This window comes from Meles meles, chromosome 10, assembly GCF_922984935.1.
Source record: "Meles meles chromosome 10, mMelMel3.1 paternal haplotype, whole genome shotgun sequence".
In the NCBI taxonomy this organism is placed as follows: domain Eukaryota; kingdom Metazoa; phylum Chordata; class Mammalia; order Carnivora; family Mustelidae; genus Meles; species Meles meles.
Window position 1 is genome coordinate 93,439,463 of NC_060075.1, and position 212,235 is coordinate 93,651,697.

General features: G+C 40.3%; 1 non-coding gene, 1 pseudogene and 2 gene segments (V, D, J or C); 1 reads left to right on the forward strand and 3 right to left on the reverse strand.

Moving 5' to 3' along the window:
• Window positions 1-12,289: 12,289 nt before the first annotated feature.
• LOC123952183 lies at window positions 12,290-58,217 on the reverse strand (annotated as a pseudogene).
• Window positions 58,218-70,683: 12,466 nt separating this feature from the next.
• On the reverse strand, window positions 70,684-199,982 carry LOC123952181. The segment is given in 8 exon segments: window positions 70,684-71,281; window positions 73,070-73,117; window positions 78,968-79,093; window positions 160,255-160,584; window positions 169,519-169,569; window position 199,324; window positions 199,412-199,728; window positions 199,825-199,982. Coding segments are annotated over 8 exon segments (1,059 nt in total).
• On the forward strand, window positions 123,017-123,081 carry LOC123952409. Its single transcript, XR_006820651.1, has one exon. It is a non-coding gene; the product is annotated as a small nucleolar RNA SNORD49 (small nucleolar RNA).
• LOC123952178 lies at window positions 123,357-124,963 on the reverse strand. The segment is given in 2 exon segments: window positions 123,357-124,704; window positions 124,800-124,963. Coding segments are annotated over 2 exon segments (369 nt in total).
• Window positions 199,983-212,235: the final 12,253 nt, after the last annotated feature.

The window sequence follows — 212,235 nt, forward strand, 5'->3', positions numbered from 1 at the left end:
TGTGTGTGTGTGTGTGTGTGTGTTTGTGTGTGGTCAAAGGAAGAAACCTGCATTGGGCCAGGGGGCAGAGGAGACCAGGGGGCAGGACCTGTCAGATCCAGTGTGAGATCCTCAGAAATGGTAAAGGCAGGGCCTCGGGAAGGGTCAGCTGAGAAAGGCATCGGCATCTGAAATGAAGTTTCCAGAGGTAAAGGTAGTAAAGTAAGTACAAGTTTCCTTGCCTGTTATCTAAAGTAGAGGAGGACTTCCTGGGTCTAGTTATGGTAATTAGCTGTGCTAATGATAGCCTGTTTGGCTGGAAGGAGAAGGCAGCAAGGGGACTTGGCTGGGGCAGGGAGGTGGGTCCTTCACACCCACTAGGAGAACCAGCTCCTGAGCTCCTCCTCTGGGTAAACACTGAGAGGCACACATGCTGAGCTCTAGCCAAGATTCAAGGCTCAAGTGTCCCAAAATGCAGGCTTTGAGGTTGTGCTGAGCTGGTGAGGTGGTGACTAGAATGTTCTGCTAAAAGAATAATCCAGGGCCATCATTCAGACCTTCAGCAGGTGTCTAGGGCAGCTCTGCTAAATGTTAAGCAAGGAAGAGAGTGAGAATGGTGGTGACCATGGGGATTGACATCTGCACAGCATAACAACAGGTGGAAAGAGTTTGCATATGGAAGATGAGCAGTGTGGGCGGTGAGAAAGCCCATGAATTCTTCTCTTCCTGCTTTCTCTCTTTCTAGATTTTCACCAAAAAGGACATCTTCCTTTGGGGGAGAAAATCCATAACCTTCTGTTCTTTTATGAAAATAAATTTTATATCACATTGTCCACATTCAGAACTCTGTTTCTCTCAATTACTGTTCCCATTTGTCTTCAAACACTGCTGACATTAAAGGGTCAACACCTGTTGCTATGAGCAGTCTTAGTTCCTGCCAAACCTCCAGCCAAATGCTCTCCTGGTTGAGACAAATGACAAAAGTAAAACAACTCAGCCTGTAGGGTGTGGTGCCCTTTCTTCAAAGGAGAACAGTCCATGGATTGGGGAGCTCAGAGACTCAAAAGCCGGGGAGCACTCTGCCCCAGGGGTTTTGGGCAAGAGGGAGTTTAATAGAGACTAAGACGCAGTAAAGGGAGGAATAGCAGGTCAGTCAGGGGATAAGGAGATGGTGTTTGGCTTAGGTTGATTGGCCGGGGTTGCATATCTGATCTTACTTAGAACAGGGGAATCATTGCAGATTCTTGGTGTTTGGTGCCTTCTTAATTGGGTATACTGTGTTTTTGGTGAAGGGCAGCATTTACAGGGACAGGGAAGTTACCTCAGTTTCAGTTTGTTGCCTTGGAACTCCAGGCAGGAATGGATCCATCCTAGGCCTGAAATGAATTTCAACAGGTGACAATTGTGTCCCTCTACTTCTCTTCCTGCTGTGGTACATCTGTGCTCTTGTGGAAGTGGTGCTGAAAGGTCATATTGTGAAAAAATGTGCACATTTTAAAAAAATAATAAGGGAAACTTTTGAGCAAGACACAAAGGGTAGCTAAGACTTCACCCCACACTCATGTAGAGAGTGGAGGTTCCTGAGCAAGACCCTGTGTTCTCCAGGAAGAGAGAAATCAGGTGGCTCTTGAGGCAGCAACACTCCCTATACCTCCAGGTCATCCTGCAGCTGCTATGAATGAAACTGCTCTGATGCCCTCAGACCTCAGTTGCAGGGGAGAGACAGTGGGTCAGAACAGGTGTGGACTCAGGCAGTCACTGTGGAAAGAGTCAGGTGCTGAAGCTTGGAATTTTCACTGAAACTCTGAGAGGCTGGCATGCTTTCCCTGAACAGGGACAGTTCCCTTCTGACCCTGGGAGAATGTGAGATCTAATCCAGTTTGACTTCTTTACTAAGTCAGAGGGAATAAATTGGATGTTCATGTGATGTCAACTCTTAGCGAGCACAAAAAGACTAAAAACCCAAAACAGGAAAGCCATTGATATGTTTGGTTGAGAGAACTTTAGATAAGATATTCTTTTCATCTTTAATTTAGATGTTTTAATAATTTGTGTGGAATACACAGTTTTTATTAAAAATAATTCTCATTTGTTAGATTAAGAACCCCATTTTTAAAAACAGGTCATTGGTAGTATCCTGGCCATTCACAAGCTATAGGATTACAGAGGCTTAGACATTTAAGATGAAAAGGAAAGCCCCCATTCCAGAAGCCTCATCAGTCCTCATCTTTAAAGATGAGAAAACAGCTCCCTAGTTCAGGTGACTCATTCAACATGACAGGACCTTGCGCAGCTGAGGCGGGATTAGAACCCCACCCCCTCCTCTCTACTCTGTGCAACTTACTCTACTGTGTGAACTTAAATGCCTGGCATTTAAATTCAGTCACTACATGCAGAGCACCCCCCCACGTGTCAGGCACAGGTCCAGGTGCCTTTCCAAATATAAACTTATTTTTGTAATCCTTGACAATAATAAAATTCTGTAGGCACAATGGTACTCTCAGTCCACAGATGATGACAGGCTCCTTGAAAATTCATCACATTGGACTTTCCAAATAGTTTAACAAATCTGATAATCCCTGAATAGAATTTATTTGAAGAAATGAAGATGAATTATGTTGGTATACATTTGATTCTCCTCAAAGGATATATGGAAATGTGTGTGAGGGAGTGTGTGAGTGTATGTGTGTATGTGCACAGAAAATTAATATGTTAGATAATTTCTTTTGTTCCTCAAGGAAAAAGGCAGACTCACCTAGGGTTAACAGATTTATTGGGGGGAAAAGTTGCAAAGTGCTATGCAATATGTGGACACAAAGTACAAAATTATTTGTTGTTTATCTGAAATTCAGGGAAATGTAGTTCAAATCCACAAAGAGATGTCACCTCACTCACACCTGTTATAATGGTTATTATCAAAAAGCATACAAACGACAGGTGTCATCACAGAAGCCGGGAAGGGGGGAAGGGAAGAGACTCTGGCTGACTATCCTTTCCTCAGGGACCCCATGTGTCAGGGACAGGAGGCTGCCCCAAGCTCAGTGTCTTATAGCCCTGGAAGACCTTCCAACTTGTGGTTTCAAAATTAGGAAAATATAAAATTGATCTCATACTAAAGCAGCAAGAGTCTTCTTAAAACAAAATGGTAATAAGAAGAATCTACTTCAGAACCTCAGCCAAAGCTTCGCATCTGCCTGCTTTTCCCACAGGCTCTGAGGTGCCAGGTGCTCACGGTGTGCAGGGAACAGCAGGTTCAGACTGACTCCACATGCCTGGCAGCCTTCCAGACCTGCTGACGTCAGGAATGTCCAGCCATGGGGCTCAGCCTGGGAGCCCAGCTCCCTCCACGCCAACGATGTCATCTGATCAATGATGTGCTGAGGGGGGATGTCCTTCTCAGTTCAGAGCTGCCAAATGGGACACTTGGGAGAGTCTGAATGATACCTCCTAATTCTGGGAGGGTTTATTGCACTGACAAGGATAGAATGACAGCTCCAGTCCAAGCCCTGCCACCTGGAGGTGTGTGTCCTTGGTCAAATCCCTGTAAATGGGAATAATAATGCTCACTCTCCAGACACCATACACCATGGGCCAAGGATTGGACTGAGTTAGTCACTTTGTAAATAAATATTATCAGCCAGTCCGAAGTACGATGTGATTCTTATAACCTCTTTTTTCTTATAATAGCACACCAACATAGATATAACAACCGGATCTGGCAGGACAGCTCATTGAAATCTTAAAATACTTCATCTGTGCAGTCACATAACTAATGGAGCCTTGATTTAAACACAAGATTAACAAATGCAAAACCTGTCACAGCATCCATTCTATACAGGTAGAATTCTCTCTCTCTCTCTCTATATATATATATATACACACACACACACACACACACACATACACAGAGACAGAGAGAGTTAGTTTTAAGCTCTAAGCATTAAGAGTAAGTAAGGTCATGAGAAAAATTTCAGAGAGGTTTACAGAACTTAGGAATATCTCTCACATGTCAAGGGAGCAAAGAGCAGAAGCTGTTCTTGAAGAGCAGTCATTCCGGTAACCGTGCGGGACCTCAGAACACAGCAGGAATTCTTCTAGCACTGGTGTAGTAATAGTTGCTTGTCTTTTAGAGAGAGTAATTTTTTTAAAGTTCGTAACAGTAAGCATTGATCCATTAAATAACGTCAAATACACTTTATTGAATGCGATACATGGTACATATGGGTTCCTTCCTTGCAAGTCTAAAGTAGGTGTAATTCATCCCATTCTGAAGATGGCAGAGTCTTTGGGAGGTTGAGTGGCCCCACTAAAAAGAGCTTACCGAGAACTGCAAGTCAGCCAGGTTAATAGGTTACTGAAGCATGTGCGCTATGTAACCTGCTTGGATGTTTTTTACTCAAATATTATTTTATGTTCTCTCAGTTGTTGCTTTGAATGCGAATTGTGATCTTATTAGGTTTTTCATTTGTTTTAAATAATGTGCTTCCAACTTAAGAACTGTGTTGTTTTACTTATTACTTACACTGACTTCTACCACCCCCTCCTGGCCATTGCAGGGATTTCCTGCACCTGATCATCTTCCTATTGCTCACCAGTTAAGTGAAGTCTATTACAGCAAAGAGTCACTTAGTGAGTGGAAGGGCCCAGAAATACAAAGCAGGAAAACTGCCTTTTCCAACTGTGTACTTAGTGTGAGTCGTAGTTTTTGGTGAGTGGCTCATCCTTGCAGTGCCCCCATTCCCCTAGCCTCAAATGAGAAAATAGACTGAGAGGCTTGGTGTCATACATACCTGTAAAAACTACAGAGATTTGCCTGTGGATATGCATATTTACATTCATATACATGGAACAGCTTTCCTGTCAATCCATGTCTGTCCATCTGTCTGTCCCCCCAGTTCATTGCTCCTCGGTGCTGCTCTTGTGCCCCTGGTTGCAGCCACTGCATTAATTCTTCCACTGACAGTGACAGACACTCGTGCTGCTGCCCAGACTGGCTGTCACCAGCAAGACTGTCCCTGACAGCTCAGGGGCTCTGTACACTGGGAGTCCTCTGATCCCCATGCTGTCATTCAGTCTAATCCTGACATGACTCTGGCCTGGTGTCATGTTATTGGGAATCTTAGCTGGGGGATGGAGGGTCAAAGTCCTGTGGCTGATCTCTGGGCTCCCCAACAAATAGGGAAGCCAGACCTCTGCATTTCAGGAGTTCCTTCTGTGGGGACACTACCTTTCCCAGCTGGACCTTGTGGGGGACAAAATATAGTTTGCCAGCACACTAGCCTGCTGGACCTTGGGAGGAGGGAGAATACCACCAGCCAGGGAGGGATGGGGCACCATGGAGAAACCCACATTGGCCTGCTCTGTGTTCAAGGGCTGGAGACAGAGTGATGTGGGCAGGAGCTGGGCCTGGAAAAGCTTCCAGGCATTAGGATCTTCTGGCTCAGACAGGTGTCTTTTGGCAACAGGTGCCTTCCCAATGTCAAATGTCTAATTCAAATGGTGCCGGATTTTGTGTTTGTCAGCTGTTGACAGCCGTGACCTTTTTATCCCAAAGTGATCCTATCACAGGTCCAGCCTCCCACATGTTCTGTACCATCACCGTCTATAATATTGAAACCTTTTTTTTCAGTGTGAGCTCCTGAAGACTGCAATTCTCTCTCCTGGTCATGTCTGTCCATCCAGATTTTTCCTCAGGGGCTTTCGGCTGGGAGTTCCCCATCATCCCATTCCGTTCTTGCCTGGATGGTGATGTGGTTACTTGATTTCAAAATGTCACCTCAAGAGGCAGAAGAAGAGCCAGTTAGTGTCCCCCAGTTTAGGCTCCTGAGAGCAGCTACGGACTGAGCTAGAAGGAAGACCCTGGAAGGGCTGATTTGAAGGGAATTGCATTCAACGGGGGTAGGGGCTTGGGGGGGTGTGTGAGGTGGGTCTCCGGTCTCCATTCTTCAGTGAGCCCAGAAGAAATCCAGAGCAGGTGGAGGACAAGGTGGGGAGAGAACGTGGCTCCTCTCTCCAGCTGTCAGGCCAGGCTTCCCTAGAAGACAGTGTGAGCCCTGGGGGAAAGGACATTCCAACACCTGAAACAGCCTGCACCTCTTTGTTCCTGGTGATCCCAGTCCTAGGACACTAAGTACCGTGAGCATCTGAACAGCCCTGTCCCTCAGGGAAAGAGAGATGGAAACCAGTCAGGCTGAGCTGAGACAGCAACTCTAAGAGTCAGCGACCCTCGGGTCTTCCGTGGCTTCATAGGTGCTGTAAGCCTGTGCTTGAAAGGCCTGCCTGCAGCCCCTCAGACTTGATGTGTCAGTGACAAAGCTCTCCACACCCTCTGTGTGTGCAGCATCATCAGTCTCATCATCCAAGTACAATATTCGGTGAGCCCCTTCTGCCCAGTGCTTCTTAAGGGTGAACATTATCAGTCCTCTAACTTTTTCCCTTTCAAGGTGTTTTGGGTGTTCATGGTAATTTTAGTGTATGCTTGTTAACTTGTGCCCCAAATGCCTGCTGCACTGAATCTTTAATGAATTTGCTAAGAACTACCATCATGACAATATTGATTCTTCTAATCCATAACATGGATCCTCTCTAGACTTATTTAGATAGTCTTTAATTTTTTCTCTGCAATACTTATATTTTTCCACATACAAGCTTTGCTCTTTTTTTTAAATTAATTCCTAAATGTTTTATTTCTTTTGGTTCTATTGTAAATGGAATTGTTTCCTAAATTTCACTTTCAAGTGGTCAAGACAGTATATAGAAATCCAACTGATATTTTGTACATTGATCATGTATCTTGTGATGATGCTGACCTTGTTCATGAATTCTACTTTTGGATTTGTGTGCGTGTAGATTCTATGGAATTACCGACAAACAAGACCATATCATCTGTGGATGAAGACATTTTGGCATTTCTTTTTTAATCTGCTAGAGATCTTTGTATTTTTTCTAGTTGCCCTCACTAGAATCTGTATTACCACGTTAAATAGAAATGTCAAAAGCAAACATCCCAGTCTTGTTCTGTTCTTTGGGGAAAAGCATTCAGTCCTTCAGCATTAACTATGATGTCAGCTGTGGGTTTTCACAGATGCCCTTTATCAGGTTGGAGGTGTTCTTCTGTGCTGAGATTGTTTCTTCTGCCAATGAAACTATTCTCTTAAGCTCTCTAGTGAATATTTCATTTCAGGTTACAACTTTTCTATTCTAGATTTTATTTCTTTTAAATACATGTTTGTGTTGTAACTTTGGTATTCTTCATACAATATGTATTTTTGCCTTTTAGTATTTATTTCATTTATTTGTTTATTTTTGGTTCCTGTCCACCACCAGCAGCTCCAGGAAGTCGCAGTCACCATGGTCCAGGCAGAGCAGCACCGTGCACATGGGGTTTGTGCACAGGCTGAAGCTGAGCTCGCTCCTGCTAGCCCTGTATGCAGAGCGTGCTTTGGGAGCCCAGGGCCCAGGGCCACAGCCCAACTGCAGGCCTCTAGCGCTCGCCTCCCACGCCAACAGCAGTCCCTGCAATGGCGGCAATGGCGATGATGGCCACTAAGGGCTCAGTGCCCAGGTGAGTTCAGGCTTCCTAGCTATGGGCGCATGGCGCAGGGAGGGGCCAGGAGTCCCCCGAGCCAAGGAGGGCTCCCTTGCAGGCTCACAATGCCATGGGCCTGGCTGCAGGGCGAGGCGCAGAAGCTCGGGTTCTGGCTTCCTGGGGCCACAGCCCAGTGGGGAAGGCGCCCCTCCCCCACTGTGGGCTCCAAGGAAGGATGCTGGAGGGATGCCTTAGCAGCCACCAAGAACAGAGCTGAGATCCTCTTGAGTATTTTAAACGTGTTTTTGAACATAAACTTGTTATAGCTACTTCTAAGTATTTGTCTCCTATAGAGAGGAACTGCACAGCTCAGAGTTTGTATTGAGTGGTAGGGGTTATTACTCCCTAACAATGGCCACACCTTTGTGATTCTTTGACGGTCTTATCATTTTTTATTCAAAAATATTTTCTTGAAAATATATTGTAGCAACTTGAGATTGTGACTTTTTCCCAAAAGGTTGCTTTCATTGCTGTTTGCATGCTGAGAAAGTTGCTTGGACTTAATCTGTGATATTCAATCTCCTGCGGTATATGGCAGCTCATGACTCTCCTGTTTTCTTTCTTAGTTATTTTATTTTTCAGCCTAGCGTCCTGGGAATCACCCTGCATCTACACAGCTTCATGGTTGCCAAGGTTTCTTAGGGATATGCCCCAGCAACTTGATTAAGACTTCACTTTTGCCAAATGGTTTTGTTGTAGGTCTTGGGGAGCACATTCCTATTTTACGCAATTAGCACATAGATTGTACATGCTCAAGTGTAAGTCTTCTCAGCTGTACTGTTTGAGTCTTTTCATGGCTCCTCTGCATAAGACGATCACGTCAGTGTCAGCAGTCGTGTGTGGCTGGTTTGGGCTCTTTTGAGTCGCTGCTAAGCACGCACACAGCTTCAGCCGAGCACATGCTCGCTGCAGTCATGACCCCAAGCGCAGACCAGCGGAGCCCCCGGCCTTCCTGCTTGCACACCACACAGTTGTCAGCTCACCTTCGCATCGCTCCCATCCCAGATTGACCCAGCTCCTTACACTGTGTGACTTTGGATCCCATTCACAAGGCCTCTCCTATTTTGGAGGAAACTTCTGGCTCATGATGCTCCATGTGGAAGCTGAGGGAAGAACAGGAGCAATGTAGACGAGTGCTGCTGTTGTTCCTGAATTCTGTAGGTTTTCAGATATAAACTATTGTCAGACAATTGTCAAATTGGACATTTCCCAACCACCTAAATAGTCACTTCTGTTGCTCTAGTCTAGTTTTATTTTTCTCATTCATGGGAAGATTTGTTGACCATAAAGAGGACCTTGCTAACTTTCACTTTTAAATTACGTAAGCTTTACATATTACTATGTTTTCATCCAATGTTAGGCTTTATTTAGAACTCCCAAATAATCCCAAGACATGTCAGCTCCATGAGGCTCAAACGCCATTATCTTGACAGGTGGGCAGTGAGCCTAGAAACAGGAAGACGTGGGATGACCATCTCCTCAGACTCGTTTACGGGTGAGAAGGCATGTGATCTGCCCCAGTGTCTCTACAGCAGTTTAATAGGCTGGAAAGTGAAGCCTCCCAACAGCGATGCCTTTGTCTATGTATTTTACCACAAACTTCTCCTGAACTCTGTGACATTGATGAGGTAAGATGTGGAACACATCTTTTCTTAAGGTTCTCTGGTATTTATTTGTCTGTACCAGATAGGGTTTTGGCTATAATGCATCAGACATTCTCAGGAAAAGAAAATATCCTACTTGAGGTATATTATCTGAGAGGATTAAACCAACTGTGACGCAGGCTGCTTCCTTCGTGTGTGAGTCGGCTCTGTCCCTCACCTGCTACCCTGATCTTCCTGTGGCTACTTTTTTTATGTCCCTTCCCTGATTGTGACAGTAACACAGACTTTTTAAAAAAATGTGCAGAGAACAAGAATCACAGAACCTGTGAACTCTGTGACACATCACTGGGGACAGTTTGTCTCTTTCTCATTTTGTGTTTGCACGTTCACATAATTGTGGTCATATCGCCGCTATTATTCATATCTTGTTTTAAATTCTAATGTAAAAGTAATAAAGTCATTTTGCTGTAGAGATTTTGGAAGATCCAGAAATGACGGAAATCAACTTGTTATTTTCCTCACTTTCTGATTTGCAAACACACACACACACACACTCACACAGGTTTTTATTTTTATAAATATGGTCTTATGGGATATACAGGTTTTTCATTACATATTTGCTTTTGCATCATAGCATGAGTATTTACAGAATTCTTGTCTAATACATAAATATAAATTTTAGTGCAAAATGTTTCATAGAAATATAATAATTATTTGACTTTTTTTCTATTCTTAGACCTTTAGACTTTTTCTGGTTTTAGAGAAAAATATGTGTGATGGGAAAACGAATATTATTTTGTCAGAGCTATTTCACGAATGAAAAATCGCTGGATGTAATGACACAAAGGTGTGCATTTGTGCAGGTCAGGTGAGCTCCATCTGTTCACTTCTGAGAATAGACCAAATGACAGAAGTGCCACCAGGAGGGGTGTGGGAGTCTGAGGATTAACCAGAAAGAATTTTGTGAGGTGGAGAAGGGGGCGAGGAGGGTATGTACATTCTGGCGTTGGGACCCAAATCTCCAGAATTCGGTGGTGTGGTCACATAATATCCTGTGTAGGTGGAGAGTCACATATACACCAGGTCCACTGATGATGTCTAGGCAAGAGGTGAATTTACAGTTGACCCTGAGAAAGAGCTCTCTCTCACACATGCTGGGCTGAAGGAATAACACGGGGCCCATGCTCACGGAAGCCAAAGCTCACACAGATGTTGGTGCTCTGTATAGAACAAGAGGAGAGAAGTCCATGGTGAGAATATGCTTTGTGAAATCAGACTGTAAAAGCCAAAGCAATGATCTCTGCAGTAAGAGTTTTGATTCCCCAAGGCCTGTACAGATTGGACCCGGGATTGGACACAATCTCTGTTCCATGCTTAGGTGAGGTGTGGGTGTGGACACTTCTTTTTTATGCTCACATCACTGAACAGCCCTCCTCTGCTCCACACCCTCCCCCAAACACATATATTTGAGAGAAGAAGGATGTGTGCAAATGGATATTTTCTTTCCATTAGCTGTGGCCTTTTGGAAATGAGCAAAGTTGGCTGTGGTTTAACTGTTCTTATTTCATCTTTCAACACCAGAGCCAGTGCTTGAGAGCCCCAACCAGCATGGGCCTGTATGACTTCAAGCACTTCCAGGAATCAACCACATTTGAGGGAGTACATAGCACCCTCCTTCCACCCACACTGTTTCCAGGACCACCACCCTCCCCCTCTTTGCACCTCCCAGTACAGGGCAGCTTAGGTCCAGTTGGGGAAGGAAAGTGCTAGAGAGTTGGGAGCCACAGGACACAACGCCTAGGACCCTAGCAGTGACATTAACCCACACGACTTAAGTAATTTGCTAGTTTCCTCTCTGTGCCTCCATGCTTTCCACGTGCAGAAATAGTCCCACATATCTGAGTAAAGGCCCAGACATTTGTCCTAAGAGGTCTGAAGAAATTTTTGACAAGGACTAGATCAAAATTTAATTTTCTCTTTCTTGTATCTTGTGGATTTTATGTTGTTTCCACATGGGAACCTCTACTTGGTTTACAAAAGCACCTGTTTCACAAGAACTGAATCTGATTGTAAATTAAGAAAAAATCCTTCCCGATTTTAAATGAGATATTGTTTAAATTCTAATATATTGAAGTTACTACATTAAATAGATTTGTTAACAAAAATAGAAAAATAAACCATCACTACCTTTTTCACCACTTACCACACACTGAATATTTTGTTTTACATCCATGTGTGTAGAAATATACACATACATATTAATGAGTGCCCTAATTGTTAGTGTGTGTGCATGTGTACATGAGTGTTTCTCTTATTTCTAAATTAGAGCTGCCAACAGTAGAGGCTAATGTTGTTGAGCACTCACAGGTATCCAGGAAAGTTAACTCATTTTATCCACACAACTCCAAGAGATGGGTCACTTTAACTCCATTTGGCAAATGAAAAAATTATGCCACAAAGAGTTTAATAGCTATAGAACCAAGATTTAAGCCCAAGCATATGGAATTCAGAAGTCAAGCACTTAACCCCTCAGCCATTCTACCTTTTCAGTGTTAGTGCAGATCTCTTGGGATTCTTGTGACATCAGGAAATTTAGTGCCTGTGACACACTGGGACAGGTCTGAGCACAGCCACCAGTCATGCAACATGTTATAATGTCACCACCAGAGTGTATTAAACCAAATGAGTCTGAATCTGCTAAACTTTGAAGGAGAAATAACCTGGAAACCTTCACTGTCTGTGGCTCACCTAGGATCAGTGCTCCAAGGAAAGCATGATAAGGACCATCTCAGAGAAAGAATTAGAAATGTGGAATTGACCATTATTACAAGTGATGCTGAATTGGAAGACTCAGTTGTCAGGCTGTCCTTTACTTTGGACTCTCAGTTAGCACCAAATAAATTACACGGAGGCCAAAGAAGACTTTTGATTGCTTTTATTGTGCCTATTATGAAAAACACACAAATGTCAGGTAACAAGCATGATGGCTTCCAGGTGCATAAAATAAAGACTTCAAGGCCGGTGTCTGGTTAAAGAGTTCAAGAATGCAGTTGTAAGGTGTATGCTGGCTGTACCCAGAGGCATGGGAACTGGGTGGCTGGGGAGCTGGTGGACCGATGAGGGGGTGGTGCAAAAGACTCTGTGGATGCCCGCTGGCCCCACCCCTGAGTCATGGCAAGATTAGTTCTAGCTGCAGAGTGAAAGCTTCTGTTTGCCCAGGGGTTTGTAAGCCTGCTCTCAGATAATGACACAAGAAAAAGACACACGTGACCTGAAAGAACCCAATCTCAGAAAGAAGTCTCACTAGATACTCAGCAGACACTTTTAGGGACACTAGCCAATGGCAAGAAGTGACACCTTGTGCCACCATGTGTTAGGAACTCTTCCCATTGCCACTGAGTGCTGGTCTCCCAAGCAGACAGATGACGATGATGACGGAGTAGATCAGGCTCTTCAGGAGGAGGAGGAGGTAGGTATAGTAGGCAGATGTGTTCCCAAGTTGCAGCTGCAGGGTGTCTAAAAGGAGCATTTTATTAATTTCAGTGTTGTTTTGAAAGGCTAGGACTTATTAATGGGCAAAGTGTGACTGTACACACTTCTGATGACTTAGCTTGAAGTGACACACTCACACCAGCACAACTGGAGAATAAACACCTACATCACCATCTCCACCACCACCGTCCCCAAGACAACTTGGAACACAGTTTGCTGGTCAAGTCACTCAAACATCTATGAAACTCACCTAGAACTTTCCAAAGGAATAAAAAGTAAGGTTGTGCTTATGAATGAATCCAATGGGAAAAAGTCATTGGTGATAAATAGCTTTTAACATTCCTTCTTCCCTACCATGTTTTGAAGTAAGAATACGAGGCAATATAAGTTCTGTAGAAATTTCATTGATAGTAATTAGTTTAAAACAGATACAATGTCTGGACTTTGTAACACATCAGAATTGTGTTTGGGTCTTATAAATCTGAATCATGAAAAAAAAAGAATAAGAGGCAATATCCATTAAGTACAAAGTAGCTGTTACTTATTTTAGCAACTTTGTATGCAAAGCTTAAACCTTATTTAATGTTTAAATAACCTATTATTATTTTCACTCTCATTTTTACAAATCAACCGAGGATAGAGAGAGAAGGGCTGATTTCATGCAAGTAGTAAGTACCAGAAACCAGATTTCAATCCCAGCAACACTACATTTAAGAACACTTCCTCAGCTGCTCTGTAGATCTGTATATTCACACACACAAAATAGCAAAGACATCAAAATGATTAAGCAAAACTACAAATTAAGATGATGATAATGAAGATGGTGATGATGATGGTTAGAGCCCACAAGTCCCTTGATCCTGGACACGGAGGTTGGATCAGTAGGGCTAGAGCCAATGCTCTTCATCATTACCTTTGTTCATATGTGGGGAGACAATGCCAGGAGCTAGTACTTACAATGTAGCAGCTAAGTGAGATCCCTATGCTAGACCTTTCACATATGTCACGTTATATCTTCTATGACTTAGATGTTATTTGCGTCATTTTAGGTGTGCTCAGAAAATGTAAATAGTTTAGCCGTAGACATGGAACTGATAATTAAAAGAGTGGAGTTTACGTCCACTCTGTGGCACCAGAAGCCCTGCACTCACACCCCTCCCCATGTGTACACCTGTCTCAGGGTCTCGACTTTGGGGATTAGAGCAAGAATAAAAACTAAGATAGTATATGAATTTTTGATTCAGATGATCTGGGATGAAGCCCTAGATCTTGCTGTGTGGTATGGAGACAAATAAATTTAGCTCATTGTCCTCCTGTGTAAAATGGGAATAAAATCCTTCACAGTGAGTATTAGGAGAATTAAACAATATGCACTCACAGTGCAGCACACCTGTACGAGAAGCTCTCAGGTCAGTTCATGTTATTAACTTCCAGCAAGAACTTTTTTTTTTTTTTTAAATCTAGAAGCAATCTGAAAAAAAAAATCTAGAAGCAATTCATATCCTGTTTTCCTCAGCCAGTAGTAACAAAGGTCACAGGTGAATGAATTCCATTGTTGAAATAATTCAGAGCACATCCCTGCACCCCTAATTTATAGTCCTCTCACACCCAAACCAGCATTTACTGTGTGATGATGATTCCTGAGAGATGATGGATTGTCTTAAAATATCACTCAATCTATTGTTCAAGATCCAGCCATTCTGAGGTTTTTCCCTGAAGCCAGGGAACTTCAATGATGTTGATGAGGAGAAAAAAATGCTACAGCAGAACATAAAGGCAAACATAGACAAAATCTTACCATTTTCATCATTCAGAGAAGATTTTGTGGAGTTAATAGCAGCAAGCACTGAAAGAAATGAGTGCAAGTATTATTCAATTGTTCAAATCTATTAATTGATGTGTGACTGTGTTGTGGATAGATACATGATAGATAATTAGATGATAGATAGGTAGATGATAGATAAGAATTTGTAAGCAGAGAGGAGAGCCTTTACTAATATGAGCCCCACAATTCCAGAATTTATTGTTCTGAATCTGTGTAATTCAGTAAATCAATTCAAAATTGTATTTCTGCACATGAAGATGTTGAACTTCATGAATTATGCACTTCTTTCTTTTTTTTCCCCCACAGCTCGAGGGTAAATGCTTAAGACTATCTTGTTTTCCTTCTCTGCTCATAGCTCCTAGCACACTGCCTACTGCAAAGTAGGTGTCCTATTCAAACTTATTGAATGGAAAAAAACCAGAAACTGGCTGCTGTACAGTCCTCAGTACCCACTGCTGACGTGAAGTGCTGTTACCAAGATGAATCCATCCAACCCTAGAATCACAGCAGAATCTTACATGTTTAGGTCAATATCCCATCTAAGCAAAAGAAAGCAGTCCTACCTTTCAAATCACACAAGCTTCAGAATCCCCAGATACCGCACATGATTTTCTGGAGTGGTGGTATTTGCAGACATGACAACAATATGAATGAAAGCTAATACTTATTAAATGATTATTACTGTGCCAAACACTGTGTTAAAGTTTCACATGTATTATGCCATCTGATCCCCCAGTTACACTGATATAAGGTGAATTTGGAGGACTCTGTCTTACCCAGAAGGAAATAAGATTTAAAGAGTCTATGTACCTTGTAAAATCATACCAGTGATTGTTAGAACCATCCCTCAAAGGATGGTTGTGGGCATTTAGATAAGTGAGAGCATGTGAAAAGCACCTTGTAAAACACCCCATAGAAATCGAACATAATTCCCCATTGTGCACTGTCAAACACGATCTATTCCAGAAATCTTAGTCTTTCATCTTAGCAAATGACCTTTTCATTAAGGATGCTCATTTTTCAAAAAAAAAATTATGTATTTATTTGAGCGGGAGAGAGCATGAGCAGGGGAAAGCGACAAAGGTAGAAGGAGAAGCAGACTCCCCACTAAACAGAGAGCCCAGGGGCACCTGGGTGGCTTAGTTGGTTAAGTGGCTTTCTTTGACTCAGTTCATGATCCTGGGTCCTGGGTTCCAGCCACCCTTCAGGTTCCTTGCTCATTGAGGATCCTGCTTCTCCGTCTCCCTCTGCTTACCTGTAGCTCCCCCTACTTATGCTCTCTCTCTCTCTCACATTCTCTTACTTTCTCTGTGTCAAATAAATAAATAATTAAGAAATATAAAAAAGTAAACAGGGGGCCCAATGCAAGGCTCAATACCATGACCCTGGGATCAAGACCTGAGCCAAAGGTCCATGCTTAACCAACTGAGCCACCCATTCACCCCTGAATGTGAACTTCTTTGCAGGGATAGAATGAAGACCAAGTCACATTTAGAGCCATCTGAACACACACAAAATCAGAGTTGTATTTACCTATAGTGTAGAAGCCAAAACAAAACACAAAGGCACCCAATATACATACAAAGACAAAAATCAGAAAAATGATCATTGACCAGAGGATACAGGAAAAGAGAGTTGCCATGAGAGTTCCTCATGTTTGCCATAGTCCTCATAACTTGAAGCAATTAAAATCAAATAAGTAAGAAAGACCCTGTTAATGGAGTAACTCTGTTAAGCCACATGGCTTGCACCATGATCTGATGTTATTGGATTTTAATTTTCCCCATAGTGTTCAACTTGGTATAGAACATGGTGTTGCCTACAGCAAAGATCCAGTCTTGCTCAGCCGAGTCATAATGAAGGGCTATTTTAATTTCAAGAACTGCTTTGGTCAGAGTAAAGGGTTTTGTTTATTTGTTAGTTAGTTAGTTTGTTTGTTTGTTTTGGGGGGGATTACCCGTTGCTCTAGGAGGGCTTCTGCAACAACTTCAAGAATGAAGGGAAAGGTCTTGATTGTACTTCTTTATAATTATCCCTCCCCGAGGAAGTAGGGCCAGCCAAAGGAGTGAATCCCAATGGCTTCTTGGTAATTCCTAACTAACTCCCAATATAACTTTATGGTAATCAACCAATGAGATATCTTATTGACCTTGAGAAAAATTAGGACCAGGGTTATATTTTCTGCTAGGTAGCTCTAATTCCAGAGATTAGGCCCCTTGGCATTGACCTGGGAGATACAGGCCATTGACAGAGTAAAGGAAAAGGAAAGAGGGAGAAAGGATTTCATATTTAAAGTATGAAGTTTTGAAACCCTGTCTAGATGAAAGCAGTCTATTTGGATGTCAGCTACTTCTCTTTCCCTCAATTTGATTCAGAAATACCAGTGTCTGTGCAGGACTAGGGGTCAGGTGGAGACTTCCATAGCTGAGGAATGTGTACAAGGTTCAACTACTAGTTTTACGACAGGAACACTTGGTAATGTCCCTCTTTTACTGGAAATGTCCAGGGCTATCTTCCTCTGATAATACCACTGATAATTCCTCTGATAATGACCCTACCCCCTTTCATGCTTTCTCTCACTATCTCTCTCTCTCTCCTAAATAAATAAATAAATAAATAAATAAATACTTTAAAAAATTATTTCCGAGCAATATCCTCACTTTATTTTTTAATAATCACCAGGCTGCATCCTGTGACTGAGTGGGCCCTTTAGTTGTGCTCTAAGAAGGTTTCTGTAATCTGATGATGACAGGCTTGAGCACTAGACACTGAGGACTCACATCGAAAGGATCAGCAGAATTTTGTACACTGAGACAATTCCAGGAAGCTTGCAAGGTATTCCTAAAGGCTCCTGTGATTTTCCCTGTGAATTATGTGCCCTAGTCACTGAGCTCACAGAAGATGTCTGCCAAAGGGGAAACCCATTTTTAACACTGTCTGCACCACAATGAGGACATCAGCCTCTTGGCAGGGAAAGGCATAAACCCACCCAGAACATATACAAATAATGACAAGGGCATATTGACAACATGTACCAACTGGCAGTGGAATGAAGTCCAGCGGCAGGTGTTCAAAGCACCCAGAGGTTCTCAGCATTCCATCTAGGAAGTAGAGCAGAACTCAAAAGGATTAAAGGAAAAGGAACCTTTTTAACAATAGAGAAGGAGCAGAAAGAAGATAATTCTTGGCAAAGTATCCATTGTTTTAGGCAAGGTCACCATCCCAAAGGGAAAGAAGGGATCCATCAGGAATCATTCTGGGGCTGATCAGGAAATGAGGGTTTTGGATGGGAGTGGGTATTAGGTGAGCTGGGTGATGGGTATTAAGAAGGACACGTATTGGGGCGCCTGGGTGGCTCAGTGGGTTAAAGCCTCTGCCTTTCGCTCAGGTCATGATCCCAGGGTTCTGGGATCGAGCCGCGCATTGGGCTCTCTGCTTGGCAGGGAGCCTACTTCCTCCTCCTTCTCTCTCTCTCTCTGCCTTACTCTCCCTACTTGTGATCTCTATCTGTCAAGTAAATAAATAAAATCTTTAAAAAAAAAAAGAAAGGAGGGCACGTATTGCATGGAGCAGTGAGTGTGGTACATAATGAATCTTGGAACATTAACAAAAATAATATAAAATTATATTAAAAAAAGTGAGGATATTGCTCTGAAATAATTTTTTAAAGTTTGTATTTATTTATTTATTTATCTATTTATTTATGAGAGAGAGAGAAAGCATGAAAGGGGGTAGGGTCAGAGGGAGACGCTGACTCCCTGCTGAGTAGGTACCTTCATGTTGGACTTGATCCTGAGACTTTAGGATCATTACCTGAGCCAAAAGCAGTCGTTTAAACAACAGAGTCACCCAGGCGCCCCTCTCTGAATATTTCTTATTTGCAAGGTTGCTAGGCGCTTTCACGTGTATTGGTTATTTAATCCATACAATAAGTAGAAACTATATCACTGTGACAATAATATTTTGGATGATGAAACCGATGTGAGAAAGGCTAAGTGAGTTTGTCTTTAAGTTTTTTCTCTGTGTGTTCCACAGCCATTCTATTTTTAAAAGATTCAGTATTTAATTTGGGAGAGAGAGAACAGAGGGAGAAGAGGCAGACAGAAAGAAACTCAAGAAGAAGCTGTGCTGAGCATGGAACCCGACGGCGGTCTTGATCTCAAGAGCCTGAGATCATGACCTGAGCTGAATGAGGAGTCAGATGCTCAACTAAGTGAGGTATCCAGGTGCCTTCAAAGCCCATACTATTTGAATTCTATTGGGAAATACCGGGACATTTATGCTATCATTAAAGAAAACAACATTAGCAAAAATATTCTATGTGCTTGTTTTCATTAATACTTGACAGAAAAGGTAGGGTTTTCCATTTGAAACAAAGTGTTCTGTGTGGTTGTATTCATTTTTATGTGCACATACCTTTGTTTATTGAAGGAAAAAGAATCTCTTGATCAACTTTTCTTCTATTACTTTGGTGGTTGACGATACATTTGTGTTCTTTATCCATTGATGCTCCAGTCACGGTCAGCCAGCTGAATTTCATGTATGTGTCCTTCGTCTTCATGGTGTCTCCTTGCTGAGATTTCAGAATTGTTTTGTCATCCTTTTCTTGCCAATCTATCTTGATAACATCAGGGAAAAAATCCTCAAGAAGACAAAGATATGTTCCAGCCTTATGGACTTCTACCTCAGCAACTGAAGGAAGAAAAACTGTGGGCTTGGGAGAAATATCTTCATCAGGACTTTTATCTGTTGAAGAAAATAGAACAACAATAAAACATAACTAGATAGGGGCGCCTCGGTGGCTCAGTGGGTTAAAGCCTGCCTTCAGCTCAGGTCATGATCTCAGGGTCCTGGGATGGAACTCCGCTGAGCAGAGAGCCTGATTCCTTCCTCTCTCTGCCTGCCACTCTGCCTACTTGTGATCTGTCTATCAAATAACTAAATAAATAAAATCATTAAAAAAAACATAACTAGAGAAACACAAACATTGTGTGGTTTGGAAATGACCAGCACATAGTAAAGGGGAGGAAAGTTGCTATAGAATTAATGCTTGCTGTAGCTTTTCATGCGCAGAGGGTTATGAGGTGCTTATTTTCTTAGTTTCCATGGGAAAAGAGGTTCTAGAGGTTATTTAACTTGACAAAGTCACAGACATTAAGGGAAAGAGCCAAATCAAAATACAGAATATTTTAAAACAGTACAGTCACTTGTTTGAATGGAAATCTATCAAGTTACCCTTTTAGTTACAAATAGGGGTTCCAAGCCCATTTCTGAATTCTAGAATTCTTCTCCTTGATTTCTGATTTTATAGAACATCTTGTTCTCATATCTGAACCATCATGGGATTTTGAATAGGACAATGTTTAATGCTGCACCTCCAAATAATTTACAACGCCTGAAATTTAGAAACAAAATGGCCATATACACAAAACTTCTATTTAAAAAAATGTATTGGTTATTTTCAGAAATGTTCTTAGAGTAACCTAATCAATTAATGTAATGGTCAGAATTTTGTTTTGCTTCAGGAAATGTTCCCTAGAAGCTAATTTTATATTGGAATTTCATTTGAGGTTGAAGCATTACTAACAAGACATCACATTTTGACTCTTAGCATTTCCCTCCAAATCTGAATCTGCCCTCTAAGACTGCTGAACTTGTAATTCAATTTTCTTTCATTTCACCTGCTGAATACAGTCACCTACAAAGATATAATGTTAACAGCTCTGGTCAGAGTTTCTTGTAAATAGAATGTGAAATTATATAATGAAACATCATGGTTCTCAAGAGCATATCACTTGAACACTGGAATAGTCTTTGGTTATACATTTATTAATAAGTAATGATTCAAGTTATAAATAGTAATACCCTTTCCAATTTGAGTTCAAACTGAAACACCAATGTTTTATTAATTTTCTCTTTCCAGTAGTTTGGAGCTAGAATAATAATTTCATGGGCCGTTTCCTAAGAAAAGACTAGGATTTCTCCTTTGAGAAGAAAGGAAAAAAATTCCTCAGAATTTTTGCCTGTGCATGACAGCTCCTGATTTTTATACTAAATGAGTAAACAAACAATGATGAGTTATTTTAATTCATGATGTAAATAGGTATTAGATAATAATGCACTTGTTTTAATTTTGTACATCTTCCTTATAGTACAAATAGTATTTTGCTGATTATAATACAAGACACTGTATTTTTCCTCAACTGTAAATTTTGGTTTTTAATTTTAAAAGCATGTTATATAAAGCAAGACTTATTTTTCAAAGTACACGGCATTCCCATAATTTTTGTCGCTACTCAATACATTAAAGAATCTAATTTACATCTTATGAAGTTTGGTTTCTGTTAGGAATACTTCTGATTCATCAAAGTAAAGAACTTGATAATCCAATCATGAGATTGGGAAAATCTGGATGGTAAGACATTATGCCTACCTCCTGTCACATTTCTTTATCTAGAGTCCTGGGGTTTCATTCTTTTCAGGATAGAAGGTACCTTGAACTTCCATAACTTTTTCAATGTGATAGTTCACTGAGCATTAAGTAACACTCTTCATTTTATATGGTTTGTTCCTATATTTTGTGGAATTATATTACATATTTTTTCAATTTTGTTTTATTTATTTTAGAGAGAGAGAGAGAGAGAGTGGTGGGGGAGAGGTAGAACAAGAAGGAGAGTGGGAATCCTGAGCAGGCTCCACACTCAGCCTGGAGTCCAACACAGTGGTCAGGGCTCAATTCAACTATCATGAGATCATGACCAGACACTTAATCTAAGAGCCGCCAAGATGCCCCTCACTATTCTTTTTTTTTTTTTTAAGATTTTATGTAGTTATTTGACAGAGAGAGAGAGAGAGAGAGATCACAAGTAGGCAGAGAGGCAGGTACAGAGACAGGAGGAAGTAGGCTCCCTGCTGAGCAGAGAGCCCCATGCAGGGGCTCGATCCCAGGACCCTGAGATCATGACCCGAGCTGAAGGCAGAGGCTTAACCCGCTGAGCCACCCAGGTGCCCCTTACCCCCTCACTATTCTTTATTAAACTTATTATGAGTGTTTTTTATGGCCACAATCATTTCATTGATTTACAAAATAGAAACTGGTTTATGAAATAAATAATTTTTTCTAATACATTTATATTATCAATAATCAGAACATTTTTCAGGTAAATTGCCTGAGTTTATAAATTTGATGAATATAAAGCTGTATGAATTATATATAAATTAACCAAATGCAATGACATTTTCAATGAAGTATGGTACTTTGAATCTGCATATTAATATAATTCAAAATTTCTCTATTTTATTCTTCTCATTTTTTATTAGAAATACTTAAAGCTGTTTCCCATGTAAATATGAATTTCAATTGATGACATTTCTAAGTATATCTAAAAGTAGTAAAAAAATAGTGGTAACTGTATTTATAAATATATTCCTAAGTATTTTCTAAATAAAATTTAAAATTTTGTTGTTTTTCTACTGAATACCAGTATGAATCCCAAAATTTTTGGTGATGGACATGCTATCATAAGATAAAGGATTAAGGTTAATGTAGCTACAACTTAAAATTTTTTTAAAAATCCCAAATTTGAATATCATTTTTATGCCAAGTGAGGGAAAATTCCGTTAAGCAAATACCTCTAAATTCAGGGGTTTTTTTGTATATCAGTGGACAGTAAGGTAATTTTCCACTAGAGTGGTTAGTAGAGCCAAATCCTCTGGAGAATTTCTACTCTCTCAGTATGATTGGTTACACACCACTCTCCATACTGGATACAATTCTCCGTACCGGATGCAGTTCTCCCTCTAGGTTCGAAAGGGGCAACATCTATGCAGCACCTGTTATGTGTTATGTGCCAAGTACCTTATTTACAGTCTCTCATTTAATTTGCATATGCCCCTGCTCATACATCCTGTTATCCCATCTTTTGGATTAGGAAGCTGAGACCAGAAAATAATCACCCAAGTTCACAAAAGCAACAAGTGCTGGAGCTGGAGCTCAGTTCCGTCAGAGTCCAAAGTCCAGATACTCTGACAACACCCTTTCACCATCAGAAGAGACAATGTGTCAACTCACACAAGTTATCTGATCAACTCTGTTCTTGAGTCAAATTATTTGAAGACAATTACACATGTTCTGCATGAGCACTTCATGCAAGTCCACTTGGACACAAGGTCGGATGCTGTTACAGTGTTTGCACAATGTAGTTATGCCGACCTTTACCAGAAGGATTGATATAAAAATCTCTCCTAAGATTTCCACATCTAAACATGCTACAAAAATGAGACATTATAATTATAATTAACATTACTATAATTATTAGCAATTTGTTTGTGATTATTGTTACTCCAATATGACATTTTATTCTCATGGGACCAAACTTTCCTTACTAAAGGGAATGCAGTATTTGGGGATAACAATTGGACCTATGTCATGTTAGATCGCTAGACTGTCACCTGCCTGACCAGGTCTACTGAAGGTCACCATCTGTGAATGACAATAAATGTCATGATGCCCACAGTAATGATGCAGTGGGAGCATGAAATGCATTTGTTAAAGATCATTTCTTCCATTTTGCAAAATGTATGTGGGAGGAAATGCCCACTCTTTGACTTCGCATTCCTGCTAAAGGACTCATGCACTGAAGTCTTTTTCTCGTTTCGTGGTGGGGAAAACAACATGTGTGAAAATTTGGTGTGCTTCATTTTTTTCAGTTAATAAAAAGTATGTATTCTAATACATGTTTCTCCTACCTTAGAGCATAAAATTGTACCCTACACTTTGTACTAGATAATCACAGGCCTTTTTTCTTCTACTTCCTTTTGCTTTTGATCTTCTATTTTTATTCCATTGCCCAACTGTATAAATAAGTGAGAATAAATATGAGTATAAATATATATATAAATGTGAGTACTGAGTATAAATAAATGAGACACAGTTTGTATATTAGAGCTTGTTTCTGTTTCTGCCTGGAGCTTGATAGTTTAGTGAGGTCTACCTTGAAGTTGACATGAAAAATGGGAGACACTACATCAAAAACTACTCATGTACTGTATGGTGACTAACATAAGAATAAAAAAAAGAAAAATGGGAGTAGATGTTTACAAATCCCACTCTGTGATATAAATATAAAACATTCCAAATTCTAACACACTGAAATGGCAGAGAATAAGAGGAAGCTTTCATCCCCCAAATTATGCCTCATAAAACAAAGATTGCCTAATGTTCAGTTTGGGCAACTTCTCATTCTAAACAATGGTCTTTGTATACTCTACTTTGATTAAGCAATGCACTTGGACAACATATCAACCTCAAATAAACTCAATTAAAACTAGTTTAGAGGTAGTACCAGTAAAAAAAAAATTAAGAAGTTTCATATGGATTTGGTAAATATTACCTAAAAAGACTGAAGTCTCTATACTATATGCTTACATTGTACATATACATAATGACAGAATAAATGAAATAATGCTTTTATTTTCTAAGTGGATAAATGTCTCTTCCAATTAAATATCCAGTGCTCTCATCATAAAGGTATCCCCAAATTTACATTCCAACCCTAAGATGATTCAGAAATTCGTTCTAATGTATACAATTTAGATGCATGTGAAGAATCTGAACACAAGTTTTACAGAAATTTGAGGCACAAAAAGCAGTATTTATCAGGTGATATTTGTAATAATACAATTTTAATTTATAGACATAATCCAATGCAGATGTACACTATTAAAAGTGAATATTTGAGGGATTACTGGGTGACTCCTCTGTTAAGAGTCTGCCTTTGACCAGGGTCATGATCCCAGAGTCCTGGGATAGAGAACCTTGCCTTGGGTTCCTTGATCAGTGGGAGTCTACTTCTCATTCTATGTCTGCTCTCTCCCCAGCTCCTGTGTGCTCTCGCTCTCTGTTTCTCTCTCATGTGTGCATGCTCTGTCTCTCAAATAAATAAAATATAAAACATTTTATTTAATAAGTGAACAGTTGATTTTTATGTACATTAGAATAATTTTATATATTCAATTACAAACCTCTTCCTGGTTTACATCCAGAAGTTTCCACTGGAAAGTGAGAGATCGGCTTAGGTTGAGGCTAACAATATATGAGGTATTGCTTACTACATTCTGCTTATTTTTAGAAACATGTAACAATGAGTCTTAGAAAGTGTTCTGCAAATACTGTCCAATTGTTCTAAAGGGACCTGTAGACTAGATCAAAATGAATACATTTCTCTACACTCCTGATTTAAGAAGAACTCCACTGGGTGATACTTGGAATTTGTAGGACTGACTTTTTAAATGATGGATCATGTCCCAACTTATGCAATAGATATTTTCATATTTATTTCATTTAGTTCCACAATATCTATTTGAGATGGTGGCTACATTGACAGACTGAATGGATGGAAATACAGAAAATGTTAACAGAATATGTGTCATTATAAATCTTTATTTTTTTCTCTTTTCCAATTTTTCTCTTATGGGCATATATTATTTTTATAATTTTAAGAAAGTGATAACCAATGAATATAAATTTATTTGCTGAAGAATGATTGTATAGAATGTAATAGATCCTGACTCACAGTTCACCTTTTTTTCTGCACCACAGTCTCCCCAAAAAAAAAGTTTTTAGGATTTCTGAATTACCTCTGTGTCACCATTATTTAATTAGATTGCTGAAGTTTATATTGCAGTTAATTGGTAAAAAAACAGGACTAGAAAGTTGCTTTTCAATTTGTGAATCCATGTGTGCCTATGGTGACAGCAAGAAAAACACCAAAATATGTCATTCCTTTCATTTTTCCATAGTTTCACCAGCCCTATGAAAATTCTTTGAAAACACTTATTCAACTAGATCCTGTAGGGTAAAAACATCTGTGTGAGATGTTCTCCCTCATCCAGGCAAAATTTTATCTCTAAATCTAATGAAGAATGAAAAAATTCACTAGGCCAAATTTCAAAAAACCAAACCTAGCTTTGAAATTCTTGGATATGTTTGTGTAGTTAAATATGTTGATACCTGATATGAATTGCCTTCACAGAAAAATGCAAGTTTATCAATTTTTTGTTCATTCCTTTCCTTTGGTTATTTTTAGAATCTAATAAATAAGATACACAAATTTCTTTACAAATCTCTCAACACAGAAACCCCTAAGGGATTAACGGCTCCACCCCTTAGAAACTCCAGATGCTCTAGCTAGTTGGCTCCTTGTGAATGTCCTCCAAGCTAGATCAGGCACAACTACCCCCAGGACTGGGACAGAGTCAACAACCTCTCCTAGTAACCCACTGCTATTTATGACCAAACTCGGACCAGTCCTAGAACTCTGAGCCAGCACCAGGACCTACACTGCCTCCCACCCCCTGACTCACATCACCTACATCCTCTCCCTACCTTATAGGGAAGAATTTTAAAATATCTTACCTGTAACCCTGAGAAATGTGCCAGGACCAAACACTTTTTTGTACCACCAGCTACTCCAGCTACACTGTCTGAAAAGCTTTTACAGAAAACTTCCTGTGTGCCTCCTTTAAAATGTCTCTGTAATCTTTCAATATTTCTATAAATATATATAAATAGACACTGCTAACATTAAATAAAGATGAACCTCAAGCAAAATCACGTTAGCTATGAACACAGTCAAGAATGGATGACCTGACCCCTCTTCTGCCTGGACAGCTTGGGTCTGTCTTTCCCATCTCAATCACACACATTAGAGTGTCTGATTTTATCTTTTGTCACCATGTTCCTAAAATTTCTAAATCTTTTTTCTTAAAAGGTTTTCATATATCATATCAGTTCTTTTCCTAGAGTGTAATTTATAGTTACTATTTCTGTGATTTTTACAAGAATAAAGATGGAAATGATATTAAGAAATATTAAAAAATTAAATAATTTTTAAGTTAATATTTAAAAATTTAATATATGAATGTTCAGTATTCTATAGGTATATATATATATATATATACTTTTTATCTCTACACACTGAAGAGTGGTTATCTGGCTTGATTATAAATTAAATTCTTTCCAGAATTCAGCCCTCACTGATACAAGAACACATGAGTTATTAAAGAGTGAGTAATATTAACCCATTTATTGCTGAAAGACTGTTCCTTAGAACTTCAAATTACCCCAACAAGTTCCAGGATATTGATTTAAAACCCTGAGCTGCTCATCAGAAGATCTTAATTCCGTTTGGTCTTTCTGCTGCTATCCCAGCAGGAGGGCAAAGGCAGCTCCAAGTTCTGCAGCTGAGTCCCGAATACAGCACACCTGCTCCTGTTCTTCTGCCAGCTTCCAGAGTCCCAGCAGATTTGATCCCATGCAGAAAGATTGAAAGGAATGGTGTTGAAAGGACTTGTCCCTTTATAAAAATACCCTAATCGTCACATTGTGAGAATTTAATAAACGCATATTCAACATGACTTACTTGATGTCTTGGGAAGAAGAGAAACAATTTTAGTGCCATGATTAGAAACAGAAGCATTGTTTTCTGCATGAAGAATCATACAAATTTTGAGCTATCACTATTACACATTCAACTGCATAGTCTATTTAAAAGGTCAGACTATAAAAGACTATATATTCAGAATACATTTATAGCTTAATGTTTCTCATAGCATATAATAGTTAGACCATACAGTAAGGAACAAACAAGTATCTATTGGGTCCCAAACGTTGCCATAGTAACTAGTCATGTGAATGTAGGCAAATAACTGAACTCTCATCAGTGAAATTGGAATAAGAAGATCCCCCGTACAATGCTCTTAAGGACTGAGACAAGACCCAGAAACAAGGCAGTATGGTATCTGACTCCCAACAACTCAGCCTACCCACTAAGAAATTAGAGTAATAACATTATGTTGATTTATTGAAGTTCTATAATTATCCACTGTAAGAGTTAAATTTTTTGCACTGCTCTTAAAGATGAGATCAAAACTAATAACATAGGCTTTGCAGATTATTAGAGAAAGGAACAGTATTCATTAAGAAAGGAGCAGTATTATAGGTACTTCATCAACCAGTGACTCACTTAAAAGGCCACCTACATGAAAAACATCTTGAATAAATAACTTGCACAAATATGTCACAGGCATGGTCTCAGATACATTTTAATTTCAGCTGCATCCATAGTTTTGTGTGTATATTTTCTACAAGTAGAATTTCAACTGCTTGCAAGCAAGGAAATAAAAAAAACATTCACAAAGTAGTTTTATTTCCATATATAGTGACAAATTTTGTCACTATATATGGAAACATTTTTTAGCTGTAAAATTCCTGTCTAAATGCTAAGTTGATTCTACATTTTTTTAAAAAGCACCTATCAGTTTTTCATTCACAGTATATAAAAATAACAAAGTTACTTACCAGGAGAAGTTATAATAAGCTTAGTTTCTTCTACAGATATCTTGATCCAGCCTGGTTAACGGTTACCACACTAGTTAGCGCTTCTACATAAATGTAAGCCTTCTCCTGAGGTTCATGTCAGGGCCAGCAGGTAGAAACCTTGTACTGGCAGATTGGCCTTTCAAGGCCATTATAAGTTCTTTTTTTAAAAAAAATGATTTTATTTATTTATTTGACAGAGAGAGATCACAAGTGGACAGAGAGGCAGGCAGAGAGAGAGAGAGAGAGGGAAGCAGGCTCCCTGCTGAGCAGAGAGCCCCATGAGGGACTCAATCCCAGGACCTTGAGATCATGACCTGAGCTGAAGGCAGCGACCCAACCCACTGAGCCACCCAGGTGCTCCCCATTATAAGTTCTTGAATATAGCTTCATGGCATGTGATATTTTATAAATTTTCCTCAGAATAATTGATCTAAATATCTGCTTTGATGGAGGCAGCGATCATGGAAAATGCTGATAGAAAATAGAGATGAAGAAACCAAAAAGAAAGAGAAAGGGAGGGAGGGAGGGAGAAGGATGAAAGGAAGGGAGGAAGGGAGGGAGGAAGGGAGAGAGAGAAAGAAAGAAAGAAAGAGAGAGAGAGAAAGGAAGGAAAAAAGGAAGGAAGAGAGAGAGGGAAGGAAGGAGAGAAGGGGAGGGAGGGAGGGAAAGAGAAAGAAAGTTAAATAAGAAAGAAAGAAAGAAGAAAAGAAAAGAAAAGAAAAGATCAGGACCAAGAGTCAACCAATGACTTTTCTAAATTACCAGAAACAGTTTTCAGAGAATTAAGAGGTTTTGATTTCCAGGTGTTCAAGTGTGTGAAACTGCTCAGAGATGCATCAAAGGAAACCTCTTCTGTTCTCACAAACACCGGCCTACTGTGTCAGCAGTTTAGGGTTATATTTCTGAAGGGGATAGGCTTCACTAACTGAAAAAACTAACATGTCAACAGAAATATACTTGATAAATGTGGACAATGGTCTCCATTTTGTAGTAAGTCACTTACCATTCAGCAACACAAATCTTCACAGGGAAAGCAAAAGGAGAAAATCCTGTCTGTGATGACAATATTTTCCTGGAATAAAAGGACAAAATTGTAGAATTCTATCTCCCACAGAAAAATTGATCTTTATTAAAACTCAAATTGGAAAACAAACCTTCTGTTACCTTGAAAGAAGAAGCCTCTTGGAAGCTATTCTGTGATCTTTGGAAATATACCTGCGACTTTGCCTCTGTGGATAACTAGCTTTGGACAAGTCAATTGCCCTCCCTGGTTTCCCACATCCCATCTGCTGTGTGAGCATTAAGCTACGTATGTGCAAAAGGCCCTTCCTGTTCCAACAGCTTATGAAGCTGTGATTAAGAGCCAGAAAGGGTCTGCTGTGGCTGCTCAAGTGAGAAAGGAGTGGAGGGTTAGTGATGGAGAAGGTTTCCTTACAGATCCCTTCTGACTCTGTGACATTGCAAGATCCCAGCATGCACAATAGTGGGGCTTCCAGAGACTTAAAGACATTAAGGGTTATCAAGGAAAAGACGCTTATCAATCCTAAGCAGGAATTGAGCTTGTGTCATTCATAATCCCAGGTGAGCAATTCAGGATTCATTCAAGCTGTTCTCCTTTTTGTTGGGACCACTGCTCAATGGGCTCTCCAAGGACCCTAGAGAGCCTACATCATATGTGCATGCTTCTGTCTGCTGTTCTGGCCAAGGAGACTTGATCCTGAGAAATTCTCGTTTTGCGATCTTTATTTGAAAAGCAAAGGAGAGAAGTCAGAAGCAATTGCATAAATTGACAGTGGACGTGAAAACAGTGAACCCACGAGACAGGAGTGTAGTCAACACAAATCAAGTTGGAGACACATGTCCATTCATGAGGTTGGCGTTTCCCTGGATTAGACAGAATTTTCTCCAAGATGGCCATGCATCAGGACTGGGGAGGTGGTAGCAAACTTGTTCTTCAGAGGCCAGGATTGGGGAGGAAGTTTTGTTTTAAAACCAATGAAAGACCTTCACAGTAAGATATGTCTCAGTGGCATTTTACTATGTTCCTGGCGTAGAGAACTCTCAGGTCCCAGATGACTGCACCAAAACACCCCTGTTACAATAATGCCACGTTATCTTCCTTTTGGGGGCAACACGTTCACTTTCTTCCTTTAGGCTTTGCTTCAAACCCACCTATCCTTGAACTCTTTTCCTCTCTGAGTTACGGATTTCTCATGCTTATTTGGTAAGTGTGTGGGGAATTATAAGGCTATCAGGAAAACTGGAAGAAAAGACTTATTACTGTATATAATAACAGTGAGATAATAATCCCACCACTTTATGCAGAACTTTATGCATTTTATATAATTTATAAAACGAACTTTATACACACCATCATACATTTTATAGATCAGTGATCAGTAGTCTGAAGAAAATTCACCAATTTGGAAGAATTTAAACAATTACTATAGTTATTACTTTAGGTGTTATGAGGTTACAACACTCTGGTGTGAGTAAGAAAAATCTTGGAGGAAAAAAAATCCTTTGTTTTACTACCCTGGACTCTCTTCCTATTCACAATTCTTAGATTTTTCAAAAGAAAGCGAACTTTACTGTTGTTTGGAGGACAATGTAAGTTGTGACATTTAAAGAGTCCCTGAGTTCCTGTGTTAGCTGAGCTGGGTCAGTGAAACAGTTCCGTTGTAACGGGAAAGGACCCTGTGATGTGTTGACCCTGTGCTAGACCTGTCCTGTATCCTTCTTCAGTCCCCAACAACCCCATGACAAAGACTGAGTAACTTCCCTGGATTGTGTCAGTTACGTGGCTGAGCAAGAATTCAAAGAAGTTCTCTATCACTCCAAAGGCTTTATAATTTCCATCATTCATTCATTCATTCATTCATTCATTGTATAACATTGTACACACTGGGATGGCTTCCTTCCCAGGAAACTTCTTATACATGGAGAAACAGAAAAAAATCACATGTCCAAAAGCCAACCTAGTCCCACAGAGGTAAGGATAAATATAAAATGAATTTGGGTCACTTGGGCTTGAGTTAACTGGTCAGGAGTAGGCTGGATTTGAAGTTTGTTCTTGCTATGTTATGAGGGTTGAAATTCGTACTTATCAGAGTTCAGACACGTAAAAGTCCTCTAGTTGTATTTTGTCTTTGTCTCTTCACCTGTCTTTGAATCCTCTCCTTGTTCTGCTCCCCAGAAAGAGTCTGTCTCTCGAAGCTCTCTGAGCTCTGTCCCTCTTTCTTGCACAGAAATTGTTGTCAAATATTCTCTGCAGGGTCAGATAACAAGTATTTTATTTAGTTTTGGCCTAAGGTCTTTGTTTTGAGTCCTCACATCTGCTATTGTAGCACAAAAGCAGTCATAGACAGTTAGGAAATGGACAGCCATGGAAGAATCCCATAAAAGTCAGCAGGTGATCTATTTGTGTTACTATAAATAAAAAAAATAAGACTAGGTTATAGGTTTTGTTTCATATTTTGTTATATTACTTTCAAATATGCTATAATAACCCACATTAGCAATGTAAAACCTGAATATAGTGAGCATTAGATATGTTCCAAGCTCTTGGAAGAAGTTTGTGTGTATAATTTAAGTTACCCCTCTAAACAGTTTCTTCGGTTAAATATGATTATATTTTCTATTTTCAAGTGAGGAAAATGAATCAATGATACTTCAAGCAATTTATCTAGAGTAAGAGTATGGGCAGGATGGCTATGTCACCAAAGGTCATTAAGGAAACACTGAGAAGAAGGGAAACAAAATACAAATAAATGTCACTCACAGTATATTATTTTTTTTAATTTTATTTTTTTTATTTGTTTATTTACAGCATAACAGTGTTCATTGTTGTGGCATCACACCCAGTGCTCCATGCAGTACGTGCCCTCCCTATTATCCACCACCTGGTTCCTCAACCTCCTACCCCCCCGCCCCTTCAAAACCCTCTGGTTGTTTTTCAGAGTCCATAGTCTCTCATGGTTCATCTCCCCTTCCAGTTTCCCTCAACTCACTCTCCTCTCCATCTCCCCATGTCCTCCATGTTATTTGTTATGCTCCACAAATAAGTGAGACCATATGATACTTGACTCTCTCTGCCTGACTTATTTTGCTCAGCATAATCTCTTCCAGTCCCGTCCATGTTGCTACAAAAGTTGGGTATTCGTCCCTTCTGATGGAGGCACAATACTCCATCGTGTATATGTACCACATCTTCCTTATCCATTCATCCACTGAAGGGCATCTTGGTTCTTTCCACAATTTGGCGACCGTAGCCATGGCTGCAATAAACATTGGGGTACAGATGGCCCTTCTTTTCACTACATCTGTATCTTTGTGGTAAATACCCAGCAGTGCAATTGCAGGGTCATAGGGAAGCTCTATTCTTAATTTCGTCAGGAATCTCCACACTGTTCTCCAAAGTGGCTGCACTAACTTGCATTCCCACCAACAGTGGAAGAGGGTTCCCCTTTCTCCACATCCTCTCCAACACACGTTGTTTTCTGTCTTGCTAATTTTGGCCATTCTAACTGGTGACAGGTGGTATCTCAATGTAGTTTTAATTTGAATCTCCCTGATGGCTAGTGATGATGAACATTTTTTCAGGTGTCTGATAGCCATTTGTATGTCTTCATTGGAGAAGTGTCTGTTCATATCTTCTGCCCATTTTTTGATATGATTATCTGTTTTGTGTGTGTTGAGTTTGAGAAGTTCTTTATAGATCCTGGATATCAACCTTTTGTCTGTACTGTCATTTGCAAATATCTTCTCCCATTCCGTGGGTTGCCTCTTTGTTTTGTTGAATGTTTACTTTGCTGTGCAGAATCTTTTGATCTTGATGAAGTCCCAAAAGTTCATTTTCACTTTTGTTTCCTTGGCCTTTGGAGACATATCTTGAAAGAAGTTGCTGTGGCTGATATCGAAGAGGTTACTGCCTATGTTCTCCTCTAGGATTCTGATAGATTCCTGTCTCACGTTGAGGTCTTTTATCCATTTTGAGTTTATCTTTGTGTATGGTGTAAGAGAATGGTCGAGTTTCATTCTTCTACATATCGCTGTCCAGTTTTCCCAGCACCATTTATTGAAGAGACTGTCTTTTTTCCATTGAATATTTTTTCCTGTTTTGTCAAAGATTATTTCACCATAGAGTTGAGGGTCCATATCTGGGCTCTCCACTCTGTTCCACTGGTCTATGTGTCTGTTTTTATGCCAGTACCACGCTGTCTTGGTGATCACAGCTTTGTAGTAAAGCTTGAAATCGGGTAACATGATGCCGCCAGTTTTGTTTTTGTTTTTCAACATTTCCTTAGCAATTCGGGGTCTCTTCTGATTCCATACAAATTTTAGGATTATTTGCTCCAGATCTTTGAAAAATACCAGTGGAATTTTGATCGGAATGGTACTAAAAGTATAGATTGCTCTAGGCAGTATAGACATTTTAACAATGTTTATTCTTCCAATCCAAGAGCATGGAACGGTCTTCTATCTTTTTGGGTCTTCTTCAATTTCTTTCATGAGTATTCTGTAGTTCCTCGAGTACAGGTCCTTTACCTCTTTGGTTAGGTTTATTCCCAGGTATCTTATGGTTCTTGGTGCTATAGTAAATGGAATCGATTCTCTAATTTCCTTTTCTGTATTTTCATTGTTAGCGTATAAGAAAGTCACTGATTTCTGTACATTGATTTTGTATCCTGCCACATTACTGAATTGCTGTATGAGTTCTAGTTGTTTGGGGGTGGAGTCTTTGGGGTTTTCCATACAAAGAATCATGTCATCTGCGAAGAGAGAGAGTTTGACTTCTTCCTTGCCAATTTGGATACCTTTTATTTCTCTTTGTTGTCTGATTGCCGTTGCTAGAACTTCTAATACTATGTTGAACAAGAGTGGTGAGAGTGGGCATCCTTGTCGTGTTCCTGATCTCAAAGGGAAGGCTGCAAGCTTTTTCCCATTGAGGATGATATTTGCTGTGGGTCTTTCATAGATAGATTTTATGATGTTCAGGAATGTTCCCTCCATCCCTATACTTTGAAGTGTTTTCATCAGGAACGGATGCTGGATTTTGTCAAATGCTTTTTCTGCATCAATTGAGAGGACCATGTGGATCTTCTCTCTTCTCTTATTGATTTGTTCTATCACATTGATTGCTTTGCGAATGTTGAACCAACCTTGCAACCCAGGGATGAATCCCACCTGGTCATGGTGGATAATCTTTTTAATGTGCTGCTGGATCCTGTTTGCTAGGATCTTGTTGAGAATCTTTGCATCCATATTCATCAGTGATATTGGTCTGAAATTCTCCTTTCGGTAGGGTCTTTGCCTGGTTTGGGGATCAGGGTAATGCTGGCTTCATAAAAAGAGCCTGGAAGTTTTCCTTCTGCTTCAATTTTTGGAACAGCTTCAGGAGAATTAGTGTTATTTCTTCTTTGAAAGTTTGGTAGAATTCCCCAGGGAATCCGTCAGGTCCTTGGATCTTGTTTTTTTGGGAGGTTTTTGATCTCTGCTTCAATCTCATTACTAGATATCAGTCTATTCAGGTTGTCAATTTCTTCCTTGTTCAATTTTGGGAGTTTGTAACTTTCCAGGAATGCATCCATTTCATCTAGGTTGCTTAGCTTATTGGCATAAAACTGTTAGTAATAATTTATGATGATTGTTTCTATTTCCTTGGTGTTAGTTGTGATCTCTCCCTTTTCATTCATAATTTTATTAATTTGGGATTTCTCTCTTTTCTTTTGGATTAGTGTGGCCCATAGTTTATCGATCTTATTGATTCTTTCAAAAAACCAGCTTCTAGTTTCATTGATATGTTCTACTGTATCTCTGGTTTCTACCTCATTGATCTCTGCTCTAATCTTGATTATTTCCCTTCTTGCATGTGGAGTTGGTTTGATTTGTTGTTGATTCTCCAGTTCTTTAAGGTGTAGAGACAGCTGGTGTATTCTGTATTTTTCAATGTTTTTGAGGGAGGCTTGGATGGCTATGTATTTCCCCCTTAGAACCGCCTTTGCTGTATCCCATACGTTTTGGACTGAAGTGTCTTCATTCTCATTGGTTTCCATGAATTGTTTAAGTTCATCTTTGATCTCCTGGTTGATCCAAGCATTCTTAAGGAAGGTGGTCTTTAGCTTCCAGGTGTTTGAGTTCCCTCTGAACTTTTCCTTGTGATTGACTTCCAGTTTCAAAGCATTGTGATCTGAGAATATGCAGGGAATAATGTCAGTCTTTTGGTATCTGTTGAGTCCTGCTTTGTGACCCAGTATGTGGTCTATTCTGGAGAAGGTTCCATGTGCACTTGAGAAGAATGAGTATTCTGTTGTTTTAGGGAGGAATGTTCTGTATATGTCTATGAGGTCCATCTGGTCCAATGTTTCATTCAAGGCTCTTATTTCTTTATTAATTTTCTGCTTTGATGATCTGTCTATTTCTGAGAGAGGCGTATTAAGATCTCCTACTATTATTGTATTCATATCAATAAAAGGAAAAAAGGGAAAAGTAAAAAGGAAAAAAAGAGAGAGAGAGAGAGAGATAGGAAAAAAAGGGAAGATAAAAGAGAAGGCTCAGCCCAAATGGGCCACAAGGTAAGATTTGTGAAGTATACAAACAAAGACAGACAAACAAAAAGACTGATAAAAGTATATGACAAGAGAAAAAAAATATATATATATAAGGAAAAAAAAAAAGGGGGAAGAACTTCATAGAAAGAACCCCAAGTATCAGATTTATATATTATCAGGACAAACACAAATTCACAGAAACACTGACAGAAGGAAAAATTGGGAGAGTGGTTATAAATTCTCAGTGTGGGTGAGGAAGGTTATTTTGATTCTTCCTGAATTTATCTTGATGTTTTTGTTAAGGGACTCAACTTTCCTAAGTTACAGGGGGATTAGAAACTGGTTTGCCTATAGGGGTAGCATTGATTGGGGAAAGGGGATTACCTTGAAGTTTAACTCTATATGTATAGTAGAAAATAAAAATTAAAAAAGAATAAACTAGACTAAACTAAGTTAAAATTAAAAAAGAATTAAAAAAATAGAAAAGCAAAAGAAAAACACAGGTGTATGTATCAAAAAGTTCAGGTTAGAAGGTTATTAAAGAATTTGATGTACTGGACATCTCAATGTGGTGGTAAATAGGTTAAAAAATTATCTGTATGTATAAAAAAAAAGAACCAGAATATTGGTAAAGAGTTGAAAATAAAAGTTGTATTTATGAAGTAGTGGTGGTTGTTTTCTTGTAGTCTTTTTTTTTTCTTCCTTCCTGGTTGGTTTTCTGGGAGACGGGCCTGCCACGTGGGTTTTCAGACAATGATGTTCTCTGAGTTAGGTCCTCCCGCTCCCCTCAAGGGGGTGGGCTCTGAGGAAACTGTTTTTTTCAGGCTTTTGTTCTCTGGGGGTTTTTATGTTCTTTCATCTGCTTTCTCTCGCCTTGACAGCCTTTGATGGTGTTTGGAGGTTTAGAGGAGAGCAAACTGCACCCTGACCTCCCTCTCAATGGGAAGCCTCAGAATGTTTTGCAAGAGCTGCTGGCAGAGTCAGTTCTGAGTCACTGTCCCTGGGGATGCAGGAGCTCCTCGTTGTACCCAAAACCAGGGCAGCGGTGGCTGTCTGGGCAGCTCCAGACCACCAGAGAGGTTCCGAGCAGAGATCGCACACTGAGATTTTCCCGCTGTCCCGGGCTGGGAATGTCTGGTTTTTCCGGATGCCAGAGCTCCAGGCTAGTGCCTATGAGCACCTATCCCAAGAGATATCCAAGGGAGGGTGTGGGATGCGTGCGTTTCAGGATTGCTCTCTGGCCAGGCTCCCAGCCCCTCACGGGAGCCAGACCCCACTCGTTCTCGGGTGTGCTGGCTTTCAGGTGCACTGGCTGCTCAGGGACGGAGACCTGATTTCTCTGCCGCACTCTCTCTGGCTCAGTGCCAGGGGAGGCTTTCCTGGGTCCGGGGACTTAGGTCCCTGACCCTAACCGCCCAGGTTCCCACTATTACCCCCCGCAATCCTTTGCTCTTTGTTTTTTGAGTGCTTTCAACCAGACTCCAAGTTAATGCTGGTCCCCAGACGCAGGGCACTCTCGTATTGGGGTATTACTTTCCAATTGGTTACCTCCCCCTTTTGTTTATCTTCCGATATCAGTCCGAAGCTCCCAGTCTGCTTTACCTGCCACTGGTGTCTTCTGCTCCTGTAGAGATCCAGATGTGTATAATTCTGATCTCAGGCTGATTTCATGGGTGGTCGGAGTTCTTTGGTAGGTAATCAGCTCACTTTAGGGTACAGGTTGAAATGGTGCCTCCTCCTACTTCCCCACCATCTTGACTCCTATTCTTTTTTTTTTTAAGATTTTATTTATTTATTTGACAGACAGAGATCACAAGTAGGCAGAGGCAGGCAGAGAGAGAGAGGAAAGGAAGCAGGCTCCCAGCTGAGCAGAGAGCCCGATGCGGGGCTCGATCCCAGGAACCTGGGATTATGACCTAAGCCGAAGGCAGTGGCTTTAACCCACTGAGCCACCCAGGCACCACTCAGTATATTATTCTAGGGCAATGATTGATAAACATGTTCAATAGAGGACCAAATGGTCAACATTTCAGGCTTTGTGGATCTCTGCTTCAACTCCTCAACTCTGCCTTTGTAGTGCAAAGCAGCTGCAGACAATTTGTAAGCACAAGGTCAAGGTTGTGTTTCAAAAAATGTTTACAAAACTGGGGCTTGTCTGGCAGGGGAGAGTTTGCAGACCCCCCTCTTCTATGTTAAAAATTATTGTCATTATGGCTAATTCTATCTTTTTAGTTTTTCTTTATTTTTCAAGGAGTTACAGAGTTCTAATGGTATTAGATGGGAAAATATCAATATATAACCATTATAAGTGTTATATATATACAATTTTATTTTACTTTTTTATATAAATAATGCCCTTATTAAATGCAAAACAAAACAAAACAAAACAAAAACATTGACAGCATTAGTGCTGAAAATACTGACTCTACATTTTCCCTCCATCTTGATCAAGTCCTCTACTGGGGTGACATGTTCTGGGACCCTTGGAGCTTAACATTCACATCTTAGAAATGCCCAAATCTGAGGAAATTTGCTCTGGCCCTCACTAAATTTGTAAATTTCATGCATAATTCTTCTAAAAACAGGTTTTCAATGGCTACATTGAATCTTGTGTCTTCAGAACCACATAAATAAGACTGTCCTTTCCCTCCTACTCATCACTGTAGTGTTTCATGGTTGTCCTGTGCTGAAAAGTCAGAATGGCTCCATCTCCCCTTGTTGGCAATTCAATATATTCATGTACTGCTCTTCTGAGAAGTGAATAAAATAATCGGTGTAAAATATTCAAAACAGATACTCAGATACTCAAAACAGTTAAGAGAAGCTTAATTCAGCTTTTCATTCACTTCTTTCTTGGAAAAGTTCATTGTTCTCTGACTACATATTTCATTCAGAGAGGTCTTCTTACCGTTTTCTGTAGATGTGTTAGGAGACAGGAGAGGCCTTGTTGAGAACTAGGCCCTCAGATTGGTTCCCCTGGAACCCACCCCATTCAAGAATCATGAAGGGCAGGGTTTGGAACACAAAGATCCTCAGTTTGCCCTTGAGAAGTTTCTGACACTACTGTGTCAGGAATTCATTCTGCTTCCATAACATCTCTGCACTTGATAGCACCCCCTGATTCTTACAAGGAGAAACAGCGAATGAAGCTGTTGTCATGATCTCAGGGAACCAGAGGTAAACTGTATGCATGGTGACTCTGTGGTCCGATATCCAATTACCACAAGTATCAAGGTTTTCCAAAGTAAAGATCTTCCCTCCGCATTTGAAAGTGGACTCTAAGGAGATGGTGTAATATCACACATTATTTATTTGTTTTCCATTTTATTTATTTTTTCAGCGTAACAGTATTCATTCTTTTTGCACAACACCCAGTGCTCCATGCAAAACGTGCCCTCCCCATTACCCACCACCTGTTCCCCCAACCTCCCACCCCTGACCCTTCAAAACCCTCAGGTTGTTTTTCAGAGTCCATAGTCTCTTATGGTTCGGTCCCCTTCCAAATTATTTTTTTTTAATAAACATATAATGTATTTTTATCCCCAGGGGTACAGGTCTGTGAATCGCCAGGTTTACACACTTCACAGCACTCACGATAGCACTTACCCTCCCCAATGTCCATAGCCCCCTCCCCCTCTCCCAATCCCACCTCCCCCCAGCAACCCCCAGTTTGTTTTGTGAGATTAAGAGTCATTTATGGTTTGTCTCCCTCCAATCCCATCTTGTCTCATTTATTCTTCTCCTATCCCCGTAACCCCCCATGTTGCTTCTCCATGTCCTCATATCAGGGAGATCATATGATAGTTGTCTTTCTCCGATTGACTTATTTCACTAAGCATGATACCCTCTAGTTCCATCCACGTCGTGGCAAATGGCAAGATTTCACTTCTTTTGATGGCTGCATAGTATTCCATTGTGTATATATACCACTCTTCTTTATCCATTCATATGTTGATGGACATCTAGGTTCTTTCCATAGTTTGGCTATTGTAGACATTGTTGCTATAAACATTCGGGTACACGTGCCCCTTCGGATCAGTACGTTTGTGTCTTTAGGGTAAATACCCAGTAGTGCAATTGCTGGGTCATAGGGTAGTTCTATTTTCAACATTTTGAGGAACCTCCATGTTGTTTTCCAGAGTGGTTGCACCAGCTTGCATTCCCACCAACAGTGGAGGAGGGTTCCCCTTTCTCCACATCCTCTCCAGCATCTGTCATTTCCTGACTTGTTAATTTTAGCCATTCTGACTGGTGTGAGGTGATATCTCATTGTGGTTTTGATTTGTATTTCCCTGATGCCGAGTGACGTGGAGCACTTTTTCATGTGTCTGTTGGCCATCTGGATGTCTTCTTTGCAGAAATGTCTGTTCATGTCCTCTGCCCATTTCTTGATTGGATTGTTTGTTCTTTGGGTGTTGAGTTTACTAAGTTCCTTATAGATTTTGGATACTAGCCCTTTATCTGATATGTCGTTTGCAAATATCTTCTCCCATTCTGTCAGTTGTCTTTTGGTTTTGTTAACTGTTTCCTTTGCTGTGCAAAAGCTTTTGATCTTGTTGAAATCCCAATAGTTCATTTTTACCCTTGCTTCCCTTGCCTTTGCCGTTGTTCCTAGGAAGATGTTGCTTCGGCTGAGGTCGAAGAGGTTGCTGCCTGCATTCTCCTCAAGGATTTTGATGGATTCCTTTCTCACATTGAGGTCCTTCATCCATTTGGAGTCTATTTTCATGTGTGGTGTAAGGAAGTGGTCCAATTTCATTTTTCTGCATGTGGCTGTCCAATTTACACAACACGATTTATTGAAGAGGCTGTCTTTTTTCCATTGGACATTCTTTCCTGCTTTGTCGAAGATTAGTTGACCATAGAGTTGAGGGTCGATTTCTGGGCTCTCTATTCTGTTCCACTGATCTATGTGTCTGTTTTTGTGCCAGTACCATGCTGTCTTGATGATGACACCTTTGTAATAGAGCTTGAAGTCCGGAATTGTGACGCCACCAACTTTGGCTTTCTTTTTCAATATTCCTTTGGCTATTCGAGGTCTTTTCTGGTTCCATATAAATTTTAGGATTATTTGTTCCATTTCTTTGAAAAAACTGGATGGTATTTTGATAGGGATTGCATTAAATGTGTAGATTGCTTTAGGTAGCATAGACATTTTCACAATATTTATTCTTCCAATCCAGGAGCATGGAACATTTTTCCATTTTTTGTGTCTTCCTCAATTTCTTTCATGAGTACTTTATAATTTTCTGTGTATAGATTCTTAGTCTCTTTGGTTAGGTTTATTCCTAGGTATCTTACAATTTTGGGTACAATTGTAAATGGGATTGACTCCTTAATTTCTCTTTCTTCAGTCTTGTTGTTGGTGTACAGAAATGCAACTGATTTCTGTGCATTGATTTTATATCCTGACACTTGACTGAATTCCTGTACAAGTTCTAGCAGTTTTGGAGTGGAGTCTTTTGGGTTTTCCACATATAGTATCATATCATCTGCGAAGAGTGATAGTTTGACTTCTTCTTTACCAATTTGGATGCCTTTAATTTCTTTTTGTTGTCTGATTGCTGAGGCTAGGACTTCTAGTACTATGTTGAATAGCAGTGGCGATAATGGACATCCCTGCCATGTTCCTGACCTTAACGGAAAAGCTTTCAGTTTTTCTGTATTGAGAATGATATTTGCGGTGGGTTTTTCATAGATGGATTTGATAATATTGAGGTATGTGCCCTCTATCCCTACACTTTGAAGAGTTTTGATCAGGAAGGGATGCTGTACTTTGTCAAATGCTTTTTCAGCATCTATTGAGAGTATCATATGGTTCTTGTTCTTTCTTTTATTCATGTGTTGTATCACATTGATTGATTTGCGGATGTTGAACCAACCCTGCAGCCCTGGAATAAATCCCACTTGATCGTGGTGAATAATCCTTTTAATGTACTGTTGAATCCTATTGGCTAGTATTTTGGCGAGAATTTTTGCGTCTGTGTTCATCAAGGATATTGGTCTGTAGTTCTCTTTTTTGGTGGGATCCTTGTCTGGTTTTGAGATCAAGGTGATGCTGGCCTCATAAAATGAGTTTGGAAGTTTTCCTTCCATTTCTATTTTTTGGAACAGTTTCAGGAGAATAGGAATTAGTTCTTCTTTAAATGTTTGGTAGAATTCCCCTGGGAAGCCGTCTGGCCCTGGGCTTTTGTTTGTTTGGAGATTTTTGATGACTGTTTCAATCTCCTTACTGGTTTTGGGCCTGTTCAGGTTTTCTATTTCTTCCTGGTTCAGTTGTGGTAGTTTATATGTCTCTAGGAATGCATCCATTTCTTCCAGATTGTCAAATTTGTTGGCGTAGAGTTGCTCATAGTATGTTCTTATAATTGTCTGTATTTCTTTGGTACAGTTGTGACCTCTCCTCTTTCATTCATGATTTTATTGATTTGGGTCCTTTCTCTTTTCTTTTTGATGAGTCTGGCCAGGGGTTTATCAATCTTATTGATTCTTTCAAAGAACCAGCTCCTAGTTTCATTGATTTTTTCTATTTTTTATTGGTTTCTATTTCATTGATTTATGCTCTGATCTTTATGATTTCTCTTCTCCTGCTGGGTTTAGGGTTTCTTTCTTGTTCTTTCTCCAGCTCCTTTACGTGTAGGGTTAGGTTTTGTACTTGAGACCTTTCTTGTTTCTTGAGAAAGGTTTGTACCGCTATATATTTTCCTCTCAGGACTGCCTTTGCTGTGTCCCAAACATTTTGAACTGTTGTGTTTTCATTATCATTTGTTTCCATGAATTTTTTCAATTCTTCTTTAATTTCCTGGTTGACCCATTCATTCTTTAGAAGGATGCTGTTTAGTCTCCATGTATTTGGGTTCTTTCCAGCTTTCCTCTTGTCATTGAGTTCTAGCTGCAGAGCATTGTGGTCTGAAAATAGGCAGAGAATGATCCTAATCTTTTGATACTGGTTGAGACCTGATTTGTGACCCAGGATGTGATCTATTCTGGAGAAGGTTCCATGTGCACTAGAGAAGAATGTGTATTCTGTTGCTTTGGGATGAAATGTTCTGAATAGATCTGTGATGTCCATCAGGTCCAGTGTGTCATTTAAGGCCTTTATTTCCTTGTTGATCTTTGGCTTGGATGATCTGTCCATTTCAGTGAGGGGAGTGTTAAAGTCCCCTACTATTATTGTATTATTATTGATGTGTTTCTTTGATTTTGTTATTAATTGGTTGATATAGTTGGCTGCTCCCACGTTAGGGGCATAGGTATTTAAAATTGTTAGATCTTCTTGTTGGAAGAGCAATTTCAATGAACTTCCTTTTAAAAGATTTTATTTATTTATTTATTTGAGAGAGAAACACAGACAGAGAGAGTATGAGAAGGGGGGAAAGGGAGAAACATATTCTCTGCTGAGTAGGGAACACAACACAGGGCTCAATTCTAGGGCCCTGGGATCATGACCTGAGATGAAGGATGACACTTAACCAACTAAGCCACCCAGGCTCCCCAAACTTCTAATAATTATAAGAAACATTACAGAATTTCTTTGCCCTCTCATCTAGATTGAAATGGTGCAGGAGTGTGACTCAGGAGCCCAGAAGGAGAAGAAAGCGAATGCTTAGAGCCATGACACCCCATCTGCCAGGCTGTGTCCTACAGAAGCAGGCAGGACAGTGGGGACCTCTGGCTGGATGCCTTTTGCCTTAGTGTCAGGACGGCAAGACCTGAAATGGGGAGGATGAAAAAAGTGGTTGATAAGGTCGATTGCTGGCCCTTTAGTGCTGGGTGCAGACATGTAGGGAATGAGGGCACTGTGTTTTGTAGGCTTCTTGCTGCTGCTCCCATCTCAAAATAAGACTGGTGGTATCTGGAGGACTGCTCGCATAAATGTGAAGGGACTATGAAAGAATCTTGATTTCTGTGGAAATGAGAATTGTTTCTACTTGCCAGGAGCTATTTTATGAACATACTTTCTCAATATAATATTTTGCAATATTGCATGTTTATTAAACACTAACTTTCAGAAGAGGAAATATGTAGCGCACCTGGATGGCTGAGTTGGTAAGTGTCTGACTGTTGATCTTAGCTAAGATTCAAAGTCTTAAGTTTGAGCCGCACATTGCACTCGTGCTGAGTGTGGAGATGCTTAAGATTCTCTGTCCCTCTGCCTCTCCCCACCCCTCTAAGAAATGAGCTGATACTTAACAAGTATTTTTTATGCTTGAAGTTTTATTCTAGATGCCCTTCACCTTTTTCCATTCCACATTTCCACAGCAATTACATGATTTGGATGCTTGTAGTTCTAATTCCATAGAACAGGACAGTAAGGAGCAGAGGAGTGACAACTGAATCACAGAAATTCACAAAGCTGCTAAGTAGGACATGTGGTTAAATATCATCCTTGATGAAACAGAGAAAAAGACAAAGATGAAGATAAAAATTCCCTTGAGCATTTCACCAGGAGCAAAACTCTCTCCATTATGGACTCTGGATTTCTCCATTTCTTCTTTACAGATACATGGACATAAATATTATTTTATGGACTACAAATTCCTTGATGAGTCACTGGTGCAATATACACAGGATTTTGCATTCTTCTTCTTTCAATTCACGTCACATTCTGAGCAACTCACCATGTCACTAAAGCATTTTTTCATGTCACTTAGGAGCTGCCTGAATCTCTGCAAATTTCTTTTTTTTCTTTTTCTTTTTTAAAGATTTTATTTATTTATTTGAAAGAGATAGAGATCACAAGTAGATAGAGAGGCAGGCAGAGAGAGAGAGAGGGAAGCAGGCTCCCTGCTGAGCAGAGAGCCAGATGCGGGACTCAATCCCAGCACCCTGGGATCATGACCTGAGCTGAAGGCAGCAGCTTAACCCACTGAACCACCCAGGCGCCCCAATCTCTGCAAATTTCTTAATCTCTATCTGCCTCAAAAATCCTCATTTGAAAATAGATGTGATAACAATTTTATCACAGAAGTTAGTGTACATTAAATAACTGAGAGCCTTTCAGTCTAGCAACTGCTAGTCCAGGTTCTGAAATACTGTAAACTTTTGAAGATAATTACATATATTTTCTACAACTATCATTTCACAAGTTCACTATCCTCATACTGTCAACCATTATTATTTATTTATAACAAATTTTCATGTGAAAAACCATTGGTGAACTCTTTGAAGTACTATCCTTGAAAATCAGTCTCATGGAGGAGGAGTCAAGATGCCGGAGAAGTAGCAGGCTGAGACTACATCAGGTAGCAGGAGATCAGCTCGATAGCTTATCTAAACATTGCAAACACCTACAAATCCAATGGGAGATCGAAGAGAAGAAGAACAGCAATTCTAGAAACAGAAAATCAACCACTTTCTGAAAGGTAGGACTGGCGGAGAAGTGAATCTAAAACGACGGGAAGATAGACCACAGGGGGAGGGGCTGGCTCCTGGCAAGCGGAGGAGCAACGGAGCACAAAATCAGAGCTTTTAAAAGTCTGTTCCACTGAGGGACATTGCTCCAGAGGCTAAACCGGGGGAAACCCACACCGGGTCAGCATGGCCCCAGGTCCCACAGGGTCACAGAAGGATCGGGGGTGTCGGAGTGTCGCAGAGCTCGCGGTATTAGAACAGAGAAGCTGGCTACAGAGACAGAGCCGAGGACTGAACACTCAGCTCGGGGTTTCCTTGAACTGGTTGCGGGCTGGGTGAGCTCAGAGCACAGCTAGTGGCTGGGGATATGGGAGTGATTGGGTGCTGTCCTCTGGGGGCGCACTGAGGAGTGGGGCCCCGGGCTCTCCGCTCCTCCGGGATGGAGACTAGCAGGCCGCCATTTTCATTCCCGTCCTCCGGAACTCTACAGAAAGCGTTCAGGGAACAGAAGCTCCCTAAAGCGAAACCGAGCAGATTACTTAGTCCGGCCCCCGGTAAGGGCGGTGCAATCCTGCCTTCAGGCAAAGACACTTGAGATTCACTACAATAGGCCCCTCCCCCAGAAGATCAACAAAATATCTAGCCAGGACAAAGTTCATCTATCAAGGAAAGCAGGTTCAATTCCTAGGACAGCAGCACAATTCCAGAGGAGGAGAAAGCAAAGCACGGAACTCATGGCTTTCTCCCCATGATTCTTAATCTTGTGGTTAATTCAATATTTTTTTCAATTTTTTTCTTTCTTTTTTCTTCTTCTGCTAAATTTTTTAAACCTCTTACCCTTATCTTTTTTAATGTTTCTTGACTAGTTTATCTAAAATATATATTTTTTCTTTCTTTTTTATATTTTTTCTTTATTTGTTTTATTTTTTAAAATTTTGTATTTTTTTTTTGAACCTCTTTTTATCCCCTTTCTCCCCCCCACAATTTGGGGTCTCTTCTGATTTGGTTACAGCGCATTTTTCTGGGGTCTTTGCCACCCTTTTAGTATTTTATTTGATCCTTCATATCCTCTTATCTGGACAAAATGACAAGGCGGAAAAAATCACCACAAACAAAAGAACAAGAGACAGTACCGAAGGCTAGGGACCTAATCAACACAGACATTGGTAATATGTCAGATCAAGAGTTCAGAATGATGATTCTGAACATTCTAGCCGGACTCAAAAAAGGCATGGAAGATATTAGAGAAACCCTCTCTCGAGATATAAAAGCCCTTTCTGGAGAAATTAAAGAACTAAAATCTAACCAAGTGGAAATCAAAAAAGCTATTAATGAGGTGCAATCAAAAATGGAGGCTCTCATTGCTAGGACAAATGAGACAGAGAAAGAATTAGTGATATAGAAGACCAAATGACAGAGAATAAAGAAACCGAGCAAAGGAGGGACAAACAGCTACTGGACCACGAGGGGAGAATTCGAGAGATAAGTGACAGCATAATACGAAACAACATTAGAATAATTGGGATTCCAGAAGAAGAAGAAAGAGAGAGGGGAGCAGAAGGTCTATTGGAGAGATTTATTGGAGAGAATTTCTTTAATATGGCAAAGGGAACAAGCATCAAAATCCAGGAGATGCAGAGAACCCCCCTCAAAGTCAACAAGAATAGGTCCACACCCCGTCACCTAATAGTAAAATTTACAAGTCTTAGTGACAAAGAGAAAATCCTGAAAGCAGCCTGGGAAAGAAGTCTGTAATATACAATGGTAAAAATATTAGATTGGCAGCAGACTTCTCCACAGAGACCTGGCAGGCCAGAAAGAGCTGGCATGATTTATTCAGAGCACTAAATGAGAAAAACATGCAGCCAAGAGTACTCTATCCAGCTAGGCTATCATTGAAAATAGAAGGAGAGATCAAAAGCTTCCAGGACAAACAAAAACTGAAAGAATTTGCAATCACCAAACCAGCTCTCCAGGAAATATTGAAAGGGGTCCTCTAAGCAAAGAGAGAGCCTAAAAGGAGTAGATCAGAAAGGTACAGAGACAATATACAGTAACAGTCACCTTACAGGCTAATAATGACACTAAATTCATATCTCTCAATAGTTACCCTGAATGTTAATGGGCTAAATGCCCCAATCAAAAGACACAGGGTATCAGAATGGATAAAAAAACAAAACCCATCATTATGTTGCCTACAAGAAACTCATTTTAGACGCGAGGACACCTCCAGATTTAAAGTGAGGGGGTGGAAAACAATTTACCCTGCTAATGGGCATCAGCAGAAAGCTGGGGTGGCAATCCTTATATCAGATCAATTAGATTTTAAGCCAAAGACTATAATAAGAGATGAGGAAGGACACTATATCCTACTCAAAGGGTCTGTCCAAAAGGAAGATCTAACAATTTTAAATATTTATGCCCCTAACGTGGGAGCAGCCAACTATATCAATCAATTAATAACAAAATCAAAGAAACACATCAATAATATTACAATAATAGTAGGGGACTTGAACACCCCCCTCACTGAAATGGACAGATCATCCAAGCAAAAGATCAACAAGGAAATAAAGGCCTTAAATGACACACTGGACCTGATGGACATCACAGATATATTCAGAACATTTCATCCCAAAGCAACAGAATACACATTCTTCTCTAGTGCATATGGAACCTTCTCCAGAATAGATCACATCCTGGGTCACAAATCAGGTCTCAACCGGTATCAAAAGATTAGGATCATTCTCTGCCTATTTTCAGACCACAATGCTCTGAAGCTAGAATTCAATCACAAGAGGAAAGCTGGAAAGAACCCAAATACATGGAGACTAAACAGCATCCTTCTAAAGAATGAATGGGTCAACCAGAAAATTAAAGAAGAATTGAAAAAATTCATGGAAACAAATGATAAGGAAAACACAACGGTTCAAAATCTGTGAGACACAGCAAAGTCCATCCTGAGAGGAAAATATATAGAGGTACAAGCCTTTCTCAAGAAACAAGATAGGTCTCAAGTACACAGCCTAACCCTACACCTACAGGAGCTGGAGAAAGAACAAGAAAGAAACCCTATACCCAGCAGGAGAAGAGAAATCATAAAGATCAGAGCAGAAATCAATGAAATAGAAACCAATAAAAAATAGAAAAAATCAATGAAACTAGGAGCTGGTTCTTTGAAAGAATCAATAAGATTGATAAACCCCTGGCCAGACTCATCAAAAAGAAAAGAGAAAGGACCCAATTCAATAAAATCATGAATGAAAGAGGAGAGATCACAACTAACACCAAAGAAATACAGACAATTAAAAGAACATACTATGAGCAACTCTACGCCAACAAATTTGACAATCTGGAAGAAATGGATGCATTCCTAGAGACATATAAACTACCACAACTGAACCATGAAGAAATAGAAAACCTGAACAGGCCCATAACCAATAACGAGATTGAAACAGGCATCAAAAATTTCCAAACAAACAAAAGGCCAGGGCCAGACGGCTTCCCAGGGGAATTCTACCAAACATTTAAAGAAGAACTAATTCCTATTCTCCTGAAACTGTTCCAAAAAATAGAAATGGAAGGAAAATTTCCAAACTCGTTTTATGAGGCAAGCATCACCTTGATCCCAAAACCAGACAAAGATCCCACCAAAAAAGCGAACTACAGACTAATATCCTTGATGATCACAGATGCAAAAATTCTCACCAAAATACTAGCCAATAGGATTCAACAGTACATTAAAAGGATTATTCACCATGAACAAGTGGGATTTATTCCAATGCTGCAGGGTTGGTTCAACATCTGCAAATCAATCACTGTGATACAACACATTAATAAAAAAAGAACAAGAATTATATGATACTCTCAATATATGCTGAAAAAGCATTTGACAAAGTACAGCATCCCTTCCTGATCAAAACTCTTCAAAGTGTAGGGATAGAGGGCACATACCTCAATATTATCAAATCCATCTATGAAAAACCCACCGCAAATATCATTCTCAATGCAGAAAAACTGAAAGCTTTTCCGTTAAGGTCAGGAACATGGCAGGGATGTCCATTATCACCATTGCTATTCAACATAGTACTAGAAGTCCTAGCCTCAGCAATCAGACAACAAAAGGAAATTAAAGGCATCCAAATTTGCAAAGAAAAAGTCAAACTATCACTCTGCGCAGATAATATGATACTATATGTGGAAAACCCAAAAGACTCCACTCCAAAACTGCTAGAACTTGTACAGGAATTCAGTCAAGTGTCAGGATATAAAATCAATGCACAGAAATCAGTTGCATTTCTGTACACCAACAACAAGACAGAAGAAAGAGAAATTAAGGAGTCAATCCCATTTACAACTGGACACAAACTCTAAGATACCTAGGAATAAACCTAACCACAGAGGCTAAGAATCTATACACAGAAAAGTATAAAGTACTCATGAAAGAAATTGAGGAAGACACAAAGAAATGGAAAAATGTTCCATGCTCCTGGATTGGAAGAATAAATATTGTGAAAATGTCTATGCTACCAAAAGCAATCTACACATTTAATGCAATTCCTATCAAAATACCATCCATTTTTTTCAATGAAATGGAACAAATAATCCTAAAATTTATATGGAACCAGAAAAGACCTCGAATAGCCAAAGGGATATGACAAAGAAAGCCAAAGTTGGTGGCATCACCATTCCGGACTTCAAGCTCTATTACAAAGGTGTCATCATCAAGACAGCATGGTACTGGCACAAAAACAGACACATAGATCAATGGAACAGAATAGAGAGCCCAGAAATAGACCCTCAGCTCTATCGTCAACTAATCTTTGACAAAGCAGGAAAGAATGTCCAATGGAAAAAGGACAGTTAACAAAACCAAAAGACAACTGACAGAATGGGAGAAGATATTTGCAAATGACATATCAGATAAAGGGCTATTATCCAAAATCTATAAGGAACTTAGTAAACTCAAAACCCAAAAGAACAAACAATCCAATCAAGAAATGGGCAGAGGACATGAACAGACATTTCTGCAAAGAAGACATCCAGATGGCCAACAGACACATGAAAAAGTGCTCCACATCACTCGGCATCAGGGAAATACAAATCAAAACCACAATGAGATATCACCTCACACCAGTCAGAATGGCTAAAATTAACAAGTCAGGAAATGACAGATGCTGGCGAGGATGCGGAGAAAGGGGAACCCTCCTCCACTGTTGGTGGGAATGCAAGCTGGTGCAACCACTCTGGAAAACAGCATGGAGGTTCCTCAAAATGTTGAAAATAGAACTACCCTATGACCCAGCAATTGCACTACTGGGTATTTACCCTAAAGACACAAACGTAGTGATCTGAAGGGGCATGTGCACCCGAATGTTTATAGAAGCAATGTCTACAATAGCCAAACTATGGAAAGAACCTAGATGTCCATCAACAGAGGAATGAATAAAGAAGAAGTGGTATATATACACAATGGAATACTATGCAGACTTCAAAGGAAATGAAATCTTGTCATTTGCGACAACGTGGATGGAACTAGAAGGTATCATGCTTTGTGAAATAAGTCAATTGGAGAAAGACAACTATCATATGATCTCCCTGATACGAGGATATGGAGATGCAACATGGGGAGTTAGGGGGATAGGAGAAGAATAAATGAAAGAAGATGTGATTGGGAGGGAGACAAACCATAAGTGACTCTTAATCGCACAAAACAAACTGGGGGTTGCAGGGGGGAGGTGGGGTTGGGAGAGGTCGAGGGGCTTATGGACATTGGGGAGGGTATGTGCTATGGTGAGTGCTGTGAAGTGTGTAAACCTGGCGATTCACAGACCTGTACCCCTGGGGATAAAAATACATTATATGTTTATGAAAAATAAGAAATAAAAAAAAGTGTTAAAAAAAAGAAATATTGCAAATGGTTGTCAAGGAAGACTTATCTAAATTAATTGTCCCAATTATTTCAGTAGGAGTAGAGACAGATGGGAAATTTAAAAAAACATTAAATTTAAAAAAAATAGTACTGAGGATAATACTTAGTCCTCCTTATGGCTGTATCCTTAGTTCTTGGATTTCTCATCTCTTAATCTCAAAGCAGTTACTGGGGAGGGAGCATCTCCTCCACAGAAGACAACTGGAGATGCTCCAGCAGATCTCCTCTGACTCCACAGCCCGGGACCCATGGGGTCTATGCAAACACTGACTTTTGTTGTTGTTGCTGTTTTACTGTATTGCTCATGATGGTCAGATTTCCTCAAGGCTTTAAATTGTAAATTTTTTTCCTAGATTCAAACAATAGTATTTTCATTCATTCCTTGACAATAATTTTTTGTAAATTAGTTTAATTTTTGGAGTCAGAAAGCTTCACTGATTAATTTTTTAAAACGCTGTATCTTGTCTACATAACTCTATATAGTTACTACCTTCTGAACAGACTCTGTAATACAGAAGTTTCCTTTTTTCAGTAAATAAAAAAGGACATAACCTTTGTAGAATAATTAGAAAAAGTCACTTTTTTCCAGGTTGACACAGCCCTGCTCAGGGTTTAGAGGAGGGTGAGCATATAATGGATTTTGTACCCCACGGTACCCCCTCCCTTAGGCATATATGAGCAAGGCGCACTGGTAACACCAAACAGAGGCTGCAGCTCTGGGTTCCTTACAGGGGAAGAAAGTGTCTTTATTGTTGATAACATGTACATGTCATTTCTTCCTCATTCTGATTTATACATGTCATTTCTTCCTCATTCTGATTATGGAGGGAGATGCTAACCTTACCATTTGAAAATAGTTCCCTCTGGTTTGGAACAGCTTCTTTCAAGTTAGGACAATCTGCTTGGCACATTCCTCATCATTTCTGTTTCTCTGTTTGTCTCCTGGTGATGACATCACTATGCATGGGGAGAGAGTTCGTTCTTCCATTCTTCCTCCCACCCTCTTCCAGCCCTTTGCCCGGCTGGTCTTTAGGATTGGTCTCTTCATCAGAACCTTCTTGTGCAATAACCAGCCCTGAACCCACTTCCACCGACTCACACCATGCCATGGGATGTAAAGTTTCCACCCTGCAGATTCTGTTCCTGTCGAAGCATCAATTCTTTCTGTCATGATATAAGTGCATTTGCAAGATTTTCATGGTGATCACATGATTTCCTCCACAGACTGAACATTAAGCATATTGTCTGGCAGCTAAATGGATGGAATTCCACTTTGTTCATTGCCAGCACCTTCAGCATGAGCTTTTACAACTACTGAAAATCTCTGAACACCTTACTTCTCTCTGAGATAATCACACCATTTCACAAAATAGTTTATAACTAGGAATGCAAGTCAACGGGAAATTATGTCAAACCAGTCATTTAGGACAGCGTTCGTGACATCTGTGGGGGGGGGTACATTGATATCCATCAGACTCCCTTTCCTCTTCCCTCAAATACTGGGGCATTACATAACAAGAAGTATATAAGCTGTTTAATATAATGCCTACGTAGTACATAAGTTTTCACTAATGAAAAAAAATAGCTATTATTCACATCTTATCTGGAACTTGTTTATTAAATTTCATAAAGAGCTTAACTCTTTTTCATTGAATGAAAAAAGGAAAGAATCAAAGAAATCTATTGACCTATGGATTACAAATACTGATTCTACCACTTCCACAATAAAACTAGATTTTTGGTAATTGTTTGGTAACTTCAACTTAAAAGGTAAAAAAAAATCAAAGGGACAGAACATGCAGTAGATAGGAATAATCAGTTTGTGATCAAACATTTAAAATTTGACTCTTACATGACAGAAAGGTAGATGGAGGAAGGACAGAAAAGATACATCAGTTATAACTAATGTGAGAAGCTGGATTTTTGTTGATATTATGAAAGTGGCAAGCATTTCCCTACTTTCTTTTTGTAAGAGTTTTTTTTTTTTTTTTTTTTTTTTTTGGTTCACTAGAGTACACTTGTTTTTTGTATTAAAGAACATCGAGAACAGTGAATTGAATGGATCATAATACTGGTTCATAAGCCCTGTAATCATTAATTGACACACACACAGAGATCTCTTTATTTTTTGCTACTTAGGTGATGATGACTTACCTAGTGAACTTGACAAATACCTCAGAATCTCTCATTTAACTGAGGAAAGAAAGCATTAAATATAATCTATACGTTCCTCTCTATTAAGCTAGTCAACTAGAAAAGCAAAACATTTAATGATAATTTCTCAATACTTGTCCAGTTTCCGGTTTTCTTACTGAGGCAACAGGGCCCATCATGTTCTGTTAAAGATGGGACATTGGTGGCTTTGTGGAAGGTGAAAGGATCTAGATAAAATCTCCCAACTCTGCAATTTGTTTTACTTATTTGGGGGCAAATATAATCCACATACTTGACTACTACTTGATTTTTATTCTTTTGCTCCTTCACGTGGACAGTGGACCTCTCCTTACCTTGCCCTGGACATTACAAGGTGGACCTACAGGGACAGCACAGATGGGTTTCCTTATCCTCTGGTTGCTGTTTGGGAGCAGCCAGTGGAAGCATCAGCAAGAGACTGGGAAGTGGAAGAGAGTGAGGTCTGGGCTCCCTCCCTGAAGGGGGCCTGCATTCTCACAGGGGCCAACATATAGTGCCAACTCCCGCCATACCCAGAGGTTCATGCTCAGGAACAAGAGGTGCATGTGGGAGAAGTCATTCCCTTTTATACCAACTAACCCACTGGAGGGATTTGTTTCTTTTCCGTAGGCCCACAGGCTTGTAAATATAGTGTCCAAGAAGAAATGCCCTTGTTAACATGAAGTTGACATGAAGTTGACATGGGGATGGTTTTTTGAGCTTCAGTTTCCATTGGCTAACTTTCCATTTGAAAACAGGACAAAGATTCCCATGACTGTTTCCACAAAAGTTAAGGATCCTGGGGCAGAGAGCAATGGCGGGGTGGGAGGTTGGGGGTGGGGGTGGGGAAGTGGAGCATTAATCCTGAAGAGGAAACCAGAAATTTTGCAGTATTCATCCTTTGTGCCCCAGCATCCATACTGTTAATTTGCCTGGGGGAGAAATCCATGCCCCCACAGCAGGAGAAACACAAGATCATACTTGAAAGCATATCTTCCTCTCCAGTTCCAGATGAACACACAAGGTTGATTTCCTAGCAACCTTCTATGAAATGCTTTCAGGAAATAAAAGTGGGAAACAACTTTTTTGAACAAAACTATGGTTGTGTACAATTCTGCTTTAGAGGGTCTCTTTCTCTCATCTGCAGGTAGAGAAAAGGGATTTTGAAAAAATGAGGAAATGAAAATGCAGTGTTAATAGGAAGACTCAGAATTGGTGTCACTGTCTATACCTGGTATCTGTTCTGCAGAGGGGGAAAGAAACACTCAGGCCATGAATGTACACTGAGCTCTCCAGGCATGAACCTTGTCTATAACTTGGCACATGGAGTCAGTAGAAATAAGAGAGAAAAAAGATTTTGTTTTTTAAATGAAGCAAAGTTTGATGGAGAAGAGGGGGAAAACACAGAGGCTATTCCAAATATTTCTAACCATCAGAAATCACATGGTACATCCAAGTGCTCAATAACATGCACGAATTTTAATATTAAGTAACGTGAATTCTGTTTAACAGTAAATTTCTTTTTTTAAATTTTTTAAAGATTTTTATTTATTTATTTGACAGACAGAGATCACAAGTAGGCAGAGAGGCAGGCAGAGAGAGAGGAGGAAGCAGGCTCCACACTGAGCAAAGAGCCCAATGTGGGGCTCGATCTCAGGACCCTGGGATCATGACCTGAGCTGAAGGCAGAGGCTTAACCCACTGAGCCACCAGGGCGCCCCTAACAGTACATTTCTAAAAAAAAAAAAAATCAAAAGCCATACAGGTTTTCTACGAGTCAATAAGGGTATGAGTGGCATAGTAAAAACTCTCCTGTTCCCAATATTTGGAAGTGACATCTCCAGGTTGTTCCCCTTTCTCTACCCAAAACTGTGTGCCTGAACCCATTCTGGGGAGTGGAACATGAAGAACATCCAACACAAAACAGTCAACATAGATCTCCACATGTGCCCAGAAATTTTCAGAATTGTGGTTTTTAGAAGATGATTTGGATGTAACAGACATGAATTTTTCCACAGTACTAATGTGTGTGATCATTTCGCAATGGATTATAGAACTATGGAAACTATGATTTTATGGGGTGCCTGAGTGGTTCAGTGGGTTAAAGCCTCTGCCTTCAATTCAGGTCAAGATCCCAGGGTCCATGGATCAGTCCCAAATCGGGCTTTCTGCTCAGCAGAGAGTCTGCTTCCCTTCCTCTCTGCCTACCTCTCTGCCTCCTTGTGATCTCTGTCAAATAAATAAAGAAATAAATAATCTAAACCAAAAAAAAAGAAATTATGATTTCATGAGCTGTTCTTAGATATTAGTCAGCATTAATTTCATAATATAATGTTGCTTCTATTAGTCAAAATCATTGTGTCTCACCCACCTCAAAAATGAAATAAATGAGTTGAGCCCAAATCATCAGGATATTTCAAGCATCCATCTCTGCAAAATCCCCCACCCATGAGGTAATGTGAGCCCCTCTCTAATAGTCAAAATGTCAGTCTCAGTTCAGCAGACATCAATGGCATCACCACCGTACTTGGTCCTGTACATTCTAATAAGATGCTTTCAGTGTTGTTAGAATCAGCCATTTTTTTTTAAGATTTTATTTATTTATTTATTTATTTGACAGAGAGACATCACAAGTAGCAGAGAAGCAAGCAGAGAGAGAGAGGGAAGCAGGCTCCCTGCTGAACAGAGAGCCCGATGTGGGACTAGATCCCAGGACTCCGAGATCATGACCTGAGCCGAAGGCAGCGGCTTAACCCACTGAGCACTCAGGCACCCAGAATCAGCCATTTAAACAACCATTTAATTAACAACCATTTACTTAGGATAGGAGGTTTTGTTGGTCTCTGGATGGTTTGGCTTTACTGTGTGTGGACAAAGTGTCCTTGGTGAAGCTTAAATTATCCACAAGGAGAAGGGTAGCTAGAGGAAATGACTCCAAATATGACTTTTTTTTTTCCCTGCACATAGGGGTTGTTTGCTCCATGCACAGGAGCACACTCTTTTTGGTTGTAACTCAAAGACACTATGGACCCATGTTGAAAACTGAGATTTACATTGACCTGGGATGACTTCTCTGATAGTGTCTTCATATTTAACTAATTTCTCTCTAACAAAACTCTAACTCAAGTGTTCATTGGTATTAGGATATGGGGAAGACAAATGAAGGTATATCCCCCAAATGGAGCAAAAGTAAGTTTCTGTCCCTCCCCCTCTTCCACCTCCTGTACACACTGGAGGTCTTCATCTTGACCCAGGCTTCATTAGAGCAAAGGGGCGTCGGCCTTTTTCACATCAGGCATGTGTTTAAATATTAAATATCCTAGTGCAAAAACTCAGGGAGACAGAGGAGGAGTTAATGAATCTGAGTGACTAATTACCTACAAATGTTTTGGGCTTTCCTTTCAGCAATCACGTTTACCAGTGCTATTAAGTTGTACACAAAATTTGAATCTTCAATTCAAAAGGCATTTAATTCAGCTTAGACTTCCTCAGAGAGCTTTTTCTTTTCCCGCACATACGGCAGCAGGTGTTTTCCTGTTTGGGACTGGAAGATCAGTAATAGAGGTTTTTCTTTTCTTTTTTTCCCTCAAGAAGTTGATAAATTTTATAAGAATTTAGTAAACATCATGATATCTTATTGGTATAATTTTGCTTTATTACAGAGGATCAAACCCATTACTGTGGTAGTTAAACTACCTCCCTGCACAGATGACAGAACAGAAGTCCAAGGAATACGGCCCCTAAATCCCATATGGAGTAACACTCAAGGAGAAATGGAAGTGAGGGCCCTGGGTCTCATCCAGGGCTGTTGCATCAACCTGCCTGAGGATAATGTCCGCCCACATGAGTTGAGCACCAGGTATGCCAGTGCATGAGGGTGCTGAGAAGTTAGTTCTACCAACTGTTTGCTGTGCTTTGCTCACTGAGTCTCTACTGCAAAGTAATAAGCAGTGGGCGGGACAGCAGTTTGAAAACTGGAATCAAGAATCGACTTCCTGTTTCAGTTTTCAATCATTTTATGGTAAGTGTCTCTCTGAAATGATTTGCACAGTATTTTATTCCCACATTCTTCTTTGGAGATGGACAGAATCTTCAACAGCCATTCTGTCACAGCTCCGTTCAGTAGAAATAAAGATAAGTCACAATATGAGACTCAATTTCTAATGTTGCATTTTTAAAAAGAAGTTAAAGAAACAAATAAAATTCTAGGATTATTTTATTTAAAATATTGGAACCAGGATTTCCCCATTTCTAAATTGAAGGTAGTAGCATTCGTCTCAAGGGCGACTTCTTTACTTCAACATGTAATTAATATAGAAATTATTAAGATGGTATTTCTTTTTTTTTAATTAAGATGGTATTTCATCTTTTTTTTATAGTCTCCAGAACATGGCTCGTATGTTCCACAAACACCCCATCTCAGGTTGAACTATCTAAGTTTCAAGTGCTCAGGACCCACATGTGGCTAGTGGCTAGTGTCCATTGCATTGGGCAGCACAGATTCTGCTCCAAATGCTTCAGAAACGCTGCACCGGAAGACCTTCAGAGCAGTTGCTTCAGACTGGACAGCTCCTTGGGTTTGTGCCCACCTGATGCCCGGGGCTCCTTAGCTTCCAGGGTTCTGTGCAGTGGACCAATGGCGGGGGAAGGGGCATTAGCGAGAGTCAGGGTGCTGAGAGCTGACACCAGGACAACCCCAGAGACCAAGAATCATTGGAATGTGCCAGGTCTTCAGTGCCCTGGAGACAGAGACCTTTCTACTCAGGGACTTGGTCAGAGCACAGGGCTGTGGTATTCCCAGGCAGCGCAGTAGTACACGCCCTCGTCGCTTTTCTCCAGTTTCAGCACCGACAGTGTACAGCTGTAGCTATCCTTGCCCTTCTTGGCATTGACTTTGTCTGCTTTCATAGGATAATCCCATTTCACATTAGAACTGAACATGTCTAGATAAAGGAGCCTCTTGGTTGCCGTACCCTCCTGGTGGCGGTACCAGTGGATGTAGCTGACCCAGGTGTCCACTTTGCAATCCAAAGAAGGTGAACTGCCCATGCGTCCAACCAACAAAGCAGTCTGACTCAGCTTGAGCCCTGCTCCACCGCCTGCCATGAGGAGAGGAGAACAGCTATGAGACAGTGATGGCCAGGAACCTCAGGGTGTCCCCTGTCCTCTGCAATGGAGAACAAGTCAGGACTTACCCAGAAAAAGGAGAGCACACAGGATGGCAAGGAGACCCAGCATGGTTCTGTCTCCCACCTGGTGGAAAGAAACCCTGGGTGACCTTCTGGCTGCACCTGCTGGAAAGAGACTGCCTGGGTGTGTTGCAGAAGACAAGTGTAGACTTGAGCCTCCGTTTCCCAGAAGCACCTGCAGTTACTAGTGAGAAAGAGGCTGGGAGGAGAGAGGGAGGGGCCAGAGGGCTGGGACAGGTCAGACTACAAGGCAGGAGGGAACATCAAGGATTAGGTGGCTGAGAAACACTGTGGATTGTTGGTGAAAGGAGGGCACCAGTGATAATAGCAATCCTTAACTGGACCTGAGCACCACACTAACAGGTTTCTGCTTCTTGTTTGACCAAATCCTGATGATAACAGCAATCCTTAACTGGACCTGAGCACCACACTAACAGGTTTCTGCTTCTTGTTTGACCAAATCCTGAAAGTCACCCTTGAGATGAATGCTACTACCCTCAGTTTAGAAATGCGGAAATGCTGGGTGGTATTTTAAGTAACTCTTCCAAGACTGCATGCCAACAGGGAAGTAGGTGGGTATGTGAGCCAGGTCTGGCTGGAGACACACCTCAAGCCTCAAATGGCCACTCAGTATTGACAGAGCAATGGTGTGCAGATTGCTCCGGAGGCAGGGATAAGAACAGGGTAGAGATCGCTGCTGAAAAAGCAACAGGTTCCCTGAGCTAGCCCTGGACCATTTCTCCCAGAGGTCTCCTCAGAAGATGGAAATGCCCTAACATGACATGAGAGCTCTGCAGTCTTCGGCTAGCTAGTCGTCTCCTTTTCCTCATTGGTCTAAAGGACATTATTAGGTTGCATGCAGAGTGAACAGGGAATGTGAGCAAAGCATGTGGCCTGTCCCAGATGCATAGAAAAAGCTCAAGAAATGTTGGGGATTGGTGTTTCATCTTAAAACTGGACTGGTTGCAGTAGATGATTTCTGGGGTCCTCATAGTGTAGAATTTCAGGAAATATGATAGTCCTGTAAAACCAGGTGTGTGTGTGTGTGTGTGTGTGTGTGTGTGTGTGTGTGTGTGTGGTGTCAAAGGAAGAAAACTGCATTGAGCCAGGGGGCAGAGGAGACTGGGGGCAGGACCTGTCAGATCCAGTGTGAAATCCTTAGAAATGGTAAAGGCAGGGCCTCAGGAAGGGTCAGCTGAGAAAGGCATCTGAAATGAAGTTTCCAGAGGTAAAGTTAGTAAAGCAAGTACAAGTTTCCTTGCCTGTTATCTAAAGTAGAGGAGGACTTCCTGGGTCTAGTTATGATAATTAGCTGTGCTAATGATAGCCTGTTGGCCTGGAAGGAGAAGGCAGCAAGGGGACTTGGCTGGGGCAGGGAGGTGGGTCCTTCACACCCACTAGGAGAACTAGCTCCTGAGCTCCTCCTCTGGGTAAACACTGAGAGGCACACATGCTGAGCTCTAGCCAAGATTCAAGGCTCAAGTGTCCCAAAATGCAGGCTTTGAGGTTGTGCTGAGCTGGTGAGGTGGTGACTAGAATGTTCTGCTAAAAGAATAATCCAGGGCCATCATTCAGACCCTCCGCAGGAGTCTAGGACAGCTCTGCTAAATGTTAAGTAGGGAAGAGAGTGAGAATGGTGGTGACCATGGGGATTGACATCTGTACAGCATAACGACAGGTGGAAAGAGTTTGCATATGGAAGATGAGCAATTTGGGGGTTGAGAAAGCCCATGAATTCTTCTCTTCCTCCTTTCTCTCTTTTCTAGATTTTACCAATAAGGACATCTTCCTTTGGGAGAAAAATCCATAACCTTCTGTTCTTTTATGAAAATAAGTTTTATGTCACATTGTCCACATTCAGAACTCTGTTTCTCTCAATAACTGTTCCCATTTGTCTTCAAACACTGCTGACATTAAAGGCTCAACACCTGTTGGCTATGAGCAGTCTTAGTCTGTGCCAAACCTCCAGCCAAATGGTCTCCTGGGTGAGACAAATGACAAAAGTGAAACAATTCAGCTTGTAGGGTGTGGTGCCCTTTCTTCAAAGGAGAACAATCCATGGGTTGGGGAGCTCAGAGTCTCACAAGCCGGGGAGCACTCTTCCCAGGGAATTAGGGCAAGAGGGAGTTTTATAGACACTAAGAAGCAGTAAAGGGAAGAATAGCAGGTCAGTCGGGATAAGGAGATAATGTTTGGCTTAGGTGAATTGGTCAGGGTTGCATATCTGATCTTACTTAGAACAGGGGAATCATTGCAGATTCTTGGTGTTTGGTGACTGCCTAGTTGGGATATACCATGTTTTTGGTCAAAGGCAGCATTTATAGGGACAGGGAAGTTACCTAAATTTCAGTTTGTTGACTTGAAACTCCAGGCAGGAATGGATCCATCCTGGACCTGGAAACGCATTTCAACAGGTGACAATTGTGTCCCTCTACTTCTTTTCTTGCTATGCTACATTGTGCTCTTGTGGAAGTGGTGCTGAAAGTCATATTGTTAAGAGATGTGCATATTTTTAAAAAAATAATAAGGGAAACTTTTGAGCAAGACACAAAGGGTAGCCAAGACTTCATCCCACACTCATGTAGAGAGTGGAGTTTCCTGAGCAAGACCCTGTGTTCTCCAGGAAGAGAGAAATCAGGTGGCTCTTGAGAGAAATCACTCCCTGTACCCCCAAGTCATCCTGCCACTGTCATGAATGAAGCTGCTCTGATGCCCCCAGACCTCAGCTCCATTGGGGAGACAGGGAGTCAGAGCAGGGGTGGACTCAGGCAGACCCTGTGCAAAGAACCACGTGCTGAAGCTTGGACATTTCATTGAAACTCTGAGAGGCTGGCGTGCTTTCCCTGAGCAAGGACAATTCCCTTCTGACCCTGGGAGAATGTGAGATCTAATCCAGTTTGACTTCTTTACTAGGTCACAGGGAATAAATTGGATGTACATGTGATGTCAGCTCTCAGTGAGCACATAAAGACTAAAAACCCAAATCAGAAAGCCATTGATAATTTTGGATGAGAGAATCTAGTGAAAATATTCTTTCATCAGTAGTATCCTGGCCATGCACAAGCTATAGGATTACAGAAACTTAGTTACTTAAGTTGAAAAGAAAAGCTCCCATTCCAGAAGCCTCATTAATCCTCATCTATAAAAATGAGAAAACATCTCCCAAGTTCAGGCGACTCATTCAACATGACAGGACCTTGAGCAGCTGAGGGGGATTAGAACCCCCACCCACTCCTCTCTGCTCTGTGTACCTCTCACTGAGTGGACCTGGCATTTCAAATTCAGTCACTACATGCAGAGCACCCCCCCATGTGTCACGCACAGGCTCAGGCACCTTTCAAACATAAATTTCATTTTTGTAATCCTTGAAAATAATAAGATTCTGTAGGCACAATGGTATTCTCAGTCAACAGATGATGACAGGCTCCTTGAAAACTCTTGACATTGGATTTTCCAAATAGTTTAACGAATCTGATAATCCCTGAATAGGATTTATTCGAAGAAATGAAGATCAATTATGTTGGCATATATTTGATTCTTCTCAAATGATATATGGAAATGTGTGTGAGGGAGTGCGTGTGAGTGTATGTGTGTATGTGCATAGAAAATTAATTTGCTAGATAATTTCTTTAGTTCCTCAAGGAAAAAGGCAGACTCACCTAGGGTTGTCAGATTTAATGGGGAAAAAAGTTGCAAAGTGCTATGCAATATTTGGACACAAACTACAAAATTATTTGCTGTTTATCCGAAATTCTGGGAAAAATAGATCAAATTTACAATGAGATGTCACCTCACTCACACCTGTTATAGTGGCTAATATCAAAAAGCATACAAATAACAGGTATGATCACAGAAGCTGGGAAGGGGGAAGGGAAGACTCTGGCTGACCATCCTTTCCTCAGGGACCCCATATGTCAGGTACAGGAGGCTGCCCCAGGAGCAACTCTGAGAGCAGACTCTTCCAGGCAAGCTCAGTGTCTTATAGCCCTGGAAGCCCTTCCAACTTATGATTTCAAAATAAGGAAAATGTAAAATTGCCATCACACTAAAGCAGAGAGAGTATTCTTAAAACCAAATGGGATTGGGAGGGAGACAAACCATAAATGACTCTTAATCTCACAAAACAAACTGGGGGTTGCTGGGGGGAGGTGGGATTGGGAGAGGGGGAGCGGGCTATGGACATTGGGGAGGGGAGGCGAACCATAAGAGACTATGGACTCTGAAAAACAACCTGAGGGTTTTGAAGGGTCAGGGGTGGGAGGTTGGGGGAACAGGTGGTGGGTGATGGGGAGGGCACGTTTTGCATGGAGCACTGGGTGTTGTGCAAAAAGAATGAATACTGTTACGCTGAAAAAATAAATAAAAAGGGAAAAAAAAAACCCAAATGGTAAGTTCATTTTTGCTTTTGTTTCCTTTGCCTGTGGAGACATATCTTGAAATAAGATGCTATGGCTGATATCGAAGAGGTTACTGCCTATGTTCTCCTCTAGGATTCTGATGGATTCCTGTCTCACGTTGAGGTCTTTTATCCATTTCGAGTTTATCTTTGTGTATGGTGTGAGAGAATGGTCGAGTTTCATTCTTCTACATATAGCTGCCAGTTTTCTCAGCACCATTTATTGAAGAGACTGTCTTTTTTCCACTGTATATTTTTTCCTGTTTTTTCCAAGATTATTTGACCATAGAGTTGAGGGTCCATATCTGGACTCTCTACTCTGTTCCACTGGTCTATGTGTCTGTTTTTATGCCAGTACCATGTTGCCTTGGTGATCACAGCTTTGTAATAAAGCTTGAAAATCAGATAACGTGATGCCGCCAGTTTTGTTTTTGGTTTTCAACATTTCCTTAGCAATTCGGGGTCTCCTCTGATTCCATACATATTTTAGGATTCTTTGCTTCAGCTCTTTGAAAAATACTGGTGGAGTTTTGATCGGAATGGCATTAAAAGCATAGATTGCTCTAGGCAGTATGAACATTTTAACAATGTTTATTCTTCTGATCCAAGAGCATGGAATGGTCTTCCAACTTTTTGTGTCTTCTTCAAATTCTTTCATGAGTGTTCTGTATCTTATGAAAGATAAGGTGTCTTATGGTTCTTGGTGCTATAGTAAATGGAATCGATTCTCTAATTTCCCATTCTGTATTTTCATTGTTAGTGTATAAGAAAGCCACTGATTTCTGTACATTGACTTTGTATCCTGCCACATTACTGAATTGCTGTATGAGTTCTAGTAGTTTGGGGGTAGAGTGTTTGGGCTTTTCCATATAAAGAATCATGTCATCTGCGAAGAGAGAGAGTTTGACTTCTTCTTTGCCTATTTGGATACCTTTTATTTCTCTTTGTTGTCTGATTGCCATTGCTAGGACTTCTAATACTATGTTGAACAAGAGTGGTGAGAGTGGGCATCCTTGTCGTGTTCCTGATCTCAATGGGAAGGCTGCAAGCTTTTTCCCCTTGAGGATGATATTTGCTGTGGGCCTTTCATAGATAGATTTTGTGAAGTTCAGGAATGTTCCCTCTATCCCTATACTTTGAAGCGTTTTCATCAGGAACGGATGCTGGATTTTGTCAAATGCTTTTTCTGTATCAATTGAGAGGACCATGTGGTTCTTCTCTCTTCTCTTTTTGATTTGTTCTATCACATTGATTGATTTGCAAATGTTGAACCATCCTTGTAACCCAAAGCAAAACAAACTTTTGGGACTTCATCAAGATCAAAAGATTCTGCACAGCAAAGGAAAGTGTCAACAAAACAAAAAGGCAACCCATGGAATGGGAGAAGATATTTGCAAATAACAGTATGGACAAAAGGCTGATATCCAGGATCTATAAAGAACTCCTCAAACTCAACACACACAAAACAGATAATCATATCAAAAAATGGGCAGAAGATATGAACAGACACTTCTCCAATGAAGACATACAAATGGCTATCAGATACATGAAAAAATGTTCATCATCACTAGCCATCAGGGAGATTCAAATTAAAACCACATTGAGATACCACCTTACACCAGTTAGAATGGCCAAAATTAGCAAGACAGGAAACAACGTGTGTTGGAGAGGATGTGGAGAAAGGGGAACCTTCTTACACTGTTGGTGGGAATGCATTTTGGTGCAGCCACTTTGGAGAACAGGGTGGTGATTCCTCAAGAAATTAAAAATAGAGCTTCCCTATGACCCTGCAATTACACTACTGGGTATTAACCCCAAAGATACAGATGTAGTGCAAAGAAGGGCCATCTGTACCCCAATGTTTATAGCAGCAATGGCGACAGTCGTCAAACTGTGGAAAGAACCAAGATGTCCGTCAACGGACGAATGGATAAGGAAGATGTGTTTCATATACAAGATGGAGTATTATACCTCCATCAGAAAGGATGAATACCCAATTTTGTAGCAACATGGATGGGAATGGAAGAGATTATGCTGAGTGAATAAGTCAAGCAGAGAGAGTCAAGTATCATATGGTTTCACTTATTTGTGGAGCATAACAAATAACATGGAGGACATAGGGAGATGGAGAGGAGAAGGGAGTTGAGGGAAATTGGAAGGGGATATGAACCATGAGAGACTATGGACTCTGAAAAACAACCTGAGGGTTTTGAAGGAGTGGTGGGTGGGAGGTTGGGGAATGAGGTGGTGGGTAACAGGGAGGCACATAATGCATGGAGCACTGGGTGTGGTGCAAAAACAATGAATAATGTTACACTGAAAAGAAATTTAACTAAAAAGTGAAAAAACAAGCAAACAAACAAACAAAAAGAACAAAATGGTAAGAAAAGGAATCTACTTCAGAACCTCAGCCAAAGCTTTCCATCTGCCTGCTTTTCCCACAGGCTCTGAGGCTGCCAGGTGCTCGTGGTCTGCAGGGAACAGCAGGTTCAGACTGACTCCACATGCCTGGGAGCCTTCCAGACCTGCTGACCTCAGGAATGTCCAGCCATGGGGCTCACCCTGGGAACCCAGCTCCCTCCACAGCCCACGATGTCATCTGATCAATGGTGTGCTGAGCGGGATGTCCTTCTCAGTTCAGAGCCACCAAATGGGACACTTGGGAGAGTCTGAATGATACCTCCTAACTCTGGGAGGAATATTGCACTGATAAGGATAGAATGACAGCTCCAGTCCAAGCCCTGCCACCTGGAGGAAGTGTGTCCTTGGTCAAATCCCTGTAAATGGGAATAATAATGCTCACTCTCCAGACAACATCCACCGTGGGCATAGGATTGGGCCGAGTTAGTTGCTTTGTAAATAAACATTATCAGCCAGTGTGAAGTACGATGTGATTCTTATAACCTCTTGTTTCTTATAATAACATGCCAACATAGTTATAACAACCAGATTTGGCAGATCAGCTCATTGGAATCTTAAAATATTTCATCTGTGCAGTCACATAACTAATGGAGCTTTGATTTAAACACAAGACTAACAAATGCAAAACCTGTCACCGCATCCATTCTATACATGTAGAATTTTATATATATATGCATATATATATATATATATATATATACACATATGCATATAAACACACATACACAGAGACAGAGAGAGTTACGTTTAAGCTCTAAAGATTAAGAGTAAGTAAGGTCATGAGAAAAATTTCAGAGAGGTTGCAGAACTTAGGAATATCTCTCACATGTCAAGGGAGCAAAGAGCAGAAGCTGTTCTTGAAGAGCAGTCATTCTGGTAACCGTACTGGACCTCAGAACACAGCAGGAATTCTTCTAGCACTGGTGATTTAATAGTTGCTTGCCTTTTAGTTAGACTAATTTATTTTTAAGTTCGTAACAGTTAGCATTGATCCATTAAATAATGTCAAATACCCTTTATTGAATGTGATACATGGTACATATGGGTTCCTTCCTTGCAAGTCTAAAGTAGGTGTAATTCATCCCATTCTGAAGATGACAGAGTCTTCGGGAGGTTGAGTAGCCCCACTAAGAAGAGTTTACTGAGAACTGCAAGTCAGCCAGGTTAATAGGTTACTGAAGCATGTGCACTATGTAACCTGCTTGGATGTTTTTCACTCAGATATTAATTTATGTTCTCTCCGTTGTTGCTTTGAATGCAAATTGTGATCTTATTAGGTTTTTCATTTGTTTTAAATAATGTGCTTCCCTCTGAAGAACTACATTCTTTTACTTATTACTTACACTGACTTTTACCACCCCCTCCTGGCCATTGCAGGGATGTCCTGCACCTGATCATCTTCCTATTGCTCACCAGTAAGTGAAGTCTATTACAGCAAAGAGTCACTTGGTGAGTGGAATGGCCCAAAAATACAAAGCAGGAAACATGTTTTTTCCAACTATGTACTTAGTGTGAGTGATAGTTTTCGGTGAGTGGCTCGTCCGTGCAATGCCCCCATTTCCCTATCCTCAAATGAGAAAATAGCCACTGAGAGGCTTGGTGTCATACGTACCTGTAAAAACTATAGAGTTTAGCTTGTGAATTTGCTAAGAACTGCCATCATGACAATATTGATTCTTCAAATCCATAACATGGATCCTCTCTGGATTTATTTAGATAGTCTTTAATTTTTTCTCTGCAATACTTATAATTTTCCACATACAAGCTTTGCTCTATTTTTCTTAAATTAATTCCTAAATCTTTTATTTCTTTTGTTTCTATTGTAAATGGAATTGTTTCCTAAATTTCACTTTCAAGTGGTCAAGCCAGTATATGGAAATCCAACTGATATTTTGTACATTGCATGTGTACCTTGTGACGATGCGTACCTTGTTCATGATCTACTGTTGATTTTGTGTGCCTGTAGATTCTATGGAATTACGGAAAAACAAGACCATGTCATCTATGGATGAAGATATTTTGGTATTTTCTTTTCAATCTGCTAGAGATCTTTGTATTATTTCTAGTTGCCTTCTCTAGAAGGGCGCCTGGGGCAGGGAGGGACCGGGTGTCCCCCGCGCCAAGGAGGGCTCTCTTGCTCAGGTTCTGGCTTCCTGGGGCCACAGCCCAGTGGAGAAGGCGCCCCTCCCCCACTGCGGGCTCCAAGGAAGGATGCGGGAGGGATGCCTTAGCAGCCACCAAGAACAAAGCTGTGATCCTCTTGAGTATTTTAAACGTGTTTTTGAACATAAACTTGTTATAGCTACTTCGAAGTACTTGTCTCCTAGAGAGAGTAACTGCACACCTCAAAGTGTTTGTATTGAGTGGTAGGGATTATTACCCCCTAACAATGGCCACACCTTTGTGATTCTTTGATGGTCTTATTATTTTTTATTCAAAAATATTTTCTTGAAAATATATTGTAGCAACTTGGGATTGTGACTTTTTCCCAAAAGGTTATTTTCATTGCTGTTTGCATGCTGAGAATGTTGCTTGGACTTCATCTGTGATATTCTATCTCCTGTGGTATATGGCTGCTCATGACTTTCCTATTTTCTTTCTTAGTTATTTTATTTTACAGCCTAGCTTCCTGGGAATCACCCTGCATCTACACAACTTCATGATTGCCAAGGTTTCTTAGGGATGTGTCCCAGGAAATGTGATTAAGACTTCACTTCTGCCAAATGGTTTTGTTGTAGGTCTTGGGGAGCACATTCTTATTTTACGCAATTAGCACATAGATTGTATGTGCTAAAGTGTAAGTCTTCTCAGCTATACTTTTTCTGAGTCTTTTCATATCTCCTTTGCATAAGACAATCACCTCAGTGTCAACCAGCTGTGTGTGGCTGGTTTGGACTCTTTTGAGTCACTGCTAAGCACGCACACTGCTTCAGCTGAGCACATGCTCGCTGCAGTCATGACCCCAACCGCAGACCAGCGGAGCCCCTGGCCTTCCTGCTTGCACACCACACAGTTGTCAGCTCACCTTTGCATCGCTCCCATCCCAGATTGACCCAGCTCCTTACACTGTGAGACTTTGGATGCCAATTAGCAAGGCCTCTCCTATTTTGGAGGAAACTTCCTGATCACATTGCTTGGTGTGGGAGCTGAAAGGAAGAACAGGAGCAACGTAGACGTAGACGGGTGCTGCTGTCATTCCTGTATTCTGTAGTTTTTCAATATAAACCATTCTCAGACAATTGTGCAAATTGGACATTTCCCAACCACTGAAATAGTCACTTTTGTTGCTCTAGTCTAGTTTTATTCTTAGCATTCATGGTAAGATTTGTTGACCATAAAGAGGACCTTGCTAATATTCACGTTTAAATTATGTAAACTTTACATATTACTATGTTTTAATCCAATTTTGGCTTTATTTAGAATTCCAAAATTCTAAAAATCCCAAGAAAGAATCTCCAGAAATCGGTGGTGTGGTCACATAATATCCTGTGTAGGTGGGGAATCACATACACACCAGGTCCACTGATGATGTCTAAGCAAGAGGTGAATTTACAATGTACCCTGAGAAAGAGCTCTCTCCCACACATGCTGGGCTGAAGGAATAACATGGGCCCATACTCAAGAAAGCCAAAGCTCACACTGAAGTTGGTTCCCAGTATAGAACAAGAGGAGTGAGGTTATGGTGGGAATATGGTTTGTGAAGTCAGACTGTAAAAGCCAAAGTAGTGATGTCTGCAGTAGAGTTTTGTTTCCCTAAGGCCTGGACAGATTGGATCCCGGCATTGGACACAATCTCTGTTCCATGCTTGGGTGGGGTGTGGGTGTGGACACTTACATTTTATGCTTACATCACTGAAAAGCCCTCCTCTGCTCACAGCCTTCCTCAAACAAACTTATCTATTGTGCAAGTCTTCTACTGAGCATTGCTCAGCCTGGCTCTGCAGTCACTTGTCCCTGCAGGGGACTGGCATGACTCAGTCTGTGAAATTCAGTGACACAGTTGAACTCAGAGCCTCCGTATGTCCATGTGCTCTTGTGAGGAAAGAAGCACCTGCTGTTGTGTCGTCTACAGTCACCCTGTGCTCGTAACCTCATGGGCATGGGACTCTGTCACCTTGCCTACATGGACAAATGAGACCAAAAGTCTGAGGCTCAGTTAATCACATGCCAAGGAGAAGGATGGTTCCTGTGGAATGTCGGGGATCACCTAGTGCTACAAGAAATCTCTGCTGTTTCCTTCAGAACAGTGTCATCGGAGTGGACTGAGTGTGCAGCAACTCCGCAGCCCTGGGCATACAATCCTAACTCACATAGCAGCTACAAGAATGGACTTGGTATAAATAGAGAGACCCTCACCCACAGCCAAAGAGTTTATGTGAGAGCAGGAGAATGTGTGCAGATGCATATTTTCTTTCCATTAGCTGTGGCCTTTTGGAAATGAGCAAAGTCGGCTGTGGTTTAACTGTTCTTATTTCATCTTTCAACACCAGAGCCAGTGGTTGCAGAGCCCCAACCAGCAGGGGCAGTTTGACGTCAAGCACTTGCAGGAATCAACCACAATTGAAGGAGTACATAGCACCCTCCTTCCACCCACACTGTTTCCATGACCACCACCCTCCCCCTCTTTGCACCTCCCAGTCCAGGGCAGGCCAGGTCCAGTTGGGGAAGGAAAGTGCTAGGGAGTTGGAAGCCACAGGACACAGTGCCTAGGACCCTAGCAGTGACATTAGCCCACACGGCTTAAGTAATTTGCTGGTTTCCTCTCTGTGCCTCCATGCTTTCCACGTGCAGAAATAGTTCCACATGTCTGAGTAAGGGTCCAGACATTTGTCCTAAGAGGTCTGAAGAAATTTTTAACAAGGAGTAGATCAATATTAAATCTCCTCTTTCTTGTATCTTGTGGGTTTTATGTTGTTTCCACATGGGAACCTCAAATTGGTATCCAAAAGCTCCTGTTTACAAGAACTGAACCTGATTGTAACTAAAGAAAAAATCCTTCCCAATTTTAAATGACATATGGTTTAAATTCTAATATGCTGAAGTTACTAAGTTAAATGAATTTGATAACAAAAATAGAAAAATAAACAATCACTGAATATTTTGTTTTACATTCATGTGTGTAGAAATACACACACACATATTAATGAGTGCCCTAATTGTTAGTGTGCGTGCATGTGTACATGTGTGTTCCTCTTATTTCTAACGTAGAGCTGCCAGCAGTAGAGGCTAATGTTGTTGAGCACTCACAGGTACCCAGGAAAGTTAACTCATTTTATCCACACAACTCCAAGAGATGGGTCTCTTCAACTCCATTTGACACATGAAAACATTATGTCACAGAGAATTCAAATAGCTATAGAACCAAGATTTATGCCAAAGCATATGGAATTCAGAAGTCAAGCATTTAACCCCTCCCCATTTTACCTTTTCAGTGTTAGTGCAGATCTCTTGGGGTTCTTGTGACATCAGGAAATTTAGTGCCTGTGACACACTGGGACAGGTCTGAGCGCAGCCAGCAGTCATGTGACATGTTATAGTGTCACCACCAGAGTATATTAAACCAAATGAGTCTGATTCTGCTAAACTTTGAAGGAGAAATAACGTGGAAACCTTCACTGTCTGTGGCTCACCTAGGATCAGTGCCCCCAAGGAAACCATGATAAGGACCATCTCAGAGAAAGAATTAGAAATGTGGAACTGACCATTATTACAAGTGATGCTGAATTGGAAGACTCAGTTGTCAGGCTGTCCTTTACTTTGGACTCTCAGTTAGCACCAAATAAATTACACAGAGGCCAAAGAAGACTTTTGATTGCTTTTATTGTGCCTATTATGAAAAACACACAAATGTCAGGTAACAAGCATGATGGCTTCCAGGTGCATAAAATAAAGACTTCAAGGCCGGTGTCTGGTTAAAGAGTTCAAGAATGCAGTTGTAAGGTGTATGCTGGCTGTACCCAGAGGCATGGGAACTGGGTGGCTGGGGAGCTGGTGGACAACAACGAGGGGGTGGTGGAGAAGACTCTGTGGATGCCCCCTGGCCCCGCCCCTGAGTCATGGCAAGATTAGTTCTAGCTGCAGAGTGAAAGCTTCTGTTTGCCCAGGGGTTTGTAAGCCTGCTCTCAGATAATGACACAAGAAAAAGACACATGTGAACTGAAAGAACCCAATCTCAGAAAGAAGTCTCCCTAGATCCTCAGCAGATACTTTTAGGGACACTAGCCAATGGCAAGAAGTGACACCTTGTGCCACCATGTGTTAGGAACTCTTCCCATTGCCACTGAGTGCTGGTCTCCCAAGCAGACAGATGACGATGATAACGGAGTAGATCAGGCTCTTCAGGAGGAGGAGGAGGTAGGTATAGTAGGCAGATGTGTTCATAAGCTGCAGCTGCAGGGTTTCTAAAAGAAGCATTTCATTAATTTCCCATGTTGTTTTGAAAGGCTAGGACTTATTAATGGGCGAAGGGTAACGTATACACTCTGATGACTTAGGTTGAAGTGACACACTCACACCAGCACAACTGGAGAATAAACACCTACATCATCACCATCTCCACCACCACCGTCCCCAAGACAACTCAGAACAGAGTTTGCTGGTCAAGTCACTCAAACACCTGTGAATTTCACCTAGAACTTTCCAAAGTAATAAAAAGTAAGTTTATGTTTATAATGAATGAATCCAATGGGAAAAGGGCATTGGTGATAAATAGCTTTTAACATTCATTCTTCCCTACCATGTTTCTAAGAAGAATAGGAGGCAATATAAGTTCTGTAGAAATTTCATTGATAGCAATTAGTTTAAAACAGATATAATATCTGGACTTCGTAACACATCAGAATTGTGTCTGGATCTTATAAATCTGACTCATTAAAAAAAAAAGAGTAAGAGGCAATATCCATTAAGTACAAACTAGCTGTTACTTATTTTGGCAACTTTGTATGCAAAGCTTAAATCATATTTAATTTTTCAATAACCTATGAGATTATTATTATTTTCACTCCCATTTTTACAAATAAACCGAGGACAGAGAGAGAAGGGCTGATTTCATGCAAGTAGTAAGTACCAGAAGCCAGATTTCAATCTCAGCCATACATCATTTAAGAACACTTTCTCAGCTGCTCTACAAAATTCTGCATATTCACATGCAAAAAATAACAAAGACATTAAAATGATTAAGCAAAACTATATATTAAGATGATGATAACGAAGAAGGTGATGATGATGTTTAGAGCCCACAAGTCCCTTGATATTGGACACAGAGGGTGGATCAGCAGAGCTAGAACCAATGCTCTTCATCATTACCTTTGTTCGTATGTGGGGAGAAAACGCCAGGAGCTAGTACTTACAATGTAGCAGCTAAGTGAGATCCCTATGCTAGACCTTTCACATATGTCACGTTATATCTTCCATGACTCAGTTAGATGTTATTTGTGTCATTTTAGGTGTGCTCAGAAAATGTAAATAGTTTAGCCATAGACATGGAACTGATAATTAAAAGACTGGAGTTTAAGTTCACTCTGTGGCACCAGAAACCCTGCACTCACACCCCTCCCCATGTGTACACCTGTCTCAGGGTCTGCTTTGGGGATTAGAGCAAGAATAAAAACTAAGATAGTATATGAACTCTTGATTCAGATGGTCTGGGATGAAGCCCTCAATCTTGGTGTGTGGTATGGAGACAAAAAAATTTAGCTCATTGTCCTCCTGTGTAAAATGGGAATAAAATCCTTCACAGTGAGTATTAGGAGAATTAAACAAAATGCACTCACAGTGCAGCACACCTTCTGTACGAGAAGCTCTCAGGTCAGTTCATGTTATTAACTACCAGCAAGAACATTTTTTTTAAATGAGAAGAAATCTGAAAAAAAATCTAGAAGCAATTGATATCCTGTTTTCCTCAGTCAGTAGTAACAAAGCTCACAGAAGTGAATGAATTCCATTGTTGAAAGAATTGAGAGCACATCCCTGTACCCCTAATTTATAGTCCTCTCACATGAAACCAGCATTTACTGTGTGATGATGATTCCTGAGAGATGATGGATTGTCTTAAAATATCACTCAGTTTATTGCTCAAGATCCAGCCATTCTGAGGTTTTCCCAGAAGCCAGGGAAGTTCAATGGTGATATTGATGAGGAGGAAAAAAAATGCTACCGCAGAATAAAGGCAAACATAGACAAAATCTTACCATTTTCATCATTCAGAGAAGATTTTGTGGCGTTAATAGCAGCAATCTCTGAAAGAAATGAATGCAAGTATTATTCAATTGTTCAAATCCATTATTTGATGTGTGTCTGTGTTATAGATAGATAGATGATAGATAATTAGATGATATATAGATAGATAGATGATAGATTGATAGAGATAACAATTAGTAAGCAGAGAGGAGAGCCTTTACTAATATGAGCTCCACAATTCCAGAATTGATTGTTCTGAGTCTGTGTAATTCAGTAAATCAATTCAAAATTGTATTTCTGCACATGTTGAACTTCATGAATTATGCATTTCTTTCTTTTTTTCCCCCACAGCTGGAGGGTAAATGCCTAAGACTATCTTGTTTTCCTTCTCTGCTCATAGCTCCTAGCACGGTGCTTTACTAGGCAAAGTAGGTGTCCTATACAAACTTGTTGAATGGAAAAATAACCGGAAACTGGCTGCTGTACAGTGTTCAGCACCCACTGCTGACGTGAAGTGCTGTTACCAAGATGAATCCATCCAACCCTAGAATCACAGCAGAACCTTACATGTTGGAAGGAGTCTGGTTTAGGTCAATTTCCCATCTAAGCAAAAGAAAGCAGTCCTACCTTTCAAATCACACAAGCTTCTGTATCCTCAGATACCGCACATGATTTTCTGGAGTGGTGGTATTTGCAGACATGACAACAATATGGATGAAAGCTAATACCTATTAAATGATGATTACTGTGCCAGACACTGTGTTAAAGGTTCACATGTATTATGTCATCTGATCCCCCAGTTACACTCATATAAGCTGAATTTGGAGGCCTCTGTCTTACCCAGAAGGAAATAAGATTTAAAGAGTCTATGTACCTTGCAAAATCATACCAGTAATTGTTAGATCCAGTCCACAAAGGATGTTGGTGGGCATTTAGATGAGTGAGAACATGTGAAAAGCACCTTGTAAAACACCCCAATAGAAATAGAACATAACTCCCATTGTGCACTGTCAAACACCATCTATTCCAGATGTCTTAGTCTTTCATCTTAGTAAATGAACTTTTCACTACAGATGCTCATTTAAAAAAATTATTTAGGGACGCCTGGGTGGCTCAGTGGGTTAAGCCTCTGCCTTCAGCTCAGGTCATGATCTCAGGGTCCTGGGATCGAGCCCCGTATCGGGCTCTCTGCTTGGCAGGGAGCCTGCTTCCTCCCCTCTCTGGCTGCTGCTCTGCCTACTTGTAATCTCTCTCTCTCTCTCTCTCTCTGTAAAAAAGAAAAAAAATTAAAAAAAAATTATTTCTTTATTTGAGAGGGAGAGAGCATGAGCAGGGGAAAGAGACAAAGGCAGAGGGAGAAGCAGACTCCCCACTAAACAGAGAGCCCAGGGGCACCTGGGTGGCTTAGTCAGTTAAGTGGCTTTCTTTGACTCAGTTCATGATCCTGGGTCCTGGGATCCATCCATCCTTCAGGTTCCTTGATCAGTGGGGATCCTGCTTCTCCCTCTCCCTCTGTTTGCCTATAACTCCCCCTACTTATGCCACCCCTCTCTTCCTCATTTTCTCTCTCTCTGTGTGTAAAATAAATAAATAATTAAAAATATGAAAAAATAAACAGGGGCCCCAATGCAGAGCTCAATCCCATGACCCTGGCTGGGATCAAGACCTGAGTCAAAGGCCCGTGCTTAACCAACCGAGCCACCCATTCACCCCTGAATGTGAATTTGTTTGCAGGGATAGAATGAAGGCAAAGACACATTTAGAGCCCTCTGAACACAGACAAAAAAGGAGTTGTAGACTATAGAGTAGAAGACAAAACAAAACACAAAAGCACCCAACATACATACAAAGACAAAAATCAGTAAAATGATTATTGACCACAGGATGCAGGAAGAGAGAGTTGCAAGGCTCTTTTGTTTTATCCTTTTTCTTTTTTATTTATCTTTGTCCACAGAGACATGGTTATGGTCTGCAATTTTATGTACTCCACACAATCTTATTTTCGTTGCTCTTGAAGAAATCGGTTTGAGATATAACCATTTGAGTAAATCCCAGGAAAGAAAAAGTTACTGTAATTATGTTAATTATAATTATAAATACTACAATTGTTACATGTTTATATTATAGATAATTACTATATATAATATACAGTATACAAAATACTATATACAATTATAGATAATTACTATAATTGTTAGATGTTAGATGTCAAAATATCATCGAGACCTAACTTAACAGTGCCTTAAAAATCTCCTTTTTTTCCATGCAGTGACTTTTTTGATCATATTTATTTCTGAAATTAATATAACACTGTATGTTTACTAACTGAACATAAAATAAAAACTTTAAGAAAGATACATACAAATCCCTTATCATCATGTATTGATTGACATAAAGACAGTAAAAATAACAAGTTTCATATAAAAATATGTATGTGTATTGTAGATGCTCTTTCTCAAGCCTGGTCAAAAATGAGGACAAGATAGTTTTATCTCTTTTGAGAATCACTTCATCATTCTGTGCTTTTATGTATCTATATACATATATACATGTTTTATCAAAAACAGAACATTGATGCCTGGGAGGCTCAGTCAGCTGGGCATCTGCCTTTGGCTCAGGTCATGATATCTGGGTCCTGGGATCTAGCACCACATCAGGCTCCCTGCTCAGCAGGGAATCTGCTTCTCTCTCTTTCTCTCTCTCTCTCTCTTGCTCTCTCTCTCAAATAAATAAAATCTTAAAAAAAAAAGAAAATTCTATGAACCAGTATTAGAAATCTGCTATAGAATTGCATTAACAGAAATGTCTTCATTAGCTTTGTTGCTATGAGAAGAACTTGGAGACATTCCTTTCAGAAATGCTAAGTAAAACACACCATATACACAGGAACTTCTCCCTTACCATAATTCTCAACATGAAGCTTACTATACTTTATACTTTTCTCTGCATACTAGAGAAATCAAAACCTAACAGGATACTTCAGCCAAGGGGTTACATTAAATTTATGCCTTGCTCATTTGCTTCTGCTCTGTCAGTGTAGAAATAAAAAAAAACTTAGGGGTGACTTATAATCTAACTTAAGATAGTATTAGGAAAATATATATAAATAAATACAATGAATATAGAAATAAACTCATCCATGTTGTGTTTTCAACAAGCATTTTCACTGGCATAATTTCATTTGAGCTTCATCATAGGTCAGGTTAAAGTAAATGTTTAACAGGAATTTGGTCATTGGACAAACTAGGCATCTGGGAAATAACAAAAATTCAAAACTGAGTAATTTTAAAGATTTAATTGGCTGTATTTATAAACCTATTCATGAGTCAGGCATCGTCCTATCTAGGATGTAGAGAGGAGCTTCAAAGGCCAATAGGAAAGAGGTTTTTCAAGATAGGGAGTGAAAAAGAAATTATCATCAAGGAAACGATTGGCTTAGGCAAGGTCATCTTCCTATGGGGAATGGAGGCAGACAATCTGTTAACTTCCTAGTGTGGACCAGGAAGTTCCCATGCCCACTCACTAAAGGTTGCATTTCTGGGTGTTGACTCTGCAGCTGGGTAGGTATGAAGACTTTAGTGACTTGTGGCCTTAAGCTAAGTGAGTGCATTTTGAGCCTGTGATTTTCCTTTTTAACAACTCTGCCTTTTGATCAGACTCTCAGCTGAACTGAGAGATGGGTTCTAAATTGAAGGCATCAACACCACTCTCAGCAACTGCTCTGACATTCTCACAGTAATTGTTAATCTGAATGATATTAACAGGTCTTAACCTTTTTACTTAACCCTTGTGATAGTCACAAGTTTCAACTTAACTTTACAATTTTGAGTTGTTCATTCTCTTCATTCTTTGTAATGTTCCAGGCTTAGATCATTTACTTGGAGATTACTGGCTTTGAATTTGCATGTAAAGCTTTTGAGAGGACATAAGACACTAGGCAGATTATTATGATGCCTCTAAACAGGATAATTCCTCATGTTTGTCATAGTCCCCAAACTCAACGCAATTAAAATCAAATAAGTAGGAAAGACCCTATTAAAGGAGTAACTCTATTATGCAACATGACTTGCACCATGATCTGATGTTATTGGGGTTTATTTTTCCCAATAGTGTTCAACTTGGTATAGAACATGGTGTTGCCTACAGCAAAGATCCAGTCTTGCTCAGCCGAGTCATAATGAAGGGTTATTTTACTTTCAAGAACTGCTTTGGTCAGAGTCAAAGAGTTTAGTTTATTTGTTGGTTTGTTTGTTTCTTTTTTGGGGGGTTACCCGTTGCTTTAGGGGGGATTCTGCAACATCTTCAAGAATGAAGGGAAAGGTCTTGATTGTACTTCTTTATAATTATCCCTCCCCGAGGAAGTAGGGCCAGCCAAAGGAGTGAATCCCAGTGGCGTCTTGGTAATTCCTAACTAACTCCCAATATAACTTTATGGTAATCAACCAATGAGATGTCTTATTGACCTTGAGAGAAATTGGGACCAGGGTTATATTTTCTGCTAGGTAGCTCTAATTCCAGAGATTAGGCCCCTTGGCATTGACCTGGGTGATACAGCCCATTGACAGAGTAAAGGAAAAGAAAAGAGGGAGAAAGGATTTCATATTTAAAGTATGAAGCTTTGAAACCCTATCTAGATGAAAGCATTCTATTTGGATATCAGCTACTTCTCTTTCCCTCAATTTGATTCAAAAACTCCAGTGTCTGGGCAGGACTAGAGGTCAGGTGGAGACTTCCATAGCTGTGGAATGTGTACAAGGTACAACCATTAGTTCTAGAGCAGGAACACTTGGTAATGTCCCACTTCTACTGGAAATGTCCAGGGCTATCTTCCTCTGATGTTGTGTCTTACATACCTAATCACCAGGCTGCACCCTGTGACTAAGAGGACCCTTTAATTGTGCTCTAAGAAGGTTTCTGTAACCTAATGATGATAGGCTTGTGCATCAGACACTGAGGACTCACATCCAAAGGATCAGAAGAATTTTGTACACTGAGACAATTCCAGGAAGTTTGCAAGGTTTTCCTAAAGGCTCCTGTGCTTTTCCCTGTGAATTATGTGCCCTAGTCACTGGAGCTCACAGAAGGTGTCCCCCAAAGTGGAAACCCATTTTTAACAATGTCTTTGCCACAATGAGGACATCAGCCTCTTGGCAGGGAAAGGCTTAACCCCACCCAGAAAAATACAAACAATGACAAGGGCATATTGACAACATGTACCAAATGGCAGTGGAATGAAGTCCAGCGGTAGGTGTTCAAAGAACACAGAGGGAGCTGGCATGAAGCCTCCAGAAAGTAAGCAGTTATTCCAGAATTATGGACCTGACAGGTTAGACAATGGTAAACTGATTTGTACATTTGAGGTCTCCAACCTGGTGGTTCCCAAGCATATTCCTCAAAACACAAAAGGAGTTTTAGATTTGCAATTTGTTTTCATCTGGGTGGCCCAGTCCGTTAAGCATCTGCATTCAGCTCATGTCCTGTTCCTGGGGTGCTGGGATCAAGCCCCATTTGAGGCTTCCTGTTCAGTGGGAAGTCTGATTTTCCCTCTCCCTCTGCCCCACAACTCATGGTCTACACTAAAGACTAAAAATTATGCACACATTAGTGTATGGCCAGTAAGAGATGTTACTGAGCTCTGGCCAAAGAAGATTCTCGTGCAACACCAATTCTCCGGGACGCTTGCTGAAGGTTCCACCTGGCGAACTCGGTCTGAACATTTAGGGTTGTGTGCCAGTTCAGTTGGCTTCTGGGCAAATATACTAGCTCAACAGAGCTGAAAAAAAAATGCTACCTCAACTTAACACTAGCATAACACTCTGCCAGCCCAAGCTGGCCTGCCCTGTAAAGCAAAATCAATTACAATAGGAGTTCGAACAAAAAGAGAATAGAGCATAGAGCCAAGAACTCACCCACAGCCATTGGATCAGGTGAGAAAGATCGTGAATTCAAAGGACTCACAGTCACCAGCTCTGTCTTTTGCTTTGTTTCTGAATGCCCCTGGGAGTCCATTTCAGATTCTGTCATAGCCATCAAACCTGTTAAAGAAGAAAAATTGGAACTAAGTAAATGTTAAAGATCTAATAGAATTATTAATCAGTCTATTAATGAATCACTCAGCATCACATCTAGGATGTAGAGGGGAACTCAAAAGGGTTAGAGGAAAGGAAACCTTTTTAACAATAGAGAGGGAGCAGAAAAAAGGAAATTCTTGGCAAAGTATCCATTGTTTCAGGCAAGGTCACCTTCCCAAAGGGAAAGAGGGGATCCATCAGGGATCTTTCTGGGACTGATCAAGAAATGCCCATGTTGACTGGGTAAATGCTAGTCTTCTGGAGGGCTGAAAATGTACTTGGGTTAGGTATTAAATCTTTGTTTAGTGACTTTGAGCCTTAAACTTAGTGTTACCATTTTAGACATGTGGGTTTTTTTCCCCCCAATGTTCAAGAAGATAAAGATTTACTTCAGAAATTTTAACTTGTATATAGAATGCTCTTTACAGTTCTTGTTATGTGTTTGTTTCCCACTGCTTAAAATTTGCATGTGAATCACAGAGAAAAGTGACTACTTCTTTATTTTTTTTAAAGATTTTATTTATTTATTTGACGGAGAGAGAGATCAAAAGTACGCAGAGGCAGATAAGGGGGAGGGGAAGTAGGCTACCTACTGGGCAGAGAGTCCTATGCAGGGCTCAATCTCAGGACCCTGAGATTATGACCTGGGCCAAAGGCATAGGCTTAACCGACTGAGCCACACAGGTGCCCCTAAGATGGCTACTTCTTATGAGCCTTCTGTAGTCTTGTTCTGTGATGTTTATTCCGGGATATGACTGAATCTACTGAGTTACTGGATCACCGTGGGCTAGGGCACTTTCAGTTGGCGGACCACAAGGTCTAAACTTGCGGTGCCATTGGGACACCATGCCTGAATCATACCTGAATCATAAGGGACCCTGAGTGGTTAGGAAAATTCTATTTGCATAATGGTAATGATCCTCATTGGGATAGTAGTTCATCCTGCGTCCCTCCCAGCCTGGCATTCACTAGGACAGCAATAATGTTTGCTGAACAGCTTTACTAATGGAAATAAATATATTCATTGTGTAGAATGAAAGAAACTTTATACATGTGAGCCTCATCCAATCTTTACTTATGACACTTCACCTTTTTCTGGGATATAAAATTCAAATCTGAAAACCTCAAGATCATACTAAAACCTCAGTAGCCAAAGTACTATTTCAGGTTGAGCTGTGATTCAGCTGCATCAAATGAACAGCATTTTGTGCCCTGTAACTCATTGTTAATGAGTCATAATTTGAGTAGAGCAAGATTAAAGTGAGAAGGACTGTGATGCTGAGAAGAATATTCTTGAAAGAGATATAATTGAACTTTCCTGATCAAGTAAAATCATGAAAAGTGTACCCTCTGAATATTTCATTTTAAAAAAGAGGGGAGCACTCTGGGAAAAATGGCAGAGAAGAGACCCTGTTTCACCCAGTTACCTAAAGTGAGCTAAATATCTACTAGAACACTCTGAACACCCATGAAATTGTCCGAGATGTAAGATTATACATGTCTGGTTCTCTACGGGGGCAGAAGATCATCCGTGGAAGGGTAAAGCAGAGTGGGAGTGTTCGGATTGATATCGGAGGGTAAACAGAAGGGGAGGGAGCCACCAGAAGTGATACATTGGGAAGTAATACAACAATATGAAAGTGTCCTGTGCTCACAGACCAGCATTAACGTGGAGTCTGGTTAAAAGTACACAAAAAGAACAAAGCCTCTTGAGGAGCAATTGGTAGAATCGGGCGGCCACAGGCACGAACCTAAGCCCACGTTTCAAGAGTGGTCACAGCTTGTGCCCACCCAAGCCTGAGAGAGCCTGACAGGGGCTCTGCCAGTGGTCCCTGAGCCCACAACTTTCCACTGCTTTCTCCACCACTGGGCTGGGTTCATCCCTACCCACAACTGAGAGAGCCTCGTGCAAGCAGCTGCCTGAGGTCCCTGGGCCCACAGCCTTCCATCACCTGCACTGCCACTGAGTCTGAGTGCACCCAGGATGGTGTGGACTCCAGACAGCCGACAACAACAGTCACCAGCATCAGGCTCAGCAGGACCAATATTGCTCACCACTTTAGGGCACGGGGTGCAGACAAGTGTGGGCCTCAGGACGACCACTAAGTTCGTGAGTGGGAGCATGCAATGCCTATGGCAGGTTGCAATGTACAATGGAGTTTGCAAAGGGGGAGACTGTGTATTCTGAACAATCCAGAGAGGAGTAGACTGAGGCTTCTCTCTGAGGTGGACGTCTGGGTGTGGACAGTTTACTTTGCACTAACCCTCCAAAAAGCCACAAAAAGCCATCAAAGAACAAAAGCCTCCAGACAAAAGCCTGAAAAGCTGGTTTCCACAGAGCCCAGCCCCTTGACAGGTGGCACGGCAACTCAACCCAGGCAAGACTGACTGAAAAACAATGCACAGGCCCTGCCCCCAGAAGACAAGCCAAAGAACAGGGCGACAATAACCACAGGATCTCCATAAAACTTTAAAACCCCAACAATAGGGGAAAACAATAAATTAAGCCCCCAGTATTTCCCCCAAACCTGTATATTTCATAAACACGTTTTAAAAAATTTGTTCTCATTCTTATTCTGTTATTTTTAAACTAACTTATCACTACAACTAGACGTTTAATACAACACAGTACTTAATAATTTTTTAACTTCAACTTTTTCCATACATATACCTGTGTTACTTTTTTTTAAAATATGTATATATAGATATAAGCTTCAAGGTAGTCTCTTTTTTTCCCTATTAAATAAACTAGTTTTAATTTCCCTGTATCTCTGGAAAGTTGAGTCCCTTAACAAACATAACAGGATACACTCAGGATGAACTGAAATACCCTTCCTCGTCCACATTTATGGTTTATAAACACCTTCCCAACTTATTCTGTCAGTGTTTATCTGTATTTGTTTCTGTTTATGTACTATATAAATCTTATTCTTAGAGCTCATTTTGGCTGTGTTTTTTTTTTTCTATTCTTTTTCTTTTCTTGGTCTTGTTTGTTTGTTTGTTTGTTTGTTTTGTATATGTATCTTATAAATCTTACTTTTGAAGTTCATTTTGGCTGTTTTTTTTCCCTTTTTTCCTCCTTTTCTCTCTCTTTCTTTTTTTCTTCTTTCTTTTTGGTGGGGATTTCTGATTGCTCCAAAATTGTCTAAGTTGCACCTTGACTAGATCATGCTTGATATATCCAGTATACATCCCCTCAACCATTGCTCACTAAGATAACTAGGAGGAAGAACACCCAAGAGAGGAGAAATTCAGAGACTGTGACCTCTGCCACAGAACTATTGGGTATGGACATAAATAATATGTTGGAAATAGAATTTAGGATAGCAATTATCCAGGCAATGGCTAGGTTGGAGAAGACCATTAGTGGCAAAACAGAATCTCTAAGGACAGAAGTAAGAGTTGATCCAGCAGAACTTAAAAATGCTATCAATGAGATCCAATCTAATCTCAATACGCTAACAGGTAGGGTAAATGAGGCAGAAGATTGAAGTAATGATCTAGAACACAAGCTGATAGAAAAGAAATTTAAACAAACAATTTAAAAGCCATAAAAACAGAATTAGGGAAATAAATGATGCCATGAAACATTCCAATGTCAGAATAATTGGGATCCCTGAGGGTGTGAAGAGAGAGAGAGGACTAGAAGATATTGTTGGAAAAATACTGGATGAAAATTTCTGTAATCTGGGGAATAGAACAAGCGTTCACTTCCGAGAGGCAGAGAGGACATACCCAAAAAGCAAGGAGTCTAGAAAGAGCTCCTGACAATGATTTGTGAATATCACGAGTCACAAAATCAGAGAGGATGTATTAACGACATTTAGGGGAAGAGATTCCTTATGTACAGAAGAAGGACCAGCAGAAGAACATTAGATCTGTCCACAGAAACCTGGCATGCCAGAAAAGGCTAGCAAGACATATTCAGGGCACTAAATGAGAAGAACATGCAGCCAAGAATACTTTATCCAGCAAGGCTGACATTCAGAATGGATAGAGAGATAAAGAGCTTCCAAGACTGGCAAGGTTTAAGAGAATGTGACCATAAAGCTGGAACTACAAGAAATATCAAGGAGGTTTCTATAAAAGAAGAAAGAACCCAAGAATGACACAGAACAGAAATTTACAGAGGCAATCTATAGAAACAAGGACTTCACAGGAAACATGATGACAATGAAAACTGATCTTTCAATAATCACTCTCAATGTGAACGGCCTAAATGCACCCATAAAATGGCACAGAGCTGCAGACTGGATAAAATGACAAGACCTACCCATATGCTGTCTATAAGAGACATATTTGGAACCTAAAGATAAACCCAGACTGAAACTGAAGGGATGGAGAGCCATCTTTCATGCCAATGGGCCTACAAAGAAAGGTGGGTAGTGATTCTTATATCAAATAAAATATATTTTAAGCTAAAGACTGTATTAAGAGATACAAAAGGACACCACATCGTTCTTAAAGGGTCTGTCCACCAAGAAGATCTAACAGTTGTAAATATTTATGCCCCTAGCAGCAGAGCAGTCAACTACATAGGCCAGCTATTAATCAAAAGAAAGAGTTATATTGATCTTTATGCATTAATTGTAGGGGTTCTTAACACACCACCCCCAGCAACAGAGGATCATCTAAGCAGAAAATCAACAAAGAAACAAGATCTTTGAATGACACATTGGATCAGATGGACCTCATAGATATATACAAAACATTCCACCCTAAAACAATAGAATAGTCATTCTTCTTGAGCGCACATGAAACTTTCTCCAGAATAGATCACATACTGGGTTGTAAATCAGTGCTGAACCAATACCAAAAGTCCAAGATTATTCTCTGCATCTTCTTAGACCACAATGCTTTGACATTGGAGCTCAACCACAAGAAAAAGTTTGGAAGGAATTTAAACACTTGGCAGCTGAAGACCATCCTGCTCAAAAATGTTTGGATCAACTAGGAAATCATAAAAGAACTTAAACAATTCAAGGAAACCAATGAGAATGAAGACTCATCAGTCCAAAACCTATAGGATATGGCAAAGGCGGTCCTAAGGGGAAAATATATAGTCATCCAAGCCTCAGTCAAAAAAAATTTAAAAATCCCAAATACACCATCTCTCCTTATACCTTAAAGGATGGGGAATCAAAAACCAATTAAGCCAACCCACACACAAGAAGGAAAATAATTAAGGTTAGAGTAGAGATCAATGAGTTAGAACCTAGAGATACAGAAGTAAACATCAACGAAATTGAAGCTGGTTCATTGAAAGAATTAATAAGATCGATAAACCACTGGCCAGACTAATCCAAAAGAAAACAGAGAGGACCCAAATGAACAAAGTTATAACTGAAATGGGGGAGATCATGACAAACACCAAGGAAGTAGAAATAATCATCAGAAATTATTACTAACAACAACAAAAAAAGAAATTATTACTAACAGCTATATGCCAACAGTTAAGCAACATAGAAATGCATGCATTCCTGGAGACCTTTAAACTTCGAAGACTGAAACAGGAAAAAACTGACTACATGAATAGACCTACATCTAGTAACGTGATTGAAGCAATGATCAGGAACCTCCCAAAAAACAAGAGTCCAGATCTGAGAGATTCCCTCGGGACTTCTATCAAACATTCAAGGAAGAAATAATACCTATTCTCCTGACATTCTTTCAAGAAATAGAAAGAGAAGGAAAACTTCCCGAATCTTTCTATGAAGGCAGCATTACCCGAATCCCCAAACCACATAAAGCCCCCATCAAAAAGGAGAATTTTAGATGAATATCCCTGATGAATATGGATGCCAAGATCTCAACAAGATCCTAGCAAATAGGATCCAACAATACATTAAAGAGATTATCCACCATGACAAGTTGGGATTTATCCCTGGGATGCAAGGTTGATTCAACATTAGCAAATCAATCAATGTGATGGAATAAATCAATAAGAAAAGACAGAGGAAACACACGGTCCTCTCAATTGATGAAGAAAAAGCATTTGACAAAATACGGCATCCTTCTGTGATTAAAACTCTTCAGAGTGTAGGAATAGAGGGAACATTCCTCAACTTCATAAAATCTGTCTATGAAAATCCCACAGTGAATATCATTCTCATATGGAAAACCTGACAGCCTTCTCACTGAGATCAGAAAGACGAAAAGGATGCCCACTCTTGCCACTGTTGTTCAACATCATAGTAGAAATCCTAGCAACAGCAATCAGACAACAAAAAGAAATAAAATGTATTCGAATTGGCAAAGAAGTCAAACTCTCTCTCTTTGCAGATGACATAATACTTTATATGGGAAACCCAAAAGACTCCACATCCAAATTATTAGAACTCATAGAGCAATTCAGTAATGCGGCAGGATACAAAATCAATGTACAGAAATCAGTTTCATTCTTATACACTAACAATGAAAACATAGAAAGTGAAATTAGAGAATTGATTCCATTTACTATAGCACTAAGAACCATAAAATAATCCGGTAACAAACCTAACCAAAAGACCAAAGAGGTAAATGATCTGTATTGGAGGAACTATGGAACACTCATGAAAGAAATTGAAGAAGACACAAAAAGATGGAAAAACATTCCATGCTCATGTATTGGAAGAAGAAAAATTGTTAAATTGTCCCTACTGCCCAGCGCAATCTCTACTTTCGATGCCATCCCAACCAAAATTCCACAGGCATTTATCAAAGGCTGGAACAAACAATCTTAAAATTTGTTTGGAATGAGAAAAGACACCATATTGCCAAGGAAAGGTTGAAAAAGAAAAACAGAGCTTGGACATCATGTTGCCTGATTTCAAGCTATATTACAAAGCTGTGACCATTAAGACAGCATGGTACTGGCACAAAAACAGAAACATAGATCAGTGGAACAGGATAGAGAGCCCTGATATGGATCCTCAACTCATGGTCAACTAATCTTTGATACAGCAGGAAAAAATATACAGTAGAAAAATGACAGTCTCTTCAATAAATTGTAGATTTATTGAAGATATGGGGATATAGGACAGCTACGTATAGAAGAATGAAACTCGACCATTCTTTTATACCATGCACAAAGATAAACTCGAAATGGATGAAAGACCTCAATGTGAGACAGGAATCCATCAAAGTCCTGGAGAACATAGGCAGTAACCTCTTCAACATTGACCACAGCAACTTCTTTCAAGACATGTCTCCAAAAGCAAAGGAAATAAAAGTGGAAATGAACTTTCGGGACTACATCATGGTAAAAACCTACTGCGCAGCAAAGGGAACAGTCAACAAAACAATGCGGCAACCCACGGAATGGGACGAGTTATTTGCACATGACGTTGTAGACAAAGGGCTGATATCCAAAATCTATAAAGAACTCCTCAAACTCAGCACCCACAAAACAGATAATCATGTCAAAAATGGACAGAAGAGATGAACAGACACTTCTCCAAAGAAGACATACAAATGGCAAACAGACATATGAAAAAATGCTCATGATCATTAGCCATCAGGGAAATTCAAATCAAAACCACATTTAGATACTGTCTTATGCCAGTTAGAATGGCCAAAATTACCAGGACAGGAAACAAGAAGTTTTAGAGAGGATGTAGAGAATGGGGAACACTCATACACTGTTGTTGAGGATGCAAGTTAGTGCAGTCACTTTGGAAAACTGTATGGAGATTCCTCAAGAAATTAAAAATAGAGCTACCATATGACCCTGCAATTGCACTACTGGGTATTTACCCTAAAGATACAGATGTAATGAAAAGCAGGGTCATTTGTACCCCAATGTTCATAGCAGCAATGGCCACAATTGCCAAACTGTAGAAAGAGCCAAGATGCCCTCAACAGATGACTGGATAAAGAAGATATGGTCCATATATTGAATTGTAATATTACCCAGTCATCAGAAAGGATGAATACCCAACTTTTGTATCAACATGGACAGGACTTGAGATGATGCTGAGTGAAGTAAACCAAGCAGAGAAAGTCAATTCTCATATGGTTTCACTTACTCGTGGAGCATAAGGAATAACAAGGAGAATATTAGGAGAAAGAAAGGAAATGTGAATTGGGGTAAATTGGAGGGGGAGATGAATCAGGAGAGACTGTGGACTCTTAGAAAGAAACTGAGGGTTTTGGAGGGGAGCAGGTGATGGATGAGCCGGGTTATGGGCATTACAGAGGGAACATATTGCATGGAGCAGTGAGTATGGTGCATAAACAATGAATCTTGGAACACTGAAAAAATAAAATTAAATTAAATGAAAAAATAAAGTGAGGATATTGCTCTGAAAAAAATTTATTTTATTTTATTTATTTATTTATTTAAGAGAGAGAGAGAGAGAGAGAGAGATAAAGCATGAAAGGGGTGGGGTCAGAGGAAGAAGCTGATTCCCTGCTGAGTAGGGACCCTAATGTGGGATTTGATCCTGGGACTTAAGGATCATTACTTGAGCCAAAAGCAGTCGTTTAAACAACAAAGTCACCCAGGTGCTCCTCTCTGAACGTTTCTTATGTGCAACGTTGCTAGGTGTTTTCACGTGTATTGTTTCATTTAATCCATACATTAAGTATAAAATACATCACTGTGACAATATTTTGGATGATGAAACTGATGTGAGAAAGGCTAAGTGAGTTTGTCCCTCTTTTTTTCTCTGTATGTTCCATAGGACATACTATTTTTTTAAAGATTCATTATTTAATTTGAGAGAGAGAGAACACAGGGAGAAGAGGCAGACAGAAAGAAACTCAAGCAGACTCTGGGCTGAGCATGGAGTCCAAGGCTGGTCTTGATCTCAAGAGCCTGAAATCATGACCTGAGCTGAATGAGGAGTCAGATGCTCAACTGAGTGAGGTATCCAGGTGACTTCAAAGCCCATACTATTTGAATTTTATTGGGGAAATAGTGGGACATTTATGCCATCATTAAAGAAAACAAAATTAGAGAAAATATTCTATGTTCTTGTTTTCATTAATACTTGACAGAAAAGGGGCACCTAGGTGGTTCAGTGGGTTAAAGCCTCTGCCATAGGCTCAGGTCATGATCCCAGAGTCCTGGGATTGATCCCCACATCAGGCTCTCTGCTCAGCAGGAAGCCTGCCTCCCTTCCTCTCTCTCTGCCTGCCTCTCTGCCTACTTGTGGTCTCTGTCTGTCAAATACATAAATAAATTCTTTAAAAAAATACTTGACAGAAAAGGTAGGGTTTTCCATTTAAAACAGAGTGTTCTGTGTGGTTGTATCCATTTTTATGTGCACATACCTTTGTTTATTGAAGGAAAAAGAATCTCTTGATCAACTTTTCTTCTATTACTTTGGTGGTTGATGATACATTTGTGTTCTTTATGCATTGATGTTCCAGTCACAGTCAGCCAGCTGAATTTCATGTATGTGTCCTTCGTCTTCATGGTGTCTCCCTGCTGAGATTTCAGAATTGCTTTGTCATCCTTTTCTTGCCAATCTATCTTGATAACATCAGGGAAAAAGTCCTCAAGGAGACAAAGGTATGTTCCAGCCTTATGGACTTTTATTTCAGCAACTGAAGGAAGAAAAACTGTGGGCTTGGGAGAAATATCTTCATCAGGACTTTTATCTGTTGAAGAAAATGGAAAAACATTTAGAACACAACTAGAGAAACACAAACATTGTGTGGTTTGGAAACAACCAGCACATGGGAAAGGAGAGGAAAGTTGCTATAGAATTAATGCTTGCTGTAGCTTTTCATGTGCAGAGGGTTATGAGGTGTTTATTTTCTTAGTTTCCATGGGAAATGAGCATCTAGAGGTTATGAAACGTGAAAAGTCACAGACATTAAGTGAAAGAGCCTAGATCAAAACATGGAATAATTCAAAATAATACACAGTCACTTGTTTGAATGTAAATCTATCAAGTTAACCTTTTAGTTACAAATATGGATCCCATGCCCATTTCTGAATACTAGAATTCTTCTTGATTTCTGATTTTATAGACCATCTTGTTCTCATATCTAAATCACTGCGGGACAATGTTTAATGCTGCACCTCCAAATAATTTACAATGCCTGAAATTTAGAAACAAAATGGCCATATATCCAAAACTTCTATTTTGAAAAATGTATTGATTATTTTCAGAAATATTCTTAGAGTAACCTAATCAGTTAATGTAATGGTCAGTATTTTACTTTGCTTCAGGAAATGTTCACTAAAAGCTAATTTTATATTGGAATTTCATTTGAGGTTGAAGCATTACTGAGTACACACCACATTTTGACTCTTAGCATTTCCCTCCAAATCTGAATCTTCCCTCTAAGACTGTTGAACTTGTTGTAGTACCCCACAATTTTCTTTCATTTCACCTGCTGAATAAAATCACATATAATGATGTAATGTTAACAGTTCTGGTCAGAGTTTCCTGTAAATATAATGTCAAATTATATAATGAAACATCATGGTTCTCCAGGGCATATCACTTGAACACTGGGATATTCTTTGGTTATACATTTATTATTAATTAATGATTCAAATGATAAATAGTAATACTCTTTCCAATTTGAGTTCAAACTGAAACACAAATGCTGTATTAATTTTCTCTTTCCAGTAGTTTGAAGTTAGAATAATAATTTCTTTTTTTTTTTTTTCTTTTTTTTTTTCTCATTTTATTTATTTTTTCAGCGTAACAGTATTCATTCTTAGAATAATAATTTCATGGGCCTTTTCCTAAGAAAAGACTAGGATTTCTCCTTTGAGAAGAAGGGGGAAAAAATTCCTCAGAATTTTTGCCTCTGCACCACAGCTCTCGATTTTTGTACTAAATGAGTAAGCAAACAATGACAGAGTTTTTAAATTCATGCTATAAATAGATATTAGATCATAATGCACTTGTTTAATTTTGTATGTCTTCCTTATAGTACAAATAGTATTTTACTGATTATAATAGAAAGACATTGTATTTTTCCTCAACCATATATTTTGGTTTTTAATTTAAAAAGGACATTATATAAAGCAAGATTTATTTTTCCAAGTACATGGTCTTCCCATAATTTTGCCCCTACTTAATACATTAAAAAATCTAATTTTCATCTTATGAAGTTTGGTTTCTGTTAGGAATACTTCTGATTCATCAAAGTAAAGAACTTGATAATCCAGTCATGAGCTTTGGAAAATCTGGATGGTAAGACATTATGCCTACCTCTTGTCACATTTCCTTATCTAGAGTCCTGGGGTTTCATTCTTTTCAGGATAGAAGGTACCTTGAACTTCCATAACTTTATCAATGTGATAGTTAACTGAGCATTAAGTAACATTCTTCATTTTATATGGTTTGTTCTTATATTTTGTGGAATTATATTACATATTTTTTTCAATTTTCTTTATTTTAAGGATTTTATTTATTTATTTTAGAGAGAGAGAGAGAGAGTGGTCAGGAAGAGGCAGAACAAGAAGGGGAGTGGGAATCCTGAGCAGGCTCCACACTCAGCCTGGAGTCCTACACAGAGCTCAGGGCTCAATTCAACTACCATGAGATCATGACCAGATACTTAATCGAAGAGCCACCAAGGTGCCTCTCACTATTCTTTATTAGACTTATTATGAGTGTTTTTTTATGGCCACAATCATTTCATTGATTTACAAAATAGAAACTGGTTTACAAAATAAATAATTTTTTCTAATACATTTATATTACAATAATCAGAAAATTTTTCAGGTAAATTGCCTGAGTTTATAAATTTGATGAATATAAAGCTGTATGAATTATATATAAATTAACCAAATGCAATGACATTTTCAATTAAGTATGGTATTTTGAATCTGCATATTAATATTAATTCAAAATTCCTCTATTTTATTCTTATCATTTTTATTAGAAGGACGTAAAGCTGTTTCCCATGTAAATATGAATTTCAATTGATGACATTTCTAAGTATATCTAAAAGTAGTAAAAAAAAAAGTGGTAACTGTATTTCTAAATATATTCCTATGTATTTTCTAAATAAAATTTAAAATTTTAGTTGTTTTTCTACTGAATACCAGTATGAATCCCAAAATTTTTGGTGATGGACGTGATATCATAAGATAAGGATTAAGGTTTATGTGGCTACAACTTAAAATTTTTTTAAACTCCCAAATTTGAATATCATTTTTATGCCAAGTGAGGGAAAATTCCTTTAAGCAAATACCTCTAAGTTCAGTTTTTTTTGTATATCAGTGGGCAGTAAGGTAATTTTCCACTAGAGTGGTTAGTAGAGCCAAATCCTCTGGAGAATTTCTGCTCTGTCAGTATGATTGATTACACACCACTCTCCATACTGGATACAGTTCTCCATACCGGATGCAGTTCTCCCTCTAGGTTCGAAAGGGGCAACATCTATGCAACACCTGCCATGTGTTATGTGCCAAGTACTTTATTTACAGTCTCTCATTTAATTTTTATATGCCCCTGCTCATACATCCTGTTACCCCATCTTTTGGATTATGAAGCTGAGACCAGAAAATAATCACTCAAGTTCACAAAAGCAACAAGTGGTGGAGCTGGAGCTCAGGTCAGTCTGAGTCCAAAGTCCAGACGCTCTGCCAACACCCTTTCACCATCAGAAGAGACAATGTGTCAACTCACACAAGGTAACTCTGTTAACTCTGATTAACTCCGTTCTTGAGTCAAGTTCTTTGAAGACAATTACACATGTTCTGCATGAGCACTTCATGCAAGTCCACTTGGACACAAGGTCGGAAGCTTTAACAGTGTTTGGGCAATGTAGTCTATGCCGACCTTTACCAGAAGGATTGATATAAAAATCTCTCCTAAGATTTCCACATCTAAACATGCTACAAAAATGAGGCATTATAATTATAATTAACATTACTATAATTATTAGCAATTTGTCTGTGATTATTGTTACTCCAACATGACATTTTATTCTCATGGGACCGAACTTTCCTTACTAATGGGAATGCAGTATTTGGGGATAACAATTGGACCTATGTCATGTTAGATCGCTAGAGTGTCACTTGCCTGACCAGGTCTGCTGAAGGTCACCATCTGTGAATGACATTAAATGTCATGATGCCCACAGTAATGATGCAGTGGGAGCATGAAATGCGTTTGTTAAAGATCATTTCTTCCATTTTGTAAAATGTATGTGGAAGGAAATGCCCACTCTTTAACTTCGCATTCCTGCTAAAGGACTCATGCATTGAAGTCTTTTCCTCGTTTTGTGGTGGGGAAAATAACATGTTTGAAAATTTGGTGTGCTTCATTTTTTTCAGTTAATAAAAAGTATGTACTCTAGGGCGCCTGCGTGGCTCAGTGGGTTGGGCCTCTGCCTTCAGCTCAGGTCATGATCTCAGAGTCCTGGGATCTAGCCCCATATCCGGCTCTCTGCACAGCAGGGAGCCTGCTTCCCCGTCTCCCTCTGCCTGCCTTTCTCCCTACTTCTGATCTCTCTCTGTCAAATAAATAAATAAAATCTTAAAAAAAAAGTATGTACTCTAATACATGTTTCTCCTACCTTAGAACATAAAATTGTACCCTACGCTTTGTACTAGATAACCACGGGCCTTTTTCTTCTATTTCCTTTAATGCTTTTGGTCTTCTATTTTTATTTCATTGCCTAACTGTTCCTGCATATTTTGTATTAGGCCTTCTCAAACAGATTTTGGATATAGGCAGTATAAATAAATGAAAAATAGTTTGTACAATAGAGCTTGTTTCTGTTTCTGCCCCAAAGCTTGACAGTTCAGTGAGGTCTACCTTGAAGTTGACATGAAAAATGGGAGACACTACATCAAAAAGTAATCATGTACTGTATGGTGACTAACATAATAATAAAAAAAAGAATAATGGGAGAAGATGTTTGCAAATCCCACTCTGTGATATAAATACAAAACATTCAGAATTCAAACACACTGAAATGCCAGAGCATAGGAGGAAGCTTTTATCCCCAAAATTATGCCTCATAAAACAGTGGTTGCCCTTTGTTTCAGTTTGGGCAACTTCTCATTTTAAAAATGGTCTTCTAATACTCTACATTGATTAAACAATGCACTTGGACAAGATATCAACCGAAAATAAATTCAATTAAAACTAGTTTAGAGGTAGTACCAGTAAAAAAAAAAAAAAATAGGAAGTTTCATATGGATTTGGTAAACATTACTTGGGACTAAAGTCTCTATACAATAATATATACAATGCTTACATTGTACACATACATAATGACAGAATAAATGAAAAAAGGCTTTTATTTTCTAAGTGGATGAATGTCTCTTCCAATTAAATATCCAATGCTCTTATCATAAAGGTATCCCCAAACTTACACTCCGGCCCTAAGATGACTCAGAAATTTGTTCTAATGTATACATTTTAGATGTATGTGAAGAATCTGAACACAAGTTTTATAGAAATTTGAGGCCAAAACATCAGTATTTCTCAGGTGATAGTTGTAATAATACACTTTTAATATATAGGCATAATCCAGTGAAGATATAAACTATTAAAAGTGAATACTTAAGGGATGCCTGGGTGGCTCCTTCTGTTAAGTGTGTGCCTTTGACCAGTATCATGATCCCAGAGTGCTGGGGTGGAGCACCCTGCCTTGGGAACCCTGATCAGTGGGAGTCTGCTTCTCTTTTTCAGTCTGCTCCCCCCAGCTCCTGTGTGCTCTCGCTCTCTGTCTCTCTCATGTGTGCATGCTCTGTCTCTCAAATAAATAAAAAGTAAAACATTTAAAAAGTGAATATTTGATTTTTAAGTACATTAGTATAATTTTATATATTCAATTATAAAACCTCTCCCTTGTTTACATCCAGACATTTCCACTGGAAATGGAGAGATCGGCTTAGGTTGAGGCTAACAATATATGAGGTATTGCTAACTACATTCCGCTTATTTTTAGAAACATGTAACAATGAGTCTTAGAAAGTGTTCTGCAAATACTGTCCAATTGTTCTAAAGTGTCCTGTGGACTGGATCAAAATTAATACATTTCTCTATACTCTTGATTTAAGAAGAACTCCACTGGGTGATAATTGAAATTTGTAGGATTGACTTTTTAAATGATGGATCCTGTCCCAACTTATGCGATAGATATTTTCATATTTAATTTCATTTAGTTCCACAACATCTGTATGAGATGGTGGCTACATTGACAGACTGAATGGATGGAAATATAGCAAATGTTAACAGAATATGTGTCATTATAAATCTTTAACACTTTATTTTTTTCTCTTTTCCGGTTTTTCCCTAATGGGCATATATTATTTTTATAATTTAAGAAAGTGATAACCAATGGATCTAAATTTATTTTCTGAAGAATGATTATATAAAAAGTGATAGATCCTGACTCACAGTCCACATTTTTCTCTGCACCACAATCTCCCCCAAAAAAGTTTTTAGGATTTCTGAATTACCTCTGTGTCACCATTATTTAATTAGATTGCTAAAGTTTATATTGCAGTTAATTGGGAAAAAACAGGACTAGAAAGTTGCTTTTCAATTTGTGAATCCATGTGTGCCTATGGTGACAGCAAGAAAAACACCAAAATATGTCATTCCTTTCATTTTTCCATAGTTTCAGCCCTATGAAAATTCTTTGAAAACACTTATTCAACTAGATCCTGTAGGGTAGAAACATCCGTGTGAGATGTTCTCCCTCATCCAAGCAAAATTTTATCTCTAAGTCTAATGAAGAATGAAAAAATTTACTAGGCTGCATTTGGAAAAACCAACCCTAGCTTATGACATTCTTGGTTATGTTTGTGCAGTTAAATATGTTGATACCTGATATGAATTGCCTTCACACAAAAATGCAAGTTTATCAATTTTTGTTCATTCCTTTCCTTTGGTTATTTTTAGAATCTAATAAATAAGATACACAAATTTCTTTACAAATCTCTCAAAACAGAAATCCTTAAAGGATTATCAGCTCTACCCCTTAGGAATTCCAGATGCTCTAGCTAGTTGGCTCCTTGTGAATGTCCTGCAAGCTAGATCAGGCACAACTACCCCCAGGACTGGGACAGAGTCAACAACCTCTCCAAGTAACCCACTGCTATTTATGACCAAAATCGGACCGATCCTAGAACTCTGAGCCAGCACCAGCACCTACCCTACCTCCCACCCCCGACCCACATCACCTACCTCCTCTCCCTACTTTATAGGGAAGAATTTAAAAATATCTTACCTGTAACTCTGAGCAATGTGCCAGGACCAAGCACTTTTTTGTGCCACGAGATACCCCAGGTACACTGTCTGAAAAGTTTTTACAGAAAACTTCCTGTGTGCCTCCTTTAAAATGTGCCCGTAATCTTTCAATATTTCTATAAATATATATAAGTAGACACTGCTAACCTTAAACAAAGATAAATCTCAAGCAAAATCACGTAGATATGAGCATAGTCAAGAATGGATGAGGTTAACAATATATGAGATATTGCTTACTACATGTATACATTTTTATGTATGTCTGCCTGGACAGCTTGGGTCTGTCTTTCCCATCTCAATCACACACATTGGAGAATCTGATTTTATCTTTGTCACTATGTTCCTGAAACTCCTAAATCTTTTTTCTTAAAACGTTTTCATGTATCATATCAGTTCTTTTCCTAGAGTGTAATTTATAGTTACTATTTCTGTGAATTTAACAGGAATAAAGATAGAAGTAATATTAAAAATAAATATTTAAAAATGAAATATTTTAAGTTAATATTTAAAAATTTAATATATCAGTGCTCAATATTTTATAAGTATATATATATATATATATACTTTTTATCTCTACACACTGAGGAGTGGTTACCTGACTTGATTATAATCAAAATTCTTTCCAGAATTCAGCCCTCACTGATTCAAGAACAGATGAGTTATTAAAGAGTGAGAAATATTACCCCATTTATTGCTGAAAGACTGTTCCTTAGAACTTCAAATTACCCCCAACAAGTTCCAGGATATTGATTTAAAACCCTGAGCTGCTCATCAGAAGATCCTAACTTGGTTTGGTCTTTCTGCCACTGTCCCAGCAGGAGGGCAGAGGCAGCTCCGAGGTCCGCAGCTGAGTCCTGCATACAGCACACCTGCTCCTGTTCTTCTGCCAGCTTCCAGAGTCCAGCAGATTTTATCCCATGCAAAAAGATGGAAAGGAATGGTCTCAAAAGGACTTGTCCCTTTATAAAAATACCCTAAGCATCTCATTGTGAGAATTTAATAAATACATATTCAACATGACTTACTTGATGTCTTGGAAGGAAGAGAAGCAATTTTAGTGCCATGATTAGAAACAGAAGCATTGTTTCCTGCATGAAGAATCATATAAATTTTGAGCTATCACTATTACACATTCAACTGCATAGTCTATTTAAAAGGTGAGACTACCAAAGGCTATGTATTCAGAATACATTTATAGCTTAATGTTTCTCATATCATATGATGGTTAGACCAAGGAGTAAGGAACAAACAAGTTTCTATTGGGTCCCAAACATTGCCATAGTAACTAGCCATGTGAATGTAGACAAATAACTGACTCTCTAAGCCTCAGTTTCCCATGGCAGTATGGTATCTGACTCCCAATAAGTATTAGTTAATAGTATTATTGTCTTTAAGTGGATGGCTTAGAGCCCCTTTATCAAATTTTCCACGAAAAATGTAGATTTTATAAACAATAAGTATTTATTATATGAATTAAGAAAGCAAAGGAGCTCCTGAGTCCGACATTTTTTGTGTATGGCAATCACAGGCCAAAATACATGGGGCTCCATCAAGTTGCAATCTAGAATACTTATCCACTAGGCTACAAGCTTTTTGAGTGTTGTGACTGCGTCTTGTGCACCCTTTTACCTCTAGTGTTGAGCATAGAAACTGTCTTCAAGAAATGAACAAACAAGGATGTAAAACCATGCTTACAGCTTCTTTTCATGGACTCTGGAGATGAAATGGTTTTTTGAGCTCACAAATTCCATTAAACTGGACCATCGCCAAGAAATATCACAAGAGCCAAGACAGCACAGATATTGACTAAACTCAGCCTACCCACTAAGAATCTAGGGTAATAACATTGCATTGATTTATTGATGTTCTACAATTATCCACTGTAAGAGTTAAATTTTTTGCACTGCTCTTGAAGATGAGATCCAAACCAATCATATAGGCTTTTCAGATTATTAGAGAAAGGAACACTATTCATTAAGAAAGGAGCACTATTAAGACTACAGGTACTTCATCAAAGAGTGTCTCACTTAAAAGGACACCTACGTGAAAAACATCTTGAACAAATAACTTACAGAATTGTCTGTAATGGTCTCAGAAATATTTTAGTTTCAAGCTTGCATCTATAGTTTTGTGTGTATATTTTTTACAAGTAGAATTTCAATATGCTTGCAAGCAAGGAAGTAAATAAACCATTCACAAAGTAGTTTTATTTCCATGTATAGTGACAAATTTTGTCGCTATATATGGAAAGATTTTTTAGCTGTAAATTTCCTGTCTAAATGCTAAGTTGATTCTACATTTTTTAAAAAGCATCTATCAGTTTTTCATTCACAGTACATAAAAATGACAAAGTTACTTACCAGGAGAAGTTATTATAAGCTTAGTTCCTTCTACAGATATCTTGATCCAGCCTGGTTAACGGTTACCGCACTGGTTAGAGCCTCTACAGAAATGTAAGCCTTCTCCCAAGGTTCATGTCAGGGCCAGCAGGTAGAAACCTTGTACTGGCAGTTTGGTCTTTTGAGGTCATTAAAAGTTCTTGAATATAGGATTCATGACATCTGATATTTTATAAGTCTTCCTTAGATTAATTAAGCTAAATGTCTGCTTTGATGGCGGCAACAATCGTGGAAGATGCTGATAGAAAATAGAGATGAAGAAAGCAAATATAAAGGAAAGAGAAAGGGACGGAGGAAGGGAGAGAGTGAAAGAAAGAAAGAAAGAGAGAAAGGAAGGAAGGAAGGAAGGAAGGAAGGAAGGAAGAGAGAAAGAGATGGTAGGAGGGAGAGAAGGGGAGGGAGGGAAGGATGGAGAAAGAAAATGAAATAAGGAAGGAAGGAAGGAAGGAAGGAAGGAAAAAAGAAAGAGAGAGAGAGAAAAAGAAAGAAAGAAAGAAAGAAAGAAAGAAAGAAAGAAAGAAAGAAAGAAAGAAAGGAAGGAAGAGAAAAGAAAAGAAGAAAAGGAAAGAAAGATCAGGACCAAGTGGCAAACCAATGACTTTTCTAAATTACCAGAAACAGTGTTCAGAGAATTAAGAGGTTTTGATTTCCAGGTGTTCAAGTGTGTGAAACTGCTCAGAGATGCATCAAAGGAAACCTCTTCTGTTCTCACAAACACCGGCCTACTGTGTCAGCAGTTTAGGGATATATTTCTGAAGGAGATAGGCTTCACTAACTGAAAATCTAACATGTCAACAGAAATATACTTGAGAAATGTGGATGATGGTCTCCATTTTTTAGTAAGCCCCATTTACCATTCAGCAACACAAATCTTCACCAAGGAAAGCAAAAGGAGAAAATACTTTCTGTGATGATAATATTTTCCTGGAATAAAAGGAAAAAAATTGTAGAATTCTATCTCCCACAGAAAAATTGATTCCTTATTAAAACTCAAATTGGAAAACAAACCCTCTGTTATGTTGAAAAGAAGAAGCCTCGTGGAGGCTATTCTGTGATCTTTGGAAATATACCTGCGACCTGTCTTTGTGGATAACTAGCTTTGGACAAGGCATTTGCCATCCCTAGTTTCCCACATCCCATCTGCTGTGTTAGCATTAAGCTACGTATGTGCAAAAGACCCTTCTGTACCAACACTTATGAAGCTGCGATTAAGAGCCAGAAAGGGTCTGCTGTAGTTGCTCAAGTGAGAAAGGAGTTGAGGGTAAGTGATGGAGAAGTTTTTCTTACAGAACCCTTCTGACTCTGTGACATTACAAGATACCAGCATGCACAATAACAGGGCTTCCTGAGACTTAGTGACATTGAGGGTTATCAAGGAAAAGACTCTGTTGTCTTTCTTACCTGAACCCAAGCAGGAATTGGGCTCGTGTCATTCATAATCCTGGAAGAACTATCCAGGATTTATTCCAGAAGTTCTCCTTTTTGTTGGGACCACTGCCAAATGGGCTCTCCAAGGACCCTAGTGAGCCTCCATCATACGTGCATGCTTCTGTCTGCTGAACTGGCAAAGGAGACTTGATCCTGAGAAAACATTGTTTTGAGATCTTCATTTGAAAAGCAAAGGAGAGAAATCAGAGGTAATTGCATAAATTGACAGTGGACATGAAAATAGTGAACCAAAGAGACAGGAGTGTAGTCAACCTACAAATCAAGCTGGAGACACATGTCCATTCATGGGATTGGCGTTGCCCTGGAGTAGTCAGAATTTTCTCCAAGATGGGCATGCATCAGGATTGGGGAGGTGGTAGCAAACCTGTTCTTCAGAGGCCAGGATTGGGGAGGAAATTTTGTTTTAAAACCAATGAAAGACCTTCACAGTAAGATATGTCTCAGTGGCATTTTACTATGTTCCTGGCGTAGAGAACTCTCAGGTCCCAGATGACTGCACCAAACACCCTGTTACAGTAACTCCATGTTATCTTCCTTTTGGGGGCAACACGTTCATTTTTTTCCTTTAAGCTTTGCTTAAAATCCACCTATTCTTGAACTCTTTGTCTCCCTGATTTATGGATTTCTCACCTTATTTGGTAAGAGTGTGGGGAAGTATAAGACTATCAGGAAAAGTGGATGAAAAGACGTATTACTGTATATAATACCAATGAGATAATAATCGCACAACTTTATGCAGAAATTTATGCATTTTATATACTTTATAAATGAACTTTATACAAAATGTTATACATTTTATAGATCAGTAGTCTGAAGAAAATTCACAAAATTGGAAGAATTGGACAATTACTATAGTTATTACTTTAGGTGTTATGATGTTAAAACACACTGCTGTGAGTAAGAAAAATCTTGGAGGAAAAAAATCCTTTGTTTTCCTAACATGCACTCTCTTCCTATTCACAATTCTTAGCTTTTCAAAAGAAAGCAAACTTTAAAGGTGTTTGGAGGACAATGTAAGTTGTGACATTTAAAAAGTCCCTGATTTCCTGTGGTAGCTGAGCTGGGTCAGTGAAGCAGTTCCGTTGTAACAGGAAGGGAACTTGTGATGCGTTGACCCTGTGCTAGACCTGTCCTGTATGTAAAATTCTTCAGTCCCCAACAAGCCCATGACAAAGACTGAGTAACTTCCCTGGATTGTGTCAGTTAAGTGGCTGAGCAAGAATTCAAAGAAGTTCTCTATCACTCCAAAGGCTTTGAAGTTTCCATCATTCATTCATTCATTCATTCTTTCATTGTATAACATTGTACACACTGGGATGGCTTCCTTCCCAGGAAACTTCTTATAGATGGAGAGAGAGAAAAAATTTGCATGTCCAAAATCCAACCTAGTCCCCACAGAGGTAAATATAAAGATAAAGTGACTTTGGGTCACTTGGGCTTGAGTTAAGTAGTCAGGAGTAGTCTGGATTTGAAGTTTGTTGTTACTATGTTATGAGGGCTGAAATTTATTGTTGTCGGAGTTCAGACACCTAAATGTCCTCTAGTTGTATTTTTTAAAATTGGTATTTAAATTTATTTATTTTTTCAGCGTAACAGTATTCATTGTTTTTCCACAACACCCAGTGCTCCATGCAATACGTGCCCTCCCTATTACCCACCACCTATTCCCCAAACTTCCACCCCCAACCCTTCAAAATCCTCTGGTTGTTTTTCAGAGTCCATAGTCTCTTATGGTTCGCCTCCCCTTCCAATTTTTTTTTAATAAACATATAATGTATTTTTATCCCCAGGGGTACAGGTCTGTGAATCGCCAGGTTTACACACATCACAGCACTCACGATAGCACATACCCTCCCCAATGTCCATAACCCCCTCCCCCTCTCTCAACCCCACCTCCCCCCAGCAACCCCCAGTTTGTTTTGTGAGATTAAGAGTCATTTATGGTTTGTCTCCCTCCCAATCCTATCTTGTTTCATTTATTCTTCTCCTGTCCCCCTAATGCAACCCCCCATGTTGCATCTCCATGTCCTCATATCAGGGAGATCATATGATAGTTGTCTTTCTCCGATTGACTTATTTCACTAAGCATGATACCTTCTAGTTCCATCCACGTCGTCGCAAATGGCAAGATTTCATTTCTTTTGATGGCTGCATAGTATTCCATTGTGTATATATACCACATCTTCTTTATCCACTCATCTGTAGATGGACATCTAGGTTCTTTCCATAGTTTGGCTATTGTAGACATTGCTGCTATAAACATTCGGGTACACGTGTCCCTTTAGATCACTACATTTGTATCTTTAGGGTAAATACCCAGTAGTGCAATTGCTGGGTCATAGGATAGTTCTATTTTCAACATTTTGAGGAACCTCCATGCTGTTTTCCAGAGTGGTTGCACCAGCTTGCATTCCCACCAACAGTGTAGGAGGGTTCCCCTTTCTCCGCATTCTCGCCAGCATCTGTCATTTCCTGACTTGTTAATTTTAGCCATTCTGACTGGTGTGAGGTGATATCTCATTGTGGTTTTGATTTGTATTTCCCTGATGCCGAGTGACGTGGAGCACTTTTTCATGTGTCTGTTGGCTATCTGGATGTCTTCTTTGAAGAAATGTCTGTTTATGTCCTCTGCCCATTTCTTGATTGGGTGTTGAGTTTGTTAAGTTCCTTATAGATTTTGGACACTAGCCCTTTATCTGATATGTTGTTTGCAAATATATTCTCCCATTCTGTCAGTTGTCGTTTGGTTTTGTTAACTATTTCCTTTGCTGTGCAAAAGCTTTTGATCTTGATGAAATCCCAATAGTTCATTTTTGCCCTTGCTTCCCTTGCCTTTGCCAATGTTCCTAGGAAGATGCTGCTGCAGCTGAGGTCGAAGAGGTTGTTGCCTGCATTCTCCTCAAGGATTTTGATGGATTCCTTTCTCACATTGAGGTCCTTCATCCATTTTGAGTCTATTTTCGTGTGTGGTGTAAGGAAGTGGTCCAATTTCATTTTTCTGCATGTGGCTGTCCAATTTAAACAACACCATTTATTGAAGAGGCTGTCTTTTTTCCATTGGACATTCTTTCCTGCTTTGTCGAAGATGAGTTGACCATAGAGTTGAGGGTCTCTTTCTGGGCTCTCTACTCTGTTCCATTGATCTATGTGTCTGTTTTTGTGCCAGTACCATGCTGTCTTGATGATGACACCTTTGTAATAGAGCTTGAAGTCCGGAATTGTGATGCCACCAACATTGGCTTTCTTTTTCAATATTCCTTTGACTATTCGAGGTCTTTTCTGGTTCCACATAAATTTTAGGATTATTTGTTCCATTTCTTTGAAAAAAATGGATGGTATTTTGATAGGGATTGCATGAAATGTGTAGATTGCTTTAGGTAGCATAGACATTTTCACAATATTTATTCTTCCAATGCAGGAGCATGGAACATTTTTCCATTTCTTTGTGTCTTCCTCAATTTCTTTCATGAGTATTTTATAGTTTTCTGCATATAGATTCTTAGCCTCTTTGGTTAGGTTTATTCCTAGGTATCTTATAGTTTTGGGTACAATTGTAAATGGGATTGACTCCTTAATTTCTCTTTCTTCTGTCTTGTTCTTGGTGTACAGAAATGCAACTGACTTCTGTGCATTGATTTTATATCCTGACACTTGACTGAATTCCTGTACAAGTTCTAGCAGTTTTGGAGTGGAGTCTTTTGGGTTTTCCACATATAGTATCATATCATCTGCAAAGAGTGATAGTTTGACTTCTTCTTTGCCAATTTGAATGCCTTTAATTTATTTTTGTTGTCTGATTGCTGAGGCTGGGACTTCTAGTACTATGAGGAATAGCAGTGGTGATAACGGACATCCCTGTCGTGTTCCTGACATTAGCAGAAAAGCTTTCAGTTTTTCTCCATTGAGAATGATATTTGCGGTGGGTTTTTCATAGATGGCTTTGATAATATTGAGGTATGTGCCCTCTATCCCTACACTTTGAAGACTTTTGATCAGGAAGGGATGCTGTACTTTGTCAAATGCTTTTTCAGCATCTATGGAGAGTATCATATGGTTCTTGTTCTTTCTTTTATTAATGTGTTCTATCACATTGATTGATTTGTGGATGTTGAACCAACCCTGCAGCCCTGGAATAAATCCCACTTGATCTTGGTGAATAATCCTTTTAATGTACTGTTGAATCCTATTGGCTAGTATTTTGGTGAGAATTTTTGCATCTGTGTTCATCAAGGATATTGGTCTGTAGTTCTCTTTTTTGGTGGGATCCTTGTCTGGTTTTGGGATCAAGGTGATGCTGGCCTCATAAAATGAGTTTGGAAGTTTTCCTTCCATTTCTATTTTTTGGAACAGTTTCAGGAGAATAGGAATTAGTTCTTCTTTAAATGTTTGGTAGAATTCCCCTGGGAAGCCATCTAGCCCTGGGCTTTTGTTTGTTTGGAGATTTTTGATGACTGTTTCAATCTCCTTACTGGTCATGGGCCTGTTCAGGTTTTCTAATTCTTCCTGGTTCAGTTGTGGTAGTTTATATGTCTCTAGGAATGCATCCATTTCTTCCAGATTGTCCAATTTGTTGGCGTAGAGTTGCTCATAGTATGTTCTTATAATTGTCTGTATTTCTTTGGTGTTAGTTGTGATCTCTCCTCTTTCATTCATGATTTTATTGATTTGGGTCTTTTCTCTTTTCTTTTTGATGAGTCTGGCCAGGGGTTTATCAATCTTATTGATTCTTTCAAAGAACCAGCTCTTAGTTTCATTGATTTTTTCTATTGTTTATTTGGTTTCTATTTCATTGATTTCTGCTCTGATCTTTATGATTTCTCTTCTCCTGCTGGGTTTAGGGTTTCTTTCTTGTTCTTTCTCCAGCTCCTTTACGTGTAGGGTTAGGTTGTGTACTTGAGACCTTTCTTGTTTCTTGAGAAAGGCTTGTACTGCTATATATTTTCCTCTCAGGACTGCCTTTGCTGTGTCCCACAGATTTTGAACTGCCATGTTTTCGTTATCATTTGTTTCCATGAATTTTTTCAATTCTTCTTTAATTTCCTGGTTGACCCATTCATTCTTTAGAAGGATGCTGTTTAGTCTCCATGTATTTGGGTTCTTTCCAGCTTTCCTCTTGTGATTGAGTTCTAGCTTCAGAGCATTGTGGTCTGAAAATATGCAGGGAATGATCCTAATCTTTTGATACTAGTTGAGACCTGATTTGTGACCCAGGATGTGATCTATTCTGGAGAAGGTTCCATGTGCACTAGAGAGGAATGTGTATTCTGTTGCTTTGGCTTGAAATGTTCTGAATATATCTGTGATGTCCATCTGGTCCAGTGTGTCATTTAAGGCCTTTATTTCCTTGTTGATCTTTTGCTTGGATGAACTGTCCATTTCAGTGAGGGGGGTGTTAAAGTCCCCTACTATTATTGTATTATTGTTTATGTGTTTCTTTGATTTTGTTATTAATTGGTTTATATAGTTGACTGCTCTCACGTTAGGGGCATAGATATTTAAAATTGTTAGATCTTCTTGTTGGACAGACCCTTTGAGTAGGATATAGTGTCCTTCCTCATCTCTTATTATAGTCTTTGGCTTAAAATCTAATTGACCTGATATAAGGATTGCCACCCCAGCTTTCTTCTGATGCCCATTAGCATGGTAAATTGTTTTCCACCCCCTCACTTTAAATCTGGAGGTGTCTTCACGTCTAAAATGGTTTCTTGTAGGCGACATACTGATGGGTTTTGTTTTTTTATCCATTCTGATACCCTGTGTCTTTTGATTGGGGCATTTAGCCCATTAACATCCAGGGTAATTATTGAGAGATATGAATTTAGTGCCATTATTATCCTGTAAGGTGACTGTTACTGTATATTGTCTCTGTACCTTTCTGATCTACTACTTTTAGGCTCTCTCTTTGCTTAGAGGACCCCTTTCAATATTTCCTGTAGAGCTGGTTTGGTGATTGCAAATTCTTTCAGTTTTTGTTTGTCCTGCAAGCTTTTTATCTTGTCTTCTATTTTCAAGGATAACCTAGCTGGATACAGTATTCTTGGCTGCATGTTTTTCTCGTTGAGTGCTCTGAATATATCATGCCAGCTCTTTCTGGCCTGCAAGGTCTCTGTGGATAAGTCTGCTGCCAATCTAATATTTTTACCATTGTATGTTACAGACTTCTTTTCCCGGGCTGCTTTCAGGATTTTCTCTTTGTCACTAAGACTTGTAATTTTACTATTAGGTGACGGGGTGTGGACCTATTCTTGTTGACTTTGAGGGGGGTTCTCTGCATCTCCTGGATTTTGATGCTTGTTCCTTTTGCCATATTAGAAAAATTCTCTCCAATTATTCTCTCCAATAGACCCTCTTCTCCCCTCTCTCTTTCTTCTTCTTCTGGAATCCCAATTATTCTAATGTTGTTTCGTCATATGGTGTCACTTATCTCTCGAATTCTCCCCTCATGGTCCAGTAGCTGTTTGTCCCTCTTTTGCTCGGCTTCTTTATTCTCTGTCATCTGGTCTTCCATATCACTAATTCTTTCTTCTGCCTCATTTATCCTAGGAGTGAGAGCCTCCATTTTTGATTGCACCTCATTAATAGCTTTTTTGATTTCTTCTTGGTTAGATTTTAGTTTTTTAATTTCTCCAGAAAGGACTTTTATATCTCCAGAGAGGGTTTCTCCAATATCTTCCATGACTTTTTTTTTTCATGTTTAATGTTTTTTTTTAATTTGTTTATTTGTTTATTTACAGCATAACAGTGTTCATTGTTTTGGGATCACAGCCAGTGCTCCATGCAGTACGTGCCCTCCCTATTACCCACCACCTTGTTCCTCAACCTCCCACCCCCCCGCCCCTTCAAAACCCTCTGGTTGTTTTTCAGAGTCCATAGTCTCGCATGGTCCATCACCCCTTCCAGTTTCCCTCAACTCCCTCTCCTCTCCATCTCCCCATGTCCTCCATGTTCTTTGTTATGCTCCACAAATAAGTGAGACCATACGATACTTGACTCTCTCTGCTTGACTTATTTCGCTCAGCATAATCTCTTCCAGTCCCGTCCATGTTGCTACAAAAGTTGGGTATTCATCCTTTCTGATAGAGGCATAATACTCCATTTTGTATATGTACCACATCTTCCTTATCCATTCATCCGTTGAAGGGCATCTTGGTTCTTTCCACAGTTTGGCGACCATAGCCATTGCTTCAATAAACATTGGGGTACAGATGGCCCTTCTTTTCACTACATCTGTATCTTTGGGGTAAATACCCAGCAGTGCAATTGCAGGGTCATAGGGAAGCTCTATTCTTAATTTCTTCAGGAGTCTCCACACTGTTCTCCAAAGTGGCTGCACTAACTTGCATTCCCACCAACAGTGTAAGAGGGTTCCCCTTTCTCCACATCCTCTCCAACACACGTTGTTTCCTGTCTTGCTAATTTTGGCCATTCTAACTGGTGTCAGGTGGTATCTCAATGTGGTTTTAATTTGAATCTCCCTGATGGCTAGTGATGATGAACATTTTTTCATGTATCTGATAGCCATTTGTATGTCTTCGTTGGAGAAGTGTCTGTTCATATCTTCTGCCCATTTTTTGATATGATTATCTGTTTTGTGTGTGTTGAGTTTGAGAAGTTCTTTATAGATCCTGGATATCAACCTTTTGTCTGTACTGTCATTTGCACATATCTTCTCCCATTCCGTGGGTTGCCTCTTTGTTTTGTTGACTGTTTCCTTTGCTGTGCAGAAGCTTTTGATCTTGATGAAGTCCCAAAACTTCATTTTTGCTTTTGTTTCCTTGGCCTTTGGAGACATATCTTGAAAGAAGTTGCTGTGGCTGATATCGAAGAGGTTACTGCCTATGTTCTCCTCTAGGATTCTGATAGATTCCTGTCTCACGTTGAGATCTTTTATCCATTTCGAGTTTATCTTTGTGTAGGGTGTAAGAGAATGGTCAAGTTTCATTCTTCTACATATCGCTGTCCAGTTTTCCCAGCACCATTTATTGAAGAGACTGTCTTTTTTCCATTGAATATTTTTTCCTGTTTTGTCGAAGATTATTTGACCATAGAGTTGAGGGTCCATATCTGGGCTCTCCACTCTGTTCCACTGGTCTATGTGTCTGTTTTTATGCCAGTACCACGCTGTCTTGGTGATCACAGCTTTGTAGTAAAGCTTGAAATCGGGTAACGTGATGCCACCAGTTTTGTTTTTGTTTTTCAACATTTCCTTAGCAATTCGGGGTCTCTTCTGATTCCATACTAATTTTAGGATTATTTGCTCCAGCTCTTTGAAAAATATCGGTGGAATTTTGATCAGAATGACATTAAAAGTATAGATTGCTCTAGGCAGTATAGACATTTTAAGAATGTTTATTCTTCCAATCCAAGAGCATGGAACAGTCTTCCATCTTTATGTGTCTTCTTCAATTTCTTTCATGAGTGTTCTGTAGTTCCTCGAATACAGGTCCTTTACCTCTTTGGTTAGGTTTATGCCCAGGTATCTTATGGTTCTTGGTGCTATAGTAAATGGAATCGATTCTCTAATTTCCCTTTTTGTATTTTCTTTGTTAGTGTGTAAGAAAGCCACTGATTTCTGTACATTGACTTTGTATCCTGCCACATTACTGAATTGCTGTAGAGTTCTAGTAGTTTGGGGGTGGAGTCTTTGGGGTTTTCCATATAAAGAATCATGTCATCTGTGAAGAGAGAGAATTTGACTTCTTCCTTGCCGATTTGGATACCTTTTATTTCTCTTTGTTGTCTGATTGCCATTGCTAGAACTTCTAATACTATGTTGAACAAGAGTGGTGAGAGTGGGCATCCTTGTCGTGTTCCTGATTTCAACGGGAAGGCTGCAAGCTTTTTCCCATTGAGGATGATATTTGCTGAGGGTCTTTCATAGATAGATTTTATGAAGTTCAGGAATGTTCCCTCTATCCCTATACTTTGAAGCGTTTTCATCAGGAACGGATGCTGGATTTTGTCAAATGCTTTTTCTGCATCAATTGAGAGGACCATGTGGTTCTTCTCTCTTCTCTTATTGATCTTCCATGCCTTTTTCAAGCCCAGCTAGAATGTTCAGAATCGTCATTCTGAACTCTTGATCTGACATATTACCAATGTCTGTGTTGATTAGGTCCCTAGTCTTCGGTACTACCTCTTGTTCTTTTGTTTGTGGTGATTTTATCCGCCTTGTCATTTTGTCCAGATATGAGGATATGATTGATCAAATAAAATACTAAAAGGGTGGCAAAGACCCCAGAAAAATGCACTGTAAGCAAATCAGAAGAGATCCCAAATTGTGGGGGGGAGAAAGGGGATAAAAAGGGGTTCAGAAAAAAAAGAAAAAAAATTTAAAAAATAAAACAAATAAAGAAAAAATATTAAAAAAAGAAGAAAAAATATATATATTTAGATAAACTAGTCAAAAAACGTCAAAAAAGAAAAGGGCAAAAGTTTAAAAAATTTAGCAGAAGAAGAAAAAAGAAAGAAAAAAAATTGAAAAAAGAAAAAAAAATTGAATTAACCTCAAGACTAAAGTATCATGGGGAGAAAGCCAAGAGTTCTGTGCTTTGCTTTCTCCTCCTCTGGAATTCCGCTACTCTCTTAGGAATTGAACCTGCTTTCCTTGATAGATGAACTTCGTCCTGGCTGGATATTTTGTTGATCTTCAGGGGGAAGGGCCTGTTGTAGTGACTCTCAAGTGTCTTTGCCCGAGGCGGGATTGCACCGCCCTTACAGGGGGCCGGACTAAGTAATCCGCTCGGGTTAGCTTTTGGGAGCTTCTGTTCCCTGAATGCTTTCCGTAGAGTTCTGGAGGATGGAATGAAAATGGCGGCCTCCTAGTCTCTGGCCCGGAGGAGCCGAGAGCCTGGGGTCCCACTCCTCAGTGCGCCCCCAGAGGACAGCACCCAATCACTCCCGTATCCCCAGTCTCTAGCTGCGCTCCGAGATCACCCAGCCCGCGACCAGTTCAAGATAACCCCGAGCTGAGAGTTCAGTCCTCGGCTCTGTCTCTGTAGCCGCCTTCTCTGTTCTAATACCTGCGAGCTCTGCGACACTCCGACACCCCCGATCCTTCTGTGACCCTGTAGGACCTGGGGCCATGCTGACCCCACGTGGGCTTCACCCCAGTTGAGCCTCTGGAGCAATGTCCCTCAGTGGAACAGACTTTTAAAAGTCCTGATTTTGTGCTCCGTTGCTCTGCCACTTGCTGGGAGCCGGCCCCTCCCCCCACGGTCTATCTTCCCGTCGTTTTAGAGTCACTTCTCCGCCAGTCCTACCTTTCAGGAAGTGGTTGATTTTCTGTTTCTAGAATTGCTGTTCTTCTTCTCTTCGATCTCCCGTTGGATTTGTAGGTGTTTGCAATGTTTAGATAAGCTAACGAGCTGATCTCCTGCTACCTGATGTAGTCTCAGCCTGCTACTTCTCTGCCATCTTGACTCCTCCCTCTCCCTCTAGTTGTATTTTGTCTTTGTCTCTTCACCTGTCTTTGAATCCTCTCCTTGTTCTGCTCCCCAGAAAGGGTCTGTCTCTTGAACTTCTCTGAGGTTGGCCCCACTGTAACTTTTGACCTAGGTTTGCTAATGTGGTGGTGAAAGGTCGGGGAAGCAGACAATCTCTGGTATTTTTAGTAATACCCAATTTTAAGCAGATACAGTGAAACTGGGTCTTAAACAAATGGCCTTCACAAGTATTTCTGCCTCTTTTCCAGAGGTGGAACATTTTCAATCCTTGTCTCCCTCCCCCACATGAAGGAGGTTCCCACCAACTACAAGCTGTGGTTGGATGCCCATCCTTTAGCAGATGAAAACATGTTATTTTTGGACAGAGAGGAAATCTTCTGGGCAAAGTTTCAGTGGTTGCCTCCTCTGCCTTCCTTCAACTGCCATGGGATTCCATGAGGGGCTTCCTTTGCAATGAAGTCACTTTTTTCTATGGTGGTAGATTAGGTCTGGATGGATAGCAGCTCTTGTTCCCTCCTGCAGCACCAAGGGAAGCGTTCTCTGGATTGTCCCTGATCTTCCTTGGAAGAATTGTGTGGGGCTCTGGAGAAGACACAAAAATAGCCCTTATATATTCCTAAGGTTCACACTCTTCCTCCAGTCTATGGAGCTTTTATTATTGCTTTAACAAATTCTACTTGAATCATCTGATCAGGTGAATGTGTTGGACATCATCTGCCCAAGGTGAGCAAAGGCTCACCTCATGTTTCTCCCTGAAAGTGCCTGTCTGTCTCCAGTTTTTCTAAAATTTATATACCGTACAACCTCAATTCCCCGAAGGACTCAAGCAAATCATTAAGTTTCATTCCTACTTTTTAAAATATTATTGTAAAATTGTAGCAGTTCTGTTTTCGCCTCTCTACATCTCTGAGCTCATGTGGCTCCTCTGCTGTTTTAGGGTTTATTTATTTTTTTATTTTACTTCCATTAAAAGTCTAAAAAACCTGGGCACCTGGGGTTTCAGTCAGTTAAGCTTTTGGTTCAAGACATGTTCTCAGGGTCCTGGGGTTAAGTCCAGCATTGACCCCTCTGCCTCTGCCTCTCTCTCTCTTTTTTATTCTGCTTGCATTTTGCTGGTTTGTTTTTAATGACATTCATTAATTTCTTGAAGAACATTGACCTATCATTTTGTAGAATATCTTATATTCTGAAATTTAAAACATTTTTCCTCATAGAAAGTTTCTTAAAGATAAATAGCAAATAATAAAATAAAATAATTCAGAGAAGTAAATTTCAGATGATTGTAGCCTAAATTCTACTATTTGTCTGTTCCTTTTTTAAATTGGGTTTATTTTCTTACTGAGTTGTGACATTTCTCTTAGTACTCTGAATACCAATCTTATCCCTGATTTGTCTTTTGAAAATAAATTCTACTCTTTCTTTTCCTTTTTATTTAAATATTTTTATTTCTTTATTTATTTTACAGAGTGATCACATGTAGGCAGAGGCAGGCAGAGAGAGAGGAGAAGCAGGCTCCCTGCTGAGTAAAGAGACTGATATGGGGCTCAACCTCAGGACCTTGGGATCATGACCTGAGCGGAAGGCAGAGGCTTTAACCCACTGAGCCACCCAGGTGCCCCTCCTTTTTTAAATTGGGCTTATTTTCTTACTGAGTTGTGACATTTCTCTTAGTTCTCTGAACACCAGCCTTATCCCATATTTGTCTTTTGAAATTATTTTCTTCTAGTACATGCCTTTTAATTCCATTTTCATGACATTTCCTATTTTCCTTTTTTTTTTTTTTTAGTCTTGCAAGGTGAGAAGTGTTAAATTTGAAGAAGTGCAGTTTCTCAAAACTTTCTTTTATGAACCTGTTTTTGGTATCCTAATTGAGCAATCTTTGCCAAACCCAGGACACAAAAAATTTTTAAATTTCATGCATAATTCTTCTAAAAACAGCCTTTCAATGGCTACATAGTTCTTGTCGCTTCAAAGCCACATAAATAAGGCTGCCCTTTCCCTCCTATTCATCACTGCAGTGTTTCATGGTTGTCGTGTGCTGAAAAGTCACAGTGGCTCCATCTCCCCATGTGGGCAATTCAATACATTCACATACTGCTCTTCTGAGGATTAAATACAATAATCTGTGGAAAATATTCAAAACACATACTCTGAGAAGCTTAATCCCACTTTTCATTCACTTCTTTCTTGAAAGAGTTCATTGTTCTCTGACTCCATATTTCATTCAGAAGTTCTTCTTAACTTTCTTCTGTAGATGTGTTAGGAGACAGGAGAGGTCTTGTTGAGATCTAGGCCCTCAGATTCGTTGTCCTGGAACCCACCCCAGTCAAGAATCATGAAGGGCAGTGTATGGAACACAAAGATTCTCCGTTTGCCCTTGAGAAGGTTCTGACACAGCTGGGTCAGGAATTCATTCTCCTTCCATAACATCTCTGCCCTTGATAGCACCCCCTGATTCTTAGAAGGAGAAACAGAATGAAGCTGTTGTCATGATCTCAGCGAACCAGAGGTAAACTGTATGCATGTTGACTATGTGGTCAGATAGCCAATTACTAAAAGTATCAAGTTTTTCTGAAGTAAAGAACTTTCCTCTGCATTTGAAAGTGGACTCTAAGGAGATGGGGGAGGAGGTTTTGTAATTTCCCTCATTAGTTGTGTGTTTCACTATGTAAAAACTGGCTTCTAACTACAGAATTTTATTCTCAGTCATGATTTTTAATCTTAGTAGTTTGTGAAAGACCTTCACCATCTTTTCTTGACAGATAAAAGGAGCATGTGTTATGCTTTTTAATCATCTGATCTGTATTTAGGATTTTTATTTTCCTTGCAGAATCCTGGAGAATAAGTTCTTACAGGTGTTTCCACCATGTTGGAGGTACCTGATGTATTCAGGATATGTTCCAATGGAGTAGTGCTCCTTTTGTCCAAGTATTGCCCTTGAATATGGAGTGAGGTATTGCTTCTACCTCTATGGTACAGGATTTATACCTTGGTGCCTTCTCTAACTAAGATACCTGCCATTTACTTAGGAATATAACAATCAGTGGATTCCTTCAATATGGCCATAAGATGGTAATAAAAGCATGGAATTTTTATGTTTCACAGATCGTCCTACCTCCAAAAAACTGTAATGCCTGAATAAAATTGGAAAACAATAATAAGAAATACTTATTAAGGGGGAGACAAGATTGTGGGGAAGTAAGAGGAGGCGCCGTTTCAACTTGTACCCTAAAGTGAGCTGATTACCTACCAAAGAACTCTGATCACCCTTGAAATCAGCCTGATATCAAAATTATACATGTCTGGATCTCTACAGGGCCAGAAGATGCCAGTGGGCAGGTAAAGCGGTGTGGAAACGTCAGACTGATATCGGAAGATAAACAAAAGGGGGAGGGAGCTGCCAGAGGCGACCCATTGGAAAGTACTACCCCAATATGAGAGTGCCCTGCAACTGGGGACCACATTAACCTGGAGTCTGGTTGAAAGCACTCAAAAAGAGGAAAGGATCATGGGGGAAATTGTGGGAATCCTGGTGGTTAGGGACAGGGGCTTAAATTCCTGGACCCAGGACAGCCACCCCTGGTGCTAAGTCAGAGAGAGTGAAGCAGAGAAACTAGGTCTTGGACCCTGAGCCACCATTGCGCCAAGAATGCGTGAGGTTCAGCTCCCGTGAGGGACTAGGAGCCTTGCCAGATGGCAGAACACCGGGCTATGCTATCAGAGCCTAAGAAGCATGCTTCCCACACCCTCCCTTGAGAGAGGTGCAGGCAGGTGCCAGCCTTGTGGTCTTAGACCTGCGCCATGCTATCAGAGCCTGAGACATGTGTGCCCCACACCCTCCCCCGGGAGAGGTGCATGCAGGCGCCAGCCAGGAGCTCTCAGACCCGGAAAGATCAGGCTCTCCCAGCCAGGGCAAGTGGGAAAATCTCAGTGTGCGATTGCTGCTTGGAACCTCTCTGGCAGTCTGGAACTGCCCAGACAGGTGGTTTTGGATACAGGCAGGAGATCCTGCATCCCCAGGGACCGCTCCTCAGAACCTGCTCTGCCAATGGCCAAGGGGGGATTAATGTGCTCTCCAGCACCCACAGGGGAGCAGACTGAGGCTTCTCTCTGAGAAAGAGGTCAGGGAGCAGTTGGCTTTCCTCTAAACCTCCAAAAACCATCAAAAGCTGTCAAGGCAAGAGAAAACATGAAAAAAACATAAAAACCTCCAGAGAACAAAAGCCTGAAAAAACCAGTTTCCTCAAGCCCACCCCCTTGAGCGGGGCGGGAGGACTTAAATCAGGGAACATCATTGACTGAAAACCCACGTGGCAGGTCCCTCCCCCAAAAATCAACCAGGAAAGAAAAAAAAAAAAAAGACAACAAGTGAAGAACCATCACTACTTCATAGATACAACCTTTATTTTTAACTCGTTACCACTATTCTGGTTCATTTTTTTATATAGATAATTTTTTAACCTATTTGGCATCACAGTGAGATGTCCAATACATGAAATTCCATAATAACATCGAACCTGAACTTTTTGATACATACACTCCTGTTTTTCTTTTGCTTTTCTATTTTTTAAAATTTTTTAAAAAATTTTAGTTTAGTTTAGTCTAATTTAATCTTTTTCTAATTTTTATTTTCTAATATTCATATAGAGTTAAACTTCAAGCTAACTCCCTTTCCCCAATCAATGCTATCCCTATAAGTAAACCAATTTTTAATCCCCCTTTATCTTAGGAAAGTTGAGTCCTTTAACAAAGATATCAAGATACATCCAGGAAGAATCAAAATAACCTTCCTCACCTACACTGAGAATTTATAACCACTCTCCCAACTTCTTCTTCTGCCAGTGTTTCTGTGTATTTGTGTTTGTCCTGAGAGTATATAAATCTTATACTTGGGGTTCTTTTTGATGAGGTTCTTCCTTTTTTTGCTTATATATATATTTTTTTTTTCTTGTCATATACTTTTATCAGTCTTTTTGTTTCTCTGTTTGTGTTTGTATACTTCATAAATCTTACCTTGGGGCACATTTGGGCTGAGCCTTTTCTTTTATCTTCCCTTTTTCACCCCCCTCTCTCTCTCTTTTCTTTTTCTTTTCTTTTTTCTCTTGTTTGGGTGGGGAATCCTAGTTGCTCAGAAGTGTTCCAGGGTGCACCTTGACTTCACCACGGTTGATACATCCAGCTACATCTGATCAGTCATCTATCACCAAAATGACTAGGAGGAGGAATGCCCAACAGAAGAAAAATACAGAGAATGGGCCTTCTACAACAGAGCTAATGACTATTGACATAGACAATATGTCAGAAAGGGAATTCAGGCTAACAATTATCCAACCAATAGCTAGGTTGGAGAAAGTCATGGATGACCAAACTGAACTGATTAGGGCAGAACTGAAAGCCACCAGGGATGACGTTCAAAATGCTCTCAATGACTTTCAATCTAATCTAAATTCTCTAAAAGCTAGGGTAACTGAGACAGAAGATAGAATTAGTGACCTGGAAGACAACCAGATAAAGAGAAAGGATCAGGCGGAAGCCTGGAACAAACAGTTAGAAGCCACAAAAACAGAATCAGGCAAATAAATGAGGTCATGAAACGTTCCAATGTCAGAATTATTGGAATCCCTGAAGGAGAGGTAAGAGAAAGAAGTCTAGAAGATATATTGGAACAAGTTGCCCATGAAAATTTTTCCAATCTCATGAATGGAACCATCATTCATGTACTAGAGGCAAAAGGTTTTCCCCCCAGATTATAGATTCTCGAAAGTCCTCGAGACACCTAATAGTAAGAATGAAGTATTATAATTGTAGGCAGACCCTCCTGAAAGTAGCTAGAAAAAGAGCTCCTTATGTACAGAGGAAATCCCATCAGAATAATGTCAGACCTGTCCACAGAGACCTGGCAAGCCAGAAAGGGCTGGCAAGATATATTCAGGGCACTAAATGAAGAACATGCAGCCAAGAATACTTTATCCAGCAAGACTCACATTCAAAATGGATGGAGAGATAAAGAGTTTCCAAGACTGGCAAGGCTTAAAAGACTATGCAACCACCAAGGCGACATTGCAGGAAATGTTAAGGGGGGTTCTATAAAAGGGAAAAAAATCCTAAAAATATCATTGAACAGAAATATAGAGACAATCTACAGAAAGAAAGACTTCAAAGGTAACATGATGTCAATAAAAACGTATCTATCAATAATCATTCTCAATGTGAATGGCTTAAATGCACCCATAAAATGACACAGGGCTGCAGATTGGGTAAAAAGGCAGGACCCATCCACATGTTGTCTACAAGAGACCCATTTTGAACCTAAAGATACACCAAGACTAAAAGTGAAGGGATGGAGAAGCATCTTTATGCCAATGGGCCTCAAAAGAAGGCCAGGGTAGCGATTCTCATATCAGATAAATTAGATTTTAAACTAAGGACTGTAGTCAGAGATACAGAAGGACACTACATAATCCTTTTTTTTTCCATTTTATTTATTTTTTCAGCATAACAGTATTCATTCTTTTTGCACAACTCCCAGTGCTCCATGCAAAACGTGCCCTCCCCATTACCCACCACCTGTTCCCCCAACCTTCCACCCCTGACCCTTCAAAACCCTCAGGTTGTTTTTCAGAGTCCTATCATATGATCTCCCTGATATGAGGACATGGAGAAGCAACATGGGGGGGTAGGGGGATAGGAGAAGAATAAATGAAACAAGATGGGATTGGGAGGGAGACAAACCATAAATGACTCTTAATCTCACAAAACAAACTGGGGGTTGCTGGGGGGAGGTGGGATTGGGAGAGGGTGAGGGGGCTATGGACATTGGGGAGGGTAAGTGCTATCGTGAGTGCTGTGAAGTGTGTAAACCTGGCGATTCACAGACCTGTTCCCCTGGGGATAAAAATACATTATATGTTTATTAAAAAAAAAAATTTGGAAGGGGAGGCGAACCATAAGAGACTATGGACTCTGAAAGACACTACATAATCCTTAAAGGGACTATCCACCAAGATGATCTAACAATTGTAAATATCTACGCCCCCAATATGGGAGCAGCCAATTACATAAGAAAACTATTAATCAAGATAAAGAGTCATATTGATATGAATACATTAACAGTAGAAGATCTTAAGACGCCTCTCTCAGTAATAGACAGATCATGAAAGCAGAAAGTCAATAAAGAAACAAGAGTATTGAATGACACATTGGACCAGATGGACCTCTTAGATATATACAGAACATACCACCCTAGAACAACAGAATACTCATTCTTCTCAAGTGCACAAGGAACCTTCTTCAGGATAGACCACATACTGGGTCACAAAGCAGGACTCTACCGATACCAAAAGACTGAGATTATTTCCTGCATATTCTCAGATCACAATGTTTTGAAACTGGAGCTCAGTCACAAGGAAAAGTTCAAAAGGAACTCAAACACCTGGAAGCTAACGACCACCTTGCTTAAGAATGCTTGGATCAATAAGGAGATCAATGAAGAACTTAAACAATTCATGGAAACCAATGATAATGAAGACACTTTGGTCCAAAACCTATGGGATACAGCAAAGGCGGTTCTAAGAGGGAAATGCATAGCCATCCAAGGCTCCCTCGAAAATATTGAATACACCAGCTATCTCTACACCTTAAAACACTGGAGAATAAACAACAATCAAACCAACTCCACACATAAGGAGGGAAATAATCAAGATTAGAACAGAGATCAATGAGGTAGGAACAAGAGATACAGTAGAACGTATCAATGAAATCAGAAGCTGGTTTTTTGAAAGAATCAATAAGATCAATAAACCACTGGCCACACTAACCCAAAAGAAAAGAGAGAAAGCCCAAATTAATAAAATTATGAATGAAAAGGGAGAGATCACAACTAACACCAAGGAAGTAGAAACAATCATCAGAAACGATTACTAACAGTTATACGCCAATAAGCTAAGCAACCTAGATGAAATGGATGCATTCCTGGAAAACCATAAACTTCCAAAATTGAACCAGGAAGAAATTGCCAACCTGAATAGACGGATATCTAGTAAGGAGATTGAAGCAGTGATCAAAAACCTCCCAAAAACAAGAGCCAAGGACCTGACGGATTCCCTGGGGAATTCTACCAAACTTTCAAAGAAGAAATCTTTCTATTTTCCTGAAGCTGTTTCAAAAAATTGAAGCAGAAGGAAAACTTCCAGACTCTTTTTATGAAGCCAGCATTACCCTGATCTCCAAACCAGGCAAAGACCCTACCAAAAAGGAGAATTTCAGACCAATATCACTGATGAATATGGATGCTAAGATTCTCAACAAGATCCTAGCAAACGGGATCCAACAGCACATTAAAAAGATTATCCACCATGACCAGGTGGGATTCATCCCTGAGTTACAAGGATGGTTCAACATTCACAAATCAATCAGTGTGATAGAACAAATCAATAAAAGAAGAGAGAAGAACCACATGGTCTTCTCAATTGACAGAAAAAGCATTTGACAAAATCCATCATCCATTCCTGATGAAAACGTTTCAAAGTATAGGGATAGAGGGAACATTCCTGAACTCCATAAAGTCTATCTATGAAAGACCCACAGCAAATATCATCCTCAATGGGAAAAAGCTTGCAGGTCCCCTTGAGATCAGGAACACAAGGATGCCCACTCTCACCACTCTTGTTCAACATAGTATTAGAAGTCCTAGAAATGTCAATCAGACAACAAAGAGAAATAAAAGGTATCCAAATAGGCAATGAAGAAGTCAAACTCTCTCTTTTCACAGATGACAAGATTCTTTATATGGAAAACCCCAAAGACTCCACCCCCAAACTACTAGAACTCATACAGCAATTCAGTAACGTGGCAGGATACAAAGTCAATGGACAGAAATCAGTGGCTTTCTTATACACTAACAAGGAAAATACAGAAAGGGAAATTAGAGAATCGATTCCATTTACTATAGCACCAAGAACCATAAGATACCTGGGCATAAACCTAACCAAAGAGGTAAAGGACCTGTACTCGACGAACAACAGAACACTCATGAAAGAAATTGAAGAAGACACAAAACGATGGAAGACTGTTCCATGCTCTTGGATTGGAAGAATAAACATTGTAAAAATTTCCATACTGCCTAGAGCCATCTGTACTTTTAATGCCATTCCAATCAAAATCCCACTAGTATTTTTCAAAGAGCTGGGCAAATAATCCTATAATTTGTATGGAATCAGAAGTGACCCCGAATTACTAAGGAAATGTTGAAAAACAAAAACAAAACCGGTAGCATCACGTTTCCTGATTTCAAGCTTTACTACAAAGCTGTGATGACCAAGACAGCATGGTACTGGCATAAAAACAGACACATAGACCTGTGGAACAGAGTAGAGAGTCCAGATATGGACGCTCAACTCTATGGTCAAATAATCTTCGACAAAACAGGAAAAAAATATACAGTGGAAAAAAGACTGTCTCTTCAATAAATGGTGCTGGGAAAACTGGACAGCGATATGTAGAAGAATGAAACTCGACCATTCTCTTACACCATACACAAAGATAAACTCGAAATGGATAAAAGACCTCAACGTGAGACAGGAATCCATCAGAATCCTAGAGGAGAACATAGGCAGTAACCTCTTCGATATCAGCCACAGCAACTTCTTTCAAGATATGTCTCCGAAGGCCAAGGAAACAAAAGCGAAAATGAACTTTTGGGACTTCATCAAGATCAAAAGCTTCTGCACAGCAAAGGAAACAGTCAACAAAACAAAAAGGCAACCCACGGAATGGGAGAAGATATTTGCAAATGACAGTACAGACAAAAGGTTGATATCCAGGATCTATAAAGAACTTCTCAAACTCAACACACACAAAACAGATAATCACATCAAAAAATGGGCAGAAGATATGAACAGACACTTCTCCAACGAAGACATACAAATGGCTATCAGATACATGAAAAAATGTTCATCATCACTAGCCATCAGGGAGATTCAAATTAAAACCACATTGAGATACCACCTGACACCAGTTAGAATGGCCAAAATTAGCAAGACAGGAAACAACGTGTGTTGGAGAGGATGTGGAGAAAGGGGAACCCTCTTACACTGTTGGTGGGAATGCAAGTTAGTGCAGCCACTTTGGAGAACAGTGTGGAGACTCCTGAAGAAATTAAGAATAGAGCTTCCCTATGACCCTGCAATTGCACTGCTGGGTATTTACCCCAAAGATACAGATGTAGTGAAAAGAAGGGCCATCTGTACCCCAATGTTTATTGCAGCAATGGCTACGGTCGCCAAACTGTGGAAAGAACCAAAATGCCCTTCAACGGATGAATGGATAAGGAAGATGTGGTCCATATACACAATGGAGTATTATGCCTCCATCAGAAAGGATGAATACCCAACTTTTGTAGCAACATGGACGGGACTGGAAGAGATTATGCTGAGCGAAATAAGTCAAGCAGAGAGAGTCAAGTATCATATGGTCTCGCTTATTTGTGGAGCATAACAAATAACATGGAGGACATGGGGAGATGGAGAGGCGAGGGAGTTGAGGGAAACTGGAAGGGGAGATGAACCATGAGAGACTATGGACTCTGACAAACAACCAGAGGGTTTTGAAGGGGCGGGGGGGGTGGGAGGTTGAGGAACCAGGTGGTGGGTAATAGGGAGGGCACATACTGCATGGAGCACTGGGTGTGATGCCAAAGCAATGAACACTGTTATACTGTAAATAAACAAATTAAAAAAAAAGAAAACAGGACAAAGATTCCCATGACTGTTTCCACAAAAGTTAAGGATCCTGGGGCACAGAGCAATGGGGGGGGGGGAGTGGAACATTAATCCTGAGGAGGAAATGGGAAATTTCACAGTATCCATCCTTTTTGCCCCTCAGCATCCAATACTGTTAATTTGCCTGGGGGAGAAATCCATGCCCCCATAGCAAGAGAAACACAGGGTCATACTTGAAACGTATCTTCCTCTCAGTCTCCAGATGATCACATGAGGTTGAGTTTCTAGCAACCTTCTATGAAAGTTTTCAGGCAATAAAACTAGGAAACAACTTTCTTGAATAAAACTATGGTTGTGGGGGCGCTTGGGTGGCTCAGTGGGTTAAAGCCTTTGCCCCTTCAGCTCAGGTCATGATCTCAGGGTCCTGGGATCGAGCCCCACATCGGGCTCTCTGCTCAGCAGGGACCCTGCTTCCCTTCCTCTCTATCTGGCTGCCTCTCTGCCTACCTCTGATCTCTGTCTGTCAAAAAAATAAATTAATTAATTAAAAAAAACTATGGTTGTGTACAATTCTGCTTTAGAGGGTCTCATTCTATCATCTACAAGTAGACAAAAGAGATGTAAAAAAAGAAACGAGGAAATAAAAATACAGTGTTAATAGGAAGACTCAGTATTGGTGTCACTGTCTATACCTGGTATCTGTTCTGCAGAGAGGAAAAGAAACACTCAGGCCATGAAGGTACACTGAGCTCTCTGGGCATGAACCTTGTCTCTAACTTGGCACATGGCATCAGTAGGAATCAGCAAAGAAATAGATTTTGTTTTGTAAATGAAGCAAAGTTTGAAGGAGAAGAGCAGAAAATGAGTGGTTAAAACAAAGGCTATTCTACATATTTCTAACCATCAGATATCACATGGTATGCCTAAGTGCTCAATAACATGTAAGAATTTTAATATTAAGTAACATGTGAATACTGTTTAACAGTAATTTTTAAAATAAAAATCAAAAGCCAGGGCGCCTGGGTGGCTCAGTGGGTTAAGCCACTGCCTTCGGCTCAGGTCATGATCTCAGGGTCCTGGGATCGAGTCCCGCATCGGGCTCTCTGCTCAGCAGGGAGCCTGCTTCCTTCTCTCTCTCTCTCTCTGCCTGCCTTTCTATCTACTTGTGATCTCTCTCTGTCAAATAAATAAATAAAATCTTTAAAAAAAAATCAAAAGCCATACAGGTTTTTCTGAATCAATAAGGGTATGAGTGACATAGTAAAAGCTCTCCTGTTTCCAATGTTTAGAAGTGACGTCTCCAAGTTGTACCCTTTCCTCTACCCAAAACTGTGTTCCTGAACCCATTCTGGGGAGTGGAACATAAAGAACATCCAACACAAAACAGTCAACATAGATCTCCAGGTGTGCCCAGAAATTTTCAGAATTGTGATTTTTAGAAAATGACTCTGATGTATCAGACATTAATTTCTCCACAATACGAATGTGTGTGATCAGTTGGTAATGGATAATAGAACTATGGAAGCTGTGATTTTTTGGGAATCCTGGGTGGCTCAGTGGGTTAAAGCCTCTGCCTTTGGCTCAGGTCATGATCCCAGGGTCCTAAGATCAGGCGCCACATCGGGCTCTCTGCTCAACAGAGAGCCTGCTTCCTTCCACTCTGCCTGCCTCTCTGTCTCCTTGTGATCTGTCAAATAAATAAATAATCTAAAAAAAAAGAGAAACTATGAATTTATGAGATGTTCTTAGACATCATTCAGCATTAATTTCATAATATAATGCTGCTTCTATTAGTCAAAATCATTGTGTCTCACCCACCTCAAAATTAAAATAAATGAGTTGAGCCCAAATAATCAGGGTATTTCAAGCATCCATCTATGCAAAATCCCCCACTCATGAGGTAATGTGAATCACTGTCTAATAGTCAAAATGTCAGTCTCAGTTCAGCAGACATCAATGCCGTCACCACTATACTTGGTCCTGTACATTCTAATAAGATACTTTCAGTGTTGTTAGAATCAGCCATTTAAACAACCATTTAATTAACAACCATTTACTTAGGATAGGAGGTTTTGTTGGTCTCTGGATGGTTTGGCTTTACTTTGTGTGGCCAAAGTGTCCTTGATGAAGCTTAACTTATCCACAAGGAAAAGGGCAGTTAGAGAAAATGACTGCGAATACGACTTGTTTTTCCCTCCACATAGGGGTTATTTGCTACACACACAGGGCCACTCTCTTTTTGGGTTGTAACTCAAGGACACTATGGACCCATGTTGAAAACTGAGATTTACATTGACCTGGGATGACTTCTCATAGTGTCTTCATATTTAGCTAATTTCTCTCTAATACTCAGGTCTCAGAGTCACTCCCCTATAGAGTCAGACATTCAGAGGAAAGGGTTCAGTGGTATTGGGATATGGGGAAGACAAATGAAGGAATATCCCCAAAACAGAGCAAAAGTAAGTTTCTGTCCCTCCCCCTCCTCTACCTCCTGTACATGTTGGAGGACTTCATCTTGCCCCAGGCTTCATTAGAGGAAAGGGGCAATGGCCTTTTTCACAAACAGGCACATGTTAAATATATATCTCCTAGTGCAAAAACTCAGAGAGACAGATGAGGAGTTAATTAATCTGATTGACTAATTACCTACAAACGTTTTGGGCTTTCCTTTCAGCAATCATGTTTACCAGTGCTATTAAGTTATACATAATGCTCTGATGAGATGACCTATAGGAAGTGCCGTCAGAAGCGATAAGTTATACATAAAATTTGAATCCTCAATTCAAAAGGCATTTAATTCAGCTTAGACTTCCTCAGAGAGCTTTTTCTTTTCTCCCACATATGGCAGCAAGTGTTTTCCTGTTTGGGACTGGAGGATCAGTAATATAGTATCTCTTTTCTTTGTTTTTCCCTCAAGAAGTTGACAAATTTTATAAGAATTTAGTAAACATCGTGATATCTTATTGGTATAATTTTGCTTTATTACAGAGGATCAACCCCAATACTGTGGTAGTTAAACTACCTCCCTGTAGAGATGACAGAACAGAAGTCCAAGGAATACGGCCCCTAAATCCCATATGGAGTAACACTCAAGGAGAAATGAAAGTGAGGGCCCTGGGTCTCATCCAGGGCTGTTGCATCAACCTGCCTGAGGATCATGTCCCCCCACATGAGTTGAGCACCAGGTACGCCAGTGCATGAGGGTGCTGAGAAGTTAGTCCTACCAACTGTTTGCTGTGCTTTGCTCACTGAGTCTCTACTGCAAAGTAATAAGCAGTGGGCGGGACAGCAGTTTGAAAACGGAATCAAGAGTCGACTTCCTGTTTCAGTTTTCAATCATTTTATGGTAAGTGTCTCTCTGAAATGTTTTGCACAATATTTTATTCCCACTTTCTTCTTTGGAGATGGCCAGAATCTTCAATCGCCAGCCTGTCACAGCTCCGTTCAGTAGAAATAAAGATAGTCACAATATGAGACTCATTTTCTAACGTTGCATTTTTAAAAAAGTTAAAGAAACAAATAAAATTCTAAGATTATTTTATTTACCGTGAGATGTCGATACAGGATTTCCCCATTTCTAAATTGAGGGTAGTAGCATTCATCTCAAGGGCGACTTCTTTACTTCAACATGTAATTAATATAGAAATAATTAAGAAGATATTTCATCTTTTTTTTTTAATAGTCTCCAGAACATGGCTTGTATGTTCCACAAGCAGCCCATCTCAGGTTGAACTAGCTAAGTTTCAAGTGCTCAGGAACCACATGTGGCTAGTGGCTAGTGGCCACTGCATTGGGCAGCACAGATTCTGCTCCAAATGCTTCAGAAACACTGCACTGGACGACCTTCAGGGCAGTCCCTCCAGACTGGACAGCTCCCTGGGTTTGTGCCCACCTACACACCAAAGGCTCCTTAGCTTCCTGTGTAGCGCACCAATGGAGAGGGGAGGGGGCATTAGCGAGAGTCGGGGTGCTGAGAGCTGACCCTAGGACAGCCCTAGAGACCCAGAGTCATTGGAATGTGCCTGGTCTTTAGTGCCCTGGGAGACAGAGACCTTTTTGCTCAGGGACTTGATTAGAGCACAGGGCTGTGGTGTTCCCAGGCAGCACAGTAGTATACACCCTCGTCGCTTTTCTCCAGTTTCAGCACGGACATTGTACAGCTGTAGCTATCCTTGCCCTTCTTGGCATTGACTTTGTCTGCTTTCATGGGAAAATCGCGTTGCACAAGGGACCTGGACATGTCTAGGTAGAGGAGCCTCTTTGGTGCCGTACCCTCCTGGTGGCGGTACCAATGGATGTTGCTGACTGAGCTGTCCACTTTGCAATCCAAAGAAGGTGAACTGCCCACGTGTGCCACCAACAAAGCAGTCTGACTCAGTTTGAGTCCTGCTCCACCACCTGCCAGGGGGAGAGGGGAACAGCTGTAAGACAGTGATGGCCAGGATCCTCAGGTATGCCCTGTCCTCTGGAAGGGGGAACAAGTCAGGACTTACCGGGAAACAGGAGAGCACACAGGATGGCAAGGGGACCCAGCATGGTTCTGTCTCCCACCTGGTGGAAAGAAACCCTGGGTGACCTCCTGGCTGCACCTTCTGGGAAGAGACTGCCTGGGTGTGTTGCAGAGGGCAGGTGAAGACCTGAGTGTCTGTTTCCCAGAGGCACCTGCAGTTACTAGTGAGAAAGAGGCTGGGAGGAGAGAGGGAGGGGCCAGAGGGCTGGGGCAGGTCTGACCACAAGGCAGGAGGGAACATCAATGGTTAGGTGAATGAGAATCACTGAGGACTGTTGGTGCAAGGAGAGCACCGGTGGTATAACAGCAATCCTTGACTGGACCTGAGCACCACACTAACTGGTTTCTGCTCCTTGTTTGACCACATCCTGAAAATCAACCTTGAGATGAATGCTACTACCTCAATTTAGAAATGGGGAACTCGGGGCGCCTGGGTGGCTCAGTGGGTTAAAGCCTCTGCCTTCAGCTCGGGTCATGATTCCAGGGTCCTGGGATCGAGCCCCACATCAGGCTCTCTGCTCAGCAGAGAGTCTGCTTCCTCCTCTCTCTTTCTGCCTGCCTCTGCCTACTTGTGATCTGTCTGTCAAATAAATAAATAAAATCTTAAAAAAAAAAAAAAAAAGAAATGGGGAACTCTTGGGTGGTATTTTATGTCACTCTTCCAGGGCTGCACGCCTACAGGGAATTAGGTGAGGATGAGCCAGGTCTGGCTGGAGACAAATCTCAAGCCTCAAATGGCCACTCAGTACTGACAGAGCAATGAGTATGCAGGCTGATAGGAGGCAGGGATAAGCACAGGGCAGAGATCCCTGCTGAAAAACAACAGGTCCCCTGAGCTAGCCCTGGAGCATTTCTCCCAGAGGTCTCCTCAGAAGATGGAACTGCCCTAAAGTGACATGACAGCTCTGCAGTCTTCGGCTAGCTAGTCGTCTCCTTTTCCTCATTGGTCAAAATGACCTCATTAGGTTGTGTGCATAGTGCTCAGGGAATGTGAGCAAAGCATGTGGCCTGTCCCAGATGCATAGAAAAAGCGCAAGAAATGTTGGGGATTGGTGTTTCATCTTAAAACTGGACTGGTCGCAGTAGATGATTTCTGGGGTCCTCATAGTGTAGAATTTCAGGAAATATGATAGTCCTGTAAAACCAGGTTGTGTGTGTGTGTGTGTGTGTGTGTGTGTGTGTGTGTGTGTTTGTGTGTGGTGTCAAAGGAAGAAACCTGCATTGGGCCAGGGGGCAGAGGAGACCAGGGGGAAGGACCTGTCAGATCCAGTGTGAGATCCTTAGAAATGGTAAAGGCAGGGCCTCGGGAAGGGTCAGCTGAGAAAGGCATCGGCATCTGAAATGAAGTTTCCAGAGGTAAAGGTAGTAAAGTAAGTACAAGTTTCCTTGCCTGTTATCTAAAGTAGAGGAGGACCTCCTGGGTCTAGTTATGGTAATCAGTTATGCTAATGATAGCCTGTTGGCCTGGAAGGAGAAGGCAGGAAGGGGACTTGGCTGGGGCAGGGAGGTGGGTCCTTCACACCCACTAGGAGAACCAGCTCCTGAGCTCCTCCTCTGGGTAAACACTGAGAGGCACACATGCTGAGCTCTAGCCAAGATTCAAGGCTCAAGTGTCCCAAAATGCAGGCTTTGAGGTTGTGCTGAGCTGGTGAGGTGGTGACTAGAATATTCTGCTAAAAGAATAATCCAGGGCCATCATTCAGACCTTCAGTAGGTGTCTAGGGAAGCTCTGCTAAATGTTAAGTAAGGAAGAGAGTGAGAATGGTGAGGACCATGGGGATTGACATCTGCCCAATATGAAAACAGGTGGAAAGAGTTTGCATATGGAAAATGACACAGTGTGGGGGGTGAGAAAGCCAATGGATTCTTCTCTTCATGCTTTCTCTCTTTTCTAGATTTTCACCAATAAGGACATCTTCCTTTTTAGGGAGAAAATCCATAACCTTCTATTCTTTTATGAAAATAAATTTTATGTCACATTGTCAACATTCAGAACTCTGTTTCTCTCAATTACTGTTCCCATTTGTCTTCAAACACTGCTGACATTAAAGGGTCAACACCTGCTGCTATGAGCAGTCTTAGTCTGTGAAAAACCTCCAGGCAAATGCTTTCCTGGGTGAGAGGAATGACAAAAGTAAAACAATTCAGCCTGGAGGATGTAATGCCCTATCTTCCAAGGAGAACAATCCATGGATTGGGGAGCTCAGAGTCTCACAAGCAGGGGAGCACTCTGCCCAGGGATTTTTGGCTGAGGGAGTTTTATAGACACTAAGAAGCAGTAAAGGGAGGAATAGCAGGTCAGTCGGGGGATAAGAAGATAGTGTTTGGCTTAGGTTGATTGGCAGGGGTTGCATATCTGATCTTACTTAGAACAGGGGAATCTTTGCAGATTCTTGGTGTTTGATGCCTGCCTAGTTGGGACATATTATGTTTTTGGTCAAGGGCAGCATTTACAGGGACAGGGAAGTTACCTAAATTTCGGTTTGCTGACTTGGCATCACAAGCAGGAATGGATCCATCCTGGGCCTGGAAACGCATTTCAACAGGGGATTATTGTATTCCTCTATTTCTGTTCTTGCTGTGCTACATTGTGCTCTTGTGGAAGTGGTGCTGAAAGGTCATATTGTGAAAAGATGTGCATATTTTTAAAAAAAATAATAAGGGAAACTTTTGAGCAAGACACAAAGAGTAGCCAAGACTTCACCCCACACTCATGTAGAGAGTGGAGGTTCCTGAGCAAGACCCTGTGTTCTCCAGGAAGAGAGAAATCTGGTGACTCTTGAGGGAGCAACACTCCCTGTACCCCCAGGTCATCCTGCTGTTGCCATGAATGAAACTGCTCTGATGCCCCCAGACCGCAGCTCCAGGGGAGAGACGGTGGTCAGAGCAGGTGTGGACTCAGGCAGACCCTGTGCAAAGAGTCACGTGCTGAAGCTTGGAATTTTCACTGAAACTCTGAGAGGCTGGCGTGCTTTCCCTGAACAGGGACAGCTCCCTTCTGACCCTGGGAGAATGTGAGATCTAATCCAGTTTGTCTTCTTTACTAAGTCAGAGGGAATAAATTGGATGTACATGTGATGTCAACTCTTAGCACAAAAAGACTAAAAACCCAAATCAGAAAGTCACTGATAGGTTTGGTTGAAGAGAACTGTAGTGAAAATATTCTTTCATCAGTAGTATCCTGGCCATTCACAAGCTATAGGATTACAGAGGCTTGGACATTTAAGATGAAAAGGAAAGCCCCCATTGCAGAAGCCTCATCAGTCCTCATCTTTAAAGATGAGAAAACAGCTCCCAAGTTCAGGTGACTCATTGAACATGACAGGACCTTGAGCAGCTGAGGAGGATTAGAACCCCACCCCCTCCTCTCTACACTGTGCACCTCTCACTGAGTGGACCTGGCATTTCAAATTCAGTCACTACATGCAGAGCACCACCCACGTGTCACGCACAGGCTCAGGCACCTTTCCAACATAAATTTCATTTTTGTAATCCTTGAAAATAATAAGATTCTTTAGGCACAATGGTATTCTCAGTCAACAGATGATGACAGGCTCCTTGAAAACTCTTGACATCGGACTTTCCAAATAGTTTAACGAATCTGATAATCCCTGAACACGATTTATTAGAAGAAATGAAGATCAATTATGTTGGCATATATTTGATTCTTCTCAAAGGATATATGGAAATGTGTGTGAGGGAGTGCTTGTGACTTTATGTGTGTATGTGCATAGAATATTAATTTGTTAGATAATTTCTTTTGTTCCTCAAGGAAAAAGGCAGGCTCATCTAGGGTTATCAGATTTAATGGGAAAAAAAAAAGTTGCAAAGCTCTATGCAATATTTGGACACAAACGACAAAATTATTTGTTGTTTATCTGAAATTCGGGGAAATGTAGATGAAATCCACAATGAGATGTCACCTCACTCACACCTGTTATAATGGTTATTATCTAAAAGCGTACAAACGACAGGTGTCATCACAGAAGCTGGGAAAGGGGAAGGGAAGAGACTCTGGCTGACCATCCTTTCCTCAGGGACCCCATGTGTCAGGGACAGGAGGCTGCCCCAGGAGCAGCTCGGAGAGCAGACTCTTCCAGGCAAGCTCAGTATCTTATATCCCTGGAATCCCTTCCAACTTGTGATTTCAAAATTAGGAAAATATAAAATTGTCATCACACTAAAGGAGCAAGCGTCTTCTTAAAACAAAATGGTAAGAAGAGGAATCTACTTCAGAACCTCAGCCAAAGCTTCGCATCTGCCTGCTTTTCCCACAGGCTCTGAGGCTGCCAGGTGCTCGCAGTCTGTAGGGAACAGCAGGTTCAGACTGACTCCACATGCCTGGGAGCCTTCCAGACCTGCTGACATCGGGAATGTCCAGCCATGGGTCTCGGCCTGGGAGCTCAGCTCCCTCCACAGCCCACAATGTCATCTGATCAATGATGTGCTGAGTGGGACGTCCTTCTCAGTTCAGAGCCATCAGATGGGACACTTGGGAGAGTCTGAATGATACCTCCTAACTCTGGGAGGGTTTATTGCACTGACAAGGATAGAATGACAGCTCCAGTCCAAGCCCTGCCACCTGGAGGAAGTGTGTCCTTGGTCAAATCCCTGTAAATGGGAATAATAATGCTCACTCTCCAGACAACATCCACCGTGGGCATAGGATTGGGCCGAGTTAAGTTGCTTGTAAATAAACATTATCAGCCAGTCCGAAGTACGATGTGATTCTTATAACCACTTGTTTCTTATAATAACATGCCAACATAGTTATAACAACCAGATTTGGCAGATCAGCTCATTGGAATCTTAAAATATTTCACCTGTGCAGTCACATAACTAATGGAGCCTTGATTTAAACACAAGACTAACAAATGCAAAACCTGTCACAGCATCCATTCTATACATGTAGAATTATATATATATACATATGCATATACACACACACAGAGTTATGTTTAAGCTCTAAAGATTAAGAGTAAGTAAGGTCATGAGAAAAATTTCAGAGAGGTTTGCAGAACTTAGGAATATCTCTCACATGTCAAGGGAGCAAAGAGCAGAAGCTGTTCTTGAAGAGCAGTCATTCCGGTAACCGTACTGGACCTCGAACACAGCAGGAATTCTTCTAGCACTGGTGATTTAATAGTTGCTTGCCTTTTAGAGAGAGTAATTTTTTTTTAAGTTCGTAACAGTAATCATTGATCCATTAAATAACGTCAAATACACTTTATTGAATGCGATACATGGTACATATGGGTTCCTTCCTTGCAAGTCTAAAGTAGGTGTAATTCATCCCGTTCTGAAGATGACAGAGTCTTCGGGAGTTTGAGTAGCCCCACTAAGAAGAGCTTACCGAGAACTGCAAGTCAGCCAGGTTAATAGGTTACTGAAGCATGTGCACTATGTAACCTGCTTGGATGTTTTTCACTCAGATATTAATTTATGTTCTCTGAGTTGTTGCTTTGAATGCGAATTGTGATCTTATTAGGTTTTTCGTTTGTTTTAAATAATGTGCTTCCCTCTTAAGAACTGCATTGTTTTACTTATTACTTACACTGACTTCTACCACCCCCTCCTGGCCATTGCAGGGATGTCCTCCACCTGATCATCTTCAGTATTGCTCACCAGTAAGTGAAGTCTATTACAGCAGAGTCACTTAGTGAGTGGAACGGCCCAAAAATACAAAGCAGGAAACATGTTTTTTTCAACTATGTATTTAGTGTGAGTGGTAGTTTTCGGTGAGTGGCTCATCCGTGCAATGACCCCATTTCCTATCCTCAAATGAGAAAATAGACTGAGAGGCTTGGTGTCATATGTACCTGTAAAAACTATAAAGTTTAGCTTGTGAATTTGCTAAGAACTGCCATCATGACAATATTGATTCTTCTAATCCATAACATGGATCCTCTCTGGACTTATTTAGATAGTCTTTAATTTTTTCTCTGCAATATTTATAATTTTCCACATACTAGCTTTGCTCTTTTTTTCTTAAATTAATTCGTAAATGTTTTATTTCTTTTGTTTCTATTGTAAGTGGAATTGTTTCCTAAATTTCACTTTCAAGTGGTCAAGCCAGTATACAAAACTGATATTTTGTACATTGCATGTGTACCTTGTGACAATGCCGGCCTTGTTCATGATCTACTTTTGGTTTTATGTGTCTGTACATTCTATGGAATTATGGACAAACAATACAATGTCATCTGTGGATGAAGACATTTTGGCATTTCCTTTTCAATCTGCTAGAGATCTTTGTATTTTTTCTAGTTGCCCTCTCTAGAAGGGTGCATGGGGCTGGGAGGGGTCGGGCGTCACCCGCACCAAGGAGGGCTCCCTTGCCCACTCACAGTGCCATGGGCCCCACTGCGGGGCGAGGCGCAGAAGCTCAGGTTCTGGCATCCTGGGGCCACAGCCCAGTGGGGAAGGCACCCCTCCCCCACTGCGGGCTCCAAGGAAGGATGCTGGAGGGATGCCTTAACAGCTACCAAGAACAAAGCTGTGATCCTCTTGAGTTTTTAAACGTGTTTTTGAACATAAACTTGTTATAGTTACTTCGAAGTACTTGTCTCCTAGAGAGAGTAACTGCACACCTCAGAGTTTGTATTGAGTGGTAGGGGTTATTACCCCCTAACAATGGCCACACCTTTGCGATTCTTTGATGGTTTTATTAATTTTTATTGAAAAATATTTTGTTGAAAATATATTGTAGCAACTTGAGATTGCGACTTTTTTCCAAAAGGTTGCTTTCATTGCTCTCTGCATGCTGGGAAAGTTGCTTGGACTTCATCTGTGATAGTCTATCTCCTGCGGTATATGGCTGCTCATGACTCTCCTGTTTTCTTTCTTAGTTATTTTATTTTTCAGCCTAGCTTCCTGGGAATCACCCTGCATCTACACAGCTTCATGGTTGCCTAGATTTCTTAGGGATGTGTCCCAGGAAACTTGATTAAGACTTCGCTTCTGCCAAATGGTTTTGATGTAGGTCTCGGGGAGCACATTCTTAGTTTACGCAATTAGCACATAGATTGTACGTGCTAAAGTGTAAGTCTTCTCAGCTGTACTTTTTCTGAGTCTTTTCATGTCTCCTCTGCATAAGACGATCACCTCAGTGTCAACCAGCTGTGTGTGGCTGGTTTGGGCTCTTTTGAGTCGCTGCTAAGCATGCACACTGCTTCAGCTGAGCACATGCTCGCTGCAGTCATGACCCCAACCGCAGACCAGCGGAGCCCCCGGCCTTCCCTTCCGGCTTGCACACCACACAGTTGTCAGCTCACCTTCGCATCGCTCCCATCCCAGATTGACCCAGCTCCTTACACTGTGTGACTTTGGATGCCAATTCGCAAGGCCTCTCCTATTGTGGAGGAAACTTCCTGATCTCATTGCTTGTTGTGGGAGCTGAATGGAAGAACAGGAGCAACGTAGACGGGTGCTGCTGCCATTCCTGAATCCTGTAGTTTTTCAATATAAACCATTCTCAGATAATTGTGCAAATTGGACATTTCCCAACCACTGAAATAGTCACTTTTGTTGCTCTAGTCTAGTTTTATTCTTAGCATTCATGGGAAGATTTATTGACCATAAAGAGGACCTTGCTAACATTCACTTTTAAATTATGTAAGCTTTACATATTACTATGTTTTCATCCAATGTTTGGCTTTATTAGAACTCCCAAATAATCCCAAGACATGTCAGCTCCATGAGGCTCAAACGCCATTATCTTGACAGGTGGGCAGTGAGCCTAGAAACAGGAAGACGTGGTATGACCATCTCCTCAGACTCGTTTACGGGTGAGAAGGCATGTGATCTGCCCCAGTGTCTCTACAGCAGTTTAATAGGCTGGAAAGTGAAGCCTCCCAACAGCGATGCCTTTGTCTATGTATTCAACAATCTTCTCCTGAACTTAGTGACATTTATGAGGTAAGATGTGGAACACATCTTTTCTTAAGGTTCTCTGGTATTTATTTGCCTGTACCAGATAGGGTTTTGGCTATAATGCATTAGACATTCTCAGGAAAAGAAAATATCCTACTTGAGGTATATTATCTGAGAGGATTAAAGCAATCGTGATGCCGGCTGCTTCCTTCGTGTGTGAGTCTGCTCTGTCCCTCACCTGCTACCCTCATCTTCCTGTGGCTACATTTTTTTATGTCCCTTCCCTGATTGTGACAGTAACACAACTTTTTTTAAAAGATGTGGATAGAACAAGAATCATAGAACCTGTGAACTCTGTGGACAGTTTGTCTTTTCTCATTTTGTGTTTCCACGTTCACATAACTGGGGTCATATCGCCAATACTATTCATATCTTATTTTAAATTCTAATGTAAAAGTAATAAAGTCATTTTGCTGAAGAGATTTTGGAAGGTCCAGAAATGATTGAAATCACCTGGTTATTTTCTTTTTCTGACCTGCAAAAACACACATATATGTATAGGTTTTTATTTTTTAAAATATGGTCTTATGGGATATGAGGTTTTTCATTACATATTTGCTTTTGCTTGATAGCATGAGTATTTACCGAATTGTTACCTAACACATAAATTTTAGTGCAAAATATTTCATAGAAATATAATAATTATTTGACTTTTTTCTATTCTTTTTTTTATTTTTATTTGTTTATTTACAGCATAACAGTGTTCATTGTTTTGGCATCACACCCAGTGCTCCATGCAGTACGTGCCCTCCCTATTACCCACCACCTGGTTCCTCAACCTCCCACCCCCCCCACCCCCCTGCCGCCCCTTCATAACCCTCTGGTTGTTTTTCAGAGTCCATAGTCTCTCATGGTTCATCTCCCCTTCCAGTTTCCCTCAACTCCCTCGCCTCTGCATCTCCCCATGTCCTCCATGTTATTTGTTATGCTCCACAAATAAGTGAGACCATATGATACTTGACTCTCTCTGCTTGACTTATTTCGCTCAGCATAATTTCTTCCAGTCCCGTCCATGTTGCTACAAAAGTTGGGTATTCGTCCTTTCTGATGGAGGCATAATACTCCATTGTGTATATGGACCACATCTTCCTTATCCATTCATCCGTTGAAGGGCATCTTGGTTCTTTCCACAGTTTGGCGACCGTAGCCATTGCTGCAATAAACATTGGGGTACAAATGGCCCTTCTTTTCACTACATCTGTATCTTTGGGGTAAATACCCAGCAGTGCAATTGCAGGGTCATAGGGAAGCTCTATTTTTAATTTCTTCAGGAATCTCCACACCGTTCTCCAAAGTGGCTGCACTAACTTGCATTCCCACCAACAGTGTAAGAGGGTTCCCCTTTCTCCACATCCTCTCCAACACACGTTGTTTCCTGTCTTGCTAATTTTGGCCATTCTAACTGGTGTCAGGTGGTATCTCAATGTGGTTTTAATTTGAATCTCCCTGATGGCTAGTGATGATGAACATTTTTTCATGTGTCTGATACCATTTGTATGTCTTCGTTGGAGAAGTGTCTGTTCATATCTTCTGCCCATTTTTTGATATGATTATCTGTTTTGTGTGTGTTGAGTTTGAGAAGTTCTTTATAGATCCTGGATATCAACCTTTTGTCTGTACTGTCATTTGCAAATATCTTCTCCCATTCCGTGGGTTGCCTCTTTGTTTTGTGGACTGTTTCCTTTGCTGTGCAGAAGCTTTTGATCTTGATGAAGTCCCAAAAGTTCATTTTCACTTTTGTTTCCTTGGCCTTTGGAGACATATCTTGAAAGAAGTTGCTGTGGCTGATATCGAAGAGGTTACTGCCTATGTTCTCCTCTAGGATTCTGATAGATTCCTGTCTCATGTTGAGGTCTTTTATCCATTTCGAGTTTATCTTTGTGTATGGTGTAAGAGAATGGTCAAGTTTCATTCTTCTACATATCGCTGTCCAGTTTTCCCAGCACCATTTATTGAAGAGACTGTCTTTTTTCCATTGAATATTTTTTCCTGTTTTGTCGAAGATTATTTGACCATAGAGTTGAGGGTCCATATCTGGGCTCTCCACTCTGTTCCACTGGTCTATGTGTCTGGTTTTATGCCAGTACCACCCTGTCTTGGTGATCACAGCTTTGTAGTAAAGCTTGAAATCGGGTCACATGATGCCGCCAGTTTTGTTTTTGTTTTTCAACATTTCCTTAGCAATTCGGGGTCTCTTCTGGCTCCATACAAATTTTAGGATTATTTGCTCCAGCTCTTTGAAAAATATTGGTGGAATTTTGATCGGAATGGCATTAAAAGTATAGATTGCTCTAGGCAGTATAGACATTTTAACAATGTTTATTCTTCCAATCCAAGAGCATGGAACAGTCTTCCATCGTTTTGTGTCTTCTTCAATTTCTTTCATGATTGTTCTGTAGTTCCTCGAGTACAGGTCCTTTACTTCTTTGGTTAGGGTTATGCCCAGGTATCTTATGGTTCTTGGTGCTATAGTAAATGGAATCGATTCTCTAATTTCCCTTTCTGTATTTTCATTGTTGGTGTATAAGAAAGCCACTGATTTCTGTCCATTGACTTTGTATCCTGCCACGTTACTGAATTGCTGTATGAGTTCTAGTAGTTTGGGGGTGGAGTCTTTGGGGTTTTCCATATAAAGAATCATGTCATCTGCGAAGAGAGAGAGTTTGACTTCTTCCTTGCCAATTTGGATACCTTTTATTTCTCTTTGTTGTCTGATTGCCGTTGCTAGAACTTCTAATACTATGTTGAACAAGAGTGGTGAGAGTGGGCATCCTTGTCGTGTTCCTGATCTCAACGGGAAGGCTGCAAGCTTTTTCCCATTGAAGATGATATTTGCTGTGGGTCTTTCATAGATAGATTTTATGAAGTTCAGGAATGTTCCCTCTATCCCTATACTCTGAAGCGTTTTCATCAGGAACGGATGCTGGATTTTGTCAAATGCTTTTTCTGCATCAATTGAGAGGACCATGTGGTTCTTCTCTCTTCTCTTATTGATGTGTTCTATCACACTGATTGATTTGCGAATGTTGAACCAACCTTGCAACCCAGGGATGAATCCCACCTGGTCATGGTGGATAATCTTTTTAATGTGCTGCTGGATCCTGTTTGCTAGGATCTTGTTGAGAATCTTTGCATCCATATTCATCAGTGATATTGGTCTGAAATTCTCCTTTTTGGTAGGGTCTTTGCCTGGTTTGGGGATCAGGGTAATGCTGGCTTCATAAAAGGAGTCTGTAAGTTTTCCTTCTGCTTCAATTTTTTGGAACAGCTTCAGGAGAATTGGTGTTAATTCTTCTTTAAAAGTTTGGTAGAATTCCCCAGGGAATCCGTCAGGTCCTGGGCTCTTGTTTTTTGGGAGGTTTTTGATCACTGCTTCAATCTCATTACTAGATATCGGTCTATTCAGGTTGTCAATTTCTTCCTGGTTCAATTTTGGGAGTTTGTAGCTTTCCAGGAATGCATCCATTTCATCTAGGTTGCTTAGCTTATTGGCATATAACTGTTGGTAATAATTTCTGATGATTGTTTCTATTTCCTTGGTGTTAGTTGTGATCTCTCCCTTTTCATTCATAATTTTATTAATTTGGGCTTTCTCTCTTTTCTTTTGGATTAGTGTGGCCAATGGTTTATCGATCTTATTGATTCTTTCAAAAAACCAGCTTCTAGTTTCATTGATACGTTCTACTGTATCTCTCGTTTCTACCTCATTGATCTCTGCTCTAATCTTAATTATTTCCCTTCTTGCGTGTGGAGTTGGTTTGATTTGTTGTTGATTCTCCAGTTCTTTAAGGTGTAGAGACAGCTGGTGTATTCTGGATTTTTCAATGTTTTTGAGGGAGGCTTGGATGGCTATGTATTTCCCCCTTAGAACCGCCTTTGCTGTATCCCATAGGTTTTGGACCAAGGTGTCTTCATTCTCATTGGTTTCCATGAATTGTTTAAGTTCATCTTTGATCTCCTGGTTGATCCAAGCATTCTTAAGCAAGGTGGTCTTTAGCTTCCAGGTGTTTGAGTTCCTTCTGAACTTTTCCTTGTGATTGAGCTCCAGTTTCAAAGCATTGTGATCGGAGAATATGCAAGGAATAATGTCAGTCTTTTGGTATCGGTTGAGTCCTGCTTTGTGACCCAGTATGTGGTCTATTCTGGAGAAGGTTCCATGTGGACTTGAGAAGAATGAATATTCTGTTGTTTTAGGGTGGAATGTTCTGTATACGTCGATGAGGTCCATCTGGTCCAATGTTTCATTCAATGCTCTTATTTCTTTATTAATTTTCTGCTTCGATGATCTGTCTATTTCTGAGAGAGGCGTATTAAGATCTCCTACTATTATTGTATTCGTATCAATATGACTCTTTATCTTGATTAATAGTTTTCTTATGTAATTGGGTGCTCCCATATTGGGGGCATAGATATTCACAATTGTTAGTTCGTCTTGGCGGATAGTCCCTTTAAGAATTATGTAGTGTCCTTCTGTATCTCTGACTACAGTCTTTAGTTTAAAATCTAATTTATCTGATATGAGAATTGCTACTCCGGCCTTCTTTTGAGGCCCATTGGCATGAAAGATGCTTCTCCATCCCTTCACTTTCAGTCTGGGTGTATCCTTAGGTTCAAAATCGGTCTCTTGTAGACAACATATGGATGGGTCCTGTCGTTTTATCCAATCTGCAACCCTGTGTCGTTTTATGGGCGCATTTAGGCCATTCACATTGAGAGTGATTATTGAGAGATAGGTTTTTATTGACATCGTGTTGCCTTTGAAGTCTTTCTGTCTATAGATTGTTTCTGTATTTCTGTTCAATGATATTCTTAGGATTTTTCCTCTCTTATAGGACCCCCCTTAATATTTCCTGCAGTGTCGGCTTGGTGGTTGCATAGTCTTTTAAGCCTTGCCGGTCTTGGAAACTCTTGATCTCTCCATCCATTTTAAATGTCAGTCTTGCTGGATAGAGTATTCTTGGTTGCATGTTCTTCTCATTTAGTACTCTGAATATATTTTGCCAGCCCTTCCTGGCTTGCCAGGTCTCTGTGGAAAGGTCTGACGTTATTCTAATGGGCTTTCCTCTGTATGTAAGAAGCTTCTTTGTCTTAGCTGCTTTTAAGAGGGTCTCTCTTGAAACAAAATTCCCCATTCTAATGATAAGGTGCCGTGAGGACTTTCGAGAATCTAAAATCTTGGGAGGAAATCTTTCTGCCTCTAGTACATGAACGTTGTTTCCATTCGTGAGATTGGGAAAATTTTCATAGACAACTTCTTCCACTATATCTTCTAGACTTCTTTCTTTTTCTTCTCCTTCAGGGATTCCAATAATTCTGACGTTGGAACGTTTCATGGCATCGTTTATTTCCCTGATTCTGTTTTCGTGGCTTCTGAGCTGTTTGTTCCAGGCTTCCTCCTGATCCTTTCTCTCTATCTGTTTGTCCTCCAGATCACTAATTCTATCTTCTGTCTCAGTTACCCTAGCTTTTAGAGAATTTAGATTGGATTGGAACTCATTGAGAGCATTTTGAACATCATCCCTGGTGGCTTTCAGTTCTGCCCTAACATTGTGAACATCATCCCTGGTGGCTTTCAGTTCTGCCCTAATCAATTCTGTTTGGTCATCCATGGCTTTCTCCAACCTAGCTATTGCCTGGATAATTGTTAGTCTGAATTCCTTTTCTGACATATTGTCTATGTCGATAGCCATTAGCTCTGTTGCAGAAGGTCCATCCTCTGTATTTTTCTTCTGTTGGGTATTCCTCCTCCTAGTCATTTTGGTAAGAGATGACTAAACAGATGCAGCTGGACTTATCGATTGTGGTGCAGTCAATGTGCAACCTGGAACGCTTCTGTGCAATCAGGATTCCCCACCCAAATGAGAGAAAAACGAGAAGAAAAAGAAATAGAGAAGAAGAAAGAAAAAAAGGGGGGGAAGAAAAAAGAAAAAAAAAGGAGAGAGAGAGATAGGAAAAAAAGGGAAGATACAAGAGAAGGCTCAGCCCAAATGGGCCACAAGGTAAGATTTGTGGAGTATACAAACAAAAACAGACAGACAAAAAGAGTGATAAAAGTATATGACAAGAGAAAAAAAAATGTATATATAAGCAAAAAAAAAGGGAAGAACCTTATCAGAAAGAACCCCAAGTATAAGGTTTATATATTATCAGGACAAACACAAATTCACAGAAACACTGACAGAAGGAAAAATTGGGAGAATGGTTATAGATTCTCAGTGTGGGTGAGGAAGGTTATTTTGATTCTTCCTGAAGGTATCTTGATGTTTTTGTTAAGGGACTCAACTTTCCTAAGTGACAGGGGGATTAGAAACTGGTTTGCCTATAGGGGCAGCATTGATTGGGGAAAGGGGATTACCTTGAAGTTTAACTCTATATGTATAGTAGAAAATAAAAATTAAACAAGAATAAACTAGACTAAACTAAGTTAAAATTAAAAAAGAATTAAAAAAATAGAAAAACAAAAGAAAAACACGGGTGTATGTATCAAAAAGTTCAGGTTAGAAGGTTATTAAAGAATTTGATGTACTGGACATCTTGGTGTGATGGTAAATAGGTTAAAAAATTATCTGTATGTATAAAAAAAAAAGAACCAAAATATTGGTAAAGAGTTAAAAGTAAAAGTTGTATTTATGAAGTAGTGGTGATTGTTCTCTTGTAGTCTTTTTTTTTTTCTTCCTTCCTGGTTGGTTTTCTGGGGGAGGGGCCTGCCACATGGGTTTTCAGACAATGATGTTCGCTGAGTTAGGTCCTCCCGCTCCCCTCAAGGGGGTGAGCTCTTTTTTTTTTTTCAGGAAACTGTTTTTTTCAGCCTTTTGTTCTCTGGGGGTTTTTATGTTCTTTCATATGCTTTCTCTCGCCTTGACAGCTTTTGATGGTTTTTGGAGGTTTAGAGGAGAGCAAACAGCACCCCAACCTCCCTCTCAGAGAGAAGCCTCAGACTGTTTTGCAAAAGCTGCTGGCAGAGTCGGTTTTGAGTCACTGTCCCTGGGGATGCAGGAGCTCCTCCTTGTACCCAAAACCAGGGCTGTGGTGGCTGTCTAGGCAGCTCCAGACCGCCAGAGAGGTTCCGAGCAGAGATCTCACACTTAGATTTTCCCGCTGTCCCGGGCTGGGAATGTCTGGTTTTACGGCTGCCAGAGCTCCAGGCTAGTGCCTATGAGCACCTATCCCAAGGGAGGGTGTGGGACGCACGTGTTTCAGGATTGCCCTCTGGCCAGGCTCCCAGCCCCTCAGGGGAGCCACACCCCACTCGTTCTCGGGCGCGCTGGCATTCAAGTGCACTGGCGGCTCAGGGACGGAGACCTGATTTCTCCGCCCCACTCTCTCTGGCTCCGCGCCAGGGGAGGCTGTCCTGGGTCTGGGGACTTAGGTCCCTGACCCTAACTGCCCAGGTTCCCACTATTACCCCCCGCGATCCTTTGCTGTTTGTTTTTTGAGTGCTTTCAACCAGACTCCAAGTTAATGCTGGTCCCCAGATGCAGAGCACTCTCGTGTTGGGGTGTTACTTTCCGATTGGTCACCTCTGGTGGCTCCCTCCCCCTTTTGTTTATCTTCCGATATCAGTCAGACGTTCCCAGTCTGCTTTACCTGCCACTGGCATCTTCTGCTCCTGTAGAGATCCAGACGTGTATAATTCTGATCTCAGGCTGATTTCATGGGTGGTCGGAGTTCTTTGGTAGGTAATCAGCTCACTTTAGGGTACAGGTTGAAATGGTGCCTCCTCCTACTTCCCCGCCATCTTGACTCCCCACTACCGACTTTTTTCTATTCTTAGACATTTAGGCTTTTTCTGGTTTTAGAGAAAAATATGCATGAAGGAAAGCAAGTATTATTTTGTCAGAGCTATTTCATGAATGAAAAATTACTGGATGTAATGACACAAATGTGTGCAATTGTGCAGGTCAGGTGAGCTCCATCTGTGCTCTTCTGAGAATAGACCAAATGACAGAAGTGCCACCAGGAGGGGTGTGGGAGTCTGAGGATTAACCAGAAACAGTTTTGTAAGGTGGAGAAGGGGGCGAGGAGGGTATGTGCATTCTGGCGTTGGGACCCAAATCTCCAGAACTCGGTGGTATGGTCACATAATATCCTGTGTCAGGTGGGGAGTCAAATATACATCAGGTCCACTGATGATGTCCAAGCAAGAGGTGAATTTATAGTTGACACTGAGAAAGAGCTCTCTCCCATATGCTGGGCTGAAGGAGTAACATGGGCCCATGCTCAAGAAAGCCAAAGCTCACACTGAAGTTGGTTCTCAGTATAGAACAAGAGGAGTGAGGTTATGGTGGGAATATGCTTTGTGAAGTCAGACTGTAAAAGCCAAAGCAGTGATCTCTGCAGTAGAGTTTTGTTTCCCCAAGGCCTGGACAGATTGGATCCCGGCATTGGGCACAATCTGTTCATGCTTGGGTGGGGTGTGGGTGTGGACACTTACTTTTTATGCTCACATCACTGAACAGCCCTCCTCTCCTCCACACACACCCCCAAACACACTTATCTGTTGTGCAAGTCTTCTACTGAGCATTGCTCAGCCTGGCTCTGCAGTCACTTGTCCCTGTAGGGGACTGGCATGACTCAGTCTGTGAAATTCAGTGACACAGTTGAACCCAGAGCCTCCATATGTCCATGTGCTCTTGTGAGGAAAGAAGCACCTGCTGTTGTGTCGTCTACAGTCACCCTGTGCTCGTAACCTCATGCGCATGGGACTCTGTCACCCTGCTTAGCAAGAAATCTCTGCTGTTTCCTTCAGAACAGTGTCGTCGGAGTGGACTGAGTGTGCAGCAACTCCGCAGCCTTGGGCATACAATCCTAACTCCCATGGCAGCTACAAGAATGGACTGGGTATAAATAGAGGGACCATCACCCACAGTCAGAGAGTATATTTGAGAGCAGGAGAATGTGTGCAGATGCATATTTTCTTTCCATTAGCTGTGGCCTTTTGGAAATGAGCAAAGTTGGCTGTGGTTTAACTGTTCTTATTTCATCTTTCAACACCAGAGCCAGTGGTTGCAGAGCCCCAACCAGCAGGGGCAGTTTGACGTCAAGCAGTTGCAGGAATCAACCACAATTGAAGGGGTACATAGCACCCTCCTTCCACCCACACTGTTTCCATGACCACCACCCTCCCCCTGTATGCACCTCCCAGTGCAGGGCAGGCCAGGTCCAGTTTGGGAAGGAAAGTGCTAGGGAGTTGGAAGTCACAGGACACAGTGCCTAGGACCCTAGTAGTGACATTAGCCCACAGGGCTTAAGTAATTTGCTGGTTTCTCTCTGTGCCTCCATGCTTTCCACGTGCAGAAATAGTTCCACATGTCTGAGTGGGTCCAGACATTTGTCCTAAGAGGTCTGAAGAAATTTTTAACAAGGAGTAGATCAATATTAAATCTCCTCTTTCTTGTATCTTGTGGGCTTTATGTTTTTTCCACATGGGAACATCAAATTGGTATCCAAAAGCTCCTGTTTACAAGAACTGAATCTGATTGTAAATAAAGAAAAAATCCTTCCCAATTTTAGATGACATATGGTTTAAATTCTAATATGCTGAAGTTACTAAGTTAAATGAATTTGATAACAAAAATAGAAAAATAAACAATCACCGAATATTTTGTTTTACATCCATGTGTGTAGAAATATACACACATATTAATGAGTGCCCTAATTGTTAGTGTGCGTGCATGTGTACATGTGTGTTTCTCTTATTTCTAACTTAGAGCTGCCAGCAGTAGAGGCTAATGTTTTTGAGCACTCACAGGTACCTAGGAAAGTTAACTCATTTTATCCACACAACTCCAAGAGAGGGGTCACTTCAACTCCATTTGACACATGAAAACATTATGTCACAGAGAGTTCAAATAGCTATAGAACCAAGATTTAAGCCAAAGCATTTGGAGTTCAGAAGTCAAGCCCTTAACCCCTCAGCCATTTTACCTTTTCAGTGTTAGTGCAGATCTCTGGGGCTTCTTGTGAATTCAGGAAATTTAGTGCCTGTGACACACTGGGACAGGTCTGAGCGCAGCCACCAGTCATGCGACATGTTATAGTGTCACCACCAGAGTGTATTAAACCAAATGAGTCTGAATCTGCTAAACTTTGAAGGAGAAATAACCTGGAAACCTTCACTGTCTGTGGCTCACCTAGGATCAGTGCCCCCAAGGAAAGCATGATAAGGACCATCTCAGAGAAAGAACTAGAAATGTGGAACTGACCATTATTACAAGTGATGCTGAATTGGAAGACTCAGTTGTCAGGCTGTCCTTTACTTTGGACTCTCAGTTAGCACCAAATAAATTACACAGAGGCCAAAGAAGACTTTTGATTGCTTTTATTGTGCCTATTATGAAAAACACACAAATGTCAGGTAACAAGCATGATGGCTTCCAGGTGCATAAAATAAAGACTTCAAGGCAGTTGTCTGGTTAAAGAGTTCAAGGAATGCAGCTGTAAGGTGTATGCTGGCTGTACCCAGAGGCATGGGAACTGGGTGGCTGGGAGCTGGTGGACACCGATGAGGGGGTGGTGCAAAAGACTCTGTGGATGCCCCCTGGCCCCACCCCTGAGTCATGGCAGGATTAGTTCTAGCTGCAGAGTGAAAGCTTCTGTTTGCCCAGGGGTTTGTAAGCCTGTTCTCAGATAATGACACAAGAAAAAGACACATGTGACCTAAAAGAACCCAATCTCAGAAAGGAGTCTCCCTAGATCCTCAGCAGACACTTTTAGGGACACTAGCCAATGGCAAGAAGTGACACCTTGTGCCACCATCTGTTAGGAACTCTTCCCATTGTCACTGAGTGCTGGACTCCCAAGCAGACAGATGACGATGATGACGGAGTAGATCAGGCTCGTCAGGAGGAGGAGGAGGTAGGTATAGTAGGCAGATGTGTTCATGAGCTGCAGCTGCAGGGTTTCTAAAAGAAGCATTTCATTAATTTCCCATGTTGTTTTGAAAGGCTAGGACTGATTAATGGGTGAAGGGTAACTGTATACACTCTGATGACTTAGGTTGAAGTGACACACAGCAGCACAACTGGAGAATAAACACCTACATCATCACCATCTCCACCTCCATCGTCCCCAAGACAACTCAGAACAGAGTTTGCTGGTCAAGTCACTCAAACACCTGTGAAATTCACCTAGAACTTTCCAAAGTAATAAAAAGTAAGTTTATGTTTATAATGAATAAATCCAATGGGAAAAAGGCATTGGTGATAAATAGTTTTGAACATTCATTCTTCCCTACCATGTTTCTAAGAAGAATAGGAGGCAATATAAGTTCTGTAGAAATTTCATTGATAACAATTAGTTTAAAACAGATACAATACCTGGACTTCGTAACACATCAGTATTGTGTCTGGGTCTTATAAATCTGACTCATTAAAAAAAAAAGAGTAAGAGGCAATATCCATTAAGTACAAACTAGCTGTTACTTATTTTGGCAACTTTGTATGCAAAACTTAAACCTTATTTAATTTTTCAATAACCTATGAGATTATTATTATTTTCACTTCCATTTTTACAAATAAACCGAGGACAGAGAGAGAAGGGCTGATTTCATGCAAGTAGTAAGTACCAGAAGCCAGAACTCAATCCCAGCCATACATCATTTAAGAACACTTTCTCAGCTGCTCTACAAAATTCTGCATATTCACATGCAAAAAATAACAAAGACATCAAAATGATTAAGCAAAACTATAAATTAAGATGATGATAACGAAGAAGGTGATGATGATGTTTAGAGCCCACAAGTCCCTTGATATTGGACACGGAGGTTGGATCAGCAGGGCTAGAACCAATGCTCTTCATCATTACCTTTGTTCGTATGTGAGGAGACAACGCCAGGAGCTAGTACTTACAATGTAGCAGCTAAGTGAGATCCCTATGCTAGACCTTTCACATATGTCACGTTATATCTTCCATGACTCAGTTAGATGTTATTTGTGTCATTTTAGGTGTGCTCAGAAAATGTAAATAGTTTAGCTGTAGACATGGAACTGATACTTAAAAGACTGGAGTTTACCTCCACTCTGTGGCACCAGAAGCCCTGCACTCACACCCCTCCCCATGTGTACAGCTGTCTCAGAGTCTCGGCTTTGGGGATTACGCAAGAATAAAAACTAAGATAGTATTTGAACTCTTAATTCAGATGGTCTGGGATGAAGCCCTCAATCTTGGTGTGTGGTATGGAGACAAATAAATCTAGCTCATTGCCCTCCTGTGTAAAATGGGAATAATATCCTTCACAGTGAGTATTAGGAGAATTAAACAAAATGCACTCACAGTGCAGCACACCTTCTGTACGAGAAGCTCTCAGGGTCAGTTCATGTTATTAACTTCCAGCAAGAACAATTTTTTTTTTTTTTAAATCTAGAAGCAATCTGAAAAAAAAAATCTAGAAGCAATTCATATCCTGTTTTCCTCATTCAGTAGTAACAAAGGTCACAGACGTGAACGAATTCCATCGTTAAAAGAATTGAGAGCACATCCCTGCACCCCTAATTTATAGTCCTCTCACACCCAAACCAGCATTTACTGTGTGATAATGATTCCTGAGAGATGATAGATTGTTTTAAAACATCATTCAGTTTATTGCTCAAGATCCAGCGATTCTGAGGTTTTCCCAGAAGCCAGGGAAGTTCAATGGTGATGTTGTTGAGGAGGGAAAAAAAAATGCTACCGCAGAATAAAGGCAAACATAGACAAAATCTTACCATTTTCATCATTCAGAGATTTTGTGGCGTTAATAGCAGCAAGCTCTGAAAGAAATGAGTGCATGTATTATTCAATTGTTCAAATCCATTATTTGAAATGTGTCTGTGTTATGGATAGATAGATGATAGATAATTAGATGATAGATAGATAGATAGATAGATAGATATAATAATTAGTAATCAGAGAGGAGAGCCTTTACAAATATGAGCTCCAGAATTGATTGTTCTGAGTCTGTGTAATTCAATAAATCAATTCAAAATTGTATTTCTGCACATGTTGAACTTCATGTATTATGCATTTCTTTCTTTTTTTCCCCCACAGCTGGAGGGTAAATGCCTAAGACTATCTTGTTTTCCTTCTCTGCTCATAGCTCCTAACACGGTACTGCAAAGTAGGTGTCCTATACAAACTTGTTGAATGGAAAAATAACCGGAAACTGGCTGCTATATAGTCCTCAGCACCCACTGCTGATGTGAAGTGCTGTTACCAAGATGAAATCCATCCAAGCCTAGAATCACAGCAGAGTCTTACATATTGGAAGGGGTGTGGTTTAGGTCAATTTCCCATCTAAGCAAAAGAAAGCAGTCCTACCTTTCAGATCAGACAAGCTTCAGTATCCTCAGATACCGCACATGATTTTCTGGAGTGGTGGTATTTGCAGACATGACAACAATATGAATGAAAGCTAATACCTATTAAATGATTATTACTGTGCCAGACACTGTGTTAAAGGTTCACATGTATTATGCCATCTGATCCCCCAGTTACACTCATATAAGCTGAATTTGGAGGACTCTGTCTTACCCAGAAGGAAATAATATTTAAAGTCTATGTACCTTGCAAAATTATACCAGTGATTGTTAGAGCCAGCCCTCAAAGGATGGTTGTGGGCATTTAGATGAGTGAGAGCATGTGAAAAGCACGTCATAAAACACCCCATAGAAATCGAACATAATTCCCCATTGTGCACTGTCAAACACCATCTCTTTCAGATATCTTAGTCTTTCATCTTAGCAAATGACCTTTTCATTACAGATACTCATTTTTAAAAATCTTTTATTTATTTATTTGAGAGGGAGAGAGCATGGCAGGGAAAAGAGACAAAGGTAGAGGGAGAAGCAGACTCCCCACTAAACAGAGAACCTAGGGACACCCAGGTGGCTTAGTCGGTTAAGTGGCTTTCTTTGGCTCAGATCATGATCCTGGGTCCTGGGATCCAGCCACCCTTCAGGATCCTTGCTCAGTGGGGATCCTGCTTCTCCCTCTCCGTTTGCCTGTAGCTCCCCCTATTTATACCCCTCTCTTCCTCATTCTCTCTCTCTCTCTCTCTGTCAAATAAATAAATAATTAAAAAATATAAAAAAATAAACAGGCGGCCCAATGCAGAGCTCAATCCCATGACCCTGGCTGGGATCAAGACCTGAGCCAAAGGCCCGTGCTTAACCAACTGAGCCACACATTCACCCCTGAATGTGAACTTGTTTGCAGGGATAGAATGAAGACCAAGTCACATTTAGAGCCCTCTGAACACACACAAAAATGGAGTTGTATTTACCTATAGTGTAGAAGACAAAACAAAACACAAAAGCACCAAACATACATAAAAAGACAAAAATCAGTAAAATGATCTTTGACCACAGGATGCAGGAAGAGAGAGTTGCAAGGCTCTTTTGTTTTATCCCTTTTCTTTTCTATTTATCTTTGTCCACAGAGACATGGTTATGGTGTGCAATTTTATGTACTCCACACAATCTTATTTTCTTGTGCTCTTGAAGAAATCTTTTTGAGATATAACATTTGAGTAAATCCCAGGAAAGAAAATGTTACTATAATTATGTTAATTATAATTGTAATTACTATAATTGTTAGATGATTATATTGTAGATAATTACTATATACAATATACAGTATATAAAATACTACATACAACTATAGATAATTATTGCAGTTGTTAGATGTTAGATGTTAAAATATCCTCAAGAGCTAACTTTACAGTGCCTTAAAGATCTCCCTTTTTTCCATGCAGTGACTTTATTGATCATATTTATATCTGAAATTAATATAACACTGTATGTTTACTAACTGACAGTAAAATAAAACTTTAGAAAATATAAATAAAAATCTCTTATCATCATGTATTGTTTGACATAAGACAGTAAAATAACAAGTTTCATATAAAACCTGTATGTGTGTTCTAGGTGCTCTTTCTCAAGGCTGCTCAAAAATGAGGACAAGATGAGTTTTATCTCTTTTGAGAATCATTTCATTATTCTTTGCTTTCACGTATCTATACACATATATACAAGTTTTTATCAAAAACAAAAACAGGGATATTGGGAGGCTCAGTCAGTTGGGCATCTGCCTTTGGCTCAGGTCATGATACCTGGATCCTGGGATCTAGCAACACACCAGGCTCCCTGCTCAGCAGGGAATCTGCTTCTCTCTCTCTCTTTCCCTCTCTCTCTCTCTTTCTCTCTCTCTCTCTCAAATAAATAAATAAAACAGTAAAAATAAAAAAGAAAATTTCATGAACGAGTATTAGAAATCTGCTATAGAATTGCATTAACAGAAATGCCTTAATTAACTTTGTTACTATGAGAAGAACATGGAGACATTCCTTTCAGAAATGCTAAGTAAAACACATCATATACACAGGAACTTCTCCCTTACCAAAATTCTCACCATAAAACTTACTGTACTTTCTACTTTTCTCTGCAAACTAGAGAAATCAAAACCTAACAGGATACTTCAGCCAAAGGGTTACATTAAATTTATGCCTTGCTCGTTTGCTTCCTTTCTGTTAGGAAATAGAAAACTTAGGGCTGACTTATAATCTTACTTAAGTTAGTTTTAGGAAAATATATAAATAAATACAATGAATATAGGAATAAACTCATCCATGTTGTGTTTTCAACAAGCATTTTCACTGGCATAATTTCATTTGATCTTCATCAAAGGTTAGGTAAAAGTAAATGTTTAACAGGAATTTGGTCATTGGACAAACTAGGAATCTGGGAAATAACAAAAATTCAAAACTGAGTAATTTTAAAGATTTAATTGGCTCTATTTATAAACCTATTCATGAGTCAGGCATCGTCCTATCTAGGATGTAGAGAGGAGCTTCAAAGGCCAATAGGAAAGAGGTTATTCAAGATAGGGAGTGAAAAAGAAATTATCAGCAAGGAAACCATTGGCTTAGGCAAGGTCATCCTCCTATGCGGAATGGAGGGGGACAATCTGTCAACTTCCTAGTGCGGACCAGGAAGTTCCCATGTCCACTCATTAAAGGTTGCATTTCTGGGTGTTGACTCTGCAGCTGGGTAGGTATGAAGACTTTAATGACTTGTGGCCTTAAGCTAACTGAGTACATTTTGAGCCTGTGGTTTTCCTTTTTAACAACTCTGCCTTTTGATCAGACTCTCAGCTGAACTGAGAGATGGGTTCTAAACTGAAGGCATTAACACCACTCTCAGCAACTGCTCTGACATTCTCACAGTCATTCTTGTTCCTCTGGGTGATATTAACAGGTCTTAACCTTTTTACTTAACCCTTATGATAGTCCCAGGTTCCAACTTCAGCTTTACAATTTTTGAGTTGATCATTCTCTTAATTCTTTGTAATGTTCCCATCTTAGATCATTTGCTTGGAGATTACTGACTTTGAATTTGCATGGAAAGCTTTTGAGAGGACATAACACACCTGGCAGATTATTATGATGCCTCTAAGCAGGATAATTCCTCATGTTTGTCATAGTCCCAAAGACTCAAAGCAATTAAAATCAAATAAGTAAGTAAGACCCTATTAAAGAGTAACTCTGTTAAGCCACATGGCATGCACCATGATCTAATGTTATTGGGTTTTAGATTACCCAATAATGTTCAACTTGGTACATGGTGTATCAAAGACGTATCAGCAAAGATCCATCTTGCTCAACTGAGTCATAATGAAGGGCTATTTTACTTTCAAGAACTGCTTTGGTCAGCGTCAAAGAGTAATGTTTGTTTGTTTGCTTTTTGCTTTTGGGGGGAGGCTACACTTTGGTTTAGGAGTGCTTCTGTAACAACTTCAAGAATGAAGGGAAAGGTCTTGATTGTACTTCTTTATAATTATCCCTCCCCGAGGAAGTAGGCCCAGCCAAAGGAATGAATCCCGGTGGCTTCTTGGTAATTCCTAACTAACTCCCAGTATAACTTTATGTAATCAACCACTGAGATGTCTTATTGACCTTGAGAGAAATTAGGACCAGGGTTATATTTTCTGGGTAGCTCTGATTCCAGAGATTAGGCCTCTTGGCCTTGACCTGAGAGATACAGGCCATTGACAGTGTAAAGGAAAAGAAAAGAGGGAGAAAGGATTTCACATTTAAAGTATGAAGCTTTGAACCCCTGTCTAGATGATAGCAGTCTATTTGGATATCAGGTACTTCTCTTTCTCTCAATTTGATTGAGAAACTCCAGTGTCTGGGCAGAACTAGGGGTCAGGTGGAGACTTCTGTAGCTGTGGAATGTATACAAGGTTCAACTATTAGTTTTACAGCAGGAACACTTGGTAATGTCCCTCTTCTACTGGAAATGTCCAGGGCTATCTTCCTCTGATGTTGTGTCTTACATACCTAATCACCAGGCTTCGTCCTGAGACTGAGAGGACCCTTTAATTGTGCTTTAAGAAGGTTTCTGTAACCCGATGATGACAGGCTTGAGCATCAGACACTGAGGACTCACATCCAAAGGACCAGAAGAATTTTGTACACTGAGACAATTCCAGGAAGTTTGCAAGGTTTTCCTAAAGGCTCCTGTGATTTTCCCTGTGAATTATGTGCCCTAGTCACTGGAGCTCACAGAAGGTGTCCCCCAAAGAGGAAACCCATTTCTAACAATGTCTTTGCCACAACGAGGACATCAGCCTCTTGACAGGAAAGGCTTAATCCCAGCCAGAAAATATACAAACAATGACAAGGGCATATTGACAACATATACCAACTGGCAGTGGAATGACGTCCAGCTGCAGAGGGAGCAGGCATGGAGCTTCCAGAAAGTAAGCAGTTGTTCCAGATTTATGGACCTGACAAGTTAGACGATGGGAAATGTTTTGTACTTTTGAGGTCTCCAACCTGGTGGTTACCAAGCCAATTCCTTGAAACACAAAAGGACTTTTAGATTTGTAATTTGGGCTCACCTGGGCGGCCCAGTCCATTAAGGATCTCTATTCAGCTAATGTCCTGATCCTAGGGTACTGGGATCAAGCCCCATTTGAGGCTCCCTGTTTAGTGGGAAGTCTGCTTTTCCCTCTCCCTCTGTCCCACAACTCATGGTGTACACTAAAGACTAAAAATGATGCACACATTAATGTACGACCAGTAAGAGATGTTACTGAGCTCTGGCCAAAGAAGACTCTCATGCAACACCAATTCTCCTGGACACTTCCTGAGGGTTCCACATGGGGAACTCGGTCTGTGACACAACTTGGTTGTGAGCCAGTTCAGTTGGCTTCTGGGCAAATATACTAGCTCAACAGAGCTGAAAAAAAAAAACATGCTACCTCAACTTATCCCTAGCATCACACTCTGCCAGCCTCAGCTGGCCTGCCCTGTAAAGCAAAATCAATTAAAATAGGAGTTTGAACAAAAAGAGAATAGAGCATAGAGTCAAGAACTCACCCACAGCCATTGGATCAGGTGAGAAAGATCGTGAATTCAAAGGACTCACGGTCACCAGGTCTGTCTTTTGCTTTGTTTCTGAATGTCCCTGAGAGTCCATTGCAGATTCTGTCACAGCCATCAAAACTGTTAAAGAACAAAAATTGGAACTAAGTAAATGTTAAAGATCTAATAATATTGTTAATCAATCTATTAATGAATCACTCAGCATCCCACCTAGGAAGTAGAGGGGAACTCAAATGGATTAGAGGAAAGGAAACCTTTTTAACAATAGAGAGGAAGCAGAAAAAGAAAATTCTTAGCAAAGAATCCATTGTTTTAGTTAAAGTCACCTTCTCCAAGGGAAAGAGGGGATCCATCAGGAATCTTTCTGGGGCTGATCAGGGAATGCCCATGGCATTCCTGGGTAAATGTCACTCTTCTGGAGGGTTGAAATTGTACTTGGGTTAGGTATTAAGTCTTTGTTTAGTGACTTGGAGCCTTAAACTGAGTGTTACCATTTTAGGCATGTGGGTTCTTCCCACCCCCAACATTCCAAGAAGACAAAGATTTACTTCAGAAATTTAAACTTGTATATAAAAGCTCTTCACAGTTCTTGTTATGTGTGTTTCCCACTGCTTAAAAGTTGCTTGTGAATCACAGTGGAAAGTATAAACTGGCTACTTCTTAAGAGCCTTCTGTAGCTTTGGTCTGTGTTGTTTATTCCAGGATGTGATTGAATCTACTGAGTTACTGGATCACCGTGGGCTAGGGTACTTTCAATTGACTGCCCACAAGATCTAAACTGATCTCTACACCAATGGGGCTCCATTGAGACATGATGCCTATATCACACCTGAATCAAAAGGGACCCTGAGTGATTAGGAAAAGTTTATTTGCATTATGGTAATGATCCTCATTGGGATAGTAGTTCAACCTGCACCCCTTCCAGTCTGGCATTCACTAGGAATGGAATAATGGTTGCTGAACAGCTTTACTAATGGAAAGAACTACATTCATTTTGTAGAATGAAATAAACTTTATGCATGTGAGCCTCACCCAATCTTTACTTATGACACTTCACCTTTTTCTGGTATATAAAATTCAAATCTGAAAAACGCAAGATTACACTAAATCCTCAATTGACAAATTAGTATTTCAGGTTGAGCTGTGATTCGGTTCCATCAAATGAACAGCACTTTGTGCCCTGTAACTCATTGTTAATGGGTCATACTTTGAGTAGATCAACATTAAAGTGAAAAGGACTGTGATGCTGAGAAGAATATTCTTGAAAGTTATGTAATTGCTCTTCTTTCCTGATCAAGTAAAATCATGAACAGTGGACCTTCTGTACATTTCATTTAAAAAGCGGCAGGGCACTCTGGCAAGATGGCAGAGAAGTAAGAGACCCTGTTTCAACCAGTCCCCTATAGTGAGCTAAATATCTACTAGAACACTCTGAACTCCCATGAAATCGGCCTGAGATGTAAGATTATACACGTCTGGTTCTCTACAGGGGCAGAAGATCATCAGTGGAGGGGAAAAGCAGAGTGGGAGTGTTCGGATTGTTAGCAGAGGATAAACAGAAGGGAGGGAGCCACTAGAAGCGACACATTGGGAAGTAAACAACAATATGAAAGTGTCCTGTGCTCGCAGACCAGCATTAACTTGGAGTCTTGTTAAAACCACACGAGAAAACAAAGGGTCTTGAGGAGCAATTGGTAGAATTGGGTGGCCACAGGAACGGACTGAAGCCCACGGTTTAAGGGGGGGTCACAGCTTGCTCCCACCAAAGCCTGAGAGAGCCCAACAGGGGCTCCTGCCAGTGGTCCCTGAGCCCGCAGCTTTCCAATGCTTGCACCACCACTGGGGCGGGGTACACCCCTGCCCATAACTGAAAGAGCCTCATACAAGCTCCTGCCTGAGGTCCCTGGGCCCACAGCCTTCCATGACCTGCACTGCCACTGGGTCTGAGTGCACCCAGGATTGACGTGGACTCCAGACAGTCAGCAACAGCAGCCACCAGAATCAGACTCACCTGGACCAATATTGCTCACAGTTTTAGGGCACGGGGGTGCAGAGGCAAGTGTGGGCCTCAGGATGACCACTGAGGTGGTGGGAGCAGGCAATGCCTATGGCAGTTTGCAGTGTTCAATGGAGTTTGCAGAGGAGAAGTCTGTGTATTCTGAACAATCCAGAGGGGAGTAGACTGAGGCTTCTTTCTGAGGTGGAGATCTGGGTGTGGACAGTTTACTTTGCATGAACCCTCCAAAAAGACACAAAAAGCCATGAAGAACAAAAGCTTCCATAGAACCAAAGCCTGAAAAGCTGGTTTCCACAGAACCCAGCCCCTTGATAGGTGGCAGGGCAATTCAGCCCAGGCAAGACTGACTGAAAAACAATGCACAGGCCTTGCCCCCAGAAGACAAACTGAAAGAAGAAGACGACAATAACCACAGGATCTCCATAAAACTGAATAACCCCAACAATAGGGGGTAAACAATATATTAAGCCCCCATTATTGCCCCCAAAACTGTATATTTCATAAGCACAATGTTTTTAAAAATTTGTTCTCATTCTTATTCTGTTATTTTTTTAACTAACTTATCACTACAACTAGATGTTTAATACAACACATTACATAATAATTTTTTAACTTGAACTTTTTTCGTACTTAAACCTGTGTTTCTTTTATATATAGATATATATAGAGATATAGATATAGATATAGATATAGATATAGATATAAGCTTCAAGGTAGTCTTTTTTTTCCCCTATTCAATACTACCCCTATATAAAACAGTTCTAATTTCCCTGTAACATAACAGGATACACTCAGGATGAACTGAAATAACCTTCCTCGCCCACATCAAGGGTTTATAAACACCTTCCCATCTTATTCTGTCAGTGTTTATGTGTATTTGTTTCTGTTTATGTACTATATAAATCTTATTCTTGGAGCTCATTTTGGCTGTTTTTTTCTTCTTTTCTTTTCTTTTTCTTTTCTGTTTTTTTTCTTGGTTTTCTTGTTGGTATTTTTCTTTGTGTACCTTATAAATCTTACTTCTGAGGCTCATTTTGGCTGTTTTATTTCCTCCATTACTCTCTCTTTTTTCTTTCTTCTTTCTTTTTGATGGGGATTTCTGATTGCTCCAAAACTGTGCAAGGTGCACCTTGACTGGATGATGCTTGATATATCCAGTATACATCCTCAAGCATCCCTTACCAAAATGATTAGGAGGAGGAACACCCAAGAGAGGAGAAATTCAGAGACTGTGACCTCTGCCACAGAACTATTGGATATGGACATAAACAATATGTTGGAAATAGAATTCAAGGTAACAATTATCCAGACAATGACTAGGATGGAGAAGACCATTAGTGGCAAAATAGAAACTCTCAGGACAGAAGTAAGAGTTGATCCAGCAGAACTTAAAAATGCTATCAATGAGATCCAATCTAATCTCAATACTCTAACAGCTGAGGTAAATGTGGCAGAAGATCGAATGAATGATCTAGAAGAAAAGCTGAGAGAAAAGAAGTATCAGGAGAAGACCTAGAATAAACAGCTTAAAAACCGTGAAAACAGAATTAGGAAAATAAATGATGCCTTGAAACATTCCAATGTCAGAATTACTGGGATCCCTGAGGGGGTGGAGAGAGAGAGGATTAGAAGATATTGTTGAAAAAACACTGGATGAAAATTTACCTAATCTGGGGAATAGAACATGTGTTCGTTTTCTAGAGGCAGAGAGGACACCCCAGAAAATCAATGAGTCTAGAACAATCTCCAGACATTTAATTGTGAAAATCACGAGTCATAAATTCAGAGAGGATGTGTTAAGGACAGTCAGGGTGAAGAGATTCCTTATGCACAGAGGAAGGACCATCAGAATAACATCAGACCTTCCACAGAAACCTGGCAAGCTAAAAGGGGCTAGCAAGACATATTCAGGGCATTAAATGAGAAGAACATGCAGCCAAGAATACTTTATCCAGCAAGGCTGACATTCAGAATGGATGGAGAGATAAAGAGCTTCCAAGACCGGCAAGGTTTAAAAGAGTATGTGACCATAAAGCTGGAACTACAAAAAATATTAAGGAGGGTTCTATAAAAAAAAGAACCCAAGAGTAACATAGAACAGAAATTTATAGAGACAATCTATAGAAACAAGGACTTCATAGGCAACATCATGACTATAAAAACTTATCTTTTGATAATCACTCTCAATGTGAATGACCTAAATGCACCCATAAAATGGCACAAGGTTGCAGACTGGATAAAACGACAGGACCCACCCATATGCTGTCTATAAAAGACATATTTGGAACCTAAAGATAAACCTAGACTGAAAGTGACCAGCCTCAAAAGAAAGCTGGAGTAGTGAATCTTATATCAAATAAATTGGATTTTAAGCTAAAGACTGTATTCAGAGATACAAAAGGACACTACATCATTCTTAAAGGGTCTGTCCACCAAGAAGATCTAACAATTGTTAAGTATTTATGTCCCTAGCATTGGAGCAGTCAACTACATAAGCCAGCGGTTAATCAAAAGAAAGAGTCACATTGATATGAATACATAATTTTTGGACATCTTAACACACCACCCCAGCAACAGAAAGATCATCTAAGCAGAAAATCATCAAAGAAACAAGATCTTTGAATGAAACATTGGATCAGATGGACCTCATAGATATATAGAAAACATTCCACCATAAAACAACAGAATACTCATTCTTCTTGAAAGCACATGAAATTTTCTCCAGAATAGACCACATAATGTGTTGCAAATCAGTGCTGAACCAATACCAGAATACTAAGTTTATTTTCTGCATAGTCTTAGACCACAATGCTTTGACATTGGAGCTCAACCACAAGAAAGAGTTTGGAAGGAATTCAAACACTTGGAAGCTGAAGACCATCCTGTTCAAAAATGTTTGGATCAACCAGGAAATCAAAAAAGAACTTAATACTCAAGGAAACCAATGAGAATGAAGAATCATCAGTCCAAAACCTATAGGATATGGCAAAGGCAGTCCTAAGGGGAAAATATATAGTCATCCAAGCCTCAGTCAAATAAAATTTAAAAATCCCAAATACACAAATTCTCCTTACAGCTTAAATAATGGGGAATCAAAAACCAATTAAGCCAACCACACACACAAGAAGGAAAATCATTAAGGTTAGAGTAGAGATCAATGAGTTAGAATCTAGAGATACAGTAGAACACATCAATGAAATAGAAGCTGGTTCTTTGAAACAATTAATATGGTCGATCAACCACTGGCCAGACTAATCCAAAAGAAAAGAGAAAGGACCCAAATGAACAAAGTTATAACTGAAATGGAAGTGATAATGACTAACACCTAGAAAATAGAAACAATCATCAGAAATTGTTATCAACAACTGTATGCCAGTAAGTTAAGCAACATAAAAATGTTTGCATTCCTGGAGACCTATAAATTCCAAGACTGAAACAGGAAGAAATTGACAGCCTGAATACACCAATATCTAGTAACGAGATTGACACAGTGATTAGAAACCTCGAAATAAACAAGAGTCCAGACCTGACAGATTCCCTGGGGACATCTATCAAACATTCAAGGAAGAAATAATACCTATTCTCCTGACATTCTTTCAAGAAATAGAAACAGAATGAAAACTTCCAGACTCTTTCTATGGAGGCAGCATTACCCTAATCCCCAAACCAGGTAAAGCTCCCATCAAAAAGGAGAATTTTAGAACAATGTCCCTGACCAATATGGACACCAAGATTCTCAACGAGATCCTAGCAAATAGGATGCAACAGTATATTAAAGTGACTATCCACCATGACCAGGTGGGATTTACCCCTGGGGTGCAAGTTTGGTTCAACATTTGTAAATCAATCAATGTGATAGAACAAATCAATATGAGAAGAGAGAAGAAACACAGGATCCTCTCAATTGATGCAGAAAAAGCATTTGACAAAATACAGCATTCTTCTGTGATTAAAACTCTTCAGAGTATAGGGATAGAGGGAACATTCCTCAACTTCATAAAATCTGTCTATGAAAATCCCACAGTGAATATCATTCTCATATGGAAAACTTGACAGCATTCTCACTGAGATCAGAAAGACAACAAGGATGCCCACTCTTGCTACTGTTGTTCAACATCATAGTAGTGATCCTAGCAACAGCAATCAGACAACAAAAAGATATAAAATGTATGCAAATTGGCAAAGAAGTCAAACTCATTCTCTTCGCAGATGACATGATACTTTATATGGGAAACCCAAAAGATTCCACACCCAATTCAGTAATGTGGCAGTATACAAAATCAAGGAACAGAAATCAGTTGCTTTCTTATACACTAACAATGAAAATATAGAAAGGGAAATTAGATAATCGATTCCATTTACTAGAGCACTTAAAACCACAAGATACCTGGGAACAAACCTAATCAAAGAGGTGAAGGATCTGTACTGGAGGAACTATAGAACGCTCATGAAAGAAATTGAAGAAGACACAAAAAGATGGAAAAATATTCCATGCTCATGTATTGGAAGAATAAACATTGTTAAAATGTCTCTACAGCCCGAGCAATCTATACTTCCAATGCCATCCAGATCAAAATTTCGCAGGCATTTTTCAAAGTTCTGAAACAAACAATCTTAAAATTTGTTTCAAATAAGAAAAGACCCCGTATTGCCAAGGAAATGGTGAAAATGAAAAACCAAGCTTGGGGCATCATGTTGCCTGATTTCAAGCTATATTACAAAGCTGTGATCACTAAGACAGCATGGTACTGGCCCAAAAACAGAAACATAGATCAATGGAACAGAATAGAGAGCCCTGATATGGATCCTCAACTCATGGTCAACTAATCTTTGATAAAGCAGGAAAATAAAAATATCCAGGGGAGGAAAGACAGTCTCTACAATAAATGGTGGTGGGGAAATAGGACAGCTACATAGAAAAGAATGAAACTCGACCATTCTTTTATACCATGCACAAAGATAAGCTTGAAATGGATGAAAGACCTCAATGTGAGACAGAAATCCATCAAAATCCTGGAGAACATAGGCAGTAACCTCTTCAACATCGACCACAGCAATTTCTTTCAAGACATGTCTCCAAAGGCAAAGGAAACAAAAGTGAAAGTGAACTTTTCAACTACATCATGGTAAAACCCCACTGCACAGCAAAGGAAAGAGTCAACAAAACTATGAGGAAACTCACTGAATGGGAGAAGATATTTGCAAATGATGCTATAGACAAAGGGCTGATATCCAAAATCTATAAAGAACTCCTCAAACTCAGCACCCAAAAAAGAGATAATCAGGTCAAAAAATGGACATAAGACATGAATAGACAGTTCTCCAAAGTGGACATACAAATGGCTAACAGACACATGGAAAAATGCTCATCATCATTAGCCATCAGGGAAACTCAAATCAAAACCTCATTGAGATACAGTCTTATGCCAGTTAGAATGGTCAAAATCATCAGGATAGGAAACAACAAGCACTGGAGAGGATGTAGAGAAAGGGGAACGCTCAAACAGTGCTGCTGGCAATGTAAGTTAGTGCGGCCACTTTGGAAAACAGTGTGGAGATTCCTCAAGAAAGTAAACATAGAGCTACCCTATGACCCTGCAATTGCACCCCTGGGTATTTACCCTAAAGATACAGATGTAATGAAAAGAAGGGCCATATATAGCCCAGTGTTCATAGCAACAATGGCCACAATCGCCAAACTGTGGAAAGAGCCAATAGGCCCTTCAACAGATGAATGGATAAAGAAGGTATGGTCCATATATTGAATTGTAATATTACCCAGTCATCAAAAAGGATGAGTACCCAACTTTTGAATCAACATGGACAGGACTTGAGGAGATTATGCTGAGTGAAATAAACCAAGCAGAAAGTCAATTCTCATATGGTTTCACTTACTTGTAGAGCATAAGGAATAACAGGGAGAATATTAGGAGAAGGAAAGGAAATGTGAATTGGAGTAAATTGGAGGGGGAGATGAATCATGAGAGACTGTGGACTCTTGGAGAGAAACTGAGGGCTTCGGAGGGGAGTGGGTGATGGGTGAGCTGGGTGATGGGTATTAAGGAGGGCACGTATTGCATGGAGCAGTGAGTGTGGTGCATAAATAATGAATCTTGTAACACTGAAAAAATAAAGTGAGGATATTGCTCTGAAATAATTTTTTAAAGTTTTTTTTTTTTTTTTTTTTTTTTTTTTTTTTTGTAAGGGAGTGAGAGAGAGAGAGGGTAGAGTCAGAGGGAGAAGCTGACTCCCTGCTGAGTAGGGACCCTCATGTGGGACTTGATCCTGGGACTTCAGGATCATTACCTGAGCCAAAGGCAGTCATTTAACCAACAGAGCCACCCAGGTGCCCCTCTCTGAACCTTTCTTATGTGCAAGGTTGCTAGGTGCTTTCACATGTATTGTTTCATTTAATCCATACAATAAGTAGAAACTATATCACTGTGACAATAATATTTTGGATGATGAAACTGATGTGAGAAAGGCTAAGTGAGTTTGTCTTTCTTTTTTTCTCTGTATGTTCCATAGGCCATACTATTTTTTTTTAAAGATTCATTATTTATTTTGAGAAAGAAAGAACACAGGGAGAAGAGGCAGACAGAAAGAAACTCAAGCAGACTCTGCTGAACATGGAGCCTAACGATGGTCTTGATCTCAAGAGCCTGAGATCTTGACCTGAGCTAAATAAATGAGGAGTAGATACTCAACTGAGTGAGGTATCCGGGTGCCTTCAAAGCCCATACTATTTGAATTCTGTTGGGAAATAGCGGGACATTTATGCCATCATTAAATAAAACAACATTAGAGGAAATATTATATATATTTGTTTTCATTAATACTTGACAGAAAAGGGGCACCAAGGTGGCTCTGTGGGTTAAAGCCTCTGCCTTAGGCTCAGGTCAGGTCATGAGTCCTGGAATTGAGCCCTGCATCAGGCTCTCTACTCAGCAGGGAGCCTGCTTCCCTTCGTCTCTCTCTCTGCCAGTCTCTCTGCCTCCTTGTGACCTCTGTCTGTGAAATACATAAATAAATTCTTTAAAAAAATGCTTAACAGAATAGGTAGGGTTTTCCCTTTGAAACAAAGTGTTCTGTGTGATTGTATTCATTTTTATGTGCACATACCTTTTTTTATTGAAGGAAAAAGAAGCTCTTGAACAACTTCTCTGCTATTAATTTGGTGGTTGACGATACATTTGTGTTCTTTATCCATTGATGCTCCAGTCACAGTCAGCCAGCTGAATTTCATGTATGTGCCCTTAGTCTTCATGGTGTCTCCCTGCTGAGATTTCAGAATTGTTTTGTCATCCCTTTCTTTCCAATCTACCTTGATAACATCAGGGAAAAAGTCCTCAAGAAGACAAAGATATGTTCCAGCCTTATGGACTTCTACTTCAGCAACTGAAGGAAGAAAAACTGTGGGCTTGGGAGAAATATCTTCATCAGGACTTTTATCTGTTGAAGAAAATGGAACAACAATTAGAACATAACTAGAGAAACACAAACATTGTGTGGTTTGGAAACAACCAGCACATAGTAAAGGGGAGGAAAGTTGCTATAGAATTAATGCTTGCTGTAGCTTTTCATGTGCAGAGGGTTATGAGGTGCTTATTTTCTTAGTTTCCATGGGAAAAGAGCATCTAGAGGTTATGAAACGTGAAAAGTCACAGACATTAAGTGAAAGAGCCTAGATCAAAACATGGAATATTTTTAAACAATACAGTCACTTGTTTGAATGGAAATCTATCAAGTTACTCTTTTAGTTACAAATAGGGGTTCCAAGCCCATTCCTGAATACTAGAATTCTTCTCCTCGATTTCTGATTTTATAGAACATCTTGTTCTCATATCTGAACTACTGTGGGATTTTGAGTAGGACAGTGTTTAATGCTGCACCTCCAAATAATTTACAATGCCTGAAATTTAGAAACAAAATGGCCATATACACAAAACTTCTATTTGAAAATAAAATTGATTATTTTCAGAAATGTTCTTAGAGTAACGTAATCAATTAATGTAATGGTCAGAATTTTGTTTTGCTTCAGGAAATGTTCCCTAAAAGCTAATTTTATATTGGAATTTCATTTGGGGTTGAAACTTTACTGAGAAGACACCACATTTTGACTCTTAGCAATTCCCTCCAAATCTGAATCTGCCCTCTAAGACTGCTGAACTTGTTGTAGTACCCCTCAATTTTCTTTCATTTCACCTGCTGAATAAAGTCACATATAATGTTGTAATGTTAACTGTTCTGGTCAGAGTTTCTTATAAATAGAATGTGAAATTATATAATGAAATATCATGGTTCTCAAGGGCATTTCACTTGGAGACTGGGATAGTCTTTGGATATACATTCATTATTAATTAATTTTAAATAATAATACTCATTCCGATTTGAGTCCAAACTGAAACACAAATCCTTTATTAATTTTCTCTTTCCAGTAGTTTGGAGGTAGAATTATAATTTCATGGCCATTTCCTAAGAAAAGACTAGGATTTCTCCTTTGAGAAGAAAGGACAAAAAATTCCTCAGAATTTTTGCCTGTGCACCACAGCTCTCGGTTTTTATACTACATGAGTAAACAATGATGAGTTTTTAAATTCATGCTGCAAATAGGTATTAGATCATAATGCACTTGTTTTAATTTTGTACATCTTCCTTATAGTACAAATAGTATTTTGCTGAATATAATAGAAGACACTGTATTTTTCCTCAACCATATATTTTGGTTTTTAATTTAAAAAGCACATTATATGAAGCAAGATTTATTTTTCAAAGTACATGGTATCCCCGTAATTTTTGCCCCTACTCAATACATTAAAGAATCTCATTTTCATCTTATGACGTTTGGTTTCTGTTAGGAATACTTCTGATTCATCAAAGTAAAGAACTTGATAATCCAATCCTGAGCTTGGGAAAATCTGGATGGTAAGACATTATGCCTATCTCCTGTCACTTTTCTTTATCTAGAGTCCTGGGGTTTCATTCTTTTCAGGATAAAAGGTATCTTGAACTTCCATAACTTTTTCAATGTGATAGTTAACTGAGCATTAAGTAATATTCTTCATTTTTTATGATTTGTGCCTATATTTTATAGAATTTATACTATATATTCTTTTCAACTTTCCTTTTTTTAGGATGTTATTTATTTATTTTAGAGAGAGAGAGTGGTCAGGGAGAGGCAGAACAAGAAGGGGAGTGGGAATCCTGAGCAGGCTCCACACTCAGCCTGGAGTCCAACACAGTGGTCAGGGCTCAATTCCACAATCGTGACCAGTTGCTTTATAGAAGAGCCACCCAGGTGCCCTTCACTATTCTTTATTAAACTTATTAAGAGTGTTTTTTATGGCTGCAATCATTTCATTGATTTACAAAATAGAAACCGGTTTACAAAGTAAATAATTTCTTCTAATATATTTATATTATTCATAATCAGAAAAATTTTCCAGTAGACTGCCTGAGCTTATATATTTGATGAATATAAAGCTGTGTGAATTATATATAAATTAACCAAATGCAATGACACTTTCAATTAAGTATGGTACTGTGAATCTGGATGCGATTCTCCCTCTAGATTTGAAATGAGGCAACATGTATGCAGCACCTGTTATGTGTTATGTGCAAAGTACCTTATTTACAGTCTCTCATTTAATTTGCATATGCCCCTACTCATATATCCTGTTATCCCATCTTTGGATTAGGAAGCTGAGACCAAAAAATAATCACCCAAGTTCACAAAAACAACAAGTGGAGCTGGAGCTCAGGTACGTCAGATTCCAAAGTCCAGACTCTCTGACAACACACTTTCTCCCTCAGAAGAGACAATGTGTCAACTCACACAAGCTACCTGATCAACTTTGTTCTTGAGTCAAATTCTTTCAAGACTATTACACATGTTCTGCATGAGCACTTCATGCAAATCCACTTGAACACAAGGTCGGATGCTGTTACAGTGTTTGCACAATGTAGTCTATGCCGACCTTTACCAGAAGGATTGACAGAAAAATCTCTTCTAAGATTTCCGCATCTAAACATGCTATGAAAATTAGACAGTATTATTATAATTAACATTACCATAATTATTAGCAATTTATCTGTGATTATTTTTACTCCAACATGACATTTTTTCTCATGGGACAAAACTTTCCCTTACTAATGGGAATGCAGTATTTGGGGATAACAATTGGACCTATGTCATGTTAGATCACTAGACTGTCACCTGCCTGACCAGGTCTACTGAAGGTCACCATCTGTGAATGACATTAAATGCCATGATGCCCACAGTAAAGATGCAGTGGGAGTATGAAATGCGTTTGTTAAAGATCATTTCTTCCATTTCCTAAAATATATGTGGAAGGAAATGCCCACTCTTTGACTTCACATTCCTGCTAAAGGACTCATGCACTGCAGTCTTTTTCTCATGTCGTGGTGGGGAAAACAACATGTGTGAAAATTTGGTATGCTTCATTTTTTTCAGTTAATAAAAAGTATGTATTCTAATACATGTTTCTCCTACCTTTGAACATAAAATTGTACCCTACACTTTGTACTAGATAATCACGGACCTTTTTTCTTCTACTTCCCTTAATTTTTTTTTTTTTATTTATTTGACAGAGAGAAATCACAACTAGGCAGAGAGGCAGGCAGAGAGAGAGGAGGAAGCAGGCTCCCTGCAGAGCAGAGAGCTGGACGTGGGGCTCGATCCCAGGACTCTGGGATCATGACCCGAGCTGAAGGCAGAGGCTTTAACCCACTGAGCCACCCAGGCGCCCCTCCCTTAATGTTTTTGATCTATTTTTATTTCATTGCCGAACTGTACTTGCATATTTTATTTTAGGCCTTCTCAAACAGATTTTGTAAATAGGCAGTATTAGTAAATGAAAAATAGTTTGTATATTAGAGCTCCTTTCTGTTTCTGCCCGGAGCCTGATAATTTAGTGAGGTCTACCTTGAAGTTGACATGAAAAATGGGAGACACTACATCAAAAACTAATCATGTACTGTATGGTGACTAACATAATAATAAAAAAAGGAAAAATGGGAGAAGAAGTTTGAAAATCCCACTCTGTGATATAAATACAAGACATTCAGAATTCAAACACACTGAAATGTCAGAGCATAAGAGGAAGCTTTCATCCCCCAAATTATGCCTCATAAAACAGAGGTTGCCTTATGTTTCAGTTTGGGCAACTTCTCATTTTAAAAAATGGTCTTCTAATACTCTACTTTGATTAAACAATGCACTTGGACATGATATTAACCTAAAATAAACTCAATTAAATCTAGTTTAGAGGTAGTACCAGTAAAAAAAAAAATTAAGAAGTTTCAGATGGATTTGGTAAATATTACCTGGGACTAAATATACCTGGGACTCTATACCATATGCTTACATTGTACATATACATAATGACAGAATAAATGAAAAAAGGCTTTTATTTTCTAGTGGATAAATGTCTTTCAATTAAATATCCAATGCTCTCATCATAATGGCAACCCCAAACTTACATTCCGACCCTAAAGTGACTCAGAAATTTGTTCTAATGTATACATTTTAGAAGCTTGTGAAGAATCTGAACACAATTTTTATAGAAATTTGAGGCACAAAAAGTAGTATTTCTCAGGTGTTATTTGCAATAATATAATTTTAATTTATAGGCATAGTCCAATGAAGATATAAGCTATTTTTAAAAAGATTTCATTTATACCTGCGAGCTCTCCGACACATATGATCTCCCTGATATGAGGACATGGAGAAGCAACATGGGGGGGTAGGGGGATAGGAGAAGAATAAATGAAACAAGATGGGATTGGGAGGGAGACAAACCATAAATGACTCTTAATCTCACAAAACAAACTGGGGGTTGCTGGGGGGAGGTGGGATTGGGAGAGGGGGAGCGGGCTATGGACATTGGGGAGGGGAGGCGAACCATAAGAGACTATGGACTCTGAAAAACAACCTGAGGGTTTTGAAGGGTCAGGGGTGGGAGGTTGGGGGAACAGGTGGTGGGTGATGGGGAGGGCACGTTTTGCATGGAGCACTGGGTGTTGTGCAAAAAGAATGAATACTGTTACGCTGAAAAAAAAAAAAAAAAAAAAAAGATTTCATTTATTTATTTGACAGAGAGAGATCACAAGTAGGCAGAGAGGTAGGCAGAGGGATAGAGAGAGAGAGAGAAGCAGGCTTCCTGCTGAGCAGAGCCCGATGTGGGACTTGATCCCAGGACCCTGAGATCATGACCTGAGCCGTAGGCAGTGACTTAACCCACTGAGCCACCCAGGCGCCCAATGAAGACATAAACTATTAAAAGTGAATATGTGAGAGATGCCTGGGTGTCTCTGTCTGTTAAGTGTCATGACCAAGGTCATGACCCCAGAGTCCTGGGATAGAACACATTTCCGTGGGATCCCTGATCAGTGGGAGTCTGCTTCTCCTTCTCTGTCTGCTCTCTCCCCAGTTCCTGTGTGCTCTCTCTTTCTCTCTGTTTCTCATGCGTGCATGCTCTGGCTCTCAAATAAATAAAAAATACAACATTTTATTTAAAAAAGTAAATATTTGATTTTTATGTACATTAGTATAATTTTATATATTCAATTATAAAACCTCTCCCTTATTTACATCCAGACATTTCCACTGGAAAGGGAGAGATTGGCTTAGGTTGAAGCTAACAATATATGAGATATTGCTTACTACATTCTGCTTATTTTTAGAAACATGTAACAATGAGTCTAAGAAATTGAAAGTATTCGGCAAATCCTGACCAAATTGTTCTAAAGTGTCCTGTAGACTAGAACAAAATGAATACATTTCTCTATACTCCCGATTTAAGAAGAACTCCACTGGGTGACAATTGGAATTTGTAGGACTGACTTTTTTAATGATGGGTCATGTCCCAACTTATGCAGTAGATATTTTCATATTTAATTTCATTTATTTTCACAACATCTACTTGAGATGGTGGCTACATTGACAGAATGGATGGAAATACAGCAAATGTTAACAGTATATATGTCATTATAAATCTTTAACACTTTATTTTTTTCTCTTTTCCATTTTTCCCTAGTGGGCATATATTTTTATAACTTTATAACTTTAAGAAAGTCATAATCAATAACTCTAAATTTATTTGCTGAAGAATGATTGTATAGAAAGTGATAGATCCTGAATTAAAACTCCACATTTTCTCTGCACCACAATCTCCCAAAACAAGTTTTCAGGACCTTCTGAATTACATCATTAATTAGATAGCTAAAGTTAATATTGCAGTCAATTGGGAAAAAAACAGGACTAGAAAGTTGCTTTTCAATTTGTGAATCCATGTGTGCCTATAATGACAGCAAGAAAAACACCAAAATATGTCATTCCTTTCATTTTTCCAAAGTTTCACCAGCCTTATGAAAATTCTTTGAAAACACTTATTCAACTAGATCCTGTAGGGTAGAAACATCCGTGTGAGATGTTCTCCCTCATCCAGGCAAAATTTTATCTCTAAGTCTAATGAAGAATGAAAAAATTTACTAGGCCGAATTTAGAAAAACCAAACCTAGCTTTGACATTGTTGGATATGTTTGTACAGTTAAATATGTCGATATCTGATATGAATTGCCTTCACACAAAAATGCAAGTTTATCAATTTTTGTTCATTCCTTTCGTTTGGTTAGTTTTAGAATCTAATAAATAAGATACACAAATTTCTTTACAAATCTCTCAACAAAGAAATCCCTAAGGGATTAACGGCTCCACCCCTTAGAAACTCCAGATGCTCTAGCTAGTTGGCTCCTTGTGAATGTCCTCCAAGCTAGATCAGGCACAACTACCCCCAGGACTGGGACAGAGTCAACAACCTCTTCTAGTAACCCACTGATATTTATGACCAAACTCGGACCAAACTTAGAATTCTGAGCCAGCACCAGCACCTACCCTGCCTCCCACCCCGACCCACATCACCTACATCCTCTCCCTACCTTATAGGGAAGAATTTTAAAATATCTTACCTGTAACCCTGAACAATGTGCCAGGACCAAGCACTTTTTTGTACCACCAGCTATTCCAGCTACACTGTCTGAAAAGCTTTTACAGAAAACTTCCTGAGTGCCTCCTTTAAAATGTCTCTGTATTCTTTTAATATTTATGTAAATATACATATAAATAGGCACTGCTAACATTAAATAAAGATGAATCTCAAGCAAACTCACGTTAGATATGAACATAGTCAAGAATGGATGACCTGACCCCTCTTCTGCCTGGATAGCTTGGGTCTGTCTTTTCCATCTCAATCACACACATTGGAGAGTCTGATTTTACCTTTAGTCACCGTGTTCCTGAAACTTCTAAATCATTTTTCTTAAAAGGTTTTCATGTATCATATCAGTTCTTTTCCTAGAGTGTAATTTATGGTTACTATTTCTGTGATTTTAACAAGGATAAAGATAGAAATAATATTAAGAAATAAATATTTAAAAATTAAATAATTTTAAGTTAATATTTAAAAATTTAATATATGAATATTCAATATTATATATAGATATATATATTTTTTTATCTCTACACACTGAGGAGTGGTTATCTGGCTTGATTATAATTAAATTCTTTCCAGAATTCAGCCCTCACTGGTACAAGAACACATGAGTTATTAAAGAGTGAGAGATATTAACCAATTTATTGCTGAAATACTGTTCCTTTGAACTTCAGATTGACCTGACAAGTTCCAGGATATTGATTTAAAACCCTGAGCTGCTCACCAGAAGATCCTAACTTGGTTTGGTCTTTCTGCTGCTGTCCCAGCAGGAGGGCAGAGGCAGCTCCCAGGTCCCCAGCTGAGTCCTGCATACAGCACAGCTGCTCCTGTTCTTCTGCCAGCTTCCAGAGTCCCAGCAGATTTAACCCAATGCAGAAAGATAGAAAGGAATGGTCTCAAAAGGACTTGTCCCTTTATAAAAATACCCTAAGCATCACATTGTGAGAATTAATAAATGCATATTCAACATGACTTACTTGATGTCTTGGGAGGAAGAGAAGCAATTTTAGTGCCATGATGAGAAACAGAAGCATTGTTTTCTGCATGAAGAGTCATACAAATTTTGAGCTATCACGTTACACATTCAACTGCATAGTGTATTTAAAAGGTCAGACTATAAAAGACTATATATTCAGAATACATTTATGGCTTAATGTTTCTCATAGCATATAATGGTTAGACCATGCAGTAGGGAACAAACAAGTATCTATCGGGTCCCCAACTTTGCCATAGTAACTAGTCATGTGAATGTAGTCAAATAACTGACTCTCTAAGTCTCAGGTTCCCATCAGTGAAATTGGAATAAGAAGATCCCCCGTATAATGCTCTTAAGGATTGAGACAAGGCACAGAAACAAGGCAGTATGGTATCTGACACTCACTAAATATTAGTTAATAGTATTAATGTCTTTAATTCGATGGTTTGGGGCACCTTAATCAAATTTTCTGCTAAAATATGTAGATTTTATAAGCAATACATATTTATTATATAAATTAAGAAAGCAAAGGAGTTCCTGAATCTGACATTTTATATGTCTGGCAATCACAGGCCAAAATACATGGGGCTCCATCAAGTTGCAATCTAGAATACTTATCCACTAGCTACAAGCTTTTTGAGTGTTGTGACTGTGTCTTGTGCACCCTTTTACCTCTAGTGTCAAGCATAGAAACTGTGAACAAACAAGGATGTAAAACCATGCTGACAGCTTCTTTCCATGGACTCTGGAGATGAAATGGTTTTCTGAGCTCACAAATTCCATTAAACTGGACCATCTCTAGGCAATAGTACAAAAGCCACGAGAGCATGGATTTTGATTAAATTCAGCCTACTCACTAAGAAACTAGAGTAATAACATTATGTTGATTTATTGATGTTCTATAATTATCCACTGGAAGAGTTAAATTTTTTGCACTGTTCTTAAAGATGAGATCAAAACTAATAACATAGGCTTTGCAGATTATTAGAGAAAGGAACAGTATTCATTAAGAAAGGAGCACTATTAAGACTATAGGTACTTCATCAAAGAGTGTCTCACTTAAAACGCCACCTACATGAAAAACATCTTGAATAAATAACTTACACAAATATGTCACAGACATGGTCTCAGATACATTTTAATTTCAAGCCTCCAGCTATAGTTTTGTGTGTATATTTTCTACAAGTAGAATTTCAATATGCTTGCAAGCAAGGAAGTAAATAAACCATTCACAAAGTAGTTTATTTCCATACACACCTGAAAGTTTTGTTGCTATATTTGGAAATATTTATTAGCTGCGAAATTACTGTCTAAATGCTAAGTTGATTTCACATTTTTTTCTAAAAAGCACCTATCAGTTTTTCATTCAGAGTACCTAAAAATAACGAAGTTACTTACCAAGAGAAGTTATTATAAGCTTAGTTCCTTCTACAGATATCTTGATCCAGCCTGGTTAACGGTTACCACACTGATTAGAGCTTCCACAGAAATGTAAGCCTTCTCCTGAGGTTCTTGTCAGGGCCAGCAGGTAGAAACCTGGTACTGGCAGTTTGGTCTTTTGAGGTCATTAAAAGTTCTTGAATATAGGCTTCATGGCATCTCATATTTTATAAATTTGCCTCAGATTAATTGATCAAAATGTCTGCTTTGATGGAGGCAACAATCCTGGAAAATGCTGATAGAAAACTGAGATGAAGAAAGCAAATAAAAAGAGAGCGAAAGGGAGGGAGGGAGGGACGGAGGGAGGGAGAGACAGAAAGAAAGAGTGAGAGAGAGAAAGAAATAGAGAAAGGAAGAAAGGAAGGAAGGAAGGAAGAGAGAATGAGAGGGAGGGAGGGAGAGAAGGGGAGGGAAGGTGAAAGAAAGTGAAATAAGAAAGGAAGAAAGAAAGAAAGAAAAAGAAAAGAAAAGAAAAGATCAGGACCAAGAGTCAACCAATGACTTTTCTAAATTACCAGAAACAGTTTTCAGAGAATTAAGAGGTTTTGATTTCCAGGTGTTCAAGTATGTGAAACTGCTCAGAAATGCATCAAAGGAAACCTCTTCTGTTCTCACAAACACTGGCCTACTGCAGTTTAGGGTTATATTTCTGAAGGGGATAGGCTTCACTAACTGAAAAAGCTAACATGTCAACAGAAACATAATTGAGAAATATGGACAATGGTCTGCATTTTTTAGTAAGCCACGTTTACCATTCAGCAACACAAATCTTCACCAAGGAAAGCAAAAAGAGAATATACTTTCTGTGATGATAATATTTTCCTGGAATAAAAGGGAAAAATTGTAGAATTCTATCTCCCACAGAAAAATTGATTCTTTATTAAATCTCAAATTGGAAAACAAACCCTCTGTTACCTTGAAAGAAGAAGCCTCTTGGAAACTATTCTGTGATCTTTGGAAATATACCTGCGACTTTGCCTCTGTGGATAAGTAGCTTGGGCAAGGCAATTGCCCTCCCTGGTTTCCCACACCCCATCTGCTGTGTGAGCATTAAGCTACTTATGTGCAAAAGGCTGCTCCTGTTCCAACAGCTTATGAAGCTGTGATTAAGAGCCAGAAAGGGTCTGCTGTGGCTGCTCAAGTGAGAAAGGAGTTGAGGGTTAGTAATGGAGAAGGTTTCCTTACAGATACCTTCTGACTCTGTGACATTGCAAGATCCCAGCCTGCACAATAGTGGGGGATGGGGGAAGACTTCCTGAGACTTAATGACATTAAGGGTTATCAAGGAAAAGACTCTTATCTGAACCCAAGCAGGAATTGGGCTTGTGTCCTTCATAATCCTGGGTGAGCTATCCAGGATTCATTCCAGCAGCTCTCCTTTTTGTTGGGACCACTGCCAAATGGGCTCTCCAAGAACCCTAGAGAGTCTGCATCATACGTGCATGCTTCTGTCTGCTGTTCTGGCAAAGGAGACTTGATCCTGAGAAATTCTTGTTTTGCGATCTTCATTTGAAAATCAAAGGAGAGAAGTCAGAAGCAATTGCATAAATTGACAGTGGACATGAAAATAGTGAACCCAAGAGACAGGAGTGTAGTCAACACAAATCAAGCTGGAGTCACATGTTCATTCATGGGGTTGGTGTTTCCCTGGAATAGTCAGAATTTTCTCCAAGATGGGCATGCATCAGGATTGGGGAGGCAGTAGCAAACCTGTTCTTCAGAGGCCAGGATTGGGGAGGAAGTTTTGTTTTAAAACCAATGAAAGACCTTCACAGTAAGATATGTCTCAGTGGCATTTTACTATGTTCCTGGCGTAGAGAACTCTCAGGTCCCAGATGACTGCACCAAAACACCCCTGTTACAATAACTCCATGTTATCTTCCTTTTGGGGGCAACACATTCACTTTCTTCCTTTAGGCTTTGCTTCAAACCCACCTATCCTTGAACTCTTTTTCTCTCAGAGTTATGGACTTCTCATCTTATTTGGTAAGCGTGTGGGGAAGTATAAGGCTATCAGGAAAACTGGAAGAAAAGACTTATTACTGTATATAATAACAATGAGATAATAATCCCACAACTTTATGCAGAAATTTATGCATTTTATATAATTTATAAAATGAACTTTATACACACCATCATACATTTTATAGATCAGTGATCAGTAGTCTGAAGAAAATTCACCAATTTGGAAGAATTTGAACAATTACTATAGTTATTACTTTAGGTGTTATGAGGTTACAACACTGCTGTGAGTAAGAGAAATCTTGGAGGAAAAAAATCCTTTTTTTTACTACCCTGGACTCTCTTCCTATTCACAATTCTTAGTTTTTCCAAAGAAAGCAAACTTTACTGTTGTTTGGAGGACAATGTAAATTGTGACATTTAAATAGTCTCTGAGTTCCTGTGTTATCTGAGCTGGGTTAGTGAAGCAGTTCCGTTGTAATGGGAAAGGACCCTGTGATATGGTGACCCTGTGCTCGACCTGTCCTATATGCAACCTTCTTCAGTCCCCAACAACCCCATGAGAAAGACTGAGTAACTTCCCTGGATTGTGTCAGTTACGTGGCTGAGCAAGAATTCAAAGAAGTTCTCTATCACTCCAAAGGCTTTATAATTTCCATCATTCATTCATTCATTCATTCATTGTATAACATTGTACACACTGGGATGGCTTCCTTCACAGGAAACTTCTTATATATGGAGAAACAGAAAAAATTCACATGTCCGAAAGCAACCTAGTCCCCACAGAGGTAAGGATAAAGATAAAGTGACTTTGGCTCACTTGGCTTAAGTTAACTGGTCAGGAGTAGGCTGGATTTGAAGTTTGTTGTTGCTATGTTATGAGGGTTTGAATTTGTTCTTATCAGAGTCCAGACACCCAAAAGTCTTCTAGTTGTATTTTGTCTTTGTCTCTTCACCTGTCTTTGAATCCTCTCCTTGTTCTGCTGCCCAGAAAGGGTCTGTCTCTCGAAGCTCTCTGAGCTCTGTCCCACTGTGACTTTTGCCCAAGGTTTGCTAATGTGGTGGTGAAAGGTCACAGAAGCATACATTCTCTGGTATTTTTACTAAGTCTCAATTTTTAGTGAAACTGTGTCTTAAAGACATGGCCTTCACAAGTATTCCCGCCTCTTTTCCGGAGGTGGAACATTTAAATCTTTGTCTCCCTTCCCCAGCTGCAGGAGGTACTCACCAACTTCAAGCTGTGGTTGGATGCCCATCCTTGAGCAGATGAAAACCTGTTACTTTTGGACAGAGGGGAGATGTTCTGGGCAAAGTTTCAGTGGTTCCCTCCTTTGCCTTCCTTCAACTGCCATGGGATTCCACCAGGGCCTTCCTCTGCAATGAAGTCACATTTTTCTATGGTGGTAGATTAGTTCTGGATGGATAGCAGCTCTTGTTCCCTCCTGCAGCACCAAGGGAAGCGTTCTCTGGACTGTCCCTGATCTTCCATGGAAGAATTGTGTGGGGATCTGGAGAAGACACAAAAATAGCCCTTATATGTTCCTAAGGTTCACACTCTTCCTCCAGTCTATGGAGCTTTTATTATTGCATTAACAAATTCTACTTGAATCATCAGATCAGGTGGATGTGTTTGACAACTTCTGTCCAAGGTGAGCAAAGGCTCACCTCCTGTTTCCCCCTGCAAGTGCCTGTCTGTCTCCAGTTTTTCTAAAATTCATATACCCTGCAACCTCAATTCCATGAAGCACTCAAACAAATATTAAATTTCATTCCTACTTTTTAAAATATTATTGTAAAATTGTAGCAGTGCCATTTTTGCCTCTCTACATCTCTGAGCTCATGTGGCTCCTCTGCCGTATTTATGTTTTGTTTTTTTTTTTATTTTCCTTACATAAAAGTCTAAAAGACCTGGGCTCCTGGGTGTTTCAGTTAGTGAAGTCTTCGGTTCAGGACATGATCCCAGGGTCCTGGGGTAAAGTCCAGCATTGCCTCCCTCTGCCTCAGCCTCTCTTTTTTATTCTGCTTGCATTTTGCTTGTTTGTTTTTAATGACATTGATAATTTTTCTTGAGAACATTGACCTATCATTTTGTAGAATGCCTTATATTCTTAAATTTTAAAAATTATTCCTCAAAAAATTTTTCTTAAAGATAAGTAACAAATAAAATAATTCAGAGAAGTAAATTTCAGATGATTTTAGCCCAAATTGTACTTTTGTCTTTTCCTTTTTTAAATTGGGTTTATTTTCTTACTGAGTTGTGACATTTCTCTTAGTACTCTGAACACCAGTCTTATCCCTGATTTGTCTTTTGAAAATACATTCTACTCTTTGTCTTTTCCTTTTTTATATTTTTATTTAAAGATTTTTATTTATTTATTTTTTTGACAGACAGAGATCACATGTAGGCAGAGGCAGGCAGTGAGAGATGAGGAAACAGGCTCCCCGCTGAACAAAGAGCCCTATGTGGGTCTCAATTCCAGGACCTTGGGATCATGATCTGAGCAGAAGTCAGAGGCTTTAACCCACTGAGCCACCCTGGTGCCCCTCCCTTTTTAAATTATGCTTATTTTCTTACTGAGTTGTGACATTTCTCTTAGTACTCTGAACACCAGTCTTATCCCTGATTTGTCTTTTGAAAATATTTTCTTCCAGTACATGGCTTTTCCTTCCATTTTCCTGACATTTCCTATTTTCCATTTTTTTTTAGTCTTGCAAGATGAGAAATGTTAAATTTGAAAAAGTGCAGTTTCTCAAATCTTTCTTTTATGAACTTGTTTTTGGTGTCCTAATTGAGCAATCTTTGCCAAGCCCAAGGTCACAAAAAATTTCTTCTGTATTTTCATCCAGAACTTTCACTTAAGTTGTACATTTATGACCTATAAAACATTTTTAATTCATTTGTATATATGGTAGTTCGTATTGATTTTTACTTGTTTTTTATTTGTTGTTGTTGTTGTTTTCTTCACATAGATGAACAAGGGTTCCAATATCATTTGTTGAAAAATTTATTTTCTGTTCATTGGCTTACCTCGGTAACATGTTAGAAATTAGTTAAGCACTTACGTGTCACATTAGTTCTGAATTATTTTCCTCTTAGCTATGTATTTATGAATTCACTAATACTCCGCTGTCTTGTCATTGAAGTTTCATAGCAGTGTTGAAACTGTTTTGAAAACTGGTCTGGCAATGATATGCCCTTTACCTACCTGTATGAATTTTGCAACCAGTTTATTGATTTCTATGAAAAGTCCTCCTGGATTTTCATTGGGATTACACTGAATCCACTTACCCTTTGGGGAAATTCTGATATCTTATATATATTAAGTTTTCCAATCTATGCACATGGTATACCTCCCCATGTACTTAGTTCTTCTTCAACTCTCTCATTAAAGTTCTATTGTTTTCAGCATACAAACCCTTCATATTTTAGAAAGATTTTCACTATGTATCCTAAGGTGTTTTTTTTTTTTTTAATATTGTGGTTGTGGCTATAATAAATGATACTTTTTAAATATTTCAATTTCCAATTGTGAATTGCTAGTATACAAACACAATTGATTTTGCCTCCTACATCTATTTTACACTGTATAGTCCTCCATTGTGAGCATGTGTCATCATTTACTTACGCAGTCTACTTCGTCTGCATATTTATGTAATTTCACGTATTGCAGTTACCCAATGAATACCTTTGGCATAATATTTTCAAAGTGTTGAGATTGTGCCTTTAAAGTAAATATCTGAAAGTATTTTTGCTAGGTGAAAAGCAAATGCCTATGAACTTTTGTTCGATATTTCCAAATTCCCCAACGAAATGACTGTAGTTTTGCATCTTACCAGAAATGTATGATTGCCTGCTTTCTTTCACAGCTTTGTCAACAGAGAAATTATAAACTTTTATTCTTTTATCAACTTTGCAAAAGTTTAAGAGCTATTTGTATATTTCTTTTCATAAACTTTTCATATCTTTTGCCATTTTCTTATAGGATATTTTAAATGTCTTACCTCCATTTTAAAAAAATATATATATATATTTTTTTAGATTTTTTTTATTTATTTATTTGACAGAGATCACAAGTAGGCAGAGAGGCAGGCAGAGAGAGTGAGAGGAAGCAGGCTCCCCGCTGAGCAGCGAGCCCGACGCAGAACTCGATCCCAGGACCCTGAGATCATGACCCGAGCCGAAGGCAGCGGCCTAAACCACTGAGCCTAAACCACTGTGCCACCCAGGCGCCCCTTAAAATATATTTTTAATTTGAGGATAGTTGACCATTACGTGCTATACAGGTTGTAAATATTTTCTCATGGTTTGTCGTTTGTACTTTAACTTATGGTGCCTTTTGCCATGAACACTTTGTTTTCATTTATATGGAGTAAACTTTGTCAATATTTTCTCTTCTTTCATCTTGAATTTTAGTTATAGTTACAAACTCATTTCATCTCTCTTTCTTGCACAGAAAGTGTTGTCAAATGTTCTCTGCAGGGTCAGATAACAAGTATTATATTTAGTTTTTTGGCCTAAGGTCTCTGTTTTGAGTCCTCACATCTGCCATTGTTACACAAGAGCAGTCATAGACAGTTAGGAAATGAATAGACATGGAAGCATTCCATAAATGTCAGGAGGTATTCTATTTGTATTACTAAAAATTAAAAAAAAGAGTAGGTTATAGGTTTTGTTTCATATTTTGCTATATAACGTTCAAATATGCCATAATAACCCACATTAGCAATGTAAAACCTGAATATAGTGAGCATTAGATATGCTCCAAGGCTTGGAAGAAATTTGTGTGTATAATTTAAGTTACTCCCTAAACAGTTTCTTCAGTTAAATATGATTATATTTTCTATTTTCAAGTGAGGAAAGTGAATCAATGATATTTCAAGCAATTTATTTAGAGTAAGTATGGGCAGGATGGCTATGTCACAAACGGTCATTGAGGAAACACTGAGAAATAGGGAAACAAAATAAAAATATCACTCAGTATATTATTCTAGGGCAATGTTTGATAAACATGTTTAATAGAGGGCCAAATGCTCAACATTTCAGGCAACTCCTCAACTCTGCCTTTGTAGTGCAAAGCAGCTGCAGACAATTTGTAAGCACAAGGTCAAGGCTGTGTTTCAATAACTGTTTATAAAACTGGGGCTTGTCTCCCAGGGGAGAGTTTGCAGACCCCCTGTTCTATGGTAAATACTATTGTCATTATGGTTAATTGTAGCTTTCTAGTTTTTCTTTTCTTTTTTTTTTAATTTTCAGGGAGTTATAGAGCTATAATTGTATTAGATGGGAAAATATAAATATATAACCATTTTAAGTGTTATATATACAATTATATTTTACATTTTTATATAAATAATGTCATTATTAAATGCAAAAACCAAAAAAATATATATTGACAGCAATAGTGCTGAAAATACTGACTCTACCTTAGCCCTCCATCTTGATCAAGTCCTCTCCTGGAGTGACGTGCTCTGGGCCTCTTGGAGCTTAACATTCACACCTTAGAAATGCCCAAATCTGAGGAAATTTGCTCTGGCCCTCACTAAATTTGTAAATTTCATGCATCATTCTTCTAAAAACAGGTTTTCAATGGCTACATAGTATCTTGTCGCTTCAAAGCCACATGAATAAGGCTGTCCTTTCCCTCCTATTCACACTGCAGTGTTTCACGGTTGTCGTGTGCTGAAAAGTCAGAGTGGCTCCATCTCCCCATGTGGGCAACTCAGTACATTCACGTACTGCTCTTCTGAGGATTAAATAAAATAATCTGTGAAAAATGTTCAAAACAGATACTCTGAGAAGCTTAATCTCTCTCTTCATTCACTTCTTTCTTGAAAGAGTTCATTGTTCTCTGACTCCATATTTCATTCAGGGGGTCTTCTTACCTTTCTTCTGTGGATGTGTTAGGAGACAGGAGAGGTCTTGTTGAGATCTAGGCCCTCAGATTCGTTCTCCTGGAACCCACCCCAGTCAAGAATCATGAAGGACAGGGTATGGAACACAAAGATTCTTAGGTTGACCTTGAGAAGGTTCTGACACTGCTGGGTCAGGGATTCATTCTGCTTCCATAACATCTCTGCCCTTGATAGCACCCCCTGATTCTTAGAAGGAGAAACAGAGAATGAAGCTGTTGTCATGATCTCAGGGAACCAGAGGTAAACTGTATGCATGGTCAGATATCCAATTACCACAAGTATCGAGTTTTTCTGAAGTAAAGAACTTTCCTCTGCATTTGAAAGTGGACTCTAAGGAGATGGGGGAGGAGGTTTTGTAATTTCCCATATTACTTGTGTATATCACTATGTTGAAAACTGGAGACCATCCAGCTACTAAGTACAGAATTTTATTCTCAACCATAATTTTTAATCTTAGTAATTTGTGAAAGAACTTCACCATCTTTTCTTGACAGATAAAAGGAGCATCTGTTATGCTTTTTAATCATCTGATCTGTATTCAGGATTTTTATTTTCCTTGCAGAATCCTGGAGAATAAGTTCTTACGGGTGTTTCCACCATGTTAGAGGTACCTGATGTACTCCGGATATGTTCCAATGGAGGAGTTCTCCTTTTGTTCTAGTATTGACCCTGAATGTGGAGTGAAGTGTTGCTTCTACCCCTATGGTACAGGATTTCTACCTTGGTGTCTTCTATAACCAGGATACCTGCCATTTACTTAGGGATATGACAATCAGTGGATTCCTCAATATGGCCATAGGATGGTAATAAAAGCATGGAATTTTTATGTTTCACAGATCGTTCTACCTCCAAAAAACTGTAATGCTCATGAATAAAATTGGAAAGTAATAATACAAAATACTTATGAAGTCTTTAAACGCCTTTACTGTCTTCATTTTAAACCATTTAGGTACTAAAAATCCCTCTCTACCATGCGTTATCAGACAAATGGGTTTTCCTTGGTACCATTCACTATGTATTTCCGAGTTCCCTGACAGTCTAATTTAGTGGGATATCAGTTCAAACTGCTTTAATTTGTACCATAATTATCAACCTCATATGGGCTCACCCGTGTGAAGAGAACCTAAGATGTTTTCCTGCCAACCTCGGGAAATACAACAGAGAGACTCAGGCTGGGCCCCTAGCTGTGCAGCCTCTGTGTTTGCCCATATTGAGAAGGAGGTGGGTGGGTCAGACCTGAAGATGGTTCTTGTGCAGCTTCTCTTGGCAACTCTGATGTTGTGGGTCCTAATCCAGCTGCCACAGAAGTACATGGCCCCATCTTGTTTCCTTAAGAAATTTATTTTCAAGGTTGAAGTGGAAGTTTGTTGTTCTTCCTACTTAAGTGACCCTAGGTAAAATGTTTGAGACAAATGTGAGATATCCTATCCCTGATCTTGCTTCAGCCAGTACCAATTCATGACTTCTTTGTCAATGTCTTCAGTGGTAACCTTGCATGATATATGGGCACACTCATCTCTTGCTCTGGAGATTGATATTGTGGGTTGCTCCAACTTCACCTGCCCAAAGCCAACTGCAAGCAAAGAGAAATTCCCATGAAAAAAATATGGAAAAAAAGCAACAATAAATAATTTCCCGAGTTTCTTCTGTAGACTGAAGTTCTTGGGGGACAAGTCATAGGCCTGGGGGACAAGAAAATGAATGCTTTCAGCTGTGGCATCTCATTGGCTGGGCTGGCTCTCCTGTGACAAGGTAAGAAGTGAGGTTCCTGTTACAGAACTCCTCAGGTCAGGAGCTGAAGGGTGGGGCTGCTTCAAGTTTCTCCGAAGAAGTGGTGGCTGATATTTTCGTGGGTTGTTCCTGATCTGTGCCAGATGTGAGCAGGTCTGGGGATTCCTGTGTCCTGTGTAAGTGGGCTCCCAAACTGGAAAGGAATTCCTGGTAAATAGATCTTTTTGGGGGTGTGGCAGGATTATTCTCACACCCACTCAACCATTCCCCGGAATCTCATACTGCAGAAGCCTTGCTCAGAAACATGAGGACAGGCATTTTATATTGAAAAGTCAATTGATGGTTTATTGGCATTTTACTTATTCTCTGAAGACAGCTAATCCTTCAGGTCCTGCATTTGAGGTATAACAGATTGGAATGATTTGTGTCACTCAATGTTCAATATTATTCTGCCCCTAGTGTCAGGGACAATGTAGTTTTCCTTGTATTGTCCTGAAATGAAGAAGTGGTTTAGTTCAATAATGAAGAGAAGACAATTGATCTGGGTCACTCCCTTTCTCTGCCCCGACACCTTGTACCAGCTTGTGACCTGGATGAGTCACTGAACCCTTAGTACTTCAGTTACCTCAGGAGTAGGACGTGCTCGATAATACTGCAAGAGAACATTTAGATGATCTGGGTTACAGGGGTAACATGTGCTGAAAAGTGAGAACACGGAGAGAGAACTCGGACACACCCACTCATACCCAGACCCCACACACCCTCCCTCCACACACATGCAGGTAGGATTTTCTGCTTATGGCAGGTTCCCTCTCATCTTTCACAGGAAGAATTAACAGTGACCCAATATGGTGGCCCCTCTAACAACCTCAATGAATTCTGAGCTCTGTTGTGATGACATCATACTGGCACCAACCTCCCCACACCTCCCAGCAAAAGGGACTTGCTCCAATTCTAATTCGTTGGACCTTTAGTGTTCACTTAAGGAATTGCATTAGAGTCCTTAATCCTTTTGGTGAATTCCAGTTCAGAAGGCATGAACTGAATACCTTTGGCTCAACATTAAGCCTAAATTCATTAAGCTCTAATTTTTTTAGTTTTAAAATGGGCCATTAACAATTAAGTTACTGAAGAAAATTTTTTTACATGCAATAATAATGGCAAACAGTGATTCCCTGTCTCATCGTGAACTTTACCCACATACTGAGTCTCTGGATGCTGAGATGATGGACAATGGTACAGCCTGTGTGCTGTGAGCCCCCACAGAAGACTTTCATTCCAAGAAGACTTTGACAGCACAACTCCTGAGTCAGCTGGAAATATGTGCGAGTATAATCCAAGATGGCTTCCTGGAAAGGTCCAGAAGTATTTCAGACCAGGGAGACTGAGGCTGGGACCCTTGCTGGCATACTGGTTGTGGTCATAACTGTAGGGAAGGATGTGGGTAGTACAAACCCAATCTTCTGTTAGTTGTCTCCACAGTTCTAGGGTGGTAAATACCATCAGCACAGTGGTAAATGACAACATCCTCTTTATGAAATTTATGGCAGGGATTGAAGTAAAAACTTGAGAAACATTTCACCTCAACTTTGCTCTTCTCACCATGACTTTGAGTTGGGATTTTTATTGATCTTTCAAAAATCTGATGCTCCAAAGCCTGATTGTGTTTTTGCCCCTACCAGTGAATGACTACCTTTTCAAAAATCGTTCTGGATTTCTTGCAATATATGTCAGTATTTTTCATCACTTAAAAATTTTTTTCTTTACTTTTATGGAATGGATATGTGGAAATGTTCCATCTTTGAAGAAACTGTAAATAAAAGAAGAGCAATTCCAATGAACTTCCTTTTAAAAGATTTTATTTATTCATTTATTTGAGAGAGAAACACAGACAGAGAGAGAGTATGAGAAGGGGGGAAAGGGAGAAAGATATTCCCTGCTGAGTAGGGAGCCCAACACAGGGCTCAATTCTAGGACCCTGGGATCATGACCTGAGATGAAGGATGACACTTAACCAACTAAGCCACCCAGGCTCCCCAAACTTCTAATAATTATAAGAAATATTACAGAATTTCTTTGCCCTCTCATCTAGATTGAAATTGTCCAGGAGTGTGACTCAGGAACCCAGAAGAAGAAGAAAGTGAATGCTTAGAGCCATGACACCCCATCTGCCAGGCTGTGTCCTACAGAAGCAGGCAGGACAGTGGGGACCTGGTTGCTGGATGCCTCTTGCCTTAGTGTCAGGACAGCAAGGCGTGAAATGGGGAGGATGAAAAAAGTGGTTGATGAGGTCGATTGCTGGCCCTTTAGTGCTGGCTGTACACTTGTAGGGAATGAGGGCATTGTGTTTTGTAGGCTTCTTGCTGCTGTGCCCATCTCAAAATAAGACTGGTGGTATCTGAAGGACTGTTGGCATAAATGTGAAGGGATTATGAAAGCATCTTGATTTCTGTGGAAATGAGAATTGTTTCTACTTGCCAGGAGCTATTTTATGAACATAATTTCTCAATATAATATTTTGCAATATTGCATGTTTATTAAACACTAACTTTCAGATGAGGAAATATGGGGGCGCCTGGGTGGCTCAGTGGGTTAAAGCCTCTGCCTTTGGCTCAGGTCATGATCTCAGGGTCCTGGGATCGAGCCCCACATCGGGCTCTCTGATCCGCGGGGAACCTGCTTCCTCCTCTCTCTCTGCCTGCCTCGCTGCCTAGTTGTGATTTCTCTCTGTCAAATAAATATAAAAAAATTTAAAAAAAAGAAGAGGAAATATGTAGGGCACCTGGATGGCTGAGTTGGTAAGTGTCTGACTCTTGATTTTAGCTCAGATTCAAAGTCTTAAGATTGAGCCGCACATTGCTCTCGTGCTGAGTGTGGAGATGCTTAAGATTCTCTGTTCCTCTGCCTCTCCCCACCCCTCTAAGAAATGAGCTAATACTTAACGAGTATTTTTTATGCTTGAAGTTTTGTTCTAGATGTCCTTCACCTTTTCCATTCCACATTTCCACAGCAATTACATGATATGGATGCTTGTAGTTCTCATTCCATAGAACAGGACAGCGAGGGTCCGAGGAGTGACAACTGAATCACGGAAATTCACAAAGCTGCTAAGTAGGACATGTGGTTAAATATCATCCTTGAAGAAACAGAGAAAAAGACAAAGATGAAGATAAAAATTCCCTTGAGCATTTCACCAGGAGCGGAAACTCTCTCCATTATGGCCCCTGGATTTCTTTATTTCTTCTTCGCAGATGCATGGACATAAATATTACTGTGTGGGCTACAGATTCCTTGATGAGTCACAGGTGCAATATACACAGGGTTTTGCATTCTTCTTCTTTCAGTTCACGTCACATTCTGAGCAACTCAACATGTCACTAAAGCATTTTTTCATGTCACTTAGGAGCTGCCTGAATCTGTGCAAATTTCTTAATCTCTTTCTGCCTCAAAAATCCTCATCTGAAAATAGATGTGATAACAATCCTATCACAGAAGTTAGTGTATATTAAATAACTGAGAGCCTTTCAGTCTAGTAACTGCTAGTCAAGGTTCTGAAATACAGTAAACTTTTGATGACACTTACATATATTTTCTACAACTATCATTTCACAAGTTCAGTATCCTTATACTGTCAACCATTATTATTTATACCAAATATTCATGTGAAAAACCCTTGGTGAACTCTTTGAAGTACTATCCTTGAAAATCAGTCTCATGTTATTAGTATTTTATTTTTATGTATTTATTTTTCCATATTCCTCTTTTCCTCCATCTTTTCTTCAGCGAAGCTTTTTAGCTTGCCTTTTATGATTTCCATATGGTTTTCTCCAAATTATGCATGACTTAAAACTTGAAACAGTTCTGCCTAAAACTTGTGTGTGGTTCTGTCACACACCATGTGGAGTTGATGTGAACTCTGGCTTGAGTCCTGCCTGAGGAGAAAAGAGAGGAAGAGGCCAGGATGGCTGAGGTTTCCTCCTGAGGCAGCTGCTCTGATTTCCCTCCTTTCCAATAAATACCATTTCTGAAATGATCCATACTGGGTAGTTGAATGTTGTGGAGGTAGAGGATGGTAGACCAGAAGGTCAATGGTCTACAACTAAGAGGACTGACTCTTCCTATGCGGGAAGGTTCATCCTGGGAATGAAAAGGACTAGGAGACAGAAAGAAGGCACCCATGGTCACTCTGGAGAGAGGTCTCCTGGTCCACCATGGCTGCTAGGTATTTCCTTACAGACCCTGTGTCTGTGTTTGTGTTTATGTCTGTGTGCATCTCTGTGTGTGCATGGATGAGTGTGCATATGCACTTGCATCGCTTTCTGTCCTGCGTGTTTGTGCATATGAGTGTCTCTGTGCATGTGTTGTATGAAGGGGTAGCAGTTGTATGAATGTGTCTAATTAAGGGAGCCCACACTTTCTACCTGACTGTAGCTTAAGGAAGGCTGAGAAACACTATCTGACATTTTTCCTTCCTATAGTGCAAATGAATTCATCCTTTCACTCAGATTCATAAAGTGTGGTATTTCCTGGACATAGACGAGGGCTTCAGAAACTATGAGCCAAGAAGGGAGATAAATTGTCATCTCAGACACATTCATGAAAAATGTGTTTTCTCATCTTGAATTATTTCAAACATGGAAGTAAATGAAGGCAGAATTTATCTTTTATTTATTATTTTAAACACTTTCAAAAATAGAGATTTCGTTTTCTTTGTTTTTCATAACTTTAATAGCTTTCAGTATTGAAGGCATTTTCTACATGGTAGGTGAACACATTGGCTCCATTATCGCATTTAATCTTCACAAAGCCTACTAAGTGGGTGATTTTATTATTGGTTCCATATTTCATATGAGAAAATGGAGGCTTTGGACAGACCTTTTATTTTATCAAAGGTCTGACATGAATAAGTGGCAGAGCAATAATTTTTATCAGAGGATCTATGTCTAGAACCCACAATCTTAAATAAGATATTATATTTCTTCCACATGTACTTTTAATATATAATATATTATATACCACTATATAATAATAATATACATGTATATGTACAGAAATATGTATGTGTTTTCAGATGGGTCTATATATTTCTCTCAGTGTACCAGAATGCGTTCTTAGGATTCATTACAGGAAATACTCTCAATGTGCTTCCTCAGTAATTCTTCCTGGGATTCACAATTCACAGATTAATTCAGCAAGTGTGTATGGAGGCTGCACTAGAGACAAGGCTTGTGCAGACCCTGAGGAGGTCACAGACACATAGAAAAAGGTCCTACTTGGGAGCACTTGTATCCCAGGAGCACTTGTCTTCATCTTCCTTCATTTGGCACCACACCTGGCCCTCATACTCATGTCTATGACCTCAGTCATGTGGCTTCTCTCCATTTCAAGCCCCTTCTCATGCAGCCTGAACCATTGATATTCCCTGGAAATCTCAGGGAAAGAACTGATATGTCCTGACTCTCAGGCAGAAGCTCTCCACAGGAGGGAATCACATCAATGAGAAGTTGCAGCAGGAAGCCTGGCATCCTGAAGGCACAGCTGGTGGCTGTCTGCTCTATTCTCCTTGATTCTAGGACTGAGGTACCTGTCAGGGAGCACAGGGTGGGGGCTGAGGCTCAGGCTGGGACTGGGGCAGAGGTTGTCCTGTGGAAATGATGAGAGTCCAGAACTGAAGAGAGGTTCCTGGGGATGACCCTCAGCCTTCTCTAATACTTTGTATATTGCACGTGGCTTCATCTCCTGTGTTCTCTGGACTGTATAAAAAGAATTTCAGTAGAGGGGACAGGATGTCTCAGTGCTGTCTATTTCTTGTTCTCATCATATTGCCTCTAAACATGTGTTTAAAGAGACCCATACATCTGATACATCAGATACCCAAAGCCTGATTCTTTTTTTTTGGTACCAGTAAATCACTTTTTTTGGGTAGGTACAGCGTTGAGTAATTATCCTTTTTTCTACTGAGGATATAGATATAGATATTTCTGGTTGTATCATTCTGTCTACTAACTGGAAAGAGAGAGAGTGAGACAGATACATAGACACAGATATGTAGATAGAGACAGATATGGAGACAGACACTGACAGATATGTAGACACAGGTATAACTAGTATAGATAGAAATATTGCAAATGGGGGAAGGAGGAGTCAAGATGGCAGAGAAGTAGCAGGCTGAGACTACATCTGGTAGCAGGAGATCAGCTCGATAGCTAATCTAAACATTACAAACACCTACAAACCCAACGGGAGATCGAAGAGAAGAAGAACAGCAATTCTAGAAAGAGAAAATCAACCACTTTCTGAAAGGTAGGACTGGAAGAGAAGTGAATCCAAAGTGACAGGAAGATAGACCCCGGGGGGAGGGGCCGGCTCCCGGCAAGTGGTGGAGCAATGGAGAACAAAATCAGGACTTTTAAAAGTCTGTTCCACTGAGGGACATTGCTCCAGAGGCTAAACCGGGGGAAGCTCATGCGGGGTCAGCATGGCCCCAGGTGCCGCAGGGTCACGGAAGGATCGGGGGTGTCAGAGTGTCTCAGAGCTCGCATGTATTAGAACGGAGAAGCCGGCTACAGAGACAGAGCCGTGGACTGAACTCTCAGCTCGAGGTTACCATGAACCAGTCACAGGCTCGGTGAACTTGGAGCGCGGCTGGAGGCTGGGGATACGGGAGTGATTGGGTGCTGTCCTCTGGGGGCGCACTGAGGAGTGGGGCCCTGGGCTCTCGGCTCCTCCAGGCCAGAGACTAGGAGGCCAACATTTTCATTCCTGTCCTCCAGAGCTCTACGGAAAGTATTCAGGGAACAGAAGCTCCCAAAAGCTAACCCGAGCAAATTACTTAGTCTGGCCCCGGTAAGGGAGGTGCAATTCCGCCTCGGGCAAAGACACTTGAGAGTCACTACAACAGGCCCCTCCCCCAAAAGATCAACCAAATATACAGCCAGGATGAAGGTCATCTATCAAGGAAAGCAGGTTCAACACCTAGGACAGCCGCGGAATTCCAGAGGAAGAGAAAGCAAAGCACGGAACTCATGGCTTTCTCCCCATGATTCTTTAGTCTTGCGGTTAATTCTTTTTTTTTTTTTTTTTTCAAATTTTTTTTCTTTCTTTTTTTTTCTTCTACTAAAATTTTTAAAACGTTTACCCAGAAGCGGAGCAAAAGAGGGACAAACAGCTACTGGACCACGAGGGGAGAATTCGAGAGATAAGTGACACCATAAGACGAAACAACATTAGAATAATTGGGATTCCAGAAGAAGAAGAAAGAGAGAAGGGAGCAGAAGGTCTATTGGAGAGAATTATTGGAGAGAATTTTCCTAATATGGCAAAGGGAACAAGCATCAAAATCCAGGAGATGCAGAGAACCCACCTCAAAGTCAACAAGAATAGGTCCACACCCCATCACCTAATAGTAAAATTTACAAGTCTTAGTGACAAAGAGAAAATCCTGAAATCAGCCTGGGAAAAGAAGTCTGTAACATACAATGGTAAAAATATTAGATTGGCAGCAGACTGCTCCACAGAGACCTGGCAGGCCAGAAAGAGCTGGCATGATTTATTCAGAGCACTAAATGAGAAAAACATGCAGCCAAGAATACTCTATCCAGAATATCTATCATTGAAAATAGAAGGAGAGATAAAAAGCTTCCAGGACAAACAAAAACTGAAAGAATTTGCAATCACCAAACCAGCTCTACAGGAAATATTGAAAGGGGTCCTCTAAGCAAAGAGAGAGCCTAAAAGTAGTAGATCACAAAGGTACAGAGACAATATACAGTAACAGTCACCTTACAGGATAATAATGGCACTAAATTCATATCTCTCAATAGTTACCCTGAATGTTAATGGGCTAAATGCCCCAATCAAAAGACACAGGGTATCAGAATGGATAAAAAAACAAAACCCATCAATATGTTGCCTACAAGAAATTCATTTTAGACGCGAAGACACCTCCAGATTTAAAGTGAGGGGGTGGAAAACAATTTACCCTGCTAATGGGCATCAGAAGAAAGCTGGGGTGGCAATCCTTATATCAGGTCAATTAGATTTTAATACAAAGACTATAATAAGAGATGAGGAAGGACACTAATCTATTGACCTATGGATTACAAATACTGATTCTACCACTTCCACAATAAAACTAGATTTTTGGTAACTGGTAACTTCATCTTAAAAGGTAAAAAAAAAATCAAAGGGACAGAACATGCAGTAGATAGGAATGATCAGTTTGTGATCAAACATTTAAAATTTGATTCATACGTGACAGAAAGGTAGATGAAGGAAGGACAGAAAAGATACATCAATTATAACCAATGCGAGAAGCTTGATTTTTGTTGATATTATGAAAGTGGCAGGCGTTTCTCTACTTTCTTTTTATAAGAGTTTTCTTTTTGGTTCACTAGAGTATATTTTTTGTATTAAAGAACATCAAGAACAGTGAATTGAATTGATCATAATACTGGTTCATAAGCCCTGTAATCATTAATTGACACACAGAGAGAGATCTCTTTATTTTTTGCTACTTAGGTGATGATGACTTACCTAGTGAACTCGACAAATACCTCAGAATCCCTCATTTAACTGAAGAAAGAAAGCATTAAATATAACCTATACATTCCTCTCTATTAAGCTAGTCAATTAGAAAAGCACAACATTTAACGATAGTTTCTCAGTATTTGTCCAGTTTCCTGTTTTCTTACTGAGGGAACAGGGCACATCCTGTTCTGTTAAAGATGGGACTTTGGAGGCTTTGTGGAAGGAGAAATGAAAAGAACTAGATAAAATCTCCCAACTCTGCAATTTGTTTTACTCATTTGGGGGCAAATATAATTCACATACTTGACTACTACTTGATTTTTATTCTTTTGCTCCTCCACGTCGACAGTGGACCTCTCCTTACCTTGCCCTGGGCATTACGAGGTGGACCTTCAGGGACTGCACAGATGGATTTCCTTATCCTCTGGTTGCTGTTTGGGAGCAGCCAGTGTGAGCATCAGCAAGAGACTGGGAAGTGGAAGAGAGTGAGGTCTGGGCTCCCTCCCTGAAGGGGGCCTGCATTCTCAGAGGAGCGAACATATAGTGCCAACTCCCGCCATACCCAGAGGTTCATGCTCAGGAACAAGAGGTGCATGTGGGAGAAGTTATTCCCTTTTATACCAACTAACCCCCTGGAGGGATTTGTTTCTTTTCCGTAGGCCCACTGGCTTGTAAATCTAGTGTCCAAGAAGAAATGCCCTTGTCAGTTGACATGGGGATGGTTTTTTGAGCTTCAGTTTCCATTGGCTAACTTTCCATTTGAAAACGGGACAAAGATTCCCATGACTGTTTCCACAAAAGTTAAGGATCCTGGGGCAGAGAGCAATGGCGTGGGTGGGGAAGTGGAGCATTAATCCTGAAGAGGAAACCAGAAATTTCGCAGTATTCATCCTTTGTGCCCCAGCATCCATACTGTTAATTTGCCTGGGGGAGAAATCCATGCCCCCACAGCAAGAGAAACACAGGATCATACTTGAAAGCATATCTTCCTCTCCAGTTCCAGATAAACACATGAGGTTGATTTTCTAGCAACCTTCTATGAAAGGCTTTCAGGCAATAAAATTGGGAAACAACTTTTTTGAACAAAACTATGGTTGTATACTATTCTGCTTGAGAGGGTCTCATTCTCTTATCTGCAAGTAGACAAAAGAGATGTTAAAAAAGAAACAAGGAAATGAAAATGCAGTGTTAATAGGAAGACTCAGAATTGGTGTCACTGTCTATTCCTGGTATCTGTTCTGCAGAGGGGGAAAGAAACACTCAGGCCACGAAGGTACACTGAGCTCCACCGGTATGAACCTTGTCCCTAACTTGGCACATGAAGTCAGTAGAAATCAGCAGAGAAAAAAAGATTCTGTTTTGTAAATGAAGCAAAGTTTGATGGAGAAGAGGGGGAAAGTAGTGGTTAAGACAGAGGCTATTCCAATATTTCTAACCATCAGAAATCACATGGTATGTCTAAGTGCTCAATAACACTTAATTTTAGTGCTTAATTTTAATATTAAGTAACATGTGAATTCTGTTTAACAGTAAATTTCTTTTTTTAATTTTTTAAAGATTTTTATTTATTTATTTGAGAGACAGAGATCACAAGTAGGCAGAGAGGCAGGCAAAGAGAGAGGAGGGGATACCTGCAAGATGGCGGGGAAGTAGGAGGAGGCACCATTTCAACCTGTACCCTAAAGTGAGCTGATTACCTACCAAAGAACTCCGACCACCCATGAAATCAGCCTGAGATCAGAATTATACACGTCTGGATCTCTACTGGAGCAGAAGACGCCAGTGGCAGGTAAAGCAGACTGGGAACGTCTGACTGATATCGGAAGATAAACAAAAGGGGGAGGGAGCCACCAGAGGTGACCGATTGGAAAGTAACACCCCAACACGAGAGTGCTCTGCGTCCGGGGACCAGCATTAACTTGGAGTCTGGTTGAAAGCACTCAAAAAACAAACAGCAAAGGATCGCGGTGGGGGGGGTAATAGTGGGAACCTGGGCGGTTAGGGTCAGGGACCTAAGTCCCAGGACCCAGGACAGCCTCCCCTGGCGCGGAGCCAGAGAGAGTGCGGCGGAGAAATCAGGTCTCCGTCCCTGAGCCGCGAGTGCACCTGAACGCCAGCGCGCCCGAGAACGAGTGGGGTCTGTCTCCCGAGTGGGGTCTGTCTCCCGTGAGGGGCTGGGAGCCTGGCCTGACGGCAATCCTGAAACGCGCGCGTCCCACACCCTCCCTTGGGATAGGTGCTCATAGGCGCTAGCCTGGAGCTCTGGCAGCAGGAAAAACCAGACATTCCCAGCCCGGGACAGTGGGAAAATCTCAGTGCGCGATCTCTGCTCGGAATCTCTCTGGGGTCTGGAGCGGCCTAGACAGCCACCACAGCCCTGGTTTTGGGCACAACGAGGAGCTCCTGCATCCCCAGGGACAGTGACCCAGAACCAACTCTGCCAGCAGCTTTTGCAAAACAGTCTGAGGCATCTCTTTGAGAGGGAGGTTGGGGTGCTGTTTGCTCTCCTCTAAACCTCCAAAAACCATCAAAAGCTGTCAAGGCGAGAGAAAGCAGATGAAAGAACATAAAAACCCCCAGAGAACAAAAGGCTGAAAAAAAAAAACAGTTTCCTGAAAAAAAAAGAGCTCACCCCCTTGAGGGGAGTGGGAGGACCTAACTCAGGGAACATCACTGTCTGAAAACCCACGTGGCAGGCCCCTCCCCCAGAAAACCAACCAGGAAGGAAGGAAAAAAAAAAAAAAAAAAAAGACCACAAGAGAACAACCACCACTACTTCATAAATACAACTTTTATTTTTAACTCTTTACCAATATTCTGGTTCTTTTTTTTTTATACATACAGATAATTTTTTAACCTATTTACCATCACACTGAGATGTCCAGTACATCAAATTCTTTAATAACCTTCTAACCTGAAATTTTTGATACATACACCCGTGTTTTTCTTTTGTTTTTCTATTTTTTTAATTCTTTTTTAATTTTAACTTAGTTTAGTCTAGTTTATTCTTTTTTTAATTTTTATTTTCTACTATACATATAGAGTTAAACTTCAAGGTAACCCCCTTTCCCCAATCAATGCTACCCCTATAGGCAAACCAGTTTCTAATCCCCCTGTAACTTAGGAAAGTTGAGTCCCTTAACAAAAACATCAAGATACCTTCAGGAAGAATCAAAATAACCTTCCTCACCCACACTGAGAATCTATAACCATTCTCCCAATTTTTCCTTCTGTCAGTGTTTCTGTGAATTTGTGTCTGTCCTGACAGTATATAAATCTTATACTTGGGGTTCTTTCTGAGGAGGTTTTTCCCTTTTTTCCTTATATATACATATTTTTTTCTCTTGTCATATACTTTTATCACTCTTTTTGTCTGTCTGTTTTTGTTTGTATACTCCACAAATCTTACCTTGTGGCCCATTTGGGCTGAGCCTTCTCTTGTATCTTCCCTTTTTTTCCTATATCTCTCTCTCTCTTTTTTTTCTTCCTTTTTTCTTTCCCCCTTTTTTTTCTTTCTTCTTCTCTATTTCTTTTTCTTTTCTTTTTTCTCTCATTTGGGTGGGGAATCCTGATTGCACAGAAGCGTTCCAGGGTGCACATTGACTGCACCATAATCGATAAGTCCAGCTGCATCTGTTTAATCATCTCTTACCAAAATGACTAGGAGGAGGAATACCCAACAGAAGAAAAATACAGAGGATGGGCCTTCTGCAACAGAACTAATGGCTATCGACATAGACAATATGTCAGAAAAGGAATTCAGACTAACAATTATCCAGGCAATAGCTAGGTTGGAGAAAGCCATGGATGACCAAACAGAATTGATTAGGGCAGAACTGAAAGCCACCAGGGATGATGTTCAAAATGCTCTCAATGAGTTCCAGTCCAATCTAAATTCTCTAAAAGCTAGGGTAACTGAGACAGAAGATAGAATTAGTGATCTGGAGGACAAACAGATAGAGAGAAAGGATCAGGAGGAAGCCTGGAACAAACAGCTCAGAAGCCACGAAAACAGAATCAGGGAAATAAACGATGCCATGAAACGTTCCAACGTCAGAATTATTGGAATCCCTGAAGGGGAAGAAAAAGAAAGAAGTCTAGAAGATATAGTGGAAGAAGTTGTCTATGAAAATTTTCCCAATCTCACGAATGGAAACAATGTTCATGTACTAGAGGCAGAAAGATCTCCTCCCAAGATTTTAGATTCTTGAAAGTCCTCACGGCACCTTATAGTTAAAATGGGGAATTCTGTTTCAAGAGAGACCCTCTTAAAAGCAGCTAGGACAAAGAAGCTTCTTACATACAGAGGAAAGCCCATTAGAACAACGTCAGACCTTTCCACAGAGACCTGGAAAGCCAGGAAGGGCTGGCAAAATATATTCAGAGTACTAAATGAGAAGAACATGCAACCAAGAATACTCTATCCAGCAAGACTGACATTTAAAATGGATGGAGAGATCAAGAGTTTCCAAGACCGGCAAGGCTTAAAAGACTATGCAACCACCAAGCCGACACTGCAGGAAATATTAAGGGGGGTCCTATAAAAGAGAAAAAATCCTAAGAATATCATTGAACAGAAATATAGAAACAATCTATAGACAGAAAGACTTCAAAGGCAACACGATGTCAATAAAAACCTAAATCTCAATAATCACTCTCGATGTGAATGGCCTAAATGCGCCCATAAAACGACACAGGGTTGCAGATTGGATAAAACGACAGGACCCATCCATATGTTGTCTACAAGAGACCGATTTTGAACCTAAGGATACACCCAGACTGAAAGTGAAGGGATGGAGAAGCATCTTTCATGCCAATGGGCCTCAAAAGAAGGCCGGAGTAGCAATTCTCATATCAGATAAATTAGATTTTAAACTAAAGACTGTAGTCAGAGATACAGAAGGACACTACATAATTCTTAAAGGGACTATCCGCCAAGACGATCTAACAATTGTGAATATCTATGCCCCCAATATGGGAGCACCCAATTACATAAGAAAACTATTAATCAAGATAAAGAGACATATTGATATGAATACAATAATAGTAGGAGATCTTAATACGCCTCTCTCAGAAATAGATAGATCATCGAAGCAGAAAATTAATAAAGAAATAAGAGCATTGAATGAAACATTGGACCAGATGGACCTCATAGACATATACAGAACATTCCACCCTAAAACAACAGAATACTCATTCTTCTCAAGTGCACATGGAACCTTCTCCAGAATAGACCACATACTGGGTCACAAAGCAGGACTCAACCGATACCAAAAGACTGACATTATTCCCTGCATATTCTCCGATCACAATGCTTTGAAACTGGAGCTCAATCACAAGGAAAAGTTAAGAAGGAACTCAAACACCTGGAAGCTAAAGACCACCTTGCTTAAGAATGCTTGGATCAACCAGGAGATCAAAGATGAACTTAAACAATTCATGGAAACCAATGAGAATGAAGACACCTTGGTCCAAAACCTATGGGATACAGCAAAGGCGGTTCTAAGGGGGAAATACATAGCCATCCAAGCCTCCCTCAAAAACATTGAAAAATCCAGAATACACCAGCTGTCTCTACACCTTAAAGAACTGGAGAATCAACAACAAATCAAACCAACTCCACATGCAAGAAGGGAAATAATCAAGATTAGAGCAGAGATCAATGAGGTAGAAATGAGAGATACAGTAGAACGTATCAATGAAACTAGAAGCTGGTTTTTTGAAAGAATTCATAAGATCAATAAACCATTGGCCACACTAATCCAAAAGAAAAGAGAGAAAGCCCAAATTAATAAAATTATGAATGAAAAGGGAGAGATCACAACGAACACCAAGGAAATAGAAACAATCATCAGAAATTATTACCAACAGTTATATGCCAATAAGCTAAGCAACCTAGATGAAATGGATGCATTCCTGGAAAGCTACAAACTCCCAAAATTGAACCAGGAAGAAATTGACAACCTGAATAGACCGATATCTAGTAATGAGATTGAAGCAGTGATCAAAAACCTCCCAAAAACAAGAGCCCAGGACCTGACGGATTCCCTGGGGAATTCTACCAAACTTTCAAAGAAGAAATAACACCAATTCTCCTGAAGCTGTTCCAAAAAATCGAAGCAGAAGGAAAACTTCCAGACTCTTTTTATGAAGCCAGCATTACCCTGATCCCCAAACCAGGCAAAGACCCTACCAAAAAGGAGAATTTCAGACCAATATCACTGATGAATATGGATGCAAAGATTCTCAACAAGATCCTAGCAAACAGGATCCAGCAGCACATTAAAAAGATTATCCACCATGACCAGGTGGGATTCATCCCTGGGTTGCAAGGTTGGTTCAACATTCGCAAATCAATCAGTGTGATAGAACACATCAATAAGAGAAGAGAGAAGAACCACATGGTCCTCTCAATTGATGCAGAAAAAGCATTTGACAAAATCCAGCATCCGTTCCTGATGAAAACGCTTCAAAGTATAGGGATAGAGGGAACATTCCTGAACTTCATAAAATCTATCTATGAAAGACCGACAGCAAATATCATCCTCAATGGGAAAAAGCTTGCAGCCTTCCCGTTGAGATCAGGAACACGACAAGGATGCCCACTCTCACCACTCTTGTTCAACATAGTATTAGAAGTTCTAGCAACGGCAATCAGACAACAAAGAGAAATAAAAGGTATCCAAATTGGCAAGGAAGAAGTCAAACTCTCTCTCTTCACAGATGACATGATTCTTTATATGGAAAACCCCAAAGACTCCACCCCAAAACTACTAGAACTCATACAGCAATTCAGTAACGTGGCAGGATACAAAGTCAATGTACAGAAACCAGTGGCTTTCTTATACACTAACAAAGAAAATACAGAAAGGGAAATTAGAGAATCTATTCCATTTACTATAGCACCAAGAACCATAAGATACCTGGGCATAAACCTAACCAAAGAAGTAAAGGACCTATACTCGAGGAACTACAGAACACTCATGAAAGAAACTGAAGAAGACACAAAGATGGAAGACTGTTCCATGCTCTTGGATTGGAAGAATAAACATTGTTAAAATGTCTATACTGCCTAGAGCAATCTATACTTTTAATGCCATTCCGATCAAAATTCCACCGTTATTTTTCAAAGAGCTGGAGCAAATAATCCTAAAATTTGTATGGAGTCAGAAGAGACCCCGAATTGCTAAGGAAATGTTGAAAAACAAAAACAAAACTGGCGGCATCACGTTACCCAATTTCAAGCTTTACTACAAAGCTGTGATCACCAAGACAGCGTGGTACTGGCATAAAACCAGACACATAGACCAGTGGAACAGAGTGGAGAGCCCAGATATGGACCCTCTACTCTATGGTGAAATAATCTTCGACAAAACAGGAAAAAATATTCAATGGAAAAAAGACAGTCTCTTCAATAAATGGTGCTGGGAAAACTGGACAGCGATATGTAGAAGAATGAAACTCGACCATTCTCTTACACCGTTCACAAAGATAAACTCAAAATGGATAAAAGACCTCAACGTGAGACAGGAATCTATCAGAATCCTAGAGGAGAACATAGGCAGTAACCTCTTCGATATCAGCCACAGCAACTTCTTTCAAGATAAGTCTCCAAAGGCCAAGGAAACAAAAGCAAAAATGAACTTTTGGGACATCATCAAGATCAAAAGCTTCTGCACAGCAAAGGAAACAGTCAACAAAACAAAGAGGCAACCCACGGAATGGGAGAAGATATTTGTAAATGACAGTACAGACAAAAGGTTGATATCCATGATCTACAAAGAACTTCTCAAACTCAACACACACAAAACAGATAATCATATCAAAAAATGGGCAGAAGATATGAATAGACACTTCTCCAACGAAGACATACAAATGGCTATCAGACACATGAAAAAATGTTCATCATCACTAGCCATCAGGGAGATTCAAATTAAAACAACATTGAGATACCACCTAACACCAGTTAGAATGGCCAAAATTAGCAAGAGAGGAAACAACGTGTGCTGGAGAGGATGTGGAGAAAGGGGAACCCTCTTACACTGTTGGTGGGAATGCAAGTTAGTGCAGCCACTTTGGAGAACAGTGTGGAGATTCCTGAAGAAATTAAAAATAGAGCTTCCCTATGACCCTGCAATTGCACTGCTGGGTATTTACCCCAAAGATACAGATGTAGTGAAAAGAAGGGCCATTTGTACCCCAATGTTTATTGCAGCAATGGCTACGGTCGCCAAACTGTGGAAAGAACCAAGATGCCCTCCAATGGATGAATGGATAAGGAAGATGTGGTCCATATACACAATGGAGTATTATGCCTCCATCAGAAAGGACGAATACCCAACTTTTGTAGCAACATGGACGGGACTGGAAGAAATTATGCTGAGCGAAATAAGTCAAGCAGAGAGAGTCAAGTATCATATGGTCTCACTTATTTGTGGAGCATAACAAATAACACGGAGGACATGGGGAGATGGAGAGGAGAGGGAGTTGAGGGAAACTGGAAGGGGAGATGAACCATGAGAGACTATGGACTCTGAAAAACAACCAGAGGGTTATGAAGGGGCGGCGGGAGGGGGTGGGGTGGGGTGGGAGGTTGGGGAACCAGGTGGTGGGTAATAGGGAGGGCACGTACTGCATGGAGCACTGGGTGTGATGCCAAAACAATGAACACTGTTATGCTGTAAATAAGCAAATAAAAATAAATTAATTAATTAAAAAAAAAATAAAGAGAGAGGAGGAAGCAGGCTCCCCGCTGAGCAGAGAGCCCAATGTGGGGCTCAATCCCAGGACCCTGGGATCATGACCTGAGCTGAAAGCAGAGGCTTAATCCACTGAGCCACCCAGGCGCCCCTAACAGTACATTTCTAAAGGAAAATCAAAAGCCATACAGGTTTTCTATGAGTCAATAAGATTATGAGTGACATAGTAAAATCTCTCCTCTTCCCAATATTTGTAAGTGATCTCTCCAGGTTGTTCCCCTTTCTCTACCCAAAACTGTGTGCCTGAACCCATTCTGGGGAGTGGAACATGAAGAACATCCAACACAAAACAGTCAACATAGATCTCCACATGTGCCCAGAAATTTTCAGAATTGTGGTTTTTAGAAGATTATTTGGATGTAACAGACATGAATTTTTCCACAGTATTAATGTGTGTGATCATTTGGCAATGGATAATAGCACTATGGAAACTATGATTTTATGGGGTGCCTGAGTGTTTCAGTGGGTTAAAGCCTCTGCCTTCAACTCAGGTCATGATCCCAGGGTCCTTGGATCAGTCCCAAATTGGGCTTTCTGCTCAGCAGAGAGCCTGTTTCCCTTCCTCTCTGCCTACCTCTCTGCCTCCTTGTGATCTCTGTCAAATAAATAAAGAAATAAATAATCTAAACAAAAAAAAAAAAGAAACTATGATTTCCTGAGCTGTTTTTAGACATTATTCAGCATTAATTTCATAATATAATGTTGCTTCTATTAGTCAAAATCATTGTGTCTCACCCACCTCAAAAATGAAATAAATGAGTTGAGCCCAAATCATCAGGATATTTCAAGCATCCATCTATGCAAAATCCCCCACCCATGAGGTAATGTGAATCCCTCTCTAATAGTCAAAATGTCAGTCTCAGTTCAGCAGACATCAATGGCGTCACCACCGTACTTGGTCCTGTACATTCTAATAAGATGCTTTCAGTGTTGCTAGAATCAGCCATTTAAACAACCATTTAATTAACAACCATTTACTTAGGATAGGAGGTTTTGTTGGTCTTTGGATGGTTTGGCTTTACTGTGTGTGGCCAAAGTGTCCTTGGTGAAGCTTAACTTATCCACAAGGAGAAGGGCAACTAAAGGAAATGACTCCAAATACGACTTGATTTTTCCCTCCACATAGGGGTTGTTTGCTCCATGCACAGGACCACACTCTTTTTAGGTTGTAACTCAAAGACACTATGGACCCATGTTGAAATCTGATATTTACATTGACCTGGGATGACTTCTCTGATAGTGTCTTCATATTCAGCTAATTTCTCTCTAACAAAACTCTAATACTCAGGTCTCAGATCACTCCCCTATGGAGTCAGGCACTGAGAGGAAAGGGTTCAGTGGTATTAGGATATAGGGTAGGAAATGAAAGAATATCCCCAAAACAGAGCAAAAGTAAGTTTCTCTCCCTCCCCCTCCCCCACCTCCTGTACATAATGGAGGTCTTCATCTTGACCCAGGCTTCATTAGAGCAAAGGGGTGTCGGCCTTTTTCACATCAGGCATGTGTTAAATATTAAATACCCTAGTGCAAAAACTCAGGGAGACAGATGAGGAGTTAATGAATCTGAGGGACTAATTACCTACAAATGTTTTGGGCTTTCCTTTCAGCAATCATGTTTACCAGTGCTATTAAGTTGTACATAAAATTTGAATCTTCAATTAAAAAGGCATTTAATTCAGCTTAGACTTCCTCAGAGAGCTTTTTCTTTTCCCCCACATATGGCAGCAGGTGTTTTCCTGTTTGGGACTGGAGGATCAGTAATAGAGTTTTTCTTTTCTTTTTTTTCCCTCAAGAAGTTGACAAATTTATGAGAATTTAGTAAACATCGTGATATCTTATTGGTATAATTTTGCTTTATTACAGAGGATCAAGCCCATTACTGTGGTAGTTAAACTACCTCCCTGTACAGATGACAGAACAGAAGTCCAAGGAATACGGCCCCTAAATCCCATATGGAGTAACACTCAAGGAGAAATGAAAGTGAGGGCCCTGGGTCTCATCCAGGGCTGTTGCATCAACTTGCCTGAGGATCACGTCCCCCCACATGAGTTGAGCACCAGGTACGCCAGTGCATGAGGGTGCTGAGAAATTAGTCCTACCAACTGTTTGCTGTGCTTTACTCACTGAGTCTCTACTGCAAAGTAATAAGCAGTGGGCGGGACAGCAGTTTGAAAACGGAATCAAGAGTCGACTTCCTGTTTCAGTTTTCAATCATTTTATGGTAAGTGTCTCTCTGAAATGTTTTGCACAATATTTTATTCCCACATTCTTCTTTGGAGATGGCCAGAATCTTCAATCGCCAGCCTGTCACAGCTCCGTTCAGTAGAAATAAAGATAAGTCACAATATGAGACTCAATTTCTAATGTTGCATTTTTTAAAAAAGTTAAAGAAACAAATAAAATTCTAGGATTATTTTATTTACTGTGAGATATTGGAACCAGGATTTCCTCATTTCTAAATTGAAGGTAGTAGCATTCGTCTCAAGGACTTCTTTACTTCAACATGTAATTAATATAGAAATTATTAAGATGGTATTTCATCTTTTTTTATAGTCTCCAGAACATGGCTTGTATGTTCCACAAGCAGCCCCTCTCATGTTGAACTAGCTAAGTTTCAAGTGCTCAGGACCCACATGTGGCTAATGGCTAGTGGCCACTGCATTGGGCAGCACAGATTCTGCTCCAAATACTTCAGAAACACTGCACTGGACTACCTTCAGAGCAGTCCCTCCAGACTGGACAGCTCCTTGGGTTTGTGCCCACCTGATGCCAGGAGCTCCTTAGCTTCCAGGGTTCTGAACAGTGGACCAATGGAGGGGGAAGGGGCATTAGTGAGAGTCAGGGTGCTGAGAGCTGACCCCAGGACAACCCTAGAGACCCAGAATCATTGGAATGTGCCAGGTCTTCAGTAACCTGGGAGACAGAGACCTTTTTGCTCAGGGACTTGGTCAGAGCACAGGGCTGTGGTATTCCCAGGCAGCGCAGTAGTACACGCCCTCGTCGCTTTTCTCCAGTTTCAGCACCGACAGTGTACAGCTGTAGCTATCCTTGCCCTTCTTGGCATTGACTTTGTCCGCTTTCATAGGATAATCCCAATTCACATTGGAACTGGACATGCCTAGATAAAGGAGCCTCTTGGGTGCCGTACCCTCCTGGTGACGGTACCAGTGGATGTAGCTGACCCAGGTGTCCACTTTGCAATCCAGAGAAGCTGAACTGCCCACGCGTTCCACCAACAAAGCAGTCTGACTCAGCTTGAGCCCTGCTCCACCGCCTGCCAGGGGGAGAGGAGAACAGCTATGAGACAGTGATGGCCAGGAATCTCAGGGTGTCCCCTGTCCTCTGCAATGGGGAACAAGTCAGGACTTACCGGGGAAAAGGAGAGCACACAGGATGGGAAGGAGACCCAGCATGGTTCTGTCTCCCACCTGGTGGAAAGAAACCCTGGGTGACCTTCTGGCTGCACCTGTTGGAAAGAGACTGCCTGGGTGTGTTGCAGAAGACAAGTGTAGACTTGAGCCTCCGTTTCCCAGAAGCACCTGCAGTTACTAGTGAGAAAGAGGCTGGGAGGAGAGAAGGAGGGGCCAGAGGGCTGGGGCAGGTCTGACCACAAGGCAGGAGGGAACATCAAGGGTTAGGCAGCTGAGAAACACTGTGGAATGTTGGTGAAAGGAGGGCACCAGTGATAACAGCAATCCTTAACTGGACCTGAGCACCACACTAACAGGTTTCTGCTTCTTGTTTGACCACATCCTGAAAATCAACCTTGAGATGAATGCTACTACCCTCAATTTAGAAATGGGGAACTCCTGGGTGGTATTTTAAGTAATTCTTCCAAGGCTGCATGCCTACAGGGAAGTAGGTGGGGATGTGAGTCAGGTCTGGCTGGAGACACACCTCAAGCCTCAAATGGCCACTCAGTATTGATAGAGCAATGGGTATGCAGGCTGCTCCGGAGGCAGGGATAAGCACAGGGCAGAGATCGCTGCTGAAAAAGTAACAGATTCCCTGAGCTAGCCCTGGACCATTTCTCCCAGAGGTCTCCTCAGAAGATGGAACTGCCCTAACGTGACATGACAGCTCTGCAGTCTTTGGCTAGCTAGTCGTCTCCTTTTCCTCATTGGTCAAAATGACCTTATTAGGTTGTGTGCAGAATGAGCAGGGAATGGGAGTAAAGCATGTGGCCTGTCCCAGATGCATAGAAAAAGCTCAAGAAATGTTGGGGATCGGTGTTTCATCTTAAAACTGGATTGGTTACAGTAGATGATTTCTGGGGTCCACATAGTGTAGAATTTCAGGAAATATGATAGTCCTGTAAAACCAGGTGTGTGTGTGTGTGTGTGTGTGTGTGTGTGTGTGTTTGTGTGTGGTGTCAAAGGAAGAAACCTGCATTGAGCCAGGCAGAGGAGACCAGGGGGCAGGACCTGTCAGATCCAGTGTGAGATCCTTAGAAATGGTAAAGGCAGGGCCTCGGGAAGGGTCAGCTGAGAAAGGCATCGGCATCTGAAATGAATTTTCCAGAGATAAAGTTAGTAAAGTAAGTACAAGTTTCCTTGCCTGTTATCTAAAGTAGAAGAGGACCTCCTGGGTCTAGTTATGGTAATTAGCTGTGCTAATGATAGCCTGTTGGCCTGGAAGGAGAAGGCAGGAAGGGGACTTGGCTGGGGCAGGGAGGTTTCGGTCCTTCACACCCACTAGGAGAACCAGCTCCTGAGCTCCTCCTCTGGGTAAACACTGAGAGGCACACATGCTGAGCTCTAGCCAAGATTCAATGCTCAAGTGTCCCAAAATGCAGGCTTTGAGGTTGTGCTGAGCTGGTGAGGTGGTGACTAGAATATTCTGCTAAAAGAATAATCCAGGGCCATCATTCAGACCCTCCACAGGTGTCTAGGGCAGCTCTGCTAAATGTTAAGCAGGGAAGAGAGTGAGAATGGTGTTTACCATGGGGAATGACATCCGCACAGCATAACAACAGGTGGAAAGAGTTTGCATATGGAAGATGAGCAGTGTGGGGGGTGAGAAAGCCCATGAATTCTTCTCTTCCTCTTTTCTCTCTTTTCTAGATTTTACCAATAAGGACATCTTCCTTTGGGGGAAAAATCCATAACCTTCTGTTCTTTTATGAAAATAAATTTTATATCACATTGTCCACATTCAGAACTCTGTTTCTCTCAATAACTGTTCCCATTTGTCTTCAAACACTGCTGACATTAAAGGGTCAACACCTGCTGCTATGAGCAGTCTTAGCCTGTGCCAAACCTCCAGGCAAATGCTCTCCTGGGTGAGAGGAATGACAAAAGTGAAACAATTCAGCCTGTAGGGTGTGGTGCCCTTTCTTCAAAGGAGAACAATCCATGGGTTGGGGAGCTCAGAGTCTCACCAGCAGGGGAGCACTCTCCCCAGGGAATTAGGGCAAGAAGGAGTTTTATAGACACTAAGAAGCAGTAAAGGGAAGAATTGCAGGTCAGTCAGGATAAGGAGATAATGTTTGGCTTAGGTGAATTGGCCAGGGTTGCATAACTGATCTTACTTTGAACAGGGGAATCATTGCAGATTCTTGGTATTTGGTGACTGCCTAGCTGGGACATACTGTGTTTTTGGTCAAGGGCCGCATTTATAGGGACAGGGAGGTTACCTAAGTTTCAGTTTGTTGACTTGGAACTCCAGGCAGGAATGGATCCATCCTAGGCCTGGAAATGCATTTCAACAGGTGATTATTGTATTCCTCTATTTCTGTTCTTGCTGTGCTACATTGTGCTCTTGTGGAAGTGGTGCTGAAAGTCATATTGTGAAAAGATGTGCATATTTTAAAAAAATAATAAGGGAAACTTTTGAGCAAGACACAAAGGGTAGCCAAGACTTCACCCCACACTCATGTAGAGAGTGGAGGTTCCTGAACAAGACCCTGTGTTCTCCAGGAAGAGAGAAATCTGGTGGCTCTTGAGGGAGCAACATTCCCTGTACCCCCAAGTCATCCTGCCGCTATCATGAATGAAACTGCTCTGATGCCCCCAGACCGCAGCTCCAGGGGAGAGACAGGGAGTCAGAGCAGGTGTGGACTCAGGCAGACCCTGTGCAAAGAGCCACGTGCTGAAGCTTGGACATTTCATTGAAACTCTGAGAGGCTGGTGTGCTTTCCCTGAGCAGGAACAATTCCCTTCTGACCCTGGGAGAATGTGAGATCTAATCCAATTTGACTTCTTTACTAGGTCACAGGGAATAAATTGGATGTACATGCGATGTCAACTCTCAGTGAGTACATAAAGACTAAAAACCCAAATCAGAAAGCCATTGATATGTTTGGGTGAGAGAACTCTAGTGAAAATATTCTTTCATCAGTAGTATCCTGGCCATTCACAAGCTATAGGATTACAGAGGCTTAGTTATTTAAGTTGAAAAGAAAAGCTCCCATTCCAGAAGCCTCATTAATCCTCATCTTTAAAAATGAGAAAACAGCTCCCAAGTTCAGGCGACTCATTCAACATGACAGGACCTTGAGCAGCTGAGGCGGATTAGAACCCCCACCCACTCCTCTCTGCTCTGTGTACCTCTCACTGAGTGGACCTGGCATTTCAAATTCAGTCACTACATGCAGAGCACCCCCCACGTGTCACACACAGGCTCAGGCACCTTTCCAAACATAAATTTCATTTTTGTAATCCTTGAAAATAATAAAATTCTGTAGGCACAATGGTACTCTCAGTCCACAGATGATGACAGGTTCCTTGAAAACTCTTGTCATCGGATTTTCCAAATAGTTTAACAAACCTGATAATCCCTGAATACGATTTATTCGAAGAAATGAAGATCAATTATGTTGGCATATATTTGATTCTTCTCAAAGGATATATGGAAATGTGTGTGAGGGAGTGCGTGTGAGTGTATGTGTGTATGTGCATAGAAAATTAATTTGCTAGATAATTTCTTTAGTTCCTCAAGGAAAAAGGCAGACTCACCTAGGGTTGCCAGATTTAATGGGGAAAAAAGTTGCAAAGTGCTATGCAATATTTGGACACAAACTACAAAATTATTTGTTGTTTATCCGAAATTCGGGGAAATGTAGATCAAATCCACAAAGAGATGTCACCTCACTCACACCTGTTATAATGGCCAATATCAAAACGCATACAAATAACAGGTGTGATCACAGAAGCTGGGAAGGGGGAAGGGAAGACTCTGGCTGACCATCCTTTCCTCAGGGACCCCATATGTCAGGGACAGGAGGCTGCCCCAGGAGCAGCTCGGAGAGCAGACTCTTCCAGGCAAGCTCAGTGTCTTATAGCCCTGGAAGCCCTTCCAACTTGTGATTTCAAAATAAGGAAAACATAAAATTGTCATCACACTAAAGCAGAGAGAGTATTCTTAAAACAAAATGGTAAGTTCATTTTCTCTTTTGTTTCCTTTGCCTTTGGAGACATATCTTGAAATAAGATGCTGTGGCTGATATTGAAGAGGTTACTGCCTATGTTCTCCTCTAGGATTCTGATGGATTCCTGTCTCACGTTGAGGTCTTTTATCCATTTCGAGTTTATCTTTGTGTATGGTGTAAGACAATGGTCGAGTTTCATTCTTCTACATATAGCTGCCAGTTTTCTCAGCACCAATTATTGAAGAGACTGTCTTTTTTCCATTGTATATTTTTTCCTGTTTTGTCCAAGATTATTTGACCATAGAGTTGAGCGTCCATATCTGGACTCTCTACTCTGTCCACTGGTCTATGTGTCTGTTTTTATGCCAGTACCATGCTGTCTTGGTGATCACAGCTTTGTAATAAAGCTTGAAAGCAGGTAACGTGATGCCGCCAGTTTTGTTTTTGGTTTTCAACACTTCCTTAGCAATTCGGGGTCTCTTCTGATTCCATATATATTTTAGGATTCTTTGCTTCAGCTCTTTGAAAAATACTGGTGGAGTTTTGATCGGAATGGCATTAAAAGTATAGATTGCTCTAGGCAGTATGGACATTTTAACAATATTTATTCTTCCGATCCAAGAGCATGGAATGGTCTTCCAACTTTTTGTGTCTTCTTCAATTTCTTTCATGAGTGTTCTGTAGTTCCTTGAGTACAGATCCTTTACCTCTTTGGATAGGTTTATTCCCAGGTGTCTTATGGTTCTTGGTGCTATAGTAAATGGAATCGATTCTCTAATTTCCCGTTCTGTATTTTCATTGTTAGTGTATAAGAAAGTCACTGATTTCTGTACATTGACTTTGTATCCTGCCACATTACTGAATTGCTGTATGAGTTCTAGTAGTTTGGGGGTAGAGTGTTTGGGCTTTTCAATATAAAGAATCATGTCATCTGCGAAGAGAGAGAGTTTGACTTCTTCATTGCCTATTTGGATACCTTTTATTTCTCTTTGTTGTCTGATTGCCATTGCTAGGACTTCTAATACTATGTTGAACAAGGGTGGTGAGAGTGGGCATCCTTGTCGTGTTCCTGATCTCAATGGGAAGGCTGCAAGCTTTTTCCCCTTGAGGATGATATTTGATGTGGGCCTTTCATAGATAGATTTTATGAGGTTCAGGAATGTTCCCTCTATCCCTATACATTGAAGCCTTCTAATCAGGAACGGATGCTGGATTTTGTCAAATGCTTTTTCTGCATCAACTGAGAGGACCATGTGGTTCTTCTCTCTTCTCTTATTGATTTGTTCTATCACATTGATTGATTTGCAAATGTTGAACCATCCATGTAACCCAAAGCAAAATGAACTTTTGGGGCTTCATCAAGATCAAAAGATTCTGCACAGGAAAGGAAAGAGTCAACAAAACAAAAAGGCAACCCATGGAATGGGAAAAGATATTTGCAAATGACAGTACGGACAAACGGCTGATATCCAGGATCTATAAAGAACTCCTCAAACTCAACACACAAAAAACAGATAATCATATCAAAAAATGGGCAGAAGATATGAACAGACACTTCTCCAATGAAGACATACAAATCGCTATCAGACACATGAAAAAATGTTCATCATCACTAGCCATCAGGGAGATTCAAATTAAAACAACATTGAGATACCACCTAACACCAGTTAGAATGGCCAAAATTAGCAAGAGAGGAAACAACGTGTGCTGGAGAGGATGTGGAGAAAGGGGAACCCTCTTACACTGTTGGTGGGAATGCAAGTTAGTGCAGCCACTTTGGAGAACAGTGTGGAGATTCCTGAAGAAATTAAAAATAGAGCTTCCCTATGACCCTGCAATTGCACTGCTGGGTATTTACCCCAAAGATACAGATGTAGTGAAAAGAAGGGCCATTTGTACCCCAATGTTTATTGCAGCAATGGCTACGGTCGCCAAACTGTGGAAAGAACCAAGATGCCCTCCAACGGATGAATGGATAAGGAAGATGTGGTCCATATACATGATGGAGTATTATACCTCCATCAGAAAGGATGAATACCCAATTTTGTAGCAACATGGATGGGAATGGAAGAGATTATGCTGAGTGAAATAAGTCAAGCAGAGAGAGTCAAGTATCATATGGTTTCACTTATTTGTGGAGCATAACAAATAACATGGAGGACATAGGGAGATGGAGAGGAGAAGGGAGTTGAGGGAAACTGGAAGGGGATATGAACCATGAGAGACTATGGACTCTGTAAAACAACCTGAGGGTTTGGAAGGGGTGGGGGTTGGGAGGTTGGGGAATGAGGTGGTGGGTAACAGGGAGGGCACATAATGCATGGAGCACTGGGTGTGGTGCAAAAACAATGAATAATGTTACACTGAAAAGAAATTTAACTAAAAAGTGAAAAAACAAGCAAACAAACAAACAAACAAAAAGAACAAAATGGTAAGAAAATGAATCTACTTCAGAACCTCAGCCAAAGCTTCGCATCTGCCTGCTTTTCCCACAGGCTCTGAGGCTGCCAGGTGCTCGTGGTCTGCAGGGAACAGCAGGTTCAGACTGACTCCACATGCCTGGGAGCCTTCCAGACCTGCTGACCTCGGGAATGTCCAGCCATGGGGCTCGCCCTGGGAACCCAGCTCCCTCCACAGCCCACGATGTCATCTGATCAATGGTGTGCTGAGAGGGACGTCCTTTTCAGTTCAGAGCCACCAAATGGGACACTTGGGAGAGTCTGAATGATACCTCCTAACTCTGGGTGGAATATTGCACTGACAAGGGTAGAATGACAGCTCCAGTCCAAGCCCTGCCACCTGGAGCAAGTGTGTCCTTGGTCAAATCCCTGTAAATGGGAATAATAATGCTCACTCTCCAGACAACATCCACCGTGGGCATAGGATTGGGCCGAGTTAGTTGCTTTGTAAATAAACATTATCAGCCAGTGTGAAGTACGATGTGATTCTTATAACCTCTTGTTTCTTATAATAACATGCCAACATAGTTATAACAACCAGATTTGGCAGATCAGCTCATTGGAATCTTAAAATATTTCATCTGTGCAGTCACATAACTAATGGAGCCTTGATTTAAACACAAGACTAACAAATGCAAAACCTGTCACAGCATCCATTCTATACATGTAGAATTATATATATATATATATATATATATATACATATGCATATACACACACATACACAGAGACAGAGAGAGTTATGTTTAAGCTCTAAAGATTAAGAGTAAGTAAGGTCATGAGAAAAATCAGAGAGGTTTGCAGAACTTAGGAATATCTCTCACATGTCAAGGGAGCAAAGAGCAGAAGCTGTTCTTGAAGAGCAGTCATTCCGGTAACCGTACTGGACCTCAGAACACAGCAGGAATTCTTCTAGCACTGGTGATTTAATAGTTGCTTGCCTTTTAGTTAGACTTTAGTTAGACTAATTTAAGTTCGTAACAGTAAGCATTGATCCATTAAATAATGTCAAATACCCTTTATTGAATGTGATACATGGTACATATGGGTTCCTTCCTTGCAAGTCTAAAGTAGGTGTAATTCATCCCATTCTGAAGATGACAGAGTCTTCGGGAGGTTGAGTAGCCCCACTAAGAAGAGTTTACTGAGAACTGCAAGTCAGCCAGGTTAATAGGTTACTGAAGTATGTGCGCTATGTAACCTGCTTGGATGTTTTTCACTCAGATGTTATTTTATGTTCTCTCCGTTGTTGCTTTGAATGAGAATTGTGATCTTATTAGGTTTTTCATTTGTTTTAAATAATGTGCTTCCCTCGGAAGAACTACATTGTTTTACTTATTACTTACACAGACTTCTACCACCCACTCCTGGCCATTGCAGGGATGTCCTCCACCTGATCATCTTCCTATTGCTCACCAGTAAGTGAAGTCTATTACAGCAGAGTCACTTAGTGAGTGGAAGGGCCCAAAAATACAAAGCAGGAAACATGTTTTTTCCAACTATGTACTTAGTGTGAGTGGTAGTTTTCGGTGAGTGGCTCGTCCATGCAATGTCCCCATTTCCCTATCCTCAAATGAGAAAATAGCCACTGAGAGGCTTGGTGTCATACGTACCTGTAAAAACTATAGAGTTTAGCTTGTGAATTTGCTAAGAACTGCCATCATGACAATATTGATTCTTCAAATCCATAACAGGGATCCTCTCTGGATTTATTTAGATAGTCTTTAATTTTTTCTCTGCAATACTTATAATTTTCCACATACAAGCTTTGCTCTATTTTTCTTAAATTAATTCCTAAATCTTTTATTTCTTTTGTTTCTATTGTAAATGGAATTGTTTCCTAAATTTCACTTTCAAGTGGTCAAGCCAGTATATAGAAATCCAACTGATATTTTGTACATTGCATGTGTACCTTGTGACGATGCGTACCTTGTTCATGATCTACTGTTGATTTTGTGTGCCTGTAGATTCTATGGAATTACGGACAAACAAGACCATGTCATCTATGGTGTGAAGATATTTTGGCATTTTCTTTTCAATCTGCTAGAGATCTTTGTATTATTTCTAGTTGCCTTCTCTAGAAGGGCGCCTGGGGCAGGGAGGGACCGGGTGTCCCCCGCGCCAAGGAGGGCTCTCTTGCTCAGGTTCTGGCTTCCTGGGGCCACAGCCCAGTGGAGAAGGCGCCCCTCCCCCACTGCGGGCTCCAAGGAAGGATGCGGGAGGGATGCCTTAGCAGCCACCAAGAACAAAGCTGTGATCCTCTTGAGTATTTTAAACGTGTTTTTGAACATAAACTTGTTATAGCTACTTCAAACTACTTGTCTCCTAGAGAGAGTAACTGCACACCTCAAAGTGATTGTATTGAGTGGTAGGGATTATTCCCCCCTAACAATGGCCACACCTTTGTGATTCTTTGATGGTCTTATTATTTTTTATTCAAAAATATTTTCTTGAAAATATATTGTAGCAACTTGGGATTGTGACTTTTACCGAAAAGGTTGCTTTCGTTGCTGTTTGCATGCTGAGAATGTTGCTTGGACTTCATCTGTGATAGTCTATCTCCTGTGGTATATGGCTGCTCATGATTCTCCTGTTTTCTTTCTTAGTTATTTTATTTTATAGCCTAGCTTCCTGGGAATCACCCTGCATCTACACAGCTTCATGGTTGCCAAGGTTTCTTAGGGATGTGTCCCAGGAAACTTGATTAAGACTTCGCTTCTGCCAAATGGTTTTGATGTAGGTCTTGGGGAGCACATTCTTACTTTACGCAATTAGCACATAGATTGTACATGCTCAAGTGTAAGTCTTCTTAGCTGTACTTTTTCTGAGTCTTTTCATGTCTCCTCTGCATAAGACGACCACGTCAGTGTCAACCAGCTGTGTGTGGCTGGTTTGGACTCTTTTGAGTCACTGCTAAGCATGCACACTGCTTCAGCTGAGCACATGCTCGCTGCAGTCATGACCCCAACCGCAGACCAGCGGAGCCCCCGGACTTCCTGCTTGCACACCACACAGTTGTCAGCGCACCTTCGCATCGCTCCCATCCCAGATTGACCCAGCTCCTTACACTGTGTGACTTTGGATGCCAATTCGCAAGGCCTCTCCTATTTTGGAGGAAACTTCCTGATCTCATTGCTTGGTGTGGGAGCTGAAAGGAAGAACAGGAGCAATGTAGACGAGTGCACTGCTATTGTTCATGAATTCTGTAGTTTTTCAATATAAACCATTCTCAGATAATTGTGCAAATTGGACATTTCCCAACCACTGAAATAGTCACATTTGTTGCTCTAGTCTAGTTTTATTCTTAGCATTCATGGGAAGATTTGTTGACCATAAAGAGGACCTTGCTAACATTCACTTTTAAATTATGTAAACTTTGCATATTACTATGTTTTAATCCAATTTTGGCTTTATTTAGAATTCCCAAATAATCCCAAGACATGTCAGCTCCATGAGGCTCAAACGCCATTATCTTGACAGGTGGGCAGTGAGCAGGAAGACATGGTATGACCATCTCTTCAGACTCGTTTCTAGGTGAGAAGGCATATAATCTGCCCCAGGATCTCTACAGCAGTTTAATAGGCTGGAAAGTGAAGCCTGCCAACAGCGATGCCTTTGTCTATATATTTTACAACAATCTTCTCCTGAACTTAGTGACATTTATGAGGTTAAGATGTGGATCACATCTTTTCTTAAGGTTCTCTGGTATTTATTTGCCTGTACCAGATAGGGTTTTGGCTATAATGCATCAGACATTCTCAGGAAAAGAAAATATCCTACTTGAGGTATATTATCTGAGAGGATTAAACCAACTGTGACGCAGGCTGCTCCCTTCGTGTGTGAGTTGGCTCTGTCCCTCACCAGCTACCCTGATCTTCCCGTGGCTACATTATTTTATGTCCCTTCCCTGATTGTGACAGTAACACAGACTTTTTAAAAAAAAATGTGGATAGAACAAGAATCATAGAACCTGTGAACTCTGTGAACAGTTTGTCTCTTTCTCATTTTGTGTTTCCACGTTCACATAACTGGGGTCATATCGCCAATACTATTCATATCTTATTTTAAATTCTAAAGTAAAAGTAATAAAGTCATTTTGTTGAAGAGATTTTGTAAGGTCCAGAAATGATTGAAATCATATGGTTATTTTCTTTTTCTGACCTGAAAAACACACATATATGTTTAGGTTTTTATTTTTTAAAATATGGTCTTCTGGGATATGAGGTTTTTCATTACATATTTGCCTTTGCTTGATGGCATGAGTATTTACCGAATTGTTGCCTAACATAAATTTTAGTGAAAAATATTTCATAGAATATAATAATTTGACTTTTTCTATTCTTAGACATTTAGGCTTTTTCTGGTTTTAGAGAAAAATATGCATGAAAGAAAGCAAGTATTATTTTGTCAGAGCTATTTCATGAATGAAAAATTACTGGATGTAATGACACAAATGTGTGCAATTGTGCAGGTCAGGTAAGCTCCATCTGAGCTGTTCTGAGAATAGACCAAATGACAGAAGTGCCACCGGAGGGGTGTGGGAGTCTGAGGATTAACCAGAAACAGTTTTGTAAGGTGGAGAAGGGGGTGAGGAGGGTATGTGCTTTCTGGCGTTGGGACCCAAATCTCCAGAAGTCAGTGGTGTGGTTGCATAATATCCTGTGTCAGGTGGGGAGTCACATATACACCAGGTCCACTGATGATGTCTAAGCAAGAGGTGAATTTACAATGTACCCTGAGAAAGAGCTCTCTCCCATATGCTGGGCTGAAGGAGTAACATGGGCCCATGCTCAAGAAAGCCAAAGCTCACACTGAAGTTGGTTCTCAGTATAGAACAAGAGGAGTGAGGTTATGGTGGGAATATGCTTTGTGAAGTCAGACTGTAAAAGCCAAAGCAGTGATGTCTGCAGTAGAGTTTTGTTTCCCCAAGGCCTGGACAGATTGGATCCCGGCATTGGACACAATCTCTGTTCCATGCTTGGGTGGGGTGTGGGTGTGGACACTTACATTTTATGCTCACATCACTGAACAGCCCTCCTCTGCTCCAAAGCCCTCCTCGAACAAACTTAACTATTGTGCAAGTCTTCTACTGAGCATTGCTCGGCCTGGCTCTGCAGTCACTTGTCCCTGTAGGGGACTGGCATGACTCAGTCTGTGAAATTCAGTGACACAGTTGAACTCAGAGCCTCTGTATGTCCATGTGCTCTTGTGAGGAAAGAAGCACCTGCTGTTGTGTTGTCTACAGTGACCCTGTGCCCGTAACCTCATGGGCATGGGACTCTGTCACCCTGCCTACACGGACAAAATGAGACCAAAAGTCTGAGCCTCAGTAAATCACCTGCCACAGAAAAGCACAGATCCTGGTGGAATGTCGGGAGTCACCTAGTGCTACAAGAAATCTCTGCTGTTTCCTTCAGAACAGTGTCATCGGAGTGGACTGAGTGTGCAGCAACTCAGCAGCCCTGGGCATACAATCCTAACTCACATAGCAGCTACAAGAATGGACTGGGTATAAATAGAGGGACCCTCACCCACAGCCAAAGAGTATATTTGAGAGCAGGAGCATGTGTGCGGATGGTATTTTCTTTCCATTAGCTGTGGACTTTTGGAAATGAGCAAAGTCGGCTGTGGTTTAACTGTTCTCATTTCATCTTTCAACACCAGAGCCAGTGGTTGCAGAGCCCCAACCAGCAGGGGCAGTTTGACTTCAAGCACTTGCAGGAATCAACCACAATTGAAGGAGTACATAGCACCCTCCTTCCACCCACACTGTTTCCAGGACCACCACCCTCCCCCTGTATGCACCTCCCAGTCCAGGGCAGGCCAGGTCCAGTTGGGGAAGGAAAGTGCTAGGGAGTTGGAAGCCACAGGACACAGTGCCTAGGACCCTAGCAGTGACATTAGCCCACACGGCTTAAGTAATTTGCTGGTTTCCTCTCTGTGCCTCCATGCT